Source organism: Acartia tonsa, chromosome 7 (assembly GCF_053477335.1).
Source record: "Acartia tonsa isolate MP-2025a chromosome 7, ASM5347733v1, whole genome shotgun sequence".
Lineage (NCBI taxonomy): Eukaryota > Metazoa > Arthropoda > Copepoda > Calanoida > Acartiidae > Acartia > Acartia tonsa.
Window position 1 is genome coordinate 43,630,122 of NC_137266.1, and position 288,358 is coordinate 43,918,479.

Consider the following 288,358-nt stretch of genomic DNA (forward strand, 5'->3'; position numbering starts at 1 on the left):
GCGACAAAGTAATCAATATCATATAATCTGTACATCGATTTTTGGAAAGTATTTTTTATTGACCAAATTTTTTCCTGTTTAGGACGATTCTCAGAACCATGTTATAAGCATATCAATTCTATATTAGTTTATTTTAATTTTACTACAGTTTTTTTTCTACTTTTTCTCTACTTTTTCTCTCTCTTAAATTTGGGCATAGCCTCTCTTGTTTAGATACTAAGAAAGGGGGCAATATTACGACAAATAGGAATTTGGCAAAGAATGCTAGAAATTTTACTTTGTTTAGTACAAAATTTTCAAGGATTAAGGTATTTACAATTTAGTTTTTTAATCTACAAAGATACTCTATAAATCAAAAAGAAGTTCGACCGTACGTCTGTTTGTCCGGCCGACTAGGAAAAATTTAACCGCCGCTAAACCTTACCTTTTAAACTGTGAACTTTTGAACGTTCCATGAGTTAAACCACCATAAATTCTTTTTATCACAATTGGGGCTACATTGATTTAACGCCCATGGACCCATCCCAGAAAATCCCTGCTATTTCCAGAGTTTTGTTTGATATCACATCCGCTATGTTTTTTTATTATCCCTTTAATTTATTTGCTACTAGCGGAAACTCCCCTATAGGTTTCTAGGAGGAATTTAAGGTTGGGGGGGAGGGACAACCCTCGATTATCTTCGATTCTATTTTACTTTTTTTTTTAAATATTTTTTTACGGGGAGGAGTAGTTTATTTTTTTCTAGCGGCGATTTCTTTTTTTGACAATGGACGATAAATTGATGTAAACCCAAATGATGATTAACAAAATTACTTCTTTGAAGATAAAGGCTATTGGTTGAAAAATTTAAACACCGGAAGCTGAGACCAACCACTTAAAATTTCTTAAAGGTACTATAATAATATACAGTCCAATATCCCCTCCCGCTCTGTTTTTTTTTGCAATTATAAAACGATTTTCAATATGTGGAAGCTATAGAACATCAAAATTTTTGACCCCTTTTTTCCTCATGGAGGGATGGTACAATGGACTGTAAATTACTTTGGTACACATACTATCTCAATTTTGTTTATCATCATTGAGGGATGTTTATCAATTTATCATCCATTGTCTTATCCCTTAAGATCCCTTTTTCATCCTAGGTGACGAAAGAATTAGTGAATATTCCGAAATTTTAGTATCTGGAATATTATACAGTCAGAATAAAGTGCACAGCCGATGACTAAACACAATTGATATTGAAATGAATAACAATTCAAATTTTAGGTTATATTCGGAAGGGGTAGCCTTGCAGGGCTTTGGGGACTATTTTTGTCCACCCGTCGAGGAAAGGCATAGGAAAAAAATCTCCCTCTCCACTTAAATTCATTTTTGTGTGGAGGGGGGGAGGGGGTCATTGCTCGATAGGAACTTTGAGTTAAAGTAACATTATATTTCTTCCCAGTAAAATTAGTAGGATATCCATGTAACTAAAATTATATCTCGAAGGATTAATAGTTATTTATCGCATCGTATTATAGACAGCTTTCCGTGGAGATGGGAACCAGTTTTGTTACCCCATGGGGTCGAAAATAACATATTCATAAAAATAAATATTATCTCTTTGCTTATATAATATTTTGCTTTATTGTACAAACGTTAATAGTTATTTCTCGCATCGTATTATAAACGGCTTTCCGCGGATATAGAAAGTACAAATATGAGATTAAAACTAGTTTTTTTAGCCCCGATGAGCCGGAGGCACCGGCTAAAAAACTGGTTTTAATCTCATATTTGTACATTTCTATATTCGTAGAAAGCTGGATATAATACGATGCTAGACATAGTTTTTTCGTATGGATGAGAACCGGTTCCTATCCACCGGATTCGAATGAATACGAGAAAATATTTTACGCATATTTTCTTTCTAAGCTTTTCATTTTTAGCTAGAAAATATCAGGACAGGTATAAACAGGAATATTAACGGATAAGACAATAGTCGATACGTTCCAAATTATAATTACCCCTTTGTAGATAAACTAGCGGCTTTGCCCCTAGCCTCTAGGGGCTTTGCCCCAAGAGGTTTAATCAAACCAATTTTTCGTATTTTAGATTTAAAAGAAAAATGAATAAAAAATATTTTTTTGGGGGGAAAATTTTTTTTTCTTTTTTTTGGGGGGGGTATTTTTCTTTTTTTTGGGGGGGGGGTTGGGGGTGTCCCACCCCCCAAGAAAATAGTTATAAACCTTTCCTGGACGTATGAGAAGCTACCCTGTAAAGGAGAACCCGATCAGTTCAGCGGTTAGCGAGATCCTTCGCTATAAACAGACAGACAAACAAACAGACATCGTTCTACTTTGTATTATAGATTGTTACTTCACCCTAGCCTCTAGGGGAGAGTGTAGACAGGCCGGAAAATTGCACACAACCAAGGGATCTAAAGGGATAAGACAATGGATGACAAATTGATGAACATCCCCAATGATTATACTCAATTTAATCCTATTTTTTCCAATTAGGGGTTAAAACGTTCGGACACTACTTTATAAACCAACCAATCAAAATTTAATAAAAGTCGTCAAAGCTGTCAAGCCAACGTATAAGAAAATTTATGGGGACCAGTGTAATAAATAGCCCAATGTCCTCTTTCTCCCTGCTAAAACCAGTCCAAGATATTATTATTCATAGAGCTTTCCTGCAAAGTACAAGCAATTCAGACCATAATTATTTGGGAACAAAAAGCTACTATTTCTAGTTTAGGATAGTTAATAAGATAGAAGTTTGAATAATGTTACTTTGTACAACCTACTGAATATTCACTATAATATAGTTCTATAATAATAAACAAAAAAAATACATTTTCTAAACCAACACTAATTACCTAAATCTTAAGAAACTTTTTCTATAGAACATTTTTTTAGGAAAAACTATTATGAAAAGAAAAAACTTGATCAATTGAATTATGATTTCATACTTTTATTAGAGTTAAATTTTTAGATTGATAGTTAATAGTATTTTAATTTTGAGAAATGGTTAAATTTTCTTTTAAAGTGTATCAGTGGTTTTTTTGGGTTATATATCCACCCTGCATAGCAAAAAAGTAGCTCTTTGGGGTAACACAATTAGAGGGGGGGGGGGCGGGGGGGTATTAGCCCTTTAAACCCTCACCTTGGACATTCTCGTCTATTCAGTGATTGTGGGAGGTAGGGGAACATTGGAGTGGATATTACACTGGTCCTATAATTTCATCAGACACAATCTCTTATTCGTTGGCTTATATGAAATCTTAATTTGATTGTAAAATCCTACAATATTCAAATTTTTCAACCAATGATTTTTTGTTTTTGTAGTTTTGTCTTACGTAACATCCATCGTCTCATCCTTTAAATTCAAAGGTCTATAGTGAAATATTCTACTAGCCACTTGACCAATAACACTCTCCTTTACATGGAAGCTTCTTACAAGTCCCGGGAAAGGTTCTATATCCTTTTAAGGGGAGGTTACCCGAGAAAAATATGACATCTCTATTTTTATCTCTTTATATTAGAAAGCTTTACATTTTATATCTTTTTTCTCTCTTTTTATTTCTTTTAATGAAAAGGTTTAATTCAAATAAAAACTTTTTATGATCTTTACTTCTTTGAAATTATCAGGGATCTTAAGGGATAAGACAATGGACGATAAATTGAACACAGTAATAGGGTCTGACTGATTATGACGTAACAAAAAAAAATTAGCCAATGAGAGGCCACTATAAATTTTACCATTGGTCAATAACGGCCTCTCATTGGCTAATTTTTTTTTGTTACGTCATAATCAGTCAGACACTATTACTGTGTAATGCTGTGAGTATTGGTGCAAAAAATATGACGTAACAAAAAAAATTAGCCAATGAGAGTCCACTATAAATTTTACCATTGGTCAATAATGGCCTCTCATTGGCTAATTTTTTTTGTTACGTCATATTTTTTGCATCAATACTCACAGCATCTTACTGTGTTCGATAAATTAATATATACCTCCACTGATGATAAGCAAAATTATCCCCTTTTTAGATTAAAGTTATTGGTTGGAAAGTTCGGTCACCAACCAATGAAAATTTAATTAAAGTACCCAAAGTATTTGCATTACCGAATATAATATAACGTAGATAAAAAAGACTTTGGGTACCAGTATAATTTGCAGTCCAATGTCCCCTCCATCCCTAAAATTATACTTCTTTAATGGCTGTATGGCCGTGCGTAATTCTAAGTAGCGAAGCTACTCCACAATTAGGTTATGTACGTCCATTTATCTGTCACAGTACATTTTGAAAAAAATTTAAACATACATTTCAAAAAGAAAAATATTTATTTGAATGATTTACTTACACACAACTACTTACTTGGGAACTAAGAACACCCCCTCCCCCCCCCCTCCCTTTGAATGTTTATTGCTTCAGGTCAGGTTAGGTGTAGCAATGCAGGGTTAGGTCACCGCTAATATAGGCCTCGCAGGGTTAGACCACCGCAAAGGTTAAGCTTAGGGAAAAAATTATTCCCCCCCCCCCCAAATTTTTTTTTTTTTAATTTCTTTCCAAGATACTGGTTAAGGTTACCAGTGCTCATCCGGCTACTTGTAAGCTATTATCCAATATCTGCTAAAATCAAAAATGAACTAAATTGAAAAACCTCAATGATCTGAGCTGTTATAGAGATATTAAAGATGCACAAAAAATGCATCAAAAATTGAATTCAAAAGGTTTCCGATTTCGAAACAAATTTCTCAAGACCTAATTGACCCTAGCCTACAAACAAGAATGACAAAAATTATAAGGAGCAAACTTTGTAATGATGAAAAACGAAAACATTGGTCAGGGGAATATTCACAAGAAATTCCAGCCAGTTTCCAGTTTTACGGACAGACGAACATTAAACTTTGCGCTCAATATTTTTGGGAATCTTCACGAAAAAATCGCATCTATCTTTAATTTCAGCTGTTAAAATCCTCCCAAAACAAATTCAACTCACGGTTATATTAATGTTTAGAATAGCTATGCTATTTAAGAAAAAAAATTGAAAAGGGTTAAGAAAATCCCCGCAATCCCCCCCCCCCCTAAAAAACCTGGCGGGTGGGCGGGAAACAAGTGTTTAAGCCCACTAATAATTTAGGATTACTCACGGACAGTCACATAAACTCTGGATTATTATTTAACTAAATTTTTATGAAAACAAGGATGACAACATCCACAATAGCGAAGCTCTGAAACGATAGAACAAACGAACATTATTACTTATAGAGTGTTAGAACTGAATAATCAGAATATTGTATAAAAATCGAAACAAAATTGTAAGTAAATTTGTTAAAAAATTGCTTAAATACAGGATGTTTAAGGACATACTTACATTTTTAGACCCGCATATATGGCTCAGTGGTTTAACGTCCGCCTATCTGTTGGGGAGGTGTCGGGTTCGAGTCCCCAGACCGCATCAATACTAAAAGATGTAAAATTAGTACCTACCCAGCGAAACTTTAAGAAAAAAAGGTAGCATGCTACCTTTTTCGATATCTATAAGAGTAGCATTTTGGAGAACTTTTGTGAGCTCGTATGATGGTAGCTAGTTAGTATTTGCGAGCTCCTACACTAGTAGCTTAATACCTCATAATTTATTAGCTTTTCTGCTAACATTGGCGATCTCGTAATTACTAGCTAAAGAAAAAACGCGATGTCGCTTAAATGTAGCATTTTATATAGTTAACAAACATTTACAAACAAACACACAATCAACCCATGATCAAAATTGATATGAGAGAAATATAGTTTATAATTTTGCCACTAGGGACTCAAATAATTTGTGAAGATTGTTTTAATTCATCTGTTTTCCAACTGAAAACAATAAAAAATGGTAAGGCATAACATTTTATAGTGATGATAGTCTCTGGTAAAAAAATTATTTTTAAAAAGGCTTTCTTTTTTTAAAATCACAACAAATATATAAAATTATCTTAGTGATTGTTAAATTTAGCCAATCCCTACAAGATCTTTACACTACAAAGTAAAAATTAACTTGTATAACATGTAAAGACTTTTAAATGGGTGATGAAGGAAAGACAAATTTGGTATACTCTCTCTCTCTCTGTATATCTCTCTTTCCCTCTCTCTATCTCTTACCCCCATCTCTCTCTCCCCCTCTCTCTATCTCTTACCACCTTTTCACTCTTCCCCTCTCTATATCTCTAATCCCCTCTCTATATCTCTCTTTTCTCCCTCTCTATATCTCTCTACCCCTCTCTATATCTCTCTTCCCCTCCCTCTCTATATCTCTCTTCCCCTCCCTCTCTATATCTCTCTCACTTTGCCCCACTTCCTACTAAAATTGGCCTAATTGCCCCTACCCCTCCCTATATGTACTTTGATTCGAGCATGTAAGAGTTGGTATAAGAAATGTTTCGAGTCGCCGTCGAGATCTCCTTTGACGCATTTTTAATTTGTGCTACTATTGTGTGACTTCGCTTCATACTCTGCTACGATATCGATGGCGACCTCGCATGCTACCTTTTGCTTGAAAGGACGATTTTCCAACGTTATTCGCCAAAAAATTAGGTGTTAATTCATGGCGAATGGAATTCGAGGTAGCATAGGACTCGGTACATATATTGCACGAGCTCGTAGGCGACTCTACGGAGAAATGTCTTGCTGGGTACTGCTGCTCTTTCAGGCGTTAGAGATTGGAGTAAGAGTAGGGGGGAAGCCTTAGCCCTAAATCAGGTATGCATGGGTGGTCCTTGGCATGGTGCACTAATGATCGAAAAACGCTGTAAGGTCATAGGTTGATTGAAAAGTCCTTGTGGACTAGCATTGTGTAGTAGCTCACTAGTGTATTAGTGGCGTTTGTTAGTTCAACGACTAGGAGTCATGTTAGATCCTAGGTTGCATTGAAAAGTCCTTAGGATTTGATGTGGCTTCGGTCATTGCTGATACAGCGTCATGTTCATGCTTTGGTTGCATTAATTGTCGCAATAACACCGTGACCAAAAAATCACGGAACCTTAACTCTCCACCCTTAAGTTTGACGTGTAAATTACCCACAGGTTCTAATTAAAGTGTCAAGGAAACTGTTGGGAAGGATGCAACTCGAATCCGCGTCATACCAAAGACGTTAATAATGGTACCTACCTGCATTGTTCGGCACAGGACATAAAAAATGCAGAGTAGGGGGAATGCCTTGGCCCCAAACAGGCGCAACTCATTACCATGCACATTTAGGATCTCCAGACAAAGATCATGCAATCAAAGGGTTGGTTGTCTGTAATGTACTGTACTACGGGTATGAGGTGAAGGACCAAGAGTCTGGCCTTGAGTTGACAAGTTGACTGTTCAGTCCAGGTGCAACTCACCCACACGACATTAACATTAACATACATTTTTAGGACTTGATTATAGAGATGCTTAGCTTATTACATTGTACTTTGTTGTCCAAGGAATCTGTATTCCAAAAATCAGAACAATTGGATAATTTTATCATAAAAAATATTTTTGTTAAAAAAGTTGAAAATCAACATGTTTAGAATAACTAACTCTTTCTCTGATAATGTTAAAAAGTAAGGAAGGAGGGGACATTGGACTGTAAATTAAATTGTTACCCAAAGTTTATAAGCACGTTCTATCATTCGTTGCCTTAGATGTTGGTTAATCTTATTAAATCCTGGTTGATTGGTTCAAATCAGCTGTCCAAACATTTCGATGAATAATTTAAAATTTGATTAAAGATTATTTGTGATGAACATCAATTTATCGGCCATTGTCTTATCTCTTAAGACCCCTGATTAAAAAAGACAATATTATTCTTTATGTTTAGGTATATCTCTGTTAGTTAGGGTTAAGGTGTGTATTAATTTTGAGGGGGTATAAATGGGGCGGAGAATTAAAAAAGGATATTTCGGAATACTAAAATTTTTCAGTGAGAATGGGGTTACATCCATTTTCCACCCCCACCCCTTCCTACAATAAAATATTTATAAAAAAAAATTTTACACACAGAAAAATTTGAAGGTAGGGTATGTCCTATTTTTTATTTATAAAATTGTTATATCGACAAATCCCTGGAGATTCTATAATATTTTTAACAAAAACAATTTTTGCATTAAGTAGCACAGCAACGGCAACTCGTCAATACTTCTTTTATAATTTTCGACTAATTTTCGAGCAAATGGTGCTGTTTTTGAAATTTAATTAAATAATCACATACATTCCCTTTTTGGGAGTGATTGTCGTACCCTTACCCCCCTCAAAATAGCCCAAAACCTGCCTTGTGCTTTACTAAAAATATGTCCTGCTGTTGAAAGATTCCCGTATATTTACACTCAGCTACTATAATGTAAGGTTTTTTTCAGGCAGTTGACCGCGGATACGAAGATGTAGGAACAATAAGTCTTTATTCAAACAATTTCTACAAAATATTATTGATTCTAGTTTAAAAGAAAAAGTAAGAATATATATTTTTTATGGAGGGGTGGTCGATTTTCCCAACAAATAGTAATAAAACCTTTCCAGGACCTACGCAAAGAGACATTGTAAAGGATAACCATATCGGTTCAGCGGTTAGCGAGATCTTTCGGTGCAACAGAAATGCAGACTCAAAAACGTACCTCATGTTTCGTTTATATAAGGATTTAAACAGCATTTTAATTAAAGTAATACTGATAAGTTAAACGTTTTATCAACATTATAATTGCGCTATTAATGAAAAAATATTAGTATGTTTTCATACGGGACGTTTTGCTATGATTCGTATATGTTATTTTGTAGGACATATCTTTTTACCTCTCCATTGCGCTCTGTCACCCTTTCTTTCTCTCTCTCTCTCTCTCTCTCTCTCTCTCTCACTGATTATTTCTACCTCTGTCAAACTCTTTCCTTTTCCTCCTCTCTCTCTATCTCACGCTGCCAGAAAGAGGATGGGAGAGGGGGGAGTATTACACCGTGCAGAGTCGTTATCTCTCTCCCTTTCCCTTTTCTATCTCTTTCTCTGTCCCCTTCCCCCCACATCTTGACTTGTAGAGCTTACTCTTAGTTTTATATGAGATTCGATTGCCATGGGAGCGATTATGTGCGATTTTTGAATTTTTAACGTGATTTTTACATAAAATAAAGTGATTTTTCAAATATAATACATCTAAAATAGTGAAATAATTAATATTTGTTAATAATAAATGAAAATAACTAAAGAAAATTGAATTTATCAAGTGAATAATAAGATTTTTTAAAAAGTGAAATCTTACGTTTTAAAAATAATCTTGAAGTTACAAGAAGTTTAAATAAAGATTTTGTGATTTTTTTGTGTGAATGTTACTTATAAAAGGTAAATTTTAAGATTTAAAATCGAAGCTTTTCTACAATTATAAAAAGGCCGAATGTCCTTACGTAGGTCCGTTTGCAATGAATTTTAGCAATGTTAGAGCAGTTCTATTGATTTCAAACCTTGCATGAAGATTCCTGGGATGATAAGGCATAATATCTTAAGCGAAGAAATTCTATAATCATTGCCAGAAAGTTCGCGTGTCTATCTAATTTAAACAATGTTAAATCATCGTATCAAAATGATTTTTGTAGATAGGGATTTCTAGGTCGATTAGTCATGTTGCTACAAGCCCGGTTCGCCATGCAATTTTTCAAATTATAAAATATCAAGATTTTATGTTTTAATTAAAATATTTTGAACAATAAAAATACAAATTACTTAAATTCTTAGATAATTAACGTTATTCAATTTTCTTAAATATAATAACCAGGGTTATTAAATTATATGACAATGGACGATAAATTGAAATGCATCCCTAATAATTAAAATGTTTGAATACTGCTATTTTGGACCAACTGTTAAATTTATGTACATTCTCAATGATTATAAACAAAATCAACCCTTCGTAGTTTACAGTTAGTGATTGAAACGTTTGGACACTTAACTTAAAAAACCTACAAATTAAGATTCAATAAAAATATCCCAAGTTTTTAGGGTAACGAATAAGATAATATGGTTCTAAAAACTAAGTTTAATTTACAGTCCAATGTCCCCTCCCTCCCATGAAAAATAACTTTAAAAATGAAAACATGAGTTTTCTATTCAAATTTTCTAAACCACTTGTTATAAGCCAAGAGTATTTTTGTAAAACGACCAGAAATTTATTTTCAAAATCAGCCAAAACTATAGAGACTTACTTGGCTGTTTTAGTCCAATTTTCATGGTATTTACGTCGATATTGTGCCTAAGCTTACTATATTTATAACGCAATTTTAAAAATGATATACAATGTTCTTACATAAATTTATTAACATCCAAGTTTATAGATATAATGATATTCCCTAAAATAGCCTAAAACCATCGAAGAGCCAAGGACGGGAGGCCCTTATCTATACAGCCGTTTTAGGGATATGAAGTATCATACAGGCACTCAAACATCTACTTCAATACAAATAACTAGAGGTTACGCCCTAGCCTCTAGGGGATCTGCATTCAAAGAGGCAGGGAAGGGATAGAAAAATAGCTTAAAACCACCCAATACTTAAATCTGAAAAAAGTATGGCCTAAAACCATCAAAGGAGCAAAGTGAAAAATACCTTAGAAAGAGAACTGAATCAGTTTAGTAGTTATATTAAGATATTAAGCTTCAGACAAAAAAAAACCTTAGTACTTTTTAAATTTTACTAGTGGCTTCGCCCCCTAGAAGCCTCTAGGGACACAATTTGGAGGGGGAAAAGTCGAACCCCTCCCCATATTTCAATTTGAGTTTTAAAAGAAAAAGTTAATTTTTTTTGGGAGGGTGGAGAGACCCTACCCCAAAATATTGAAAATTTTTCCCATGACCTATAAGAAGCTTCACCCTAAAGGAGGACCACATTGGTTCAGCGGCTACAGAGATCCTTCACTACAGACAAAAAATAATTTCTTCTTTATTTACCTAACTACTTTGTATTATAGATAGGATTAATAAAATATTTTGTTATTTTGTGAAAACTTCCCTATCCTATTGAAACCAACCCCCTTATCCATATTTTAAACCCCCTCCCCCACCCCTTTTTAATGTTATTTTTTAAAAATTGACCATTTCTATCCAGGGACGTAGGGATAGGGCACTATATGATAAATAAATCTCACCCCTTATTCTTGTTCGTTAGATTCTGTTATTGGTATATGAAAAATGATATAGAAATAAAGTATTGTAGATTTATTTTATCGCCATTTTCCCCTACCTCCCTGATTTTTTTCTATCCTTAACCATTTTATTGTTTTTGCCCCCCCCCCCTCCCCTTACACCCCTAAAATCTTTAAAAAACCACCCCTACAGTTAGTAAATCTGATGTCTTATCATTTCCGCGAATATGACATACTTGCAAAATGGTTTACATAAGTGCAAGAAAATGTATGTAAAAATTTGAACGTTGGATTTTCAAATGTAGGGAAGGAAAATTTGGTTGCTCTATTTATGATTTTTGTAATTTTGACACTGCACTGTGATAAAGTGAAAATAAAGTTTTAGTTCTTAAATTTTAAAAACTTATTTTTACCTAGTTTAAATTAACTTAAGTAAAATATTTAAAAGTTAACATATAATATATATTGACTAGGTATACTCATTAATTTTTTTTTGTATTTATTTTAAAGATGTTTTTAAACCTGGCTTCAAAACTCGTTTTTATACTTATACGTTTTATATTTGTTAAAAGACTCAATTCCTCTTTTAAAAATAACAGGAGGTCTTTATTTTGTGTTTATGTAGCTTAAAATTTCGCTAACCGCTGGGTTTTTATGGTTTTTCTTTACGGCGAAGCTTCTCATAGGTCTTGGGAAGGTTTATAACTATTTTTAGGGTGGAAATTCCCCCCCCCCCCTCTTCTGTAAAAAACATTGGATAATTTTAATGATATGAGTGAATTAAATGAAAAAAAAAAACATCCCGCTCTGCAGTAATAACGTCTATTTTAAATATTTTAGTAAATTGATAATTTTGCGTAAGTGGTGAAACATCCATGTTAAACAAAACTGAACCTGTCTTTTTTAAATAAGTGTTCATATAAACTGAAATATATACGGATTTGTCAATTATAGCTAATTCTACCTTAGCCTTTAAAGCCCATGTACGTAAAATCTAAATACAAAAAGAAGAAATGAAATAAGACTATTTTTTTTTAATTAGTAAGCTATTTTATATAATTAAAGTTAGGGAGGGGGGGGGGGACTTCTTCCAAATTTACTTAACCTCTGTTGAAGGGGTATTTACCCCCCTCAAATTTTTTAACGACTCTTTTTAAACAACTCAAAATTTGAAAAAATACATAAGATTACCCACAACAGTCCTTTGAAACCCCTAATTTTATCCCCATCAAAATAAAAAGCTTAGACGACCCTGGAAGCTTTCATGAAGTACATCTCTTACCTTCCAAACATTAATTGCAACAGGAGAAAAGATTATTTCAACATTTATTGTCCTATTCCCAAATCATTGATTATGAACCGGACCAGACAACAGTCCCCTTTAATTGATCTCCTTGCTAATATTCTTATGATCTGTAATGTGGCAACGTTCAAACTCTACCCCTCCCCCTCCAATAGTTAGCCTGACAAAGTGACCACCTGACAAACGATATGCAACTAAAGTGTACCTAGCAAATTTATAATATTTAGACCTGTTAATTTTATTAATAACTTGCGATTACGCCCCCTAGCGTCTAGGGGCTTTTTATTCGAAGGTTTAGAGATCGATTGAAAAATAGCTTAAAACTATAAATAAATTAGCCTAAAACCATCTTTAGACCTATGTCTGTATATATATCTCACTAGCCACTAAACCGATTGAGTTCTCCATTTTTGGGAATTTTCAAATAGGTTCCTGGATTGATTAGGATATTTTATTTCTAAATTAAAGTCTCATTTTTTTTTTGTTAGAGCGCCTCTAGATGCTAGGGGCGAAGCTGCTAGCATGCTAAATAGAATTAGCAAATGAATTTTAAACTTCTTTTTAAAGGCTATTTTTATTGTTTATTGGGTATTGTATTCATTTGATTTGGGATTTAAAATGTTTCCTTGATATTGATAATACAAAATCGCCAAAAAAAAGCTTTAAACCAGGAAATTATGTTCATAGTTAGCGCTGCAATAACAAGCTTATAAATTTTGATGCAAAAAGTATATTGAAGTATTATACAGAGGAATTTTCACAAGAAAAAATCAGGGTTAGACAAACAAACGGACGTACTGACCGACCGTAGTGCCAAACCAACCTATAGAGAAGCTGAGCAATGTTTTTTTTTGTATTTTGCAATTTATAAACACTCGTAAATATTTGTTATTTGTTTCTGATACAGAAATTCATTGACAGAGGCCAATAAAAATCATAATCTAATAAATACAAAATTCTGCCATTGATACCTGGCTTTTAAATATGTAACGGTATGGTTTGGTGGTATATTTATTTAAACGCTAGTGCCCTTTTCTTCCCTGAAGAAAGTTCCTCGAACTGATAATAGAGAAAATACCCCCCTCCCCACCCGGCCCCCCTGATAATTTAAAAAAAAACTTTACACATGTATTTCTAGTCCCTAAGGGAAACTCTGGGGAAGGAAGGGACATTGGACTGTAAATATTCTTGGTACCCAAAGTTTCATAATGATACTTCTTATTCAGGGGCTTAATACTTTGGGTACTTTTAGCATGGCTAGCAATGTCCAAGCTTTTTAGCCATTTTTAATTTACAATGATTTATTTCCTTTTGTCCTATCCCTTAAGACTTTCACAATAGCTTTTGATAGCTTATTATAGGTTAGGTTAGGTAAATGTAAATGTTAATGCCCCGCAGGGTTAGAGCCCCCCCGCTGGGGCTAGGAATGGGCTACTGTGAAAATATGACAACCTCATTTTCTTCCATGATCCAAACATTTTAATTGTGGTCCATTTTCTTTTTAAGGGAAACTGCTGAAAATTGAATACAATTAAATTTTATTGTTTGATAAAGCTATTTACACTTCCTCATAGCTATTTTATTCATCAGCGAATAATAAATAAATTTCAAATTGTTTTATTTTTTGATTTCAATCTTTATAGCTATAAGAATAACTTTTTTATTAGCATAGCTACAATATAGGTTTTAGAGGCTAGAGGCAGCGCCTTTCCTGAATATTTTCTAGCAAGCACATACCTAACCCGATCCTTTATTTTTCTCTGTGCCCTAACTAGGGTTGACAATCCTTATCCGAATCCGGGATCCGGAATCCGCCCAATTTTTGGTCAATTTTTGAATCCGAATCCGGAATCCTTTTTAATAGTGGATTCGGATTCTTAATTGGTAGGCTAAAATTAGCGTCTTAAGTTTTGTCTTTTAACTGCCGCTTTTTGAAGGCAAAGATTATCATTACATATAAAATCTTTTAAAATCTGGTTCGATTATCGAAAGTGAATTATAGAGAACACCAAGAACATTAATTTTTAGGACATATGTAGCACTTAATTTAAATTAAAAAAAAAAAATCCTTTTGAAATATTGCTAGGTAGAATCCGGAATCCGCCAAAAATAAGAATCCGGAATCCGCGGAAATCCGCCATTTTTTTGACGGATTCTTGTAAGAATCCGAATCCGGTCCAAAAATTTGACGAATTGCCATCCCTAGCCCTAACCCTGCGGGGCTTCCCTGTACCCAATATAACCTAAACTATCTCAATGTAAAAAATAAAATGAAAAACTAGTACCTTATTTTCAATTTATTTCAAATTAATGTGGATGAGGGGCTTTGTGCTAGACTAGGTGCTTTGAGGGAAATTTTAAAATCATTTCAAAAGCTTTTAGGTCCTAATCAATAACCTATTATTGAATGTAAGTAGAAAGTAACTTCACTGTGCTAAAAGAATGGATATAAGATATACGTGGATATATTACCTAACAGGGGAAAATTTTTCGTCAATATTTTTTCTAATCTTAACCTCATTTAATGGTCATTTCATTAAGTAGGAGGGGAGGGGATGGATAGGGAGTATTGTTTTTTCTGCCAGCTGCGAGTATTACTTTTATCTAAGTGCATGAAAATCTGGTGCAACATCCAAGTAATAATATATCGATTGTTAAAATATTTTTTTTATTTGTTCAATTCAATTCTTATTTTCATTTTCACGCGTGGCTATTGTCAATAAAGTGCTTTTATAATGACGTTCGATTTTTTAGTAGCGCAGCTACCATATAACTGGCACTGGTCAATCCATACGTACGTCCTTTAACTCCACTTACTGAACTCTGGATCAATTTTTATTAGTAGTGAAGCTACTGTTTAATTCAAAATGCTTGTTTTTTATGCCTGTCAGTCTAAAGTTGTATAACGACGTTATTCGTTGGCTTAAAAACTTTTCATTGTTGGAACACCGAACTTGTGATGTCCAAACTTTTTGGTCAGTAATTTATTATTTTGTTTGATTAAAAATTATTCATATATATTTTTTGCAGGTATGTTCTCAATTGAATATTTGGAATTGAATGTCCTTGTAAGAAATGCCAGACAAAGGTTGTGCAATCAAAGTCTCAGTAAGCGGCTTATGATATGTCTACTGTAGAATATTCTTTTCTTATGGCTATCATAACTTATTACAAGGCTATTCTATATTATTCTATGTCATATGGCTATTCTAAATTATTCAATGACACAAGGCTATTCTAAATTATTCTATGTCATATGTCTATTCTAATTTTCTATGTTGTATGGCTATTCTAAATTATTCTATGTTATATGGCTATTCTAAATTATTCTATGTTATATGACTATTATAAATTATTCTATGTTATATGGCCATTGGCTATTCTAAATTATTCTATGTTATATGTCTATTCTAAATTATTCTATGTCACATGGCTATTCAAAATTTATCTATCAAATATGTCTATTCTAAATTATTCTATGTCATGTGGCTATTCTAAATTATTCTATATCATATGGCTATTAAATTATTCTATGTCATATGGTTTTTCTAAATTATTCTATGTAATATTAGCTATTCTAAATTATTCTATGTGAGTCATATGGCTATTCTAAATGATTCTATGTCACATGGCTATTGTTTTTCCAATTATTTCTCTTAAGTAGGAAGTATAGTATAGTATTGAAATTTCATAGAAAAACATGAATAAAATATGTTTCATCATTCTCGCAAATTTTCATTTAATATTTGTTGAAAAAGGAAAAATAGAAAGTTTGTTTCATAGTGAGAGTTTCATTAACATTTTTATTATCAATGGAACTGAAATGTATTTCAATTTATCGTCATTTATTGTCATACACCTGTTTAGCAATAATAAGCAGTTTTGATGATTTGATAATTAAGATTGCGGAAATGTTGGCGCACCTAGGAATGAAATTATAGACTTGAGCCAATAGACCATGTAAGAATTCATAGGGATTGGTCAATTGAAGAAAAAATAAACTTCCTTTAATTTCTACGAATAAAAATGACTTTTTTATAATGTTTTTATTATGGTATCTAAAGGGATAAGACAATGGACGATAAAATGATGTTTACATCCAATTATGATAAACAAAATGTCAAATTATTGGGGAAAAGTTTGATCACTGATATTTTGTACCATCCAATCAATATTAAACAGATAGACAGTCACTGAATGAAGGAGTTTAAAAAACTGTAGTTACCAACTGAATTTAAAGTCCAATGTCCACTCCCTTCCTGGATTTTACAATATTATATGCTAAACCATGCACCCTCTTTATCCCTTTCACTACATGACCAATACACACCCATAATTATTTGTTATTTTGAGACAATTTTTTTTATTTAAAAAAATGTCTTGCTTGTGTGTCCATTTGTCTATTAAGATCTCGAAAACGACTGAACATAAGGTCTACAATATGTATTGGTCTATTGGTCATGTTTTAGTCTATTTTCTTCATGATAGTATGTCCCATTTACTCATCCTAACCCTAATATTGGATATGACAGATTAATCATAGAAATAGATTAGAGTAGCTGCACTATTTAAAATGCCCGACACCTTTCAAATTTATTTTTGAAGTACATTTGTTTAATGTCCTCAATTGGTCATTTTTCTAAGGAAACACAGTACGCTATTGTTTTATTTCTTAAAGAGAAATTTTGATAGGGGATCTTAAGGGATATACCATTGGACGATAAATTAATGTGCATTCCCAATATGTGCTATTTCTTCCCCTACATACATATGATATTCCAGTATGATATCGAAACCGATTAATATCTGCTGGAATAGAACTGGTTCTCAGCCATACTTTAAAGGGGGGGAGCGAAAGTGACACTTTTTGAAACCAAAACTAAAAGTCAACAAAGGAACTCAACTAAAAAAAGAGTTACAGGTCTGAGATTTTGCATGGCAGTTGCTTTATAGGGGTAAAATATGGAACTGTGAAGAAACGGCGGCGCAACCGCCGAAAACCGCCGTTTCCCGCCGAAATTTTTTTTGCCTTTTCACGGCGGTTTTCGGCGGTTGCGACGCCGTTTCTTCACAGTTCCATATTGTACTCTATAAAGCAACTGCCATGCAAAATGTCAGACCTGTAACTCTTTTTTTTAGTTGAGTTCCTTTGACTTTTAGTTTTGGTTTCAAAAAGTGTCACTTTCGCCCCCCCCCCCTTACTACAAGTTTGTTGGCCCGTCAGCTTTCGGCCCCTAAGAGCTAACAAAACTTGTTAGCCCCGAAACTTTTGCTTAACTCTCATTAATAAAAAATTATTTACTCTTAATTCTTTTGCTTATTGGATATTTGGGAGTATGTAAAATGCGCATATTAAAATTTGCGGTAAAGATTGTACACCGCTGTTTCATGCTAATTCTAAAATATCCGCAAAAAATCAATTAATTTTTGCATCTCAACTTAACCACCCATCCCTCTACACCTCACCCCCCCCCCCTCAACCCATCACATCTTTAAAGTTGCAATTTTGGGGGAAGGGGTTACAAAATTTGTAAAAAAATTTTTAGCACAGCTACTCTATAACTGTTAAATGTCTAACCGATAGTTAATGGAGTAAATTGATTACTAACTTTCTTGTATAATGACTGATTTAAAAGAAGGTTCTATTTAATGAAAATTATATATTCTTTTATTTATAAGGAATTTTCTTCAAAACACTTTCCCGTATGGCTTCGAAACCGATTAATATCCGGTGGATTAGAACCGGTTCTCAGCCATACCGAAAAATTAGTATAGCATCTATTATATCCAGTTTCCTCTAATGTGAAATATAAAAATGTACAAAAATGTAAAATCTGTTTATAACATAATGCGATAATAGTTATTTCTTGCATCGTATTATAAACGGCTTTCCGCGGATATAGAAAGCTGGATATAATACGATGCTAGACATAGTTTTTTCGTATGGATGAGAACCGGTTCCTATCCACTGGATTCGAATAAATACGAGAAAAAACTTTACCAGTCTTTATTAAACAAAATTGTTGTAAGGGTGTCTTTCTTTTAAATGAGTCCTTAAATTGCTCTGTTTTACTGCTATCCAATATATTTAATGGCACCACCTATACAAAATGCAATTTTTTAACACTGGCATGATATATTATACTCTAGGTGGAAATAATTTCTGGGTTTTAAGCATATTTAAAATTATAATACCCTTCAAAAAGGTGCCTCTATGTGCTAGCTAAAAAGCTCTGTTTGGTGAATTTTAGCATAATAGGAAAGGCTTCAATAGGTTAATATTTTCTACATATATTGCAGTCTACTCTTCTTTTTCTGTTTTAATTTTTTCATATTTTAGTTGCGATTCCTATGTACAAAGTTATCATTGTTTTGCCACCTAAGATAACAAATAACACAAAAGTCACAATATATTGATTCTTTGGAATATTTACTATTTTCAAATTCTCTTGGACTACCTAATAAAAAGGCAAAATTAATGCTGTTTAAAAATATTTAAAATTATATAAAAACACTATTTTGTAATAGCTAGCTTCCTAAAGATATTATTTTTTGCCATTGTGCTATCATTTCCGTATAGTAGGTACTCTACAGTGTAAAATGAAACAAGAGCAAATTATCAAAATGAACAAAATGAAACAAAGAGAAAGAGGTAGTTAGTACTGTTGTAAAAATTCGCAGTTTTGGTGATTTGATAATGTAATACTTTAAGCGGAAGTGATACCACATTTTGTTTTGATAAGGTGCAAAGCTTGTCAATAATTTGCAGGGAGGGAGGGGACATTGGACTGTAAATGGCACTAGTACCCAAAGTTTTATATTTGCATTGTCATATTTGTCAGAAGTTGAACTTTGGGCACTATTTTAATTTTGATTGGTTGGTTCCCAACTATCTATTTTGTGTCCCAACTTTTCATTTACTGAAGGGGTATTTTTGTGTATCATCATTGGGGCTCTATATTAATTTATCACCAATTGTTTTATCCCTTAGGATCCATGTAACTATGGCAAGTTAATTTCATCTTTTAATTCTTACGTAATAATTTAAATTTTAAGTATAACAAGGAAAATTATATCCATAAATAATACAGCAAAGACAAGCCAAAACATTTTATATATTCTTTTTTTTTATTGTTTACAAAACACTAGAATTGACATATTCCTATAGCTTTATAGGTATTAATTTATTTTAAACCATCTAGGTATGTTCTTTAATTATTAAATTTTGATAAAAATCAAGAATCATTGACTGGTTTGAACCTTCAATTTGTCTTATCCCTTAGATTCCCTGATTATACTGGTCTCACTAAGTTCATTCGTTGGCTTTGATTATTTTTATTAAATATTGATTGGTTGATCCAAACTAGTAGTGTCCAAATTTTTCAACCAACAATTTTGATATACACGAGATTTTAATCCCTGGATATTTTGTCAACTGACAACATCAGCCCAGGAATCCTAAGGGTTTATTTTGTTTATCATAATTTGGGATGTACATTAAACTTTTCACATCCATTGTCTTATCCCTTAAGATCCCTGGATATTTTGTCAACTGACAACAGCAGCCCAGGAATCCTAAGGGTTTATTTTGTTTATCATCATTTGTGATGTACATTAAAATATCGTCTATTGTCTTATCCCTTAAGATCCCTGCATATTTTGTTAACTGACAACAGCAGCCCAGGAATCCTAAGGGTTTATTTTGTTTATCATAATTTGTGATGTACATTAAAATATCGTCCATTGTCTTATCCCTTAAGATCCCTGCTTATTTTGTCAACTGACAACAGCAGCCCAGGAATCCCAAGGGTTTATTTTGTTTATTATCATTTGTGATGTACATTGAAATATAGTCCATTGCCTTAAGATCCCTAGATATTTTGTCAACTGACAACAACAGCCTAGCAGTCCTAGAGAGTTCTCTGCTAATTAAATTTCAGTTCATTAATTAGTTGTTGTAATAGAGGTAGCATAGAAGTATCTTAAGATCTCCGAAACAGTTGTTATTTTTTACTGAATTTATTGTTTTTTTTTTATCTCGTCTATTCTCTCATTCGTTGTCTCTAAAACATAGGGTATTTTTAATTTTGATTGGTTGGTTGAAAATGGCATTGTCTACCATTAACTTTTTCTAAAAGGTAATTTTGTTTACCATCATTGGGGATTTATAATATGATTATTTTAGTATTTTTAACTCTAATATTAAGCCAGAGTAGTGACAGAGAAAAAATAGAAAACTAACCTAGAATACAGGGATTAGTTAATGGGAGATTAATTACATTTTCCAATAATTCTTTGCTTTAAAACCTTAAATCGTACAAACTAGATTAACTGACTCTGTTTATGTGTACTGTAATATATCTAAAACAGCGTTGAATCAGTCTTTAGGATATCTTGGTATAGGTTTAGGGCAGGTTTGTTGCCATTTTGCGGGCTGGGTAGCAAACTTCCATGGAAACATCCCCCTAGGATAAAATTCACCCTGGGACCAAAATTTAAATGTGGGGATATTTGCCCTCATCTTCTTTTTTTGGTGTGGATATTAATTTATCTTCAATTGCTCTCTCCCTGCCTCCCCGAGAAAACCCCAGTTGTAAATTTAATTTGTATCTTTCTTAGTCATGTTTAGAGAAAGCACATAAACAAGAACAAAAACAATAATTCTAGCGGCGTTGTCTAAATTGTTAAGATGTTTTTGTCATTTTCAGTGATTTATGTACAATAATTAATAACGGGATAAGACAATGGACGATAAATTGATGTACATTCTTAAACTAAGTTCTGTAGATAAAACAATTGGTTGAAAAGTTGAGAAACAGAAATTTTGAACTTACCAATTAATATTTTACAAAAGTATCCAAAGTTTTTAAGCTAAAGAATGAACGAGCATGTTAATAAAACTTTGGGTACCAGAATAATATACAGTCAAAGTTCTCTCCATTTATGACTTTTTCAATCTACAATGTCAAAACTTATGTATACAACTGTTATTAAAAGTAATCAAAGAGTTGCTTAAAACTATTTATTTAATAAAATAACAAAAATAACAATGTCCATAAGTAGCAAAGCCCAAAAAAATAATGATTTATAGTTAAGCAAAAAAACAGCAATCTTAAATAGCAGTTGAGAAAAAATAACATTTACCCCGTATCGTTACAGACAGAGGGACAGACATAGTGAATTAAAATGTAGCTTCGCTACTTAACAGGTTCACAGTAAGAAATTGAGAAATGCAATCTCACACAAACTTAGAGATGTGCATGCACTTCCGTATACAATCACATCCCCAGTATAGAGCCCTGTAGTACTCCATACTTAGTATTCACTTCCGGACATGTATCATATTATTACAGCATCAGAACAGAGCCTTGTGGTACTCCATGCTCTTGCGCAAAAATGTCAAATCCTCATAGTGCTTCATAATCGCATAAAAGTTACAATAGCAAAAAAATGAAGAGGAATAATGTTATTTTATTAGCCTAAAACAAAAAGGAAGGGACAGATTGTGCTGTTGAAATAATATGAGAGAGAGGTTACATTGGGCTGTTGATTTATTAAGTTGAGTGTTCAAACGTTTCAACCACTAATTTTAATCAACAAAAGGGGTAATTTTCTGTTTCATCATGTGGGATGTACAACAATTTATCGGCCATTGTCTTATCCCTTTAGATCCCTGGGTTCTAATGATTTAATATTATGATACGCGGAATTGTATTGCCTACCACAAATATTTTGGGAAAAAAACACATTTCGCAGAAGACGAAAAGTTTATAAGTTATTGAACTCTTTTTTTAGCAATGTTATTGAGTACTTTTGTGTGTATGTATGTATTTTGGTTTTTCATGCATTTTTTTATTAAAATGGATACTAACTTGCGGCATCGCCCCTAGTGGTACATGAGGTAGAGGAGGGAGTCTAATTTCCTTTCATTTTTAGTTATAAAAAGAAAATATTTATAAAGCTTCACAGTAAAGGAGAACCATATCGGTTCAGCGGTTAGCGAGATCCTTTGCTAAACGAACAGACACACAGACAGACATCTAGTTACTTATATGTAAGGATTATTAACAAAATCTATGAGTCATTTATTTTTGTTGAATTGATTATCTAATAATTTATTAACTTGGTGCTATGTAAACAAGAATGACAACATTCATAAACTCAAAGACAAATATATATATTACCCATGAATAAGATTTATTAAGTTTTTTTTCATATCCTTTAAATAAAGTAGTAAGGTTTTTGGTCTGTCAGTTAAGATCTCACTAACCACTGAACCGATTAGGATATCCATATTAGTGTAGCTTCGCATAGTTACTGGGATGGTTTTATACTATTTTTCTGACCCTACCTCCCCTGTTTGATTATAGACTATTAGATATTAGGGGCGCAACCGCTAGAGATATGAAGTTTAGATCGATATTAGCACATCTTATTTGAAGGATAAACTGACGAACTTAAATTCATGTAGAAAAATTTCGATGAAAAAAAACCGGAATTTTTTTCCATTTTCAATAATATACCTAGACACTTGTTTAGAAATTTAAATTCAAATTTTCTCTTTTATGAAAACTAAAAAAATAATATTAATTAATACTAAATGATAAAATTTGAGTCTATACCTAATGTTTAATTATGTAATAAATTTTTTATCTATATTTAAATACTCCAAAACTCGTTTTTGTACTTTTGACGTCATACAGCCGCTGAAAGATTGTTAAAGAAACTTATATTTTCTTTAATGATAATTTATGTCAATACCTGCTTAAAATGGTCTTAAGTGTTTTTTTTTTCATGAAATAGTTGTTAGATTCTGCAATACATATGGGCATAATATAAGAATAGAAAATAAGTAATAGTTATAAACCTTACTTGAACCTTTAGGAAGCTTCACTGTAAAGGAGAACAATATCGTTTCAGCGGTCAGTAAGATCTTAAGCTACAGACAGATAGAAAGACATCCTGTTACTTTTGAATAATAATAACTTTTTGAATAATACTAATAACTTTAATTTTATTTCAGGTTTGTAAAACAAAACTAAAGTATTTCACAAAATAATCAACTTTAAAATCATTGATTAAAATCGCCAGAAACAGTGAGAAAAAAATCGCCCAAAAATCAGTGACAAAAAACATCCAAAAAACAAAGTGAATTAAACCTATAAACAACAAGGAACAATATAGATAAAGCAAGGGTGGCCGGGACAAAAAGGTGTTTAAATGCAGAATACAGTAATATTCAGTGATAGTTGACAATTACTGGACGGCGGAGGCGGCGATAAGATGGATTTAAAACGGCGGCTGGGGTTCGGGGCCGGAGCCAACCAGAACTATGAACTCATTCGGTCAACCCAAAGCCTTGTGGACAGGTAATTATTTTCCAGTATGACCTCGAAACCGATTAATATATCCGCTGGATTAGAACCGGTTCTCACCATACTGAAAAATCATATATAACATCGTATTAAAGACAATTTTCCACGATTATTAAGATAAAAATCATAATAGGTATTAATACCAGTTTTGTTAGACCCAAGTTGTTAACAACTATATGTAATATTTTAAGTTTTACTATCCGCAGAAAGTTGTCTATAATACGATGCGATGAATAACCATTTTTCTTGCGGGTAGTAAAACCGGTTATTACCGAAAGATAAATTTAGCAGGGATCTTAAGGGATAAGACAATAGACTATACTTTGATGTATATTATTATTCCCAATGATGATAAATAAAATTACCCCTGTAAATCCTAACTATTGTTTGCAAGGTGGTACACTACTAGTTTGGAACCAACCAATCCTAATCCAATGTAAGATACTTCAGCTGCGCTAGTATGGTATCAAAGATTTCGTTCTTGTTCTATAGCAATAAAACTTTCATCTCTTGAGCATAGTATAGCAAACATCAAAGTTGAATTCTTAAACAGAGAAGACGCGATAGAATCATAGAATCTACTAAATAAACCATAAAAAATCTTCATTTTAAGAAAAGAAAGGTACATAATTTGCAATTTAATTAAAGGTTTTAATATAGTAGATTATACCATAGAATCTTGGGATATATTCAGTAAATGTTATATTGAAATAGTTTAAAGTCTTTAAAGCATATAATAGCACCTTTACTGTTAGCATTATTTGTGTGTTTAAGGAGTGGGGCGGGCGTACTTATACACGACCAACTAATATTCATTAAAATTACCCAAATATATAAAACTTTGGGTACCAGTGTAACATACAGTCCCATGTCTCCTCCCTCCCTGGTTGAGTTAGAGAGAGAGAGATGTATAACAAGTTTAATTTGGTCGGTTTCAAGTTTAAGCTACATGGTCAGTTGTTTATACAATATTACAAAAATTATTTACAGTGTTATACTTTACTGCTGTTTTTATATTAACAAATTCATAATTTCTTTTTCAATTTGATTTTTAATTTTAATTTTCAATTAGTCACTATGTAGTAACATTTCATTGAAATGTTTCTGTTTAAAGAGCAGGTTCGCCGCTGTTTTTGTTGACCTTTTTTGCAGGAACTCTTTTAGTAATGCACATGTTCTCTAAAAGCAATGGTGTGCATCCACTTTCGCATAGTTTATCATTACTGCATAGTGTTTCCTCTTTACAGGGATCTAAAGGGATAAGACAATGGCCGGTAATTGATGTACATCCACAACGTTATTACACAAAATTACTCCTTCTCTAGATTGGTGGTTGAAACATTTGAACACTCAACTTAATAAGCCAACCAATCAAAATCCATTTAAAGTCTCCAAAGTAGTTAAGCCAACGAATAAGAAAACGATATTATAGAACTTTGGGGACTAGTGTATTAAACAGCCCATTGTCCCCTCTCTCTTTGTTCATTTTCGCAAAAAGACATAATCTATAATACAAGGTAGAACGATGTCTGTCTGTCTGTCTGTTTGTTTGTCTGTCTGTTTGTCTGTTTGTTTGTAGCGAAGGATCTCGCTTACCGCTGAACCGATCGGGTTCTCCTTAACAGGGTAGCTTCTCATAAGTCCCGGGAAGGTTTATAACTATTTTGGGAGAGGGTACCACCACCCTATCAGGAGAAATCGCCCCTAGAAAAAAATTACCCCTCCCGAAAAAGAGACTCCAACGAAACATAAACCAATTATTTCTGTAATTAGATATTTTAAATAAAAAAAAACATTCAAAGTGCCACTAGAGGCCTCTAGGGGCGTAGCCGCTAGTATTAAAAAAAATAATAGCGTTCTCTGGTGATATTGAAGCGAAGGGGCACTTTTTAGTTTTTACTGTTGTAATAATGTGTGGTTCTTGTGATTCGATTATTTGATACATGTGGGTATGTGATCGCACATCAAAAGCATTGCATTGCACCAATAATAGACGTTCACCATTAGACATCTATATTTTTGCAAGAAAGAAGATAATTTTTCAATGACCTGAATTATGAATTATTGTTTCATTATAAGAACTCAAAATTTTATAAGACGATCGCTCATTCGTTGGCCCAAAAAATTTATGGACTTTCATTAGAACTAGATTAAAGAGGGTTATACAAACCTTCATTGCCTAAACTTTTTATTAATAATTTTAATATAGAAAATAGAAGGGTCAATTTTGTTTGTCGTAATTTATCGTGGACTGTCATATCCCTTTAGATGTGATTATTACTCATAGACATAATTGTTCTTTTAAGATTGTTGATCTATAATAATATATCTATTGTATGTATAGCTTACAGTATAAATGTCAGGGCTCTCAATTTCAAGGGCAAGTATTAATCAATCAATCAATCAAATTATCCAGTGGACGCCTTATTCAGGACTATTTGTCTCTTTGGTGGCTGTATTTTTTCTTGAGTTTAAACATGACTTGGATATCAAGTTAAGTATCTAGATCTTTTTTAAACTGAAAAACATCTTTTAAAATTAGGAAGTGGGGAGGAGGGATGCCCCCACCCGCTTGATATTGGAATTGGAAGGTCTTCCTTCCCCTTCTTTTCACCTCCTCAAGGTTTAACCCCCTGCCCCCCCCCCCTGGGAAAGCCCTGCGAACGTCACTAGTATGAATTCTATTTTGCACATCAGAACCGCATATTATTACAACAGCATAAATTTTCCTTTATTTTTGTTATTTTAAAGTTAGTATGTTTTTCAACCTATTTTTAAAAAAATTACACTATTCTAAGACATGAAGATATATTTCGATTTTAGCAATCATTTTCAATTCATTTTGTCTAAAAAAATATAGGTATGAGACATTAGATAACAGCAAATATGATCAAAGATATTAAACATACATTTATATAGAACAATGTCACAAATTATTTTGAATCTTAGGTTTCATCATAAAATACAGATGACAACTGAAAAAGTTTGAAAAAAAAAGATTAAAACATTAGTTGCCTTAATCACAAAACACATTATGTCATTTGTTTGCTAAAATTTTCGCAAGTTAAGGTATATTTATGATTGATCTTTACAAAGTTACAAAATCCAAACTTTTTTTGTTGTAAAACCTTAGGTATTTTATTTGTGACTTTAGCTTGTGAAGTGATAAAATATGTTATGGGCTATATGACCCGTTTTGCTTCTATGATAGGCAAATTTAGGGTCACATTTTGTACAGTAATTTATCTTGTATATATGGGGTTTCATCGAGTTATACAAATATTGTACTTTGATAAAATACTTTTAATCATTTTAACACCAAATATTGAGCAGTTAGAAGCAGTATTTTAGATATGTTACCCTTGTACTTTTAAACTTTCGTACGAACTTGATTAGAGTATAACAATAGAGTGGGGAGTGGTTAAATAACTGTATGACCCCACCCTGTGGACCCTGTACCGACTTTCAATTAGTCTTCGAATGTCAGCCAATAGCGTTGGGAATATTAACACAGCCAAATCGCTACAAAAGAGCAGAAAGCAATTTGCTAGCAGACTAAAAATGTCTTAACAATAGTCTGTGTTATACATCTATCTTTATAGATTTATTCATTCTTGGACTATTGGGCGTCTGTCGCCGGTTGCTTTATGGTTCTGCTTTGTCTTGCTCCTTTTAAAATAAAACAAGATTATATTTGTCCAAAGAAGACCAATTAAAATTATGAATATTGTCATTGATCATAAGGGATAGGACAATTGATTTACATCCACAATAATGATAAACAAAACTAACCCTTCTTAAATTAAACTATCTGTTTAAAAGCAAACATATGAGAGAAATGTCCCCCCCCCCCCACTTAAAATTGTGGGCTAGGCTTTCCCTTTATTTTTATCGCCGGTCACAGCTGCAGTAGGATCTGTTTTTAACATCTTTTGTTATGATACGGTTTGGGCTGACAGTCGCTGGTATAGTTAATAAGTTATAGAGATGCTACGCATATTAATAAAAAAAGGTTACGGTGCAGTCAAAGAAATTTGAATATTATTCACATAACTTAGGCTGTCCATCTATCAATTTATATTTATATCTATCTATTAATTTATATTTACATCTATCTATCCATTCATATCTCCATCTATCTATCCATCCATGTGTCCATTTATCTATCCACATGCCCTTTTATCTATTCGTTTATCTATCTATCCATCCATTTATCTATCCATCAATATTTATCTATTTATCTTCCATCCATATATTTATTTATCTATTCATCTCTATGTTCATCTATTTATCCATGTGTCCATCTATATCTATGTGTATTTCTCAATTTGACTATTTATCTATCCATCCATATGTCCATCTATCCACAATTCATATTTCCATCTATCCCTCCATCCATATGTTCATCTATCTATCCATTCATGAGTCCCATCTATCTATCCATTCATAAGTCCCATCTATTTATCCATCCTTATGTCCATCTATCTGTCCATCCATATGTTCGTCGATCTATCCATCCATATGTCTATCTATCTATCCATCCATATGTTCATCGATCTACCCATCCATATGTCCATCTATCTATCCATTAATGTTCATCTATCTATCCATTCATATGTCCCATCTATTTATCCATCCATATGTCCATCTATCTATCGATCCATATTTCCATCTATCTATCCATCCATATGTCCATCCATCTATCCATTCATATGTCCCATCTATTTATCCATCCATATGTCCATCTATCTCTCCATCCATATGTTCATCGATCTATCCATCCATATGTCCATCTATCTATCCATCCATATGTTCATTTATCTATCCATTCATATGTCCCATCTATTTATCTATCCATTTGTCCATCTATCTATTAGTTCATATTTCCATCTATCTCTCCATTCATATGTCCCATCTATTTATCCATCCATATGTCTATCTATCTATCCATCCATATGTCCATCTATCTGTATGTTGATCTATCTATTCATACATATTTCCATCTATCTATCAATCCATATGTCCATCTATCTATTCATTTATAATGCCTTAATGTATCATAAAAATGCTTTACATGGACTAAATCTAATTTTAGAATAGTCTTTTTTTAAAGATTCTTTAAAACGGCAGTTAAATGCCCTTTTTATATTAAAAATCTATTCTTGACGATTGTACATATATGTTAGTCCGTTTTATAGCAAATTAAGGACCTAAAAAGGCTTAATTGTAAAGAAGATCCATATTGGTTCAGTGGTTTGCAGATCCTTTGCAACAGAAGGAAAGACATAAATACATACCTACTATTAATATGAGGGAAACATGATTTTTAACCCCCAACAAGTTATATAGCCTTTGGGTTTAAGTAAAACAAGGATAACAACATTTGTAGTATGTATAGCTCCCAATTAATACACACCGATTATGATTCAATAGATTGTTTTGAATCTTAAGAAAATAAGCTTTTACGAGTAAAAAAAAGGAATGTTTTGTTATTATGTTTCCCAAAATTTTATTTGAAATCTATATTTTTAACATCCTTTATAATCTAATTTTAGTGTTTGAGGGTCATATTATAGAGTTTATTATAAGCATCTGAGGATTGTACATAAAACAATTTGTTAGCAAAATAAACTTCATTTACTAAGTATATTTGCGATTACTTTTATTTAATGAAATCTTCCAATTTTTAACATGTACAAAACGGCCTGCTTAATTGCTTCAAGATCCATGTCAGATCTATATAGGAAATAAATGTCTATAAACGAGCTCAAGTTTTCCAAGGAATATATGAATAAAACTCATAGTGCTCCAATAATCCATAATAAACTCTCATTGCCCAGAACGATAAGACCCATTATTTTACTTTATTAAAAATAAATTCATTTTTTTCATTTCATGTTGCTATTTACCTTATATTGATGTATTTAATTTCTAATCATAAAAAAGAAAATTTAAATTTATAATAAGATAAATTTAAGAAAACTATGTTTTAAAAGAATTCGATTGTGGCGACATTTTGTGTGTTCAAATATTAAACTAAAATTGTAATCATCATCATTAACCCTTTGGTGATGGTAATGTAAAGAAAAAAATATAATTTAAAAAAATCTTTAAAAATCATTTAAATTATTAAATATTTACTTTCTTTTAGATAGTAATGCCGGGTGGGGAAAATAGATTTATTGAGAAATAGATATGCATATAGAAAACTATCCAATAGGGAGATAATTATATCGAGCCAACTCTAGTATTTAAATAATAGGCAATTTAATATAGGTATGCTCTTTCAAATAGAAGAATGGGCGACTATCTAAGTTTTATCAAAAGTAGCTACGCTATTAAAAGATATGCATATGCTTGCTTTAAAAACAAATATATCTTAAGGCAATGTGGTCATACTCTAATTTTGTTAGGGCTACAAATATATACACTGCAAGGAAATATTTTTATTTCTTAAACATTATTACAGTCTTTCTATCTGTCATTTAATATCTTGTAAATGCCCTGAACCAACTATGTATTTGCTTTTTAGGGAAGTTCATTAATGTCTTGGTTATTTCCATTTGTTGGGTGGGTGTCTAAACCTTCCTTCAAGGAAAATATTGATGTAATAAAAGTTGAAACACCAAAATATTTGTTTTTAGAGTGTATATAATTAATAGACCTAAATATGTTTTGCCCTAATAAATAAATTATACATGGTTTTAGGGGTAGATGTTTTACCAACAGCTGAAATTTTTTTTTTTTTTATAGAATTTTTATATTGTAAAAGATCTTTTTCTTTAAAGAAGCTAGATGTATGTTTGTATTTAATTTATGTCTCCAGTAAGATCTTGCAAACGGCAGGACTTATCATGACATAGTATCTCATGATAAACAAAATTACCCCTTTGTAGAAAAAAGTTGGTTGAAAAATTTGGGCACCGCTAGTTTCAACCAAAAGATTTTAATCCGCCGAATAAGAGATTGTGTTTACAAAACTAGTATAATTTCAAGTTTATTGTTACTCCCTCCCACTTTTTTGAGGAAGAAAGTGTTGTAGATTAATTTAATTTTTCCATCCCTCCCTAAATGTTAGGTTAGGAAGCGAGGAGAGGGGGTCTCAGTGGTTCCACAAACCGAAATAAGGGATGTTGCCATCGCCTGGGTAAATGATGGATTCCGTCAGATTGAGATTTGGTTAATCTAATTAAAACCACTTTAATCGGTTTTTAGGCCGAATCCATCTGTCTGAGTTCTATCCTAATTTTTATGGATGATTGTAGCATTAAAACATCCATGTTTTTTGCCATTTGAAAGTATTCAATATATGTTTTACAAATATATCTACTCTGAAATTAGGGCATATACGTTTGCCTGTCCATGTGTTCGTACGTACGTACGCCTGTTCCTAAATATGCCCGCCTGTCCCTATGTACGTCATATTTAAGTAACAGTATTTTAGGATTTTTTCCATTATGGCTTCGAAACCGATTAATATCCGCTGCCTTTTAGGCAATTAATACCAGTTGTCTATAATACAATGCAATAAATAGCTATTAATTCTTTCTTATTGTAATATTTAAGTTATTTTCACAAATGCAAAACCTAAGTTTTTAATAAGAAATAAGGTTTTCAATTTAAACTTGAAATTTGAAAATGGATAATTTTCTAATCCTACTACTAATTTTTAACTATTGGAGGGAAGAAATAAGTGAAGAATAATTTTAATGTAATTTTTGATAAAAACATGTATGCCATGATTAGGTCTGGAAAATTCAGGTTCTAGAGAAGATGTTAAAATTAGAATGTGTGAATCAGGGCCTAGGGCCTTTTAAACATGTCTATGCAATGCAACAAATATATATCTACTTTTTGTTTGTCACATATGATCTTAAAAACGGCTCATTAATGTTTTTAATCTTGTATATGTAAATTCTACACGCGCTATCCCATTCGTTGGCTTAATAACTTTATAACCTTTTCTATGTCCAAGGATAATTATGTTTAAAGAGTGTGCATCAATTTAACGTCCATTGTCTTATCCCCATCCCTTTTTAACATATCATAAAAAAGTGGCCACAGCTAACATAATATCGACATAACGATATTTGTATAAAAGTGGATATAGAATATAGCTGACATTTTATCCACATAACAATATTTGGATAAATGTGGTTATAGAATATACGTGGATATTATAACAGGGAAAAAAATTATCTTTAATTTAGGTTGCTAATATAGATATGATTTATTGGTTGGTTCGTACAACCATTAGAATGGGTAGGGATGGGGCAAACATTTGCAATATTGTGAAAACGTCGTTTGAATCGGGCACCCCAAAGGCCTTAGACCTGTTCTTTTAAATCTCTTTCTTAACGGGATACAATATTCACTTTTTTCTGCTTTTTAAATATTATCATATTATCAAAACAATTTGTTTATACATTTTAAGTATCATCTTCGTGCCAGGATGGGTTTATGCTATTTATTTTTAAATGCAAGTCCTGACTCCTTGATGATAGGGGCACTGTCGCTAGTTGGAAAATAAGAAAACCTACCATCGCTAAATTAGTTTTAGAAACAACCAAATTAGCCTTAAACCTGCCAAAGACCTATACCTGACCTTCTTAAAAATAGTTTTTTTAAATAGCCGGTTGCGAGATCTTAATGGATATCCATTTACTACTTTTTTTGTAGCCCACCCAATTCTTTTGAAGAACTTAGTTGCTAGCCATAAAAAATGAAATAAAATAACCGTTTGGTTGGTTTAATCTGATTACTCGAAATTTAAATTCTTTAAATATCTAAAAAGTGTTCATGAAAAAAAGTAAAAATCGCCATTTTTATATGGTTTAGGCCAAATCTTAGGGCGCGACGTAACTTTTTTATCAATAGGCTGAAACCAGCCATGTACCTATTAATAATTAAATTCTTAATAATTTAGGACCGATCAGTAGCACAATATATTAGCCTAACACTTAAATATTTACATGATTTTAAAGTTTCTCTTTACAAGATAGCTTAAAACCTGCCCAAATAGCGTTTGTAGCTTCTCTAGAAATGTTAGCATTTTTGTGTGGGCACCAATTCTATATTTACATATGTATGTTGGTCTGAATTGTTATGACTTTATATCCTTATATAGACTTACATATGGACAGTTTAACTTCAATTTTAAGTGGTCAAAAATAGTTGAATTTTTGGTGGTATATTCCCCCAAACTGACGGCCATATACACCAACCACCCATCCTACCAAGTTAAAAACTTGTTTGAAGACCCATAACCCTGCGGGACTTTCAAATGCTTGCCTTATCTAACCTAACAAAAAATTTGAAGTGGTCAAAAGAAGTTGAACTTCTGGTGGTACACTCCCCCAAAACCAATGGTTATAAAAACCCCACCCTTCCCCTCAGGTTTAAAAAAAACTGGTAGCTATAACCCTGCGGGGCTTTTAAACCATTACCTAACCTAGCGCAACGTAAAATAAGCATGAACTCTGGAGGTTTTCCAACGAAAACGTTTGATTCAATTTCGGATTAAGTGTAACTTACTTACTGTTTTAAATAAAGATTTAAAGTACTTGTAATATGCTTTTTAGTTGTGAAGCTACTCTAAAATTCAAAACGTTCGTTTGTACGTTATAAATATTTTGTATGAATCTCAATTTACTGAAAAGCTTACGAACAGTTTTTTTTTGTGAATATTTCACTGATGTAAGAGAATCTACTCTATAACTATTCTCAATTTAAATGCTATTAGGATTAGTTAAATTTCTATAGGGATTGGAAAATTTATATAAAATATTCTCTACTGTTAATTTTGTACGCCAGGCCTCTTTAAGTCTTCATACAACGCTATATAAGCAGTTCTAATATATGTAATATGTAATTATCGTTTATTAACCTATCTCTTCTATAATTACACAAAAATCTAATGTTACTTAAACTAATTATAAATTAATTTTCTATTTTTATAAGATTACATAATAATCTACTTTGAATGAAGAATATTTTTTTTGATAAATAGTTTGAAATCCATTAAGATATGATAATTCATTTGCAAAGCGTTACTACTATAGAACTAAGGTATGTCCGTTTGTCTGTCTGTAAGAAAATTAACTATATTTTTTTGTTTATAGGTGCATTTTAAAAGAATTATAAAAAACCATGAACAGTATAGGACTTATTTGGAAACTAAAATTGGAAAACAGTAAAAGTGTCTGACTATGACGTCAGAAAAAATTAACTATTAACCAATAAGAAGCCAGTATTCACTGTGGTAAAATATATAGCGGCCTCTCATTGGTTAATTGTTAATTTTTTCTGACGTCATAGTCAGACACTTTTACTGTTTTCCTAAAATTGAGTAGTATCAAAATTGTGTTCGCTTTTTTTTGCTGCTCTTCCTATGGTCATAATTGTCCTTTTATAAGAATACCTAACCTTTGTTTTTTGTAAACGATGAATGCTAATATGATAGTTTATAAATTTCAACTGATATGTTTTACCAAAAGGGGTAGTTTCACGAAATGCATTTTAACTTAATTTAGTGAACCGCATATTTTTTACTAGTCAATGGGTTAAACTATATTTATATGGCATATATTTGAAAGAATTTCAATTTTCTACTACATAGTTTTGAAAATATCAAGACTTGAAAATCGTCTTTTTGTGATATATGCAATTTAAAAAGATGATTTTCAAGACTTGATATTTTAAAAACTACGTGGTAGAAAATTGAAATTCTTTCAAATATATGCCATGTAAATATAGTTTAACCAATTAACCAGGAAAAAATATCCGGTTCACTAAATTAAGTTCTAATGCCTTTCGTGAAACTACCCCTTTCTTATTTATTTAAAAATCTCAAAGTTTTGAATGTACAAGCGGCAACATTGCAGCAGTGGTTACTAAACTTAACCTTACCCTTGAAAGTTAAACCAGGAATTCGCATATAGGCAAATGGAATTTTTTGAATTAAAAAAAAAACCTTGGATACTTTTATTAAATCTTTGTTAATTCTTATAAACTTTTCTACTAATGATTTTAATCTACAAAGAGGGCCATTTTGTTTATCGTAATTGGGGGTATGAATCAATTTATCATACATTATCTTATCCCTTAATATCCCTGGCGGATATGTATTAATTTGAGCTCTCTGCATGTTGTCAGTTCAAAGCTTCTCATTGGTTGTAACTTTAAAACAGCAAAAACTTAAGAATAGCCAGAATAAAAATGAGACTTTTTATTTGAGAATTTTAATGAAAAAAGTAACCCCTCCACCCAACTATATCTTAAAAACTTGTGCGGGGAGGCTTATATACCTCCACAACCACCCATTTACAACAAAATAAGACTATAACCTGCCCATGTAAAGCTTCTCGAAAATACAAATCTTAATCTGATTAGTGATAAGCAAGATCTTAAAGGACAAACTTGAAAAACTTAATAATGTATTTGCCATATTTGTTGCTTTATATTACACTACATACTAATTATAGTGATAATTATTGTTGAAATGAGAAAACGTTCCACTGTAATCCTCTCTTAATAGAATTCAAACTTGACTTCGAATTCCAACATATTAAACTACCTATCTTTCTATCTATATAGCTGTCTATCTATCAATCTATCTAGTTTGATGTCACTCTCTTTCAAACCTTCTAGTTAGCTGGCTTTATATATTTTTCTATCGATATAGCTACCACTATCTATCTTTCTCTCTAACAAGCTGAATTGAATATCCATCTATCAATCTGTCTATGCATCTATTTAGTTAACTGTCTATATCTTTCTAGCTAGCTGTTCCTATCTTATCTACATAGCTATCTATCTTTCTATCTAGCTGGCAGTCTCTATCTAGATATCTGACTGTCTATATATCAATCTATCTAGTTAGCTGTTTCTATCAATATCTTTCTATTTTTCCAGCCAGCTAAATGACTATCTACATTGATATATATCAATTGATATGTAATTTATCTGTCTAAACGTTTTCGCAATTTATTTATCTTTCTTCCCTCTCTTTATAATATATCTATTTAATTCGATATTAACTTTTTCTCTAATGCCATCTATCTATCTTTCATTTCTAATTCTAAATTCAAAGGATTTCATTTTTGTATAATTTAAAATTGAATTACTCATGTAAAACTTTGGGTGTGAGTTCACATCAGCACATTATAACATCATCTGCATAGTGATTCATATTTGCAACAAGACACAAATGCAAACATATTAGGCAAATTGTGCTATACTGACTATTGTGAAACAATCAGGGTTCGGAAGCCGCGCCTCAGCCGCGCCTAAGCCTCAGTTTTAAACCTGCTTGTGAGCAGAAAAAGAAATTTTTGAAAGAAGGATTGTCTACTAAAGAGACAGTTTTATACATCCAGCTAAATTTTATAGTGAAAAAATGACGATTTCACTGAGGCTTACACGCGGCTTACGCGCGGCTTCAAATCCCTGGAAACAATCATCTTTGCTTCATAGATTTATTTAGAAATATACTTCTGCAGGAGGGGGGGGGGGGGATGGGACATCAGGCTGATTATTACACTAGTCCCCAAAGTCTTATGATAACGTTTTCTTATTCGTTGGCTGTACATTTACAACCTTGGAGACTTTTATTGAATTTTGATTTGTTGGTTTATTAAGTGTCAAAACGTTTCTACCACTAATTGTAATCAACAAAAGGGGGAATTTTGTGTATCATCATTGAAGATATACATCAATTTATCGGCCATTGTCTTACACCTTTAGATCCTGCTCTCCAGTCTCTTGTAGAAGTAAATCGAGTAAAATTAGCTTGGTTGTTTTAGACAGCTTTCAATGATAGGAAAGCAATTGATAAGGGGCACTTTGTGCTGTTGTAATAATATGCGATTCTGATTATATGTGGGAGTGAATGTATATCATAGGAAGGTATATAAAGGGATAAGACAATGACCAATAAATTGATGTACATCCTCAATGATGATGCACAAAATTACCCCTTCTGTAGATAACAATCAGTGATCCAGTTTGGAACGTTTGGACATTTAACTTAATAAAATAACCAATCAAAATTTAGCCAACGAAAAAGAAAACGTTGTTGTAAGACTAAGACTTTGGGGACTATTGAAATAAAAAGCCCAATGTCCCCTCCTTCACCGACCACAGGGCACAGGATAGACGTGCGGAAGGGAACGCATACCAGAAATTTTAACTGAATAATTCTACACAAAAATTGGAATAATTTTTTTTCTCGTGTTCATTCGAATCCGGTGGATAGGAACCGGTTCTCATCCATACGAAAAAACTATGTCTAGCTTCGTATTATATCCAGTTTTCTACGAAAATAGAAATGTACAATCTAAAGATTAAAACCAGTTTTTTAGCCCGTTTTATCTCGGGGCTAAAAAAACTAGTTTTAATCTTATAATTGTACATTCTATATCCGCGGAAAGCCGTTTATAATACGATGAAAGAAATAACTATTATTTCCCCTAAAAAATATACGGTATGAAATTTAAAAGTTAACAAAATATTATTATATCTTTATTAGGTACTAGTTGATTCACCCCTAGCCTCTATGGGAAGTTAGGGGATGTCAGGAAATGTCCGAGATCTTAAGCATGACACTTTTTACTTTATAGTTTAGGATTAATCATACAAATTTAAACTCTTACTTTTTTTCTTTGTTCCACAGATTTATTCAAAGTGAAAATAGTTAAGTATCTTTAATCTTTTTATACTTACAGTATAATTTTTATTCCAGTATTAAAATTCAGGGAGTAAGGGAGGGGACAATGGGCAATTAATTCAATATAAGAGTTATCAAAGAAAGGGCATGAAATCCAGTTTAATCCAATAAATTTGTAGGAAATTATTAAGGGATTGTTAATTGAATAATAGATTTCCATAGCGTCATGCAGTAAAGTGAAATCACAACTTGTTTGATGAAATATATTGAGGTTTTTTGGTGTGATTTTTATATTAAAAGATTATTGGACCCGGCCAGCTGCTAGCAAGAATATTACTGCCCCTTTTTATTCTGTTTATTTCCCTTGCCCCTTGCCCCCACCTCCCTCTCCCCGTCTGCTACATTCCAAACTAACACAACGAGTGTTTATTTCCCTTCCCCCACTTTTCTTATCCCTTCTCCCCGTCTGCAATATTCAAAACATACATAACGAGTAGCGGCATTCTATGCGCAAGTCCCCAAACTCAGTCAGAAACTGCTAAATTCTTGCACATTCCCTTTAAGCCAGTCCCCAAAGTCTGAGACTCCTAAAAATTGAATATTCGATCCATTGTCCCCTCCCTTACTCCCTGATTAAAATTGGTTCCAATCCATAATAGAATATCATGTATCATGAAGATCATATTAAGAAAACGTGTGGCTACGCTCCTAACATAAATGATACTTAATGAGAGGGGGGGGGGGGTCGGAGTCGGACAACTTCCCCCACCTTAATTTTTAAATATGGGAGATATTTTTTCTTTAATATTTCACTAAAGAGAGAAAGCTTAAATTTCTTTTTAATTTTTAAATAGACTCGCCCTGTAAATGACCTATTTGTATCTTTCTTGAAATGAGTGCACTTGAAGTCATTTGCAAAGCTAATTACTGATTCAGACAGACAGACAAACAAACTACTTTCTTATTACAAAAATAAAGATTTTCCAAAGTAAAGCTTTTATAAAATTATTTAATTTTTCAGGTTGAATTTGAACAGCGAAGAAATCAGTATTCAGCCCGTTCATCCGAGTATTATGGGGCAGGTATGTCTGTCTATCTATATACAGTGTGTTTTTTTTATAAGAACTTTTTTGAAAGCAATTTTACCCCACTTATAGTTATCAGAATTTAATGATTGATGGCTTATTTTCTTCGTTTTTTAAGGCAATTAATAGAACAACAAAAAATATGTCAGTTTTTATTTAAAAAGTACAGTAAAATCTAAATTTCAAAACTCAGGTGTCAACATATAAAAATGGTTTTAGCGCATTTTTCTTAAGAAAATGGATTTTCTGTAGTCGACTTTGGGGGGCCAGTACTCCCTCCCTGGTTGAGATATGACCTTTAAACAACTTTGATATGTTCTAGTACATGTCCCTAATAGTATCTGTATACATTTTTAGCTCTATATCTCAACTTTGAAGTGTTTAGCAGCCATTCTTGCAAAAAGTTGATTATTTGAGCATAAGAAAAATGCGCTAAAACCATGTTTAGATGTTGACACCTAAGTTTTGAATTTTAGATTTTACTGTACTTTTTAGATAAAAACTGAAATATTTTTTGTTGTTGTTCTATTTGCCTTAAAAAACGAAGAAAATAAGCCATTGATCATTAAATTCTGATAACTATAAGTGGGGTAAAATTGCTTTCAAAAAAGTTCTCATAAAAAAATACACTGTATTTATGTATATATATCTCTATCTATTTACATATTTGTTTAATCTATTTATTTATCTGTTAATTTATCTATCTTTCTATTTTGTATGTATGTATATATTTTTTCTGATTTTTTTTTCATCTATAGGTATAAAATGTACATAGGCCTTTCTATTAAATAACCTATCTATCTATTGCTATTATAAAAAAAGAAACATTATTTGTCTTAGCAATTAAAGTAAAAAACCAAGGTTTCTAAATCGGAAATAGTCAATAAAAGTACACTTTTCTTTGGATTTGTTTGTATGTGTTGGCTTTGGTACCTAGCGAAGCAATTCTATAACTAGGTAATTTCTGTCCGTCCGGCAGTTTAATACTAAAAAAAGGGCATCGTTTCTAATCCATAAAAACTAGAAAAAAATCATACAATCATTTTTTTAATACATAAGAAAAATGCTATTTGGTTAATTTTGTTGCTTTATTAATAAAAAAATTGCCACTCTTCTTAGTTTTAATTACTTTAAATGGTGAAATTTTATGGCAGAAATGTAGCCCAAAACCATCAAGGGACTGATGTGAAGCTTTCCTCAAATAGATATCTCAGTAATCGGCTCAGTAATTATCGAAATATTAAGCGACAGACAAAAAAAACTTACTACTTTATATAATAGGATATGTCATTTAATTAAAATGAATTCCAAAGTTTTTGGTGTGAAAAAGATTTCTTCACGTTGTTGGCCTTGCACGTCGTTTCCGAGGGTCATGGGAATTGGCAGGTTTTGGTTCATTTATCACAACAATGTCACAGTGCTTTATTAGTCTTAATTTCATTAATGTTGTTCTGTTATTACTGATTTTATGTAGCTACAGAAATCATTCAATGTAAAAGGCTTCATTTAAACTAAAGCAAATTAAAATTATTAGCAATTGCTAGTAAATCTATAGATGAAAGTCATGTAGTTTTTGTGATAATGTAAGTCTAAGCAATAAAAGTTAAGGCTATCTTTTAAATACATACCCCCCTACCAAATATGTATAACTATCTACCATATAGGCATGCTTTTTAAAACTAGCTTAATATAACTTTACAAATAATTTCCTTAAATACTATTTTTATCAAAGTAGCTGTATTAAATGTTTAAAATTTTTTGTTAGTATACTCTGAGAAATATTTTACTGAAAAGGGTTAATTCAAACATAATTTTAACTCTAAAAGCAAATGGAATAGAATAAAAATATGTAAAATACAAAACTCATAAATTATGATGTCTCATATTTTCTCTATTTTTACTGTATTACAGTTTAATTTTATCAGAATTTGAACAATGTCATTTTCTGTCTCTTGGTAAGTTTTTTTTTCTATATTGTCTAGGTAACTTTTATTATATGTACGAGTTTACATATTAGACTTTAGATTTCTAGAGCATGGCTTCAAATCTGATTAATATCCGCTGAATTGGAACCAGTTCTTAAGAATACTGAAAACTCATGTATCGTATCGTTTTAAAAGACAATTTTCCAATAATAATTAAATAATTACCAATTTTGATGGCTTTTGGCATTTTTTTTATTTTTCTATCCGCGAAAAGCTTTCTCGTATACGGTGCGATAAATAACTATTTCTTTATATTAGTTTGATTACATATATATAATATTATTCCAATATCCCACAGTAATGAAACAATCAGACCACATTATTGGTTAGAAACACTATTTAGTACAAAAGGGCAGTTTTTTATTGTAAATTTCAAAGTCAGCAATTCTTTTGAAGCTATTATAATCCCTTTAAAAATAATGCCATACACTACAATTGACCAATGATAAGCCAATACACAGACTAAATTACTAATGGCAGGCCAGTATACATTTTTAATTGTCCAATGGTAGGCCAGTATGACATCATTTTTTATAGGCACTACAAACAGCTTTGTTTATTTCCAAATTCTTCTCTGCTAAGAAATATATTATAAGATGGATTATTATGTCTGATTGACCATCTAGGGTAATAAATCTATTAAATTATTACTCTTTGAATAACTCAATTGTTTATTCATAAGAACTTCCGTATTTCAAATTTCAAAAATAGAGTTTTTAATAGAGGATTAATTCTCTGCCAATATTTTATTGTCCCTTTCTATAGAGTAGTTTTTTTTCTATTCAGGTTAGCCATTGCAGAATTTGTATATTTATCCTAAACCTGGGATCGTTAAGTCGGCATGCAATATTTAAATAGGTTTCAAAAGTGGTTATAGCTGACATACCATCGACATTAAAAAATGTTGACTGATATTCACGTCGAAATTATGACGAGAAATAAGTTTAGTATGACAATATTCTAATAAAAACTCTTTCATTATTTAGTTAGAGGTCAGAAAAATATCCTTAAACCACTCAAAGGCATTTATAAAGCTTTAAGTACAACAAATTTGGACCAGTATTTACTACTTTATACTATAGTATATAACAATATTCTAATAATGATATTTTAACTGCTTATTTTCTTAGCCACTAGCCTCTAAGAGAGGGCGGAGGAGGTCAGATAAAGAGCCTAAAACCACCCCAAGACATTTATAAAAGTTCAAACTTAAACACTTCATGATAATATATCAAAGGATATATTATCATGTTAAACAATAACAGTTCTAAAGTTTTTTAAACCATTCTAACTTTTGAATTAGTCATTTATTGTAAAAGTCTAATGCTATTTGAAATTGTTTAAAACATCATGTTTTCAAATAATTTTTCATTTTTGGTTACAAATTACCAATTTTCAAGGTTTCTATTTTTTTTGCTAAAATATATATTTTTAGGATTATTTGTAAAGAAAACTAAAATAAAGGATTAAGATTTTTATATAAAACCAAGTAATAGTTATTAATCCCAGTGTATAATAAAGAGTTTTCCGCAAAAAGTTAAATAAAAAGTTATAAGATTTAATCAAGTCTTTTTGGCCCCAATAAACCGAAGGATTTGAAGCCATACTTAAAAAATATCATATTTTAACTTTCATTACATTTGGTTCTTTTTGATTTTTTGGGCATGCTTAAATAATTTTTCTTTTTATATATCCCTTATTTATTTTTATATATATATTATGCTTTTATAGAAACTAGGGGTGAAGCCAATTATTTCCTTGGAGGGAGTGAACAATGGATATATAATTACTTGGATGTAACGCCAGATTTTCATATTCTCTAATAAAGTGAAATATGTAGCTGGATAAAATAACCATCCCTTTCCTTTCTACTGGATGAATGAACTGCCCCAAAAAGTTCCATGTTATCAACCTAAATTGACGACAATTTCCCCCCCTGCTATAATATATACATATATTCTATATCCTTTGGGAGGACAATGTTAGATAGAGCAATTTACAACCCTTTTCACCAGCTATCAAATTTAGAAATTCCTGCGTAGGACTTAAGTAGAAATGTTTATTTATCGTCTCCTGTCCTATCCCTCTAAATCCCTGTATATTTCGCAACAAATTTGCTATGGAAGCAACTTTTTTCTTCGTAGGCAAAAAAATAAAAGGAAGTTTATGCTCATTTAGAGGCCTTACTTGGGGTGTCTTAACTACCGCTAAAATTGGTAAATTTTCAAATTGTTACAACATCACAAACTGTTAATGACTTATCCTTAACATTAAACCAGAAAGAGAGGGGACAATGGGCTGTTTCAATAATAACGTTTTCTTTTTTGTTGGCTTAACAACTTTGTGGACTTTAGTGATCAAATGTTTCAACCAATTATTTTACGCTACATAAGAGGTTATTTTGTGTATCATCATGGGAATGTATATCAATTTATCGGCCATTGTATTATCTCTTCCGATTTCTGACATTAAACACTATTTTTTTTTATTAATTTGTCTTTTTGCGAATATGAATCACTTTTCTGATATTACGCGGCTGTAATGGCACTCTTACACTTACTCAAGTAAGATGTTGGATGATGACCTCCGAATTAGTTGCCGAATGTGTACGCAGTTTCCTGAGTGTTTCCTCATCCTAGCTCAATATTTACTACTAGCTAAAAAAGCTTCAAACTTTAAAAAAAATATCAAAATTTGAAAAATTCAAATTTATAATGTATAAATCGTTTATACATTCAAATTTAGATTTTTTGAGGGAAGTTTGAAGATTTTTAGCTAGTAGTAAATATTGAGCTAGGATGAGGAAACACTCAGGAAACTGCGTACACATTCGGCAACTAATTCGGAGGTCATCTGTTGGATATTTGAGATGGTTTTGCATTCAAACCAAATTTTTATACTGAATTAAATTATCTCTTATTATTAAAAACAGATTTTTAGAAAATAAAATGTTACCAATTTTCGCCACACAACACACTCAGACAGCTAATTACTTCGTAAAAAGATTTTTTTGCTATTTTTTGGTAACAAATTATTGTTTAATGGTAATAATACCAAAATTATGGGGACGTCTTTGCAATATGAGACATGCAATTGTAGATTAAAGTTCTTACATATTAGCCAATTTTAAAGATATTATTTTTTGATGATTGGAGCCCGCTCAAGGGATAAGACAATAATGAATTAATGTACATCCCACATGAAGATAATCAAAATAACCCCTTCTTTAGATTATAATTATTGGTTGAAAAGTTTTGACACTTCTAGTTTGAACCATCCAATCAAGATGATATAAGTGACCAAAAGTTTAACCACAAAACATGTGTATTACAATGTCTGTGAACAGACAGACGGACATGCATCAAGAAAAGTCTATTTACCTCCAACTTTTCTTTTAGTTAAATAACAGTTCAGAGTAGGTATTGTACATGTATATTGTGAAAAATTACAATACTGGATTTGGATGGTGATAAGTTAGGGGCAAATTACGGAAAGAATATGCGTTAATTCGTAAGAAAATAGCTTAAAACCACTATAGGAAGATTCTCTGAAAGGCATAACCATTTTGTCCAGAAGCTTTGTTATGTTTCAACCAGACGGACAGACAAACACCATTTACTATGGAAAAAAGACAATTGCAAAACTCAAAAATCCTTGCTAAATATTTTTTATCCGCGAAAAAACATTTTTTAGCGTGATACACATCCCTTCTTGGTGTTGCTAAAAAACTGCATATAAAATCATTTTGGGTTAGCAATATTATTTACATTACTAAGTTTAAGATTCTGAAGGTTATTTGCCCGATAAACAGCCTGAAACCTGACCATAAACAAGAACAGACACACTAAACACATTGATTCGTTAAAAAATTAAGCTTCTTTATTATATAGAATAAATAAAGGTACTAAGAAAGAGAGGGAATGTCTGATTGAGCCAATAGGAGAATCGCATCGGAATTTACATTGGATCTCATTGGTTGAAATTATGTACACATTTTCCTACGAAGGCATGTTTTTTTTCATTTCATACATACATAAAAGTCAGCTGTTAACAGTATATTTTCTAAGTAGAAAGCTTTGCGGAATCAGAATTAATTGCCCAAAAATTTCGTTTACAATTTGAAAGCTTGAAACAAAGTTGGATTCTTAAAAAAAAAGTTAGGCTGGCAACTCGCTGGTGAGGCAAAATTATTTTTGTGAAAAATCCTCCAAAATCGAATAAAAAATTTTACAAAAATGAAATAAAATCTTAAGAGGGTTATTAACATATGATTTTGTTTAATTTTTGTAGATTTTTAATGTGCTTTTGGATGATTTTTCACAAAAATAATTTTGCCTCACTATCGAATAGCGAGTCTATCATTTTTTAAGAATCCACATCAGCTTGAGTCGAAAGTAAACAATACTTTTGTCTGCTAGGAATGTTCTCTCTTAGATTTGACGAAAAAAGGGTTCAGAATATTCTTCTACTCTTCTATTTCTATTATAGAATACTATGTATTTCTTAAGTCAATGCTATTGTATTTGTAAAATTTTGAAATTTTGTACTGACGCCGCCATTATCAAGGATGGTGTGCGATCATTTTCGAACATTTATTAACTACAAAAAACATGTCTGTTTTATTTTCGCTAAATGGTACAATAGCAAATGAATTAAAGGATATGTTTCATGGTGTCCTATTAAATAAAGTAGTTAAGTTTTGTTTGTCTGTAGCTTATTATAGCAATAACTTCTGGATAGATTTTAGTAATTTTCACATAGGTCTTGTGATGGTTTTGGGCTATTTCATTTTTTAGTTACAACTCTTGATATGGTTTTAGGCTATTCTTCTGTTTCAATCCTTCCCCTTCAAATATAGAGCCGTAGATGTTCGGGGCGCAGCCACTGGTGACTGAAATCTTGTGCTGTAGTAATAAATTGCGTGATATATTTTACGGCTGTGAGGGCACACCATGAAGGATATGTCATTTTATCTGTGACAGAGCTACACTTCATAGTCTTTAGTTTACAACAGAAATATAAAGGGATAAGACAATAGCCGATAAATTGATGTACATCCCCAATGATGATACACATTATTAGTATCGTAAAATTAGTGGCTGAAACGTAAGAAAACTTAACTTAATAAACCAACCAATCAAAATACACTAAAGCCCCCAAAGTTGTCAAGCCAACGAATAAAAGCGTTATCATAAAACTTTGGGTACTAGTGCAATAAACATACCAATGTCTCCTTCCTCCATAGTCTTTAGTAAACAAGCATCACAACATTCATAACAGCAAAGATATACAAAATAGAAAATCAAAAATTGGGTAACCGCTTCAGAGAACATAGTTTCTAGAATTATGGTGGTTTTAAGCTATTTTCTAGAGGGGTGGAAAAACCCCCACCCACTAAAAAAAGCAAAATATCCCCCTCCCACCCAAAAATAAATAAACTTACTATGTTTTAATATTTGTCGGAAATCTAAGATAGCTAATTATTTTCTAGGTAACACTTATTAGCTACCTATCTTTTGATCTATATGGCTAATAGTTTATTTCCTAATAAAGTAACTATTTTTTAATCTATGTCGAAAATCCATGATAAAAAATTATGTTCTAGGTAACACTTTCAAGCTACCTCCCATCTTATCTATATATCTATTAGTCTATGTACCTAATGAAGTAACTATACATATTATTCTGTGTCGGAAATGGTAGATAACAAATTATGTCCTAGGTAACACTTTCTTGCCACCAAAGGTTATTTGAATTGCTCAAACTCTTTTTGTCTGTCTTCTATTTCCTTTCCTTCCATGGAGCAAAGCTTCTCTGTATTTACTGTTATATCTTCTACTAGTGGCTACGCCCCTAGAGGCCTCAAGGAGCACTTGAGGGGATGAAGGGTCGACCCTAAACTTTTTATGTTAGTTTCAGAAAAAAAAGGTTTTTTGATGGGGGGGGGGGGAGGGGAAGGGTTATTTTTCAATAGATATTTTCTCTTCTAAGAATGGAGATACCTTCCCCCTAAATAGTTATTTAACTCCCTTGGGCCTTTAAGAAGCTTCACTTTTAAGGAGAACCATAGTCCAGCGGTTAGCAAGATCTTAAGCTACAGACACACAAACTGACAATGTTTTCCAATCATAACCTGTATCACATCTTACTGGTTACTTTTTGGGGCTGTTGAAGCTGCGCTACTTATACCCAAATTAATCCTTGTTTAATTTATTTCTCACATAGGCAAAAATATTTTGATTTATTGAAAACGGAACTTAAGGTTAACTAAATTATCATATGTATCAAAACTAATTGAGTACTTTAGTTTTGAGTAGTGGCTTCTTCCGTAGCCTCTAGACGCTTAGCATAAAATAGGTGGTGGGAGGTAAACCCCCCTTCTGTTCATTTGTTTTAAAAAAACTTATCTTGCGAGGGGTGGGGGGGATTGTTTATTGTAGGGATTGGGTGAACCCAACCAGACTTAAAAAGAAAACTTTGCAGTTTAAAGGATGTAAATACTGTAAAACATATAAGGACAGACGGATGACGGTACAACCTACTTATAGATTGGCTGCGCTGCTAACTTGTTTTTTTTCAGTCTATACAAGCTAGGTTTAATATAATAACCAACTACTTAACATAACTCTTTCAGGCCTCACACCGTTAGAATTTTTATTATATGCTAGGTACTTTTTTACTTATTTTGTTCAAGGGCTCTTTTTAAAGGTATAGTCCGAAGCTTAAAGATTTTAATATCTATTCTTTATTTATCTATCTAGGTTCCTATCTACTATCTATATGTCAATCTATCTATCTATCCTTATATCTATCTATCTATCTATCTATCTATCTATCTATCTATCTATCTATCTATCTATCTATCTATCTATCTATCTATCTATCTATCTATTTATCCCCTGTATTATGGGCCATAAAGTAATTACAGATAGCACAATGGCACACCAAGTTTTTTTCTTCACAATTTGAGGTGTCCAAACATTGTCTCTAAATCATACTGTATCTGTTTCTTTATATTATTACTAGCGGCTACGCCCCTAGAAGCCTCTAGAGGCACTTAAGGCAGGAAGGGGGAAAGTCAACCTTATCCCACTTGAAATTTGAATTTCCAAAAAGTAAAAAAAATATTTTTTTGGGGAGGGGATGAAGATGGGGTCATTAATAACAAAGACTTGCTTTACATCATTAATTTTGAATTATTTTCTAAGGAGATACGGAAAGTGTCATTTGTGACGTCATAAAAATAAGTCTTAATTCGTCTTCTTTTAAGGGTTTCCTTTCCTACTTCTCCCCTCATCCTTCCTTTTTAATATTTTTATGACGTCACACATGATTCCTTACGTATCTCCTTTAATGATCTTCTCAAATAAATAAATTTCAAATAAATTTTGCTACATAGCATGAACGTATTTCACAATTAAAATGCTACTCTTGAATCACGTAATAATAACTGATGTCTTATGCCTAACAAAGCTACTCAATGATTCTTATTAGTGTTGTTCGTTATTTAGAGAGAGAGTTGATTTTGGACTGTAGATTATATTGGTACTGAAAGTTTTGTTAAAAAGATCTCTCATTTGTAAGCTCAAAACCATTTGGTATTGTCTAAATTTTCCATACTTCTAATTGGTTGGTTCAAATTTTTTAACCAATTAGTTTAATATACAGATTGGTGAACATTAATTTATCGTCCATTGTCTTATCCATCAAGATCACTGATTGCTATGTAATTGAAACTTTTCACAGTGCCTATAAAGGATATCGTCATACTGGTCTACCATTGGTCAATTAAAATGTATACTGGCCTACCATTAGTAATTTAGTCTTTGTGTCGGCCTATCATTGGTCATTTGTATTGTATGACGTCATTTTTTATAGGCACTATAAAGAGCTTTGTAATTTTGTTTTATGCCCTATTTGAATACTCATGGATTGTGTCATCCTTGTTTCTAATATGTCATTGTTATAACATATTCTCTTCATTTTTTTTGTAAAATCTCCTTTGTACTGTTCGAATTTTTGCGGGGTTTCTTTGGCAAATTTTGAATTTGGGTGTGTTTTATGGCCCTTGCAATGTGTTTAATAATAAGTAGGTTTGTCTTTTTTTTAAAAGCGAAGCTTTTCTATGCCTAACAGTTTTATCAGTATTCTTAAACCTTTTTCTTAACATTATATAACATAATTTTTTCAAACTTTCGTCAGTAGTATAACTCTGAAACCATTTCAAGGCTTAAATTTAAAAATTAAATAGCCTAAAACCATCCTAGGTCTTCTGTAAAGCTTCGCTAAAAAGGAGAACTCCATTAGTTCAGTAGTTATCGAACTTATAAGCTTCAGATAAAAAAACCTTTACTTTATATGATAGGATAGGATAAAAGTATATAGTAGCTACACCAAAATTATGGTAATTCAAAATAGCATTTGAAATAAGTTGATTCAATAAATTATGAATCAAATTGGTGTAATATACAGAGCAGTGTTCAAATATTGCTGCAAATAATTTTTTTAAAAATAAAGGCGATTCTTTTTAGATTTTCAGTGCTATTCCTGCCTAAACTGTGGACATAGCTGATATAATAACGACACATTTTTGACAGGGATTTCTTAAGAGAACAGATTTAATTAACAAATTAGCTTAAAACAACACCAAACAAAGCTTCCTTTGATATGCAGACTAAATGGGATTAGTGGTTTTGAGATCTTACAAAACAAACACAAACATTCAAACACAAAGTATTTTTTAATTTTTTTTTTGATAACCAAATATGATAATTGGTGTGCTTTTACTTCTGCATATATAAAACTTTTGCTATTGTTTCTTTTTGCGATATTATAATGAAGTACCACAGGGCTCTGTTCTAGGGGTATTATAATATGCGAAAGCGAATGCACACCGTTATTACAATAATAAAATACAAAACGCCCAAATCCTAAATTGAACTATTTGGGATTGTCTTAATCATATTAACTGCAATCACATTAATATAAATAGATACAAGAAATGGATGTAGAAATACGTGGATATTAAGTCAGAGGAATTTAGGGTTGCTAATACTTTCCTTAGATATTAGTCAATATATTTCTCCATGTTCTGCAGCGGAGGGGGTAAAACAATAAAGTGGGAAGGAGGTTATCATTATTTTAGCCAGCTAGGAGAAATATTTCATTATGGTATGCGAGAATCTCTCACAATCTATAATACAAAGTAGAATAATGTCTGTCCGTCCGTCCGTCTGTCTGTCTGTCTGTCTGTCTGTCCGTCTGTCTGTCCGTCCCTTAAGATCTCGGTAACCACTGAACCAATTGGATGCTACTCTTTAGGGAATATACCTACTGGTCCTGAGGTGGTTTTAGGCTATTTTCTTGGGTGTTGGGACACCCCCACCCCCCCCCCCAAAAAAAAAACAAAAAAACCCACCCATTTTTTTTTGCTGAAGATTTCCTTGGACCTTTTACGAATTTCGCCAAAAAAAATTTTTTGATCACCTCTTGGGTAAAAGCCCCTAGAGGCTAGGGGCGAAGCTGCTAGTATCCACATATTCTATATCTAATATATTTCAATAGAGTTATACACTCCAGGGATCTTAAGGGATAAGACAATGGACTAAAATTTGATGTATATCCCCAATAATGATTATAAATTATTATTGGAAAAGTTTAAATACTGCAAGTTAAAATCAACCAATAATATTTTTTGCCAAAGTAACCAAAGTTTTTAAGCCAACGAATGAGAGAACGTGTTCTATCTTTAGTTAATAATATACAGTTAACATACTTTTTTAAACGTTTTTTCATTTTCTTTGAATTCTTGATTTTAAAAATCATATGATTTCTTACATAATGTAAGAAACATTATAATGTATATTTATGCAAAATTAAACAAGAACGAAAATAATCATATCAATAGAGCTCTAAATTTGCAGGCAAGGAGGGGACATTCAACTGTAAGTTTAAGAAGTTTTCAAGCCACGTTTTCTAATTCGTTAGCTCATGAACTTTGGGTAAATTTATTGACATTTATTTAGTTGGTTCTAAACCAATAATGTTAATATACAGTAGAGGAAATTATGTTTATTATCACTGGGTATATCCATTTATCGCCCATTATCTTATCTCTAAAGATACCTGCTGAATAGGAAATGTGTTTTTGATTTTTTAGTGACGGACTTCGGATGTACAGACATATGTACCTAAAGAGTAGCTGCGCTTTTAAAATTAATGTGCAGTTTCGTTCTTATTTAAATTAGCCTAATGTTTTTAAAAATTCATCTTACTTACATACATCATGCTCACAGTTGCAAATGACGTACGGATACGCGTATAATGCAGAAAAACCTTCGCTTCTTATAATAGGACAGTACTTAATAACGGCAAAAACAGAAGCCATATAAAGAATTGAAATTAGACCATATCAGTTGAATATATTATTAATTATCCTTTTCAGGATAGCTCCTCTATAACTCAGTTTTTCAGCCCTATATTGTTGAAAAAGCGGGATTTTAAAGGATAAGACAATGGACAATAAATAGATATATTTCCTCAATGATGTTATACAAAATTTCCCAATAATTATTTATTTCAATAAAAAAAAAGTTTTTGTTCCATCTAATAAGATTATAAAAACCTTGGGTACAAGTGTAATTTACAGTCCTAGGTCTCCCCCCCCCCCCTCCCTGTTATAAGCAGTCTAATGGGTTATGTATCGACAATATGGCTTTAAATAAAAGTGGACATGACTGAGAAAACAGTAAAAGTGTCTGACTATGACGTCAGAAAAAATTAACAACTAACCAATGAGAGGCCGCTATATATTTTACCATTGTGAATACTGGCTTCTCATTGGTTAATTGTAAATTTTTTCTGACGTCATAGTCAGACACTTTTACGGTGGCCCATGACTGATATATTATCAACACAACATTATAATGATATTTGACTAAATGGATGTATTATTACTAGAATCTTACACCAGATTTTCATGTTCTCTAATACAATGAAACTTGCAGCAGGCTAATAATACTATACCCTCCATTTACCCTCGTTTACCCTATCCCCTCGCCTCCTACTGGATGAACGAACTGACCAATAAGTAAGCAAGCTAAATTGGCGAAATCTTTACCCTGTCACACAGGGTGTCGGAGCCGTATAATTTTGATGCGGCTCCGGCTCCGCGGAACCGTATTTGGAAATACGGCTCCGGCTCCTACCTTAAAATTAATATATCAATTTTTTTTCATTATTGAATTTGATAAAATAAAATAAATAATATAAAATATTTTGCTTTTATTTGATTAAAGCTATATAAAAGTAGAAGGATGTGTGTCTATTTGTTAAGTAACAATAGTTTTTCAGTTTATTATATGGAAATAGACCGTTGCCAAATTATAATATTACTTTAAAAAATCATTTTTAGCTAGTCCGGAGCCGGAGCCGTTTTTAACAAAAGTACGGCTCCGGATCCGGCTCCGGCTCCACCAAAAATGTTGCTGCTCCCAGCTCCGGCTCCGGAACACTGCTGTCACAATATCCTTGTATATGCTTATGATATCCATTTTTGACTATAACCAAACGATAATCAACAAAACTGTTATTGTTATTCTTGTTATTGCTGCGCTACTCAAGAACAAACTCGTTTTTGTTTATTCCTCCCTATAATTTGAATATTACATAACTTTCTTTTGGCTAAAATTATTTCAAAAATATTTACAAAATTTTATTTTTGCTTTTCAAGATCAATGGAACTGTCAATCTTAATTTTAAAATATCAAATTTTTTTTTCCTTTTAAAAAAATTGCCGATGTTTTTCTTTAAAAATCATAAGACTGTACATAAATATAATGCAATCTTATAAACGTTAACCCTCCAAAACGTGGTTTTATAACATTCGGTGAGTTCTAACCGTGCGGGGCCTTATCATTGCGTTGTTTTCATAACCCTAATTTAACTTAAACTTAAAATACAAACATTCTAAATCTTATAAGATTGTTTTTGGTCTACTTTTAACTGCTAGTGACAAATGTCTGAGAGAAGCTTTGCTCTTAAAAATCAATTCTTTTATAGTTATTTCTCGCATCGTATTATAAACGGCTTTCCGCGGATATGGAAAGTACAATTATTAGATTAAAACTAGTTTTTTTAGCCCCGAGGTGCCGAAGGCACCGGCTAAAAAAACTGGTTTTAATCTTTGATTGTACATTTCTATATTCGTAGAAAGCTGGATATAATTCGGTGCTAGACATAGTTTTTTCGTATGGATGTGAACCGGTTCCTATCCACCGGATTCGAATGAATACGAGAAAAAGAAATCTAAAAAATAAAAAGTAGATTTAAAGTTATACAAATGTTTCTTTTTGGATCTATATAAAAAGACTGAATTAATTAAAGGCATGCTGATTTCTTGTGATAGCAAAAATGCTCTATAATTAGCTTTTTTACTTATTTTATGTTATATGAAAATGTTTTTGATTTCTTTTAATAAAAGTAACAGGATGTTTTTTGTTTGTCCGTTAAGATCTTACAACCCACTGAACTGATTGAGTTCTTTAATTTTGGGAAGCTACACATAGGCCCTAATTTTTTTAAAAAAATCTTTTTATTGCTACCTTTATCTTATAAACGCTAGGGGCGCAGCTACTTTTTAAAGATACAATATATTTGTTTATTAAGATCTGGAAAACGGTTTGTTTTAGTTTATATAATAGCTTCAACTTTGGATATGATTAATCCTTGTTATATTGATTAAATCAAATAAAATCTATAATAGTTATTTCTCGCATCGTATTATAAACGGCTTTCCGCGGATATAGAATGTACAATTATAAGATTAAAACTAGTTTTTTTAGCCCCGAGGTGTCGGAGGCACCGGCTAAAAAACTGGTTTTAATCTTATGATTGTACATTTTTATATTCGTAGAAAACTGGATATAATACGATGCTAGACATAGTTTTTTCGTATGGCACTTAAGGTTGGAGGGAAAAACGTTTACCCCTGCCATCATTTTCAATTGGAGTTTTTAAAAAAGTTGAATAGAAAATATTTGTGAAGGGGGTAATTTTTTATTGGAAAGGTGGAGATGCCCTCCCCAAAATAGATAAAAACCATCCCCTGTAAAATAGAACTATATAATTTCATAGGTCAGCAAGATCCTTTGCTACAGACAAAAAAAAGCATACAAACAGACACACACAGACACAGATCCTGTTACTTTTAAGCTGTTATTAATACTTTGTAGCATCGAATGAACACTGTTTTGGATTTAAAGTTTCTTGTCCAGATATATTTAGACATGGGATGATATTTTTGCTTTGCAAATATTATTTCAGGGATAGAGGGTTATTGTACATAACTTTCACAGGAATTGGTATGCCAAGTTTTAAATCAGTAGGACGATTTCAATATGCAAGAAAAGACATTTTTGGGGGATTTAAAGTTTCTTGTCCAGATAGATTTAGACATGGGATGATATTTTTGCTTTGAAAATATTATTTCAGGGATAGAGGGTTATTGTACCTAACTGTTACAGGAATCGTTATGCCAAGTTTTAAATCAGTGCAGTGGGACGATTCTAATATGCAAGAAAAGACACTTTTTGGATTTGAAGTTTCTTGTCCAGATATAATTATACATGGGATGATATTTTTGCTTTGCAAATATTATTTCAGGGATAAAGGGTTATTGTACCTTACTGTTACAGGAATTGTTATGCCAAGTTTTAAATCAGTGGGACAATTCCAATGTGCTAGAATTAAGTAAGAGAGTCATCTGTGAAGGATCGACCGACCCTAATTATAAAAAAAACCCACTTTTTTTTATGTTTTTCATGGTAATATCCACTGGTGCCTGCAAATATTCATGCATTCATAGATAGTCAAATATGACGCATACCAGATCATACCATTCATACCTTTTCTCAAGGATCTTAAGGGATAAGACAATGGATGCTATTTTGATGATGATAAACAAAATTAAACCTATTGCAGATTTAAATTATTTGTTAATGCGTTTTGATATTTCCAGTGTTTAGGCCAACGAATAAGATCGATAACTTAATCCGTTAAATATTTATTGAAATCTTGAAGCTATAGACAAAATAATCTTACAATAGGATTACGGAATAGTATCGCAGAAAAACAAAACATTTTGTCTTAATAAAGATAGTGTTTGACTGGCCGTTCAAAAAAAAAGAAATTCCTTAGTTTGAAGAACTCTCTCTTTTTCTTTCCAAAGTAGCTGTTATTTGGAAAAAAGGAAGAAAATAACTTTTTAATGACCTATTTTCATTATATTTAACAGTACATGATTTTTCAAAATAAAACAATACGCCAATGAAAGACTGAGAAAAAAAGCTATAAGGAATTAATAATAATGAAAATGAAAGGGTGTTTCTGTAAAAACACAAAAAAAATTCATTACTTTCTAAAACATAAATAGTCAAAATTTGGTTCATTTTCGCTGGATTAAAACCGGTTTTGAGCCCTAACGGAAAAATAAACATTTAACTTATTATAAACAATTGCTAACTAAAAAAGAAAATTAAAAATTAAAGGATAAATACCTATTATGTTGACTCGGGCCTTTTCCCCTTTAAAGCCAACAAAACACAAATAAAGATTTATTTTCAAACTTAATAAGATTATGTACACAAAAACTATTTAATTTATGAAGTCTCGTTTTTTTCTTATTTGTACGAAGACAATCGAAAGTAATTGTGAGTTTTTTTCTATGTGTGTGTTTGTGTGTGTGTGTGTATGAGACAAATGATTGGAAAATTTCTCAAGTTTTTCATAGAAAAAAAGTCTTAACTGTGACCGTTTCTGGTTGTTCCTCAAAAACTGCAAAAAATAATTATATTTAGAAATGTAGTTGTGTTAAGGGATCTAAAGGGATAAGACAATGGCAATAGATGTACATCTTCAATGATGATAAACAAAATTACCCCTTCTGTAGATTAAAATTAGTAGTTATAACGTTTAGACATTGGACTTGATGAACCAACCAATCAAAATTCACTAAAGTCTTCAAATAAGAAAACGTTATCACAAAACTTTGGTGACTAGTATAATAAACATCCCATTGTCCCTCCTCTCTCTCTCTCTCTCTCTCTCTCTCTCTCTCAAACTCGGATTTGTCTTAATAAAAAACCGTTACAAAGTTTTTACCTACTTCATAATTTTGCTGTTTTGCGTTAAAACCTGCGTTTTCACGGATTTGTGATCAGATAAATTATCCTTTCACTTTCTATAAGATGTCAAATTATAGAAAAATTATTGTCTTTACAATAAATGTATAAGCTTAGATGCATAATACAGCCTAAGTTGTGGAGACCCTTTCTGTTCTTGTGTAGGGTTTTTGCATTACATTTCCGAAACTATTAGCTGATTTCTAAGACCCATTACAAAATTGGGACAGGGTCTCCACCCTTTTGGCAGAGTTACATAAAGCTAATGTCCCCTCTATTGTTTTACTTAAATTTTAATTGCACAGCTACTCTATCATTTAATTTCTCCAATTTGTCCATCTGTTGAACCGTCTGTAAAACCATGGAAAAAAAGATTATCTATAATACAAAGTAGAACGATGTCTGTCTGTTTGTCTGTCTGTCTCTTTGTTTGTCTGTCTGTCTGTTTGTTTGTAGCGAAGGATATCGCTAACCGCTGAACCGATCGGGTTCTCCTTTACAGGGTAGCTTCTCATAGGTCCCGGGAAGGTATATAACTATTTTCTTGGGGCTGGGACACCCCCAACCCCCTTAAAAAATGAAAAATACCCCCCCCAAAAAAAAAAAATTTTCTTTCTAAAACTAAAATTAAAATAGTGGGGTGGACTACCCCCCCCAAAATCCCCCCCCAAAGAAAATTTTTTTTTACATTCTTATTTAAATCTAAAATACGAAAATTTGGTTTTATCAAACCTCTTGGGCCCAAGCCCCTAGAGGCTAGGGGCGATTCCGCTAGTATTATATAAAGAAGTAAAATTTTATTGTCTTAGGAATTATATAGGACCAATACCTAGCTTCCTAGAAAGCCTAGACATGAAAGCCCAGTAATTTTTTAAGTCTTATAATTATATTTATAAACTAGCGGCTACGCCCCTAGAGGCCTCTATGGGCACTTGAGGAGGGGGGAGTCGAATTTGATAACCCAATTTCTTATTTTAGATTTTAAAAAAAGTTAAAAAAATATTTTGAGGGTAAAAGTTTTTTTTTTTTTTTTTTTGGGGGGGGGGTTGCCCCCCACCCATCATTTTTAATTTTAGTTCAAAAAATTATTTTTTTTTTTTGGGGGGGGGGGTATTTTCATTTCTAGGGGGGTTGGGGGTGTTATAGACCTTCCCGGGACCTATGAAAAGCTACCCTGTTAAGGAGAACCCGTTCGGTTCAGCGGTTAGCGAGATCCTTCGGTACAGACACACAGATACACAAACAGACAAACATCCTGTTACTTTAGTATAAGGATAAACTGACTAATACAAGGATTAAATTACCATGACAGAAAGAGTAAAACAAACTGACGGACAACCTGTTTCATTTTGAATGATCTCTGGTAATGAGAATCTTTAAATAATAAATTTCAAACACCTATCTTTAAAATCATATTTCCAACACACTCACAGTCTGTTAACGGACATACTTACACTAGGTATTGGACGGGTATACATACATTTAATATTATTGAGTTTCTTTGCTAATAATTCTAAATTATATTGAGAGGAAAGGGACCTCTTATGATGAGATTTTTGTTCTGTCGGATTTCCAATGAAAAATATATGATGGGTATTCACCTCCGCAATATTAGCATATTCGCAGTGTGTTTCATAATCGCAAAAAGAAACAATAGCAAACATTTTATGTTTAGAGAGAAGCAAATGGCAATTGCCAGAAAAAGATTTGTAATTTATGCTGGTGCTCATAGTTTCTCTAATTCGTTGGCTTAAAAACCAAATACTTTTATTGAATCTTTTAAATTAATGATGTTAACCTACAGACAGGCTAGTTTTGTTTATCATCATTGGGGATGAACTTTTCTTTTTCAATTGTCTTATTCTTTTACAGTTTAGGTTTGCGTTTCTTAAGATTTTATGATGTGATACTCAGCGTAATTGATCGTACAATGGGTTTATATTATTGCATGAGGCTTCTAAATTTTGGGTGTCCAAACATTTCGCTAAAAATGGATAAAAACCTGCTAAATGTTCATTTCAAAGGGTGAATTGATCATTTCAGTTGTTTATTAGATCTTACTGGATACATATATACAACCTATGACTTTATTATAAAGGATAAATTAAGAATACTTGTTCTTTAAAATTCTCTTTTCAAGTTGTTAGCTTAATTGTATGGAAACTTATTCATGATTATCTGATATTTAATATTATGATTAATACGTAGGTGTGTTTTCATTTCCACACACATTTTTCACATTATCAAATCGTCAGAAACTCTATTATTAAAACAGCACAAATCAGCTTTCTTTCTTTTTTTCAATATCATCAACAAAAACTAAGGGATCTAAAGGGACAAGGCAATGGCCAATAAATTTATGTACATCCCCAATGATAAAACACAAATTTACCACTTCTGTAGGTTAAATGTAGTGGTTCAAACGATTTGACACCCACTTAATGAACAAAACTAACCAAATTTTTAAAAAAGTTTTCAAAGTTGTTAAGCTAACGAATAAGAAACGTTATAAAACTTTGGGGACTAGTGTAATAAACAGCCAATGTCACTTCCCTACATTATAAACACTGCCTTTTTTTTATATGCTACTATCAGCTGCATCCCTAGCATCTATAGGCTTTCTAGTCAAAGTAGTAGGGAAAAGCCAGAAAGATAGCCTAAAACCATCCCCAAGCTTAAACATAAAAATCAACTAGCCTAAAAACATCTTAGGATCTATATGAGGCTTCCCTATTAAGGAGTTATTGAATTAGGATTGTAAAATATGAAAAATTGTGCGCAAATGTAAAATTTTGCGGAATTTGAAGCACACTAATGACGACTTGCTAACCTTACCTAAGAAATATACATCATACATGTACATTTCATGTAACCAGGGATTTTAAAGGATAAGGCAATTAACGCATTTGTTGACATAGATACTTGGGTACTTGTATTAAATTTAATTGGGTGGTTCAAATTATCAGTACATAAACGTATGAACCAATAATTTTAATCTGAGCTGGATCTTTAAATCATTTCAATGGTGCGCCAAATCGAGGTGAGCCAACTTTCCACCAATGAGAGCACAGCAATTTACGAATGTCACTCTGTGATTGGCTGAAATTCGGCGCACCATTGAAATGCGGAATTGAAATGCGGAATACTCATGCAAAGTTTGAAAGAGAGAGGACGATTCTAAGTGGCAAGAATTTTATTTTGAGCTATCCTTTACGGATGGACATACCCTAAATATATAAAAGCTTCACATTTAAAACACCTTGATTATATTTTCAGCATTTTTTCCTTGGTAAAATCAGAAAAACCACATGAAAAATTGGATTTTAATGATTAAAACCACAATTAGGAAAAATAATTTAGTTTTTTTGATGGATTTATAAAAGTGTGTTTTAAAAACTAATTAAATATAACACATTAAACTATCTATCTATCTACATATACAAGTTTTCTATTATTATTTATTTACTGATTTATCCATCATCTAATCTATTTGTCTATCTGTTTCCACCTTTCTATCCATCTATCATTCATTCTTTCTATCTATCTATGTATCTATCTATCCATCCATCTATCTATTTATCTATCTATATATACTATAATCAATCAATCTATCTATCCAATTAATTGTTTATTCATATATCCATCCATCTATCTATTTATCTATCCATCTATCTATTTAATTATCCATCTATCTATTTTTCTTTACATTTATCTATCCATCCATCATTCTATCCATCTAATATCTGTCTATCCATCTATTTATCTAATTATCCATCTATCTATCTATTTATCTAATATAAATTTTTATTTCAGGATAACTGGTTCAGTATAACATACACAAGTTCCAACACAACAAGATATTTTTCCTGCCAAAACGCCAGAGAAAGAAACGAATGGATAGCTAGTCTAAGGAACTTTTTATTGTCATTGTTATGATTCGAACCAACCGTTTGTTTTGGGTATCGTAAGTACATTTTCAAAATTAATTTGGTTGAAAATTTGGAGAGAAAAGAATTGTAGTAGTTTCATAATCCTTATACTAAAGTAACAGGATGTCTGTGTGTGTGTCTGTGTGTCTGTACCGAAGGATCTCACTAACCGCTGAACCGATCGGGTTCTCCTTAACAGGGTAGCTTCTCATAAGTCCCGGGAAGGTTTATAACTATTTTGGGGGAGGGTACCACCACCCTCCCAAGAGAAATGACAAAAAATCGAAATTTTTTAAGATTTAGGGGAGACTTCAACGTCAAATAAGGTGGTATCGTACATAAAAAATTAACTTTAACAAACAAAAACATTTAAAGTGCCACTAGAAGCCTCTAGGGGCGTAGCCGCTAGTTGTTAATATTTTAAAACACGATTAAGAATTTAAGATTCTTTTGAAGCTTTACAAAGTTTCTAAAAAAGTCAGCCGTGTGACGTCTTCAAAATGAGGGGATTCTCCATCTCTTTGTAGGGGTTTTCTTTCCCACTTTTCCTCTCATAACTTTTTTTATGACGTCACATGGCTGATTTTTTGAGACACTTTGTAAAACTTCAATATTTTGTATTCAAAAACTTCAAAATACCAACAGTTTACTTCAGAATCATGTATATGTTAATAAGAGGCTAGGGGCGAAGCCTTTAGTGTTCTACATAGTATAAAATTACACTTGTTAGAGTAACATTGAAGTTTTACTATGCATATTTGCAATTTTCATTGAAGAAAGGCATAGTTATTTCTTTGAATAAGTTTTAATCAAACCAATGCTGATAATTTGAGGTTTAAAGTAGCATTTTTATCTTGAAATAGCCTAAAACCTACCCTGATCTATCTAATGAGATCCAAATAAAGATCTTGACATATACAGCTTTTCTGCGGATATTAAAATTTAAGATTATACGATTTAAACCAGTTGTATTAGCCCCCCGAAACTGTTATTTATTTTATGATTTTTATTTTTATATTCGTGGAAAATTGTTTATTATACGATACTATAAATAATTTTTCAGTATGGATGAGAATTGGTTTGAAAGCCATATTGGAAATTTTTTTTAGCATATTTACTACATTTTTAAACCCTGTATATGCAAAAATTTCATGCATTATTATGTAAAATTTTTAGGGATTGAGGTATTATTCGAACATGGAAATTAACCCCAACCCCCTTTAAAATTATGTCCTTATAGGCTTGGGGGGGAAATATATTGTAGGTCAAATTAACATTCAGTTGCCCTTTCCCTCCCTGATAAACCTGTATGTATTTTTAACGACAGAAACTTAATATTTTCAATGAAATTCATTATCATATAGTTTTCACTTTTGTATTATATGACATACAAACGTAAGGTTTTAAATTAATAGATTGTTAGATTTGGTAAAAACTTAGATGGATAAACAAAAATAGCTCTTCACAAGACATATGAGAAGCTACATTGTAAAGGGGAACCATATCGGTTCAGCTATTAACAAGATCATTCGGTACATACAGACAGACAAACATTCTGTAACTTTAAATAAATTTGTTTAGAGCACATAACTGTGTATATTATTCATAGAGAGGGGGGACAATGGTTTGTTTATTACACTATTCACCAAAGTTTTATAATGTTTTCTTAATAGTTGGACTAACATCTTTGGTTACTTCAGAGAATTTTGATAGGTTGTTTCATTCAGTTTAGTGTTCAGACGTTACAACCACTTATTTTAATTATTAGAAGGGGTAATTATGTGTATCATCGTTGGAGATGTACATAAATTTATGGTCCAATGTCATATCTCTTTAGATCCTTGATATTATTTGAGCTATGATAACAAGGAAATAAAACTCGCGCATGCAAACTCAAGAATTATAAAAATAGATTCAGGGACGATAGGGAATTATTATTACAAGATTTTTTATCTAGAAAATCATCAACTTCAACTAATACTTTGTTTATTAATGAATTTTAAAAAGATATTTAAATATATTTTATATTAGTACCTAAATTGATTCAGCTATCCAAAAAAAGTGTCATATTTTGGGATTTATTGACATTACCTGCCAACAATTATCTAGAATTCCAATTAATTATCCCTCCCTGAAACCACAGGGATTTAAGGGTGGTGGTACCCTCCCCCAAAAATAGTCATGAACCTTCTTAGGCCCCTTTTTGAAGCTTCACTGTAAAGGAGAACCATATAGGTTGGTCGGTTAGCGACACACATCCTGTTACTTTATTTTAAGAATTTTGGGGGGAAGATTTATTTTCGGATCCCTGAATCTGTGTGGTTAAAGACAAGATAAAAGATAGTTGTTGAAAAGGTCACATGTAATAATCCCCTTGTGCAGTTCAGTATATTTCTTTCATGGCGTTTCTTCACTTGCGCAACTTATATCAAAAAAATAGCGGATACGCCCCTAGAGGCCTCTAGGGGCACTTGAAGAGAGAGTCGAATTTGATAACCTAATTTCTTATTTTAGATTTTTTTGGGGTTATGTCCCACCTCCCCAAAAAATAGTTATAAACCTTCCCGGGACCTATGGGAAGCTATCCTTTTAAGGAGAACCCGATCGGTTCAGCGGTTAGCGAGATCCTTCGGTACAAACAAACACACAGACACACAAACATCCTGTTACTTTAATATAAGGATTGCGGTTTTTTTTTCTCTAGAATTTTAGTTTATTGATACAGCACAAATTGTCTTTCTTCACTATGCTTCGCTTTCATTATTAAACCAGGGATTTAAAGGGATATGACAATGGGCGATAAATTGATAGACCTCCCCAATGTTGATATACAAAATAACCCCTTCTTTAGATTACAATTAGTACTTGAAACAATTGGACACTCAACTTTGTGAACCAACCAATCAAAATTCAATGAAAGTCTCCAAAGTTGTTAATCCAACGAAGATGAAAATGTTTATTTAAGCTTTGGGGACTAGCTTAATATTTTATATGACTAATATTTACTTTGCTGATCTTTTTCATACATTGCTTCTTTACTTTCGAACAAATCATCATTGTTAACTTAATGAATGACACTTTCGTGTTTTAATTATCCACGCCGACACAAGTCATTCCGTTATTTGCTGTTTAGCTGTTTTTTTACGCTTCCCTTTTTTTGTGGGAACACCGAAGTAATTCATTCAATTCCTATTTGTATTCAGTTTGAGGGATTGAATAAAAAGTATGCTAGCTAGCGTATCCTTAACATTTAATATTTAATAATCAGGGATCTAAAGTGATAAGACAATGGCTGTTAAATTGATGTACATCTCCAATGACGATACACAAAATCAACACTTATGTAGATTAAAATTAGTGATTGAACTGTTTGAACACAATACTTAATGACCCAACCAATCAAAATTCACTAAAGTCCCTAAAGTTGTTAGGCCAACGAATATTAAAACATTATCATTAAACTTTGAGGACTAGTGTAAATAACAGCCCATTGTCCCCTTTCTCCTTGATGTTAGCGTATTCTTAACATTTAATATTTAATAATACCTATAGCTTCGCCCCTAGTTTCTAGGGGATATGCCCTCACCACTTGAAAGAAATATTAGTTGACTAACTTGCCTACAAATAGCTGAAAACCTGCCCAGAACCATAACTACGATATTCAGGTTAATAAAGTCTTGCTATTTTAGTCGATAGGCACTATTAATTATCAAGAATTTGTTGTCTGAAATAGTTGTATTTTAAAAAGCCAATAGTCTTAGGTATAATGTTATAAAAAAAAATTATTAAAATTGTAGAATTTTAAATTTTACTAGTTCCAAAAGTGTCCAAATTTCATAAGTACTCTTATTAATCATCCATTGTCTTATTCCTTATTATCTCAGAGAGGATATAAATATGTCGCCTAAAACGTCGTGATAGGAAAAGCAGCAAAGAAATTCTCGCAAAATATGAACCATCAAATTATCCTATTGTACTTCTAAACGGGTGTTCAACCACTTGCGCATATGTGATACTATAATCTAAAAGACACAATGATAACCCCTAGGAGGTTTGTGTCGCTTCAGGTTCTAAACCTGTCACCGCACTTTGAAACATAAGTCTTATAATAGCGGTGTAAAGCGTTAATTAGCCCGATAGACAACCAATCCTTTGACTGGAATTCCTAACTGTGCATGGTAATGAGTTTCGCCTGTTTATGGGTCAAGGCATTCCCCCTACTCTTACTCTTTATGTCACGTGCCTGACATATCAGCAGTAGTCACCATATTTAACGTCCTTAGTATGACTCGAACCCGACAGCAAGCCGACACGTTACCAATTACGCTAATGCAATAGACACTATATAATGTACTACAGAGAGGTGTTCAATAATTAGATTAGAGTAAAGCAAAGGGGAAGAGGCATAATGTGCTGTTATAATAATATGCAGTTCTACTGATTTGATAATGTGACACCCGTACGAAAGTGAAGGCATCTCCTATCCAAAACGTCCTATTATCATAAAGCACGACAATATCAAAGTAGAGATCAATATTCTCATTGGAGACAGAGATCTCAAGGGATAAGACATTGGATTATAAATTAATTTGGCTTTACAATAATGAAATTACACCTTTGTTTATTAAAATTATTGGTTGAAAAGTTTTGAAATATTCTTTAAAATAGAGACCTTAATCGGTCCAGTGCAGTGGTTAGTGATTTTTGTAACAAACAAATAACCTTACTACTTTGTATTCCTTTCCCCCCCCTGAAATCTTACCTTTATAAAATGTCCTAATGAAGTATTTTTTGAAATATGTAGATTATATGTCAATTAAGATCTCGTTAACCACTATGCCGATTAAGTTCTCCTTTTAAGGTAAGCTTCTTAAAGGTTCTGAGTAGGTATTTGTCTATTTTAGGGGGATGAATACCTGTACCCTTTCTAAAAAACATTCCAAAATAATAAGTATTCCCAAAAGTGCCTATACACTTAAAATCTTATCTAGGAATGGGGGATTGCTTTGATATAAACAATAGCAAAAGATTAACTATCTTCTATTGATCTAACCTTGTTTTTAAAAAAATAAATGATCTCTTTTCGTTGAAAACATAAATATCGTGTATGCCTCGCTTTTCATGGTGTTCATTCACATACGCTAAAAAAATTGTTTTTTTTTACTAATCAGAACTACAAAAGTCATTATGCTTCAACTATATGAATACATCTTTATATTTTTACTGTATTGCACTTAACTATTCTATTTTCATCCAAGATATTGTAAGCTTGTTGTGGCTGCGCTACTTATGAACATAATTGTCCTATTTTGTGCACCAAATTGCAAATTTATTCGCTACTTTTTTGGCGAAAATTAATGTAAAACAATGCGAAAATGATGGACCAACCTCTTCATACCATTTTCTTCAAGGACAAAAATATCACATATTGGCACAATATAAATTGACGGATGTTCATTTGGAGTATCCAACCTTTTTTTGCACTGATTAGCTTGAGCAAATTTTTTTTTTATCCTTCAATATCTTCATAACCTCTAAACCAGGTTAACAAATTATCTTCTTGAGTAATCTTCTTTCAGGTCATAAGATGGGTTTAGGCTATTTTTGTGCCCTCTTCCTTTTCTATTGTCAAAAGAATGTCGAGAAAAAAAAATTTAATAGTTATTTTAAATATATAAGTGACTTGTTATCGGCAGGCTGATTTACATGTCAACATTTTGCCCAAGAATTTACACTAAAAACTTAAATCTACCATTTAACAATGTACTCAAAATTTAGTGCATAGTCTTATGATGATAAAAAAAAACGGTATAAAAGAAGCAACACCTATTTAATGGGCGTGGATTGGGCGATATAGTTATGACAGGGGGGTGGGGAGTGAGTCACCCTTCCCCACACGTACTCAATTCAAAATAGTTAATGACAAGAGTAGTTACAGAGTAAGAAGGAACATACAAAGAGCACTACAAAAAATTTAGTTTTAAGACATTGGACGATAATTTGCTTTTTATCCCAAAATAATTATAAACATCACAAGAAGTACCCTAAGTCTTTACCTAGGCCACCAAATGAGGGATCGTGTGTCTAAACTTCAGGGACCAGTATTATTTACAGTTCAGTAACCCTTTCCTATTTAAGATTTTAAGACATTTTTATCCCCCCCCCCCCCCCCTAGAGACAACAAAACATAAATCAAACCATTTTTTTACGTTTCTGTGGGCTATTTCTTCAAAATATATTAAAACTTCTCTTTCTTTTTCTTCGTTGATTAGATACGGTTTGATTTCGTTAAACAAATGGCATACTAAATATTTTTAGGCACCCTAAAAAATATCTGGTAGTAGTTATTAAGTCTATAGATCCAAAATAGGAAGGATATATTAAACTCAATAGGTATATTTGGATGTTTTCATAATAACGCTAATTTTATTCATAGCAAGATGGATTTGCAATAATGTTTACCAAAGAACATTTCTTCCCTTTTTGCTTTTTCTTAGCTAACTTCTGAACCGATTGAGATTTTTTTTAGAAGTGCTTAAAGAGGTTTAAATTTATTTTTTCCTACTAAAAGATTTTGAATTGAAAGTATACTTTGTAGAAACACTAATAGATTTGCGCTCATTAATAATGAAACAGAAAAAAAATTGCTCTGAATTTGAAAGGAATTTCAAAGGTATAATTAGCATTATTGCTCCCTTTAAATCATTTCAGCTTTAAATATTTGTTTTGCTTTTATAATTAACGTTACCTTTTAATGTTTTTTTTCTAAATCCTAAAATAGATAGCTTAGATTTTTTTTAAAGTCTCAAATTGCTTCATAATTGGAAGGACTTTAAAATCCTCAACTCCTATTAAGCCAAGGCAATCTCCTTAACCCAATATTGCTGATCAATATGACTTTAAAATTTACAAAAAAAATAAGCAAAATGTGTGCCCTATAAGCAATTTTTGCTTGTTTAAAATCATATGAGCACAACAAAACTTTATGAAATAGACTCTTCTCTTTTAGTGTAAATCAACATAAAAATAATTTTTGAACCCGGCCCATAGTTTGTTTGTTACAGTTAGAACACCTTAGGTTTCTTTTGTGATTCATATCTTTCATACAAATTACTTTCCTGTGAACTCACAAATTTTTTTTTGATTTAGCTAATTTTAGTAGCGCAGTTTTGCAAGGATGCCATTTAAAATAGAAGACTTCCTATTGTAAAATCGTTTGTGAGATCTTATTTTACAAAAACTCACAGATTAAGTAATTAAACATTTAAAGTTTGGTGTATTAATGTCTTTAAAGATTATTTAGTTGGCTAGACGGTTCTAACTGAATAATCAGAAATCATAATTATGAGTCAACGGCAGGGTTTAAGCTATTTTTTGCTTATTTGAATGAACAAATTTTAGGCAATTCTTCATAGAAATTGTATTTATTTCTCAACAATCCAAAAACCTATAAAATTAGGAGATAATTATCATGAAATACAGAAATTTTATAAAGCGGAAAACAGTAATTGTGTAGGTATCATTAGAGATAGAGGTCTGAATCTGACATATGATTATTTCATAACATTGACGGCCAGAATGATTTTTTCCTCCTAATATCTTTTTTTCTACTGTTTTTTTTTGTTCTCATGTCAATGGAAATTCATAATATCTATTTTTATTTTCCATTATAATTATCCCAATCCCTGCCATGTATCCCCTCACTCAAAAATCTTGAAAACTCATTCGCAAAATTTTGTTGATATCACATTGCAAAAGTGTTCCCCAAAAGTTGCGGATTTTTTTATTAAAAGAAATGGCGATTTTTGGTCTGTTTTTGTATGTTATTGACTTTGCTTTAATTGAAGTTCATTCAAGTCATATATCTTGAAAGGAAGAGAGGGCTTACCTTATCCCACAAAATAGCCAAAACTTGTCTATTATGTAACATTGAAAGAACACTCTTTGTGCTTTATTTTATTTGCAAATACCAATCAAATCTAAACTGTAAACCCCGGCATTTTCAACCAAAAAACTTTGTGTTTGTGTATGTTCGTCAGCGACAAACGGACAGTCAGTTCATCGAAGTAAGTTACGGAGAATAACTGTTGCTTTCTTGTTTATTGGTTGATTTAAAGAAAAAGATATTATTTATTTTGTATATTTACTGATTTTTGACAATTCTTGCAAAAATCTAATTTCAAGTGATGTAATAGTCAAAATGGATAGATATTAAATAGATAAACATATAGGTATTAGTTAGATAAATAGATGGATAGATGGATAGATAGATAGATAGATGCATATATTTTTATGACATATTAAGGCATTGCAATTTTAATTTTGCAATACTTTTAATCTCCTCTTACAGAATATAGATGTGTAATGTGTATTTCTACATTCCAACCAATTTTTTTCTAACTTAAAGTAACAATACAAAGTAGAACGATGTGTTCGTCCGTCCGACTGTCTGTCTGTGTGACATTCCGTCCGTCAATCCATCCGTCTTTCTTAAGCTTAAAATCTCGGTAACCGCTGAACCGATTGGAAAATTGTTACTGACTGGTCCTGTAGTGGTTTAAACAATTTTCTTTCGGGATAGACTTCCCCTTCCCTTTAATTAGTAAAGTATCGATTTTTAGTTTTAGGAAAGCTTAGTATTGGTCCTTGGAAGGTTTTAGGCTATTTTTCATACTCCACTCTATTTGAAGTTTTCCTAACATAAATAACTAAACTGTTTTTTTAGTTAGAAACATTTTCACGGAAAAAACGGACTTTTTATATTAGGATACTAATAAAATCGAACTTTTTTATATTTTGATTTTATGACAATATCAGCCAATTCTTACTGTTTTGATTGCTAACTATGAAGATGGGTTGAATGCAAAAGCAAACGGTATCAAAAAACTCAATTGTAATAAAAGGAGGGTAGATTGGATTTTAAAATACTTTTTTTTTTCATTCTTTACATCATTTAATCCTTACTTCTAATTGCTTCGCTTAAAAAAATTTTTTTTGAGGATGTACTGCTCTTCCTGAAAAGTAGCATTTAACCTTCCTAGGGCGTTTTAAAATCTCTTAAGTATTACGGCTCCTCCTCTAGCAAAACTAGTCTAAAGCCAATCCAAGACTAAAACTTTTTAAAAAATTGCCTAAAAGCAAACGAAGAACTCAATCGGTTCAGTGGTTAACAAGATCTTAACGGAGAAACTAATAAACTTCACATAGAAGGATAAGCAACATTTAAAAATGTGCAACCATCCTTTTATGAATATAGCGATGATGCGTTGATGAAAGACAATTCATTTTAAATCAACAGAATTTGTTAGAGGGCTTAAAAGCCTTTTTTTGTTGTAGAGTATTAGCTCTGCAGGGCTACAAAAGCATAACCTAACCTAATAAACATGTTAATAAAACTATTATAATAGTAGAAGTTTGAAAGAATAAGATTTAAGTAATTTTTAAAGTAATATATTTTTCTTCAAAAAATAGAGTTACAAAAATTCACCCCACTCCCCCCCCACCCCGTAATTCTTATATTTAGCGTAGGCAGCTTTAAAGGAGGGAGGGAGAGGACAATAGTGCCTAATCAACATCCCTTTCTTCCCTTGATGATTATAAACTAAAATTTAGAATTCAGTATACTGTGAAAGGTTAATTTATTGTCCATTGTCCTATCACTCTATTTCTGGTTATTTTTATATACATAACGAGCAAATACAAAGTATTTACTGCAGGGATCTTAAGGGATAAGACAATGGAATAAAATTGATACACATTCCCCCAAAATACACCTCCTGTAGATTAGAATTATTGGTGAAATAGTTTGGAAACTAAAATTCTGGACCCAATCAATCATAATTTAAAAGTACCCAAAGTTTTGAGCTAACAAATAAGACAACTTTGGGTACCAGTTTGATTTACTGTTCAATGTCAGGGAGTAAGGGAGGGGACAATGGGCAATTAATTCAATATAAGAGTTATCAAAGAAAGGGCATGAAATCCAGTTTAATCCAATAAATTTGTAGGAAATTATAAAGGGATTGTTAATTGAATAATAGATTTCCATAGCGTCATGTAAAGTGAAATCACAACTTGTTTTTGATGAAATATATTGAGGTTTTATGGTGTGATTTTTTATATTACAAGATAATTGGACCCGGCCAGCTGCTAGCAAGAATATGACTGCCCAATTTATTCTGTTTATTTCCCTTGCCCCTTGCCCCCACCTCCCTTCTCCCCATCTGCTACAATCCAAACTAACACAACGAGTAGTTATTTCCCTTGTCCCCACTTCCCTTATCCCTTCTCCCCGTCTGCAATATTCAAAACATACACAACGAGTAGCGGCATTTCATGCGCAAGTTCCCAAACTCAGTCAGAAACTGCTAAATTCTTGCACATTCCCTTTAAGCCAGTACCCAAAGTCTGAGACTCCTAAAAATTGAATATTCGATCCATTGTCCCCTCCTTTACTCCCTGGTTCAATGTCCCCTCCCTCTCTGCCTCTTTGACATAGACGTGTGTATGTCTTTTGTGTTCAATGTTCATACACGCTTGCAGTAGGGAGGTTCAACAAATGTTCTTCCTCTTTAAACAAAAATCTTAGGTCTTAAAGTTTTTTTTTTTTTTTTGGGGGGGGGGGGGTTGTTAATGGTTTATAAAATTTTATAATTTCGCTCTTTTATTTGCTGTATTAAAACTTTGGGTACATTATATAAAACCTTATTGGTAGGCTAAACGTAGTACTGTTCAACCGTATAAACAAATTTTAAACTGCAGAAAGGAGAATTTTGTTCATTATAATTTGGGATGTACATAAATTTTTCGTTCTCTCTGATTATTAAATTAGGCATATTAGAATTATCCTATAGATTTAAAACCGTTCACGGGGATTCCTTTAACAATTGTGCTAAATCCAGACAGCGTAGCAACTCTATAATGTGAATTACTAATTTTATATGCAAATTATCTGTTAGCTTTCATGGAAAATGTCATCCTTGTTGTTAATTTTAAGTGAGATATTATATTGTCAACTGCCTAACTGATACGTGTTGAAAAAATGGTTAAAAATAATTGATTAGTATAGAAATATCAAATTGGGGTTTCATAAACGGGGTTGCCGTGCTATAAATATAAATATAGATCCATTATGTCTGTCCTGTTTTACCAGGGATGTAGAGGACATTGGACTATTATGGTACCCAATCCTGCTAACTAAAACTTTGGGAACTTATATTATAGTGTATTGGTTAGTTTAAATTAGTATTTTTTTACATGGCAAATCCTTTCAAATTTGGAATCCCTGTTTTTGGGAGGGGTATTCAGCCAATGATCGATAACAGGCCCATTCAATCATTTCGCTTTTTATACCAAAAAAAGGCACTTTTTATATATACAATACACTGTGGGGCAAATGACAAAAAATATAACTAAGGTATTTACAGTTCTATTAAAGTGTTTTTTTTAGTTGAGAAACTCATTTTATCAACTATTTAGAAACGTTTCCCCCTTTTTGAAAATTGATGAAATAAAATAATTCAATTTTCAGCATTATTTAGATTTAGATCAAAAGGGACAAAAAAGGACTATAAATTTATGTAAATCCTCATTGATTGAAAAGAAAGTTACTCCTTCGAAAGATAAACATTATTGGTTAAAACGTTAGGACACTAAACTTTATAATAAAAATCCCCAAAGTTTTAAAGTCAAAAAATAAGAAACGTGATAACAATAAAATTTGGGTACTAGTATAATTAACAGTCCAATGTCCCAGCCCTCACTGACTTTTAGTTGGGTTTTTGCCCCATTGTGCATTATATGTGATATGTGTTTTGTTTAATAAAACAATCATGTCAACAATGGATTTATTATTACTTGGATATTACACCAGATTATCATGTACTCTAATAAAGTGAAACTTGTATCTGGCTTAGATAACGATATCTCCCTTTACACCCATACCCTCCCCTTCTACTAGATGAAAAAAATGAACAATGAATGAATTTCTTTCTAGTAATTGACACCAATTTCCCTTGTCATAATATCCACATATATTTTATATCCATTATGTCAACATATTAATTGTTGAGCTCAATAAGGACATACAGACCTTGAAACTTAATTATAGAGTTGCTAAGCTTATTAAATTGTCCTCAAAACAAAGTATAAAGAAAATTTGAATTTTTTGGCAGCTAATATCAACAAATCACTGAATATGACTTATTTATTATATTTCCAATTTTAACTTTGCGTTTAATATTGTGCCTAATTTCAGTATTTCAATCGGTAAAATAGCAGATAATTATGTAAAAGTTGTTATCAAAATAGTTTAAAGACAAATTATATTATACCTCATTGTTACAAGAATCGTCCTACAAGGTTTTAAATCTGTAGGACAGTTCTTATTTAATACTTATATTTGCAGGAACTTTTGTTTAATGAAAACTTCCAATTTTTAACATTTACAAAACAGCCTGCTTTATTGCATCAAGATCCATGACAAATCTATATAGGAAATAAATGTCTATATATGAGCTCAAGTTTTCCAAAGGATTAATGTTTAAAACTCATAGTGCTCCAATAATCCGTAATAAACTCTCATTGACCAGAACGACAAGACCTATTATTTTACTGTATGAAGAATAAATCCATTTTTTTATTTCATGTTGCTATTTAAATTATATTGAAGTATTACATTTCTATCCATAAAACAGAAAATTTAAATTTATAATATAGTAAATAAAAGAAAACTTAGTTTTAAAATAATTTGATACTAGCGATACATGAGTAATGTGGTCAGATATTGAACTAAAATTTAACAGTTAACTAAACATTTTAAACCTTTCAGGACAATAATTTGAAATAAAAATATTAAGATCCTAAAAAAATTTAAAGAAAGAAATCATCAGGGAGAAGATAATGGAAGAATAGGGTCAATAGTCAGAATTCAGACAACTAAAAGAAAGTAAATAAAACATTGAATAAACCTAGCCAATAGCGAGATAATTAATAATTATATCGAGCCCAACTCTAGTATGCAACATATTCTGTTTAATACATTGATTATGTACTGTACATTTATTATTCTAAAAGAAACCATTTGAAATTTACAGTTACAAAACCATCAATTCAAGTCACAAATCAAAAAATGAAACTGATCACTTTTGAGTTTTGGCTGATGATATGAAAGTCTTTTTTTCTCCAAGTCAATTTGAGGTCAATATGATGAATTTAAATCACTTTGAAGTGGTGATTGGGGACCGTTTTTTCTCTGTTATTGATTTGTTGCTTTTTCAAAATAGACATTTTATAGAAAAAAAAGTTGCTTGGACCCTAGCATCTAGGGTATATGAATTCAAACGAGGAGTGAGCAAAAAATTGCTTAAAACCATCCCAAGACTTAAATTTAGTTGTATTATTACCTAAAACCAAACAGAAATCTATATGTAGATTCCCTTACATTGAGGAACCCAATCGGTTTAGTGGTTAGCGAGATCTTAACGGACAAACAAACAAAAACCATTATTACTTAGTATAGTGCTTTAAAAAGCAAAAAATTTAGATTTCAAACATACTTTAAAATGTTGCCCAAGAAATCCGTGGGGCTTACCTATCTCAACTTAACCTAACCCATACAAATGGTGCATTCCCGTATGGGTGTAATTCTACACATGTTCACCCATTTAAATAAAAAGGAAAAAACAAGGGGGGGAAATGGGTGCAATTATTTCACAATCCGCCACCACCAAAAATCAAGGTTGGTTGGTTGGCATAAGAAAAATTTGCATGTAAATCATCATTGCACCTTTCCGATATGAAGCAATATTCGCAAACAAAATTGCAAGGACACGTGACAAATATTCGCAAACATAAATTGCAAGGACACGTGACAAATATTCGCAAACATAAATTGCAAGGACACGTGACAAATATTCGCAAACATAAATTGCAAGGACACGTGACAAATATTCGCAAACAAAATTGCAAGGACACGTGACAAATATTCGCAAACAAAATTGCAAGGACACGTGACAAATATTCGCAAACAAAATTGCAAGGACACGTGACAAATATTCGCAAACAAAATTGCAAGGACACGTGACAAATATTCGCAAACAAAATTGCAAGGACACGTGACAAATATTCGCAAACAAAATTGCAAGGACACGTGACAAATATTAAGCAATCCGAGGGCAATTTTGTCCACTAGTAGTGCAGCAATAACAAGCTAACAAATATCTAGGGTAGTTGCTGATTAGTTGGTTTAATCTAGCAGTGTCTAAACTTTACAACCATTAATTTTAATTTACAAAAGGTGGAAATTTAGTTTCTGATCATATGTAATCTAATTCAATATATCTGTAATGGTCTTACGCATTAAGATCCCAAAAAATTGGGTCAAACTATCAGTATCAAACTTTTCTACCAATAATTGTTCTCATAAACTTTGTTGATAATCAATTTATTGGCCATTGTCTTATCCCTTAAGATCTCTTAATCTAACTTACTAACAAAATTTTAATGAATTAAAATCTCGAAATTTATACAATATACATATTCGTGTACAGTTTGCGTAATAATCCTGGCTTAAAAGCGTCATTAGCGTAAATGATTTTAAGGGAAGCAAATCACGATTTGTGAATAAAGTATTACGATGTCTTTCTATGCATGTATGTGTGTGTGTAGTCATACAAGATTTCTTATATAGGGAGGGAGGGGGACATTGGGCTGTTTATAACACTAGTCCCCAAAGTTATATGATAACCTTTTCTTACTCGTTGGGTTTTTTTTATTTAATTTTGATTGGTTGGTTCATAAAGTTGAGTGTCCAAACGTTTTAACAACTGATTGTAATCTACAGAAGGGGTAATTTTGTGTAACTTTAGTGGGGTTGTACATCTATTTATCAGCTATTGTCTTATCCCTTTAGAACCATTTATAAAATGACTGTCTTTTTAAAGGAAGCTTTATATTGGCAATTGAAGGTATTTTTTTCTACAGACGTTGAGGGGGGGGTGGAAGAAACACCACTCTAAATGAATGTCCTTGAAACTAATAATTCTCAAAAGGGGACATGTATGATATAAAACAATTTCAACAGATTTTTTTTATTAGTAATGTTTTTTTTCTTCCATTAAGATTTTAGTAATTATTAAACCTTACGATTTTTACTTTTTAATGAAGCTTAACATTGGTCCCAGAAAGTTTTTAGGGCATTGTATTTTCATATTCAAGGCTTGTAAGGTTTTTAGACTATTTTTCAGCCCACTTCCTCCAAATTTCATGAGTATTTAGGGATAGGATTAAAGTAAAAGTTGAGGGGGGGGGGGGGATGTATATTGTGTTGTAATAAACTTTTTTTAGAAACACTTTTTTTTTAAGAGTCAATGTCTCCTTTTGTTTGTGTTTTTTTGTGCTCCATATTAAATGTAATGAAAATGAGTTATGTTACCGCAGGCGATATTCAGATAAAACAGCAAAAAAAATATTGTTTTAATAGCCAAATAGACATTTTACCCCAATTAACAAGCTACCAAAGGTAATATTTCTCCGTAAGACGTTTCGGAGAGGGGGATATTTATCATACATTGTTCTATCACTGTTAAATTGGCTTAAAAATACTTTTAAAATACTTATGAACAATTGATTTTGACGGAAATGTTTGAACACCCTCTCAGGCAATTGTAAAAAACGTTCTATCAAAAAAGTAGATTTTCAATTATCCGTTGCAAGTAGTTAAGCTACTTCATAAAGCTAATGAAATTTTGAATTGTAGACTTGCAGTGCTTATAGCATTGTATCTAATTGTTTAGATAAGGAATTTCTATGTAAAATATAAGTCGATAGAACTTTTCTACAATATAAATTAGACAAGGATATAAAGGGATAAGACAATGGCCGATAAATTGATGTACATCCCCAATGATGATAAACAAAATTACCACTTCTGTAGGTTAGACTTAGTTGTTGAAACGTTTGAACACTCAACTAAATGAATCAACCAATCAAAATTCATTAAAGTCCCCAAAGTTGTTAAGCCAACGAACAAAGAAACGTTATCATAAAAGTTTGGGGACTAGTGTAATAAACAGCCCGTTGTCCCCTTTTTCTCTGATTACACACATATGTACACACACGTTGCTATTAGATTATTTTAAAACTAGCAACTACGTGTAAACACCTAATTGTAAAAGATATTTAATGGGTTTTTACAAATGATTGTAACTTTTTATTCAACATGAGATTTTTAGGGGGATATAGGAAATAGCTGAATTTTTATTAAGATTTTAAATTAGATAATTAACGTAAGTAGTTGGTTATCTCAATGCTAATTTATATCTCTTAGACGGCTAGCCCTATCAAAACTAAAACTTACATTGTTTCTTTTTGGTTGAAATTTTATATATTGCATAAAAGTGTTCATTGATGACATATTATATATCGACATGACATGGCTACATTCTAATAATAGCACAAAAGTTTTATACGAAGATTTAGGGGACATACATTGTTCTACTTTATATCATAGAACATGCTTTCTCATATGTTGGATAAAAAAAAACTCGTATTAAACCTTGATTGGTTGGAAAAAACTAACATTTTTATCATAATATGGGGTGTTAATAAATTTATCACCCATTGTCTTATCCCCTAAGATCACTGAAAAAATGGTATACGCAATTGTAAGCAATAAACTTGTAGACGATTTTGTTAGGTTGTGCAGTAACTTCCGCATATGTATCAAGTCACTAGAACCGCATATTGTTACATCAGCATAAATATTAGAGTAGAAAAATAGAAAGGGAAAGGGTTAAATAACTTTACATCCCCCTCCCCTTCCCGACTTTCAATTGGGTCTTCAAATATCAGCCACTAGAGTTGTATATATTAACACAGCGTCAGCCAAGTCACTACAAATGAGCAGAAAGCAATTTGCTAGCAGACGAACAAGGTCCCCAACAGGGGGATCCAGATATTTGTCTGGTTATGCATCTAAATTTATAGATTTATTGCTTAAATTACTATATCCCCCCTGTTTATTTTCTATTTTAAAATATGGGATTATTATAGTATCAAATACGGTGATGATCGCACACCCCTTGTAAGTAATAAACCTAAATAATTTTCAATTGTTCTGTTCCTTATAACATTTAGGTTACAACAGCCGCGGCTGTGGCGTTGGTTAATAAAAATTTGGTGTACCCACGTTTCAACATGATTTTTTTAAAATAGCGAAGCTGTTCTATGATTATGGTTAGTTTGTACGTCTGTTTTATTATCAAAACGTTACAGTAGGTTATGGTTATAATGACTGAATCATTCCTTTTTTTTACAAAGTGCATCACACACACACCTCTTTACAGACCAGTACACACCACACACACTCTAATATTTACAGTGGCCGTTTCATTAGTAATCTAAAATCATATTTACAGAATTTGTAATAAGATTATCTATAGTAATTTGTATAAGAAGCTTTCTGTTAAAGCAAAAAATCATCATTTAAGCAATGTAGCAAACAACTAATTTTGTTGTAAAGTTGAAAAGACCAAAATTTTTATTGCTACATTTTGATGAACTGAAAAAGAGGATAAACATTTATTGTGTTTTTTTATGGCTCTTTTAATTGAATTTTGGGAACTTTTATCCTTGGGTTACACAAATTATAAATTTTAGAATTAAGTTATTTAACGATTATTTCTAATATTATTTATTGATTTATTTATAATACCTGTTAAAAATTTAAAAAAAATATACTGTTTATTTATATATACTTGCGAATGCGCCCCTAGCATCTTAATTCGAAGGACAGGGAAAGCAGAAAATAGCCTAAAACCATTCCCATGTAAAGCTTCCAAAAAGAGAACTCAAATGATATATTAGTTAATAAAAGAACCTTTTTACTATTTTTTACAATAAGATAATTATCCATTTATTTCTCTAATATTGTAGATATTTTTTTCTTTGAAAACGTCTCAGTAAAAATCATATTAAATTGATTTAATGGTACATCAATACTTTTTAAAAGTTTGACTTTTTAGACATTTTTATAAAGTATTATTTAATTTTAGCAAAAATCATCGGAAAATTTGATACTTATAAGGTTTTAATATATTTGGATTTTTTTTTATTCTATCTTTTACTCGATCCATTTAAAGTCCCCTTTAAAATACTTTTTTACTGTATTATACATTAAGCTACTATTTGTTTATTTATAAGACTACTTATGTCTACCCTTAATAAATATTTTTATTAATCTAGAGAATAAAGATCGTGGGTTACGCCTTTTAGTCTAAGAATAAGATCCCGCTAAGATGCTTAGTGGTAGGTAGGGGAATATACATCACAATTTACTGTTTTATACATTATTATACTTTGCCAGTAGCAATTGGGGGAAGGAGGGTTTTAAAGTAGTCTAAAACCACTCAAACGGTTCAGAGGTAAAACCTTACTAATTTATATGGGATTATACTATGGGGGTATAGCCTTTTATGAGATCTTATTACACCACATACAAAAATACTTCCAGCTACGTTAGAATATTTTCCCACTGGCTTAAAACCGGTCCTAAAACACACAAATTTAAAAATAATAATTTTTCTACCAAACTTGTATAGAAAAAAATTTAATTGTAATCAAATTTTCAAATGTGGGAGTCCTAAACTAATTTTAATAGTAATAAAAAGGATGACAGCATCCATGACAGTTAAGCTCAAAATATCCAAAGGTCAGACAAACGAATATACTTAAAAACAGAAAATTTAATAAGAACCTACTTACATTTAAAGAATTTATTATAGAGATGCTTTATTGTTCCCAATCGTCCTTGGAATCAGTATTACAAAAATTCAGTTAAATAAATGGATAATTATATCACATAAAAAGTTATGATTATGAAGTTGTTTTGATTTGTACCATACTTTTACATGATTTATGTCAAGTTTAAAATTGAGAGACAATTCTAATTGCATAAATTAAATGCAATCTTTTACGGTGGGACATACAGACCGACCCTTAATAATGAAAAAACTTGCTTAGAAAAGCCACTCTTTATCATTTAAAAGTTTGATTGATATATATATAGACGTACGGAAGATATTGTTGGAATTATATATAGAGTAACTACGCTCTAAAAATTGATTTCGTAGGACGTAATTATTAGGCAAGAAATAAAAGAAATTAGGTAGTAATAGTAGAGTAATTACCATTAGAGTAGTCATAATTTGATTATCTAACATTTGAAGAAGAAAAAAAAACATTTTAAATATGTTCAAAGGCTTCTCTATTATATCGAAGACAAACCATCAAACTTTATTATTAAGTACAAGGTATGACGTACGGACAGACCTTAATTATAGAGTAGCTGCGCTACATGCATAAACAAAAATGAAAATTACACAACATAATATTAGAATTCAATCTGTCTTTCTAATTTCTTCCTACGACACACACACACACACACACAACCTGATTTGATAATTATTTTTTTGCACATTTTTGCAAAACAGCTAAAATTTAAGATAGTTTAGCCAAAAAAGATTATTAGAATATAATATAAGACTTCTAAGTAGATGTTAGAGGCTATACTGTAGGGATACTGTTGAGTATAGACTAAAGTGTGTTACTTTTTTATATGTTTCATCAATATTTGGCCACAACTCAGTCAAAAATGCTTACAAAATAGACCTTTTTCGACCTAAGATGCTCAAATACTTCCTTTACAAGCCCCATCAATCAGTTTTGAGATATCTCCATATTTCAAAGAAAATTTACAAAAAAGGCAAATTTGGGTGTTACTTTTTTATATGCTCAGATACCATAAAATCAATAAAAAAATACTTATTTTTACTTTTCTCTCATTTTTAAAGTTTGATTCTGTTAAAGTAAATATTCTTGAAGGGATTTATGCATTGATTTTACAGAAACCTAATATTTGGTGAAAATGAATGATCTTCAAAATATTTTTTTTTTTGGAAAATAAGAAATTCAACCCCCATTGCCCTAGAGGACAGCTGTTGACCTCTAGTGTTCATGGTTTTGTCAAGTACATGTTAAAGAAAAAATTTAGCCAAAAAAGTACATAAAAAAGTATTTTAATGTGTTAGAAAATTAAATTGTTTTACTTCAAATTTGGGGATGCTGACCTTAAAGATGCTCTTACTGGTGGTGATGGTGACCCGGAAGGCATTGAAGTACATGAGCATTATGGCAACACAACTATTGATCTATGTTCTGATTTTTAAATTTCTAGCAGCCTCCAATGAAAAAATATAACAAGAACTTTTCAAAATCACAGTATTTACCTTATGAATTTTAGAATAAAAAAATCATTTAGGGATTTCTCTTGATTGGAGGCTGCTAGGAATATAAAAATCAAAACATAGATCAATAGTTGTGTTGCCATAATGCTCATGTACTTCAATGCCTTCCTGGTCACCATCACCACCAGTAAGAGCATCTTTAAGGTCAGAATCCCAAAATTTGAAGTTAAACAATTTAATTTTCTAACACATTAAAATACTTTTTTATGTACTTTTTTGGCTAAATTTTTTCTTTAACATGTATTTGACAAAACCATGAACACTAGAGGTCAACAGCTGTCCTCTAGGGCGATGGAGGATAAATTTCTTATTTTCCAAAAAGAATACTTTTGGATACAATTTATTTCCACCCAATATTATGTTTCTGTATAAATCAATGCATAAATCCCTTCAAGAATATTTACTTTAACAGAAGCAAACTTTAAAAATGAGAGAAAAGTATAAATAAGTATTTTTTTATTGATTTTATGGTATTTGAGCATATAAAAAAGTAACACCCAAATTTGCCTTTTTTGTCAATTTTCATTGAAATATGGAGATATCTCAAAACTGAATGATGGGGCTTGTAAAGGACCTATTTGAGTACTTTATGTCGAAAAAGCTATGTTTTGTAAGCATTTTTGACTGAGTTGTGGCAAAATAATGATGAAACATATAAAAAAGTAACACACTTTATATAGATACTGTAGAATCTAGACTGTATTGGTACCATAGAATCTAGAAAGTAAAGATATTGTAGAATCTAGACTGTGTAGATACACTGTCGAGTATGGACTGCTTAGACACTGAGAGTCTAGACTGCTTAGACACTGAGAGTCTAGACTGCTTAGACACTGAGAGTCTAGACTGCTTAGACACTGAGAGTCTAGACATACATATACTGTAGAAGACTGCTAAGACACTATAGAGTCTAGAAAGTAAAGATACTGTAGAATGTAGACTGTATAGATACTGTAGAGTCTAGACCTTGTAGATACTTAAAAATCAAGACTTTGTAGATTACATACACTATAGAGTCTAGAAAGTAAAGATCAGGGTTTGGATCCGGATCCGGATCCGCAAGGATCCGCATATTTTTGAGTCCAAGGATCCGGATCCGCAAAAAAATGCGGATCCGGATCCTTGGACTCAAAAAAATGCGGAAAAAATGGAAAAATCTACCTAAATTTATATAAATCTCAGACATTCTCTTGATGAGAGCCAATCTTTAAGGTTTAGGTTCAGACTTGAAAATTAAAAGTATTTTTGACTTCGAATTAAAGAAAAAATTTTTTTGAAAAATTTGGTGATTTTATTTTTATTGTAAAGGATCCGGAACCGGATCCGGTAGGATCCGGATCCGCACTGACCAAATTTTGAGGATCCGGATCCGCATACAATCAATGCGGATCCGAAACCCTGGTAAAGATACAGCAGAATCTAGACATATAGATACCTGTAGTTTCTAGTCGGTTTAAAATATTTTGTACAATGTTGCCATTGTGCAAAATTATCTGTATTGTTTGAACGTTTTTGGTTTTTATTTGCTAATTATTTTTTTGCAGGCAAATTTAATATCATATGTTTGCAATTTGTAATTTGCCACTAATCGACACAAAAACAAGGACAATTATACCCATATACTAGGTGGTATGACTATTTTTTATGTGAAAAGATAATATTTTAACTCGTTCCTTCCCTCCTTAGCCTTAGCCCAAAATAATTCAAGATCTGACCTAAAAACTATAACCTATTCAGACCAGCAATTTCCGAGATATTTAGCTTTAGACATTAAAAACCTTACTACTTTATATTATAGGAATAGTTGCTTCGCCCCTAGCCTCTAGGAGGGTGCGGAAGAGGTAAAAAAATTAGCCATTCCAAGAGACTTGTAAAGTTTTCCTAAAAAGTTTAACTTTTGCGGTCTACCAATTTTCGAGATCTTAAGGTTCAGACAAGAAAAGACCTTACTACTTTACATTATAGGATAGTTATAGAAAACATGCGCTAATATGTTATTATTAAATAAATGAAATTATTATGTTATTAAGGAAGCTTTTTAGACCGCCTTAAAAACCTATGAATTTTGTGGGTGTACATTCACTTTCGCACTTGTATCACATTGTTAAATCATATATTACTTAAAACTAAGAAGCTAACCATCGCTTCCATATTTGAAACAAGAAAAATTGATGAAAAAGTATTGTTTTTGCCATGCATAAAATCTGATCTATCGAATATAATTAGAGATGTTTCTTTAATAAATAAATTGAGTAAACTAGTAGAGTCAACAAAAACAGCTTTTCCTAGAGATTGTGTGTTTAGCATGAAGAGAGCAAAGCAACTTTTGATTCCAATTGGAACAGTTTTTTTAAAGAACAAATCTGTATTTTCTCTCCATTTTAAACTAATTCATAGAAATAAAAACTCATGTGAGCTACCTGCACTAAAAACTAGAGTGAGTGATAAGTTATATATTCCAGACAAAGAAATGCTTTCTATGTCGTTAAAAAAAATATTTAGCATGCCAATTATTTTATATTATAAAAATTTTATCCTTGAACAAATGAACAGAACATTAAATAGTAAAAATAAACTATATAAATTTAAATTAACTGATTCAAATTTATGTTCAAAATGTAATATAATAAGTTCAACAGAACATGCCCTCTATTTCTGTGTGTTTCCTACCTATTTTATACATAAACTTGCATTATTTCTAGATTATGTTCTAAATGATAGTAAGCCAGAATTCATCTTTTTAAAAGAAAACTTTTACTTATACAATATGTTTTATGAAGGCTTTTCAAACGATTTCTATCTACAATTATCCCATTTAATTTTAGTTGCAAAAGATAGATCTTTAAAAATAAGCATAGAGGACGATTTCATTAAGTGGGATGACAACAATTTCTATGCACACTCTATTCTTTTATCTCAATTTACTTGTAAACTCCTTCATAATGCTGGCTTGAATAACAATATAATATATGATTTTATTAATTTCATATCAAACTAAGCCTAACATACACATTGTTTCTTTTATTCGTTCTATGTGGATCGATTTATGTCTTAATTTTATCTTTTTATTATTATTATGTTTTAACTATGTTTGTATATTATTTCGTATTGGAATAAATATTTAAATGTTAATGTTAAATACAAACTGCAAATTGTTAAAACAGCACAAAACTATCTTCTCTCATTTTCTTTACTGTCATTAATCGCTCCCTAATACCAAGATGACATTGGGCAGTTTATTACACTAGTCCCCAAAGATTTATTATAACCTTTTTTTATTCGTTAACTTTACAACTTTGTGGACTTTTATTGAATTTTGATTAGTTGGATTAAAGATAAATGTCCCAACGTTTCAATCACCAATTGTAATCTACATAAAGGGTAATTTTGTGTTTCATCATTGGGGATGTACATCAATTTATCGGCCATTAACTTATCACTTTAGATCCCTGCATAATAGTTTTTTATTTGCGATTGTGAAACACTGCGGTTGTGATAATCTGCGTATTTGATCGCACACTTAATCTTGTATGGAAGTATTTTTGATAGATGCCTATTTAAACAAATTATAGTTGTTCTCTATAAATAACAAGGATGACAACATCCACTTAAAAGCTTAATAAATCAGAAAAAACAAGCTATCTTATTCGTTGGCTAAAAAACTTTTAGTAATTTAATTTTGATTGGTTAATTAAAAACTAGTAGTTTTCAAACTTTTCAACAAATAATTTTAATGTACATAAGGGGCAATTTTGTTTATTATCATTGGGGATGTAAATGAATTTATCATTCATAATCTTATCCCTCAAAATCCCTGCTTTTATATTTAAAAAGTGGAAAAACATTTAGATTAAAAATAAAGAATTAAAGCATATAAATAATATGAATGATATAATAATGGCTAAAAATTAGAGATTTTATCTGCCAATTTTTTTTATTAAGTCTCAGATACTGATAGATATGGTTTAGATATTATTATTATAAAAACCTTCATTCTAGCTTAACTATTTCGTTGTTTTATTGTAATATTAATAACTTAAGGTTTTCTCCGACTGTTCGCCATATAATACTTTACTATTCTTTAAAAAAATATTTTGGGTTTCTCTATGCTGCTCTACTTGTAGGACAACTTTTTTTGCCTCATGTTAGAGTGTAAAAAAAGGCAAAGGAGTAGTTTCACGAAATGCATTTGAACTTAATTTAGTGAACCGCATATTTTTTCCTAGTTAATGGGTTAAACTACATTTATATCGCATATATTTTAAATAAATTCAATTTTCTACCACGTAGTTTTTAAAATATCAAGACTTGAAAATTGTCTTTTTGTGAACTATGCAATTTAAAAAGACAATTTTCAAGTCTTGATATTTTAAAAACTACGTGGTAGAAAATTGAAATTCTTTCAAATATATGCCATATAAATGTAGTTTAACCATTTAACCAGGATAAAATATGCGGTTCACTAAATTAAGTTCAAATGCATTTCGTGAAACTACCCCTTTTTAAAATTTTGTATTTTCATTAAGATTATTTACTTCAAGTATAATGGAATATCCAAATCCTGTGAAACTATTTTTATCACCAAAGTACCCATCCCTGCACCCTTGTTTAAAATCTCCCATAAATCCGCTATTTTTGAGGTGGCAAATTGGCCTAAAATTGAATAGTCTATTGCCTTACAGGCATGTTAAAAACGGGGTTGCCGAATTTTGATAATTTTAGATAAAAATTATCTTTCTTTGCAATAAAAATAGTGGAAAATGACATACAAATATTAATTATATAAGTTAGAATCTTTTTTCTAAAATAATAAATAAAAATTAAAATATTTGTCAAAAAAATGGCAACCTTGTTTTTGTGTATTATTAGATTTTGATGTTTTCAGACAGTTTTAGGCAAAAATTGTCTATGAGATTTACTAGCGTGTGTTCAGACCAGGATTTTTAGGGCATTCATTGATTATTCCATAGTCGATATGGTTCAATTTAAGCAAAATAATAATGTTAATTTATTTAACACTAACGGCTACGCCCCCAGCATCTAGGTGCTTTGTATTCGAGGGGCTAGAAAAATAGCTTGAAACCATCCTAAGACTAAAAGAATAGCCTAAAATTATCAAAGAACCTTTGTGAAGCTTACTAAAATAGAGAATCCAATTGGTTCAGTACTTATTGAGATCTTAAGCTTTAGACAAAAAACCTTACTCCTTCATATGTTAGGGACGGGTAGATATCAATGCTATTTAAAATCTTATCTTTTTCTTGTATTTGTCGCTTTTGTGTGTTTGATTAAATGATAAACACATACAAACATAAAACTTTTAAATGAGTAGATTCTCTATTTTATAAAATGTAAATCAACATTTTCTTTTTTAATCAATTAATTCTTAAAAGTTTTATGATTTTTAAGGCTCGTTGGTCAGTTAGAAAAAAGGCATTTTTTGAAAATTAATTTTTAATTTTGTTGACCCCCCAACCGTTGGTTGGCTTTTTAACCTGCCAATAAGATACGTGTTAGACTTAGGAGTATTGTCCTGACTTGAGATATCATTGGTTTCTGTCGATGAAAGGTTCAATTACTGTCATAAGACTGATATTTATGTCGACATTTTGGCTAGCAAACAGTATAACTACTAGAAACTTGTATCCACTTTAAATAACTATAATAATAAGTAATTTTATAAAGATATACTAGTGGCTCCGCCTATTGTCTTTCTGGGAAGGGGTAAGAGATAGGGTAAGGTACATTCCCAATGCAATGTTAGGAAAAAGTAGATAACAATTATAAGTGGAAAGGTTTGACACTTCTAGATTTAACCATCCAATCAAGATTTAATAAAACTACCCAAAATTTTTTAGCCAACTAATGAGAGACAGGGTTAAAACTTTGGGTACCACTATGATTTATTCTAAGGGCTAATTATGTAAGCGCCTCAAAATATCCTTAAACCTGCCCAAGATTATAACTATGCTTCCATAGTAGACCAATATATCCCCTTTTTTACGAGATCTTAATGTACACTCTTACCCACACACACAAACACATCCAGTTGCTAAATTCTCATAAGATAAGACAATTATAGAAAATAAAAACCTTACTATAATAATTTAAGATAATTATTAGTATTTGGGCATAAATGTCCGTCCATAAATTATGATAACTGTAGAATAACAAGGATAACAACTTCCATTAAAGCAAAGCTCAATTATATAGATTTATGCATAAAGTCACTTAGCTAAAACATATCGAAAATGGACGTACTGACATTCTAAAATAATGCACAGGGATATCAGTTGAAGATGTACAGACAGACGGTCGGACAAACCGTAAATGAAGAAAAGCTGCGATTTTAAAAATTACTTAGTTGTCGCTCTTTAACAATTTAGGTTTTATGTTTAGTCAAAATTGCAAAAAAAATTACGAAAGAAGTAGCTGAATGTATGTACATATGTTTGTCTATTAAGATCGTATTATTGACTCGAATGATCATTGTTATCAGTTCAGGTTTTAGGCTATAAACTAGAAAACTGCAATTGAGTTGCTAAATATATTATTTTCTGTTACATTATCTAAACGTTGAAATAACAATTTTGGTTTTGCGATAACTGCGCTAAAGAATATGTCGTTAAAAGATGTGCATTTAATACTGCATATTTTTTATGACCAGAAAAGCATATTTATACAACAGCACAAAATGCTGGTAGAAAGAAAGGGGGCATTTGACCAAGTATGATATACGTATCCAAAGTTCTATAAACCTTATCTTTCCTTCTTCGACTTGAAAACTTTGGGTACTTTTATTAAAACCTCATTGGTTGGTGTAAACTGTCAGTGTGTTAACTTTTCCACCAATAATTAGGATGTATATAAAGAACATGTTAAGAACGCTCTAATTCTTTTAGCTGGTATGAGAATATTTGCGAAATTATATTCACACCAATTATAAACCAGCATAATAGTTTTAGGGTTAAACTTATAGGCATCAAAGAGAAAGGGGACAATGGGCTGTTTATTACACTAGTCCCCAAAGTTCCATAATAACTTTTTCTTATTGGCTTAAAAACTTTGGGGACTTTTAATGAGCATTGATTGGTTGCTTTATTAAGTGCCCAAACGTTTCAATTACTAATCTACAGAATGGGTAATTTTGTGAAACATTATTAGGTATGTGCATCAATTTATCTGCTATTGTATTATCCCTTTAGATACCTGTATAGGCATGATATTTATATGTACACGCACAGAAGTAAGAAAAATGTAAATTAATAATGGCAACGTAACTTCAAACAGACATAACCTAGTTATAGGGAAGCTACGCTATTAAAAAGATTGATTCTTGTTTTTGAAAGACGTAAAAGTAATTTTAATGTAATAAAATGAATGCATTAAAAAGGCTGACTTTAAAAGTTTTAGAACATGTTTTTTTTTAAAGCGAAGCTTTTCTATAATTATGGTCGGTCCGTCCGTACGTCCGTCCGTCCGAGATAGATAGCTTTTATTCGTTAATTTAGGCATGTTATAATTGTCCTATCGATTTCAAACTTTGCATGCTGGTTCCTGTAGTAGTTGGGTACGATTTAGAAAGCGTAGCAACTCTATAATCATTACCAGAATGTCCGTACGTCCAATTTAAACATGTCGATTTTTCTACTTTTTTAACAACAAATATTTATGTGATCTAATTATCGGATTTATCTGATTTATGGTGTATTGATTCCTGGGACAACAAAGAACAATATTATAGGCGAAGCAACTCTATAACCAAGTCCTAAAAATGTAAGTATATCCATAAACATTATCCTGTATCAAGCAGTTTTTCAACAAATATACTTACAATTTTGCTTCGACCCTTATACTTTTATGTTCTGATTATTCAATTCAGATATTATACAAGTGGTAATGTCCGTTTGTCCTACCGTTTCGGTGCTTCGCTTTTATGGATGTTGTCATCCTTGTTTAATATAAATTACGCCGTATTTAAACAGTTTTTACCATGGGATAAGACAATATATGATCAAGGGGGGGGGGAAGTTTTGACACATTTGCGTAAACAGTGAGTATAGGCTTTATCTTTGGACTGAGAGGATAGGTTATTAGGGATAAAATCATTCTTATATGTGAATTTCCCCCAGATTTAAGATTTTTTGGATAGGCCTCCAGGTTCCGGAGCTCCAGGCCTCCAGGTCCTCTCTGTACAGGTAAAAATGAAAAAAAAAAATTTTTTGAAGAGATAGAAGTCAACTTTTGAAACAAAATATGCATTTTTTTCTTCAAATATGTGAATAACATTCAAAAATATGCATATTTTGTTTCATAGGTTGACTTCTAACTCTTTAAAAAAAAATTTATTTTTTTAATTTTTACCTGTACAGAGAGGACCTGGAGGCCTGGAGCTCCGGAACCTGGAGGCCTATCCAAAAAATCTTAAAACTTGGGAAAATTCATCATATAAGAATGATTTTATCCCCAATAAACTATCCTCTCAGTCCAAAGATAAAGCCTATACTCACTGTTTACGCAAATGTTTCAAAACTCCCACCCCCCCTTGATGTACAACTCTAATTAAAATATCAAAATTACCCCTTCTATTGATATGAAATATCAAAAGTATAGAATATCAAAAATAATTGATCCTTAGAGAGAAAAATTAGATTTATATAAGATATTATAAGCGAATGTAATACCATATTTTGTTTCTTATTAAGTTATGAAATGCTGATTTTTTGGTTATGTAATACATATGTACTATTTGATATTTTGGGAGATAATATACCTAAAATTTAAGCTGAAATTGGAATTCTAAAGGGAAAAGACAATGAACAATAACTAATTATAAAAAAAGTATTACCCATTCTGTAGGTTTATATTGGTTAAAGGTTTAGAACCGACTAATTAAAATTAAATAAATGAACCCAAAGTTTTGAGGAAATGATGTTATAAAACTTTGGGTACCAATGTAATTTACGGTCCAATGTTTCTCCTCCTTTTAAAACATTTGAATGTAATCGTTCTTGCTTTAAAAATATTACAAGTAGATTTAATCCTTTTTAAGTGTCTGTATTAAACTTATTTTCAAAGGATTTTAAATAACATATGTTGCGCTTAAAAAGCAATATTTTTTGTTGTAACTTTTTATTTCAAGAAAAGCTTCTTATTGTTCGGGGCATGTTTTAGGCTTGTAAGGTTTAGACTATTCAACCCTTATAAGCATGGAGGAAGGGAACATTGTATTATAAATCATGGACATTCTCACTCGTCGGCTATTAATTTATTATCAAATCTTGATTGGTTGATCTAAGCTTTTAATATTATAATAAATAATATTCTGATTATGTTTTGTTCGAGCCACACTCCCTCTTCAAAAGCCTTAGACTTGATTCAATTTAAAAGTAGAATTATTTACGCTTTTTATCATTTGAATAAACATAGTAGATTAAGATTATGGCATTTCCTATCTATCTATTCATTGGGGATCTTAAGGGATAAGACAATGGACGATATATTGGTGTACATTCCCAATGATGATAAACAAAACTACCACTATTATTGGTTGCAAAGTTTGGAAACTGCTTTATAGTTTGAACCAACCAATCAATAAGGGAATATAATTATGAAACTTTGGGTACCAGTATAATTTACAGTCTAATGTCTCATCCCACCCCGTTTTTATCAGAATCCTTACCTAACTGTTAAATACATGTTTTTTTTGATAATATCTGAAAATCTTTCCTTTTTTTTACTTTCTTCATCTGATTAATTAAAATCAAGTTTAGAACGTGTCAATTAATTTTTTTCAACAAAAAATATGAATATTTTTAGATAAATACATGATGTACATAATAACAAGGATGACAACATCCATAAAAGCGAAGCTCTGAAACGATATGACAGACGAACATTAACTTTTTTTGAGTGTCAGAACTGAATATACAAAATATGAAAATAAAGGTTTGACAAAATTATACGTATATTTGTTGAAAAAACTTCTTAAATACAGAATTCTGTTTAAGGGCATACTGACATTTTTAATGCTTGATTGTAGAGATGCTTTGCTCATAATATTATACCTTATTGTAATAGGAATCAGTAATCAAAAAATCAGATCGAAAGGATGATTTTATCACATAAAAAATTGTTATTAAAAAAGTAAAAAAATCAACATGTTTAAAATGGACGTACGGACATTCTGGTAACGATTGTAGAGTTGCTACGCTTTCTAAGTCGTACCTAACTACTACAGGAATCACCATGCAAAGTTTGAAATCGATAGGACAATTTTAACATGCCTAAATTAACGAATAAAAGCTAACTATCTCGGACGGACGGACGTACGGACGGACCGACCCTAATTATAGAAAAGCTTCGCTTTTAAAGAGGACAATAAATTATAATCCTAAGCGCCGAATGGTAGAATGAGTCCATTTTAGTAAAAGACTCATTCAAAGACCATTATCCATTCACTTTCGGTGTAGGTATTAGGATAAGAATTTAAATTTTCTAGTTATTTAGTTTGTCTCATTTTCAATGATGCCTAAAACATCTGCGGTCCGATTCTTAAAATTAAAAATATAATAAGTAGCGTAGCATTGGCAATATGTTAATGAACAGTAATTTATAATACAGTATAATTAGAGAAAAATCTTTAAATTGGGAAACATGAAGAGTACCTAAAAGGAGAACCTTAACGGTTCAGCGGTTATTAAGATCCTTCGCTACAAACACACACATCCTGTTACTTTCTGCATATTTGTTTGTGTGTTTTTTGCTCTTTAATATAGGTTGACTAATATACCTACGGAATACGGATATACCATAATTTTATAGTAGCTGTTCTACTAATGTACGATTTCATTCGTTTAAATTGTGTTAAGATTTTTAAGATTCGGCCTCTGGACTTGCTTGTTAGAAATAAGTCAAAAGATAAGTTTCTAGGTCCTACAAATTATCAATAAAAGATTTACCATTTTTTAAAAAGATTTTAAAATGTACCCATTTGTTTAGTTGAATGATATTAGGGCGATGATTGTCTTCTATTAACATGTCTTCCTGTTTAAAAAATCTTACAGAAAATCTACAATTTTTGCTTCTTTGTGGAGCCACTTTTTTTTATGAAAAAGCTAACTGTCCATAAATATATATACATATATGGTGTGTATTCCTTTCCGCAAATATAGCACATTATCAAATCCATCAGAACCGCATATTATTACAAAACACCCTTCCGTTTATGCTATATTGTCATGATTAAACAGTAAAAACTCCCTCTATAACATTTACTATTTTGTCATTTTTCGCGAATATGAAACACTATGCGATTGTGAAGACACACTGCACTGCATATGTAAATGGGTCACTAAATTTCAGGGATCTTAAGGGATACGACAATGGAGAAATATTTTATTGGTAAAAAAAAGTTTAATCATTGCTATTTTGTATCACCCAATCAAGATTTAATTAAAAGCCCAAGTAATTTAAGTCAACGAATATAAGACTATACAATATTGAGGGTACATGTATGGTTTTAGACTATTTTTCTGTAGATCCTAGGGGCGCACCCCCTTGTATCTTATGTATTATAAAAACAGACAGACATTGTACAAGATAGATATGATATAAGATATTAATCAAAATAATTGGGATTCTTATGCAGATATGTGAAAGAAAAAATGTAATGATTAAATTCTTAGATAATAAAAGAATTATGAATATATAACCATTCCGATTAATAAAGAACAAAAAATATGCAAATTTTGTTTCATGTGTTTTTAGCAAAATCCAGCCGTCAAATAAATAAGGAAAATTTGGATTTAAAAGTATATAAGGGATAGGAAAACAGACGGTAAATTAATGCACTGTACTTCCCCAATGATGATCAAACAAAATTACCCATTATTGATGTTAAATTATTAATTGAAAAGTTTGGATATTGCTAGTTTGATTTTTTAAAAGTAACCAACTTTTTTAAGACAACGAATGAAAAATAGTGTTTATAAAAATTAATGTCCAATATTCCCTCCCTCCCCGTTTATAAGGAAAATGACTATTGCAAAGGTTAATTATAGAGTAGCCAGACTCAATGATTAAACAAACGAAATGTTTAATGAAATATGATCTCTTTTACTGTTACAGATGTTTTACATACATACAGTAAAATTGTCAATTTTTGTAACAATAGTTTTATTTTTGAATTAATGGATTTATTATAACATGTACTCTAATAAAGTGGAACTTGCAACTGGCTAAAATAACCATTCTTTCATCCCCTCTTCTCCAATTAGATGAACGGAGTGACCAATAAGTGATGCCCATGTTAGCAACCTAAATTGACGACAATTACTCCCTTGTCATAATATCAACGTATATTCTATATCCATTTCTTATTTTCATACATATAAATAATTTGCCTTTTTTTTGCCAAACTTAAAGCATTTTTATTTATTAAGTTCTATTAAGTTTGAATAGAGAAATCTTTATGAAAGTAATGAAGGACTTAATTAAAAGGTAGACAAATTATGGAACGAACAGACGGACTGAAGAACATACCCTAACTCTAGAGAAGCTGTGCTAAAACAGCCGACCGTGAAAATAGATTGACCTTACAAGAAATTTGACTCTGCCGCAATTTTATTTTGGGTGTGCCTTCGCCTCCGCACATGTTTCACATTAGAAAATCAGCACAAATGCATTTTATTACAATTTCACAAACTGTTTCATCTCTTTGCTTCACACTTACTATTAAACACCTTCTTTTTTTTGCTAGTGTGTCTTTATGCAATAAATTTATAAATATAGATGTATAACTAGAAAACTACCTGGATTCCCCTTTTTATGACCTTTTTCGTCTGCTAGCAAATTTCTCTCTGCTCTTTGGATGCGACTTGGCTTTGTTAATATTCCCGACGCTATTGGTTGATTTTCAAAAAAAAGGTCCTCGGGTCTGGGACATACAGTTATTTAACCCCTTACCCCTCTATTGTTTTACTCTAATCTTTATGCGAATATGAAATATTAGGATCATGTGATAAATTGCGGAAGTGAATGGGCAACTTTTTATTTGCACTCTGCTAATCAGGATGTGCCAATAATTCTGCAAAAATTTTGCCATAACTCAAAAGTGCAAAAATAGCCTGGGAGGGAGGGGACAATGGACTGTAAATTATACAAGTACCCATAATTCAATAATAGTACTCAAATTCGTTGTCTTCATATCTTTGGGTACTTTAATTAAATTTTGATTGGTTGACAAAAATCAATATTTTACTGTTTTACTTGTTACTGTTCTTTTCCTATTTTTGCTGCGCTATTTACTGCAATATTATTCCAGTTTTGTTTTAATTTTGCTGTTTTGATTTAAATACTGCTAATCAGCACTGTAGTAACTTTATATCTTTATAATAGAGATAAAATTAGAGTGGTCATCCTCTTTTTAATTATCTAATAGACGGTTGAAATTAGAATTTAAAAAAAACTTAATTATCAAAGAAATTTTGGGTGGTTAATTTGCGAATTTTTTGCAATAAAAAGGTTTTTTAATGCACAATTAATTAGAAAAAAATCCACCTGAGCTTAAAATAAAGAAATATACCTATTTTTGTTATTTGTTAGTTAAATCTAAATTGCCTTAGGTATATTTTTAGGAATATGTAGAAAAAAATATGTACAAAATTTTAAATTCAATAATGAATATGAAAAATACAATGACAATAATTTGTGTGCAAACAACAGGAAAACGTTAACCCCAGTCGAGGACAGACGCCGTACAGACAACAGTCTCAAAATTTGGGTCTACGAGGTAACATTTTTATTGTTTTGGGTAGAGGGAATTATGGGGGATTGTTTTATACGTATTGTACACGTTTTAACCTATAAAATAGTCGGATTGTTAATGTTCCTAAACTGTTTTACAATTGGTCCAATTAAGGAATTGGCCATCTAGGCTTCCTATATTTATTATTTTTTATTCTTGGTGAATGCAAGGTCGTCTAAGTCTTTTTTTGAGGGGGATAAAATGAGGGATTTAAAAGTTTGATGGGGAGTGAACGAACACCCTTTTTCCAACATCCTTGGACGTAAGAAAAAGTATTACTATGAATTACACTAACTTATTTGGACAGAAGGACGTACAGACATACATACCTTAGAGATATAGCAGCTACGATCCTAAAAATAATATTTTATTTTTAGGTTAAAGGATTGTTGGATAAGAAAAAGTATAATTGTGAATTACACTAACTTATGCGGACAGAATGACGTACAGACATATATTCCCTAGTTATAAAATAGCTACGCTACTAAAAATAATACTGTATTCTAGGTTAAAGGATTGTCTGATAAGAAAAAGTATTACTGTGAACTTCATCTGGACGACAAGATTTACGCAAGGAAAGAAAATTATATTCTAACAAATGCAATGGATATAGAATATACGTGGATATTATGACAGAAGAAATATTGTAGGTAATTTAGGTTGCTAACACGGAAATCATAAATTGGTCAGTTTCTTAATGCAGTGGAAGGGATGGGTAAAAGAAGATCATTATTTTAGCCAGCTTAAAGTTTCACTTTTAAGAGTAAATGATAATCTGGTGTAAGATCCGAGTAGTAATTAATCCTTCATTATTCTAACCCTTTAATAATTATTTCGTTCCTATATTAGGCGGATTTGCCACTTTTTGAAACCAAAACTAAAAGTCAACAAAGGAACTCAACTAAAAAAAGAGTTACAGGTCTGAGATTTTGCATGACAGTTGCTTTATAGGGGTACAATATGGAACTGTGAAGAAACGGCGGCGCAACCGCCGAAAACCGCCGTTTCCCGCCGAATTTTTTTTTGCAATTTCTCGGCGGTTTTCGGCGGTTGCGCCGCCGTTTCTTCACTGTTCCATATTGTAACCCTACAAAGCAACTGCCATGCAAAATCTCAGACCTGTAACTCTTTTTTTAGTTGAGTTCCTTTGACTTATAGTTTTGGTTTCAAAAAGTGGCACATCCGCCTCTCCCCTTATTTCGTTCCTATATTAGGCTATTAGCTGATATACATACAATAGTTATCAGTATATAAGAACACTTAATTTAAGGGCAAATCATTATGTACTATTTTAAAAATTCAAACGTTGCACAAAATAAACTTTCACTGCTGCTATGTCAGAATTGTGTTATTAAGAGTACTAGAATTGGCAGGAACGAACAAGATAAAAGATACTTTTTGTATAACGGCTTGACCGTTTGAGGGATCATAATAGACACACAGTCATACATCCTGCTATTATAATAATTTTCTTTCGGGACCGCAGGACAAGTAGTAAAAAGATGCAGGGCATGTGCTTCTGGGGAGAGTACTTCCATTTTCAACAATTACCAAAGGTTAGTTAGAATATAATACACCCATCTATATATCTATCTGATGTCATGTCTATATATGTATCCCCTCTCTTCTATCTATTTTTCAACCTATCTTATGATTTGTTAAGTTTTAGGTGGATAATTTCCATTTTTACATTTACTAAAGGTTGGTTATAATATACATTAAGAGATATAAGTTTTCCGGAATTGTAATGTAGGGAGTAGATTTGAAATCTGCATCAAATTTTTTAATGATTTTTTATAAAATTCGTTTTTTGTATAATTCTTTATCTAAAAGCGGAAATACAAATTAAGTTAATTAATTTTGGCATCCGTGATTGGTGGATTTAAAAAATCTGCGCTCTGATTGGATGTCGTACATCATTCAACCAATTAGAGCGCAGGTAGTTTAAAATCCACCTATCCTATTGGTCAAAATTAATTAACTTAAAATGTATTTCCGCTTTTAGATAAAGAATTTTACAAAAAACGAATTTTATAAAAAAAATCCTTAAAATTTGATGCAGATTTCAAATCTACTCCCTACATTAAAATTCCGGAAAACTTATATCTCTTAATATACATCCATATAGTTGTACTATCTATCTATATATTTAACTTTTCTATATAATTATATACCTTTTAATCAAACTATATATTTATCTATCTAAAAAATCCGTTATTTATTTTTAATAGCTGCCTAGTAAATTGTCTTTTCCATGTTTACTGTTTTGCGTTATTTCAAATTACAAAGTAGCTTCGCTTCTAAAAACAAAGCCATAAAACCTATGAAAAAATGATAATAAAGTATGTCTTGTACAGTTGGGGAAATGAATAGATTACTGTTTACTTATGATTGTTGTTTAATATCCAGGGATATAAAGGAATAAGACAATTAAAGATAAATTTATCTAAATCCCCGATGATGATAAACATTACATTACATGTATTAAATTATTGTTAGAAAAGTCAAAATACTACTAGCTTACATTCTTATCAAAATTCAATAAAAGTACCCAAAGTTTAAAGCCAACTAATAATATGGCGTCTTATAAAACTTTGGGTGTTATTTACAGCTTAATATCTAATAAGTTATCAAAAAGATAAAGGTAGTTTAGCCTCTTTAGTTTATAGTTTTCAATTCAAATTGCTTACTGTAAAATGAGACCTTTCTTAATGATGTTTTTGGGGGTTTGAGGTCCTTTCTATTATGAATGCCCTATGGTTCTCACTAATGAACTTTCAAAATAACGCGACGTTTTTTAGAAGTGATACAAAATTTTAAATAAATCTCCGGGAGTGAGGAAATCTTGGATAAAATTGGTACCCAAAGTTTTATAACCACGGTTCTTTATTCGTTGGCTTACAAACTTTATTTAAGATTATTAAATTGAAAATAAATAAAAAAAATCAGAAATGTTCAAACTTTTTAAACAATAATGTAAATCTGCAGAAGAGGTAATTTTTTTATCCTGAATTTATTGTCCATTTGCTTATCACTTAAGATCCCTTAAACCAGACAGACCTGAGGTGAATTCTTAAAAAACTTTTGCCTTTCTAAAATCAGTGTGGCAAACTAAAAATTTAGAGGGGATAATATTGCCTCACTAAAATTTTAGTGGGGCAAACTGATTTTAGTGGGGCAAATTTTTTTATTAAGAATTTACCTCTGCAGACAAGAAAAAAAGAACTTCAAACTATAATACAGTATAAATAACCCATTTGAAAGTTTTATTGCCAATGCGCAATAGTCTTTGTAAACAAGAATATTATGTATAAAGAATTATATTTTGTGACACAATGACGATGCGCTACAGCAAAAAAATGCAACTTTTTGGAGCCCTCCTCCTTTCGCCTTAAACTGAATAAACAGTTAAATAAGCAATCAATGATATGTGTAGCTTGTACATATGTATTAAGAGTTATAAGTTTTCCGGAATTTTAATGTAGGGAGTAGATTTGAAATCTGCATCAAATTTTAAGGATTTTTTATAAAATTCGTTTTTTGTAAAATTCTTTATCTAAAAGCGAAAATACATTTTAAGTTAATTAATTTTGACCAATAGGATAGGTGGATTTTAAACTACCTGCGCTCTAATTGGTTGAATGATGTACGACATCCAATCAGAGCGCAGATTTTTTAAATTCACCAATCACAGATGCCAAAATTAATTAACTTAATTTGTATTTCCGCTTTTAGATAAAGAATTATACAAAAAACGAATTTTATAAAAAATCCTTAAAATTTGATGCAGATTTCAAATCTACTCCCTACATTACAATTCCGGAAAACTTATATCTCTTAATATGTATAGTAGTGGGGGAAAAATCATAACCCAAAAGCTAGAACAGATATTTTTAACATTTTATGTAGTTTTCAATCGAGGATTTTTGCACAATGGTTCAAGAAAAAAAACAATAGTATCTGTAAGGCATGTCTAAAATTAACTAAAAACTTTCTTGTATTGATTATAGAGTTGCCACGCTACTTTGGTTATACCAAACTTTTACAAGGTTTAAAATCTACAAGTATAAAAGCTTCGCTATTAAAAATCCATGATATAAATTTTCCAAATTATTCTTTTTGTAAAAAGGTTAAGTCATATATGTAGAATGTATCTTATTATTGGTAGATATGCTTTTGTCTGATTACAATCTATATTTAAAATATATGTGCCATTATTTTAGTGGCGCAGCTACTCTATAATATGGAATGTACGTCTATTATGTACTTTCCTCTAGAAGGAGGGGAGGTGACATTGATCTTTAATTAATGATGGTTCCAAGAGTTTTAAAGCACGTTCTATTAGTCGTTGGCTTTAAAACTATGGGGAATTGTATTTGTGCTTGGTTTTAAAAATCTACAGAAGAAGTAATTTTCTAATTGGGGTTTATACCATTTCATCGCAATTGTCTTATCCCTTAAGACCCTAAATTACCTCAATGAGAATGACCTACAGATACACCTTATTGTAGAAAATCATAAGAGCCCAAATGAATAATAAAGATAGGTCAAAAAATGATTAAAGATCAATAAAAAAAAATAATAAATATTGGGGTTTCTGCCAAAAATATTTTTAAAAAAAACTTTGTTTTGTTAATAAAACCATTTTATTTGGATAGCAGAAAACTATATTTAGGTGTTTTCTTTTCTTACTCTTGGTTCTAGTTTTTACATATAGGATTTTGATTTTGAATGATAAAATATGGGTCTTCCACCTCCTTACAATAGTGAGCAACAGTGATGTAAAGTGATTGGGCAATGAACTAAAAAAGTGTACTTCCCCAAACTATTGGACGATAGTTTGTACAACCCAAAATTAAGCAAGCGAATAAAGAATCAAATTTATAAAGCTTTGGTTACCAGTTTAATTTATAGTCTAATATCCCCTCCCTGCCCGGTCAACCCATAAAACAGAATGCTATTTAATATATTAGGTTAGTTATTTTTTGGCTATTTGCATATATTTATACACAATGTATAAACACTAATAGAACATACCTAGCCAAGAAAGTTACCGTAATATTATTTTTCATAAATTAAAAACGTTCCAATTCTATTTTTTTTCCAGAATATCACCTTTAAACATTCAAACGATCTGATTGCAGTAAAAATCTTAGCAGTGAAGCTAATATATAATTTACATGTCTGTCCGTCCGCCAGTACGTCTGTAACGCTATGGGGAAATTGAGCTTTTCTCGACTTCTATTAAAGATACACAGTTGAAAATTTTTGGTGAAGATTCCCTGTACGAATGAGCTGAGCATACAGTATATAATTTGTTTTCATCGGTCTTGATTTTTAAAGACGTAATTGTTATTTTTTCATTATTTTGTATGATTTCGATTTAAAGCGTATAAAATCAGAGAGAGAGGGCACAATGAGCTGTTATTACACAAGTCCCCTATGTTTTATATTAAAGTTTTCTTATTCGTTGACTAAACAACTTTGAGGACTTTTATTGAATTTTAAATGGTTGTTTCCTTAGGATGAGTGTACAAACGTTTTAACCACTATTTTATAGGTCAATGGCTTATCCCTTTAGATCCCTGGATTTAAAGCGTAATAAATAATGAATATTTACCCTAGAATCTTAAAATTTTCTTTTATTCCTTTTATTTTATATTAATTAGTCGAGATCCTTTTATATTCTCGCCACTAAAAAGATTTTTAAGTAACAAAAGCCTTTTGTTTTAATATTTATTTTATACAAATTTAAATTTAATTTAATTGTAAAAAGCGAAGCTTTTCTATATTTAGAGTCGGTTTGTCCTTGTCATTAACGTATAGCTCTAATTGTGTTTACGGAATAGGGATTCTTGATTGGGTAATGAGGTTATTGTTAGTGATTACACTGTTAAAGGCGTATACCTTATGTAATTACGTTTAAAATTTATAATCGAAATTTATTTAAATTATACCTACCATCTGTGGATAACAATTATTGGTTGAAAAGTTTGGACACTGATAGTTTTTTTTACTGATTAATAATACAAATGTACCCAAAGTTTTACATTATTGTTCTTGTTAAATCAACAATACTTTTTGAAAAACCAAAATTGATCCAAAATCTTTATATCTGACACAAAAGCAACTTTTTGACCCCTTTTGTATATCATTCACCGCATAAAGCGACTTTGAATGGGCGTAAACACAAAACAACTAAAAAATACTCATAGCATATTAGAAAAATTTTAAAAAAAGGTACATGACAAGGGATTCATCTATAGTATGGGGAATACCCCCTCAAAGATTAAATTAGAGAGGGGACATTAGACTGTGAATTTTACTCTTACCTAAAGTTTTAAAACTCATTCTTATTTGTTGTATAAACAAACCTTCCGTGTCCAAACTTTTCCATCAATGATTTTATTCTACAGCAGAAATTATTTTCGTTCATTGTCTTATAACTTGAGATCCCTGAAATTATCTAGGTCTAGCTGTTTACGAAATCTTCCACAGCACACGTTTAGCTACTTTTATTATTTATTAGCTTTGTTTCATGAACACAAACAATAAACCTTTCAATTTGATTTTCGTGTCTTTTATTTTAAACCAAACAAACAAATACAAAAAAAGACAAAAACTCTCCGAAAATTTGATAATTTCGGAACTCCCAAAATCACAAAAAAGCATAAAGTTTAATGAAATCGTAGTTTCAGTATTAAAAGCCTAAAATTTATCTGTATTTTATATATTTTTGATATCTTTAAAAATGGCTTAAAGTCTTTATTCATTGATATATTTGAATAGTAATAAAATCATGATTTAATCTATTAATCTTTTATTGTACAAAAAAAGCAATACACAGCAACAGCAACAACAACAAAAACATTTCAAGCATGGTCCTGTTTTTTTATGCAGGGTTCAAAACGCTTTTTGATACAGGGCCTTTTGCATTGCAGGGCCAATAAATGAGGAGTTCCTAACTGACATGGATATATTATCAAAATAATAATATTTTAATGCAGGGAGGGAGGGGACATTGGGCTGTTTATTACACTAGTCCCTAAAGTCTTATAATAACGTTTTCTTATTCGTTGTCTCAAAAACCTTTTGAATTTAGATTGGTTGGTTTATTAAATTGAGTTTCCAAACGTTTCAAGTACTAACTGTAATCTACACAAGGGTTAATTTTAGGTATCACCATTGGGGATGTACATCAATTTATCGATCATTGTCTTATCCCTTTAGATCTCTGATTTTAATGACATTATGACTACATTGTTATGTTGACATAATAAAAAAAACATAATTTTTGACATGTCAATCCTTTCAGGAGGGTTATCCTACCCTTGCCATGTCTATAGAATACATTTTGATTTGTTTTTATTGCTGTACTACTTATAAACATAATTATCCTTGGTTATATAATAATAATCGCAATTATTTAATAGCATTTGACAAGACATATTAAACACTTTATACGTCCTATTTAATAATAGAACATATGACAAAGTATTTTATGACATAATTGAAGCTTAAAAAGCTATTAAAGTTTTAATTTTGTTAACTAACGGCTGCATCATTAGCATCTTGGAGAGGTAAGGTAGTAGAATAGTCTAAAACCACACCGAGAATATTAGAGAACTCAATCGGTTCTGTGGCTAGCAAGATCTTAATGAACAAACAAATACTTTATATATTAGGATGGATTCAAAAAATATTGAGATTAGAAACGGCACGCCAATACATGAACTATTAAGTAGCGGCGCTACTAAAATTGTAAATAAACCTATTCCTTTGAAAAAGCAATAACGTTATGAAACAATTAAAATTTATAATTTTATGGCCATTATGAGGCTTTTTTGGGGGTGGAGGGTGTGTTATCCCTTCCACATATTACCCTATCAGCATAGTGTTTCATAATCGCAAAACAACACAATAACATGTAGATAAAGACAGGGATAAAACAGCGGATAAAAAATTTATTTACATTCCCGGATATAATAAACATTATTAACCCTTCTGTAGATTAATAATGTTGGTTGAAAAGTTTGGAACCAATCTCAGGTATCCAAACTTTTTAATCCAACTATTCATGTTATGCGGTTATTTATAAACTTTGGGTACCACTATAATTTACAGTCCATTGTCCCCTTGCCCCCTGTGATTGCTGTTGTAATCATTTGCGGTTCTGCTAATGTCATAAATGTGCGGAAGGGAAAGCACACCGCAAGTTTAGTCCCCAAGATTATTAAATTATTTCGCAATGTAACCGTTGTGATTAAAAACGTGTCCTGACTTGGCAAAAATTATTATTTCTTAATACTCAGGGAGGGAGGGGATATTAGAGTTGAAATTAAACCTTAGCTGGATCTTTAAATCATTTTAGTGGTGAGCCAGATCGGGGTGAGCCAACTTTCCACCAATGAGAGCACAGCATTTTATGAAATGCCGCGCTGTGATTGGCGGAAATTCGGCGCACCCCGATCTGGCTCACCACTAAAATGATTTAAAGATCCAGCTCTGGTACCCAAAGTTTTGTAATCATATTATCTTATTTGTTGTTTATAGGCAAAAAGTATTGAAACCTTTCAAACAATTGTTTTTGTTTATCATCATTTGAAATATACATCAATTTATCGTATAACAAAACATTCCCATATAAACAACCCCTTAAATAGTGGATGTAAATATTCATTCCCATATAAACAACCCCTTAAATAGTGGATGTAAATATTCATTTATTTCCCTGGTATATCATTTATATCCCTGGTATCTCATTTATATCCCTGGTATCTCATTTATATCCCTGGTATGATTTTAGAAGATTTTTAATTTTTTTTGGAAGATTTTATAATTTTTATTAATTACTAAAAGAAAGAAAAATTATACTAGGGAAATAAATAAAATTTAAAAACCAAAATTAAACCACATTTTACTAGCATAAAAATGAGTTTTTGTTTAAATGAGAATGATATTCCTGTCCAGTTTTTTGTTTAGGAATGAATATTTCTTACCCTCGTGAATAAATGATGACCTATCGGTCCATCATTTATTCCCTCGGGTAAGAAATATTCATTCCTAGACAAAAAACTGGACAGGAATACCCCATTTATTTCCCTGGTATCTCATTTATATCCCTGGTATGATTTTAGAAGATTTTAAATTTTTTTGGAAGATTTTAGAATTTTTATTAATTACTAAAAGAAAGAAAAATTATACCAGGGAAATAAATGAAATTTAAAAACCAAAATTAAACCACATTTTACTAGCATAAAAATGAGTTTTTGTTTAAATGAGAATGATATTCCTGTCCAGTTTTTTGTTTAGGAATGAATATTTCTTACCCTCGTGAATAAATGATGACCTATCGGTCCATCATTTATTCCCTCGGGAAAGAAATATTCATTCCTAAACAAAAACTGGACAGGAATACCCCATTCAATATATTTTTTTGTTTATCCCATCAAATAATAGTTTCATTCTTGTTATGTAAGTAAATCAAAATGTAACATGTGTAGAGGTATCTTAATTTTTACAAGACTCATTTCATTCTTAATAGATTTATTATCCTAGATGGTTAATCAGTCATAATCCGTCCAACTTAAAAAGAAATTTCTAGCAGGCGATTTTTTGGATCTACTGCAGTTCAGGGTAAAATATTGCTGGTAACGAATGCTTCCTGTTTCCTGGCAATATTGGAAGCTTCCTGGATCTAGCATAACAAGAAATAATTCTGGAGCTACCAATGTTTAACTTTTCTGGTTGCTGGCAATTTATGCTTATTCCTGGCCACTGGCATGTTTGAAATATTCCTGTTAAAAAGCAATATTTCCCTTTTATTACACTTACCCCACAATTAAGGTTGGCTTTTTTGGCATGTTTGTCTAATGTGGTGGGGGGTGGGAGGGTAGTGGTGTTTCTCGGTACTAATTGGGGGAGTTAGGATAAGGTATAAATTTTGCTCTGTTCTACAACAATTCATAGTAAATTTAAAACCTTAAACTGATCAAATGTAAATAATGAATTAGAGAGAGGGGGGGGGGGGGGGGTGAGACAAGACAAATATGATAAATATTTCGTATTTCTGATTTTTATCTACAGTTAATAATACAACGTTTACGTAGGCGTAAAAAGTAACAATATAAAAGTAGTCAGGAAAAACTTTAAGGGTAATAGGTCCTGGGAAGGTTTTTAACTATTTTAGTTTGATTTGGAAGTCTAAAAAGGGGATGGAATAGAATTATTTGAAATAAAAATCTCCCGCCATAATCTAATTACCTTCATGGTTTCACTCAAATCAATATCTACCATAAGAGTAAAGCTTTTCTTATCATGGTCTGTATGTCAGTTACACTACTAGAATTGTTGGTGTTATTCTCTTAAAATTTTTTTTTTCAATTTTGAAATATTGGTCCCCCCCCCCCCCCCTAACTAAACCATCAAACCTGGCCGCGGCACTTTTTTATAATTAGGTTATTTTAGGTTACAGGGGCTAGTATTAAGTTTTGCATTCTATAGGCGTTCAAATTGTTAAAATTTTTACTTTTTGATTTCAGAGCCTCACTTAGAAAAAATTAATTTATTAATTAATATGATTAAAATTACGAATGTTTCTCCCCTCCCCCCTTTTTAATATATTATAAAAATAAATAGGACCGCCCAAATTTTGGCGCGAAAGTGGATATTAAGATAGAAACAGTTAAATTTAAAGGTAAAGATCCCACTCTCTTAAATCCTTACCCCACCTCTATTAGGAATGCACATCGATTACTGTCCCTTATTAATTGTTGCTGTTTACCCCTTAAGAAATTGTGAAAAAGGGTATGGGGTAAAAACTCCTGTAAGCCAGTAATCTTCTGTCATTGCTGGTAACTTGGAAAATTTGCAGATTGCAAGAAGTATTACTTATTGAAAACTTTGCTACTTATGTGTAAATATCATTTGCTAAACAAGAAATTTTGCTAAAATGTAAGAACGTAATTCAAAATTAGGAAAAATCCTAAGTAAATAAAGGACAGAAATTCCAAAATTTTTACTATTTTGTAAACATTGAAGCTGCAGATTGGATTTGGAGGGTGTAGGGGGATGTAGATTACCCCCAAAACACCCCCATCCCAATGATTTTATTTGAAGAAACCTTTAACACATTTCCAAGTTTTTCTAAACACAAACATATTATGCTTTAAAAGGATTAAAATCTTGGAATACCTGTCTCTGTTTGAAATGTAAACAAGGGATTAAAATAAAGTCACACACCGTTGAAATTTTCAAATACAAAGTCAACATAAAAAATCTATTTGTTAAGTAGCTAAGTAAATAGTATAACTATCTATCTATCTTCATGGAAATTTCTGTCTATCTATTTGAATATATGAAATCTTTCTTTCTATCTACATATATATTTTAAATCAAAATATCCATCTAATAAACAATCAATCTATCAACCTTTTGATAACAATCTAACTTTACCTATCTATCTATATGTCTGTCTGTCTGTCTTTCTCTCCCTCTCTTACTCGCTTATTCATTATCTTTCTACCTAACAAACTATCTATCTTTTTATATATCTACCTATCTACCTACCTATAATAATATATGTCTAGTTATCTTTGTATTATTGTAATTTCGTCTTTTTTTTTATATTATCTATCTATCTATCTACTAGTAATCTATCTATCTATCTATTCTAGGTTGAGAAGATCACCATCCTGATCTACAAGGACAAGGGTCGTGTGAGGCGGCAGCGCAAACCTGTGGGCCGTATCAAGATCTCCGTGTCCAGCGTACTATCAAGGAGGGAGGTGGAGAAATGGTATCCCGTGGAGAAAGCCTCCAGGTAATCTATTTTTAGGACCAGCGGCTACGCCCCCTAAAGGCCTCTAGGGGCACTTGAGAGAAGGGGTAAGTCATCCCCATTATATTTAATTTTTTAAAATAAAAATGAAAATGTTTTTTTGGGGAAGGGTATTTTTCATAGGGGCGATTTCTCTTGGTAGGGTGGAGTTACCCTGCCCTATTATAGTTTTTTTTAAAAATTAAATTTATCGATCTTTTCATTTATTCTATCTATACTATCTATGCATTTTTTATTTATCTATTCATCTAGATATATCCATCCATATATCTAACCAATTGTTTATCTATTTAGACGAGAATCGCCAAGCATACGGCTCAAATGTCAATACCAATCGATGGACATCCTACCCGTACGGGAGTATGAAGATTTGTTAAAGTTCACCATGGACGAATACAGGAATAGATGCACATACAAATTCTAAGAGGGAGAGAAAATTGGAGTATATGTATTTTCGTGTACCCAATTTTTATAAACATGTTCCTTTATTCGTTGTATTAAAAAACTTTGGGTGCTTTTTATTAAATCCTGATTGGTTGGTTCAAACTAGCAGTAGCCAAACATTCCAACCAATAATTCATATCTATAGAAAATGGTCATTTTGTTAATCATTATTGGGGATGAGCATCAAATTATCTTCCATTGACTAATCCGTTCAGATTCTATTTATCACATTTGAAGAGTGTTTCATATTAATAAAAGAACATAATAGCAAATAGTTTATTTTTGGTGTTTTTGTATGAACATTGATTATTGACAACAGACCCCTGGTTCGCATGCTCGAGTCCCACATTTCTGTAAAAGTCAAGGAGGAGTTTGCCCTCGCACTAATGAACATTTTTAAAATCCAGGTAAAATTTTGTTGTTGTTTGTTTTAAGATTAGCCATCTCCTTAATTAACTATGGTCTGTCCTTACGTCAGTCAGTCCGAGAATTCTCAACAAATTGACTATATAAATCTTGTTTTCTATCGGATTCTATACATTTTAAACATAAATTCTTTAAACTGTAAAGATATGTCGTATATAATGTTTTATTTACAATAACTATTAGCATGTTTTTAAAAGCGAAGCTTTTCTATAATTAGGGTCGGTCCGTCCGTACGTCCGTAACGGATAGCTTTTTTCGTTAATTTAGGCATGTTAGAATTGTCCTATCGATTTCAAATTTTGCATGGTGATTCCTTTAATAGTTAGGTACGATTTAGAAAGCAACTCTATAATCATCACCAAAATGTCCGTACGTCCATTTTAAACATGTTGATTTTTTTACTTTTTTTAACAACAAATTTTTATGTGATCTAATCATCCGATTGATCTGATTTTTGGTATATTGATTCGTGGGACAACAAAGTATAATGTAATAAGCGAAGCAACTCTACAATCAATTCCTAAAAATGTAAGTATGTCCATAAACATTATCCTGAATCAAGCAGTTTTTCAACAAATTTACTTACAATTTTGCTTTGACTCTTATACATATATATTATGATTATTCAGTTCTGACACTATACAAGTGTAAATGTCCGTTTGTCCTACCGTTTCAGTGCTTCGCTTTTATGGATGTTGTCATCCTTGTTTGTATATGCTTTTGATGGGGGTTGTAAGTTAAAGGTAAAAAACTATTTTCTCTAAAATATTTTTATCATAATGTAGGTTGCGTGATTATAATCATAATGATAATATTTTTTTATGGTTAGAGGTTTCGTGATTAAATTACATTAAAATATAACTCAATTCGGATGTAATAAGTAATACTATTTGTAGTTACTTTACAGGCTTTATACGGCCAAACGTGATTATGAAAGATTAGGTATCTGAGAGTCTCTTGTCCCCTTACCTGCTTAATGTTACCAAAACGATATATCGTCCATCGTATATTTGACTTGAAATATTTTATTTTTAGGATGTTGCTGAAGACATACTTGCCGACATAGTTGTGCATGAGATCTCTAACAATGACAATGAAACACTCACCTTCAGGCAAAATATTGGACCTTTCAGGTTTGGTGGGGGGAAAATACTTACTACTTAGGGAAAATCTTACTACTAAAAGTAAAAAAGTTCGTGTGTGGGGGGTATATTCATTTTTTGTTCACTTCTCGTAAACTAACACTGTTATGATATCTATAGATTTATGATATAAAGTAGTAAGGTTTTTTGTCGAAAGCTTATGAACTTGGAAATTGCTGGTCTGAATGGGTTGTATTTTTCAGGAAATCTTTTTAAATGTCTTGGGGTGGTTTTAGGCTATTTTTCTTATCTTCCCTACCCTCCCATAGAGGCTAGGGGCGAACCTATATAAAAAAATAACAGTAAAAAACGTAGTTTTGTACTTAATAGGAGCCTAATTAAAGATCCTTATATGTTAGAGAACAATTGAACAACTAATAATCACTTCAGAAAATCTTTTAATTACCCCACTAATTTAACCAGGGAGGGAGGGGACAATGGAATTTAAATTTTATTAGTCCCCAATGTTTAATAAACACGTCTTTTTATTTGCTGATTTATAAACTTTGGAAAATATTAAACTTTTCAAACAATAATCTAAAACAGTGTAATTTTGCTTATCATCAATTGGATCTACTGCAGTTCACGGTAAAATATTGCTAATAACGAATATTGCCAAAAATCTATGAATTTTAAAGGCTGCTAGCTGACAAACGGCTGAACATACAGATCATACCCGCACACCATTTAATATCTAGTACTGTTAACTCGACACAATTGCAAAAATAAAGTGTACATTCAATTCCGAATCATATTATCAAAACTTCAGAACCAAGAACAGAGCCTTGAGGTACTCCATTAAATTATATATATTTACTTACGCACTTGTATCATATTATCAAACAGCACAAACTCTCCCATTGTCTTATCCCCTTTAATTATTTGCTATTGTGTCTTCATGCGAAAATGCAACCAGGGAGGGAGGGGACCTTGGGTTGTTTATAACGTTTTCTTATTTGTTGGCATAACAACCGTGGTTTGAGTATCCAAACGTTTCAACCACTAATTGTAATCTACAGAAGGAGTATTTTTTTGTAGCATTATTGGGGATGTACATCAATTTAACGGCCATTGTTTATCCCTATAGTTCCTTATATAGCAGTTATGATATAAAGCGTAAGTGATAGAACATCTAAAAAAAAATTTGAATTATCGTATCAATTTTTAATGTATTTGTGTGAGGAGTGTTTTTTCAATAACACTTAAAAATCCGCCAATACAACAGACAAAAATCTAAATAATCATACATGGCAATTTATATTTTAATTTCTGAACTTTTATAATAATATAAACAATAATCAATAATGATGTATGTCTGTCTGCCCAGATCTCGCTAACCGCCGGAAAAAATGGGTTTTGTTTTTTCAGAGAATGTTCTTTCCTTTCATAAAAGGTTTTTTTTATATTTTTTCAGATGGAAGGAGATTACATAACGTAGTAAAAGATGAACATACTTAATATCGCATTTCTAGAGTAGCTGCGTTGCAAAGTAACATATTTTAAGAAACAACTTACTTTGGAGTATCGATTGCTATTTTTTTTATTTTAGTTGTTCGCAACTAAAACTTGACATGGCATATTTTGACGTTTGATTAATCTGAGAGCTATTGTCACAAACAAGGATTATTACGTCCAAACACGTAAAAATTTAAAATTAAAAAAACCTATGATAGCGAAACACTATACAATAAGACATCCTTATAATAAAGTAACAGGATCTGTGTCTGTATGTACCGAAGGATCTCATTACCTCTGTACCATTATGGTTCTTCCTTACAGGGTCGCTCCTCATAGGTGCTGGGAAAAACTTGGATACTGGAGGATACCACTATTCTCCAAAGAAAAATCGCCCCAAAAAATTAATTATGCTGCTAGGCGGCGCCAGTGTCATAGTTCTTTTCAATAAGAAATACACATATTTAGTGAATATTTATCGTTCTACTACTATTTTTAAGCCTTCAAACACACAACTTTACGGATTCTACTAGAAACCTACCCCTCTCTTATATCTCAAGTTTAAATATGTGGTGTAAAATTGCCTGAAATATAGAATACTTAATTCAAGGCAAAGACAAACGCACTGGACTTGAGGAATAGCTTCGCTACACCAAAAAAATGACTGTCAGCATTTTATTAAATTCAATGTGTACATGATTTTTTTTCTAGAGACATATTTACTGCAATTCAATTCGATTTTTATCGGTAATTATTTGTAGATAATAGATATGGACAGAATTTTATTAAATTGTAGTAGATGGGGGACTTGGGAGGTCAAGAAAATAGCACAAAACAAACCCCAAATCCAAGTTTAAAGCTTCCCTGAATAGTACAACCAACTGTGATAGCGTTTTTTTGATATTTTTTTAGACAAAAATTCTTCCACCAATCAATTAACATACTTGTCCTTGTTTTTTTTATTATTTTATACTTTTATCGAAAAATAAAATAGCCTTAAACCTTCTCTAAATCTAAGCGATGATTTACTCAAAAGGAAAACTCAATTGGTTCAGTAGTTATTGAGATCTTAAGCTTCAAACAAAAAACTACTACTTTATTGAACAAGGTTATAAGCCTTAATATCTAATTGGGAGGGTTGTATAGGGGCTCCACTATAGGCTTAGTGGGATAATGCACTGTTTACAGCTTACATACCTAAACATAAAATTATCGAATGCATTATTTTTAAAATCCTCAAAAACAAAATTTAAACCTTCAATTTTCTCAGTTTTTTTAAGTGTAAAATAAAAAGAATTTATAAAAATAAAAATATTATTTTGTATAAAATGCACTTTGCTTATTGTAGCTGTGCTACTAAAGTAATTTTCTATGTTTAACTCTTTTAAAACAAAAACAAAGCATTTAATTAATTTTGCCAGACAAATATATTTGAGTTGTGAGGGATGGATGAAAAACAGGAACCGGCAGCTGCGCATGAGCCGCAGATAAATCATTGTTTTATATTTAAAGAAAGGTGATAACACCCAGAAGAAGCGTAACACAAACAACATTATTGGTCATGAAAAGGACATGAAGAAAAAGAATGAGAGACATAGTTATAAAGAGAAGATCACTAAACCTTTGTATATTCATATGAGTGTGTCTTTTAAATCATGAACGATAAACTAACATACCAAGTAAATTATACATTAGTTCCTCATAATTCATTGATATAGTGAAATTTTAAAAATTTGTACTTCAAATTTCAGCTATCTATCCTAATATAGAGTAGCTATATATCAGCTATCTAGATGTCTAAATCTTTACAAAAATATAAAAGTCCGTTCAAACATTAGAATCTTTTTAGCACCGAAAAGTGTTCAAACTTGCGGCAAATGCGCGGCTAATGAGTTATTGGGTTATTGGCGGTTGTCGAGCCTTGGCTGAAAGGGAGTGATGAAAATTAAATAGCTAGTGAATTAAAATAGGCGCGCCTTGTCAAACCCAAAGCTTTTCTACGATTAGGGTCTGTCCGTCAGTATATCATTACAGTTAAGAATGGCTTAATTTGATTGCTGATGAATCAAAGCTTTTTTCTATATACAAAGAGATTCCGTATAAAGTGACAATGGGCTGTTTATTACACTAGTCCCAAAAGTTTTATGATAATGTTTTCTTATTCGTTGGCTTAACAACTTTTGTTTTTGATTCAGTTGAGCGTTCAAGCATTTCAACCACTAATTTTAATCTACAGAATCGGTAATTTTGTGTAGCATCATTGGGGATGTAATTTATCGGCCATTGACTTATCCCTTTGGATACCTGGGTTAAACTTCATTATTTGATGACTATTAAAAAGTATTAATGGCTGAGCTTCGTTCCTTTGGATGTAGAAATCCTTGTTGTAATACATTTATCATGATAATGAGTTCTCCATTACAGTGATAGGACAATAGACAATAAATCAATCTTATCCCCAATGCTTTATATGAGAGGTTGTGTCTTTGGTAGCTGGTAAATTTGGGGAGAGAGAGAAAGAATATTTGGTCTGTAAGAAATAAAAAAATACTTTACATAAATATAGTGGTTTTATTTATCTTTGATTGTATTTCTGAAACTTTCGGTGTCCAAACTTTTCCTCCAATAATTTTGATCTAGATTAATTTATCTTCCATAGTCCTTTCCCCTACCCTGCTGTAACTCTTTTTGTGTCTATTACTTAACAATCACACCCCGCCTACGATACAAAAAAATATACGGTGATACATGCATAAAAGATAAATATTTGTCTCTATTTATATCACAGTAATGAAACCTACAGCTTTGTACGCCTGTAAAACTTTTGTGTCGTTATTATATCAACATAAGACTGTAATTACTAGTATAACGTTATTTGTCGCTAATAGGTCAGTCATGGCCACTTTAATTACGCTCTATATAAAGTCGACACTTCCAATGTCATCAGTAAAAATCTGGTAGAGACTGTAAATTATATAGGTACCCAAAGTTTTATAAACACGCTTTCTCATTCGTTGGATTAAAACTTGAGGAATTCCATAAAATATTGTTGTACAATATCTGTGACTATTCTACCAATAATTTTAATCTACAAAAGAGTTAATTATGTTTATAGTAAATAGGGGTGTACAATGTCTTATTCCTTAATATGTCAAGTCGATAAAATGTCATTCATGACCATCTAAAACATATGGGTCTTAACTTAATATAACCCTGAAAAGTTTAGTTGAAAACTGAAGCCGTTATTATCCAACAGACAAGTATTATGTACAAGGTTGAAAGGTGGTGCGTTATCATTTCCGCAAAATTTATCTTATTCGCCTTAACACACAATAGCAAGCAAATTAGAAAGGTCATTAAATTAAATGGTGAGAGAAATGGATTTTGATTGTTTGATTAGCCATAGTTTCTTAGGGTTTGGGCCTAAGTAGTCATGGAGTAGGCTGAGACACTTTTGTTTAGCCACAAGGGCTATCAAGCTCCACGTTCAAGCACATTATGATGTGACCCGCTGTCTCATGAGAGCTACTCATTATTACCTCATCCTCGCCGAGTATGGCAGGTGTCCCAAATTAAATCACCGTAATGAATGACGCTCTCCGCAGAGGAGCTTGGGATAAGGGTAGTACGGAAATGGATTTATTATTACTTGGATGTTACACCAGATTTTCATGTTCTCTAATAAAGTAAAACTTGCAGCGTGCTGAAATAACGATATTCAATATCCACCTCATACCCTCCCCTACTACTGGATGAACGAACTGACCAATAAATGAATTTCATGTAAGCATTCTAAATTGACAATTATTTCCTAGTTATAATATCCATGTATATTCTATATGCTAGTGATTTAATAATGTCATACTTTGGAGGAATTGATAGCTTATCATGAAAGGTATTATATGCAAATAAATATTAAATTTCAGGCCATTTTCAAAGATTTAAAAAAAAGTGTAACAGCTAGTTTTCTGTCTGTGGTACACTGTTCCAATTGTCTAAGAGAATATAGCTTAACTTCAAATTACTTGAACACTTTTAAAAACAGTGTAAATCAAAAGAAAAGTAGCCTAAAAACAACCAGATACTTAAACTTAAATATTAAATAGCTAAAATTTATGTAAGGCTTCCTTTAAATGTAGAACACAATCGGCTCAGAGACCGAGATCCTAATGGAGAAACAAAAAAAGACAACAACTTGATATAAGGATATATTTTTAAGGAAGACTTACCTACCTAACGACGACTTCAATTTCCCTCTCCCTCAAAGCTAAATGAATTAAAACCTGCCCTTAACAAACACAAAACTTCTCTGATAATTATGGCCGTTTACAAGATCTTACTTTACATAAATACAGACAAACAAAAATCGTATTACTTTATAATATACTAGCGGATTCGCCCCTAGCCTCTAGGGGCTTTGCCCCAAGAGGTGATCAAAAAAAAATTGAGGTGAAATTCGTAAAAGGACCAAGGAAATCTCTTACAAAAAAAATGAAAAAAAAGGCCAAGGAAATCTTCTGCAATAAAAAAAATGAGGGGGGGGATTTTTTTTGTTTTTTTTTTGGGGGGGGGTGTCCCACCCCCCAAGAAAATAGCCTAAAACCACCACAGGACCAGTATGTATATACCCTGAAGAGTAGAATCCGATCGGTTCAGTGGTTACCGAGATCTTAAGGGACAGACGGACGGACGGACAGACACCAAGCTACTTTGTATTATAGATGAGAGTTGCTCTATTAAAAGACACTTTTAAAATTGCAAGTCCTTTTTTGCAATAATCTTATTTTTGCAACCTCACTATTGCAAAACAAATTCCTAGCCAACAATGGTTTAATTTTATTTTCATAATAAAAATGCCACTCAATAAGTCTTTGGTAGTTTGAAATACCTCTAAACTTTTACTATCTTTTATAATTGTGTGTATGTCCGTCTGTCTTTTTGTCTTTCTATACAGTTTATCTCTACATACAATAGTCATAAATACCTATTCATACGCTTACAGCAGAGGTACTTCATAATTAAACTTTTAAGAAAAATGTTCTTTTTGTCAACATGAGACTGGCTATATGTCGATGTTATATCAGTTAGGACCACTTTTTATTAGAGACAAACAATCGACATATCGATGTTTATTTACTGAATTTACCATAAGATTTCCTGTGGGTTACTCTTAGACATCCCCAATAATGATAAACAAAATTACCCCTCTTTTAGATTATGAATATTAGTTGTAAAGTTTAAGTATGAACCAACCTATCATGATACAATAAAGTTATCTAAACTTTTAAGCCTAATGGTGTTTATAAAACTTTGGGTACCACAATAATTTACATTGCAATGTCTTCTCCCTGCCCCTTGCTAAAAATAAAGAAATTATTCCTCCGGGGCGCTAACTAACTGTTTCTCTGCATAATTGATGTTTATGAATCAGTGTTTCTTCAATGGCGCAAAAAATATGATATTTCTTGTCTATTGGTTGATTTAAACAAAAATTCAGAGATTGATATATTTTTAAAATGTTTTGGGGATGTGGTAATTTTTTTATAGAGGCGATTTGACGCTAACCTTCTTATTACTTGGGATAATCTTAATTGTTAAAGAGAGCCAAATCGGTCCAGGGGTTAGCGTTCTTTCGGTACAAATAGACATACAGACATCCTTTTAATGTGGATTGTGCCATTTTGTAAAAGAAAACACGATGCATTAATTTGATAATATGCGGTAATGAGGTCACACCTTGGTTTGAATGAGTTAGATAGTAACTGTTTTCATCTAAAATTAACCTATTTATATGCAAATTGTTAAATAATGAGGCCTTAAAGGGACCCTCTATACTATAATCTTAAATAATTCCATTACGTAAAGCCCAATCGGTATATCGGTTACCGAGATCTTGGGCTTCAGGCCGACAGACGGACAGACAGACAGCATTCTACTTTAAAGTTGTTAAATTATCTCTACATATTTTTTTAGATCTCAATGGACATACACTCATTCGCATAGTCATATGCAGAATATCAATGCGTCCATATTTAACCCTTAACGGTCGGGGGGGGGGGGGGCGTTGAACGCCCCCCCATCCGGTTTTTTCTATCTCATTTTCTGTGTGTGAAAGATAAAGAGCCCAAACTGCTTGACTTTTGAAGTATGGGTATGACACATAACTGAGAGTTTGAATTTTTTGAATATCTCCATCCTGGCGGGCACAGGATGCCAGCAAACCTGGCAGGGTCATCCAGGTAAAGAGCAAAAATATTGTTTTGACTAAAACAAAGCATTTTATCATACCAAAATACTAAAAAATCCTCTAGTAGTACATCCTTATATGAAATACAGGTGTTCAAGTCACTTTCAGGTTCCAGGTATGATCCTGCATGTCCTGATCCTCCAGGTCTCCAGAAATCTTTAAAAGGCTCCTGTGGCCGCAATTTTTGACTTAGAGACTTCAAATTTTAAACTTAAGCTTTTCTTACATGTCTACAGAACGTATTAAAATTTCATGAAGATCCGCCGCCGTTTTCCCAACGACCGCCGACTGCGGCGGCTGGCAGCTGCCAAGTACAGCTGCGGCCGCTGAAATTTATATTTTGATATTTCTAATGTAAAATTTACATAAAAATAAACATTTTCTGGGAAAAAATTTTTCTTCTAGCTTCAAAAATAAGAAAATTACAGCCGTTTGAAATTTTTAAATAAAAAAAGACCTAAAAACAAAGGTTGTTAAATAAAAGGGCGAAGGAAGCGAAAATTGACTTAGACTTATCAAACAGGGGACTTGCACAAAAAAAAATTAGCCCTCTAGCTCTAATAGGAACTGAGATAATTAGGGGGGGCGTTGAACGCCCCCCCCCCCCCGACCGATTAAGGTGCGGCAAGGGGCCCGACTGTAAAGGGTTAACATTCTTTAGCTTTGCTTATAAGGATGTTTGTAAAACAAAAATAAAAAAATGAATACCGTCCCTTGAGTCATAACATTTTTAGGTAACTGTAAAGTTTTTATTTTTACTTTACAAGCGGACTGTTATAGTTTCAATAAAGATAATATATAATTAGCCATTCATTAAGACCTAATTAGCAGTTTTTTTTATTTACTTTTGCAAGCTATTAACGATATTAATTTTATGAGTTTTAATCTCTATTGAAAATTACGTTATATTCTAAATAGATTTCTTTTTCTACCATGCGCTGCCTTGCGCATTAAAAATAATTTCAAATTGGCAATGGCCGTGCAATTGAAGGGTTAGTTGTCCGATTAATTTTACTTATCATAAAAAGCTTGGTGTTTGATAAACAGACACTCAAAATGGTTGGGTGTCTGTCTAGTGTTAGTTTTTCTAATAAGTATATCATTACAAATATAAAATTGCAAATGGGGATTTTTTCAAATATCGCATAAGCATAAAATAAAGTTATGAGGGATTAAATAAATATACAATACTCATTTTAGGCTATGATGAGTTTTGTAAAATAAGGGCTAGAAGAACCCCACAGGGGCTATAACAATTGTTTACTCTAAGGGAGGGCGGGGGGGGGGGGGGGTGTGTACGGTGGTACAAGTTAGGTATATGAGTTAAAGCACCTATAAAACTAACCTATCAATGAAAAGTCTAATATTAACCAACGCCTACAGGGGTAACTCTATCGCCACGAAGGCTATGGAGGCCTACATTAAGATGGTGGGGGAGAAGTATTTGGAGGGCACCCTCGCCCCCACCCTTCATGACATACTGGCCAGTAATTCTGATTTAGAGGTTGATCCTATAAAGGTTAGTGTTTTGTTATGAAGTATGAAGAGTTATGTAACTATTTCGTATATTTATCCATCTATCGATCTCTTTTATTATCTAACAATTAATCTACCAGTCAAATTATCTATTAATTTATATAATAAACAATCTTTTAATCTACATATCTGTATATAACCTACAAACAATGAATCAATCTATTAACATATTATTATATCTATCAATTCATATTTATCAATATGTACCAATGAATCAATCTACAGGTTGGCAACCCCGAAGTGCTGCACGCCCACCGTCAAGATTTAAGGCACAAGGTTTTTATTATTAATATATTTATTCTACAGGTTGGCAACCCCGAAGTGCTGCACGCCCACCGTCAAGATCTGAGGCACAACGTTGCCATATTAATATATTTATTTTACAGGTTGGTAACCCTGAGATGCTACACGTCCACCGTCAAGATCTGAGGCACAACGTTGCCATATTAATATATTTATTCTACAGGTTGGCAACCCCGAAGTGCTGCACGCCCACCGTCTAGATCTAAGGCTTAGGGTTACTATTATTAATATATTTATTCTACAGGTTTGCAAGCCTGAAGTTCTGCACGCCCACCATCAAGATCTGGGGAACTAGTTTGCCATATTGATATATTTATTCTGCAGGTTGGGAACCCCGAAGTCCTGTACGCCTACCGTCATTATAAGAGGATCAAGGTTGCCGTTAATTATTAATATATTTATTTTACAGGTTGGTATCCTTAAGATGCTACACGTCCACCGTCAAGATCTGCGCAACACAGTTTCCATTATTAATATATTTATTCTACAGGTTGGAAACCCCGAAGTGCTTCACGCCCACCGTCAAGATCTGGGGAACTAGTTTGCCATATTAATATATTTATTCTGCAGGTTTGGAACCCCGAAGTCCTGCACGCCCACCGTCATTATAAGAGGATCAAGGTTGCCATTATTAATATATTTATTTTACAGGTTGGTAACCCTGAGATGCTACACGCCCACCGTCAAGATCTAAGGCTTAGGGTTGCCATTATTAATATATTTATTCTACAGGTTGGTAACCCCGAAGTGCTGCACGCCCACCGTCAAGATCTGAGGAACAAGGTCGCCATTGTGTGGAAGCGCATAGCCAACTCTCACTCCATTTTCCCTGTTCCTCTGCAGAGATGCTTTCATAAGATCAGACAATATTTGGAACAGGTAGTAAAGATTTGCTTGCAGCATAATTGGAGCTAAACACTAGAGGGGGAAGGGGTTAAATGTCTTCTTTCCGAGGACCCTGTGCCGTCTTTCTATTGGGTCTTTTTAAAACGGACAATAATATCTATAAATAGCGAAGCAATAACAAGCTTACATATTTTGTTAATTTGAAAGAAAGTAAGTCTGTATAATTGTCTATATATCAGCTTCGTTTTTAAGGATATTATCATCCTTGTTAATGCTATTTCACATAAAAAAAAAGTTTATTTTGAAATTAAAGTAAAAGATAGGAGCCGGGCATAAGCTATATGTAACTCGTCCCACGGGGTAGAGACCCTGTTTCTATTTTTTATTGGTTCTATAATGAGCTAAGAGCGTCGGAAATATAAACACAACCTTTAAGTTCCATACAAGATTTGCTAGCAGACGAAAAGGGTCTCTACCACTTGGGCCAGGTAGTTGTCTGGAATATACATCTATACATTTATTATTTAGAATATTTTTACATATGGTTTTTATTTCAGTTGGGGAAATCAGAGATGGCGATCAAACTTATTTCTTCCTGTCTTTTCCTAAGGTAAGTTTCAGGGATCTTAAGGGATAAGACAATGGATGATGAATTAATGTATACTCCCAATTTTGATAAACAAAATTAACCCTTATGTAGATTAGAATTATTGATGGAAAAGCTGGGACAAAGAAAGTTCTTTTTCCAACCAATCAATAAAAAATACTCAAAGGTTGGTTCAAACATGTCAACCAATAATTTAATCTAAAGAAGGGTTATTTTGTTTAACATCATTTGGGAATGTACATCAATTTATCGCCCCTTGTCTTATCCGTTAAGTTCCCTGTTATCTGCATATTGAATAGATCTGATAAGTATATTTATGTAAAAGTAGGGAATATTGATACTTTTTCTAAATATCAAATTTTGAATAGGATTTAAGGGCGCCCAAGCTTTTTATTTTGAGGGGGTAAAATGAGGAGTTTAAAATACCTGTCAACCTCCCCACCCCCTCCCTCCCCCTCCCCTTTGGACATCTATGACTTGATTAATTTTCAGGGATCTAAAGGGATAAGACAATGATCGATAAATGGATGTACATCTCTAATGATGCTACACAAATTACATCTCCTGTAGATTAATTAAAATAAGTGGTTGATACGTTTGAACAGTCAACTTTATAAATCTGAATTAACTAAAGTCCACAAAGTTGTTAAGCCAACAAATAAGAAAACGTTGTTATAGGGCTTTGGAAACTTGTGTAATAAACATCCCATTGTTTCATATGAAGCTTTGAACTTTAATATGAAAAAAAAATAAAAAGACTAGGTACCCAAAAAAATTGGAAATTAGTTTAAAGATTATTTGATTTTTGTGTACATTTAAGTTTTATACTGCAAACATTACATAATAAAAATGTTTAAATATCTGTATATGAATCGAACAACTAGCTGCAATAGTGACGTCTTTGTTTATAAACATTTCTTTAAACATGTTTACATTAAAAAACATGCAAGTAGCAAAGTCTATAATTAACATTGTCTGTCTGTCAGTCCGTCCGTAACGCTATGGGAGAAATGTGAATTTCTCAGCTGTTCTTTAAGATAGACAGCTGAAAGTTTTGGAGAAGATTAACTGTACCAATGAGAATCCATTCTATAATTTACATGGTCCTTCGGTCTGTCTGTCATTCTCCAAAAGCCTATATAAATATTTCTGAGAAAAGGTTTTGGGCTATTTTTCTATATATTAAATTATAATATTTTTTTTGAGAGAAATGTTACATATTTCGACACATTTTAATTGTCAAATAAATCTTGTCTTTTTGTAAATATTTGATGAAAAAATCATTTACGATTTTTTCAGGGATCCTAAGGGATAGGACAATGGTCGATGTATTTATGTACCTCCAATTTTAAATAACATAATTACCCCTAATGTAGATTTAAGTTATTTATGGAAAACTTAAAACACTACAACTTTGTACACGCTAATCATAAAGCAACCATATTTTTAAACCAACGACAACAAACGTCTCAAAAACTTCCAATGTCCCCTTCCTCCCTGCACCTTTTAATATACAAAAAAAAACTGTGTTAGTATAAAAATACATGTATAATATAAACATTATATACAGATGACATTTTTAAAAACAGGAGATTTTATGGTGCTTTTCCACAAAATGTCTGTCGGGCACTGAAAACCCCCACTCTGTTTCTAAAATAAATTGAAAATGAGGGGGTGATTTTTTCTGTCCCTAGCCCTTGCGGAGGGCTCTAACCCTGCTGGGCCCATACCTGCGGTTACCTAACCCTGCGGGGCTATCCTGTAAAACCTAATTTTACTTGACATAAGGTTAAAAAACAAACGAATGAAACCATCCCCTCATATTTTAATTTAATTAAGGTGAAGGGGGGGAGGGTTATTTGAGCTCAAAAAGTTACTTTTAGGAATAACGCCGATTTTAATCCTAGAGAAACAATGATGGCAACTGCCATAAAAGCGCGGATCAACAATTTAGATAGTCGGACAAACGAACATTAATAAATAAAGAGAGACAACGCAACAAAAAAATCTTTGTAAACATGTCGTAAAATTGCCAATAGGATAATAACATTAAATCAAGGGATAAAATCAACATTTCCCTTGAATTTCCATTAAAGGGCTGTTACTTTTTCTAAATTGTTATTTAATGTTTTTATCGAAAGAGCGATTTTAACATTAATTTTTTTTCGTTTTATTCATAGGGAAATTGTATAGTAAAAATTTTGTAATGAAGAAAAAAATATAATTTTATGATACAAAAGTTTTTATTACATTTGTAAAAACTGGAAATTAATATTTGCTTACATAGCTATTTCTTAATAATTTAATTTTTATATTTTTTTTTATATAATACATAGAGAAACTTGTTTTCAAAAAACTTTTAATTATTTCTTTAAAAACATACTAATGGCTGCTCCCCAATATTGATGCGAAGGGGTAGAATAAAATAGCCTAAAACCACCCCTTGACCTATGTGAAAAGGCGAACTCAATTGGTTCAGTGGTTAGTAAGATTTTTAGCGTAAAAACAAAATAACCTTACTGCTTAATATAATAGGATAAAATTTTAGTAAAATATAGGATTACATGATCTACATATATCTTATTCTAGATATATATATATATATATTTTTATTATCTGTCTAGATAACTAATATCTACCTATCTATCTAGGTATCTTTGTCCTGCTATCCTGGGACCCAACCTATTCAACATAACAGACGAGTACCCGGGGGAAAGGGCTAACAGAAACCTAACCCTGATAGCCAAAACCCTGCAGACCCTCGCCAATTTTGCCAGGTATAACCAAATTGGTAGGCTAAAATTAGCGTCTTGAGTTTTTTCTTTCAACTCAGCCTTTTTGAAGGCAAAGATTATCATCATTATATATAATATCTTTTAAAATTTGGTTCGATTCTCGGGAGTGAATTATAGAGAACACCAAGAACATTAATTTTTAGGACATATGTAGCACTTAAAATTTTAATTTAAAAAAAAGCCTTTAAAAATATTGCTAGAATCCGCCAAAAATAAGAATCCGGAATCCGCGGGAATCCGTCTTTTTTTTGGACGGATTCTTGTAAGAATTCGAATCCGGTCCAAAAATTTGACGGATTGTCATCCCTAGAAAATACAAAGATGATTGTGTTTAAAAGTGGAGACAATTTTTGGCAGATTTTTCCAAACAATTAACGATAATAGACTACTAATATTTTTTAATTTAAACTCAGTCTTTTATATTTGAAATTGTTAATTCTGCTAAAATGACAGATGCTTGACACAATAGTATAAGATACGGAAACTATTTTAATGCACAGTTAGGACTTCCATACAAAGGTCATAGAGACACATTCATTAAAAAAAATATCAAGTAAAATGAATTTAATCTATGTGTGTTAAATAATGGCTGGAATTGAAGACACACCTATATCATTTAGATATGAGGGTAAGGAAAACAGTATGGAGTTTATGAATGGATTCCTGGACGATGAGGCAGCAAATATGCGTCAGTTTCTCAACCTTATCTCCTCCCCACCCCCGGATGACTGGATACATGGACTTAACACTGGCTCGGAAAAGGTAGACTTCAATATATTTTTAATAGGAAAGCTACTCTATATTTTTAAAAGCGAAGCTTTTCTATAATTAGGGTCGGTCCGTCCGTCCGAGATAGATAGCTTTTATTCGTTAATTTAGGCATGTTAGAATTGTCCTAGCGATTTCAAACTTTGCATAATGATTCCTGTAGTAGTTGGGTACAATTAAGAAAGCGTAGCAACTCTATAATCGTTACCAGAATGTCCGTACGTTGATTTTTCTACTTTTTAACAACTAATTTTTTGTGATCGATTTATCCGTTTGATCTGATTTTTGGTATATTGATTTCTGGGACAACAAAGAACAATTGTAGAAGCGAAGCAACTCTATAATCAAGCCCTAAAAATGTAAGTATGTCCATAAACATGATCCTGTATCAGGCAGTTTTTCAACAAATTTACTTACAATTTTGCTCCGACTCTTTCGATACTTTTATATTCTGATTATTCAGTTCAGACACTATACAAGTGTTCATGTCCGTTTGTCCTACCGTTTCAGTGCTTCGCTTTTATGGATGTTGTCATCCTTGTTCTGTCTGTACTTTTATCTGTAATGTCTTGTATTCGGTACTCTTTTTTCCTCCCTTCCCTTTTCTCTTAATGTACTGAAGGAAAAATTTAACTCAACCATTTTCGCCCCCATCTCCTAGCAAATCTACTCTCTATTTATGACTGTCTGTCTGACCTTCTGTTTGTAAAGTTAAGTATTCTATTCTCTCTTTCAGAAAAACAGTTTATCATTTAACTATACCCCCCCCCCCCTCTCTCTTAATGTATTAAACTATGGAATTTCCCATTCTCCCTCCCCTCTAGCGAAGCTACTAAATAAGTGATTATGGCTGTCTGTCCTTCGGTCTGAAAACAATCTTTGTTTTAGCTTTGTAGACTGTGGCATTAGCTTAGTGGTAAAAATAATAATTAATTTGTAGGCTGAGCTGGGCAAGAACCTGTCCCATCTGCACACCATCCTGGTGGAGAATATTTGTAAGATTCCTGCCCCCAACAACATAGCACAACAACAACAACATCACAACAACCTGCAACATCAGTTGTCAACAGCCAATACCGTTGACTTAGACAGGCTCAAGGTAATTTTTAACAAATCTATCTATCTATCATCCATCTATCTATCTGTCCTATCTATCTATCTACCCATCTATATTTTTCTATCTTTTTATCTATCTAATTACCTGCCTATATAATTGTCTATATTTCGATCTAATTATCTATACCTCTATCTATCTATCTATCTAACTAACTAACTATCTATCTATATTTAGAGTATACTAAATAGTATAAACAGTAGCCTGCACCGACCGACCACAGTTACCCTGGATAATATAGCAGAACCGACCCCTGTCAAGATTAAGCGGATGTCGGTAGAAGAAAAATCAACTAGTCCTACTATTAGGTAAATTCTTAATTTATTTTCATAGGTATCTAGATATATATTTGATATCCTCTAAAATTTGCAGTCAAAACAATGTGATATCAAACTAGATATCCTGCCTCCCTTTTCATTTCTAATACATAGATATCTAGATATCCATTTGATATCCTCAATTTCTAGTCAAAACAATGTAATTTTAAACTGGATACTTTTGACGTTAGGCCTCCCCTTTTATTTTAAATGCATAGATATCTAGATATCCACTTGATATCCTCTATTATTTTTAGTCAAAACAATGTGATATCAAATTGGATGTCCTGGATATCTTCTACCTATCTCTTTATTAATTTTCATTCCATAGATATCTAGATATCCATTTGATATCCTCTAAAATATGCACTCAAAACAATGTGATATGAAACTAGATATATTGTACGATAGGCCTTCCTTTTCATTTTTAATAATTAGATATCTAGATATCCACTTAATATCCTCCATCTATAGTAAAAAAAATGTGATATCAAACTGGCCGTCATGGACGCTGGGCCTCCCTTTTCATTTTAAATGCATAGATATCTAGATATCCACTTGATATCCTCTATTATATGTAGTCAAAACAATGTGATATCAAACTGGATGTCCTGGATATCTTCTACCTATTTCTTTATTTATTTTCATTCCATAGATATCTAGATATCCATTTGATATCCTCTAAAATATGCACTCAAAACAATGTGATATAAAACTAGATATCTTGTACGATAGGCCTTCCTTTTCATTTTTAATGATTAGATATCTAGATATCCACTTGATATCCTCCATCTGTAGTCAAAAAAATGTGATATCAAACTGGCCGTCATGGTCGCTGGGCCTCCGTTTTCATTTTTAATAATTAGATATCTAGATATCCATTTGATATCCTCTATTATTTTTAGTCAAAACAATGTGATATCAAACTGGATGTCCTGGACGCTGGGCCGTGGTGAGAAGAAAACCAAAGTTTCAGAACCAATTCCACAGCATAAACTAAACAGGTAACGGTGAAATAATGGCGGTTTTTTTGGCGGTTGCATCGTTTTTTTTCAAAATTTTCTTGTTTTAAGCATGAATTATCCCTAATCCCATATTATTAATGTTTTTCGGGATAGAACAATTGACGTTTATTTAGTACATGATCCTCTCTTCCTCTATTAGGAATGTTTAAAGTTGTGCTTTTAAATATTAGGGAATTAAAGGGCTGAAGATAAAAAAAATTGCCACAGTCCTCTCCCTCCCTATTTCTAACCTTTCACGACCTATATGTTTTTAATTTTCTCATAGCTGCGCAATTTGTATACTTTCTTATACTTGTTTTTTTTTAACATAAATATAAAAATATAACCAGCTAAGGATTACAACATCCATAGATGAACAAAAATAGATATTCGTTTAAAAAATTGAATTTTTACAAGAAATTTGAGACATCTAGGTATCTGTAATAGCAGCTGAGATGAAGATTTTGATTTGTTACACAAAAATCAGACATCTATCTTTAGTAGCTATCAAGAAATTAACATTTTCCAATAAATATAATCTATATTTAGATGCCTATTAGTTTCAGGAATATTAATCAGTCGTCTATCTTGAATAGGAGCAAAGAAAATTAAGTATTCTACATACTACAGACAAACTGACGGTCATTTTGCATTACAGAATATCCTTACTTTTAAAAATAAATTACATAATCAATGACGACTCAAACAGAAACAGAAACATAAACATTGAACGCCTTGGGGAAATTGGGAAATATAAAATCAACAATATTTAGAAAACAAAATCTTAAGTTTTTATGTGATTTAAAGAAAAAAAAATAGTTATTTATCGTCTCATATTATAGACAGCTTTCGGCGGATACTAAAATTCATGGAAACGCCTGTTATTTTTCAGTAATCTGTTCTAATCCAGCGGATATTAATTGCTTTCGGAGCCGCATTAGAAAAAGTATTTTATAATAAGTCAACTCTGAATATATGCTCATTGTGGATATTGATTTTTTCCCTTGATAACGATTATAGCATGTTATTGAAAAATATAATATCTATTTTTACGTAAATTTTTGATTATTCATATCAATATGAGATTAATTATTTTTTTTGTTCGCTTATTTAGAATCAACAGTATATTTATTATTTAAGTTTTGATTTTATTTCCCTATTCTAACGGAAGGACATGTGGACAGAAGGAAATTATAGCATAGTCCCACAAATATAAAAGCAGACCTGTTAGGCATGTGATCCTAAATGTTAAATGCATTTATAAAGTCAAACTTACATAAAACAAGTATGTAAACATCCATAAAAGAAAAGCTTTTAATATTAAAGAGATACGTTATTACCTAATTGTCCAAGGATTTACCATTACAAAATAAATACAATCAAGGCGAAAATATTTGTACATACTGAACTGACAGATTCGTAAGGTTTACCCTCTAAATTATTCATAATTGTACCAGGAATCATCGAGCTAGGGTTCAAAATGATAGGAATATTATAACATAGCTTAATTAACAATAAAACCTAACAGTGCCAACTTATGGACAAATCCTGATTCTTGAAAAGCTTTGCTTGTTAAAAGCGGCCTCTTTTAAAGGCACTTTAGAAAGGAAAGTGAGCATGAAAGAGTGTTTTGTAATATTTTACCAGAAGTTCAACAAAAATAAACATTGAAATACATCCAATCAGTTCCTTCTAAAAGATTTTAGAAAACACAATAAAAACAAGTTTTTTTAAGCTCAGAAGATTGGGTTTTCTTGAGCTTAATGGACGTATCTTACTTTGATTTTGTATTATTAACACCTAAAATGTCGAATTAAACATCCTCTTTTTTTAACAGACAACCAATTATTTCATTGAATGAACTGTCTCAAGATTTCAGGCACCTGACATAGAAGTTGTTAAATTTCTCACTCACTATCTATCTATTATAGGAGTGGACTTATGAAGACGACATTCTACACTCCTGATGTGACGGAGTCTAGCTCCTCAAGCGCCTCGCTGACTCCCTCACCAAAATATGCTGTTAACCCGTCACCATGGTCTCATTCACAGGTTGGTGTCAATCTATCTATCTATCAATCTCTCCATATTGCTTCCTATCCATATATTTTCTTTATTTACTTATGTATTTTAACATTTATTTATCCATCTATTTTTAAGTTTATCTATCCATCTCTTTAAACTCTGTTTTCCAGTCTATTAGTATTCATCCTTTCATGGAACTACTCATACAATTATCAATTTATTTGTCCATCCATCTATCTATTGAACTCCTTAATTATCCATTCATTCACCAATAGATCCATTATTATCTTTTTTAGACTGTAAATATCCGTAAGAACATGCGCAGTGTGAGCAGTATCAGCATCATTGATGACTCAGACTCAGAGTCCAGTTCTGCCAGCAGTCAGTACAGGGTGGATTCTGGTGGTCACCCTGCACTACATTATACTACTCTACCAAGATCCAAGTAAGTAATAATACAATAGGAATACTAAGTACTGCTAGTAGTCAGTACAGGGTGGATTCTTGTGGTCATCTTGCACAACACTATACTACTCTACCAAGATCCAAGTAAGTAATAATACCATAGAATACTAAGTACTGCTAGTAGTCAGTACATGGTGAACTCTGGTGGTCATCCTGCACTACACTATACTACTCCACCAAGATCCAAGTAAGTAATAATACCATAGGATACTAAGTACTGCTAGTAGTCAGTACAGGGTGGATTCTGGTGGTCATCCTGCACTACACTATACTACTCCACCAAGATCCAAGTAAGTAATAATACCAAAGGATACTAAGTACTGCCAGTAGTCAGTACAGGGTTGAATCTGGTGGTCATCCTGCACTACACTATACTACTCTACCAAGATCCAAGTAAGTAATAATACCTAGGAATACAAAGTACTGCCAGTAGTCAGTACAGGGTTGATTCTGGTGGTCATACTGCACTACACTATACTACTCTTCCAAGATCCAAGTAAGTAATAATACCTAGGAATACAAAGTACTGTCAGTAGTCAGTACAGGGTTGATTCTGGTGGTCATCCTGCACTACACTATACTACTCTACCAAGATCCAAGTAAGTTAAGTAATAGTACCTAAGAATACTAAGTTCTGTAAATGAAAGGCCAGGTAGATTTTTTTATTTCAATTTAAAAAAGTAGTGATTAAAACTAATTTTATATCTATTCAGGGTGGATACACGAACCCTTGCAGATTATGAAAGAGAGATACATGGACTCAGGTCTGCTATGGAAACTTTACAGGTAAATATTGAATTTTTTTCTCTCTAATTATTCAATTATGAACGTTTTTTCTGCAACATTGATAAAGATACAAAGATATTAATGAGAAAAAAACTCTTTCTGGATAGTTTTAAATTGCATGATGAAAAAATGACTTTCATTGTTAAAATTTTAAGGTTAAGCTGTCTGACGCAGAAAGAAAGCTGCAAGAGCAGCAGGCTAACGGCTCCACGTCTGCCAGCAGCGACAGAAGCAGCTCGTCAACGTCTAGCGGCACAGCTGGCAGCCATGAGCCACATGATCGCGGCGATTCGCCGCAAGACCGCTCTTCAAGGTAAAAACACCCCTTTTTTTTCCTGGGAAGGAGGACACACTATGCTGTAAAATACACTGGTACCCATAGTTTAATTAGGTTGTTATAGTATTCATAGACTCAAAAACTTTGGGAACTCTTATTGAAATTTGATTGTTTGGTTCCAAACTAGTGCTGTCCGAACATTTAAACCGAGAATTTTAATCTACAAAAAAGGGTAATCTTATCTTATAGTCATTTACTGTCGTTCGTCGTATCCCTTGAAATCTCTGAATATTTTTATAGATTTTACCTGAAAGTTTGTATATGAAATTGAATTTAATTTCTTTTATTCTAGCACATTGACCGGTGGCGGTGAAGACAGGCGAAGAAGCGCGGGCAGTGCCAATGACCGGCGGAGCAGTGCGGGAAGTACTAATGACCGGCGGAGTAGTGCGGGTAGTGGTGGTCAACAGACGGTCATCTCCATCTCCGGTCACAACAAAGTCGACTACAGCCAATACAATAGGTAAACAAACTTTTAAGTCAATTAAGCCTTTGATCGTGCAACGTTTGTCTAGTTGTTCTAACCTGAGGTGGATTCTTTAAAAAAAATTGTTTTCGTGAAAAATCCACCAAAATCGCATTAAAAATCTACAAAAATTAATCAAAATTATAGAAGGGTTGTGAACATAAGATTATATTTAATTTTTGTAGATTTTTTTATGTGATTTACACGAAAACAATTTTGCCCCACTTAGCGATTAGTGGGGCAAATTTTTTAAAGAATCCACCTCAGTACTACATTCAAAAACATTGTACAACTGTTTTGCCAAAACATTCCACTTTATCTTTGAGTAGCAGCTGCATCCCCTAACATCTAGGGTATCTTTATTCGAAAGCGAAGGAGAGGGCAGAATAATAGCCTCAACCCATCCCAAGACCTAAATCTAGAAAACAAAATATCCTAAAACCCCCCAAAGGTTTTTATGAGGCTTCGTTTAAATCAAGAACTTATACAGTTCAAGAGTTCTCGAAATCTAAAGTTACGGGCATAAAACCTTACTACTGTATATAATAGGACATAAATTCTATAATCTACCTGACATAGCTGCAGTAGGAACCATTTTCAACTATCTATTTATGAATTAAGGGATGAGGAATTGAAGGATGGTGGCCATCTCCGCCGCCTAGTGAAGGACGAAGAGCACCTGCGCAGAGAGCATGACCTCATCAACAACATGGAGGACAAGGAACTAATGATCCTGCTCCAGCAGCGCAAGATTGCCGCGCTAGATGAGGCCAACACAAGGTGGGTTAATGTCTTCTTTGGTATGGATGTTTTTGGCGCGCTCTTTTGGAATATTGAGATTTTAAGTATTATCTTATTTGGCTGAATAATTTATTTGATTTTTGTCCATACAAAAGTGCATTAATAATAAATAGACTTTGATTTAGTAATAAGAATTTTAAACAAGTATTTGATTCTGTAAACATATGTAATAAATCCTATGACTTATAAAAGAATATAAAGGAAATAGTTACAGCTTCTGCAATATTTTGTAAAGTTGTGAGTAAAATCCAGTCAAATGCGCTTGTTAGGTCAAACAGTTCTTAAATAAGCATTTAATTATTCTATGTGTTTAAGAACAGTTAGAGTTAATAATCGCACATGACTTGAAGCTTGCTCACAATTTTCCGCAATATTGCAGAAGCTACTATTAACTTTTTAAATAAATTGATTAATTAAATTACTTTTATTTTGTTCTAGGTTGGTAACTGAATTGAACAAGATTGGTGAAAAGACTGGATATAAATTCAACAACAAAAAGGTAAAAAATTATTTTATAACATTAGTTTTTATGTTTTTACAATAACATACCTCCTTTTTACCATCTTATTTTTATTTTAAAAAAAAACTGGTTTCTAGCCCTTGAGGAAGCTTTAGCCCTGCGGGGCCCTTTTCTATTAGCTATTGCCCTTTGGCTCCTATTACTCAACCAAAAATTAGCATCAAAAATAAACTTTTATTAATACATTTTGATGTTTTCTGATGTTAAACAGTAGATTTATTTAATTCTCTAATAAACATTTTTTTAAACCAAATTTTTTTTCAGAAAATGTATGAACACGAGACCCCGAAGACTGTGGATGAACTTTTGGACTCTTTCAATGATACACCAGTGTAAAAATCACGTTTAAAAAAACTCTTTTTTTCACACATGTAAAAAAAATCACCAAACCTCTAAATTTTAAAATCCGCGAAATTTTTGTGATTAATAAAATGAAGACAAAATGTGACTAAACACTTAGATTTTTACAGTGACTGTAGCTTGAATCACTTATCTCTGGTATGCCCATATACAACATAGGTCAACCTATCTTATAGACAGGTATACCTAACATGTATGTGATTCCACTTAAACACAACAATGACCAGTTTTTTTTATGACTAATTGTAATATTGAGATTTTAATAACCTTTTTCATTGATAAGAAATTGGGATAAAAAGTTAGCGATTTTTATCGTTTTGATTAGTGTGAAATTAGGCTATAAAATAGTTTTTAAATAGGGGAAAAGTTTCAACACACAAACGTATTAGAAACAAATAAAATCCTTGATAAACTATCTCTGCTTCTTTTGAACATGACTTGATTTTAGTTTAGATTTTCCTCCATAGAGGGTGCTTTAAGTTGTAAGCCTATAATTATTGAATAATTGGCTTTAAAATAAAAATCGCCTTGATTGCAATTTTATTAAAAACTACCACCAAAAGTATTGATTACTTAACTAAATTAACGTTTTTGTACAAATCTATATAAGTTGAAAAAAGTGCTACATTTACAATTCTTCCTTTGACATTTAAGGAATTTGTCAGTTTTCTAAAGTAGAAATTAGCCCACTTCGCAAAACAAACTGTTTAAATATCCATATATTTATAGGTTTTATCATTGAAAATAGATGAATTATAAAACAAAAATAGCTTGTCTTTTAGCCAAACTTGGAAATAAAACCTGATTATTAATTTATTTAATTATTAAATCATTTGTATTATAAATTGTAATTATTTTCTACCATAGCTATATTTTTATTAGAAGATGGTACAAAATCATATTTAATAGTATTAATGTGATGTTTTTTTTTGCATAATATTAATTATAAATAGAAATTGTTAATTATTTGAATTATGTTATTGTACTTTCTGGAAGTTTCAGTAGACATTTCACGTTTCTCTGGAATTAGAGTTTGAAAAATATGAATTTTTTTATCCTGGATTTTATAGGCGGGGGGGAGGGAAGGGACATTGGACTGTAAATTATACTTGATCCTAAAGTTATACAAACACGTTTTCTTATCTGTAGGCTCAAAAACTTCATCAAACCTTGATTGAAACCCAGGTTTTTCATAGTTTTCAAGCTCATTTCCCAGTGAGGTGTGATTTTGCCAAAGAAAAGGGAAGTACAATAAGATAATTGAATAGCTTTGTTATTATTTGAGTTAGCTTTATAAACATATCATAGTCTAATCATAATATTTTATAATAAAGTATATGATCATAAATATTTTTTATTTATCCGTGTCAGTGTGTCTGTACGTTCAGTCAGTCTATATATAATACTAAGGAATGATTATCACTTTCTCAACCACTTATAAAGATAGACTTTATGGAAAACTGGCCATGGCGGCTTTGCCCCCTCCCAACAAAATAGCTTGAATCCACCGCAGGACCAGTATCTATAAATTCTCTGAAGAGTAGGTTCCATTCGGTTCAGCAGTTACCGGGATATCCCGCGCGGGATCATAAGTTTCAGAAAGACATAGATCTACTTAGCAATATAGATGAACTAAACACTTTTCTTTCTTTGGCATCTCTTTGGTACTTTTCATTAACCCTTACAGATCGGGGGGGGGGGGTCATATTGACCCCTCCCCCCTCTAGTTTTTTCAATGTCATTTTTTTTGTAGGTAAGATAGAGAGTTGTGTCTTCATGACTAAGTTTAGTAATTATACGTCGGCAAGAGTTGATCTTATAAGGATATCTGGTCTGTGTCGGTCGTGGCTTCCGGTCAAAGTCGGTTAGGTGGCACCAAATTTTAAAAAAAATTCTAAATAAATCTTTATTTCTACATTGTCTTTTGTGTATAAGGTAATGTATTATGAGAAAATCAAGCAACCTCTCCCTTCGCGCATGCGCACATTGGTACATCACAGCTGCACAGAAATCTCATGGAACAAGGCTACTCTGTGGTTTGAAATATCCATCCGTCTATCTGTTTGTATGGAACGGAATGGGGAAAATGTAAATTTCTCAGCTATTATTCAAGGTAGACAGCTGAAATTATTGGTGAAAATTCCCATGCAGTATGTAATTTATATTTGGTCTATTGGTCAATAGTATTGCTACAAGTACACATATTTATAAAAAAAATGTTTCGTGATTTTCTAATTTCTATGTTTTTTCAGGACATTGAACATCTGCTCTATAACTGACTGTGTTTTTTTAATTACAAAAAAACACTGACAATATTCAATTGTATAAATATTACACTTTTATATTTATTTATTAATTTTGACAATTTTTAAAAATTCTGAATAAATAATTAAATAAAATATTTGAAGGTAGCTTCTTGAGTTCTTTGTGTCTTGTTTTAGTCCTTAACCCTAGAATAAAACAATATTTTCTAAATTATTGTTACATAAGTAATAATTTCATATCCACCTGTATTAAATTAAATAAGATCATTCACAAGGGAAAACATCACATTGCCTCCACACCACCACCCCCCCCCCCCCCCCACCACTCTTGGGTTCACACTCACTCGCCCAATCTGCAAAGTAATGTCATGCTGCTTTTCATCAAGCCCAAATTTAATGGCTGCAATAATTTACCTGGGTTTTAACCAGTTTATGGAAAACATGTTCAATCTTTCATTTCATGAACCCTGAAATTATGAAATTTTATATATATTATCATTATTCAAATTTTCATATTAGCTTGGTAGTGCAGCTATGCTTAATATTACTCAAACTTTAGAAAATTTATATACTTCTTTGTTTATTGTAGAATCATGTGATTTAATCTGGCATACTTTGACACATGGAAATTGACTGGTTTTGATACATCAGTTGCATAAACTTAAATATTAAATGTTTTATTAAAAGCACACGACACAATAACCCAGACTGGTACAAAAATATAAATGGTTTACCTAGGGATAGAAGGTAGCATGCCCCAATGCCCATAAAAGTTGTTGGTTCTTTTATATTCATGTACCTTAAATATTTTAATGTTATCCATTAAGCAATTCTAAATGTAATGTAAATCAGGCTTGTCAAATTATTTAAGATTTTGATAGGAGAGGGTATCTTAATTTTTAGGTTACCAAATGCAATTGAGAATGTTGAAAAATTTAGTGCTTTTTAAAAAGTATCAGGATGTCTGTTTGTCTATAGCTTAAGAAATCTCTAAATCCTTGTACGATTTGCTTCTCCGTTAAAGTGAACCTTGTTAGATGCCAAGGGAGGTTTATAACTTCTTTGAAGAGGGTTTCTTCACCCTCACAAAAGTGGAAGGTCGACTTACCCTCCCCCTCTTCCTCAAGTGACCTTAGAGGCCTCTACTAGTTACAAGATAATGTTGAAAAGCTATTGATCCCTCTCATTCCAAGACTACTTTATCAAACTAACACCTTAGTACAGACTTTAAGATACAGGAGCATTTAAAAGAGAAGAGAAATTTATTTATGCACTGCTTGAAATAATTGTCATGTTCATATAAATACTCACCAAGAAATGGCGCCAACTGCAGCAGGGATGATAGCCTGATATCTAGTTGCCGAAAGTGTACGCAGTTTCCTGAGTGTTTCCTCATCCTAGCTCAATATTTACTACTAGCTACAAATCTTCAAACTTCCCTTAAAAAAAATCAAAATTTGAATGTGTAAACGATTTATACAATATACATTATAAATTTGAATTTTTTAAATTTTGATTTTTTTTTTTTGAAGTTTGAAGCTTTTTTAGCTAGTAGTAAATATTGAGCTAGGATGAGGAAACACTCAGGAAACTGCGTACACTTTCGGCAACTAGATATCAGGCTATCGCAGGGATACCAAGTACAAACAGGTAGGAAATTTTCAACAGACGTTTGCGTCTTTTCTCAATATCAGCGGTGTCATTTATACTAAAATATTATAAGATTTTTTTACAGTGCACATAGGGGCAACAAGGGGCATCAATTCACCACCCCCAAATCAAGTTTTAAACATTCTATGAGTATTATCATACCCAATGTACATCAGATTTCAAAGGAATCGTAAAAATACGCTTTTCAAGTAAGCATTCTAATGCAGGGAAGTCAAGAAATGCAAAAATTTTCTTACAGAAAAAGGCATACTTTTTGTGTTTCACCAACAATTTTAAAAGTATTATAAAATCTCTTAGAATTAACGTAATTAGACAAAATAACTTTTGATGAGTCATGCATTACATATATTTTGACAGTATAAAAGAAAAAAACACAAATTGAAGAAATTAGTCCTAAATAATTCTAGTTGAAGTCAAGATTTTAGTTTATTTTTGTTTGTTTTAAAATCAACATTTAAGTAGACAGTATCAGGAAACATGTTTTCACTGGTTGCCACCGACTAAAAAAACGATATTTGATTGCGCAAAGACATATTATAATCGCCTGTACTGGTTTCATTTACCCCCCCGCGCCCCCGTAGGGGTTTTTAGCCCGTTTTCTAAAGGTGGGTGCAAGAAAAGATTGTAAGAAAAAGCTTTTAAATGCGCTTTTAAAGTCAAATGTAAGATGTAATACATATAAATAAAAGACGCAAAAACATAGTTATGAGAAATATTTATTTGATCAGACTTTGAATATAAGTTGATAATGAATATTTTCAAGTTCTATTGACTAAATGATGGGGAGGGGAGGGAAGGGGGGGGGGTGCTAAACCTAAATCTAAACCTTTTTATGTTTGATGTTTTAATGTAACTAAATAAGCGTTTCTATGGATTATTACAAATATCAGGGATCTAAAGGGAGAAGACAAAGGTCAATAAATTGATGTACATCCCCAATGATAATACACAAAATTACCCCTTGTGTAGATCAAAGTTAGTAGTTAAAATGTTTGAACACACAACTGTAAAACTTTGGGGACTAGTGTTATAAACAGCCCAATGTCCCCTCCCTCACTGCGGAAAGGTAAAGCTAACATTCAAATAACGTAGTGTTCTTATAATCATTTTAAATATGAATTAACAAGTAGTCTATCTGTCTGTCTATTGGTAATGCTTTGTTTTTAAGTTTTGTAGTTACATGGTCTTCATGTTTAGCGTCTTCAGTGTTATTTAGAAAGGGAGGGGACATTACACTAGTCCCCAAACTTCAAAGTTTTATAATAACGTTTTTGTATTCGTTGGCATAACAACTTTAGGAAATTTGATTTATTTTTTATTGGTTGGTTCATTAAGATGAGTATCAAAACTTTTCAACCACTAATTGTCATCTACAGACAATCAATTTTGTAAAATAATTTATTATTTAATGTATCTATATTGGGGATGTACAAGTACATACATTAATCAGTTATTGTTTTGTTCCTTAGATCCCTGGGTGTTTATAATACAAAGTAGCTTGATGTATGTTTGTCTGTCCGTCCGTACCAATAGATCTCGGTAACCACAAAACCGATTAGATTCTACTCTTCATGGAATATATCTACTGGTCCTTTATAACAAGCTGATTTTTTACTTTTATGACAACAAATAATGGTTTTGAATGTTAAAAATATCCTATTCATCTGATTTACTGAATACTCAGTACTTATTCTTAGTACATTAAGGTATAGTGTTATAAGCGAAGCATCTCTATAATCAAGCCCCAAAAACGTCAGTATTTCCTTAAACAGTAACATATATTTAATCAGTTTTAATTACAATCTTTTATAGACATGCATTAATATTCAGTTCTTACACTTCACAAGTGTTAATGTTCGTTTGTCCTTCCATTTCAGAGATTCGCTTCTATGGATGTTGTCATCCTTGTTTAATTACCTCTTGGAGCAAAGCCCATAGATGCTAGGGGCGAAGCCGCTAGTATACATATAAACAGTAAACAAGAATCATAATATCATTATAAATATAGATATTAGCTAATAAAAATCTATGTCAATAATGCCCACATTTATAATGGATTTATCATTAAGTGAAACTTGTAGCTTGTTAAAATAAGAATCCCCATCCACCCCCTTTACACCATCCTCTCCCCTTTTACTGAAATGAATTCTATGACCCCAAATTTGACACTTTGAACACTTTGATGGATAGTTAGATGGATAGGTAGATGAATAGATATATCGATAGATAGATGGATGAGTAAATGGATAGACAGATGGATAGATAGATGGATAGACAGATGGATAGATAGATGGATAGATAGATGGATAGATAGATGGATGGATAGATGGATAGTTGATGGATAGATAGATAAATAGTTGATGGATAGATAGATGGATAGACAGATGGATAGATAGATGGATAGATAGATGGATAGATAGATGGATGGATAGATGGATAGTTGATGGATAGATAGATAAATAGTTGATGGATAGATAGATGGATCGATAGATGGATAGATAGATAGATAGACAGATAGATGGATAGATAGATGGATAGATAAATGGATAGATAGATGGATAGATAGATGGATCGATAGATGGATAGATAGATAGATAGACAGATGGATAGATAGATAGATAGACAGATGGATAGATAGATGGATAGATATATGGATGGATAGATGGATAGTTGATGGATAGATAGATAAATAGTTGATGGATAGATAGATGGATCGATAGATGGATAGATAGATAGATGGATAGATAGATGGATAGATAGATGGATAGATAAATGGATAGATAGATGGATAGATAGATGGATAGATAGATGGATAGACAGATGGATATATAGATGGATAGATAGATGGATAGATAGATGGATGAGTAAATGGATAGACAGATGGATAGATAGATGGATAGACAGATGGATATATAGATGGATAGATAGATGGATAGATAGATGGATGGATAGATGGATAGTTGATGGATAGATAGATAAATAGTTGATGGATAGATAGATGGATCGATAGATGGATCGATAGATGGATCGATAGATGGATAGATAGATAGATAGACAGATGGATAGACAGATGGATAGAAAGATGGATAGATAGATAGATGGATAGATAGATGGATAGATAGATGGATAGATAAATGGATAGATAGATGATGAGTAAATAGATAGACAGATGGATAGATAGATGGATAGACAGATGGATAGATAGATGGATAGATAGATGGATAGATAGATGGATAGATAGATGGATGGATAGATGGATAGTTGATGGATAGATAGATAAATAGTTGATGGATAGATAGATGGATCGATAGATGGATAGATAGATAGATAGACAGATGGATAGAAAGATGGATAGATAGAAGGATAGATAGATGGATGGATAGATGGATAGATAGATGGATAGATAGATGGATAGACAGATGGATAGATAGATGGATATATAGATGGATAGATAGATGGATAGATAGATGGATAGATAGATGAATAGATAGACGGATGGACAGAGAGATTAATAGATAGATGGATAGGGTAAAGGGGGGCTATTTTCGTGGGGTGTTATTCCGGTAATTTTCTATCTACCTTCATTAAATGACCTTTATCTCCATGTTCCTTTCAAATGACAGAAAAAAACATAAAAGCAAATTTGTTCGTTGTTAAGTTGCCTACAAAAAAGTATAAAATGAAAATTTTGTGGGATGAATTTTAAGGGTACTAAATAATTAAATCCCCTTTTTGGTTGATTTGCCCCAATGTGCAGTGATAGGCATTCCTGCTTGCATGGATAACAAAAAACTACCAAATAGGGCAACCAATAAACTGAATCTTGCCTATATATGGACAATTTGCAAGTCTTTAGCTGCAGCCAATGACATAATTCTTTGGATTGCTACTGCTTAGCCTACTTGAACAAAAAAGTTAAATTTGAACATAAATAAAATCCCTCAGCCAATCCGTCTATGAAATTTCTTACTTTGGAAATGGAATATCTGGTACAGGTAGTCCCAAAAACTCACAGAGTGGTTCCCAACCTTCTTTCACTTCCCATACCAAAAGATTTTCTGCTGGAATAACAGATTTTACCTAGAATATTAATCTTTCATTACATCCCAGACTCAAACAGAAATTGATTAATTTCTGTTGAAAATTTTCTAGTAAGAAGGCCTCTCTATAAAAAATGGTCTTTGTGTTTCTTTTAATAGATGGATATTTGAAAATTTATTGTTTATCAATTTAGTTACCTCTTCAACATGCTGATTAAAGAATTCAACTGCCTCTTTCTCTCCCTTCCCTACAGTAGAGAACATCCCCAAACCTGTTGTACTATTCTTTGGAGGGGTATCTGACATTTGACTAAAAAAAAACAGATTAAAACGTAACAGTTGCATCATTTATTATCTAAAGTAATTAAAGTTCCTTTTTTTCAACACATTAATATAACTAAAAAAGAACTCTACTCTATCTATCCGTTAAAGATGATCTTTCTATCAAACTGTTTATGTATCTTACCCAACAAGTTGAACAATTGAGTATTTGCCTAAAAACCTCATAAACCAACTACAAGGCCAGCTAGATACTGTTCCATGAGCTCTGAAATAAATAGGTATTTGTACAGTAAGATCTCAAACAGCTTGTTTAATTAGCCTACAATTCTATTGGTAGCTTGGTTATGGCAATGAGTCTTAAGCACAAGAAAGATTGGGTATAGTCCTTTCCATGACATCGCTCCATATGGAGCGATGATTTTAATTGATCGCCTCTTATGACAAGGGGCGATGTATTGGCTCCTTGAAAGGAGCGATTTAATAGCCCCATATAACAAGAGGCGATGTTATGACTCCTTGAAAGGAGCGATTTAATAGCCCCTTGCCCTAAGAGGCGATTAAATGATCCTTTATCGCTCCTTTATCGCCCCTTCTAAAGAGGAGATGATATGTCCTCTTATCCCAAGGGGCTATTTAATTAAATATCGCCTCTTCATGGCCCCTTCACTATTATATATATCTTAGTCCCTTGATGGCCCCTACATCGCTCCTACATCGCTCCTCCATCGCTCCTTCTCCAAATTTATATTAGATTGTACTTTGATGGCCCCTACATTGCCCCTCCATCGCTTCTACATCGCCCCTTCATCGCTCCTTCTTCAAATTTATATTACATTGTACTTTGATGGCCCCTACATCGCCCCTCCATCGCTCCTACATCGCCCCTCCATCGCTCCTACATCGCCCCTTCATCGCTCCTTCTTCAAATTTATATTACATTGTACTGTGATGGCCCCTACATCGCTCCTACATCGCTCCTTCATCGCTCCTACATCGCCCCTTCATCGCTCCTTCTCCAAATTTATATTACATTGCAACTTGATGGCCCCTACATCGCTGCTACATCGCTCCTACATCGCCCCTCCATCGCTCCTTCATCGCTCCTTCATCGCTCCTTCTCCAAATTTATATTAAATTGTACTGTGATGGCCCCTACATCGCTCCTACATCGCTCCTTCATCGCTCCTACATCGCCCCTTCATCGCTCCTTCTCCAAATTTATATTACATTGCAACTTGATGGCCCCTACATCGCTCCTCCATCGCTCCTTCATCGCTCCTACATCGCCCCTTCATCGCTACTTCTCCAAATTTATATTACATTGCAACTTGATGGCCCCTACATCGCTCCTCCATCGCCCCTTAATAGCCCCTTACCTTAATTTATATAACAAAGCTCCTATATGGCCTCTCTATCGCCCCTTAATAGCCACTTACCTTAATTTATATAACATAGCCCCTACATAGCCTCTCAATCGCCCCTTAATAGCCCCTTACCTTAATTTATATAACATAGCCCTACATAGCCTCTCCATCGCCCCTTAATAGCCCCTTACCTTAATTTATATAGCATAGCCCCTACATAGCCTCTCCATCGCCCCTTAATAGCCCCTTACCCTAATCTATATAACATAGCCCCTACATAGCCCCTTCATCGCTCCTTCTCCAAATTTATATTACATTGTACTTTGATGGCCCCTACATCGCCCCTACATCGCTCCTCCATCGCTCCTTCATCGCTCCTACATCGCCCCTTAATAGCCCCTTACCTAAATTTATATAACAAAGCTCCTATATAGCCTCTCCATCGCCCCTTAATAGCCCCTTACCTTAATTTATATAACATAGCCCCTACATAGCCTCTCAATCGCCCCTTAATAGCCCCTTACCTTAATTTATATAACATAGCCCTACATAGCCTCTCCATCGCCCCTTAATAGCCCCTTACCTTAATTTATATAGCATAGCCCCTACATAGCCTCTCCATCGCCCCTTAATAGCCCCTTACCCTAATCTATATAACATAGCCCCTACATAGCCTCTCCATCGCCCCTTAATAGCCCCTTACCTAAATTTATATAACAAAGCTCCTATATAGCCTCTCCATCGCCCCTTAATAGCCCCTTACCTTAATTTATATAACATAGCCCCTACATAGCCTCTCAATCGCCCCTTAATAGCCCCTTACCTTAATTTATATAACATAGCCCTACATAGCCTCTCCATCGCCCCTTAATAGCCCCTTACCTTAATTTATATAGCATAGCCCCTACATAGCCTCTCCATCGCCCCTTAATAGCCCCTTACCCTAATCTATATAACATAGCCCCTACATAGCCCCTTCATCGCTCCTTCTCCAAATTTATATTACATTGTACTTTGATGGCCCCTACATCGCCCCTACATCGCTCCTCCATCGCTCCTTCATCGCTCCTACATCGCCCCTTAATAGCCCCTTACCTAAATTTATATAAAAAAGCCCCTACATAGCCTCTCCATCGCCCCTTAATAGCTCCTTACCTTAATTTATATAACATAGCCCCTACATAGCCTCTCCATCGCCCCTTAATAGCCCCTTACCCTAATCTATATAACATAGCCCCTACATAGCCTCTCCATCGCCCCTTAATAGCCCCTTACCTTAATTTATATAGCATAGCCCCTACATAGCCTCTCCATCGCCCCTTAATAGCCCCTTACCCTAATCTATATAACATAGCCCCTACATAGCCTCTCCATCGCCCCTTAATAGCCCCTTACCTAAATTTATATAACAAAGCTCCTATATAGCCTCTCCATCGCCCCTTAATAGCCCCTTACCTTAATTTATATAACATAGCCCCTACATAGCCTCTCAATCGCCCCTTAATAGCCCCTTACCTTAATTTATATAACATAGCCCTACATAGCCTCTCCATCGCCCCTTAATAGCCCCTTACCTTAATTTATATAGCATAGCCCCTACATAGCCTCTCCATCGCCCCTTAATAGCCCCTTACCCTAATCTATATAACATAGCCCCTACATAGCCTCTCCATCGCCCCTTAATAGCCCCTTACCTAAATTTATATAACAAAGCTCCTATATAGCCTCTCCATCGCCCCTTAATAGCCCCTTACCTTAATTTATATAACATAGCCCCTACATAGCCTCTCCATCGCCCCTTAATAGCCCCTTACCTTAATTTATATAGCATAGCCCCTACATAGCCTCTCCATCGCCCCTTAATAGCCCCTTACCTTAATTTATATAGCATAGCCCCTACATAGCCTCTCCATCGCCCCTTAATAGCCCCTTACCTAAATTTATATAACAAAGCTCCTATATAGCCTCTCCATCGCCCCTTAATAGCCCCTTACCTTAATTTATATAACATAGCCCCTACATAGCCTCTCAATCGCCCCTTAATAGCCCCTTACCTTAATTTATATAACATAGCCCTACATAGCCTCTCCATCGCCCCTTAATAGCCCCTTACCTTAATTTATATAGCATAGCCCCTACATAGCCTCTCCATCGCCCCTTAATAGCCCCTTACCCTAATCTATATAACATAGCCCCTACATAGCCCCTTCATCGCTCCTTCTCCAAATTTATATTACATTGTACTTTGATGGCCCCTACATCGCCCCTACATCGCTCCTCCATCGCTCCTTCATCACTCCTACATCGCCCCTTAATAGCCCCTTACCTTAATTTATATAAAAAAGCCCCTACATAGCCTCTCCATCGCCCCTTAATAGCTCCTTACCTTAATTTATATAACATAGCCCCTACATAGCCTCTCCATCGCCCCTTAATAGCCCCTTACCTTAATTTATATAACAAAGCCCCTACATAGCCTCTCCATCGCCCCTTAATAGCCCCTTACCTTAATTTATATAGCATAGCCCCTACATAGCCTCTCCATCGCCCCTTAATAGCCCCTTACCCTAATCTATATAACATAGCCCCTACATAGCCTCTCCATCGCCCCTTAATAGCCCCTTACCTAAATTTATATAACAAAGCTCCTATATAGCCTCTCCATCGCCCCTTAATAGCCCCTTACCTTAATTTATATAACATAGCCCCTACATAGCCTCTCAATCGCCCCTTAATAGCCCCTTACCTTAATTTATATAACATAGCCCTACATAGCCTCTCCATCGCCCCTTAATAGCCCCTTACCTTAATTTATATAGCATAGCCCCTACATAGCCTCTCCATCGCCCCTTAATAGCCCCTTACCCTAATCTATATAACATAGCCCCTACATAGCCTCTCCATCGCCCCTTAATAGCCCCTTACCTAAATTTATATAACAAAGCTCCTATATAGCCTCTCCATCGCCCCTTAATAGCCCCTTACCTTAATTTATATAACATAGCCCCTACATAGCCTCTCAATCGCCCCTTAATAGCCCCTTACCTTAATTTATATAACATAGCCCTACATAGCCTCTCCATCGCCCCTTAATAGCCCCTTACCTTAATTTATATAGCATAGCCCCTACATAGCCTCTCCATCGCCCCTTAATAGCCCCTTACCCTAATCTATATAACATAGCCCCTACATAGCCCCTTCATCGCTCCTTCTCCAAATTTATATTACATTGTACTTTGATGGCCCCTACATCGCCCCTACATCGCTCCTCCATCGCTCCTACATCGCTCCTACATCGCCCCTTAATAGCCCCTTACCTAAATTTATATAACAAAGCTCCTATATAGCCTCTCCATCGCCCCTTAATAGCCCCTTACCTTAATTTATATAACATAGCCCCTACATAGCCTCTCAATCGCCCCTTAATAGCCCCTTACCTTAATTTATATAACATAGCCCTACATAGCCTCTCCATCGCCCCTTAATAGCCCCTTACCCTAATCTATATAACATAGCCCCTACATAGCCTCTCCATCGCCCCTTAATAGCCCCTTACCTAAATTTATATAACAAAGCTCCTATATAGCCTCTCCATCGCCCCTTAATAGCCCCTTACCTTAATTTATATAACATAGCCCCTACATAGCCTCTCAATCGCCCCTTAATAGCCCCTTACCTTAATTTATATAACATAGCCCTACATAGCCTCTCCATCGCCCCTTAATAGCCCCTTACCTTAATTTATATAGCATAGCCCCTACATAGCCTCTCCATCGCCCCTTAATAGCCCCTTACCTTAATTTATATAGCATAGCCCCTACATAGCCTCTCCATCGCCCCTTAATAGCCCCTTACCCTAATTTATATAACATAGCCCCTACATAGCCTCTCCATCGCCCCTTAATAGCCCCTTACCTAAATTTATATAACAAAGCTCCTATATAGCCTCTCCATCGCCCCTTAATAGCCCCTTACCTTAATTTATATAACATAGCCCCTACATAGCCTCTCAATCGCCCCTTAATAGCCCCTTACCTTAATTTATATAACATAGCCCTACATAGCCTCTCCATCGCCCCTTAATAGCCCCTTACCTTAATTTATATAACATAGCCCTACATAGCCTCTCCATCGCCCCTTAATAGCCCCTTACCTTAATTTATATAGCATAGCCCCTACATAGCCTCTCCATCGCCCCTTAATAGCCTCTTACCTTAATTTATATAATCCTTACCTTAATATATATAACATAGCCCCTACATAGCCTCTCCATCGTCCCTAAATAGCCCCTTACCCTAATTTATATAACATAGCCCCTACATAGCCTCTCCATCGCCCCTTAATAGCCTCTTACCTTAATTTATATAACATAGGCCCTACAAAGCATCTCCATCGCCCCTTACCTTAATTATATAACATAGCCCCTACATAGCCTCTCCATCGCCCCTTAATAGCCTCTGACCTTAATTTATATAACATAGCCCCTTCATAGCCTCTTCATCGCCCCTCACCTTAATTTATATAACATAGGCCCTTTATGGCTCCTGTACAGCCTCTGTAATTGTATTGCCCCTTCATTATAGAAGGTAGGGCATTAAGGTAAGGAAGGAATGTGACCCTCTACAGTTTTAAATTTAAGTTTTAAAAGGATGACAAGGATGACAACATTTATAAAAGCAAAGCTCTGAAACGGTAGAAAAAAGTTTAATGAACATTAATAATGTAGAATGTCAGAACTGAATAGTCAGAACATAAATTTAAAATTCGAAACAAAATTGTAAGTAAATTTATTGAGAAATTGCTTACATGCAGGAAAATGCTTAAGGACGTACTCACATTTTTTGGACTTGTTTATAGATATGATTCGCTTATAACATTCTATTTTGTTGTCCTAGGAATCAGTATCCCAGAAATCAGATTAATCGGATAATTTTGATACATAAAAATTTGTTGTAAGTTAATAATTAGTATGCTTAAAATGGACGTACGGATATTCTGATAATGATTATAGACTTTCTAAATCGTACCTTTCTACTACAGGAATCACATGCCTAAATTAACGAAAATAGCTAACCGTTACGGACGTACGGACTGATCCTTAATATAGAAAAGCTTTGCTTTTAAAAAGTTAAAAAGATTTTTTGAGGGGATGGGGTAATATTTTTCTTGGGGTGAATTTTCTGGGAGGGTGGAGATACCCTCCCTCGAAATAATTATAAACCCTCTATGAACTTAAAAGAAGCCTCACTGTAAAGGAGAACCATATAGGTTCAGCGGTTAGCTTTTCTACAGACAAAAAAAGATTACTACTTTATATAATAGGTTATGAAAAAGGAAAAAAAAGCAAGATAACAAGGATAACAACATTCACAAAAGCAAAGCTCTAAAATCAGGAGGTCAAACATAAATTTTGTTAAAATTAGCGTAAATCTATAATACAAAGTAGAATGATGTCTGTCCATCCGTCTGTCTGTCTGTTTGTCCGTCTGTCTGTCAGTCCCTTAAGATCTCGGTAACCACTGAACCGATTATATTCTACTATTCAGGGATTATACCTACTGGTCCTGTGGTGGTTTTAGGCTATTTTCTTGGGGGGTGGGATACCCCCAACCCCCCCAAAAACAAAAAAATCCCCCCCCATTTTTTTTTTGCTGAAGATTTTCTTGGTCCTATTACGAATTTCGCCAAAAAAATTTTTTATCACCTCTTGGGGTAAAGCCCCTAGAGGCTAGGGGCGAATCTGCTAGTATAGAATATAGTAAAAGGGCATAATTTTATTTTTAGTATTTGATTATAATACTAAACCTTGTTGTCCTAAGAAACATTACTCCAAAACCCAGATGAATGGGACAATGATATTATACAAAAAAAATGGACGTACATACTTTCTAGTAATGAATATAGTATTGTACCCAACTGTTATAGAAATCATTCTGCAAAGTTTGAAATCGATAGGATATTTATAACATGTCTAAATTAAAGAAAATGTCGTCTAACCGTTTGGACGTACGGACAAACCAATCCTTACTATAGAAAAGTTTCGCATTTAAAAAGAAAAATTATAATGAAAATATAATGAATTAATAAAATAAATATAAATAATATAATAACATAATGAAATAAAGAAAAAAAAATAAACTAAGAGAATGAAATTTTTTAGTTAAATAGAATATTGAATAAGGATCATATAATGGACAAACAGACAAAGTAAGTTATAGAGCAGACTTTAAGAGAATATGCTATTACTCAAAGATTATCACGAAACCTAAGTCTTTTGAAGCATAATTGAGAGACAGACAAAATAATTTATAGACTGGATATACATATGTCATGGGAATATTCACTAAAAATCTCAACAGTCTATCTTTAACAATAGCAGAGAAAACCACATGCTTAACTTAATGAGAAGAGCAATGACGAAAGGACTAACCCTAATTGTTTCTCTTTTAACAAAAAAAGTATTTTTTTTGGTCTGAAGCTTAAAAATTTCATAAACTGACTAAATTCTCCATTTAAGGGAAGCTTCACATAGGTCATGGGATGGTTTTTTGCTATTTCATTTTCAGATTTAAGCCCCTAATTGGTTTAGGCTATTTTTCTGCCTCCTTACATTAAAAAGAGCGCAGCTGCAAGTGAATAAGAAAAGAGAAATATAAAAGAAGAATACATATTATCCTATTATATAAAGTAGTAAAACATAAACAAACGTTGGAGTGGACAAACCTAGGAATGGGACAATCGTCGGAGTGGACATTGCTTATGTAAAACGCAGGAGTGTCTTTAATTTTATTTATAAGATAAAAATCTTTCAAAACAAAAAAAAAATCTTGAATATCTTTTCTCACAGACTGAAATTTTAAAATCAGTCTGACAGTTTTCCAAAGTAGGTAAGTTCTATCGAAAGGCAAAGGTTTGAAACAGATAGAACATTTCATTAAACTAAAACATATTTTTTTCTCACATTGTTTACAACTGTCAAATATGTTTTTTATATGCCTAACCCCTGCAGGGGGCTTATTTGTATATTTATATCTTAACCTAACCTAACCTGTGTAGAAATAACTAAACAAATGTTGTTGAAACCTAATTTTTAAGATATTATAGACACTTCTGCGTTTTACTTATATAATGTCCACTCCGACATTTGTCCGAAATATCCTGCGTTTGTCCACGTTAGTAAGGCTTTCTGTTCTGAAACTTAAGATCTCAATAACTACTAAACAGATTGCGCTTTCTATTTCAGGTAAGCTTAATATTTGTCTTGTAATGGCTTTAGGCTATTTTATTTTAAGTCGAGGGATGGTTTTAGGCTATTCTATTTTAAGTCCTGGGAAGGTTTTAGGCTTTTATTCATTCCCCTTTGAATACAGAGCCAATAGATGCTGGGGGCGTAGCCGCTAGTCGATATACAAAGTTTTTTTTTGTCTGTAGCAAAGGATCTCGTTTGCTCCTAAACCGATATGATGTATGTCTGTCTGTCTATATCGTAGGATCTTGCTAACCGCTGAGTCCTGAGATGATTTTAAGATAGTTTATTTTTTTTCCTTATAATAAAATAACAGGATATTTGTCCATAAAAAGCGAAGCAATATCTTAATTTTTGTTGTTGGAACTGTTATTCAGTTGATTATACCGAGGATCTAAAGGAATAAGACAATGGCCGATAAATTTTTATCCTTCCCTAATAACGATACACAAAATTGCAACACTACAACCAAAATATGACAAAAGTCCCCAAAGTTTTGAGCCAACGAATAAGAAAACTTCATTATAAAACTTTGGAGACTATTGTAAAAATTGCCTAATGTTTCCTTTCTCCCTGAGATTATACAGACTATCCTTAAACTAATATTTACATTAAAGTAACAGGATGTTTATCAGTATCAACTGAACCGATATGCTTCTCCTTTACATTGAAGCTTATTTTACTCGCAGGAAAAGTTTTCATTTTGGGGAGGGGACCAACACTTTCAGCCCCCGGAAGGTATCACTTCCCTTAAATTCTTAACCTTCCCCCTCCCCCCCCCCCTCTCCACCACATCTATTCATTAAAGTACTCCTAGGGTCATCTATGGGATTAGCCGTTAGTGACTTAAAAATAATTCAAGTGCAATGATATATTTACCAAATTAATACGATAATTTTGTATACATTTTTTATGAAAAAAAATTATTTTGCCAAAGGCAGCCAAAAAATAAGCAGCAAATATTTCAAAAATGCTCTGATAATCAGAGATCTACAGGGATAAGACGAGTGTCGATAAAATGATATATATACATATATACAGTGTGTTTTTTTATGAGAACTTTTTTGAAAGCAATTTTACCTTACTTATAGTTATCAGAATTTAATGATTAATGGCTTATTCTCTTCTTTTTTTATAACCTTTAATAGAAAAGCAAAAAATATTTCAGTTTTTATTCAAAAAGTACAGTAAATTAAAAAATTTAAATCTTAGGTGTCAACATCTAAAAATGGTTTTAGTGCATTTTTCTTATAATCTACCTTTGCAAGAATGGCTGCAAAACGCTTCAAAGTTGAGATATAGAGCTAAAAATTTATATAGATACTATTTGTGACATGTACTAGAACATTTTGAAATTTGAAGGCCATATCTCAACCAGGGAGGGAATACTGGCCCCCCAATGTACTCCCTCCATTCTTGGAAAGGGTAGAAGATTTGAGCATTAGAAAAATGCGCTAAAACCATTTCTCGTATTCATTTGAATCCGGTGGATAGGAACCGGTTCTCATCCATACGAAAAAACTATGTCTAGCATCGTATTATATCCAGCTTTCTACGAATATAGATATGTACAATCATAAGATTAAACCCAGTTTTTTTAGCCGGTGCCTTCGGCACCTCGGGGCTAAAAAAACTAGTTTTAATCTCATAATTGTACTTTCTATATCCGCGGAAAGCCGTTTATAATACGATGCAAGAAATAACTATTTTAGATGTTGACACCCATGTTTTGAAATTTTGAATTTACTGTACTTTTTAAATAAAAACTGAAATATTTTTTTGCTTTTCTGTTAATGGTTATAAAAAACGAAGAGAATAAGCCATTAAATTCTGATAACTATAAGTAGGGTAAAATTGCTTTCAAAAATGTTCTCATAAAAAAAACACTTTATATATATGTATGTTTATATATTAATTATTCCCATTGATGATTCACAAAATTACCCCTTCTTTAGTTTAGAATTAGTGGTTGAAACATTTAGACACTCAACTTAATGAACTAAACAATCACTAAACAATAAAAAGTCCCCAAGGTTGTTAATCTAACGAATAAGAAAACGGTATTATAAAACTTTGGAGACTAGACAGCACTCTTGGATAAGCCAACTTATAACACTTTGGGAACTATCCCAATCCTCCCTGGCGAAATGACAATGAGATTTTTTGGTAAATTTGTGGCAAACTTTATTCTTAATAAATTAGCACTTGCCAAAATTATACTGGAGAGATATTTCATTGAAGAATAAATCTTTTTTTTTGCCCAAACTTTTCGTCAGCCAATAATAACAGATAAGTTAAACATTGTAAAAATAATATAGTAACTTAACTCGAGTTGTCGAGAAATTAGGTCCTGAGATGGTTTTAGGCCTGGAAAGGTTTATAACAATTTTATCTGTATTTCTTAAAATAAATTAACAGAATCTTTGTCTGTATGTATGAATGTCTGTCTGTACCGAAGGATCTTGCTAACCGCTGAACCAATATGGTTCTCCTTTACAGTGAAGATTCCTATAGGTCCTGAGATCGTTCTCCTTAATAGGGTAGCTTCTCATAGGTCCTGGGGAGGTTAATAACTATTTTATTTTAATCCTTATAATAAAGTAACAGGATCTTTGTCTGTATGTATGTCTGTCTGTACCTTGCTAACCACTAAACCGACATGGTTCTCCTTTACAGTGAAGCTTCCTATGGGTAATGAGATGGCTTTAGGCCATTTTATTTTTAATCCTTATAAAAAGTAACAGGATCATTGTCTGTATGTATCAAAGAAGATCGCTAACTGCAGAACCGATATGGTTCTCCTTTATAGGGTAGCTTCCAATAGATCCTGGGAAGGTGTATAACTGTTTTGAAGGAGGATATAAATGGCTATTAAGGGGCGATGGAGAGGCTATATAGAGGCTATGTTATATAAATTAAGGTAAGGGGCTTTTAAGTGGCGATGGAGGGCTATTAAGGGGCGATGGAGAGGCTATGTTATATAAATTAAGGTGAGGAGCTATTAAGGGGCGATGGAGAGGCTATGTAGCGGCTATGTTATATAAATTGGCTATTAAGGGGCGATGGAGAGGCTATATAGGGGCTATTTTATATAAATTAAGGTAAAGGACTATTAAGGGGCGATGGAGAGGCTATATAGGGGCTATGCTATATAAATTAAGGTAAGGGGCTATTAAGGGGCTATGTTATATAAATTCGGGTAAGGGGCTATTAAGGGGCGATGGGGAGGCTATGTAGGAGCTATGTTATATAATTAAGGTAAGGGGATATTAAGGGGCGATGGAGAGGCTATGTAGGGGCTATGTTACATAATTAAGGTAAGAGGCTATTATGGGGCGATGGAGAGGCTATGTAGGAGCTTTGTTATATAGATTAAGGTAAGGGGCTATTAAGGGGCGATGGAGAGGCTTTGTAGGGGCTATGTTATATAGATTAGGGTAAGGGGCTATTAAGGGGCGATGGAGAGGCTATGTAGGGGCTATGCTATATAAATTAAGGTAAGGGGCTATTAAGGGGCGATGGAGAGGCTATGTAGGGCTATGTTATATAAATTAAGGTAAGGGGCTATTAAGGGGCGATTGAGAGGCTATGTAGGGGCTATGTTATATAAATTAAGGTAAGGGGCTATTAAGGGGCGATGGAGAGGCTATATAGGGGCTTTGTTATATAAATTTAGGTAAGGGGCTATTAAGGGGCGATGGAGAGGCTATGTAGGGGCTATGTTATATAGATTAGGGTAAGGGGCTATTAAGGGGCGATGGAGAGGCTATGTAGGGGCTATGCTATATAAATTAAGGTAAGGGGCTATTAAGGGGCGATGGAGAGGCTATGTAGGGCTATGTTATATAAATTAAGGTAAGGGGCTATTAAGGGGCGATTGAGAGGCTATGTAGGGGCTATGTTATATAAATTAAGGTAAGGGGCTATTAAGGGGCGATGGAGAGGCTATATAGGAGCTTTGTTATATAAATTTAGGTAAGGGGCTATTAAGGGGCGATGTAGGAGCGATGAAGGAGCGATGGAGGAGCGATGTAGGGGCGATGTAGGGGCCATCAAAGTACAATGTAATATAAATTTGGAGAAGGAGCGATGAAGGGGCTATGTAGGGGCTATGTTATATAGATTAGGGTAAGGGGCTATTAAGGGGCGATGGAGAGGCTATGTAGGGGCTATGCTATATAAATTAAGGTAAGGGGCTATTAAGGGGCGATGGAGAGGCTATGTAGGGCTATGTTATATAAATTAAGGTAAGGGGCTATTAAGGGGCGATTGAGAGGCTATGTAGGGGCTATGTTATATAAATTAAGGTAAGGGGCTATTAAGGGGCGATGGAGAGGCTATATAGGAGCTTTGTTATATAAATTTAGGTAAGGGGCTATTAAGGGGCGATGGAGAGGCTATGTAGGGGCTATGTTATATAGATTAGGGTAAGGGGCTATTAAGGGGCGATGGAGAGGCTATGTAGGGGCTATGCTATATAAATTAAGGTAAGGGGCTATTAAGGGGCGATGGAGAGGCTATGTAGGGCTATGTTATATAAATTAAGGTAAGGGGCTATTAAGGGGCGATTGAGAGGCTATGTAGGGGCTATGTTATATAAATTAAGGTAAGGGGCTATTAAGGGGCGATGGAGAGGCTATATAGGAGCTTTGTTATATAAATTTAGGTAAGGGGCTATTAAGGGGCGATGGAGAGGCTATGTAGGGGCTATGTTATATAGATTAGGGTAAGGGGCTATTAAGGGGCGATGGAGAGGCTATGTAGGGGCTATGCTATATAAATTAAGGTAAGGGGCTATTAAGGGGCGATGGAGAGGCTATGTAGGGCTATGTTATATAAATTAAGGTAAGGGGCTATTAAGGGGCGATTGAGAGGCTATGTAGGGGCTATGTTATATAAATTAAGGTAAGGGGCTATTAAGGGGCGATGGAGAGGCTATATAGGAGCTTTGTTATATAAATTTAGGTAAGGGGCTATTAAGGGGCGATGTAGGAGCGATGAAGGAGCGATGGAGGAGCGATGTAGGGGCGATGTAGGGGCCATCAAAGTACAATGTAATATAAATTTGGAGAAGGAGCGATGAAGGGGCTATGTAGGGGCTATGTTATATAGATTAGGGTAAGGGGCTATTAAGGGGCGATGGAGAGGCTATGTAGGGGCTATGCTATATAAATTAAGGTAAGGGGCTATTAAGGGGCGATGGAGAGGCTATGTAGGGCTATGTTATATAAATTAAGGTAAGGGGCTATTAAGGGGCGATTGAGAGGCTATATAGGAGCTTTGTTATATAAATTTAGGTAAGGGGCTATTAAGGGGCGATGGAGAGGCTATGTAGGGGCTATGTTATATAGATTAGGGTAAGGGGCTATTAAGGGGCGATGGAGAGGCTATGTAGGGGCTATGCTATATAAATTAAGGTAAGGGGCTATTAAGGGGCGATGGAGAGGCTATGTAGGGGCTATGCTATATAAATTAAGGTAAGGGGCTATTAAGGGGCGATGGAGAGGCTATGTAGGGCTATGTTATATAAATTAAGGTAAGGGGCTATTAAGGGGCGATTGAGAGGCTATGTAGGGGCTATGTTATATAAATTAAGGTAAGGGGCTATTAAGGGGCGATGGAGAGGCTATATAGGAGCTTTGTTATATAAATTTAGGTAAGGGGCTATTAAGGGGCGATGGAGAGGCTATGTAGGGGCTATGTTATATAGATTAGGGTAAGGGGCTATTAAGGGGCGATGGAGAGGCTATGTAGGGGCTATGCTATATAAATTAAGGTAAGGGGCTATTAAGGGGCGATGGAGAGGCTATGTAGGGGCTTTGTTATATAAATTAAGGTAAGGGGCTATTAAGGGGCGATGGAGAGGCTATGTAGGGGCTATGTTATATAAATTAAGGTAAGGAGCTATTAAGGGGCGATGGAGAGGCTATGTAGGGGCTTTTTTATATAAATTAAGGTAAGGGGCTATTAAGGGGCGATGTAGGAGCGATGAAGGAGCGATGGAGGAGCGATGTAGGGGCGATGTAGGGGCCATCAAAGTACAATGTAATATAAATTTGGAGAAGGAGCGATGAAGGGGCTATGTTATATAGATTAGGGTAAGGGGCTATTAAGGGGCGATGGAGAGGCTATGTAGGGGCTATGCTATATAAATTAAGGTAAGGGGCTATTAAGGGGCGATGGAGAGGCTATGTAGGGCTATGTTATATAAATTAAGGTAAGGGGCTATTAAGGGGCGATTGAGAGGCTATGTAGGGGCTATGTTATATAAATTAAGGTAAGGGGCTATTAAGGGGCGATGGAGAGGCTATATAGGAGCTTTGTTATATAAATTTAGGTAAGGGGCTATTAAGGGGCGATGTAGGAGCGATGAAGGAGCGATGGAGGAGCGATGTAGGGGCGATGTAGGGGCCATCAAAGTACAATGTAATATAAATTTGGAGAAGGAGCGATGAAGGGGCGATGTAGGAGCGATGAAGGAGCGATGAAGGAGCGATGTAGGGGCCATCACAGTACAATTTAATATAAATTTGGAGAAGGAGCGATGTAGGAGCGATGGAGGGGCGATGTAGGGGCCATCAAAGTACAATGTAATATAAATTTGGAGATGGAGCAATGAAGGAGCGATGGAGGGGCGATGTAGGAGCGATGGAGGGGCGATGTAGGGGCCATCAAAGTACAATGTAATATAAATTTGGAGAAGGAGCGATGAAGGGGCGATGTAGGAGCGATGAAGGAGCGATGTAGGAGCGATGTAGGGGCCATCACAGTACAATTTAATATAAATTTGGAGAAGGAGCGATGAAGGAGCGATGGAGGAGCGATGGAGGGGCGTTGTAGGAGCGATGAAGGAGCGATGTAGGAGCGATGTAGGGGCCATCACAGTACAATTTAATATAAATTTGGAGAAGGAGCGATGAAGGAGCGATGTAGGAGCGATGAAGGGGCGATGTAGGAGCGATGTAGGGGCCATCAAAGTACAATGTAATATAAATTTGGAGAAGGGGCGATGGAGGAGCGATGTAGGGGCCATCAAGTGGGATGTTATATAAATTAAGGTAAGGGACTACGGAGGGGCGATGGAGAGGCTATGAAGAAGCCATCATGGGGCTATAGTATAGCCTCTTATCATAAGAGGCGATATTAACGCCCCTTCAAAGGAGCTATTAAGAGGCCATGAAGGAGCTATAGCATAGCCTCTTATCATAAGGGGCGATATGAACGCTCCTTAAAAGGGGCTTTCACATCGCTCCATATGATAAGAGGCTATGCTATAGCTCCTTGAAGGAGCTATAGAAAATCATCGCCCCATATGGAGCGATGTCATGGAAAGGACTATACCCGAAAGATTAAATCACTTTCACCATTTAAAAAAATCAAATGTAGAGTAGTAGTACTCATGAAATTGAACCACTAGTTTATGAGTTATTCATATTCAAAGTTTTAGCCTTTGGTTGCTGCAACCACCAGCTAGCAACATACATACTGACATAATCTAGTTATATAGTAGCTTTGTTACTTTGAAAAGATATCAATGCTTACTTTCTGATTGAGTTATTTACACTATGATACCATTTCTTGGGGTCTCGGACATTTAGAATAACCTGCAGAAAATGTATTGTACATGTAAGATATCATAAATTGCTTAACATAAAATTCAAAAGTGGTAGTATGAAATGATTTTAGTTCTAATTACCGGGTTTTTAAAAAAAAACTTATTTATTTTTTTCACAATATGAAAACAAACCCTTCAATGTTTGAACTTTAAATCTAATAATCTCACCTTAGCATTTGGATAAGCTTTATAAATTTCCTTGTAGAAGAAAGAAATAGGGTAATCCAACCCACCTCTGTATTCAGCCAAGATTGTGTGCCAATCATCATCACTTAGATAAAAAATAATTAAGTTGAATTGAGATATTATAAATTTTTGTTGAAGATATGTATACAAGGTAGATTTATTCAAAAGTGTAGCATTAAATATAACCAAACCTTAAACTGAAACATATTCATATCTAGGGGTCCAAACTCAGCAAAAATAGAATTTTGCTATAGTTAAAATATTACCCCTTTTTTGTACTGTGTGTTTACATTTTTTATTTGTGCATTTATGCCCCAAAATTTAATGTTTTGTCATTCATGATTGATCCCCAAAATTAGTAATAGTTATTACTTGCATCGTATTATAAACGGCTTTCCGCGGATATAGAATGTACAATTATGAGATTAAAACTAGTTTTTTTAGCCCCGAGGTGAAGAAGTCACCGGCTAAAAAAACTAGTTTTAATCTTATGATTGTACATTTCTATATTCGTAGAAAGCTGGATATAATACGATGCTAGACATAGTTTTTTTTGGTATGGATGAGAACCGGTTCCTATCCACCGGATTCGAATGAATACGAGAATAGTTATTTCTCGTATCGTATTATAAACGGCTTTCCGCGGATATAGAATGTACAATTATGAGATTAAAACTAGTTTTTTTTAGCCCCGAGGTGCCGGAGGCACCGGCTAAAAAAACTGGTTTTAATCTTATGATTGTACATTTTTATATTCGTAGAAAGCTGGATATATGCTAGACATAGTTTTTTCGTATGGATGAGAACCGGTTCCTATCCACCGGATTCGAATGAATACGAGAAAATCTGTTAAATTTTTCACAAACACTTTAAACAAAGGAGTCCCTGAGATTTAAGATCTGTAAAATATTACATATTTGATCTAATGTTACATACCTAGATCCTTGACTGTTTAGTTCGACTGGCATAGAATTAGTTAGTAATAGTTTACCATCTTCATAGTTTATTGATGAACAAAATAAATCTTTAAAGGCTCTTTTTACCTACCTTGCATTTCCAGCTAATGCTTTTCTCCATAGGGGATGATGATCTTGTCTTTCATATGCTACGGTGTTCATGTGGTAGATATCACCCTTCAGCAAAATTGTCAGAGCCTCCCTAGAAAAAAATAACGTTCTTTTTTACATTGATTTAATAGTACTATTGATATGCAAAGTTAATTATTTAAATCTATAATACAAAGTAGCTTGATGTCTGTCTGTCTGTCCGTCCGTCTGAAGCTTAAGATCTCGGTAACCACTGAACCGATCGGATTCTACTTTTCAGGGAATATACCTACTGGTCCTGTGGTGGTTTTAGGCTATTTTCTTGTGGGGTGGGACACCCCCAACCCCCCAAAAAACCAAAAATTTCCCCCTCATTTAAAAAAAAAAAATTTTTTTGCAGGACATTTCCTTGGTCCTTTTTTTTGCTGAAGATTTCCCTGGTCCTTTTACGAATTTTGCCTTAATTTTTTTATCAATTCTTGGGGCAAAGCCCCTAGAGGCTAGGGGCGAAGCCGCTAGTGTTACAAAATTTAATAAATATATGATCAGCATATACATTATGGAAATTATTAAATCAATGGCTGGAAGTTAAATATTTGTTCTATCATTAGCTTAATCGTAAACTACCCATCTATTAGCTAAATATCAAATTATTTAGATATACTACTCGATTTCATTATTTATAGTTCGACTTTGTTATTATTCTTGATTATTCCCTCAACTGATCGAATTTTATACCGCATTTCTATCCTCGAATTTTCTTAAATCAAACAAATCTATTATTTTTATTGTCTGTATATCTGATTGATTTCCTTGAGTATTAATGTATGTATGTTATTACCTTGTAGACGTTGTACCAGTCCTTGGGAGACCAGCTCCAAGAACTACAAACCCTTTTTCCTCCATTAAAATGATCTGCAAGCAATGAATCAAGGATAAGACTATCCAAACGCAGCGTAGCTCATGTTCATCGGATAGGCAATCTGAAGGATGGACTAATTATCAGAGAGGCTTCTTTGTATCCAAAATATTAAACAAATGGATAGAGGATATACGTGAATTGATTCACAGAGGAAAATTTGTTGCCAATCTAGCTTATATTTATAAGTAGTTCGTTCATCCAGTAGGAGGATAGAGTACATGAAAATCTGGTGCAACATTCAAGTATTAATATATCGATTTTCACTGATGTGCTCACTTGAAGTTTAGAAATTAACTAAACAAAATTTTTGAGAAATAAATCTAGTTTTATCAGGGAGGGAAAGGAAAATGGTGGTTAATCCAATCCTCACCATTTTCTTCCCTCCCAAATATTTACCAGGTACTGCAGGCTTGTTTTAAATTTATGTGTTTGTCGGAGATTATTATTGTCGCAATCATCCTATCCTTGTACCCTTGAGTTGCATATTAGTTTATAAATGGATATAAGATATACGTGGATATATTGACAGGAGAAAATTTGTCGTCAATTCAGGTTGCTAATATGGACCGCATTTATTGACCAGTTCGGTCTTCCAGTAGGAAGGAAGGGGATGGGAATAGGGGATATCGTTTTTTAGCTAGCTGCAGGCATCACTTGATCATTGTAAATGAAAATGGTGAAAATTGGTGCAACATCCAATTAATAATATATTGATTACTTCAAAAATATCCTAATATGAACACAAGGACAAAATCACTCATATAATCAACAACGTCTATTTGAGCAAAGCTCATGAATTCAGACGGACAGGTTAACATTGGCATTCTTGACTGCAATTATAATGTAAAAAGTTTGACGTCAAAAAAACAAGTCTATTAGCCTAAATTTTCGACCAAAACAATGGACATATCATTACGTGGATCTTACACCAGATTTTTATGTTCTGCAATAAAGTGAAACTTGCAGCGGGCTAAATATCCCCTCCCCTCCTACTGGATGAACGAATTGGCCAACAAACGGTTTCCATGTTAGCAAGCTAAAATGACGACAACTTGTACCCTGTAATAATATCCACGTATATTCTACATCCATTACAAAATCTATACTTTACCCCTCTCCTGTACAAGCTTTACGTACACAATGACCCTAATTGTGTAAAAGTAAAAGATTCGCTTTCCTATACACTACTGATCACAAATAAACAAACAAAATCATGATTATAAACAAGGATGACAAAAGTAGTTAAGTAGCAAAAATAAAAAATTATGGACTGACATCCGGAAAAAAATGAACTGATGAGCAGTGTCATAAAAATATACATTAACTTCAATAAAACAAATCACGAAACCTTAAATGTTTTTGAATGGTCTTATAAAGCATTACTTTAATACATACGGGATGACATAGAAAGAGACCGTTTTCGCCCACTAAGACATTTTTGGGGGTTTACACAGACAAAGTGAATTATGGAGTAGTTTCGCTACTTCATAAAACTAACACATCAACTTATATAAAAGTAACAGGATTCCTGTGTGTCTATATGTTTGTACCGAAGGATCTCGTTAATCGTTGAACCGAAATGATTTTTCTTTACAATGTAGCTTCTCATAGGTCCTTGGATGGTTTATGACTATTTTGGGAGAGAGTACCTTCACTGTCCCAAGAAAATTCCCCCCTATATAAAATGCCACCATCTATAATACAAAGTAGAACAATGTCTGTCCGTCTGTCTGTCCGTCTGAAGCTTAAGATCTCGGTAACCGCTGAACCGAATGTGCTCTACTCTTCAGGGAATATACCTACTGGTCCTGTGGTGGTTTTAGGCTATTTTCTTGGGGGATGGGACACCCCCAACCCCCCCAAAAAACAAAAAAAAATCCCCCCCATTTTTTTTTATTGCAGAAGATTTCCTTGGTCCTTTTACGAATTTCACCTTAATTTTTTTTATCACCTCTTGGGGCAAAGCCCCTATAGGCTAGGGGCGAAGCCGCTAGTCCTATTATATAAAGTAGTAAGCTTTTTTGTCTGTAGCGAAGGATCTGGCTAACCGCTGAACCGATCGGGTTCTCCAAAACAGGGTAGCTTCTCATAGGTCCCAGGAAAGTTTATAACTATTTTGGGGGAGGGTACCACCACCATCCGAAGAGGAATCGCCCCTACAAAAAAATTTACCCCCCCCAAAATTTTTTTTTTATAGTCTAAAAAATAAGTCTTGGGATTTAACCCTCCTTAAGTGCCCCTAAAGGCCTCTATTTGCATAGCCGCTAGTTTTAAAAATAAAGTTATTGAAACAAAATAGAAAGCGCCCCTTTTAAAAACATTGACATTGCAACTTCCAGGGTTTATATCGACTTTTTGGCTTTAACAAAAAGTGGTCATTGTTTACATATTGTCGTCATTGTTTTGATGCCATCTGACTTTATTGAGGAGTGATTTTTTTTATAGATGTTGTCATCCTTATTTTATCAATGTTTATAGAAGTAAAAAAATGACAAACATTTAGAGTTATAGAGTAGCTTTTTAATAGTTATTTCTCGTATCGTATTATAAACGGCTTTCCGCGGATATAGAATGTACAATTATAAGATTAAAACTAGTTTTAATCTTGTGATTGTACATTTCTATATTCGTAGAAAACTGGATATAATACGATGCTAGACATAGTTTTTTCGTATGGATGAGAACCGGTTCCTATCCACCGGATTCGAATGAATACGAGAAAATATAATTACTGGATTATATGAATTTATTAATAAGTATAAAAATTCAGTTAAAGAATAATATTTAAAAATTATACAATTAGTTTATGATAAATTTTCTTTCTCTTGTCTTGGGATGCATCTAATACCATATTGGCCATAAATCTCCAAAACACCTATAAAAAATAATGTATAATGCGATTAATTAATATGACTTTCCCATGTCCTTTACAAAGAAGCAGAAGTAACGGTTGTAGTTTAAATGGTAGGTCCGGCTCTCAGGCATATCTCAAATTTGGCGAACTTAAAACTTTGCAACGCCTTAAATTAATTTTTTCTATTTAGAATATTTACATTCCATATTAAAATGCACTAAAAATTATTAAAATATTTAATTTTGTACAGCAAAAACGTTAATTTGATTTTTAAAATTAGCGATGGTATCGGAGACAACTTCCCAGGAAACTAAATAAAATTCGTGTTACACCTCTGATGACTTTAGAGTTTAAGTTTTTAGTAGCGAATTTACTCTATGTTTAACCTTAAACGGTCGGTACCCTTCCGGACGGATGGACAGACGGACGAACGGGCAGTCGGACGGACGGACAGACGGACGGACGGACGCACAGACAGACAGACGGACGGACAGACGGACGGACGGACAGACAGACAGACGGACGGGCAGACAGACGGACATTTCGAATTATAGAGTAGACGGACAGAGGGACGGAAGGACAGACGGACAGAAAGACAGACGGACAGACGGACGGGCAGACAGACAGACGGACATTTCGAATTATAGAGTAGACGGACAGAGGGACGGAAGGACAGACAGAAGGACGGACAGACGGACGGACAGGCGGACGGACAGACGGACGGACAAGCGGACGGAGAGACGGACGGAAAGACGGACGGAAGAACAGACGGACGGACAGGTGGGCGGACAGACGGGCGGACAGACGGGCGGACAGACGGGCGGACAGACGGGCGGAGAGACAGATGGACAGACGGACAGATAGACGGACGGACAGACGAACAGACGATCAGACGGACAGACGGACGGACAGACGGACAAACAGACGGACGGGCAGACGGACGGACGGACGGACATTTCGAATTATAGAGTAGCTTCGCTACTAAAAACCAGAAGGGGGAGGTGGCATTTAAGTCTCTCCCCCCCCCTTCCCCCAAATGTTAAGGGGTTATTGAATTATTTTATGAAATAGGGATATGGTTTCATCAAATAAATTTATTAATGATAATAAAACAAGGATGACAACATCCATAAGTAGCGAAGCACAAAAAAATCGTAGAGGGGAATGTGTACAAGTAGATTTAAGGTGTATTTTTAAAATGAAGAATAGATTTTTCGGAGAAAATAAACACGAAACCTTGTTTTATTTTGTACATTGACGCCATAAAAGATGCTCATAACATTGGGAAAAATTATTTTGATTCTGATATTCAAAAAAAAGTTTGAAAATTGGACACCAAAGAAATGGGGAAACATATAAAACATATAAAAATAGCCAAAAACCTGCTAAAAGGCAGTCTTACTGCTATGTTTGTTTTCTTAAAACGACAGAATATTTAATTTTGATATCTAGAACTGAAAAAGTTTTGAAAATCGGACAATAAACACCAAAGATATGGAGAAAATGTGAAAAATATAAAAATAGCCTAAAACCTACAAAAAGGCAGTCGGACCGTCATGGTTGTTATCTTTAATTGACGGGAAATTTAATTTTGATATCTGTAAATGAAAAAATTTTGAAAATCGGACCATAAACACCAAAGATATGGAGAAAAAATAGAAAAATTTAAAAATAGCCTAAAACCTGCTAAAAAGGAGTCCGACTGGCATCCATGTTTTATACTTGATTATACTCCATATTAAAAAGATTGTTGACAAGAAATTTCATCCTTCTATCTTAAACAGGAGCCGAGAAAATCGTTTCCCCTATTCTTTCTCAGATAGACGGACAGACATTTCAAATTATAGAGTAGCTTCGCTACTTACTAATTAGGGGGGCAGCAGTTCTGACACTTTTGCGTAAACAGGGAGCATAGGCTTTATCTTAGGAGTGAAACCTTGTTTTATTTTGTACATTGACGCCATAAAAGATGCTCATAACATTGGGAAAAATTATTTTGATTCTGATATTCAAAAAAAAGTTTGAAAATTGGACACCAAAGAAATGGGGAAACATATAAAACATATAAAAATAGCCAAAAACCTGCTAAAAGGCAGTCTTACTGCTATGTTTGTTTTCTTAAAACGACAGAATATTTAATTTTGATATCTAGAACTGAAAAAGTTTTGAAAATCGGACAATAAACACCAAAGATATGGAGAAAATGTGAAAAATATAAAAATAGCCTAAAACCTACAAAAAGGCAGTCGGATCGTCATGGTTGTTATCTTTAATTGACGGGAAATTTAATTTTGATATCTGTAAATGAAAAAATTTTGAAAATCGGACCATAAACACCAAAGATATGGAGAAAAAATAGAAAAATTTAAAAATAGCCTAAAACCTGCTAAAAAGGAGTCCGACTGGCATCCATGTTTTATACTTGATTATACTCCATATTAAAAAGATTGTTGACAAGAAATTTCATCCTTCTATCTTAAACAGGAGCCGAGAAAATCGTTTCCCCTATTCTTTCTCAGATAGACGGACAGACATTTCAAATTATAGAGTAGCTTCGCTACTTACTAATTAGGGGGGCAGCAGTTCTGACACTTTTGCGTAAACAGGGAGCATAGGCTTTATCTTAGGAGTGAGAGGATGGGTTATTAAAAAAAAAAGTTTAGTTTTGGGGTGTATTTTCCTTATATTTAAATTTTTTGATAGGTCTCCAGGTTCAGGTGCTGCAGGCTGGAAGGTCACTTCTGGACAGGTGTAAATGAAAAAAAAAATTGTTTGAAGAGTTAGAGATCAACTTATTAAACCAAATATTCATCTTTTGGGATTTTATGAGCATATATGAAGAAAAAATAAAAAAAACAGCCTCCAGGTTCAGGTCCTGCAGGCCTCCAGGTGAATTCTGGACAGGTAAAAACTAAAAAATTTTAATTTTGAAGTTAGAACAAAACTCATTAAACAATAGTTGCTACTTTATGGATGGTATGAACTAATTTGATGAAAAATTTGAAATCAGGCTCCAGGTTCAGGTAGTGCAGGCCTCCAGGTAAATTCTGGACAGGTAAAAACTGAAAAATTTGAGTTTTAAAGTTAGAGCATAAGTTTTTTAACAAAAGTTGCTACTTTATGGATAGTATTAACTCATGTGAAGAAAAATTTGAAATCGGGCTTCAGGTTCAGGTACTGCAGGCCTCCAGGTGGATCCTGGACAGGTAAAAACTTAAAATTTTTACTTTTGAAGTTAGAACAAAACAAACTTAACAAAAGTTGCTACTTTATGGACAGTATTTACTTGTTTTTACTTTTAAAGTTAGAGCATAACTTCTTAAACAAAAGTTACTTTATGGATAATAGGTATTAACTCATTTGAAGAAAAATTTGAAATCAATTACAAATTTTTCTTTAAATTATTTAATACTATACATAAAGTAGTAACTTTTGTTAAATAAGTTTTGTTTAAACTTCAAAAGTAAAATTTTTCAGTTTTTACCTGTCCAGAATTCACATGGAGGCCCGCAAGAACCTGGAGCCCGATTTAAAATTCTTCTTCTAATGAGTTAATAATATCCATAAAGTAGCAACTTTTGTTAAATAAGTTATGCTCTAACTTCAAAAGTAAAATTTTTCAGTTTTTACCTGTCCAGAATTCACATGGAGGCCTGCAGTACCTGAACCTGATCTTACTAAACGCCGTTATGCTGTCATGCAAAAATTGATTCAATCTGAGAAATTTGAAAAAGTTTGGCATTTAGATGGCAAAATTGTCAAATTTATTACTAAAAAGAGTGAGAAAGTATTTAAAGTAAAAATGTTTGAAATCACACCCAATCAAATAATTGAGAAATATTGTTAAGAGATAAACATTATTATTCTATTATATGTAATACTTTGATTAAGTTTTATCCTCTTACATTATATTTTACAATATTTTAATTATAGAGTAGCTTCGCAACTAAAAATTGCTTCATCTATAATACAAAGTAGAACGATGTCTGTCCGTCTGTCTGTCCGTCTGTCCGTCTGTCCGTCTGAAGCTTAAGATCTCGGTAACCACTGAACCGATTGGATTCTACTCTTCAGGGTATATACCTATCGGTCCTGTGGTGGTTTTAAGCTATTTTCTTGGGGGGTGGGACACCCCCAACCCCCCCAAAAATGAAAATTTACCCCCCCAAAAAAATACTCCTGGTGCTGCTGGTGCAGCTGGTGCAGCTGCTGGAGCTGGTGCAGCTGGTGCTGCTGGTGCTGGTGCAGAAAATTATTTTTTTTCTTGGGGCAAAGCCCCTAGAGGCTAGGGGCGAAGCCGCTAGTGTAAATATAATTTTATACCCTTGTTAGTGATCTTTGTTTATATGTTAAATTACACCCAATTTCCATATCTTTCATTCATTAAAAACTTCTCCCTATTTTCCCCTTACAGCCCCAACTTCCTTTCTTCATTATACCTTTTATGTATATGTCTCACACTATATTTATGTAATGATTTTCGATAGGGTGGGCAGTATCTGTCAGATTTTAAATAATATTGAATATGATTTCTTATCTAGATATAAAGATTCTACATTAAATGGTAATAATTATGAAAATCCGTATTATGAAATTGATTTATCATGTGCATATTTTAATAACAAACAATTTATTGAAAAATGTAAACAATTTAAAACATTAAAATTTCTCTCTTGGAACATACAAAGTCTCAATAGTAAATTTATTCAGCTTAAAGAATATATAGATTATTTAAAAGAAAATAAAGTCATAATAGATGTAATATCATTGCAAGAAGTCTGGACTATCTATGACCAAGATATTTTTAAAATAGATGATTATATCTTTATCTATAAGTGTAGAAAGAATAAAGGGGGCGGCGGGATAGCCTATTATATTCATAAAAATCTAAAATTCAAAATATTGAATGAATTGTCAACATTTGAAGAAGGTTTATTTGAGTCACTCACAATTCAACTTGAATATAACAGAGAGAAATTTGTTGTAAGTAATGTCTACCAGCCTAATACTACTAAAATTGGATTTACAGAATCTCAACAAATGGATTTTTTTATTGATAATTTTTCTAACCTACAAAGTAAATTAATGTCTTTTAAATGTGCCTCTTACATTTTCACAGATTCTAATTTTGATATTCTAAAATACTATTGTCATGAAAAAACAAATGATTTTCTTGAAAATTGCATTGCAAATGGTTTTTTATCTTTGATAACAAAACCAACAAGAATTTCTAGAACAACAGCAACATGTATTGACCAAATTTTTACTAACGCAAAAGATAATAGTTTTCATTCAGGAATTTTATTAAATGATATATCTGATCATTTTCCAATTTTCACAATAACACCTTATTCATATAAAGCAAGTAAAGAATCTTTTATTTTTACAAGAAATATTAATGAAGAAAAAATTACTGAGTTTATCAATCTATTAAGAAATGTTAATTGGGAAAATGTAACTAACAGTATGGAACCCCAACATTGCTTTAATAAATTTTATGAGCTTTTTAATGAATTTTATGAACTTTCTTTTCCTTTACAAAAGATAAGAATTAATAAGAACATACATAAAATTGAAAAATTTATGACTGATGGTTTAATGAGATGTAGAGATAAAAAATTTGAATTGTCAACGTTAAGTATTAATGAACCAACTGCTGAAAATATTAGGATATATAATAGATATAGAAATGTCTATAATCGTGCAATAAAAACAGCTAAAAAATTGTATTATTGTAATGAGCTAAAAAAATGTAAATCTGACTTGAGGAAAACTTGGGATATTATTAGAGATGCAATCCGAAAAACAAAAGATAAAGCAACATGTATCAATGAATTGAAGTTTAATGATTCTATATATTTGGATAATGCAGAAATTTCTGAGAAATTGAATGAACACTTCACTTCTGTAGCAAGCAAGATATCATCTAAAATAAATCCTTCTAACATTGATCCGTGTAGCTATATACCTAATTATAATTCCAGTTTTAAAATGCATACAATAAACCCAAATATAGTTATAAATATTGTTAAAAAAATGGGAAATAAACAAAGTATGGACATTTTTGGCCTGTTAAATTCTTTTTTAAAGAAAATAATTTCTGTTATTGCTCTTCCTCTCTCTCATGTCTTTAACCAAACTATTTTAACTGGAAAAATACCTTCTGAATTAAAAATCGCAAAAGTTATACCTATTTTTAAGTTAAAAGGGAATAATTCTAATGAAAAAGCTGATCCATCAAACTATAGGCCAATAAGTTTATTAGCTATTTTCTCAAAAGTTTTAGAAAAAGTCATTTATCAACAACTTTCTTGTTATTTGTTTAGTAATAATATCATTTTTGAACATCAGTATGGATTTCAATTAAAAAAGTCTACAATACACCCTGTAGTACACCTCTAAAATTACATAGCCAAAGCAAAAAACGATAATAAAACTGTAATTGGAGTCTTCTGTGATCTTGCAAAATGTTTTGAAACAATTCCACACCATATTTTAATTAAAAAGTTGTCAAAAATTGGCATTAATGGCATTGAACTTGAATGGTTTAAAAATTATTTAAGTAATAGACAGCAATTTGTACATGTAAACAACACTGACTCAACAAAGCTGAAAATAGATAGAGGCGTCCCACAGGGCTCTATTTTAGGACCAATTCTATTTTTAATCTACATAAATGATCTTAAAAACTGTACTGATTTATTTACCCTATTATTTGCTGATGACAGTAATTTTTTAATTTCTGGTAAAAACTTTACAGAGATAAAACTGAAATTAAACAATGAACTTAAAAAGATATCTGATTGGTTTAGGAGTAATCAAATGAGCTTAAATCCTGATAAAACTAAAATTATGATATTTAATAAAAACGAAAATACTATTGATTGGAATGCTCTTAATATTAAGCTAAACTTTAACAATGAAAATGAGTTTGATCCTGAGAAAATAAAAATCTTAAATTATGTCAATTCAAGTAGCAATATTCCTGCAATTAAATTCCTAGGTGTATTTATAGATCCTTCTTTAAATTTTAAATATCATGTAGAACATTTACGTAAAAAAATTTCTAGTTCCTTATTTCTTATAAATAGAGCTAAACATATACTGAATTTAGATAGCAAAAAAATGCTTTTTCATTCCCTTATAAATAGTCATTTACTTTACTGTTTACCTGCCTGGAGTTGTGGTCTTAAATCTACTATGGAACCATTAATTAAATTGCAAAAAAAGGCAATAAGAATTGTTTTTAGTAAGAAACACATCTCACACACAATGCCTTTATTTAAAAAAATGAATGTCCTTCCTTTACATGAATCAGCTAATTATTTGAAATTATTATTTATGTATGATTTTATAAACAGTAAGCTACCAAGTTCCTTTCAAGGTACATGGCTTCGCCGTAACCAATTACATACCAGAAATCTTAGAAACTCAAATATGTTTGATGTTAAAAAGCCGAAGTTTAAATCTATTGAAAGATTTCCTAAGTATCATTTTCAAGAATTATGGAATAACCATTGTAATAATGATTTATTAACCCACAATCAACCAAGAAAAAAATTTATTAAAAATCTAAAAGAATCTTTGTTATCAAGCTTAATTCTAGTGTGTAACAACCCATTATGTCAAGAATGTAGATAAATTTATATTTCTTTTCAATATTGTTTGAAATCTGATAAATTAATCAAAATTTATTTGTTTAAAATTTTTTAAATTTCTATTATTGCAATAATGGTGTGAGACTTGTATGCCCTAATCAATCCTTCCTATTATCATTCTTTCCTCTCCAATATGATTTCATTTATTGCTTATTATCTTTTTTTGTCTTATTTATATGGCCTGTATGAAAACAATGTGTGAATACACATTACTGCATACTCCTATTTTTTAGGAAACTGCCATTTGGGAAGAAAATATTTTTATAAATTAACCATATCAATATAATTTTTCTGTATATATAAATGTATATAATATTCATTTAATTCATTTATTATTGTAGTTTTTTTTTCTATGTATGTACACCCAAGAATAATAAATCTAATCTAATCTAATCTAACCTAGAGCCCGATTTCAAATTTATCTTCAAATTGGTTAATACCATCCATAAAGTAGCAAATTTTGTTAAATAAGTTATGCTCTAACTTCAAAAGTAAAAATTTTTAGTTTTTAACCTGTCCAGGATCCAGCTGGAGGCCTGCAGTACCTGAACCTGGAGCCCGATTTCAAATTTATCTTCAAATTGGTTAATCCTTATACTAAAGTAACAGGGTGTTTGTCTGTTTGTCTGTACCTAAGGATCTCACTAACCACTGAACTGATCGGGTTCTTCTTAAAAGGGTATATTCTCATAGGTCCCGGGAAGGTTTTTAACTATTTTGGGGGAGGGTACCACCACCCTCCCAAGAGAAATCACAAAAAATCGAAATTTTTTTTACGTTTCTTAATTTTAGAAAGAGAGTTAAACGCAAATATAAATGTCAAAAGCAACATAGACATATTTTAAATATAAAAAAAACATTTAAAGTGCCATTAGAGGCCTCTAGGGGCGTAGCCGCTAGTACTATCCATAAAGTAGCAACTTTTGTTAAATAAGTTATTCTCTAACTTTAAAACTGAAAATTTTTTGTTTTACCTGTCCAGGATCCACCTGGAGGCCTGCAGTACCTAAACCTGGAGCCAGATTTCAAACAAATTTTTTTTTCATTTATACCTGTCCAGAAGTGACCTTCCAGCCTGCAGCACCTGAACCTGGAGACCTATCAAAAAAATAGATATAAGGAAAATACACCCCAAAACTAAACTTTTTTTATTGAATAATCTATCCTCTCACTCCAAAGACAAAGCCTATGCTCCCTGTTTACGCAAAAGTGTCAGAACTGCTGCCCCCCTTAACAAAATTCACCTAGAATTGCCCTCTGGCACATATCTTATAACATAACTCCTCATTTTAACAACAACCAAACATGGAAGCCAACATCCATATAAGCAAAGCTCTTAAATGGTAGGACAAACGAACATTAACACTTGTAGAGTGTCAGAACTTAATAAGCAGAATTTTAAACATAAGTCAATATAAAGTTGTTACACTTTCTAAATTGTACCTAATTTTTATAGGAATCAACATGTAAAGTTTGAAATTGATAGGACAATTCTAACCTGTTTAAATTAACCGGAATAGCTAACTGTCCCAGAATAAAATAAACTCACATACAGACGGACAGACCATAATTATAGAAAAGCATTGCTTTTAAAAAAACTAATATGTATTTACTCACTGACAGTAAAAAACTGATTCGTTTTCCAATATTTTTTACAAAAGCAGAAAAAAAGTTACAATGACAAGCTGACAGACATCTAAATTATAGATAAAATTCGCCAACAATTTCAAGATCCATATTTCAACTCCATTTATCCATGCAAACATAATTTACATTGATGCGAATACATTCAAACACATGCGACGCATGTGAATTAATTGATACTTTATCTAAAGTCGCTTGTAATAAAAGATTTAAATATATCTATGTATATAAAATACATTAATATACAGATTTTTATTTTTGTTTAAATTTTAATTATTGGTGGTGTTTAAACCACTTTTTTGAACAACGCCCCCATAAAACGTTTCCATGTATAAATTGAAGAAAAGTACATTAAGCTATTAAGTACATCGATAAAGTATTTTTTTTCTTCATAGTATTTAAATTAATTTTTGAAACAAACTTAGAAAAAAAGCCTTTGAGATTTTAATAATCATTAATTAATTCTTTAAAAAAAAAATTAATTTAAATATCTGAAAATTTGCCGTTAGTTCTTAGTTGGTATAAAACAAAATAATTTAGAGTAGCGGGGCTACTCTATTACTATTAATATTACAGAAATTTTGCATGAGAATTAAAGTAAATATCATAAGATTAGCACCAGTTTTGTTAGCTCAGGCATTCAGAACCTTGTTTTTACTAATTATCCACGGAAAGATGTCTATAATACGATGTGGTAAATTACTCAACAAAATTTATTTAGGATCTACAATTTTGATATACAAGATACAAAATATATTTGTTTTATTTAATGAAAAAAAATATATTTCTTTTATTTCATGAAAAAAATATTTTCTACTTTTCATCCCTTTTGTCCTTGTTAACACAGTATAAACTTTGTACAGCAGAGAAAGAGTGGGCAATGACAATAGTCCCCAAAGTTATTAGGTTGAGTGTTCACACTTTTCAACCACAAATTTTAATCTACAGAAGGGGTTATTCTAAGTATCATCATAGGGCCGGGGATGTATATTAATTTATCGGCCATTGTAGTATCCCTTTAGATCCACTACTGTGTACCCCTTCTAATATAATTTGCTTTGCTATAATTTGTGTATTGATGAAACAATATGCTGATGTGATAATATGCGGAAATGACCGCACACCGTTTAATTGGTACTTTCCCCCCCCCCCCCCCAACTTACTTGTTTCAATACGCCTCCCACAGCACAAAACTGTATAAAAAGTCGTCAGAAATTAAGAACTAAAAATCATGAGATAATTGATCATGCAGGTAATGCGTGGACCTACCAGATTCCCCACAACCGAAGTAACATATTCAACGCTAATAGTTGTGAGATACGTTGTTTGAACCTAGACTCGAACACAAATCCCCTCCCAAATTAGATTAGATAGATTATACTTTAACATTGATACATAAGATCAAAGGCAATTTGATATTTTAAAACAGACGTACAGACAAACTAGATTTGTTTATAGAGAGGTTACGCCCAGGGATCTAAAAGGATAAGACAATGGCTAATTAATAGGTGTACATTAGGGCGGGTTCATATCGGAATTAAACAAAGAGGGGATGTGCAACAGATAAAACTAACTTAAATAAAATTTCTGACTGAAAAAGAATTTTAAAAATTGATATTTAGAATGCGACCACTTAAAAATGTATTTTTTAGTAAAAAAATATGCAAAGACGATATTCAAGTCCTTTCCACTCATTATCTCAGTTGCTATTAGTGCTAGAGGGCTAAATATTTTTGTTAATTTCCCCAGTTTAATAATAAATTTCTGACTGTAAGTCAGTTAAAGTCATATTTCGCTTCCTTACCATTTATTTACCAACCTTTTAACGAACAGACATACAATTGTAGAGCTATGGTTTCATGGTTTCATGGCTATGGTTTCATGGGCTCCCAGGAAAGGCCTTAAGTAGTAGAATCAGGAACTTTTGTCCGTTTCAAAATATCCCGTTCCTAGCCTTAGAAATGACTAAAAAAAACACCATTTTTTAAGGTTTATTGAGAATTATCCAATTTGTAGAGGAAGATAAAGATTTTTTGAAACGGTCAAAAGTTCCTGATTCTACTACTCAATTCCTTTCCTGGGAGCACCACGAAGCAATAGTTCTGATTCAATAAATTTTCGACACCCATTTACAAATAGCTATACAATTGAATGCCTGGTCGTCAGCGGTTTTAAGACTTAGGATAAATTTTAAATCATCCAGAGGTGTATTATACTCATAAAAATCATTTGCAGATCCCCGCTTTGGTCTCAGAGAAAAAATGTCCAAAATCTACCCACCCTAGTATACATCCCCAATGAATATACACAAAATTACCCCTTCTGCCGATTAAGACTCTTGGTTGAGACGTTTGAACACTCAACTTAATGAATCAACCAATCAAAACTCACTAAAGTTCCCAACGTTGTTAAGCCAACGAATAATAAAACGTTTTCATAAAACATTTTTATACAACGTTGGGGACTAGTGTAATAAACAGCCCACTTTTCCAACTACCTCCCTTCATTTTTCAAAGACCTCTTTCGTCTGCTTCTAATTTTTTTTCTGCTACTTGGCTGTGTAATATAAGTGATACCATTGATTGATTTTCAATGACCCAATAGAAAGGTTGCACAAGACGGTTGCGATGGAGAGATACAGTTATTAAACCCTTTCTCCCTCTAATGCTTTATAAGAGTTACACCACTGAAAACAAGTACCTCAACATCCATGTGTAGGGAAAGCAAACTTCTATCCTCTTCAAAGGACTTGAGCCGCTTGTTCCCGCAATTTTCTGGCACCGGGCCACACCCGTTGTGGTGGAATATTTTTATATTCTCCTGCACCAAGAAAATAAACAAAATTATTGAAAATAAGGAAAACAACTTCTTTAAGAAAAAATCTATGGAAAGTGTTATTATCGCATCGTATTATAGACAGCTTTCAGTAGATATTAAAATTTAAAGATTAAAGCCAGTTTTGTTTGCTCCTAGTGGTCAAACAAAACTAAACTGACATTATTTTCAATATCTTTATTTAAGTATTCATGAGAAATTGTCTGTAACACGGTGCAATATATAGATTATCAGTATGAAAAACAACCGTTTCTAATCAACCGGTAATTAATCGGTTACTGCTAAAACAAGTATTTGAATTATATAAGAGCAATTAAATAGATGGACAGACGGAAAAAGCCTAAGAGAAAATGCTTTATTGTCATAGAAATCTCCATATCAGCCAAAAATCTTCACTTGCATCTGCGAGAAATACCAAACACCTATCATATGGTTTGTTGACCAAAGAGAATTACAGACAAATTGAGTTGTTTATTGGCTAGCGGAAAAATCAGTCTAATATTTTGTTTTAAATTCATTAGTTTATTTTCTTTTCCTTTTTATCACAGTAATGGAAATCCTTAAAATCTTTCTCGTGCTTCTCTGTAAAATACTGAAACAGAAAAAAAATATAAAATCTCCCGTGAACCTGGTGTGAAAAGGCCCCTAGAGGTTATAGGCAAAGCCTCTGTCTATTAAATAACATAATGAAATACAAGCGTAAAACACTTTTTATCTATCAATCAATCTATCTCTCTATCTGTCTGTCTGTCTGTCATTTTGTCTGTATGTCTGTCTGTCTGACTGTCTGTATGTCTGTCTGTATGTCTATCTGTCTGTCTGTCTGTTTGTCTGTCTGTCTGTCTGTCTGTCTGTCTATCTATCTATCTATCTATCTATCTATCTATCTATCTATCTAACTTTTTGTATATCTGTCTTTCTGTCTATCTGTCTGTCTGTCTGTCTGTCTGTCTGTCTGTCTATCTGTCTGTCTGTCTGTCTGTCTGTATGTCTGTCTGTCTGTCTGTCTGTCTGTCTGTCTGTCTGTCTGTCTGTCTATCTATCTATCTATCTATCTATCTATCTATCTATCTATCTATCTATCTATCTATCTATCTATCTATCTATCTATCTATATATCTATCTATCTATCTATCTATCTATCTATCTATCTATCTATCTATCTATCTATCTATCTATCTATCTATCTATCTATCTACCTGTAGGGAAACTTGTGTGTTATACTGACAAGGAAGGATATCAAATAATTCTGGATGTTCAAAATTGATGCATGTGAAAAAATCTTGTTCGGCTAGGTTCAAAGGAATGTGGTACCTTTAGAAGAAGAAAAATATGCTTTATCTATTCTAATACAGCGCAGCAATAACAAAATTACATTTAAGATCAAATATTGACAGTAGTAAAAAAATGTAAATGTTATTTGTCATATGATAGGATGTGAATTTGTTTGTGATATTTACTTATTATTTCATAATTTTCTAATATAAATGTAACAGTAACTCTGTCTGTCTTTACCCAAGGATCTTGCTAACCGCTGAACCGATATGGTTCTCCTTTACAATGTAGCTTCTCATAGGTCCTGAGTAGGTTTATAACTATTTTAGGGGGTTGTACCCACCCCAAAACATTTTTTTTGAGAGGTGTTTTTAAACTAAAATAAAAATTGGGGGGATCGAATTCAACCCTCCACCACATCAAGTGCCCCTATAGTCCTCTAGAAGCTACATAGGCTAGTATCAGGGAAAAGGGAATGTGATTCTGACAAACAATTCTAATTGAAAATTTTCCCACAACCTCCTTCCATTTTTCTTCCCCCTTCTTACCCACTTCCCTTTTAGTTATCCCAAAAACAAGTTTTACTCCAACAAAATATTTAATTTTCGGCAATTTCATATGGAATTAATTGGCTGAATAGCAGCCCCTGGCTGGTATATTCCATTATAGGATGTAGGACAACAGACATATACAAAAGTAGCTGCGCTACTAAAAAAGTTTAATACCTTAGCAGAACATTATAAGCATTTTCTGTGTTGAGATAATCGTTGTAAATATTATTTTGTCTCATCTTGTCAAAATTGTATATGACAACTCCAGTGTTTAGGCCCTAAAACAATTATTTAATTAAAAGAAGAAAGTAAACATTTATTTTTCAGGGAAAAAAGGGACATTGGGCTGTTTTTATACACCAGTCCCCAAAGTTTTATAATAACGGTTGCTTATTCGTTTGCTTAACAACTTTGGGGACTTTATTTCAATTTTGATTGGTTGGTTCGTTAAGTTGAGTTTCCAAACGTTTCAATAGCTAATTACAATCTACAGAAGGGATAATCTTGTTTATCATCATTACATTGTACATCAGTTTATCGGCCATTATCTTATTCCTTTAGATCCCTATATATATTTGTAGGAAAAAAAGAAATGTTTTTTTAGATGCGCGGCATCTCTGTAAGCATTCGCTTCCTTTACTGACACTCTATGACCGGACAACAAATATTGACGAACGGACAGACTGACAGATGAACTGACATACCGACAAACAAACAGACAGACCGACAGACGGACAAACTGACGGCTGCCTGTTGCTGAAGGAAATTTAAAACATTACCTGAAATTTGCCAGGTTTACCCAAGGGACCTTCGTAATCATCCCCATATAATCCCTGTCATATTTATTGTTCATACTATCAATATCAAGTAATCAGAAGTTTGTCTGTTTGTCTTGTACATCAATTCTGGCTGCTTGATTGTATAATTTTTGTCTAAAAGTTTCTAAAAAGTAACTGTTAACCAAAATAACAATTGATATGGAAATTTTCGCCAATTTAAAATGCTAATTTGTAACATAATTATTGGTCAGTTCGTTCATCCAGTAGAAGAGGAGTGGTTGGGGTAATGGGGGTGGATTGGGGTTTTCATTATAATAGCCAGATGGGAGTATTAATTTATCAGAGTAAATGAAAATCTGGTGCAATAATATATCGATTTTTATAATAATTTTATGACATATTTTCGATTAGATTATGACAAAATCACAATTGTGTTATGTGGTACGTAAAAATTAGATATTTTAGCCAGGCCATGTACACTTACATATATAAATGCCATGAAGTTTTAAAAAACATTATCTCACGATAAACATATCATTTTTTATTTGATACTAGTTGTTTCCTAGTCCTATGGGAGGGCGAATGAAAAAGCCATCCAAAGAAATTTGTAACCGTTTTTAAGATCTTTAGCTTCATGCAATAAAAACCTTACTACTTAATATTGTAGAATAATGTCAGCTCTGAAGTTTAATGGTCTTTAGTATGAACATTCCATGATGTAATTATGATAATGGGGTGCTAGATCGAGTCCCATTGACATTAAAACTTCCCCCTTGTCTGTCCGGTTTCTTTCTGCCCATAATTCTAGAAAAAAAGATAATAATGATCATAAGTAGGGCAGTAATAAAAAGATTAAAACAATTGGTACTTTCACTCATATTGTCAATCTAGCACTGAAACCCACCCCTCCCTTCAATTTGGAATAAGTTAAAAATAAGGGGGGGGGGTCTCCTTTGCCTAACCCCTGCCGGCTCACAAACTTATAAACTTATCTAACCTGACTTTAACTCATATAAAAAGGAAAGCTTTTTAAAAATTATTTAAAATAAGAAGATTTCTGTGCTTGAAAAGGAACTTTAAGGGAAATTGCCAGATGTGTTACTTAAAAACCTACCTTCAATATTGGAGGCAAATTCTAAATCGGATGCATCGATAAAGAGTAAATGTTTCAGCTTTGTAAATGCCAGGTGGTAGAGGGGAGCGATGTAGTAGAAATTGGCACGATATTTATCCTAAAATAATATGATAGTTATTATATAAGAAGCATTCTAATAACAAGATTAAATAGGATTCTAAAAGTAATGGATACCCCTCGCCCAACAATTATGAGCAACAAATAGTGCCTGATAAAAAATGTCGTCATAAAATACAAATGACCAATGATAGGCCAGGATATATTTTACCATTAGTTAATATAAAGGTATAATGGCCTACTTTGCTTCTTCCCTAATTACCCTAAAGGAAATCATCGCTTATGTTTATCAAATATATTTATGGGAATGTTTGGACAATGTAACTTTGAACAACCCAATCAGAATTCAATATTACTCCCTACAAAACAATGCAATGATTAAAAAAACTTTGGAAAGGAAAATCATTTTCGATTCAATGGTCTTAACCCCAATTTCTTTTCTTTTACCAATAAATCTTTAAGAATTCTAATGGCAATAGAATTATAGAAAGCGTTCTTAGACCATCAAATTAGACCTTAAAGAAGTTACGCCACTAAAAAACATGGCGAACTTACATTAATTTTAAAAGTAGACTGTAGTGTCTAACTGTATTATTGCATATATATAAAAACTTAGACATACAGACCAAAATTTTGAATCTTTAGAGTAGCTACCATAGACGTCCAAGCTTTTTTTTTTTGGGGGGGGGGGGGGTAAAATGGCGCGCGAAGCGCGCTGCAATTTTTTTTTACCCCCCCTAAAATTTTTACCCCGGGGGTAAAATTTGCTTTTAAATTTTATTAAATATTTAGTATTAAAAATGCGCGCGAAGTGCGCAAATTTTTTTTTTCTAAGAGATTTTTTATTTTGGGGGGGGGAGGTATTTACCCCCCCCCCCAAACAATTTTGTGCCGTAGGCACCCCCAAATTCTTGGAGTCTATGGTAGCTACGCTACTAAAAAAGTTGTTTTGTTATTGTAATAGTTTGTAAGTAAAAAAATACAGAAATATGGACGTACGGTCAGATGTAAACTTTAGAGCAGCTACGCTTCTTTAAAAGTATATAAAAAACTTACACTGGCTTTTAAAGCAGAGTTAATATTATTTTTCATGTCTGACACAAAAGTTGGATGTTTAGTAGATATTTCATCACAATCCACTGAAAAAAAAAACAATGGTGATTTCCCTCAAAGTTCTTATGGAGCACTGATCCCCCCTTATCAAAAATTATAGTTAGGATTGGGGATGGTCTCTGGTGACCGAACCCTAACGCGAACCCTGACCTAGAAAAAGGGTGAAAAACTGGTACTTTAAGGGAAACCTTAAAAATTTTACAGAAAGTATAAAGAAATTTTCTATAAAAATGTAATTTTTTTTATCAGAAAAGATAATAATTGGTAACCTTTTTACTTAAAGCAGATATTGTCTATAAATTAAAAGCTATTTTTCTAAACTAATGTCAAGCAAATAATGTTTCAGAAGCAGTCAAAAATAAATTTTGTGTTTTGCAGAAGGAAAAACGTACGTACATATACTATAATTAGTTATTTAGTAGCTGCTTTACTAAATAGTTTACCTAAAGATATCTTTATGGATGGGAGCGAGTTAACTTTTCTAAAACGAAAACCTCGTTCCTAAAATATATTTATGTAATAATAAAATTGAATATATAAAAGCTTTCTACAGTAGTTAAGCTGTCTATCTATATATCTTGTTTTATTTCTAAATATCTTGCAACATATTCATCTACTTATATATCTTTCTAAACAATTATCTATCTATAAGGCACCCAAAACTAGAAAAGACAGCTAGCATGAAACAAACCGGATCAATTGTATTTAGATATTTAAATATGTATTCCTGTCCGACTATCCGTCTATCTATCCACCTGTAAAGCACCCAACGTCAGCCTCTTGTCGAGATAGCTAGCCAGAAAAATACATAATACATCTAACTATCCAGCTATCTATCTACTATCTATCTATCTACCTGTCATGCACCCTGTGTAAGCCATTTGCTCAGATAGTTAGCCAGAAAAAAAACCTCATCTAACCACCTAAGTACATAATACATCTAACTATCCAGCTATCTATCTACTATCTATCTATCTACCTGTCATGCACCCTGTGTAAGCCATTTGCCCACATAGCTAGCCAGAAAAAAACCCTCGTCTAACCAGCCAAGTACATAATACATCCAACTATCCAGCTATCCATCTACTATCTTTCTATCCACCTGTAAAGCACCCAACGTCAGCCTTTTGCCGAGATAGCTAGCCAGGAAGAAACCTGTCCATTTGCTGCTTTCTTTGTTTGTCACTAAAAATCGATAGATAGATATTAAAGTAATATATAAATTTATTAGATAGATAATGATGTCTTTAATTGATATTATAGTTATAGTTATACAGTCTGATCTAAGAACTATTTTGTGTCTTAGACAACCAATAAGGTATATCGAGAAATACACAAAATATTTTAAAGATTGCACTTAAAGTTCCTGTAGATTACTGATAAGTAAACTAATAAAAGAGTGAGGGAGGGGCTGGTAGTTTTTTCTTATGCCTAACCTTAATGGAGGGCCCCAAACATGCAGGCGTTGTCTATACCTGCGCTAACCTAACCCAGTGAAGGCTAAGCTACCCAATTTTAGAGCTTCGCTTTAAGGATGTTGCCATCTATGTTAAAAAGAGAATTGATATGTCCATTTCATTTGGTGTGTTTATTGGTTTTGTTTGACCAAACATACTAACTTGTAGAGTATATTCACTACTAATAGTTACCTATTATTAAATGAATTGGGGAAGGGCCAGCTCTATCAAACATTGTGTTTAGAGTGTTTATTGTTCTTTTGGCAAAGGACTGTCTAAAAAAATACATAAAGTGCGTCTCAATGTCTGTCTGTTAATCCGTATATCTATATGTATTTCTATATAATGACTGTTATTTTAAATTAAGTATATTTTTCTGTCTTTTTTTGTATGTCTATCTGTGAGTATTTGTCAGGGGGGGTTGATACATCTCCGTAAATGTCAACCCACCTACATTAACGCGCGAAGTGAGCTTATTTTTTATTCTCACACACCCCTTAAATATAAGAGGTGTTAGAATTTTTTCATTTAAAGCCCACTATACTGTTTTAGGGGGCTGTAGGGGGTTGGACAACGAGGAGGGGAGGGATAAACCCTCCTTCTGTACAATCAGGGATAAGACAATGGCCGATAAATTGATTTAATGTACATCCCTAATCATGATACACAAATTACCCCTTCTATAGATTAAGATTGGTAGTGAAACAATTGAACACTTAACTTAATGAACTAACCAATCAGAAGTCCCCAAAGTTTTTAGGACAACGAATAGGAAAACATTGTTTAAAAACTTTGGGGACTAGTGTAATAAACAGCCCATATTCCCCTCTCTCTCTACTTACAACAAAATGTACAAAAAAAAACTTACTTAATATCTCTGACATTAAATGAAGGATTGAGGTTAATTATAACCATCCCAAGATTTATACCATCTTTAGAACTTGTCACCTCATGGCTTGATATTAATTCACCCCTAAAAATATACATGTATACTATATAGTAGAGTGGGTCGATTTTCGATATTTCTTATTTTGTATATGGTGCATACACTTACAGTTTAAACATAGTATAAGAAACTCTTCCTGAATTCGTACTGAAGGGTAGAATAATAACCAAACATTTGTTTAAAAATTTTAGATCCTAGCCAAAGAAATACTTAAATTTCATTAGATTCAGAAACTGTTGGTTTTTATACTTATTTAAATTTAATTTTTTGGGGGGTTTCGTATGTTTAAACAGTACACAGGTGTTTGTACCATATTCTGACTCCAAAATCGACCCATCTTAATACATAGATTAGTTAAATATCAGAAAGATCATATGAATTGAATATTAAACCTACTCCAATACAAAAAAATATTCATAGATGCAAAAATATATGAAAAATAAATAAAAGATAGATAGAACTAGAGTTGGGTCAGATATCTGGCTGATTTCTATTCATTTTGCCGGATATCAAACATTAGCAAGATATCCGCCGGATACCGGATATCCGGAATTAGTAATCAGCCGGATATCCGGTATCCGGCCAAAAAAAGTATCAAGCCCAACCCTAGATAGAACAACATATATTTAATTATAAATATATTGACTGACAGGTATTCAGAAAAATAGACCAACAGACATACAAACAAAATTCAAACACAGAGACAGAAACATATTAAGATGGATACACAGACAAGCAGATATATTGGAAAGATAGATAGACATATAAAAATACTGACAGATAAAAAGAAAAAATATTTGTTTAAAGATAAAAATGATCCTACTTACAATTTTGTGTAATCTACTGTAAAACAAGGATGACAACATCCATAAAAGCGAAGCTCCTAAACTTTAAAACAGACAAACATTAATTCTCGTAGGACATACCTACATTTTTAGGACTTGATTTTAGAGATGCTTCGCTTATAACATTGTACCTTGTTGTAATAGGAATCAGTACTCCAAAAATCAGATCAATCGGATTATATATCACATAAACATTTGTTATTAAAAAAGTGAAAAAATCAACATGTTGAAAATGGACGTACGAACATTCTAGTAACGTTTATAGAGTTTCTACGCTTTCTAAATTGTACCTAACTACTACAAGGATCACCATGCAAAATTTAAAATCGATAGGACAATTCTAACGTGCCTAAATTAACAAAAAAGCTATAAGTCACGGACGGACGGACGTACGGACCGACCCTAATTATAGAAAAGCTTCGCTTTTAAAAAATAAAAGAATATACCTTATTAATTTATTAAAAATTGGCACATAATTGTCTTGTAATTCTTCCCTTATATGAAGCGCCTCCTTTTTGTCATTCTAAAAATTAAAAAAAATTATTGTTTATAGCTATTCTACAAGTGTTGCCTATTCTCATTTCTCAAAAAAATTGAGAATGAGAAATCGGTCAGTTTTCTTTAAAGTGCCTAGTCAAGCAAGAACCTCCCCCCCACCCCATAAAATTTTTAAATAGATTTAAAATGAAGGTTGGGACAGAGAATGTTTGTATATTGTATATAGATACATTTTTGTAATTGAAGAAAATAAACAAGTTTTTATCAAAAATATTAAAACACCAACCTTAATATAAGAATCTTCAGAAATCTTATTGTCAAGAAATTCACCCTCTACCAATTTGGTGTTGGAAGAATAAACATATAAATATGAAACATTGTATATTATTAGCAGCGGGACTAGTATACTGACAAGATCATTGCGCTTTAGCCGTTTCATATCATCTGAAATTTATCAAAGAAAATTCTAAGAAAGGGGGTTACTTTTTCGTGGATTTTCTGTAAAGTTTTGTGTAGCGGTTTAGTCAAATGTGCTTATTAAGTCAAACTGTTTTTAATTTTTACAAATTCACATATACATATTTTGTCATAATTAAGAACAGTTTGACTTAATACGTGGATTTGACTAAAGGGTTACGTACAACTTTACAGAAAATACCGAAGAAAAAGGACCACCTTTATATAAAATATGTAGAATTATTCAGATACATAATAGTTATTTCTCGCATCGTATTATAAACGGCTTTCCGCGGATATAGAATGTACAATTATGAGATTAAAACTAGTTTTTTTATCCCCGAGGTGCCGAAGGCACCTGCTAAAAAACTGGTTTTAATCTTATGATTGTACATTTTTATATTCGTAGAAAGCTGGATATAATACGATGCTAGACATAGTTTTTTCGTATGGATGAGAACCGGTTCCTATCCACCGGATTCGAATGAATACGAGAAAAGATATTTAACAACTGGAATAGAAGTTTGGAAACGGTCATAACACATGAAGATTAAATAAATACCATTTCATTTCGATTGTTAGATTATAGTTATTATCTAAACTTATATATAGGGTTATATGTCTTAAGCTGAAGAATATTACTTGTCTATATGGGCTTTACTTTTCAGGGAACCATTACAGATGGTTTTAAGGTTTTTAAAGCTGGTGGTAAGCTAATTTCTCGACCTCTCCCGACCTAAATAGTGGTCCCCTAGAAACTAAAGACGACTCATATTTACAGATTAGAGTACGGAAGGGGGTGTAGGGGATATCATCCCTCCCCTTCTTATAATTGAAACTCTAAAGGCCTTCCTTACACCTTTTTCACCCCGTCAAAAAAAAAAACCTCTGGAAAAACTATGTAAACGCCGCGGGTAGCAATAATCAAAATGTTTCCAATGATATAATGGTCATACTTAAAGGTCAAAACGTTAGGCTTCAAATCTTTATAGAAAGACTATGAGAAACAAAGCCTTATAGAACACGCTTTATTTTAGTAATTATGCTGTAAACAGACCTATTGCGGCAATCAGAAATCTTAAGGGATAATACAATGGAGGATTAATTAATGTATATCCAATTATTAATTGATCCTTCTGTAGAATAAAATACTAGGTTGAAAAGTTTAAACATTGCAAGTTGGAAACAACAAAGTAACATTTAATGAAAGTACCCAAAGTTTTTGAGCCATAACTTTTGGGTACTGATATAATTTACAGTCCCGGCAGCAACAGACTCTAAGCAGCTAAATTACTGAAATAAAACAGGGCAGAATATTCATGAATTCAAGAAAATAATTGCATTGTACATATTTATAGGTATTTAAATCTAATATATTTTATCTATTTCACGGTGTTTCTTAATTCAATTAAGACATTTTAATATGCCACCAAAAAAAGACCATATGTGCGTTAAACGTAAGAGGACAAAGTGTCTCAAAAATCAGACATGTGACGTCATTTTTATGACGTCTCATGGCTGATTTTTTAAAAACTTTGCCCAGTTACCAATTTAACTATAATTCAAAGATTTTGATTGTGACTTTCATGGATTTTTAAATTTAAAATTGTTGAATGTATTTTCAATCCAACCTTATAAAGCAAATTTCTCTTTTTTTAACATAAAGTTATTTAATTTAATTATAGTGGCGTGCACTGGGATTTGCCATGATTTAATACAAATTCATTTTACAGTATTAATGACTAAAATCATGTTATTACTTTAGCAAATTATCATTTTCAAATTTTATGCCCACTTAGATAAGATATTTAAATTTTTGTAGTAAATAATTTGTTTCTTATACATTATACTTTTGCATCTATGGTCTTTTTTATCAGTGTCACATAAAAATGTTTTGATTGAATTCAGGAACAGTGTAATTAATCTATTTTGAGGTATGATAGTATTACTATTTAAATTACCTAAAGAAAAGCTTTTTATAGTGCCTATAAAAATAAATTATACAAGCCTACCATCGGTCATTTAGTTTATGTATTGGCCTACCATTGGTCATTTAGTCTGTGTATTGGTTTTTTTTATAGGCACTATAAAGAGCTTCACCAAAAGACTAAAAATAACAGTTTTCATTACTATTATACATTTTTTTACTAAATTGACTAGTAATGAATTAGTAAATCTCTTAGAGGAATAGGACAATGGGCGATAAATTAATTTTCATGTGTAATCTAACTATTGAGGTGTAGATCAATTTATCTGCCATTTCCTATCCCGCCTTGAGAATGGTAATATGAGGAAGTGTAGAATTTTTAACTTTCATTATCAATTTTTACTTTAAAAAGGTCGTTAATCAGTTCTTAGTTCTCAGAAATGTTTTTAAAAGTATGGTGATGATTTTTAATGAAAATCTATGTAAGGAATGTTAAATTTTAAGTTAAAAAAAAAACAATAATAAATGTTTCATATGTACATGTAATGATATTTTTTAATATACTTTAGAAGTTTATATACATAAAACAATTCCTTAAAACGTTTCAATTTTCAGAATTAAGTTTTTACTTCATATTTTTTATTTGTAAATATTTTCTTAAAATATTTACAAGTTTATTTTTGCTTACAAAATCTAAGAACAATTGGATACAGCTAATTTGCCAGTATCTGGTTAAGCAGGTTTATGCTAATGCTGTACTAGATTTAATGCTTTCCAGCAAAGTGCCTAGAGAGAAGAGAAACCCCAACTTATTTCTAAAATAAATTTTAAAAAAGGGTAGTGGTAATTTTTTTCCTATGAACTAAATTCATCTGAGGTGGATTCTTAAAAAAATTTTGCCTCACTAATCGCTTAGTGGGGCAAAATTGTTTTCGTGAAAAATCCACCAAAATCACATTAAAAATCTACAAAAATTAAACAAAATCAAAGAAGAGTTATTACCATAAGATTTTATTAATCTTTGTAGATTATTTATGTGATTTTAGAGGATTTTTCACGAAAACAATTTGGCACACTAAGCGATTAGTGGGGCAAAATTTTTTTAAAGAATCCACCTCTGAATAAAAATCAACAGATTTAAAATATGTGGGGGGGGGGGGGGGAGTTCAGTGCTCATCTAGGAACTTTGATGGAAACCACATGTGATTTAAACTGAGTTTATAAGTATAAAAATATATTCATTTTTTAAGCTATAATGCAGAATCTTTATCTAGCTTCTCTTATCACAGTAATAATACTTTTCGCTTTAGAGGGTCAAATGATATTCTACAGTAATTATTACTATAAATACTTAATGTCTTTTTAATTTGTTTGAAGTAAAATATCCAAAGAATTGGTTCATATACATGTTGAACTATTAAAGGAGTAGAGGGAGAAAAAACCCTCAAAAATCAGACACGTGACGTCATAAAAATGAGGGATTATCCATCTTTTTTTCTTTCCATTTTCTTTCCCACTTCTTCTCTCATCTCCCTCATTTTTATGACGTCACGTGTCTGATTTTTGAGTGAATTTCTCACCGTTCTTAAAGGAAGCTACGTATATGTCATTAAAATGCTAATTTTTGATTGGCAGAAATATTTAGAACAACTTTTTTCAGGTGAAATATCTTTTCTTTGTCTAATTTGATGAAATTCAACCCATTGAGCTTTCTTGTCCCTTCTTGAACCTGAGAAATAGAGATAAATCATGTCTAAATCAACCATTAGGAGAATACTATAGGTACATTCAAGACATCTCATTGGTTGAAACATTTTACAGATGTTGGTACGTATGGGCATAATTTCTTCATTTCGTTCGCTTTTAAGTCAGCTATAAAATGTCAAATATATCTTTTTTGGGGTAAATTAATTCGACTAAAAATTAATTAGTTAGCTATGAATAGTTGAATTTCTTAAAATAATTTTAGCTTTCTAAAAATCATATCTTCTTAAAAATCCATTGCAAATAATGTCGCCGTATCTTGTATATAACAAAAAGTAAACAAAAGATACAACAAAAGATTTTTGTCTGCTAAAAGTCCCTTTTTATGTTTGACGAAAAATGGGCCGGTCAGATGGACCATCTAGATATATTATGTCTATTACCTGAGATGATTCATCTGGATTGCGTCCTGGTAGACCAGGTTTTTCAGGAACTCATCCTCATCCCCGTTCATATAAGCCCAGTGACTCCACATGGCCTGGAAGGAGAATAGTTATTTATCACAGCGTATTAGAAACAACCTTCTGCTGGTAAACAATGTACAATTAAACCAGTTATTTTAGCCCCGAGATGCCGAAGGCACGGTTTAGAAAACTGACTTTAATCTTATGATTGAACATTTTTATATTTGTAGAAAACTAGATATAATACGATGCTATACATAATTTTTAAGTATGACTGAGAACCGGTTCTAATCCACTGGATATTAATCGGTTTCGAAGCGATACTGGATAATATGTTCAATAAAATTTTGGGATATGCAAACATCAAATTTTGATCAGGAATTGCATGACCAAGGAGGGATAATCCTTGAAAATCAGAACCAATCGATCCAGTAGTTTGCGAGATCTTCAGCTTCATCCTTTTTTACTTTCCCCCCTAAAGGCTTCTAGGGATACTTTGAAAAAGGGTGTGGTAAGGGGAGGTTAAAGTTACCCCTCTACTTTTAATGTATTATTAAAATGAAAAGATTTTTTATGTGAGTATTTTTTACAGCTGCAATTTATCTAGGGAGGGTGGATGAAGGTCCACTCCCCTCAAATAGTTATAAACTCTCTGTGGACCTATGAAAAGCTACACTGTAAAGGAGAACAATATCGGTTTCGCAGTTAGCGGCTACAGACATACATTTAGATTAATTCTAAAGAGGCTGTCTTGGTCGTAAAAATTCCAAAACTTTTCCATAATTTACCTCAATGTCCATATGTAAGAACTGTGACTTGTTTCTGATGTCGTATGTCTTCCACGAGGGGTCTGGGGTATTTCCACACTGGGCCGGGGTGGGACCACATCCATTCAAATGGAAAATCTGAAAGAAAAAAGCATAAAAATTTAGGACATTGGAAAAACATGCATTACAATTTTAGACTTTGTAAATATAAATTATACTTATATAATTATAAGTTAAAGTTACATTGTCCGAAGCTACTTTGTCCAAGATCCTCCAAAACACCCCCTGTAAATATAAGTTATCCCACACACCCCCTGTAAATATAAGTTATCACCTTCCCCCCTCCCCCAGACATACATGTCTGTCAATCTGTGTGTACCGAAGGATCTTGCTAAAAGCGCTGCACCGATATGGTTCTCTTTGGCAATATAGATTCTCATATGTCTGAGAAGGTTTTTAACTATTTTGAAAAGGAGATCTCCATAGGGGCGTAGCCGCAAATGAAATATATCGAGAACTAACTTTGTTTGTGTTGTGCCCTCTTAGCTTAAATTCTGATCTTGATGCTATCGTCTTAAAACTTTTTCTAGTAAGTGATCAAATCAAATAGCCCCACTTTTTTGGAGGGATTTTGAATAATCTCCTGCCTCAGGCAGTCTTTTTACTTTTTCTACATTTATGTTCCATTCGCAGAATCTATTTCACAAAATCTGTATTCAGTCATGTACATCCCTCACTGACTAACTACCAGACTTCCTGAATGCCTGACTCAAACAGACTTTACCTTGACTTTATCTTTAGGAACACAATCATGATATTGATGGAATACTTCTTCATATGGCGGTCTGTTATACTGAAAATTAGAAAAAATACAAGTTATTTAATTGAAAATTAAACTTATCCTATTCTATATATTTTTGGCACCTTTTCTATAATTCAGTTTGTCTGTCCGTCAGTCAGTGTATTTAGCATGTCTGTAAGATAGGTGAGAGGAAAAGATAGTAAAGCACAGTGCTTGTGTTTACATAATTGGGTGTGTGTTCATTTCTGAACATTAATACACATTTGGGAGAGAATACATTGAGACTGTAGTTATGGGACAAAGTGACTCAAAAATCAGCCAAATGATGTCATAAAAATGAAAGAGATGTAAGGAGAAGTGGAAAAGAAAACCCCTAAAAAAGAAATGGATAATTCCTCATTTTTATGACGTCACATGGCTGATTTTGAGTCACTTTGTCCCAATACAGACTGTAAATTACACTGGTGTCTAGTACCTAAAGTTTGATTAACACGTTATCTTATTCATTGGCTTAAAAACTTTAGTGACTTTTAATAAATTTTTATTGGTCGGTTCCAAACTTCTACCAAATGTCCAAACTTTTAAACCAATAATTGTAGTCTACGGAAGGGGTATTTTGTTTATCATCATACCTGGATAGAGACCTGCCTGTTGAATTCACAAGGCAAAATATGGAATATTTCTGGATGGATGAATCCCAGGTTAGTAAAGAAATCCTGCTCTGCTAAACTTACTTCATATTTAAACCTAGATAAAATACTAAATGATTTAAAACTTTAAAAAACAAGGATGCCAACATTCAGAAAAGTTCAGCTTTAATTTTTATATAAATGTATTGAGGTCAAACAACGAATATTAAACAAGAATCTATAATAGCGAAGCTCTCAAATCAGGACAAACCAACATCAACACTTGTAGAGTGTTAGAACTTAATAGGCAGGAAAAAGTTTGTAAAGAGCTAAACTTACTTAAACCTAGTTAATTACCATTCAAATGGATGAGACAGCGTAAAGTGGCACCAAAAAAATGACTTCATACGATAAAATAATCAATAAGAGGCCAGTATAAATTTTACCATTGCATTGGTCAATTGCAGTGTATACTGGCCTCGCATTAGTCATCTTTTTTGTATGACGTCATTTTTTTGGTGCCACTTTACGCTGTTTCCAAATGGATTGGTTGCTTGAAAATTATACAAAAAGCTGTAGATTTATTAAAGGCTAGATTACAAAAAAACTAAATAAGGCAAAAGCTTGTCGGGCACGGATTATCCCCCCCCCTCCACTTCTTATTTTGAAATAAAATTCAAAATAAACAGGGGGAAGTAATTCATTTGTTTGTTTATTACTTTAAGTCAGGTTAGGCTATATTGTGTACTAGGTAGCATTGGCACCGTAGGCATAAACCATGCAGGGGTTAGGAATAGAAATATATTATACCCCCTTATTTTCAATTCTCAAGAAATAAGGGGGGGGGGGGGTACGGTGCTTAATAGGTCATTTGTAGTGTAAATACCAGTGTAAATATTATATATTGAACTTACATTTTGATAACCTCATTTACTTTTTCTCTAGTGAGGTAGCTGTTATATAACTCACTCTCTCTCATTCTGTCAAACCTATACAATACTACTCCAGTGTTGAATCCCTAAAAAACCATATAATAATTAACAAACAAACAATAGTAAAAATAAACAATAAAATCTAATTCAGTAATAGTTAGGAAATGTTTTACAGAAGGAAATAAAAATATTCTTTGTTATTTGTTTTACTTTCCGAATAGGGTTGCAAGATGCAAGATAGAAAGACATCTAGGTACCTGAAATCTGCCTGGCTGTCCAAACTTGCTGTCTGGATTATCCTTGAGGTAGCCAGATAGAAACATAAAGTAGTGGGGTGTCAGATCGAGTCCCATCGACATCAGGGCTGTTGAGTTATCCAGTGCTTCATATTGGTCCCAGAGTTCTTAATTAATTATATGTACATGAAATGTAAGGTTGCTGACAACTAATACTATACAGGGAGGGAGGGGAAATTGGACTGTTTATTACACCTCTTCTTTTTTTCTTATTAGTTGAGTTTTTTCCATTGATTTTTTGATTGGTTGGCTCATTTACTTGAGTGTCTTAACGTTCCAACCACCAATTGTAACCTACAGAAGAGGTACATCATGAGTATCATCATTGGGGATGTACATCAATATATTGGTCATTGTCTTATCCCTACATATCCACGAATACTATACCTAGTATAACAGTAAACTCTAGATCAGTTCCATCAATAAACTACTATATCTTCAACATCCACAGTAAACTCTAGATCAGTTCCATCAATAACCTACTATATCTTTAACATCCACAGAAAACGCTAGATCAGTTCCATGAATAAACTACTATATCTTCATCGTCCACAGTAAACTCTAGATCAGTTCCATCAATAACCTACTATACCTTTAACATCCACAGAAAACGCTAGATCAGTTCCATGAATAAACTACTATATCTTCATCGTCCACAGTAAACTCTAGGTCAGTTCCATCAATAAACTACTATACCTTTAACATCAACAGTAAACTCAAGATCGGTTCCATCAATAAACACAGCTTTGTCCAGAGATGTGAAAGCTTTGTGATAATTTGGAGCTATGAAGTAGAACTTGGATCTGTACTTGTCCTAAAATTAATATTTAACGTTAAAACGTTTAGGTCCAGTAAATGATTATGCCAAAAAAATCAATGTTTTGTTTGAACAATTATTATGTAAAATAATAGCATTTTTTCTACAGCAATTGCCGTTTCAATTTTAGCCTTTATTTTATAATTTGTTTGCTGTTAAGAATCATACCTCCAGCTGCTAGTTTTAGAATGCTGTTGCGGCATGTTAGAAAATAACTGCAGCCAACGGACTCAATCTTTTTCTATATAAAATGATACTCACATCGCTTTTAGTTTTCATTTGATTATCCATCATTCCCTGAGCAAAGCCAGGGTTAAGGTCGATCATGTAGTCTGAATCAACTGAAACATAAGAAGTTGTTATCAACCAATCTATACCTTATACTAATTTGTTTATTAATCCATGTTTCGTTACATAGATATATCTATCATTTTTGGAAAAACCATGATTAAAACTAACTGTACTAAAGTTCAATAGTGTAATTATTTATGTTTGTACTTCCAGAATAGATTTACCTCATCTGCAAAAAGGACATACTGACATTTGAAACTATTGAGTAGCGTCCCCCTTATTTTTTAATTCTGCAATTAGGAGGGGGTAGTTTTTCGTTTTTTTGTTTATTACTTTAGGTCAGGTTAGATTAGGTTAAAGGTAGGCCCAGCAAAGGTTATGCAAAGCTTGATACAGAATAATGTTTATGGACATACTTACATTTTTAGGACTTAATTATAGAATTGCTTTGCTTGTAATAATGTACTTGGTTGTCCCAGGCATCAGTATACAAAAAATCAGATCAATCGGATAATTAGATCATATAAAAATTTGTTATTAAAAAAGTAAAAAAAATCAACATGTTTAAAATTGACGTACGGACATTTTGGTAATGGTTATAGAGTTGCTACGTACCTAACTACTGCAGGAATCACCATGCAAAGTCTGAAATCGATAGGACAATTCTAACACCCCTAAATTAACGAAAAAAGCTATCCGTTACGGATGGACGGACGTACGGACGGACCAACCCTAATTATAGAAAAGCTTCGCTTTTAAAAAGAACCACACGCATCTTTTCTTTTGATTTAAATCAAAATAAGATAGGGTGGGGTTTCATTGTTCACAAGGCAATTTTTGGAAAAGGACCTAAAATATTTACCTAGACTAAAATAAACAGGAGGAATACTTTGGTGTCGTCTCCATTTATAATCTCGAGTCTAAAAATAGAGAAAAAATTGTGATTAATTTAAACTTTTTTTCTATTCGGTCTCTTTTTCTCTCATTTTGTACCTTTCATTTTTTCCTTTTATCTATACATCTATGTTTTCTATCTATGTATACATATATATATCAAACTATCTATCTAACAATGTGAAAATATCATTTAAATTTTTGCTTAGTGTTTATCTATCTATTTATTTGTCCCCATGTATCTCTTTCAACAGTCTAATATCTATTAAAACGACCGACAACGCTCTAGAGGCCTTTAAAAGAAAAAGTACAGCTGTATTTAAGGGAATAATTATTTTCTAGGGTCAATTTCTCTGGGGAGGAAGGTGGTATCCTCCCCTAAACCTTCCTAGAACCTATGAAAAGCTACATTGTAAAGGAGAACCATATCGGTTCAGCGGTTATCGAGATCCTCCGGTACAAACAGACAATTTTTGTTACTTTTATTTTAAGAATATCAACTTTTTTGTTGTATCAATCTCTCTATCTTTCAACTTACCAAAATAATGTCCATCGCTAAGCGTTTGGTAATAATTGTTCCAACTAATCTCCCAGCAAAAGAAGCACTTTCTTGATTTGTAACTAAAAGTATGAACAGTTATTTATCGCATCGTTTCATAGACAGTTTTCCGCGGACAGTAAGCTTTAAAATTACAAGTTTTATTTTAGCTTTGTTAGCCCCGACAATATTTTTATGATTTACCGAATACTAATCTGTTTTGAGAAGAAAATTATTTCGTTGATTTTTTCAAAGCCACAAAACAAAGAATTAAGTAATTTCCCAGAAGCGTTGGAAAGTGTCATGTGTAACGTCATAAAACTACGTCTAAATACATCTCTTTTTGGGGGGTTTCCCACTTCTCCTCTCATTCCACCTTTTATACATATTTGTATGACGTCACACATGACGCTTTCCAGCGTTTCAATATCACAAACACAAAATAATAATAGCTAACCAAAAAAACATTTTAAAATTCCACCCAAAAACAGCAAGTAAACTTGCGATACATTAAAACATTCAGTTAATGAGAGAAGCTAAGCTATGCAATGCATGTTCTAAAATATAAATATTACCTATAATGAAATGAATGGGGGTGGTACCCGCTCTTTCCATAATCAAATTCAGTGTTCTAAGAGTCTTGAAAGCAAATCCATACCTAATTTTTAAAAAATGGAATAAAAAATTTTGTCGGGGAGGGAGGGGATATTTATCAAACCAGCCTCCAAAATTTTATAATGACTTTATTCTTAACAACTTTGGGGACTTTTATTGAATTTTGATTGGTTAGTTGAGTGTCTAAACTTTTAAATGACAAATTATGATCTACAGAAGGAGTAATTTTGTGTATTTTTATTGAGGGTGTCCATCAATTTATCAGCCATTGTAATAAACCTTTAGGTGCTTGAAATTTTGCAGTGAAAAGCTGCTTTATGTTTAGATTTGTCCATCTTTGATGGCGATCTTTCTTGGGAGGGGTGGGATGACGAAATAGTTATAGACTTTCTTGTAAACTTTAGAAAGATTTGCTTTTAAGGAGGTCCAAATCAGCTCAGCGGCCAGCAAGATTTTAAGGTACAGACAAATATTTACTGTGATTTTATATATCTAGAAACTCAGTTTTCGAAGAGCTCCTCATAAAAAAGCCTAAAACCTTAAAACAAAGACTTAAATCTAAAAATTTATAGCCAAAAACCATCCTGGGAGTTATGTGAAGCTCCCATAGAATGGAGAACTCAATCGGTTCTTTAATTATTTAAATCGAAAGCTACAGACAAAAAACTTTGTTATATGATAGGATAGGGATGTCAAATAAATATCAAAATAAAATCTATCAAATACAAAAAAATCAATATTTTGAAATTATAGAGGAATTAAGTTGTTGTTTAAACTTGTTTTTATACTACTTATAGACTCATGAATGGTGTATATGATAAATTGTCCTACATATTTAAAACAATGAAACAAACCAATTCATAACAAGAAGGTCAAATGGGTCTTTTTGTTCCTCAAATTTTGGTTCAAATTTCTGTTCTTCACCGATATGTATGATAATTAATCCAAGATTTATTGCATCTAAAAAAATAAAATTGGCAACCTGCATCGAGAATTTGAAAAATATCCAATATCCATATATTTGTCTGTCTATCTATCTAGGTATCCTATATTCTCTTCAGCAATTTATTATCCATATTTTTATCTATTCATTCATCAATCTATCCACCAATCTATTAATCTGTTAATTAATTTATCTCTCAATCTATCAATCAATCCATCAATCAATCCATCAATCAATCCAACAATCCATCAATTAATCCAACAATCAATCCATCAATCAATCCATCAATCAATCCATTAATCAATCCATCAATCAATCCATCAATCAATCCATCAATCAATCCATCAATCAATCCATCAATCAATCTATCAATCTATAAATCAATCCATCAATCAATCCATCAATCAATCCATCAATCAATCCATCAATCTATCCATCAATCTATCCATCAATCTATCCATCAATCTATTCATTTTTCATCCATTATTCTATGCATCAATCTATCTATCAATCTTTCCTAAGGCTAAATCTATCCATTAATCTATCTATTTATCATTCTACACATTATTGTATTTGTATCCATCAATCTATCATATAATTTATCTATCCATCAATTTATTAATAAATCTATCCATATACCTAGAAATAGCGTATTTTTCGCCACGACTTGTATCGATGGAGTCTCATCGATACAAATCATGGTGTCCAATAAAAATAATTACGTCATACAATACAAATTACCAATGTTAGGCCAGTATACATTGTAATTGACCAATAGTAAATTGTATACTGGCCCATCGTTGGTCATTTTTATTGTATGACGCCATTCTTTATTAAACAATATATGCTGCTTCATCTACCAATTGATTCATCCACAACTCTATCCATAAATCTATCCGTTAATTTCACTAATTTTAATTATCTATTGTTTTTATGTATCAAACTATCGTCTCTCTATCCATTTATTTTATCTTTTTTTCTATCTATCATTATATCTATCAAACCATAAATATCTTTCTATCTTTACCTGGTACAGGGGTAACTACTTCCGAAGGTGGGACTAAAACACCCCTAAAAAAAATAGAAATTAACATTTAGATATAATTTATATAAGTATATATACATATTTTAGTTTTAGATGGCAACAACGTTATAGTATTCAATCCTTATAATAAAGTAACAGGATGTGTGTCTGTTTGATTGTACCGAAGGATCTCGCTAACCGCTAAACCGATCGGGTTCTCCTTAACAGAGTAGCTTCTCATAGGTCCCGGGAAGGTATATAATTTTTTTGGGAGGGTACCACCACCCTCCCAAGAGAAATCACAATTTTTTTTATGTATAGAGACTCCTACGCAACATAGCTAGGTATTGTATTATTAATTTTGTTTTGAATAAAGTGCCATTAAAGGCTTCTAGGGGCGTAGCCGCTAGTAACAAATAAATTAAAACCAGTTCCTTTTATAAAAAATATAAAAAATAATATTAATTATTATCATAAGCAGCTACGCCCCTAGAGGCCTCATATGGCACTTGAGGGGAGGGGGAAGTCGACCCACACCACTTTCAAAATTCTAATTTTTAACAAAGGGTAAGTTGGGTCTTTTTTTCTAAGGGCGATTCCTTTTAAAAGTTTGTTGTATACTCTCCAAAACAGTTATTTATGAGACCTATGAGAAGCTACACTGTAAAGATGAACTTTATCGGTTCAGTGGTTAGCGAGATCATTTGGTACACACACCTAGACAAACAGACACAGATCCTGTTACTTTAAATAAGGATAACACTACATATGATTTTTAACCGAAGCTAAATACATTATAGAACACGCATCGCGTGTTTGAAAAAAACTTACTTTATTAAATTTTCCAGTCTGGGAGTGTAGGTGATATTCTTTTCTTTTTCTAATTGTTCTGTGTGGTCTCGCATTTTCTTGTTTATTACTCGTACAGCTTCGTTAAACTCTCTAAAAAAAGTTTTATTAAATAATTATTTTCCCTCATCCACACACAACCCCCACCCCCATAATTAATCGTGGAATATAGCCTAAAACCTGCACCGAACAATTACAAAAATAGATCAATTCAGCTGGTTGCAAAATTTAATTGGACATAAAGATACACAAAAAAACAGACAAAGCCAAAAATTGTGAAAAATAAAAGAAAAAGTGTATGAATTGAATTTAAAAAGTAAAAGAAAATTACGAAACCTCCTAAAAATAAGGTTTACATAGACGGTCAAAGCAATAATTAAACAAGAAAGACATAAATATATGACTTTACAAGTTTACAGCCAGCTGTGACTTTGAGTGGTTTGGATGGTTGTGGCTGTATTCGACTACGGTTAGGAAAAGTCAGTGGCATAACACACACGGTTTTATTATTCATAACATTTAATAAATAAAAATTTTGAATCTTTACAGGGACGTCCCCCTTGCTTTATTTTCAGGGGAGTTAAATTAGGGGTTTCCAAGGTTTTAGTAAACACCCGTTTACCCCCAACCATGGACGTCTGAAACTTTATAATTACTTTGAAAATAATTCGAAAATAATTACAGTAGTTATAAAGCACCTCCGCTGAACATCAAAGAAAAACTTACTTTCTCTCTACGTGTTCTTCTGCAGCTAGCGGCTGTACAAATCTTGTAAATGGTTTCTGAAACAGTTATAAAGTAGAATTTAATTTAGCAAGGCCATGTAGGTTTGAACAAGCGAAATAACAAAAGCAAGGATGATTACGTCAAGTAGTACCGTCTTTGCTGTGATAAGCTAAACATAAGTACATTCATTGAGACGAGATAGAAAAGGATAAAAAGAGGAATACAGAAAGAAAGAAACAAGTATGACAACATCCATAAGTAGCGAAGCACAAAAATCATAGATTTTGAAAAGCAGCTGGGAAAATCACATTTCCCGAATGGTGTTACTATCTAACTAACTGACTGACAGATGGACGGACATACAACGTTGATTATGGAGTAGCGTCGCTACTAAAAAGTAAAATGTTGTTTTGAGGAGAATGGGTAATGGTATTCTCTTTTAGAGGCGGTCTGAGGGAGGTGGAGATACTCTCCCCCAAATTAGTTATAATCCTTCAAACCTTATAAACCTTCAAGAAGCTTCACTGTAAAGGAGAACCATATCGGTGTAGTGGTTAGCGAAATCAACTATGGATACAAAATACTGTGGAAAATGTGACTTATCCCGCAAACACTGGTAATATGGCACAGCTGCCAAATAAAAAGATAACCCCTATAAACTCCCTTCCCTCCCTTCCTATTATGAAATGAACTGACCAATAGATGAGGAACATCGCAGCAACCTAAATTGACGACAAAATTTCCCCGGTTGTAATATTCACATATTCTTTATCTATTAGACATAGAGAAACACACAGATATACAGGCAGACATCCTGTTACTTTTATATGAAGATAATTCATACCTTTGGTTTCTTATCATGAATGTATTTAAATGATTTCTGAATTTTCTTGTGTACATCTTGTACTAAATTTTGTGACGCAGGCACCTACAAATAAATAGTATGAAGTTCTTGAAACAACTAATGGTGCCTAATAAAATTACGTCATACAATACAAATGACCAATGATAAGCCAGTAGACATTTTAACATTGGTTAGTTGAAATATATACTGGCATATCATTGGTCATTTGTATGTATGACGCCATTTTTTATTAGGTACTGTAAGCTGCTACAAATCAGAATCTTTTTCAACAAAACCAAAAATTCTTTTTTTACTTTATTTTTAGGTGGACTGGAATTAGGCAAGATTAGGTTAGGTTGAAATGGGTACTGAATAGCTCTTTAAGGTTAGAATACCGAAGGTTTAGGTCCCAAAGGGTCACCGCAGGGTGTAAATATAGGGAAAAAACTACCTCCCTTATTTCAATTTATTTAATAAAATATGAAATAGGGGGGGGGGGAGCATTCATTGCTCGACAGGGACTTTTAGGGAAATCCCCAGCAAATCATCTCTAAAGTTTACCTGTGTGTGTATGAATATAAGCATGGTAAAACAACAAAGCAGAAAAAGTGTTCTATTAAAAAATAGAACATACTTCTTTTTTCGAAAAAACATTTTGTCTGAAATTTGTTATTATCAAAATTATTTAACTCATGACTTTTGAATGTATTTTTGATTATACATATTTTTGATTTAAAAATAGTAATGACATAACAAGAAGAATATGTATTTTAAAAAATATTAGTACAATAACGAAGACTTATTATTATGTTTTTTGGTGAAAAAATTTCTTCAAAAATAAAGTAATATTTAAATGGGAGTGGGGACAAAACACCTAATTTAAAAATACCTAATTCAAAAATGCCTAATTTTATACCAAAAATCAGATCAATTGGATAATTAAATCTTATAAAACTTTGTTGTTAAAAAAGTAACAAAATCAACATGCTTAAAATGGACGTTCGGAAATTCTGGTAATGATTATAGAGTTGCTACACTTTCTAAATCGTACCTAACTTCTACAGGAATCATCATGCAAAGTTTGAAATCAATAGGACAATTCTAACATGCCTAAATTAAAAAAAAATCTTTCTATTTCGGACGGACGTACGGACGGACCGAACCTAATTATAGAAAAGCTTTGCTTTAAAAAAAAATTTTATGATTACTTTGTGGCACATCATGTGAGAAATAAATTAATTAGTAAAATCAAAGGTTGAAGGACAAAGAAAATGAATTTTAATTTTTATTGGTTTCTTCCCTAAGCTAAGTAGCCGTAGCGTCGCTTTCTTGGGGGGTGATAGTTGACCATCCCCCATTTTAGTTCTAGTTTTATAAAGAAAGATTGAAGAAATATAACAAAAACGGGGGGAGGGGGGGATTTTTTCAAAGTGCAATTTCTCCTTGGAAGGTGTTGGTAACCTCCCCAAAAGCGTTATAAACCTTCCCATGACCTAAGGGAAGCTTAATTGCTTCATTGTAAAGATGAACCATATTGCTTCATCGACTAGCGAGATCCTTCAGCAAGAACAATCAGCCAATTGGATTAATGTTATCAAAATTTTACGTATTTTAGTGAAAAAATAGATATTTTAGAATTAGGCATTGTTAAATTAAGCGTTTAGATAGTTTAGAATTAGGTCTTTTTAAATTAGGCGTTTTTAAAATTAGACATTTTTAAAATTAGGTATTTTTAGTTAGGCATTTTTAGTTAGGCGTTTTTAAATTAGGCATTTATGAAATAGGCATTTATAAATTAGGTGTTTTTAACGTAGGTGTTTTTAACATTAGGTATTTTTAAACTTAGGTGTTTTTAGTTAGGCATTTTTAGTTAGGTATTTTTAAATTAGGTGTTTTGTCCCCACTCCTTTAAATGTGCTTTTGTTTTTATTTAGATAAACAATTAGACTTTCATTACAGTGAATTGGAACTACAAAGACTGATTGACTCCAGGGATCTAAAGGGATAAGACAATAGACGAAAATTTATGTGCATCCCCAATAATAATACACAAAGCTATTCTTAAGATTACAATTATTGGTTGAAATGTTTCTATACTCAACTTAATGAGCCACCAATCAAAATTCAATAAACGTCTCAAAAGTTTTTGATTCAACGAATAGGAAAAACTTTATTTTAACACTTTGAGGATTAGTATAATAAACAGCACAATGTCCCCTCTTTTTATGGATTGACACACCATAACATACTCTAGTTATAGAGTAGCTGCTCTACCAAAAAAGTGTATAAGCTAACATTATCACAGTGCTCTTGCGTGGTCTTCCATTTTCATTTCACTCATCAGGTAGCCAGAAAACCTGAATAAATAAAATTATTAATTCTTATAGCTTTATTATTTTCAGGAAAGTTTAAAAGCTCAAACTATAATCTATAGATTTGGGTTGAATTCCTCCTTCACGCTCTATGAGCCTCCACTCTAGGGGCAAATTTTCAAATCCCCGCCCCCCCCCCCTTATTTCAAAATAAATTGTCAATAAAAGCCCGGGTAATTTTGTTTCTTTATGACTATTGACAAAACCGAACCTTACAAAACTAATAAAAAAAATCCATAAAATGCCCCTCTCCCCTAGCCTTATTTTAATTTTATTTCAAAAAGGCTTTTTAGGCGATTTCTGTCCGCTTCAGGTAAAAAAATTATAGTATCCACTAAAAGAAACAATATGGTTCCACGAAAATTCTCCATAAAGTGAAATTTGACTTTATTACTAATATCTTGTCTTTTACTTTTAGTTACCTTAGTCTAAGTTTTGTATAATCTTAAGTACTTACATCTGGATTAACATGATACCAATGAACTTTGTTCTTATTACTGTATCTTTCAGGCTAAAATAATATCAAATTAATTAATCAATCTATCAATATACTAATCAATCAATCAATAAATCAATCTATAAATCAATATACCAATCAATGCATCTCTTAATCAACAAATATACTTATCAATCGATCTATTAATCAATCAATCAATCAATATACCAATCAACCTTATTACTGTATATTTCAGGCTAAAAAATATATTATCATAATTTATTATATCAATCATCTATCAAAATCAACCATTCTATAATAAATTATTTCTATCAATTTAGCTATCAATCTTAAAATATCTTAAAATTTAATAATTTATCCATTAATCTTTAAATCCACCAAATTATTTAATCAATCACTCTATTAACCAATCACCTAATCTATTATTCAATCATTCACTTTATTAATCAATCAATCTATTAATCGTCCTATCAATCAATCAGTTAATCTTTATATCTATTGACCTATACAGCATGACCCTCGAAAAAGTATTTTTAAGCATCTGCAGCCCATATTTCTCAATGAATTATCAAAAAATGTATATGTCCTTGTTCTCTGTAGATTTCCACATAAGTAGATATAAAAATATTTTTTTTACATCAATTAACAGCTGAGATTTTTAGAGCCAAAGTTTTGAAAAAGTGGCTGAGGAAAAAGTAACTTTTCAAGAAAAATGTTTTTTTTAAGTGAAATGATGTGTTTTCCTCATAATTTCAATACTTTTTATAAAACTTATATAAAGATGTTTCCAAGAAATTTATTTCATGCTGAAAGCACTTTTTTCACTTGCTCTAAAAGGCATTTTTAGATTAGTGTAAATTGCAAAAACACCCTTACAGAAAGAAATCCTATAAAAATTAGTAGCAAATTGAAAGTTTACATAAACAGAAATCAAACACTTTTTATTTTATGAAAATAAGTTAAAAAACCAAAAAGTTACAGCTACAAACTTTTATTAAACATTTAACAATTTAAATGATTTTTATGTGTGTTTAAGTAATTTGTAAGAGTGGGCGGGAATTTAAGCACTAATCTTTCCGGTCGTAAGCATTAATTGGGGAGGGGTTTATTTAAGGTCATATAAGAGGAGATATTATAAGATTTGAGGGTAAATGGTTATGAGAAAAATGCATTTGATGAAATTTTGAAAAGTAATTTTCTATATGTAAAACTAACCTTTTTTAATGCAATAAAAAATGTATCAATTGTAAACTTGCTCTTCTTTCTTATTTGTTTTTTAACTGGTTGATAAAAAGTAATATACTAATAAAAAACTAAGAAATATTTAGCAATATCCAGTTTCTCAAGCACTTTTTCCAAACTTTGGCTTTAAAAATCTCGGCTGTTAATTGATGTGAAAAAAATATTTTGATATCCTTTGATGTAGAAAATTATAGAGAACAAGTACATATGAAACTTTTAATATTTTATTGAGAAATATAGGCTGCAGATGCTTAAAAATACTTTTTCGAGGGTCATGCTGTATATCAATGACTTAATCAATCAATCTAGTTATCAACCAATCAATCAATAATAAAACTTACCTCTCCTAGGCACAAAGACAAAGTAGGGCCACAGCCGTTGATGTGGAAAATTTTGATTTTGTCCCAAGAATCACAATCATGGTATTGAGGAAAAACTGACTTCAAATCATCATACATGTACTGAAGTAAGATAAATAAAAGGTTACTTTTTTAATAAACTCAGCTTAGGTATCAGCTTTGTTGTTGGATCAGACTTTACAGTGCCATATAAAAAGCTGTAAAGATATGGCAAAAACCTATTATTTTACAGGATGAATGCCAAGACGGAAAAACTGATATGACTACTAGTTTATAGAGAAACTTCGCTGCTAAAAACAAAACAGAACCTGTATTGACATTTGCGCATTGAACTGACATGGCAATATTTTGATTAATTTTGGATAATCAAAATCAATGTTTGTGAACAGGTCTTGTTCTGCTAGTGATACTTTGTACATGTACCTAAAATTATAATTATATAAAGTCAAAAATATTTTTTGGCGGTTTATCTCAAAGTTTCTATTTGAGCACAGAAAACCACCCATTCTCATTTTAAAAAAAGAAATTGAAAATAAAAGTTGAAAAGGTCTTCAATGTTTGTGTTTTAGGTTAGGTTAAATCATACAGGGTAACACCCTCAGTGTTAAGGAATCCCCATCCGAGGTTACGGCCCCCCGCAAGGGTTATGCATAAAGCAAAACATATATTTTATTTCAATTAATTAAAGAAAAGGGAGGGGGGATTGTCTGTCCTTTGTATTTAAAATATTTGTATATTTTATCTATATGTTTATCTGTTTATTGATTACACCAACTACATATACCTATATTTATTAGCTATCTATTTATCTTTGCTTACTTGTCAAAAAGATACTGAACTCCCTCTGGTGTAAGATATTTAGCATAAATATCACTCTTTCTCATTCTATCTAATCTGTATAAAACCACTCCAGTATTCAAACCCTGAAAACAAGGACAATCATATTAATAGGTAACACAGCACTGAAACACAGCTAACTGTGTTTTTTTTTTATGCAGCCGTCTAGCATTATTCAGTATGTCTGTCTTTTGTTTATCCTAAAGTAAATTACGATAAAAACCACCAACAATAGTTCATACTTTAACGGTAAAGGTAAAAAATCATGCAAACTGTACCATTGTATAACTTAGGACTATTAATACAACCTATTTTTAGCAAACCCCTTACTAAATTTTCTATCTTATATGCTCATAGCGACCACAGAACCCCCCCCCCCTTTCTTTATAAATACATTGAAAATAAGAGGGGGATTCTTATGCCTAACCTTAATATCAATTTATCTAACCTAACCTAACCTAACTTATGGTAAAATGAAGGCACTCATGATTAACAATGGTATGAATAATAATTCTACCTGGAATCTGCCTGGCTGTCCCAGTTCTGTATCAGGATGCATTTTCCTAGACAAATAAGAATGAATAAGTCAACAGTGAAGTAAATCCTTATAATAAAGTAACATGATGAGTGTATGTTTGTCTGTCTGTCTATTTGTGTGTTTGTCTGTTTGTTTGTAAGGCCCTACACAGTGTAGCTTCTCATAGGGAAGGTTTATAGCTATTTTGGAGGATGGTACACAACCACCCTCCCCAGAGAAATCGTCAAAAGTAGCCGCTAGTCTTTTCATAAAATGCGTTTAGTAAAGTAAATTGGATAAATACAATATCATAATTGGTTCAAAATTAAAATTCATAATTACGTCAACTATCAAAACAAAATGTATCAGGACAAACAAAAACGTTAAGAACAAGTTTAATATAGTAAATCAAAAAGTTTGGCTTTTGAAGTAAAATCGGTGAATACAACCATTTTAAGAAAAAATATATCAATATACATTACTGTGCCTTTCAAGTTAAATTTATATGTTATTTAACTTTTTTGTTTTGTTTTTGAAGTGTTCACAAATAACGTAATCAATAGCTACGCTCCTTTAAATTAATTCTTACTTGTATTTTTTCAGCTGTCCCAGGTAGTGGGGTGCTAGATCGTGTCCCATAGACATAATTGCTTCTTTATCCTTATCCAATTCATCAAATTGATCATACAGCTCTGAAAGTTAATTTATTTGAAGATTAGAGTAAAAAAAGAGGGGGAGAGGTTAAATAACTGCATGTCCCACCCCCATGACCCTGTACCGACCTTTAATTGGGTCCTTGAAAATCAACTAATAGCGTCGGAATATTAACACAGCCAAGTCGCTACAAAAAAGCAGAAAACAACTTGCTAGCAGACGAAAAATGTCCCCAACAGGGAGACAGGAGACAGGTGTCTGGTTATGCATCTATATCTATAGATTTATTATTCGAAGAAAGGCAATGGGAAAGGATGGTAAAATCCTCGAGGAAACCCCCTACTCCCATAAAAAAATTATATGATAATCTGCCATCAAAATGTTTTTAAAAATACATTAAATAAAAATTAAGATATTTGATTGATGGTATTGTCATTAAATCTCTAATTTGCCAACTTAATACCTGATAAGTCCACCATAAATTCTAAGTCTTTGCAGTCCAAAAATATTATCTAAAATATGAAAATTATTGATTTAAATAGCTCAATTTGTTTTTTCAAAATCATATTTTTATATACATATGTATGTATAATGTATATAGACTTGAAATTTAGCATTTATCTGAAATGATTATAAAATGTAAAAAAAGGCCAAAGCATTCCCTAAAATGTCACCCTATGTATAAAACTGTGTTTATCAAGCCGTTTCAGGGATTTTGAATAATTATTTACCTTGTCCAGATTTTTGAAGGCAAGATGATACAGCGGGGCAACGTAGAACAGACGGGCGTTGTAAACATTGGGCTAAAATTTTTTCAAAATTAGTCAAAAGCTTTACTGAAAAATTCTATATACGATTTATCTAAAATTTGTCGATAAACAATGCATTTATAGTCATTTTCCATGACTTTATTTCGCGGTAGGACGGTTGGTCGGACTTACGGACATAGTTTCTTTTTTTTCTGAAAATATAAATACATAAAAATATATTTTTTTTCAATAGAAGTGTTACCTTATCTTTTTTAGGATTTTCAATATAACTATAGATAGCCTAAAATAAAAAAATCATGTTATATCGTTAGTAGCAAAGCTACTCTATAAATCAATTAGTCTGCATGTCCGTCAGTCAGTCCGTTACGCTATTGGTAAATGGTGATTTTCTGAACCGCTATAAAAGATAGACGGCTGTTTTTTTTGTGAATATTTCCTATACCAATGAACATCCAGTATGAAATTTACATTTTTTTAAATACCATCTTTCTTATATTGTAAAAAAATAAAAATTTATAGGGAAGATACGCAGCTAAATATAAATGTATAATACCTCAACAAAATCTGGTTTGATATGCAGGATTTCTTCTGAATCAACTAAAAATACACGTGTTGCATATTATGAAAAAAAGACAGTAAACTTTTATAAAGTAAAACCGGAGGTTCCTATGACAAACACAACATTGCAAAACAAGTCTATTTTTATTTTAATGTTCGTGGAAAATTATCTGTAATACGATGCCATACATGATTTTTCATTATAGCTGCAAACCTATTCTAATGGGTTTATAAGCCATACTGTAATTAATATTTACCTAAACTAAATCTAAGAGGTGGCAACGCTTTGGATCTTCTCCATAGAAAATATCTTTCCTGAAAAAATAAATTTTTATAGAAAATTATGAGTTCTCTAACAAAAAATACCTAAACGATTTCTTAAATAAAAAGAACAGTCATCCTTATTAAAAAAGTAACATGATGTATGTCTGTCTATCTAAGATCTCGCTAACTGCTGCACTGATATGGTTCTACCTTACAATGAAGCTTCTTTTAAGTCAAGGGAAGGTTTATAACTATTTTGAAGAAGGGTACCTCAAACCTTCCAAGAGAAATCACCCTTGAAAAAATCTCCCCCCTTAAATTATAAAAAACTAAAATTGAATGTAATGGGACGATTCCCCCCCCTCCCCCATTCCTCTTTAATGCACCTAGAGGCCTCTTGGGGGGGGGGTGGGTGGGTGGGGGAGGGGGTGCGAATACGCAAGTATTTAAAAAATAAAGAATAATAATATGATCTTAGAAGATTATTTTACCTGGATGACGTCAGTGGTCAATCTTTTGCTGACAATACTGGCGAGAATCTGACCAGCCCAGCTACCACTTGCACGGTCAGTTACTAGATAGATAGATAGATAGATATATAGATAGATGGATAAATAGATAGATAGATAGATAGATAGAAAGATAGATAGATAGAAAGATAGATATATAGATATAAATATTTACCTATAACAAAGTGTATTGGTCTTGAGCCCACTTGTCTAAGCATCATGCTTATTGTATAAATTGTTTTTGTCACAAATTGAGCTCTAGACAGAAAATGAAGATGAATTAAAAGTTTATTCAATTTTATTATTTTGAACTTATCGCAGTTCTACATATATTATAAATATTGATCGCATTGTACTCTAGACAGCTTTCTGCAGATATAAAAATGATAAAAAATATTGTCAGCCCCGAGGGTAATAATTTTATGATTTTTATTGTAATATTGATGGAAAATTGTCCTTAATACGATATTATACATTTTTCAGTATGGCTTTGTACCGGTTATAATCCAGCGGTTTCGAAGCCATACTTGAAAATTTATTCTTTTTCAATTTATTTTTCAATTGTAAATTTCTTTCAATTAGATTTTACAATACTTTACTATTATTTAGCAGTTAAAGATATGTTTTTGAATATTAATTCTATGCTAATTAAGAATAGTATTAATCTTGTATTTAAGGCTCTAGGATAATTTTAAAAATAAAAACTTACTTCCAATCAGGTAGTGTTGATCCTAAAAGAAGAAAAGATAAAAATAATTATATTTTTAAGTATTCCTCAATAATGTTAAAATAATCTATTATAAAATATACTTTTTTTAACTATTTAAATTTTAGGGGGTTATTTTTAGTTAATTATTTTTTTTGGGTGGCAGGTGGTAACTTTTTGCTAGGGGTAATTTCTCTTCGGAGGATGAAGGAACCCTCCTCAAAAATAGTTATAAACCTTCCCAGGACCTATGAGAAGCTAGCCTGTAAAGAAAAACCATAACGGTTTAGCGGTTATCGAGATTCTTCGGCAAAGACAAACAGACAGATAGATAAACAGATATCCTGTTACTTTATTATAAGAATTTGGTAATGATACCTGTATTATTAAGATTAACCATTACATATCCAATATTCATTTCTTCCATAGAGGGATTGGCAGATTTTCTTTGTGTCACAGCCCCAGAGGGTAAAATTTGACCACTAAAACAGAGGGAGGTGACATTGGACTGCTTATTACACTAGTCCCCAAATAACGTTTTCTTATTCGTTGGCCTAACATCCTAATAAATTTTGATTGGTTGGTTTATTTAGTTGAGTGTCCAAACGTTTTATCCACAAATTGTAATTTATAGAAGGGGTAATTTTGTGTATCATCATTTGGGATGTACATTAATTTTTCGGCCATTGTCTTATCCTTTAAATCCATGGGTAAAAATTGTTTAATTCAAGAATGTCAACATCTAGAAGTTGCGGTTGACTCACGACTGCCGAGCTCTGATTGCTGAGTTTCTAAGGTAATGAATTAACAAAAAAACATCACAGAAAAAAGTAGCATTAAAGATTAACCTAAGAACCGCGTAAACTTTATAGTTTATGCCTATTCATCAGCGGAATCTTTACAAAAAAATCAGCTATCTATCTTTAACAGCAGATTAAAAAAACATTTTTCCTTTATGACCCTACTAGCGGCTTCGCCCCTAGCCTCTAGGGGCTTTGCCCCAAGAGGTGATAAAAAAAATTAAGGCGAAATTCGTTAAAGGACCAAGGAAATCTTCTACAAAACATAAAGGACCAAGGAAATCTTCTAAAAAACATAAAGGACCCAGGAAATCTTCTAAAAAACATAAAGGACCAAGGAAATCTTCTAAAAAAAATAAAGGACCAAGGAAATCTTCTAAAAAACATAAAGGACCAAGGAAATCTTCTAAAAAACATAAAGGACCAAGGAAATCTTCAGCAAAAAAAAAATTTAAAAAATGGGGTTTTTTGTTTTTTTTTGTTTTTTGGGGGGTTGGGGGTGTCCCACCCCCCAAGAAAATAGCTTAAAACCACCACAGGACCAATAGGTATATACCCTGAAGAGTAGAATCCGATCGGTTCAGTGGTTATCGAGATCTTAAGGGACAGACAGACATCGTTCTACTTTGTATTATAGATAATGATTGAGGGGCAAATTAAGATATGGAGTAAATGTTCATTAGTTATCAAAATCCATCTCTAACAGCCAATTAAATCACAATAGCGGTTGCTACAAAACAAGGATGACAACATCCATAAAAGTTAAGCTCTGAAACGGTATGACAGACGAACATTAACTCTTGTGAAAATTCAGGACTGAATATACAAAATATAAATACATATGTTTTGACAAAATTATACGTAAATTTGTTGCGAAACTTCTTAAATACAGAATTCTGTTTAAGGACATACTGACATTTTAGGACTAGATTATAGAGATGCTTCGCTTATAATATTGTACCTTATTGTAAAAGGAATCAGTACTCCAAAAATCAGATCAATCGGATGATTATATCCCATAAAAATTGTTGTTAAAAAATTTAAAAAATCAACATGTTTAAAATGGAAGTACGGACATTTTAGTAATGATTATAGAGTTGCTACGCTTTCTAAATTGTACCTAACTACTACAGTAATCATCTTGCAAAGTTTGAAATCGATAGCACAATTCTAACATGCCTAAATTAACGAAAAATACTATCTGTTACGGACGTACGGACGAACCGACCCCAATTATAGAAAAGCTTCGCTTTTAAAAATGCTCGAAAAGCACTTTACGGGAAACCACCAAAAATTTGTATTCATTTACTATTACCTCATTAAGTTTTGTAGATTGTCAATATATCCTGTTGGATGGAATTGTACCTAAAATTAAAAGCAAAAAATTTGAAACAGTCAGAGAGGGAGGGGACATTGGGCTGTTTATTACACTAGTCCCCAAAATTTTTATAATATCGTTTCTTTTCGTCTAGGAATGTCCAAACGTTTCACCCATGAATTGTAATCTACAGTAGGGGTAATTTGGTTTATCATTAATGTGAATGTACATCAAAATATCGGCCATTGTCTAATCCCTTTAGATCCCTGAGGAAAAGTACTTAAATAACATAATGAATAATATCCCTAATAATCAAGGACTCTAAGAAAACTGAAATCCATGGCATTGCATTGGCTTAAATTGTATCCTAAAGATATAACAAATTTTTATGCACAATAAAACTTTCAGTTTTTGTTGTTGTAGTGACGCAATGAAGTACAGATCCTAATCATGGAAAAGCTTAGCTTAAAAAAGTACTTACGATAGAAAAAATTTTCTGTTGTACATTTTGTATAAGATTCCTATTCAACGACGGTCTGTCAATCACATATAGCGCCGTTGTGAAAATAACGGCAACGGCAAAACATTCTCGCAGATACCGTTTCAACCGTCGCTGCAGCACTTTAGAGTTCATTTTATCGCCGTTTTTAGTTGGCTACATCTGAAAGAAAAAGCATTTGTGAAATTGTGTCCATGATAAATGTATAAGTATAGATGTATAACCCAGACAACTACCTGGCCAAAGTGGTTGGGACCTTTTTCTTTTGCTAGCAAATTGCTTTCTGCTATTTTGTAGCGACTAGGTTGTAATTATATTTCCGACGCTATCGGCTGATATTGAAAGACCAAATTGAAAGTCAACATCGGGTCACCACCCCGTGGGTAGAGATACATATAGTTCGTGTCCCCTCTATTCTTTATTGTTGTAAAATGAAAGAAAATTCTTATTTTACTTTCAAATCTTTATCTATTTTGTTCTAATGTTTGTGTTTTATATTTTTTGTGCATGTCCCCTGTTTGATAAAGAATATCCGACTATAGGTCAGTCATATTTTGCTTTCTTCACCCGCTTACTCAATAACATTTATTTATAGGTCCTTTTTTCCCTTAAAAAATCTTAAACTTCTGTTAAACAAAAATTTAAGAAAATGTTCACTTTTATGTAAATTTTATATTAGAAATCTCAAAACATAAATTTCGGGGTTGATAAAAAATGCTATTTATAAATTACTATATTGTGAAAATTAGTTTGTTAACGGTAGCTGGTTTCAATTGATTACTATTAAAAGGACTCTCCACAGAAAAAACAACTTTGGATTTTTGAAAATCTAACCTGAAACTATTATTCTCTGTTCAATTTTAGGCATTTTTTGTTTTTGTGGCATCGCGATCGAAGCCCTTTGAAAATTTTGTCCGCCGCCTATTTGTACTACCGCTATAACAATATATTCTACACTTTACCTCCACTCAATATATGTTCGCCGCTAAAGAACATTTTCTCCATTCCAGAGATTTAACTCGCCGTCCCTATTCATTCTCATACGCAATATTCTCTCCCCTCATTACAATTCATGCTACAAATGAAAAAATAAGACAATGAGCTTGGAGAAGTAGAGAAAAGGTCTAGAACCTGTAAGAAGCTTCACTGCAAAGGGTAACCATATTGGTTCAGTTATTAGTAAGATACTTTATTACACATTGCACAGACAAACAACCTGCTACTTTTATATAAGGATAGAAGTTTACAATGCTATTAAATCTACTCATCATATCAAGGATGACAACATCCATAAAAGTGAAGATCGAAAAGCAAAAGGATGGAAGGTCAAAAGAGCAATAACACTTGTAGAGTGTTAGAACTTGAACAGCAGGACATTGATTTCTAAGTCTAAACACAATTGTACATAAATTTGATGCAAAACTGCGTAAATTTAGGAAACAGTAGGGACATTCTTTCATTTATAGGATTTGATTATAGAGACACCTCGCTTATATTACTGTGCCTTGTTGTCATTATTCCAAAAACCAGATGAATAGGATAATCATACTATATAAAAAAATGTCAAAATGTTAAAAAATCAGCAGATTTTAAATGGACGTACAGACTTTCTGGTAATGATTATCGAGTTTCTCTGCTTTCTAAATGATACCCAACTGTTAGAGGAATCACCAGGCAAAATCGATAGGACTATTTTAACATGTCTTTTTTAATAATTAAATAATATCCAACAATGATTAAACTTGTAAACAATACTAATATTTTTGTAGAAATAAATTGAAGAGTTTGAACAGGGATCTAATGGGATAAGATAATGGACGAAAAATGTATTACATCCCTAATGATATTAAGATAAGATAAGATAAGATTTATTTTCCTCAAAGGTACAACATATTTTATTAGATATATATCATACATTATGTTACTATGCTTTGATCTGTTTGATTCTTCTTGTTTGTTTGATGCAGGTTTGGTAATATAATAATATACATAATAACTATTATTAAGTACCTAGCATGGAATTGGCCGAACTTCGTCTCCACCTAGTTACCAGGCCAGTTCGAATAATATGAAGATAACATTTTACAGAAAAAATTCCATGCAACATTGTACCAGATAGTTAGCATAACCCTTTAAGGGTTGTGGAGCCACTGGTGTAAATAAGATTAAAAATTAAATAAGATTATTCCTTCCAAAGATTAATTGTTGGTTGAAAAATTTCTCAGTCCCGTTTTCAATGACAATAAAACAACAAGGATGACAACATCCATAAAAGCGAAGCTCTGAAACGGTAGGACAAACGAACATTAACACTTGTAGAGTGCCATAACTGAATAATCAGAATATAAATGTATAAAATTATAAACAAAATTTAAACAAATTTGTTGAAAAACTACGCTAATACAGGATAACATACATTTTTAGGAATTGAGTATAGAGATGCTTTGCTTATAACAATGTACTTTGTTGTCCAAGGAATCAGTATTCCAAAAATTAGATCAATCGAATGATTCTATCATATAATAACTTGTTGTTAAAAAAGTTAAAATTCAACTTGTTTAAAATGGACGTACGGACAATCTAACGAATATAGAGTTGCTACGTAACTATATACTACTAACTATCGTACCTAACTACTACAGGATTCATCATGCAAATCGATAGGACAATTCTAACATGCCAGACGGACGGACGGACCGACACTAATTATAGAAAAGCTTCGCTTAAAAAAAACATAGTTGGCTAATAGTCATAAAATAAACAGTTTTTCGCTACTGTTAGACGCAACCATCTTTATTATACAAAAATAGTTATTTACCGCGTCGTATTATAGACAGCTTTCCGTGGATATTAAACAATACGGGTATTATTTTTATGATATTAATTTGATATTCGTGGAAAATTGTCTGTAATACTTACATTTTTAGGACTTAAGTATAGAGATGCTTTGTTGTCCTAGAAATCAGTATTCGATAAATCAGATCAATCGAATGATTTTATCATATAAAAACTTGTTGTTAAAAAATGTATATCAACATGTTTAAAATCAGGGATCGGAAGCCTCACGTAAGCAGCGTGTAAGCCTCAGTGAAATCGTGATTTTATCACTATAAAATTCAGCTGGATGTATAAAACGGCTCTTTAGCAGACAATCCTTCTTTCTTAATTTTTTTTTTTCTGCTCACAAGCAGGTTTAAAACTGAGGCTTATGCGCGGCTTACGTGAGGCTTCCGATCCCTGTTTAAAATGGACGTACGGACTTTCTGGTAATGATAGAGTTGTTACGCTTTCTAAATTGTACCTAACTACTACAGGAATCACCATGCAGAGTTTGAAATTGATAGGACAACTAACATGCCTAAGTTAACGAAAAGAGCTAACCGTTATGGACTGACGGACGGACTTACTGACGGACTGACTGACCCTAATTATAGAATGGCTAATATTATTAAATATATTATTAGATTATTTCCAGACTTGTTGGCTAATACAAAATTTGTAAAAAGGGGAAGGGGGATTAATGCAACCATCTCGTAATCAATGTGTAAATTGCACTTAGAATTGAAATTTTGATCTGAAAATTTGCATGAGTAATCCTTTGTAGGTCTATTTTTCCTAAATTGAACAAAAAGTTGAAAAAGTAATGGCTAATGGCTGGCAGCTGGCAGCTCAGCCTTTTAGCTGTTTTTTTTCTTATTTTCAGGATAAATTTATCATTAATTATGTAAGAATCAACTAGGGTAGCGTGGGGTTATTCTGGTCAATTTTTTATTTCTACCCAAAAAAACATACTTCCAAAAAACTTTTTATTTTGATCGCTAATGAATGATATGGCAATGATGATGATGCCTGTCTTGGTTCCATTAAGATCTCGCAACTAGAATTTGGTTAAAAATCAGTCTAAAGAAGATCCTTTTTTTCATCCAAACTTTTTTTTTTAAATCATACTTTTTATCATATTATTATGTTTTTTTAAGCTTTATTCATAAATTAGAGGTAATTTCTGATTCGCAGGTATTGGAATTTTTTGACAAAAGTGATTTTTTTCCCTAAAATCTTTAATTTTAAAAATCCTGCCAGTTTTTGTAGCAGTTCTCAATACATTTTTTCTTGTCTCAAATTGGCTAGGATTGACCTACAAGGGTGGTTAAGGTGTCTGAAGATGCAGAATTATTGCCTGACAATAAACTCGAAATGATATGGGGTCTCTAATATTACAACACATTTTATGCAACAGGAATTTTAAAAAATACAAAATCTTGAAGATGTATTTTAAATATTTATGATAGAACCAATATCTTGTACAGTTTTTGTTAGGGCATGCAAAGAGCTTTCTATAGACACCTGAAACACCCCTAGATGATTTGACATAAAAAGGGAATGATCTGTGTGTTTGTGGCTCAGCCACATGTATTACCACTTTTTTGTAGCTCATCCACAGGCGGTTCAGCGGATGTACGGCTGGCGGCGTTCCAACCGGCCCTTTGACTGAATGTACAAGATCTTAAGTCATATCGCAGCGATACACTATTATTTTGATAGTGTGAATGGGGCGCTTGCCCATGGGTTTGAATGTGGGAAATGCTCTCTCATGAGTACTGCTTAAAAATAGAATTTAAATAAAATACCCATAAGTATTCTCAACATCAGTGTCAGTACAGAATGCTTTTCCTTTTACTCCCACAATTATAATACAAATTTATTGAATCTGTGGCGATTCATAAATACCCAAGCATGGTATTACAGTGCTTTAACCTAAGAGTAAAGGTTGGTTTTTGCTGTTAAATCAATATAAGATAAGTATAGTAAAGTATAAAAAGGAAAGAAAACAGTTTAATTAAGTTAATTGTATTTACATATAGATCAGTCAGATATTAATGTTACATAATACTTATAGTAAGTGTAAGTAGTGTAGGATGAGAAGTGCCTAAGTCCAAGTCATGATTGTGCATATAGTTAGGCATCTAACATAAGTCATATGCACAATACATGCCAAGTACAAAGGAACCTAAATTCAAACTAAACAATGCATGCTAAATAAACTAAGCCATTTACCTTCTTAAGCCAGGAGAGAAGAGGGAGAACCAGTTGGTTTGCGAGTTAAATGATAACTGAGTTTTAAAGTGTTTGCAAGCTATAAAGAAAACTAAATACTTGGATTTAGAGTGTTGTCTGTCTCTAGACTGTGTTTGTAAGTTAGCGTGAGCGTAAAATTGTTCATGATACTTTGGATAAGAAAGTTATCTGAGAAAAAGGCTTAGGTATGGCTTATATACAGAAATAGTTAAATAGATAATTAACAATAGGTATATGGTTGGATATAAACATACAACATTGATAAATTACAATAGGTGTGCCTACATGGTCCATATATATGTGTATATTGATAAGAAACAGGCCAAATAGTGCATAAAGGTTGCCTAATTCTGAGCTGTGATAGCTATGACTTTCGCCTTGAAAGTCAGAGGGCAAGCTCTGCTCCAATTAAAGGAAGTGTGTCTGTCAAGGTCAGCGTGTTTATCAAATTATTCATATACATAATTATGACTTACTTAATTTAATTGGGAGGGAAGCTTTTCTTTAAAAGTAGCGTTTACATGTTCAATTTATTTGAAACTTAGATGCGGCATCTACAATTTACCATGAATTAAACCAAGTTGTTACTTTTCTAAATTTTTGTTCAATTTAGGGAAAATAGACCTACCAAGGATTACTCATGCAAAATTTCAGATCAAAATTCGAATTCTAAGTGCAATTTACTCATTGATTACGAAGTTGTTGCATTAACCCCCTCCCCTTTATGCTTCGTTTTGTTATTTGTGAAACCGCAGAAATTACTTTAATACTGGAATAGCTATTCATTGACAGCTTTCCGTGGATTTAAATGAAAAATTATAAGATAAATACTAGATTTGCTAGCCCCGTGGAAAATTATCTGGAATATGATGCTATACATGATTGGATGAGAACCTAATCTTATCCTTCTGATATTAATCGGTGTCGAAGCCATACTGGAAAAATATTTATTTTATAACCCTAGTAAGAGGAATCATTATATGTCTGTTTCTCTGTACTGTCTTGCTAACCGCTGAACTTATATGGTTCTCTTTTACAGTGTAGCTTCCCATAAGTCCCATATAGAAAAAAATACTCCCTCCTCCCCCTTAAATTTCCTTAAAATTACAATAAGATGTTAAAGGCTGATATATTATCGGCATGCATTTTTCCATGATATTAGAGAATTCCTTCAAATACTTTGATTAAGGAATCACAAGGGATAAGACAATGAACGATAAAAAATATAAATATTAAAATAATCAACAAACAAAGAATAAGCTACCTCCATCCCAGCATTCTCAAATTGAATCAAAATATTGGGGTGTGGTAGGGTTTCAGTACTCAGTACTCAACTTTCTTGGATTCTATGATTCTGTTTTACTTTAATTTAGTATTTTAAATTTTTAGCAGTAATAAGAAAATGGACAATAAATTTCCTAATTATGACAAAAGAAATAAATCAAAATTATTGATCAATTGGACTTTGATAACGAGAGAGGGGACATTGGGTTGTCTATTACACTAATACCCAAAGTTTGATAACGTTTTCTTATTTGTTAGCAGAACAACTTTAGACTTTGAGAAATTTAATTAAATTTTGAAAGGATAGTTCATTAAGTATACCTAGTGTCCATCAACCACTAACTGTAATCTACAAACGGGTAATTTTGTGTAGAATCAAATGGATGAACATAAATTTATCGGCTATTATCTTACCTATCCCTTTAGATCCCTGGTAGTTAGTAACTTCAATAAAGAAATGAAATTTATATTGTAACAAATAAAAATGGAACTTTTTATATAATTCAGGGATAAGATAATGAACGTTTACATCCACAATGATGATAATTAAAATTACCCCTAATGTGGATCAATATTATTGGTTGAATTTGAACCAATCAAAATTCAATAACCCAAAGTTTTCAAGATTACCAATTGTGATATACAACTGTAAAGACTAATAATGTCTCCTCACTCCCTGGGTATAATTTTAATTTACAGTTCAATGTTATCTCCTCCCTGGGTATAGAAGAGTTGTCTACAGGGATAGCACAATTGACGAAAAATGTTTACATGGGATAGATAAGAAATGCAGAGAGAGATGGGACAATGGGCTGTTTATTTCACTATCCCCAGCAATGTTTTCTTATTCGTTGGATTAATTACTTTTGGGACTTCAATGAATTTTGATTGGTTGATTCCTTAAGTTGAGTGTTTGATTATTTCAACCACTATTTTTGATCTACAGAAATGGTAATTTTGATTTTCCACTTTTTTGCAACAATTTTTATATTATATAATCATCCTATTTATCTGGTTTTTTTTTACATCATCTAAAATTTCTATAATATTTTCAGGGAGTTGTATTGCCACATTATCTTATTAATTGGCCCAAAACTTTACCTGAAATTTGATTGGTTGGTTTCATACCAAAAACAGATGGGGTAATTTAGTATCTAGCAACTGTAATACCCTAAGTTTTACAAACACTATTTTTCAAAAACTAAAAAATCATGATTGGTTGGTATAAACTACCACTTAGTTTTTCATGCACTGATGATCTAAATCTATAGATGGAATAATTTTGTTTCTAACCATGGGGATAATTTTGTCTCTAACCATGGGGGATAATCAATTTAATCTCCATTGTCAAATCCCTGTATATTTTCTATCTTACAGGTCTGCAAATACCTGGTGCCCCCCTCCCCTTCCCTCCCACCTATTACATTCCTGCCTTCCCTTTCCTATGTCAACCTGTATCTTTACTCCAAAAAAACTACACACACACAACGAGAATTTGTTGGTGTGCGCCATGGACCGCTAAAAAACAAAACCGCGTTTCCGCGGACACCGCGGATATATTAACCACGTCATATACAGACCATACACAATCTAAGGTTTATAAATTTTGCCTCCACTCTACTCATGCTTCCTAACTGCTGGACAATATTGCCGCCACTTTTTTGTGTTCGCCTCCGCCCAATAAAATCGCAGTTGCCGCATTCATCGCCCTTCTCTGCCACTACTCCGCTATACAATGCTATACACCGCTATACACAAAATCCCCCAGCCTCCACTTAATTTCTGAACAAGGGAGAGGGGAGCATGTATTGAACCGCGACATACAGCAATGAATAGCGGAGTAGCGGCGGAGAAGGGCGATGAATGCGGCAACATAGAAGCTAAAAATCACTAAAGCAGCATAAATTGAATGGCGGGAGGATTCACTTAAGGGCGGTCAAAATTTTCAAAGGGCTTCGATCGCGATGCCACAAAAACAAAAAATGCCTAAAATTAAACAGAGAATAATAATTTCAGGTTAGATTTTCAAAAATCCAAAGTTTATTTTTCTGTGGAGAGTCCTTTTAATGGATATTAAGATATATAAGTTGGAAAGAATTTTAATGTTAGGGGGAGATTTAAAATCTGCATCAAATTTTAAGGATTTTTTTTATAACATTTGTTGTTTTATATAATTCTTTATATGAAAGCGAAAATACAATTTAAGTTAATTAATTTTGACCAATAGGAGAGGTGGATTGGAAACTATCTGCGCTCTAATTGGTTGACTGATGAACGACACTTAAGCTTCTCCAATCAGAGCGCAGATAGTTTTAAATCCACCAATCACAGATGTCAAAATCAATTAACTTAAACTGTATTTCCGCTTTTAGATAAAGAATTATACAAAAAATGAATTGTATAAAAAATCATTAAAATTTGATGCAGATTTCAAATATCTTTCTAACATTAAAATTCCTTCCAACTTATATATCCTAATGGATATGCATAAACGTGGATATTGTGACAGGGGGAAAATTGTCGTCAATTTATGTTACTAACTTAAAACTCGTTAATTGATCGGTTCGTTCATCCAGTGTGTGGGGGAAATGGGGTAGAAGATGTTATTTTTAATTTTGCCAGCTGCGTGCTTCACTTTTTTAACATGAACATAAACATCTGGTGTAAGATCCAAATAATAATATATCCATTTTACTATTTTCACCAAAATAAGCAAAGTAAATAGGAAAGTATGATTTGCAAGTCTGTCATTAAATAGGTTTTATGCTATTTTTTAGAGTAGGAAAACTTTTTAAAAAGTTTTAACTCGTTCATATTTTTATACCAAATGTAATTCTTATGCAAAAACTTTTAAGGTATATCAACAGCTTTAATGGATGATGTCATCCTTGTTCTCCTTTTTCAAGTTTACCAAATTTGCCTGCGTAAAGTAGCCTATAAGCTTCATAACTGGGGCATGTTAGTTTTTTATATCATCGAATTATAGACAACTTTCTGCGGATATTCAAATGAAAAATCATAAAAAGATCTAAATATGAAAAAGTTGCCGTGGTCAACTCTACCTCCATCCCCCCAAGGGCCCTTGGGGGGAGGGGGGGGGGGCGGAGCCACTAGTTATCTATAAAATAACAGTCATCAGCATGCTAGGTCTTGAAAACTCTATTATAGCAATTGATTTATACAGATGATCGTGTACTCTAATACAGTGAAAATTGTAGCTGGCTAAAATAATGATACCCTGCGTCCACCCTCTTTACCCCATCCCCTCCCCTCCATCTGTATGAACAAACTAACCAATAAATGATGTGCAATTTAGCAACCAAAATTGATTGACGCCAATTTTCCCCATGTCAGAATATCCATGTACTTGTACATTTTATCTATAATACAAAGTAGAACGATGTCTGTCTGTCTGTCTATTTGTCTGTCTGTTTGTTTGTAGCGAAGGATCTCGCTAACCGCTAAACCGATCAGGTTCTCCTTTACAGGGTAGCTTCTCATAGGTCCCGGGAAGGGTATTAACTATTTTCTGGGGGGGGGGGGACACCCCCAACCCCCCTAAAAAATGAAAAATACCCCCCCACAAACTTTTTTTTTTAACTAAAATTAAAATAGTTTAGTCGACTACTTCCTCCCCCCCCAAAAAAAAATTCCCCCCCCAAATTTTTTTAAATTTTTTTTAAAAAAAATCTAAAATACGAAAAATTGGTTTGATTAAACCTCTCAGGCTAGGGGCGAAGTAGCTAGTATCCAATATTATATCAAGAGTTAGCAAAATGTGTGGAAATTTTAACTTTTTTCATTCGACATAAAATGCTTGAACAAATGACTTGCTTTTTTTCTTACAGTTAGGCGGATAAAGAAATCTTTAAAGAAATTACTGAGTAACCATTTCAAAACTCTAAAACTACACTAGTACACAAAGTTTTATAACTATTTTAGCTCTAAAATTTTTGAATATTTTTACGATTCATAGTGTTAAAATATTTATAAAATCAACAATTATGAACCCGGTATTAGTGTCTTAGAAATTATCTTAGTGACGTAACTAAAAACGAGGGATTAGAGGGGAGGTGGGAAAGGTAACCCCTAAAAAAGAGATGGATAATAGAGGTGATTGATAATTGATAATTGATAAAGAAAATGTAGGAAATAATTTATACTCTCTGTACTTTCTACCATAGATTAATTAATTTGTATTTTCTAGACAAGGATGACAACATCCATAAAAACGAAGCACAAAAATCAGAAGGTAGAACAAACGCACAATAGCTAGAGTGTCAGAACTTAATAAGCAGAATATTAATTTTGAAGTCTAAATGAAATTGCACATAAATTTGTTGCAAAATTGCGTAAATATAGCATACAGTAAAAGGACATACTTCCGTGCAAAATTTGAAATCAATGGTATAATTCTAATATGTCTAATAAATGTTGTCAAAAGGTTGAAAAAAGTCCGCATATTTGATTAAATTTTTCTTAAAATCCGCATATTATGTTGATATAAACTATAATATATTATCACTAGCAGTAACATCACTAGAAGCTCTTAGGGTGGTAAGGGGGAAAGTTCATTCTTCCAATTTTCAATTTAGGTTTTAAAACAAAGAAGTAAAATTGCGGAGATGGTACTTTTTTTCTAGGTGTTATTTTTTTTGGAGAGTGGAGAGCCCTCTTCCTAAATAGTTATAAACTTTTCTATACCTATAATAAGCTTCACTGTAAAGAAGAACCCTTTAGGTTCAGCGGTTAACAAGATCCGTTGCTACAGTCAAAAAAAGCTTAGCTTACTAATTTATATAATAGGATATAATAAAGTAACAGGATGTCTGTTTGTCTGTCTCTTTGTTTGTTTGTTTGTCTTTTTCTTTTAAAATCTAGAAAAATAAATTGGTTTATTAAATTGGACTCTCTCCTCCTCAAGTGCCCCAAGAGGCCTCTAAGGCGTAGCCGCTAGTAATAGGATACAGTAACAAAATGCTAATCCTTATATCAAAGTAAAAGAATGTTTGTGTGTGTGTGTCTATTTATATGGAAGGATCTTCCTAACTAATATGCTTCTCCTTTGCAGGGACATAGGTCATAGGTCATGGGAAGGTTTTTAACTATTTTAGGATAGGGTACCTGCACCCTCACGCGCTTAGAAAAAAAACCCACCAACATTTTTTAAATTTTTTTCTTTTAAAACTAAATTGTCCTTTTAAGTATATCTGTCAGACAGACAGACAATAAATATATGGAGCAGATCTGTATAAATATAAGGTATCTTGACTAAAACTTACAGCTGGCTATCTAAAAAAGCAGTCGTGAAAATAACATTTCTCCAACAATAAGGTTTTTTAAGCATGACCGACAGTCAGACAGACAAAATAATGTATAGAGTAGATGCAGGGGGGGGGGGAAGGGGTCATTACTTGAGGGCACCCTCAAATTTTGGAAGTCGTTAAGTAGATGCACATATATCTTGGGTATAGTCCCTTTCATGACAATGCCTCTTAAGGGACGTTTCTTGGTATTTTCACAGTAGATTTTATCCTATTTCTAGCCACTGCGGGGGGGGGGCTCTATCCATGCGGGGCCATTTTCCTAACCCTGCAGGGCAATCACCTAACCTAACCTAAAATAATCCATCAAAAGCTACTGTAAAAAAAAATACATTAAAACACCTCTTAAAAGACCTTTTCACTTAAAATTTCAGTTGTCTTTCTTCAATAGCAGCCAAAAAACACACAAAGCATGTTTTAAATGGACGTACTGACTTTCTGTTAACAATGATAGAGTTGCTTTCTAAATTATACCTAACTGTCATAGGAATCATCATGAAGAGTTTGAAATTGATAGGATAATTCCAACATGTCTTGTTTAATAATCTAAAATCAATTAATAATTTTATCTAATTTCAATTTCAATTTATCTATGAAATAAATGTAAAGCTGTACAGGTTAAGGCTACTATCTGACTCAATACATTTCTTTTTCTCCTCTTTTTAGCAACCGAATGAAAGTAATTCTTTTCAATTCCAGATAATTATAAGAATTGGTAACATTTGCTTAGATATTTATTTTATAAAAACATAGCAAAAAAAATAATAACCGTATTATAATACAGGTATTAAATATTTATATACAAACAATAAAATTGAATATGAATAAAAATTAAGGATAGATCAATCAAATAATAATTATGTACAGTGTCAAAGGACTAAACAATCTTGTGAGAGGTAATATAACTTATGCATTTTAAAAAGATATTTGTTAAATAGACTGATTATTTAAAGACATATTTGTTAAATATGTTGCTCTACTGGATATCATTACCCTTGTTAGAATGTACCATTCATAAAGAAGGTTATTTTTTAATGGCAAAACTGTTTAAGCTAGCTTTTTTAACAATTACGTTCAAATTCCGTTAAATTTATTGATATAAATAATCTAATAATTGATTGTTTTGTTTTTATTCATAATTGTCTTTTTTATATATACATTATTATGCTTAATTAAAAATTTCTGATAAACATCTCATTATATTTAAAGAAAAATTAGCTGTCTCTAAATTTAATATAGAAATAAAATTATTATGGAAAATCAATTGAACAGGTATAAGTTATAAAATACAGACGAATTTATAGATGTAATCTTGAAAAGATAGCTTTAATTTAAAATGATAAATATGCGTTATTTTTACCAAAAACTAGACAAAACCCTTTTTTGTTGTTGTTGATAGCAATATCTTATTTCTTTACTCTCGTTTATATATAGTTTTAACCTAATATCTTTTGATTTAATTGTTATTGGTTTGAAATTTTGACTAAAAAGCTGGCTTAAAAAATAGCTCATATGTGATAAAATATATAGCATTTTGCGCTAACTTATGAGGTGTTTATACAATAAGTATAATTATAAAAGCAAATATTTGAAAATTATTTAAAATCATTCAATGTTTAATGTAAGATTAAGCCAATTATTAATCACGAAATTACATATAGGTTTTTTATTATTTTGCTAAATAATCTATAAAATATTTACACATTGTAAGTCAACTCTTGAGTTATGTAAGAAGTACAATATCAGCTGATAGATCTTATTTCAATTTTGAAAGATAATTTTATAAAAAAAAATAAAAAAAAGTTGATTTTGTTTTTTAAAAGTGAGCAAAAATAATGTAGAATTTTTAGAAATATTTTTAATATTTTTTAAAAGCACAAAAAATCTTGATTTCAGGCCTATATTAACAATTCTTAAAAATCCTAGTAGTATCGACACATCCTATTTTTTTGACGTCACTAAGATAATTTCTAAGACACTAATACCGGGTTCAACAATTATCTAAATTATTTAACCTAATACAAAAGTTTTTTGTCTGAAGCCTAAGATTTAAAAAAAAATTGCTGAACTAGTTGAATTCTTTAATTTAGGGTAGCTTCACATAGGTCTCGGCGTGGTTTTAGGCTACTTTCTTAGCAACCCCCTAACACTTCGAAAAAAGAACCGCTAAATGCTTAAGAAGGAAGAAATATTTTCAACCTAATAGATATTTTGGAAGGGTTTATTTTCGTTTAAGGAAAAATAATGATATTTGCTTTAAGTACTATGTCTGTCTGTCCGTCTGTCTGTCGAGCTCATTTTTTTCTCTTGTTCTCTATCGCTCAATGTTTGTACTTATATTTGGAATTAATGCAAAAACCTATAATACAATAGGACATTATACAAGTTTTTGCTTTCTGTGAAATGAGATACGATTTCGTAAACGGCTGTTTTACAATTATCTGAGAAAGAGTACATGTAACTCTCTTGAAAATTTTGAAATAATTTCAAAACCTATTTGGTCCACGGGACCAACAAAATAGGAATTAATCTCACTAATTTTCTTGTTACTATCCTCGGTTTCCGCTGTCTATAATACGTTACGGTTAGTAACTATTCCTTTCTGCAATTATAAGTTTTCACTATTTTCCAAACTATTATAGTTGCAACTATTCCATAACGAGGGTTTTTACGTTCGCATGTTTGACCAGTCTTCGTCATTATACAATTTAGCCATTTTTTTTTTTAGGTGCAAATTACTTTTTTTTCAAAGCATTTTCTTTTTTAATTATTTTATTTTCATAGCTAAGAATGTAACTTTACAAAGTGTCTCAAAATAAGCCATGTTACGTCATAAGAATGAGCGAGATGAGAGGAGAAGTGGAAAAGAAAACCCATAAAAAAAGAGATGGTTATTCCCACATTTTTATGACGTCACATAGCTGATTTTTGAGAAACTTTGTAAAGTTACCTAAGGAATATATTTGTTCACTTCCATATTCACTAAAACAATGATTTTTTTTGGTAGCATGATATTTTTTCTCACTTTTTTGTAACAATTAAATTCACCTAATTTTAACTTGATTGTACTTTAAGTCCTTACAACACTGATTAGTAGATAGTAAGTCACAGTGACTTGCTTAAATACTTTTTATTCAATTTATAACTTTAATCATTAACTAAATTTTAAATTTAGTTTAAAATAGGTAAACTTTTTAACAGATTTTTACATGATAACAGTAAATACTTTAAATCATACTTGAAGCAATGAATTTCAAAATGTAAGTGTCGAATAAATTGAACCAAATCAACAAAAGAAATAGTCCCCAAGTCAATTTTTGACACTAGCATAGCAGAATACTATCAGGCTAAATCAGATATAAATCCTAATGTCATAATAATATGAAAATGCTTGTGCGGAACGGCTAGAAAAAAATTTCTCTTAGTACACTCTTGGAGTAAAATCATCATATCATTTGGTGTTCCTCAAAAACAGTGGAAAAACAACTACAGCAAAAAAAGGATGATTAAGTAGCGCAGTAATACTAAGATATCTTTATTTTTTTTTGGAAAAGAGCATAATTAACCGCTGTAATAAAAAGCAAACTACGGATTATAAAAAGAACTTGTATAGTTGCGTACTCAGGTTTTTTCTTGGGATTTATGAAGGTTTATGATGCAGAAAAGGGGGAAAGAAGGCTTACAAAAATTCAGTTTTACAGTGGTGTTGACCCTCCCCTCTTTCGCCCCCTCCCATGCTTATATAGTCTCCAATATGAATTAAAACTAAACCAACTAAGCTAATATTGCTTGATTCCCCCCAGTCTACAAGAGACAAATAAATTGAAAATGATTGCTAAAGTCTAAATATATCTAAAAATAGGTTGAAAATATTCTAACTTTAAAATATGATTTAAATCTATTGGTACAATTTAATCAACATAAGGTAAAAAGGACAATAAAACATAATACAGTATTAATTTATTATTTTTCTTTAGCAATTGTTTTTGAAATAGATTTTTCTTCTCCTTTATTCGTAGTATTTTGCTAAATCGTATGAATCATATGTGTACGTTTATCCTTACGTGCGTGTGTGTGTGTGCGTGCGTGTCCATTAGGATACAGGTATATCCCTAGCGTGACAATAGTCCTTAAAACCATAATGTAACAGTATCATATGTACCACATAGAACCTTATATTGTGCTGTAATACTAATAATTAAGTGACCCTAGAAATAGCGCGAATATTTCCTTGTGATCGTATGGTTTTTATGCTTAGTCATTGCTTGTTTGGACGGGAATATTACACCTAAACAAAAACTATTTTTTTTTCTGCAAATCAATGCTCATTTCTTTTTTATAAATGAATATGCATTTAATTGTCCGCTTTTCTAACTTATTAAATTACTAGCGGCTACGCCCCTAGAAGCCTCTAGGGGCACTGGTAGGAGCGTGAAAAGTCGACCTCATCCCATTTTCAATTTGAGTTTCAAAAGATTTTTAAAATATTTTTTTGGGGGGAGGGGGGTGAAAACACCCTCCCCAAAAATAGTTTAAAACCTTCCCAGGACCTATAAGAAGCTTCACTGTAAAGGAGAACAATTTCGGTTCAGCGGTTAGCGAGATCCTTCGGGACAGACAAAAAACGCTTACTACTTTATATAATAGGATAAATGTCTGAGAAATAATTCCGTATTGTACATTATCCTAGGAATCACCATTCCAAAATTGGATGAATAGGATAGATATATCATACAAAAAAATATTGTCAAAAATTGTTAAAAATTAGCAAGTTTTTAAAGGAAATATAAAATCTTTTGTAACGATTACGATTATAGAGTTGCAACTCCCTCTAAATCGTTCTTGATTGTTACAGGAATAATCTTCCACAGTATGAAATCGTCAGGATAATTCTAACATGCCAAAAATATGATAATACCCTAATTATAGTATATCCTTCTTCTAAAATTATCTTTTAAATTTGTTAAAAATTTGTTAAACTCTGTACAAATATTGACCATTGTTAGTGTAGCAAAGCTACTCTATAATTTTAAAAATACGACAATACTATCCAATTTATAATTTACTTGGTCCGTCAGTCTATCGGCAATGCTTTGACGGACATTTGATTTATATTTGAGAAAGTTTATCTAATAGATTTTTGTTCTAGATGGGTAGCGAATTTTTTCGGATAAGATTTTCCAGATATGCATATACTTTTCAACTGACTTGGTCTGTTGCCAGTCTGACTGTAATGCTCTAAAGTCAGTCAAATTAAAGTAAAAAAAAATTTTCCAATTGATTTTTAAGATTTTTTTTTTGGGGGGGGGGGGATTTTTCTGACTAATGATTGTCTACATAAATTGTCCTATCGATTTCAAACTTTGCATGGTGATTCCTGTAGTAGTTAGATACGATTTAGAAAGCGCAGCAACTCTATAATCATTACCAGAATGTCCGTACGTCCATTTTAAACACGTTGATATTTTACTTTTTTAACAACAATTTTTTATGTGATCTAATTATCCGATCAAAATATTTTTGGTATACTGATTCCTGGGACAACAAAGAACAATATCATATGCAAAGCAACTCCTATAATCAAGTCCTAAAAATGTATTTATATTCTGATTATCCAGTTCTGACACTATACAAGTGTTAATGACCGTTTGTCCTACCGTTTCAGAGCTTCGCTTTTATGGATGTTGTCATCCTTGTTAACACTAACATTTGGTTAGAATATAAAGATTCTCTTTAAAAGGATGACAACATCCTTAGGTAGCGGAGCAGAAAAATTATAACTGGAAAAACGGACAAAGTGTCAATAATTATACGGCTGAGAGTGGATTAGAGGAATCCTTTCGTTTATGATGATTATTATATTGAGGGGTGGTGCGCTCTAAGTGGCGCTATGCTGCGCGTACTTTTTACGTGCGCAAAAAGCATCGTTTTCTTGCGCGTGACGTGCTTGACCATTGTCTGACTGACCAACTCATAGGATATCAGAACTCGGCCACGAGAGACTCGTTATGGCGGGTTTTCTGCCATAAACATTGACAGTATAAGAACACTATTTACAAGGCTAAAATCATGTTGTGATATTGTACATTATTTATCCTTAGGGCTTTACATATACGCTACTAATCACAAGTGTGTAAGGCTGGTTCATTTGGAGTAAAACTAAAACTAAAAAGAAAATTTATTGTTATATTTTTAAATTCTAAGTAATATTTTTAAATTCCACCTCTTTTTTACATTTTAATATATTTTGGCAGCTACAGTATTTAATAACTATCTATTCTATTTTAGAATTTAAAAAAACCTTTTAATTTATGTCATTTTTAGGTAAGGTGAATTTTTACTTTGTATTTACTAAAGTCCCGAAAGTATATGCTTAAATACATCCAGAAATTTATTATTTGTTTTGAAATATTGAACCTACCTAATGGCGAATTGACTTAAGGCATATACGGACGAACGAGAATTGGATTTTAAATTGGTCAATGGGGGAAAGGTGGAGTAAAAAGGGTAGGCATTCAAGGAAGGACTGTAATCTCAATTTTTTTTTCTCCCTAAAAAATTATCAAACGAATTAAAAGTTATTAACAGATTTTGAGCCTAAGAAAACTATTTGAAATAAAACTTTTTTTTCATTAAGGTTGAGAACTGGTTCAGAATTTTTTGACGAATATTCAAATAGAAATCATGATATTACTACCAGTTTTGTTAGACCCAAAGGGCCAAAGTAATATACGCGGAAAGCTGTCTGAAATATGATACTATAAATAATTGTAATAGGCCTACAACTAAAGCTAATTTGATGACAAATTCAGCAAAATATCGTTCACTGGTGAAATTAACACTTTTGTCCCAATAAATTGTGCACATGGAATGGCCGATAAATTGATCCAAGTGATGATACACAAAATAACATCTTCTGTAGAATAAATGTAGTTGTTGAAACGTTTGAACACTCAACTTTAAAAACCAACCTATCAAAAAATTCAGTAACAGTCCTCAAAGTTATTCAGCCAACAAATAAGAAAACTTACTTTAACATTTTGCTGACTTGTGTTATAAACAGTCCGTTGTCCTCTCTCTTTCTCTGCATATGATTTGGTTTCCTTAAAAGGTGAGTTTCTCTAAATAAAATTAAAAAGTGTACTATCCTTTTAAAATGGACAAATGGTAAAAACTTTTTAGGGGTTGTAAATTTTTGTGAAGATGATATATGGGGGTGTAAAATGAGAGAGAGAGAGATAAGGAGAGAGAGAGTGAGAGAAAGAGAGAGAGAGAGAGAGAGAGAGAGAGAGAGAGAGAGAGAGAGAGAGAGAGAGAGAGAGAGAGAGAGAGAGAGAGAGAGAGAGAGAGATAGAGAGAGAGAGAGAGAGAGAGTAGAAGAAAGAAAGAGTAGTAAAGAGAGAAAAAAAGGGGGAAGGAAAACATTTGTTCCTTCCCCTTTGACATGAAAAAGGGAAGGGAAAGTAATGGTTTACCTGCCCTGTAAAAACAAAACTTTCGCCTTTGTCTACTTTCACTTGTGTTCTGCTTTTTAATTTTCAAATTTTTGCCAATTTTAACCAAAAATTATAAAAAATATTTATTTATTTGAAAACATCCCTTTTTATTTTACCTCTTTTCCCAAGTTATCTATCTATCAATACTCTATAGCTAATTTTATGTCTACTATGGCTATCTATCTATTTTATTGACCATTTTGCTGTAAGTAGGTAGGGTTATAGGCATTTAGTGTTGATAAATAACAGCTAAAATTTATACTGCAATAACTAGCCAATGGCTATTTAATAGTTTTATTTTTATTTGTGGCTCATGGATTCTGTATAAATAAAGTATGACCCTTAATTATTTGATTTCAGTTTTTTATAATTGTATAAATAAGTAACTCAGGGCTTATAAACGTTATCCTATGATACGAAATAGTACTATTTTTCTGTCTAAAGCTAAATATCTCGGAAATTGTTTGTTTGATTAGTTTTTACTGTACATCTCCGGGAACTTTTGAATATAACTTGGGATAGTTTTAGGCTATTTTCCTTACCTCTCCCACTCTATCCTAGAGGATAGGGGCATACCCGCTAGTATAAGTATAAGAATTATAGAAATGTTGAGTAAAAACTATAAAGTATTTAGAAAAAAATTCTTGACTACACTAACTTTGCTACTAAAGAATTAATTGACTTCAATCCAAAAGCACAATAAAATAGCTAGTACTTTGAATATTTTTTTAGGTTAGGTTACTTAGAGAAGATCCTAGAGGGTTAATGGCCTGCAAGAGCCATAACAGAAGAATAGATTTAGTAGATTTTTTCCTCTACTTTTTCTAATACAGTTATTTTTCTTTGCTTTTTTTATTATTTGTAATATTGAATAAACGTTCGGTAGTAAGTAGAAGGGGGATGAAATAAGGAATGTTAAAATTGTTGTGTGTCTATTTGGGAAGGGGGGTTCAGAGTCAGCACTATACTGACCACTTAACAGAATATCAGAACTTACTAACTACAATTTCTGTCCTTAAAATACAGGAATATCGGGAAAAGTATAATGAATAAAATAGCCAAGATTACAAGTAAATATCTAAAGTATTTTAAGAAATCATTCAATAGTTTAAGTAAGGAATATATGATTATTTATAAGTATAATTTGTATAGAAACCAACCTAAACCATTTTCAATTTTCTCTGGGGATTCTTGGGAGGGGACCTATGAGACGCTACATTGTGAAGGAGAATCATATCGGTTTAGTAGTTAGAGCGATCCTACAGTACACACAGTTAGACACTTACGTCACCCCTACACAGACTCACACACATCCTGTTACTTTTATATAATAATTTAGACTTTTGTTCGGCTTGGGGCAAAACACTACTATTGTAAATGATTATCTAAGGAAAAAAACTTTATTAAGAATACACATATTACCAATTATATAACCATGCTAATGTATGCCCCCCTAGCATTTAGGGGATCTGTATTTCAAGATTGAAAAATAAACTAGCTTTAAAATAAACTAAAACCATCCCAACCTTTTGAATCTTTAAAACATAGCCTAAAACCTCTCTAAGACCTATGTGAAGCTTCTCTAAATTGGAAAACTCATTCGGTCATTGTCATCATAATTCTAGGAATAAATTTATAGTATAGATGTATAAACAGATTACTAAATGATTTCCGATGGCAAAGACCTAAAGCTCAGCAGACGAGAATAATTTCATTAAACTTTGCTTTCTAAATTCAGCTGTTTAATGCTTTCTTCTGCTTTTTGAAAATTAAAGAGACAATTTTTGTGAAAAATTGTCATTTCTGTCTAAATTTATGTGAAGTATTTAAAACTGCCATTATCAATTTCTCAGAACTATAAAATTATATTAATAATCATCTTTTCCGATTTACACTACTGAATTGTTCAACCTAGTTATTTGTGATTAACAAGACATTTTTATTAATGATGTGAATACTTTCTTGCAAATCATAATTATCAAGTTTTTAGTGACATCTAGCGACAAATATAGAACTAATATATTGCAGATGTTCCCAAATTTATTTTTTGCCTGAATTTACGTTGTTTTCAATTATTTTTCCATAAAGGGTTGAACTCTCCCTGAAGTGGTGGCAAATTAACTATGTCCTTATTTTAGGTAATTGGGTTATAGTCAGTTTTATGAGATCAATGAATAATTTTCAAAATAGTTTTCAACAAATGAACAGTAATTAGACAATGCAAAACAAATTTAACTAGGAAAAAATGCAGAAATCATAACAGATCATACATAGACGTCCAAGTAAAGGGGTAAAGGGGTGTTCACCCCTTAAGACTTTGAAATCTCTTATTTTACACCCCACAAGTTTTTTTAAAAATACATTAGATTACCCCCTTGAACATATGGAACCCCTCATTCAAAGTAAAAAGCTTGGGTGCCCTTGAGTTCACATTAGTTTACAATTTGCTTTATGTTTTTTTGCCGGCATCCGGTAGTATTTACATTTTTGAAAGATTCAGCTGACACCGAAGACCCAACCCACAGACAGTACAAGGCCCTTGGATAAGGAAAGGGGTTACACAGCTATTTATCGCTCTATATATATTACTTTAATATTCTAGGCTCAAAACAAAAAAAAACCTTTAGTACATTATATTACAGTATAACTTATTCCTACCTCCCTGAGATATCCAAGTATAAGAAGTAGATAGGGTATAAGGACAACACATACAACTGACCATACAACTTATCCTTACATCCCTGAGATATCCAAGTACAAGAAGTAGATAGGGTTTAAGGACAACACATAAAACTGACCATTTGACAGGATATCAGAACTAAGTAACAACACTACCTAGCTATCCTTAAACTTTAAAGGGAAGTAATAATCAAGGATGGTAACAGTTATTTAGTGCGTCGTTTTATCTTTCCGCGGATATTAAAAAAATAATAAGATTTAAACCAGTTTTGAAAGCCCCGAGGTCCGATGGCTCGGGCTGACAAAAATGTTATAAACCTTCTGAATTTTATTTTGATATTCCTGGAATTTTATTTTAAAACGATGCTATACATGATTATTCAGATGTCAGGGAACTGGTTCTAATCCAGCGGATAATTATAAATTTCAAAGCCATACTGAAAAATTAATTATTGTTGTTCTTCCAAAATTTTTATCGTCCAAAATTTCGCAATTGTTAACTTAATTTAAATTTGGATCTAGATGCATTTAATTAGTAATTTTCAGAACAATTAGTTTCTTTAGACATAGCGGTTTCGCCCCTAGAGGCCTCTAGTGACTTTTGAGAAGGGGAGAGTTGAATCCCAAAACCCATTTTTTTAAATATTAGGCTACAAATTTTGTTGAGGTTTTTTTTTGTAGGGGCGATTTCTCTTTGGAGGGTGGTGGTGACCTCCCCAAAATAGTTATAAACCTTTCCGGGACCTAAGCTAACCTGTTAAGAATACAAACATACAGACAGACATACATCGTTCTACTTTGTATTATAGATTGAATTGAATTTGTAATTATGGGATTGGGTGGATGAAAAAAATCCTTAAAACATAATATTGATTGTTCAGCGAAATATTTGTTCTCTTTAAGTTTTATTTTCAATAACAGGGATCTAAAGGGATAGGCCAATGGCTGATAAATTGATGTACATCCCAAATAATGCTACACTAAATTATTCACTCTATAGATTACGATTAATGGTTGAAACGTTTGGACACTAACTTAATAAACCCACCAATAAGAATTTAATAAACGTCCCCAAAGTTGCTGAGCTAACAATAAGAAAACAATATTATAAAACTTAGGAGACCAGCGTAATAAACAACCCAATGTACCTTATTTATAGAGTAGTTTCGCTACAAAAAAGTATGTAGTTTGTTTGTGAGAGCATGAACAGGGATCTAAAGGGATATGACAATGTTCGAAAAAATTATGTACATTACTAATGTAGATTTACAAACTTACCCCTTCTGTATATTAAAATTAGTGGTTTAAACGTTTTAACACTCAACTAAATGAATCCACCAACCAAAATTTAACAAAAGTCTCAAATTTTTTGAAGCCAACGAATATGATCACGCTATTAACAAACTTTGGGGGCCAGCATAATAAACAGTCCAATGTACCTTCCCTCCCTGATTTATAAAGTAGTTTCGCTACTTAAAAAAGTATGTAGTTTGTTTGTGAGAGTATGAGAGCTATAAATTATAGTCTCTTTTGACCCAAAATAATGTCAGGGCAAAAGTGAAATGTAATCTTAGTCTAAAAAACTATAGTTATAACTAGCGGTTTCGCCCCTAGCATCTAGGGGCTAAAAGTGTTAGGAAAGGAAAGAAAAATAGCATAAACCATACTAAGACTGAAATCTAAAAAATATTCAAAAACTATCCTGGGATCTTTGTAAAGCTTCCCTTAAATGGAGACCTTAAACTGTTCAGTAGTCCACGATTATTAAAATCATAATATCAAAACCAGTTTTGTTAGCCGGATCTTTATCCCCACGAGGGTAAAAAGCTGTTTCTAATCCTATAATTTTTCATTTTCATATCCGCGGAAAACTGTCTATAATACGATGCGATATATACCTATTCCAACCTCCCTACAAATAATTGAATGGATCCGAAAGAAAAGAGAAAATAAATTAAATTAAGCTGAACTAAGCTCAGCTACTTACCAGGACAAATTTACAAGGATAGGTCAATGGCTATAATATTCGGGGATATATTACCATTAGAAAATTTGTCGTTAAATTAAGTTTCTAACATGAAATTCATTTATTGGTCAGTTTGTTATCCAGTAAAAGGGTAGGGGATGGGGTAAATAAGAGTTGGAGGGAAGATATCATTATTTTAGCCAGCTGCGAGTTAGAGTTCATGAAAATCTGGTGCAACATCCAAGTAATACTATATCGACTGATAGGTCAGTGGAAGTTAAATTTACTTTCTTGATGAAACCTAAAAATAAACAAGGATAGAACACGGTAGGTAAAAATCAAACGTTTCCTCACGTTTTTTGCTTGCAATTATGATAATGATAATAATGGTTTCGTGATTTATTTTGTATTTTTATTGACAGTTTTAATCTAATTCTATTATATTTTCTTAATTTTACTAACTTTTGGTTTGAAAAAATATAATAGTTTACTGTTTTTTTTATCCAAACTAATGTTGACTGCCCGACTTAAGATACAAATGTTCTTGTTTATTGGAAATACAAATAAAAATGGATGTTTGATTATTATCATTAATAATCGATATAATATTTATTACCTGGATTTTGCACCAGATTTAAATGTACTCTAATAAAGTAATACTCACAGCCTTCTGAAATAACGATACCTTCTATCTATCCAACCCCTTTAACCTCCCCTCCTAATGAACTAACTCACCAAGAAATGAGGTCCAGTTTAGCAACCTAAATTGAAGACAAATTTAACCCTGTCAATATATCCATTTCATTAATAGAATCGTACTCAGTTATCTATACGGTATCACAAATGGACAAACAAATCACAATTATAGAAAAGTTTTCCTAAAAATCTTTTTATTCACAGAAATCTAAAACTTTCAAGCTAACAAATAAAGTAGTGCTCTTGCAAACCACCCAAAAATAACAAAGTAAGAAAAAGATTGATTTAAAGGATATCTAAGAAGCTTCTCTGAAAAGCCTAAACAACACTTTTAGCCATATTATAGATCTGTTTTTCCTCTATCTGGCTAGCAATGGATATAGAACACGTGGATATTGTGAGAGATTCTTGCATACCCTGATAAATGTTTCTCCCAGCTGGCTAATATAACGATACCCCCCATCCCTCCCTCTGATGACCTTCCGCCATTCCATCCCCTGACCATGGAGAAACGTATTGATCATATCTGAGCACAAAGCAACCTTGATTTTTCTGACACAATATCCACGTTTTCTATATCCATTTGGCTAACAATATTTTGCCGTAAAACATGGACGCCAGCAAGTAAACCTGGAGGGTAAGGATAACTGGGTGTCATAATGCAGGGATCTAAAGGGATAAGACAATGGCCGATAAAATTTATGTATGTACATCCCCAATTATGATGCACAAAATTACCCCTTCTGTAGATCAAAATCGGTGGCTAAAACGTTTGAGCACTGAACGAACCAACCATAATTCAATAAGGTCCCCAAAGTCGTTAAGCAAACAAATAAGAATTTTTTTTATTAAACTTTGGGGACTTGTTTAAGAATCATCCCAATGACCCCTCCCTCCCTGGTGATAATGGCCGTTTCAGCAGGCACCCATGGGTGTTTACAATGCACCCACTCCCACCAACAAGGACAGTTATTCCAAAACATATAACATCACTCGAAGAAGCTTATAGAGCCTATAATTAATGACGTCATTCATTACAAATGATTAATGGTAGGCCAGTATACATTTTACCATTGGTCTATTGCAATATATACTGGCCTCTCATTAGTTATTTGTATTGTATGACGTCATTCTTTTTATAGGCCTTATAAGATGCGTCACATAACTCGGTAGAAATTTAAAATAACAAGGATGACAACATCCATAAAAGCGAAGCACTGAAACGGTAGAACTAACGGACATTAACACTTGTATAGTGTCTGAACTGAATAATCAGAATATAAAAGTATCGAAAGAGTCGAAGCAAAATTGTAAGTAAATTTGTTCAAAAACTGCTTGATACAGGATAAAGTTTCTGGACATACTTACATTTTTAGGACTTGATTATAGAGTTGCTTTGCTTATACTATTGTTCTTTGTTGTTCCATGAATCAATATACAAAAAATCAGATCAAACGGATAACTAGATCACATAAAAATTTGTTGTTAAAAAAGTAGAAAAAATAACATGTTTAAAATGGACGTACGGACATTCTGGTAATAATTATAGAGTTGCTACGCTTTCTAAATCGTACCTAACTACTACAGGAATCATCATGCAAAATTTGAAATCGATAGGACAATTCTAACCTGCCTCAATTAACGAATAAAAGCTATCTATCTCGGACGGACGTACGGACGGACGGACGTACGGACGGACGGACCGACCCTAATTATAGAAAAGCTTCGCTTTTAAAAATACATCAATTTAATGTTGGTTGATAGGAATAAGATTTGTTTTAGAAAAAATTATCGCCTTGAAGATAAAGGTTCAAAACCTTGCAAATATAAAGAAAATCAACAAATTATGTTTTGAAAGCTTAAAAACTTGTCTGTTCTTTTTTCTAAATATTTTTATCATTGTCCATTCCATGCCCGTCCTACACCAGAGAGTGCAAGGGTGTGAATACGAATTTATAAAATCAACAAAATATTCAAAATTAAGGAGGAAGGGAATTTAGGCTGTTCTTTTCCCTAGCCCCCAAAGTTTTATAATAACGTTTTCATATTGGGGACTTTTATTGAATTTTGATTGGTTGGTTCATTAAGTTGAGTGTCCAAACGTTTCAACCACTAATTGTATCAATTTATTGGCCATTGTCTTATTCCTTTAGATCCCTGTAAAGAAGTATTTCTAAGTCAAATTGATATATTATATTACCTGGCTTTGTGTTATCATGCATATGTTCTAAATGCAGAAAAAATCAAAGTACATACATATAAATGCATTGAAGAGTATCTTCGCTACTCCAATAGCGCCTCTGTTTTGACGGGACACCGTGAGATATGGCTCCGACCAAACGTTTGTTCCTCTCGGAGAACAATAGAAAAAAAAGAGGTTACGTAGTATCTACTGGGAGGGGGTATGGGCATTGGAAAAGGGAAGGAAGGTTCATTATGTGTAATGCAATAATAGACGTTCGTGAATAATAGTCAAATGAATTGTAAACTGTAAATTAGCTAAAAATAAAACTGAAAGCCTTAGGACTTAAAAATAAAATAGATTTATAAGTATATCAAATATAATCTTAATGGATAAGATTTTTGGATGATTAATTTAATCCACAATAATGAAAGCAAAAGTACCCCTTATGTAGATAAAAAAAATATTGATGAAAAGGTTTTGAGTTTTGACACCGTTAGTCTGTACCAACCCATCACGACTTAATAAATATACACATGATAGTATTTACATAATCAAATGAGGGAACGTGTGTAATGTTTATAAAGTTTTGAACCAGACAATGAAATTGACAGCTCAATTTCCACTCTTATATTCCTAACTCGTGAACCTGTTGAAAAAAGTTTTTACATGGTTTCTTCAAAAAGCCAACTGATACGCTCTTAGCTTCTAAGTTTTCTACAGAAGGGGGTCATCAACAATCCATTTAAAATTGAAATTTGGGAGGCCTGTCTTCCCCTTCTTAAACTCCTAAAGATTTCACCCACCCCACCAGGATATCACGTTGGAAGCATGCATTGTTTGATTTCTAAGTTAATTTAAAACTATAGTAGCTATTTTGTAATAAATATTTTTTTGAAAAAACACCGCAAAAGAGGGCGGTGGTATAAAACAAAAATAAAGGATGGGAAAGAGAAAAAGTAGTCCCACAAAAAAATTATAAGAAAGAAATAGCTTAACACCTTAACCAATAGCTAAACATATTCAAAGGTTTAATTTTAATGAATCAGATGTTTTACAGACAACCATCCCTTTGTTTGCTTAACATTTCTTTAGAAGACCTAACAAAAATGTATGTTTTAAGTATGTTTATTGCTTTTAGACCCAAGGCAGTTCACCAAAATATTTTTAAAAAAGTTTGGAACAAGACTCGAACCTATAACCTTAGCAAAACTAACATATGCATTTGTACTATAATCTAAAGTAGCTTATTGAATTATTTTTTTGCAATTTTGCAAAACAGATTTTTGGTTGTTTTTCCTTCGCACCGGGGAGAAAATTTTCCAAAGTTCTAACTAGTCGTAGTATAGCGTACCTATCACTAACAACTTATAAGAAAACATAACAAAGTGCTTATTGAAAAAAAGTGTTTTAAAGTTTTTAAAAACAGTAAACTACTTTGAACATATAAGGTAAATTTTAATTCTATTTTTTTAAAGTCAGTTACTTAAATAGGTAGACAAAAAGTAGAACAGAACAGACAAATATTTTGGTTTTGCAAATTATTCCAGACTTTTTTTTTACTTGAAACTAATCTTATTAACTTTACTCTATGTATTGTTCATGGTTATAACGTAATTATTAGACTAGCGTTATAAGAAATATGTAAGTTCTCTATAAATAAAAATATTCGTATAAAGGCAACTCAGACAGAAAATAGGTGATAATTTAAAATATCCATAGTTTTTTTTTATGCAAAATTCTGAATTTAGAATCTGGTAAATGATTAGGAAAAATAGGGTTTAGTATGATTATAATTGCTATTGTCTTCTCCCTCCCGGCCTTGCTAGCCCCCCGAATTGCAGATATGTTTCTTAGAATTTATGAAACTTTTTAAAATTTCATAATTGATTTTTTCTCGTAAATATACATGACTTATCAAATACTACTGGCATCTCGTGGATTGTCCAAACTTAATACATAAGAGTCCTTCCGTTTGTGTTGTCTTAAGACAAACTAAAACACCCATGTACTTTTCTATAAGTATTTTTGCATGTATTTAAAACAAGGATGACAACATCAATAAGCTGGAAAGCTAATACAAATGAAATAAAAACTATGAAATTATTTAGCCAACATCTTACACCCCCCTCCCCCGACATTTAAAACAAATTGAATAAAAGTTGAGGGGGTAGTTTTTTATTTGTGTATTTATTACTATTGGTCAGGTTAGGTTAGGTTATATTGGGCACTTGGTAGTCCCGCAGAGTCGTCTATCTTCAATAGCAGCCGAGTAAATCGTTTACGCATTACGTTTTTTTTTTGTAAGACAGACATACGGAAATAAAGATGGAAATTCAAAATAATAGAGAAGCTTCGCGAAACAAAAAATTCTACTTTTCAGTGTAATTTTTGAAAATTGCTCTAATATAATATTCCGTAAATGGGCAATGAATTACCCACAATGGCTTTCTACAAACTTATTCATTTTTGTAATAAAAAATATTCTTATATTAAAGTAACAGGATGTTTTTCTGTCTCTCTAACCGCAAAAAAAACCTATATGGTACCTTTATAGGGTAGCTTCTCATAGGTCCTGTCTGTTTTTATAATAGGGTTGGGTCGGATATCTGGCAAATTACATTAGAAATCAGCAGGATATCCGGTATCCGGATAGTTTCTATATCCGGCCGGATATTGAAAATGGCTTGATATCCGGCCCAACCTTAGTTTATAACTGTTTTGGGGGAGTGTACCACCACCCTCCCAAGAGAAATCACAGAAACATATTTTTCTTTCATAACTTTTTAACTATTTAGCAACCTTTGATTTGAAGTTCTATTTTTGTTAGAATTTAAGCAACAAATATGATAAGTAAAAGCGAAGCTTTTAAAAACTGTATTTAAGCAGTTAAAAATTACTTACAATTTTATTTGGACTTATATTTTCATATTCTGATTTTATGGATGCTTTTATCCTTGTTTTTCATAAGTTTTACTAAAAATTAAAAAAATACGATGTTTTACCTTATATAAACAAACATTCAACTAATATAAATTTCATTTTACAAATTACAGAGTTTTAGAAAATGTAATTAACTTAATAAAGGACAGTAGAAATCCTTTTGATTCTTATTTGACATGGGGGGATAAACAATTTTAATTATGAAAACGCAGTATTTTATTTTAATTAACGCATAAAATAGTGAACGTCCGTCCGTCCGTCTGTCTTAATCTGGGTATGCTAGTATCTATTTTACTGAAAGCACTTTAGCACTCTATAATCATTACAAGAAAGTATGTACTTCCATTCTAAAATATTGTTTCCGAAGCTATTTACCAAAATTTTTATACATGAAAACTTATTGATTTAATTTTTGAAACTAGTGATTGCTAGGACAATTAGACTGCTATAAGTGAAGTAAATATTACTATAAGACGAGATTGTCCTTGTTAAAAAACGAAGCTTTTCTATAATTAGGGTCGGTCCGTCCGTCCGAGATAGTTAGCATTTGTTCGTTAAATTAGGCATGTTAGAATTGTCCTATCGATTTCAAACTTTACATGGTGATTCCTGTAGTAGTTAGGTGCGATTTAGAAAGCGTAGCAACTCTATAATTATCACCAAAATGTCCGTACGTCCATTTTAAACATGTTGATTTTTTTACTTTTTTAACAACAAATTTTTATGTGATCTAATCATCCGATTGATCTGATTTTTGGTATATTGATTCCTGGGACAACAAAGTATAATGTAATAAGCGAAGCAACTCTATAATCAAGTCCTAGAAATGTAAGTATGTCCATAAACATTATCCTGAATCAAGCAGTTTTTCAACACATTTTACTTACAATTTTGCTTTGACTCTTATACATTTATATTATGATTATTCAGTTCTGACACTATATAAGTGTTAATGTCCGTTTGTCCTACTGTTTAAGTGCTTCGCTTTTATGGATGTTGTCATCCTTGTTAAATTACTAGTGAAGTAAATATCACTAGTGTACGTGATTGTCCTTGTTATACATGCATATTATAATACTTGTGTAAAGTTTCAACCATAATGCAAAGTTTAATAACATTGATGCCAGGAACCGTAATTTAACAAAATAATTCCATTTTAACAAGGATGACAACATCCATAAAAACGAAGCACTGAAACGGTAGGAAGACTTGTATAGTGCAGAACTGAATAATCAGTTTGTTGAAAAACTGCTTGATACAGTATGATGTTTATGGACATACTTACAGTTTTAGGACTTGATCATAGAGTTGCTTCGCTTATAATATTGTACTCTGTTGTTCCAGGAAACAATATACAAAAAATCAGATTAATCACATAAAAATTTGTTATTAAAAAGTAGAAAAATCAACATGTTTAAAATGGACGTACGGACATTCTTGTAATGCTTATAAAGTTGCTACGCTTTCTAAATCGTACCTAACTACTACAGGAATCACCATGCAAAGTTTGTAATCGATAGGACAATTCTAATATGCCTAAATAAACAAAAAAGCTATCCGTCTCGGACGGACGGACCGACCCTAATTATAAAATTTTAAATTCGTTGAAAATTTGGATATTTTTGTGGCGTAATATGGCGTAAAAATAAAGGGTAGTGGGTAAGAAGGATGGGGGGGGGGGAAGAAGAATGTGGTTTGCGAATTTTTTTTCACTTAGAATTGTTTGTAAGAATCCTGGGCCCTTGTCCCTGTATCGACGCAGTAAACTGTTTTATTTTTCCTTTATTGTCCTTGGCCAACTTATGATAATATCCAATTGATTTATACAAATAGATTCGTAGCAAAAACATTTTTTTTTAGTTTTGGCTAAATTGTTTAAATATAAACTCGAACCCCTTTTTTTTGTAGGAGGTTTATTTATTTGTGTGTCTCACCCCCTAAGTAACCCAGCTAAAATCTATGGTGTGACCAATAGGTTTACTTCCTGAAAGCTTAATGGGTCCAGTGGTTACCTAGATTTCATACATACAGTCGAAGACACATCGCTTTTCTTTGCATTGAAGACAACAGCAGCTCTTCTATTATTTTAATCCCGAAATGAATAAAATCTACCGAAAGCGGAATTCTTATTCTAGTATTCCCTATAATAGTTATAAACTTTCCCAGGACCTATGAGAAGCTACATTGTAAAGAAGAACCATAAGTCTAGCACACACAGACTGAAAAATTAACACACAGACATCATGTTCCTTTTATATAAGGATTGTTTGGTTTTTTTTCTTCACAATTTCAATTATTACAACAGCTTAACTCAATGAAAGATTTGTCAAAAATCATAATAATTGTTTTTTTTCTTTAAAAGATATTTCCCTTTTAAGTAAAAGTTTTTTCCTCAATCTGTTTTATGAATATCAAGGGACTAGAAAGTTTTTCTTGCTAATTACCAATGCATTTAAAATATATTCAAGTAGGGCTTATCATCAGGGATATAAGGGGATAAGACAATGGCCTATACATTGATGTGCAACCCCAATGATGACACACAAAATTACCCCTTATGTAGAATATAATTTATGGTTGAAACGTTTAAACACTTAACTTTATGAATCAACCAAAATTCACTTAAGTCCCCAAAGTTGTTAAGCCAAAGAATAAGAAAACGTTATTATTAAACGTTGGGTACAAGTGTACTAGGCAGTCCATTGTCCCCTCCCTCTCTCTAGTTTATCAGTCCTATAGAGCCTCCCTCCTAGTATTATGCACTCACTTTTTAAAAGCGAGGCCAAACTATAATTAACCTTTTCTGTCTATCTATCTGTCCGCCAGTCTATCGATCCGGAGAAATATGATATTTCTCGGATGTTATTAAAGATAGAGAGCTAGAATTTTTGGGAAGATTCCATGCCTCATCAAGAATATGTTTTGTTTTGTTTGTTGTGCTTCAAAATCATAAATCATACGCAATTTTGTTACTTTTAAATTAAGCTTATGCTTATTAAGTTCTGACACACTAAAATTATTAATATTTCTACCTTATGATTTTAAAGCTTCGCTCATATGGATGTCATTCTGGTTTTAAAAAAAAAATAACGTAATTTTTATCATCGTATGCTCTCTCTCTCTCTATCTATCTTTTTTTCTCTATTATACCATAGAACATCTTTCTTCTCTTATTACTCACTTTGACTGTTTGTAAATCCATTACTTTTTGTGCAGTGATATTTTTGTATGTTGTCATCCTTGTTATTATGCATTTGTTATTACAGTGTAAATTATAAAGTTTGACTCATAGATGTAGGGTGGAAATATGAATCACTCTTTTACAGTTAGGTAAACAGGCAATCCTTATATAAAAATAACAGGATGCCTTGTAAGTCTGTCCAAAAGAATTTCGCTAACCGCTAAACAGTGTAGCTTCTCAAAGGTCACCCTCCCGTAAGAAATCGCGCTTAGAAAAAGTGTTTTTCTCTAATCCTTTAAAGCCTACGGCTAGACTCATTTTGTTCAACATATAAAAATTTTCATACAAATATATTACTCATACTTTTAAATTGTTAATTTAATATTTAAGCCTAGTTAACAAAAGACACAGGTAGACCTCTGGAAATTTTAGGTTGACCTAAAAAAGCTTTAGGTTGACCGATTTTATAAAGGCATTTGTTAGTTGTACTTGTTTAGTTTGACCTACAGAATAAATCAGTCAACCTCTAAAACTTGTTTGTGAACTGGGCATTAACCTTATTAATTATTTACATAATTAAAATTGTGTTAGCGATTTACAAGTTGTTTGTGTATTAGATTTAGATTGAAACATATCAGATCCTGTTCTGAATAGGTCAATGGAAAAATCTTTTCTTAATTATATACTTTTAGTAGCTGATAAATGTTTGAGGACATTTTAAATAAAAGTAACAGAATGTATCTCTGTCTGTCTGTAGGCACCGAAGATCTCGCAAACTTCTGAACTGATATAATTATCCTTTACATTGAAGCTTCTCATAGGTCCTAGGAAGGTTTATAACTATTTTGGGGGATGGCACCTTACCAAGAGAAAACGTTTCTTGATAAATGACCTTCCCTCCCTAAATAATTAACTTTTTCTTTTTAAACTAATATTGAAAAGTGCCTTCTATCCCTATTAAATTATAAAACTTACAGAAAAGCTTTACTCTATAAAAAAAAATGCACTAAAAACCTAAATAGTTACTAACCCATCACTTTGGAATATTTTTTTTTGTGGAAAAAAAGTTTTTGTAAACCTACTTTTTATATAATCAAGATTAAAGCCGAGTCAATGATAACTATTCTGTAAAACAAAATTCTGTTTAAGGACATACTTACATTTTTATGACTTTATTATAGAGATGATTCGCTTTTAAAATAGTACCTTGTTGTAATAGAAATAATCATTTAAAAATCAAATGAATAAGATAATTATATCTTACAAATATTTCTTGCTAAATTAGTATGTTCGAAATAGATGTACAGACTTTCTGGTAACGATTATAGAGTAGATACGCTTCCTCAGTTATACCTTATTGTTTTATGAATCATAATGTTTACATTAGCGAAAAAAAGTTAACATTTCGGACGGGCAAACGTACGGAAGACCCTAATTATAGAAAAGCTTTGCTTTTAATAAACTGTTAAAAAAGAATCAAATGTTAGGAACATAATCTAAATTTTGTTTATACTTACGACAGGCCCCTGTATTCGAAGTGGCATGTAAAACTTAGAATAGCATAAAACCATCCCAAGACCTAAATCTTAAAATGAAATAGCCAAATACCATCCCAGCACCTATGTAAAGCTTCTTTAAGAACATTTTAAACTTAAAAAATGGCTTCGAAACCAATTAATATCCGGTGGATAAGAACCGGTTCTCGGCCATACTGAAACATCATGTATAGCATCGTATTACAGACAATTTTCAACGAATATTAAAATAAAATCATTAAATTAAAAACCAGTTTTGTTAAAGCTCGGGCTTTATATTTTTAAAATTTATTATTTTTATATCCGTGGAAAGCATTCTGTAATACGATGCGATAGATAAGTATTGTAATTCTCCTTACCTGTTCCTAGATTAAAGAAAGTACACTAACAAACAATTCTTTGAAAACCAACACGGTTGACAACAAATAATTTTTTCCCTTAGAAAATACAAATTTAAAAAAATATTTGAATTATTTATCTTATTAAAACAAACAATTTCTGGTTATAATTTCAATTTGTGTGTGTTTGGGGGGGGGGGGGCAACCCCCACCAATATTCAATATGAGTTTTAACAAGGAGTGAAATTTTTTTTGTAGGGCTGATTAATCGATTCAGCGGTTAGCGTGTTTTTTTTGGTAAAAAAGATACACACACAGACGAATAGACTAACAGACATCCTATTACTTTTATTTAAGAGTTAATTTTTACGAAAAACTTGATATCAAAGTTGATATCCACACTTGGACGGACAAAATAACAGGATGTATGTCTGTCTATAGCAAAGGATACCGCTCAACCTATATGGCCTCATTTACAGTAAAGCTTCCTATTGGTCCATTTATTGCTAAACTATTATTAATATTTTCTTTCAACTATTTTGGGGGGAATATACCTCCACACTTCGAAGACAAATCTCCCCTGTTTGAAAAAATATCGGAAAAGCCGTTAGTCATTGCAAAAAAATTTTATGAAAAGAAGTGAATCAATCTAAACTAAATATATTGCTATGAAAACATAAAAGAAAGAAAAGAAGCATCTATTTAATTACCTGTGTTGACAACCCTTGCTTGGCAGGAAAGCTTCTGCAAAGTCATGAGAACTTTTAATGGGTGTCCACACAGTTTAGCATTATTATTAATCAATAAAGTAAACAAATATTGTAGTAATAATCTAGTATTCTTATATTAAAGTAACAGGATGTCTTTATGTGTGTCAATATAGAAGGATCTCGTTTACCGCTGAACCGATATGGCTTTAAAGTGTAGCTTCTAATAGGTCCTTGGAAGAATAAAAATATTTTTTGGGAGGGTACCACCATTCTCCAAAGTGAAATCGCAACCAAGAAAAAAGTTATCCTCCACTAAAACGTCTATACTTTATTTTCATAACAAGCAGCTACGCCCCTAGAGGCCTCTAGGGGCACTTGAGGAGGGGGAGTTGAATCCCAAACCTATCTTTTTAATTTAGACTTTTTTAAAGTAAAAAAGAAATTGGGGCTGGGGGCGCCCCCCCCCCCTCAACCCCATTTTTGATTTTAGCTTTTCAAAACATTTAGTTAATTTTTTTTTTGGTGGGGGGTAATTTTTTCTATGGGCGATTTCTCTTGGGAGGGTGGTGGTACCCTTCGCCCAAAATAGTTATTAACCTTCCCGGGACCTACCGATGAGAAGCTACCCTGTAAAGGAGAACCCGATCGGTTCAGCAGTTAGCGAGATCCTTCGGTACAAACAAACAGCACACAGACACAGACAAACATCCTTTACTATATTATAAGGATATGTCTAAAGATACAGAATTCTTTTTGTTTTATTAAATGAAAACTTTACTCTACCGTGCAAGGCATAAAGAATATTATTTTTATACTTTATTTACTTTTTACAAATGGCGTAAAAAAATAAATTAACACCTTATTTAAAGCTAAATATACTAACGCACACATATAAATAACAAGGATGACAACATCCATAACAGCGAAGCTCTGAAATCCGAAGGAAGGATAAACTAACAATAACTCTTGTAGAGTGTCAGAACTTAATAAGTAGAAAATTAATCTGTAAGTCTAATCAGAACTGTACATACATTTGTTGCAAAATTATTTGATTATAGAGATGCCTCGCTTATTTTTTTTGTTGTCTTATGAATCAGAAATACAAAAATCGGATTATTATATAATTATTTTTTTTAAAGTAAAAAATCAGCATGATTCAAATGAACGTATTGACTGTATGGGAGCAATTATAGATGTGAGCTATACAAAGCGTTGCTAATTGATATAGTAATCAACATGCAAAGTTTAAAATCGAAAAGACATGACTAAATAGAGAAAAGCCTCGCTTAAAAAAAACCCCGCATATTCTATGCTAACAGTGTATTGTAATCACCTCGATATTTGTATTTCAATTTTGACTCTTAGTTATTTATTATTAGTAAAGTATGCTCTTTCTAATATTCAAACTACCTATTAAAAAAACCAAATTAATGAATAATCAAATGCTCTGATAAAGTCACGCTGTTAAAAACTGTTCATTAGTTTTTTTTACAACTTTTGAGTTGTAATTAAATTTTTTTTTGAGAGGGCATTCCACCCTCCATGATATAATATTAAAGTGATTAATGCACAGTGGTTAATTTCTATAAAAACGTTATCTAATTGCATTCAAGTGATTTGTTTAGACTTAAACATAAGAATATTCATTGTAAAGGAAAACAATATCGGTTCAGCGGTTTGCGAGATCCATCGCTACAGACAAAAAAATCTTAGTACTTTATAAAATAGGATTTTATGTGTTGTTGCGTTATTTATGGATAAAGTCATTCTGGTTTTCTCAAATGTCAATGCTATTTAGCTCACGAAAATTTGATCAATGGCAAAGTTTGACAACGAATACAGATATCACTTTTGTCCATAAGTAACGCAGCAACAATAATCTGACATAATGGATTTTTGATAACTTGGATCTTACACCAGAATATCATGTAATCTAATAAAGATAAACTTGCAACTGGCTAAATTATCGATACCCTCCCTCCACCCACTTTACCCCTCCTACTGAATGAACGAATTGACCAATAAATGACAGAGAAAATAGCAACCTAAATTGACGACAATTCTTCCCCTGCCATGATATCCACGTATATTCTACATCCATTTCTGACATTTTCTAAGATAAAACAGTAAATATAAATCAAACCTGCGGCTCTAGCGTAACAGGTGCACTTATGCTAGTAGGTTATTGTTTAGAATCTTGGCCCAAACCACATTTTAACTTAAGTCGTTAAAAGTTTTACATACTGCTCATATGTCAGATGCGTGACATTAATAATCAGAGTAGAGGGAATGCCTTGGCTCCCAGAAACTGACTGTAGGGTATAGAGTCAATTTTGTTTTAAAAACTTCGAGGTATTTTTCAACGATTTAGAACATACAGGCTCCGCTTTTATACTAGAGGTGAGGAACGAAAAAATGCTTTACTTGGTATTATTAAAGTTATACAAACTTTTAAAGTATTTTAGAATCTTATTTGTTACAATATCACAAACGATTGTATCTGCAATTACAAGTAAATATGCAATAACAAGATGACAAAATTTTTAATGAAAAAAATGCTATAAGTGTTAATTGTATTATAGACCGCTTTCCGCGGATATTAAAATGAGAAAATAAAGATTAAAGCCAGTTTTGTAAGCCACGAGGGGCCGAAGGTATTAATTTTATGACTATTCATTTTATTTTTTGAAAAAAATTGTCTGTAATACGATTTTTCAGTATAGATGAGAACCTATTTAATCCAGCAGTTATCAATCGGTTTGGAAGCTATACTATGAAATATAAATCTGACGACAAACAAGAAAGTTTATGTCATTGTTATAAAACATACTTTTACTAAGTAAAAAAATACGATCATGATAAATAGTTAAAGTAGCTGTACTAAAAAACAGTGAGAAATCTTTAAACCTGTTTTTCCTACTAAAACTAATTAATTTGTGTAAATTAAATTGTTCAGTGAGAAACTCAACTTACTCCCACTCCCAAACACACACACACTTTTTTTTTTTTTTGGGGGGGGGGGGTGGTGGGTCCTAAAAATCCCTGTTTTGAGGAAGGGGAGGAGGTACACCCCTCCTCCCTTATAATCTCAAAAGCAAAGTTGCTCAATATTAAAACTCAGGAAGATTGAAATTTAAAAAAATATAAATATTATTATGCTTCTTATTAATTAGATTAGGTAAGGTTAAGGAGTAAGCTATAAAAATTGGAAAGAATTTTAATGAATATAATAGATTTGAAATCTGCATAAAATTTAAAGTAATTTTTATAAAATTCGTTTTTTATATAATTCATTATCTATAAGCGCAAATACAAATTAGGTTAAATAATTTTGACATCTGTGATTGGTGGATTGAAAACTATCTGCGCCCTGATTGGAGAAGCTTAAGTAACGTACATCATTCAACCAATTAGAGCGCACGTAGTTTCAAATCCACCTATCCTATTAGTCAAAATTTATTAACTTAAATTGGATTTGCGCTTTTAAATAATGAATTATATAAAAAACGAATTTTATAAAAAATCCTTAAATTTTTATGCAGATTTCAAATCTATTATATTCATTAAAATTCTTTCCAATTTTTATAGCTTATTAAGGAGGTACTAGAAACAAGTTTTTAAAGAATTTGTTTTAATTTCTTAAACCTTTTAAAAAAATATTCAGTCATTCAGAAGAACAAACCGAAAAGAATGCTTATAGAGAGGTAAGGCAACTAAAACATGATTGCACTTATTTTTATCACATCCAAGCCACCCAATTTTATTTCTCTTTTCCTGTAAAACGCTTATTAGGATTGTATAAAGATTAGGAAAAACAAAGAAAAATATTACAATTAGTAGCCGTTGATTGTGCCTCCATCTTAAGGAAACTTTACATATGTCACAGAATGGCTTTAGACAATTTTTTTTAGATTTAAGGTCATGATGATTTAGGGGTATTTTTTCTGTCCCCTTTAAAGATATAGTACCTAGATGCTCGGGGAGTTGCACAAGTATCATACAAATCAGCTACTAAATTTAAATAGCAGTAAGCTGCTTGTCTAAACAGCTGTTAAATTAAGCTATCCGCCTAATATAAAAAGGGCTCACCAGCCCCGCATCAGCTTCGACGTAAGCCTCAAATTAAAACCCGTTTGGGAGCTTTGAAAGAAATTAAAAGAGGAATTGCCATGTTTGGGTCATGTTTAGATCTCCTGCTAATGTTTAAAATTGTAAAGGTTTTTTTCTCTGGGGCCTACACGCGGCTGACTCCGAGTCTTAAAATAAATGTTAATTTGTAATTGCTGCGCAACGTTCCTTTTTTTAAAAGAATTTTCATCCATGTTTTTTTCCTAGATAAAAGTAATAAAATTTTATGTTTGCCATTAAAACTAAATAGAATTAATGATGACAAGTTGCAACGGGTGGTAGTGTTCCGTTGGTTGGTTGCACCTTGTGGTCCGTTAGTTGGTCTGTATTGACTTCTTGTATATTTCTTTTCTTTTTCTTACTAATCCATGCATAAGCCAAAAGGCATGTCAAAAAATGTCCTGTCGAGTTAAAACTTTACATGACAATGCCTGAAACAGTTAGGTAAAATTTATTTGCCATAATAAAAACTTAGGACTTACAGGAGATTTTTCACATAATTAAAGAGTCTTGGTTTTAGAGGAGGTGCTAAAGTTTTACCCTCGTGTTAATACTTTTAAAGGGATTGGAGCAATTTTTCTACTCCATCCCCCCCCCCCCAAAAAAAAATAAAGAACTTAATTAAAATATTTTTTTTTCAGGTAACTAGAGTGAGGTGATTATGAGCAAGTCCGCGGCTTCAAATGTTCTCCTAGTTAAGGTAATATTATATAGTAGCTATGCTCCTTTGCAAATATTCAAATGTTCTCCTAGTTAAGGTAAAGTTATATATTAGCTATGCTCCTTTGCAAATATTCAAATGTTCTCCTAGTTAAGGTAATATTATATATTAGCTATGCTCCTTTGCAAATATTCAAATGTTCTCCTAGTTAAGGTAAAGTTATATATTAGCTATGCTCCTTTGCAAATATTCAAATGTTCTCCTAGTTAAGGTAAAGATATATATTAGCTATGCTCCTTTGCAAATATTCAAATGTTCTCCTAGTTAAGGTAAAATTATATATTAGCTATGCTCCTTTGCAAATATTCAAATGTTCTCCTAGTTAAGGTAAAGTTATATATTAGCTATGCTCCTTTGCAAATATTCAAATGTTCTCCTAGTTAAGGTAAAGTTATATATTAGCTATGCTCCTTTGCAAATATTCAAATGTTCTCCTAGTTAAGGTAAAGTAATATATTAGCTATGCTCCTTTGCAAATATTCAAATGTTCTCCTAGTTAAGGTAAAGTAATATATTAGCTATGCTCCTTTGTAAATATTCAAATGTTCTCCTAGTTAAGGTAATATTATATATTAGCTATGCTCCTTTGCAAATATTCAAATGTTCTCCTAGTTAAGGTAAAGTTATATATTAGCTATGCTCCTTTGCAAATATTCAAATGTTCTCCTAGTTAAGGTAAAGTTATATATTAGCTATGCTCCTTTGCACATATTCAAATGTTCTCCTAGTTAAGGTAATATTATATATTAGCTATGCTCCTTTGCAAATATTCAAATGTTCTCCTAGTTAAGGTAATATTATATAGTAGCTATGCTCCTTTGCAAATATTCAAATGTTCTCCTAGTTAAGGTAAAACTATATATTAGCTATGCTCCTTTGCAAATATTCAAATGTTCTCCTAGTTAAGGTAAAATTATATATTAGCTATGCTCCTTTGCAAATATTCAAATGTTCTCCTAGTTAAGGTAATATTATATAGTAGCTATGCTCCTTTGCAAATATTCAAATGTTCTCCTAGTTAAGGTAAAGTTATATATTAGCTATGCTCCTTTGCAAATATTCAAATGTTCTCCTAGTTAAGGTAAAGATATATATTAGCTATGCTCCTTTGCAAATATTCAAATGTTCTCCTAGTTAAGGTAAAATTATATATTAGCTATGCTCCTTTGCAAATATTCAAATGTTCTCCTAGTTAAGGTAAAGTTATATATTAGCTATGCTCCTTTGCAAATATTCAAATGTTCTCCTAGTTAAGGTAAAGTTATATATTAGCTATGCTCCTTTGCAAATATTCAAATGTTCTCCTAGTTAAGGTAAAGTAATATATTAGCTATGCTCCTTTGCAAATATTCAAATGTTCTCCTAGTTAAGGTAAAGTAATATATTAGCTATGCTCCTTTGTAAATATTCAAATGTTCTCCTAGTTAAGGTAATATTATATATTAGCTATGCTCCTTTGCAAATATTCAAATGTTCTCCTAGTTAAGGTAAAGTTATATATTAGCTATGCTCCTTTGCAAATATTCAAATGTTCTCCTAGTTAAGGTAAAGTTATATATTAGCTATGCTCCTTTGCACATATTCAAATGTTCTCCTAGTTAAGGTAATATTATATATTAGCTATGCTCCTTTGCAAATATTCAAATGTTCTCCTAGTTAAGGTAATATTATATATTAGCAATGCTCCTTTGCAAATATTTTAATTTTCTCCTAGTTAAGGTAACATTATATATTAGCTATGCTCCTTTGCAAATATTCAAATGTTCTCCTAGTTAAGGTAATATTATCTATTAGCTATGCTCCTTTGCAAATATTTTAATTTTCTCCTAGTTAAGGTAATATTATATATTAGCTATGCTCCTTTGCAAATATTTAAATGTTCTCCTAGTTAAGGTAAAGTTATATATTAGCTATGCTCCTTTGCAAATATTTAAATGTTCTCCTAGTTAAGGTAAAATAATATATTAGCTATGCTCCTTTGCAAATATTCAAATGTTCTCCTAGTTAAGGTAAAGTTATATATTAGCTATGCTCCTTTGCAAATATTCAAATGTTCTCCTAGTTAAGGTAAAACTATATAGTAGCTATGCTCCTTTGCAAATATTCAAATGTTCTCCTAGTTAAGGTAAAACTATATAGTAGCTATGCTCCTTTGCAAATATTCAAATGTTCTCCTAGTTAAGGTAAAGTTATATATTAGCTATGCTCCTTTGCAAATATTCAAATGTTCTCCTAGTTAAGGTAATATTATATAGTAGCTATGCTCCTTTGCAAATATTCAAATGTTCTTATAGTTAAGGTGATATTATATATTAGCTATGCTCCTTTGCAAATATTCAAATGTTCTCCTAGTTAAGGTAAAGTCATATAATAGCTATGCTTTTTTGCAAATATTCAAATGTTCTCCTAGTTAAGGTAAAACTATATAGTACTATGCTCCTTTGCAAATATTCAAATGTTCTCCTAGTTAAGGTAATATTATATATTAGCTATGCTCCTTTGCAAATATTCAAATGTTCTCCTAGTTAAGGTAAAGTTATATATTAGCTATGCACCTTTGCAAATATTCAAATGTTCTCCTAGTTAAGGTAATATTATATATTAGCTATGCTCCTTTGCAAATAACGTCTCTACGTTTTAACGTTTATAAATAGACGTTGGGGGTAAAGGGGTGTGGTTCAATTATCACTGTCCCCACCTCAAGTGAACCTAAAGGCCTCCAGGGGCGTAGCCGATAGTATAATACACAATAATAAAACACAACCAACGTATGGATGTGCAAAAATCTACGATTAAAGCCTTGAATAGTAGCTTGAATTAAAAAAAAACACTTGATATACTGGCTTAATATTATTATGCAGTAAAATATAATATGACCTACAATTATCGGTGACGTCATAAGTTGGTTGCACCAAATTTATAAAACTTTATAAATGAAATTACAATATTAAATATTCAATGACTTTAATTAATTTATGAGTTTATTATTATTTAGCTGGCAGCTACGCCCCAAGGACAAATTGATTAAAGGAGGGATTTAAGATTTTTTAGTGGGGAGGTAATTCATTTCTAGGGGCAATTACTCTTGGGAGGTTACAATTTGTCTTCCCTCCTGTCAGTCAGTCCGTAATGGTATAAGGGAAATGTGATTATTCTCAGCACCTATTAAAGATAGGCTTGATTTTTTTTGTGTAAAGAATCCTTTTACCAAAGAGCATCCAGTATGAAACTTGCCTGTAGGTCTGTCCGTCATTCTACAAATTAGAAAAATATCAGAAAATATTAAAATACATGAGAAATGTTTTGTTTTCTCCAAATAATCTTAAAATCTCCTTGTCCGCTATTTGTTGATGTTGTCATCCTTGTTTAATTTAGAAATCTGGGGAGAAAAGAGACCATGCAGCACTCACAGAAGCTTTTGAGGTAAACTATCTATCTATCTATCTATTTTATCTATCTATTTATCTATCTATCTATCTATCTATCTATCTATCTATCTATCTATCTATCTATCTATCTATCTATCTATCTATCTATCTATCTATCTATCTATCTATCTATCTATCTATCTATCTATCTATCTATCTATCTATCTATCTATCTATCTATCTATCTATCTATCTATCTATCTATCTATCTATCTATCTATCTATCTATCTATCTATCTATCTATCTATCTATCTATCTATCTATCTATCTATCTATCTATCTATCTATCTATCTATCTATCTATCTATCTATCTATCTATCTATCTATCTATCTATCTATCTATCTATCTATCTATCTATCTATCTATCTATCTATCTATCTATCTATCTATCTATCTATCTATCTATCTATCTATCTATCTATCTATCTATCTATCTATCTATCTATCTATCTATCTATCTATCTATCTATCTATCTATCTATCTATCTATCTATCTATCTATCTATCTATCTATCTATCTATCTATCTATCTATCTATCTATCTATCTATCTATCTATCTATCTATCTATCTATCTATCTATCTATCTATCTATCTATCTATCTATCTATCTATCTATCTATCTATCTATCTATCTATCTATCTATCTATCTATCTATACTAAATACTAAACAATATACTAAATTATTTTTCTAAAAGTGTTATTTTTATATTTCATGTTATTCGTTAATAAATCAAATATAAAGAAACTATAATTGTGTTAGGATTGCTTTTATTATTCATCCAATTATTTGATATTAAAAACCTTTTTTTACATAAATGACATAAAGTATAAAAATCAAGGGTGATAACATTCATGAAAGTTCAATGTATGTCTGTCGCAATACTGAATAATTATGGACATACTTAGATATATTATAGATATAGTCATCAATCCAGAAAAGTGCAGAAGGGGGGTCGGTACACCCCTATAAGGGTTAACTCCTTTTGATAATTAAAGATATCAAGTAAATAGGATATTTATGTTTTGCAAGATCGTTGGGCAAAAGTACTTTTATACGTGACAGTATTGATAGTAGTGTGCTGAATTATACTTAATTGTTAGAGAAATCTTCTTGTAAAGTTAAAAATAGAAAGATTATAAGAAAGATTACAAGATGCCAATCCGATAACTGCTTTTATACTGAAAGGTCCTTGATTGAGAAAAGCTTCGCTTTATATAATTAAAGACAATTATGTTTAATGTACTGCATCAATAACAAGCTTACAATAACATACAATAAACAGTAAATTGTAATACATTGTTAAGTTCAGGCATCTAAAGGGATAAGACAATGAACAATGAATAAATGTACAACCCCAATGACGATGTTTAAATTATCCCTTCTATCCAATCACAATTTGATGAAAGTACCCAAAATTTTTGAACCAACTAGTAAGATTTGGAGGTTATAAAACATTGGGTACCAGAATAATTGACAGACCAAAGTCACCTCCCTCCATAAAATACAAAATCACTAAATCCTTTAGATAATCATTCATGATATAAAAATCAAATAATTCCTTAACATACATAATGAATTCAATTCTAATAATATCTTCAAATTTATGACATAATAAGTGAATAGCATACTATATTTATTATACTTTAAACATACTTTTATTTTATATTTGATATCTATTTTTGAATACTAGAGTTGGCTCGATATAATTATCTCCCTATTGGCTAGTTTTCTATATGCATATCTATTTCTCAATAAATCTATTTTCCTCACCCGGCATTACTATCTAAAAGAAAGTAAATATTTAATAATTTAAATGATTTTTAAAAGATTTTTTTTAATTATATTTTTTTCTTTACATTACCATCACCAAAGGGTTAATGATGATGATTACAATTTTAGTTTAATATTTGAACACACAAAATGTCGCCACAATCGAATTCTTTTAAAACATAGTTTTCTTAAATTTATCATATTATAAATTTAAATTTTCTTTTTTATGATTAGAAATTAAATACATCAATATAAGGTAAATAGCAACATGAAATGAAAAAAATGAATTTATTTTTAATAACGTAAAATAATGGGTCTTATCGTTCTGGGCAATGAGAGTTTATTATGGATTATTGGAGCACTATGATTTTTAATCATATATTCCTTGGAAAACTTGAGCTCGTTTATAGACATTTATTTCCTATATAGATCTGACATGGATCTTGAAGCAATTAAGCAGGCCGTTTTGTACATGTTAAAAATTGGAAGATTTCATTAAATAAAAGTAATCATAAATATACTTAGTAAATAAGTAAATGTCAAATGGTTTTCAATTGATAGTGTTCACTTAAACCAGTTAAAAGATATTTAGTAGCGTAACTGCTTTAAAACTCATATATTAGAAAAACGCTGTATAGTCTTAATTTTTCGCGTTTAGGTACAACTAAAACAGATTCCAGGACAAACGCAGGAGTCACGAGTGACAAACGTCGGAATGATTAAATGCAGGAGTGTCTAAAATATTAAGTTAATTAAGTATTCCTATAAAGGTCAGGTTAGGTATATATATATATTAACTATAACTACAGGGTGTTTTTTTTTAATGAGTTAAAAGTATTGCTTAATTTAACCCACTTGCCATTGACAGAAATTAATAATCTATATCTTAATTTCTTCATTGATGTGGGACATTTTGTATGAGAAAAAAATATTAGCGATTTTCAACAAATTCTGCCTTAAAAACCGGTTTTTCTAAAGTACTATATTTGGAAGATTTTTGGATCATGACAAATTTTAAGAGTATGCAAAAATGCGTACATTTTTTAAAATCAAATTGCGCGGCTTGTGTTAATAGTAGAAAAATGTTACGCATATCGTTAGAATTGTCATAAACTCTAGTTTTTGGAAATATATGTAACACATACATGCTATTTGTAGTATAGAAGCTACATTGGAAAATGTGAGAAATGTTGAAAATTTTAAGTAAGTTGGAACATTTTACCACGTAGCTCCTAAACTATACGTAGCACAGGAATAATTCTTAAACACCTAAAAACTAGAGTTTATGACGATTCTAACGATATGCATAACATTTTTCTACTATTAACACAAGCCGCACAATTTGATTTTTAAAAATGTACGCATTTTTGCTTACTCTTAAAATTTGTCATGATCCAAAAATCTTCCAAATATAGGTACTTTAGAAAAACCGGTTTTTAAGGCAGAATTTGTTGAAAATCGCTAAATATTTTTTTCTCATACAAAATGTCCCACATCAATGAAGAAATTAAGATATAGATTATTAATTTCTGTCAATGGCAAGTGGGTTAAATTAAGCAATACTTTTAACTCATTAAAAAAAACACCCTGTATATAACTGTCCACTCCAACGTTTGACTACTCCGACGTCTGACACTCCTGCGTTTGTGCTAGGACCCCAAAACAAGGTGTTATTAATTCATTGTTTAATCTTTATCTTTCCTATCTTACTTCTTATGTAAAAGTAACACGATGTCTATGTGTGTGTTTGTTTTTGTCTCTCTGGAACAAAAGATTCTCGCAAACAGCTGAACCGATATGGTTCTCCTTTACAGTAAGCTTATCATATGCAGTTTAAACGTTTATACATATAAAAAAGTAATCCAATTAAGAAAAAACATCCCCTCCCCCAAGAAAAATAATAATTTTGGTACAAAATTGAAAAGGGGAAGGTCAACTTTCCTCTCCCATCCCAAATTGCCACTAAGGGCGCAGCCACTAGTTCAAAATAAATTAGCTATTTCAAAATTTTGTTGAAGTTTGGAAGAGAAAAATCTATCAATACAGTTTTATAACTTCGGCGTGATATGTATTTTTCTTAAAAATGAAACAGGGAAATGTTATCTGAAAATACATTTCAAACTCAAATATTCTTTAATTTTTTTCTCCCAATTTGTGATATATGACAGTGTTAGTATGTTTAAGATGTAGGGGGATGAACTGGTTGTAGATTAAGCTTTACATAGAGCTTATTAAAAGTGACGTCACAAAAGACCAATGATGGGCCAATAAACAGACTAAATTACCAATAGCAGGCCAGTATACATTCTAAATTGACCAATGTAAGGCCAGTATAACGTCATTTTTTATAGGCACCATAAAAAGCTTTGTTGTAGATTATTTTTTCATACACCTTTCTGAAATTAAGTCCCTCTATAAATAAGCAGGGAATTTTCTTATATGCATCTGAAAAGTCCATAAAACACAAAATGTATATTTTTTAATTTAATGAAAATCTTTTATTTCCTTTTTTTACATCTGTATTACAGCTTACTGTTCTGTATTATTAACTTGATGATGAAATTGATGGAGAAAAATTAAACTTTGACATTATTCAATTTTAAAACTACTTAAACAATTGAAATTTAAGCACCAACTTTATCTATTATATAAAATAGTTAGGTATTTTCTTTGAAGCCTAAGATCTAAATAGCTATTTAAACGATTGGGTTCTTTATTTTAGTAAAGCTTCACATACACCCTTTGATGGTTTAAGGCTATTCTATTTTAGACTTGAGTCTTAGAAGGGTTTCAAGCTATTTTACTAACCCCTCTCTACTACTTAATATAAAAAGCTCCTAGATTCTAGGGGCAAAGTAGTTAGTCTATAATGTCTGTCTATAATTCTACTCTTCAGGGAATATACCTACTGGTCCTGTGGTGGTTTTAGGCTATTTCTTGTGGGGTGGGACACCCCTAACCCCCCAAAAACAATAAATCCCCCCGGCATTTATAAAAAATTATTTTAAAATAGTGGTGGAGTGGGGGATCTCAAAGTAATAAAAGATGTAATTATACCTCTTGGGGCAAAGCCCCTTGAGGCTAGGGGCGAAGCCGCTAGTAAATTATATTTCAGTATGATTTCGAAATCGATTAATGTCCACTGGTTTAAAACTAGTTTTCAGCCATACTGAAAATCATCTACAGCATTGTATTATAGACAATTATCCGCGTATATGAAAATGAAAAATATTAATCAGATTAAAACCAGGTTTGTCATTCCTTCAAAATTTTCTCTCCTTTCTTCTAAACAAGAACTAAAATGAGTTGTGAACCCATTAACCCCTTCTCGGGTTGATTTCCTATAGGCTAAGACCGAAGCCAGTGGCACCCAACTACACATTAGTGAATTAAAATTGGACAGACTGATTTATGTTTTTAAAAGGTTATGAAATTTTCTTTAGTGGTCATAAATATAATTTGTGTCACATTTTGTGAAAGAATTATGCATTATTCTACATAAATTACACGAAAAACAAGGATGATAACATACATAAAAGCCAAGCTCTGAAACGGTAGGACAAACGAACATGAACACTTGTAGAGTTTCAGAACTTAATAGAAATTTCTAGGAATCATAGTTCCAAAAAACAAATGAATAGAATGAATATATAATACAAAACATGTTGTTACAACTTTAAAAATTTGCATGTTTTAAATGGGCGTACAGACTTTTTGGTAACGATTATAGAGTTGCTACGCTTTCTAAATCGTACCTAAACACTACAGTAATCACCATGCAAAGTTTAAAATCGATAGTATAATTCTTACTTTTCTTAATCAACGAAAAGAGCTAACCATTACGGACATACGGACCGACCCGAATCATAGAAAAGTTATTTCCTTTTAAAAAGTGGTATATTTGGTAAAACATGGAATATTACGTCCAACTTTGGTCGTTTAAGTTTCATAGCCACATTAGCTTATTCCTTTGCTCAAAAAGTTTGGGTACATTTTCAAAATTTTGATTGGTTGGTTCCAAACAATTCTTGTGTCTACACTTTTCAACCAATAATTTAAATCTACAGAAGGGATGCTTTTTTAATAGTCTTACATCAATTTGTCATTCCTTGTTTAAAACCTTTAAAATATCTGTAGGTACTAAAGACCAGCTAGGCTCGATAGTTTTTTTGCCAATACTATATGTTTAATACTAGCGGCTGCGCCTCAAGCATTTAGGGCTAGGTGGAGAAATAGCATAAAGCCATCCTAAGATACTTTAATATAAGAATGAAATAGCCTAAAACTACAATGGGTCCTTCTTAAAGTGGATCTTCCCAGAAATCCTTTCTATAGTTATCCAAATCTTAAGCTAAAGAGACAAAAATCCTTACTACTTTATATAATAGGACAGGACATATTCTCATGTAATAATTGAGATGGTATTATTGTTTTCTTAAACTCTAAAATGTTATATTAATTATTTATATGTTTACATAGCATTTACGCCTTATATATATAGAAGAAGTTTCATAATGTATTATTTTATATTCGTAGCATGTCTATAATTGTAAGCTTTCTAGTGGACTGACTCCATTTGATAAAAGCGAAGCTTTTATATAATTAGAGACTGTCCGGTGGTACATCTGTGCGTCCTTAATTTTGGCTCTTTTCCTTGATTTAGACATGTTAGAATAATCTTATCAATTTCAAACTTTGCACGATGATTCTTACATCAGGTACAATTTAGAAATCGTAGCTACTCTATAAAAAAACAAACATATAAATGCAGGAAAATCTTCGCTTTTAGAAATATGTGAAAAGGTTAAAAATGAAGATGGGTTTTAGGAATGGATTTATTATTACTTGTATCTTACACCAGATTATCATGTACTCTAATAAAGTGATATTTGTATCTGGATAAAATAACGATTCCCCCTTTCAACCCCTTTACCTCTCCTAATGGATGATCGTGATCATTAAATGATGTCCATATTAGCAAGCTACATTGACGACAATTTTCCCGTGTCATAATATCCTCTTATATTCAATATCCATTGTTAGAGGCTTGATTTTCTTCCCTTGTCATATCCTTAATACAAATACATGTTTGATGTATATTTAATGCTTTCATGTCATTTCTTCCTATCTTACCTTTCCAGAGATGGTTCCTAGAGGTATATAATATTCTTGTATAACAGTATAATATCTGTCTATGCCAGGGTGTAAGTGTGCTGTTATTCTACTAAGACATAATGACCTTGGAAACATATGCTCTTTGTTGTATTATTGTTAGAAAGGGTAGATATATCAAATGAGATAGGATATAGGAAAATGTAGAATTTAAAGACATACAAAAAAAACAGTGGAGCGACCAAAAACAATGAAAAAATCACACAGCTAGTTGAAACGCGCGACATATTAATCTATTCAATTTATGAGCACGTTGGCTTTACACTTTATACTCAGTCTAATTGAATCGGTTATTTAAGATCAATCATTCAATCGTTGCTTTGCCCCAATGTGTTTTTTACTCTTCATGCCTAGCCCCTGCAGAGGGCTCTAACTCTGACGGGCCTATACCTGTAGTGCCCTACCTCCGCCAGGCTTTATAATATTAAATATATACTTAACCAAAAGGTTAAAAAAATGATCAAATCAAAAGCTAATCCCCTTTTGCTCCAAAATTTAAAGTCGCATGGAAAGCTTTTTAATAAACCAAAATATGTAGCTGAACAAAGTGTCCCAAAAATCAGCTAAGTGACGTCATAAAAATGAGGGAGATGAGAGGAGAAGTAGGAAAGAAAACCCATATAAAAGAGATGGATATCCCTCATTTTAATGGCACCACAAGGCTAATTTTTTGAGACACTTCCGAAAAATCAGCCAAGTGACGTCATAAAAATGAGGGAGATGAGAGGAGAAGTAGGAAAGAAAACCCATATAAAAGAGATGGATATCCCTCATTTTAATGGCACCACAAGGCTAATTTTTTGAGACACTTCCAAAGTATAATTTATTACTTTTGATCCAATATGCCTATCTTTTATTCTATGATAAAAAGAACAGCTACAAATATATTATACACTCGGATTCAGGGTTTAGGATAGAGCACTATACTTTTGTCTGTCCTTGAACTTATTCGCCAGTCAAAATAGTTCATCATGTTTCTTAACAAATATAGTAAAATTTATAACCCTGTCAAACGTACAGACGGACGGGCCAACCTATAGAGCATCTTTGATACTCAGTACACAGTGTAAACACAAAAGTTTGAATTTTGTTTCTAGCATGGCTTCGAAACCGATAAATATCTGCTGGATTAGAACAAGTTCTTAGCCATACTGAAAAATCATGTTAAGCATCGTATTACAGACATTTATCTATGACTCTTTCAATAAAAATCATAAAATTAATACTAGTTTTGATAGCCTGGGACTTCGGCCCCTCGAAACTAACATAACTGGTTTGAATTTTTCATTTTGATATCCGTGGAAAGGTGTCTATAATACGATGCGATACATAGCTATTATTTTATTAGAATTAATTATGGGTTGTAAATCTTTTAAAGCTAAATTGTCCATCCCCTTCCTGAGACTAAATATTATAAGCAGGAAAAATATAAATTTAAATGAAACTTACAACAGATGTAACAAAACTGTCTAAGGTATTTTAGAGAGACATTTGAAATAAGATTTCAACAGGGCTTGGCAGCCGCACATTATCGACTAATTATTTTTCAGCTAAGCCATTTTTAGCTGAGTGCAGCTGATGTATCTAAAAATTCAGACAAATAGCAGTGGTTAAAAAAAAGCTTCGCGGATTTGCAGATGCTAATCCCTGATATCCAATATCAAGCCCAGAGAACTTTAGTCATAACTAAGGACGTTTAAAATGGCTCCTACTGCTAATATGTCTGGTGCGCAATATAAACAGTTAGAACAGGGGGACTGCCTTGGCCAGAAATTAATTACCACACACAGTCAGGACTTCCAGAGAAAGGCCATGTAAAAAAGGTTGTCTGAATGACGTTTTACCACATAACCATGTACACCATTAAGCAAGGATGATTAATTTAAGATGTACATTATTCCTAAGTACATGTCACCTTAAAGTGATATGGACATTAGTCCAGATATTAATGGATAGCCATATAAAAGGGTCAGCATTGATTTTTAGTAGTGAAGATAGTCTATAACTCTTATTTTTTGTACGTTTATCAGTTCCTCCATCAGGAAATTTTTTTTACATTTTTTAAGCCAAGAAAGCGATTTTTTTGTGAATATTTCTCATAGAAGTTAGCATTAGGCATAGTTTTCTTTAAAATATATTCTTTTATTCTTTCGAAAGTTGATTCAGAGTTTACCCCAACCTTATGCGTCATTGCCCTGACCTTTCATACAATCTTTTTTAAAAAGATTATATTTCTAAAAGAAAGATACCACCCTCCCATCATTTTGCTAGTTTGTTTTTATTCACTACTTTTGGATATATTCAACCTTGTTCCATCTATTTTGTTTTTGGTGACAATGTATAAATTAAATGTGGATATATTGAAAGGTTAAAATATGTCGTCATTTATGGTTGCTGATATGAACCTCATATATTGGCTCGTTCCCTACAGTAGGAAGGGAGGGGATGGCGTAAAGGGGAGGGGGTATCCCTGATCTAGCCAGCTGGGAATAACTTTATTAGAGTACATGAAAATCTAGTGCAATATCCAAGTAATTATATATCAATTCTGGGAACAATTAAATAAACATTAGATTATTACATCATTATCAATAGATTGAATACGCTGATTGATTTTTCTATCTTTATCTATCTATCTTTGAATACATATATATCATATATCCATCTATCTATCTATCTATCTATCTATCTATCAATCTATCTATCTATTTATCTATCTATCTATCTATCTATCTATCTATCTATCTATCTATCTATCTATCTATCTATCAATCTATCTATCTATCTATCTATCTATCTATCTATCTATCTATCTATCTATCTATCTATCTATCTATCTATCTATCTATCTATCTATCTATCTATCTATCTATCTATCTATCTATCTATCTATCTATCTATCTATCTATCTATCTATCTATCTATCTATCTATCTATCTATCTATCTATCTATCTATCTATCTATCTATCTATCTATCTATCTATCTATCTATCTATCTATCTATCTATCTATCTATCTATCTATCTATCTATCTATCTATCTATCTATCTATCTATCTATCTATCTATCTATCTATCTATCTATCTATCTATCTATCTATCTATCTATCTATCTATCTATCTATCTATCTATCTATCTATCTATCTATCTATCTATCTATCTATCTATCTATCTATCTATCTATCTATAGAAAGCAGATCTGAACCATGATGGAAGGTTGACAGTGGAAGAATACTGTGATATACTTAGAAATCATAATATCAAGTGAGTATATTTTAACCGGGGGGGGGGGGGTTGATTTATGATGATAGGACAATGGCGTTTAATTATTTTAGGCTTGTAGGAAGGCATAATAAATGGGGAAGGGAGGAGACAAATATACTTTTTCTTCAAGTACTTAGTGGTTAAATCATTAATTTTATTAGAACTACGTCTTTGAAGTGTGTTAATCTCCCTTTTAATACGCCCATTGGATTACTTTGGTTCTAAAGCTAGAACTTTCTGATAGTTAATGGTGAAGCTAATTTATAATTTGACTTTATGCTATAAGTTCTAGCATCGAAAATTACATAATTACGTTACAATAAATACAGACAGACAGACAATATATAAAAACAATTTTATTAAAGTTGTAAACTAAAAGTTTATGGAAAAGGGTTGACAACAATCATAAGTAGCAAATTTAGATTTTCATGCATAAAAGTATCATGATATTTATTTGTTTGTATGAGTATCGAAGAACAATGCAATATAGTTCTACTTTTAAAAAGGTCTAGAAATGTATTCAACTATTTTAGACACTCTACAAGAGTTATTGTTTCCTAGTCCTTACTTTTATTTTAGAACTTTGCTTTTCTGAGGTATCATCCTTGATTAATAACATTTTTTTGTATTAGAAAAAATACTTTTCTCATACTCTGTCTCAGTCTAAGTAGAACTTAGTAAATTAATTAGAAACATCTGGAAATTAGTTCTACAGGGTGTTCCATCCAGACCGTCAATATGTATTTTACTTTATTTTTTGGGGGGGGGGGGGGGTGTCGAGGTTGTAATTGTACAACCCCCTCTTCGTTGTGATCCAGCTTATACCAACAACGAAAAATTCGAGGAAAAAATAACAAAAAAAAGGCTAAGCTCTATTAAAAACAAAAAAAGCAGATTAAGATGGGACACCCTGTATTCATATATCTCTCACAGTATATATAGACAACATTTATACAGGATAAATTTATTTTTATCAAAGTACATGTTACAGTTTTAAGAAAAAAATTGCCTGTAAAAGAGTAAAAATATTGAGAGACACTGCGTTATTTTCTATAAGTTACTTCGCCCATAGCCCCTTGAAAAATAACATAGAACCATACTGAGCGATATATAAAGCGACCCTTAAAAGTACAACTAATTCAGACCAAAAGTTTCCGAGATTTTCAGCTTCAAACAAGATTAACCCTACTACTCTATGTTATAGGATTGCTTGGTTTTATTTGATGGCAATCTATATATTTTGTTAATAATTTAATGTAAAGACTTAGATAATAATAATACGAATTGACATAAAAATATTATTGTAACATTATTTTTACACTCTAATTTTTGTGAAACATGAAATACATATTTTCAAATGTTAATTTAAAAGGGACAGATGTTTTGCACTGTTTAAGGGCCAGTGAGGAGGAGATATTGGCACTCCTGGACATTGCGGACAAGGACCACGATGGGTAAGTTTTGCTGAAGCGCTGGAAAGTGTCATGTGTGACGTCATAAGAATACGGCTAAAAAGAAAGGATGTAAGAGGTGGGAAAGGAAACACCTAAAACATATTTTGTTGCATTTTATTATGACGTCACAGAAGACACTTTCCAGCGTTTCGTAAGTTTTGCTTTATAACGTATTAGCGGCTACGCCCCTAGAGGCATCTAGGGGTACGTAAAATGTTTTTATTCCAATCTTAGAAGTTAAGATCAGCTGTTTACTAAAAATATTCGCTGGGCAGCGCTTTTTTTTTTATTTCAGCAATTTCTTTTGGGAGGGTGGTGGTATCCTCCCTCCAAATAGCTATAAACCTTCCCAGGATCTATGAGAAGCTACTACACTGTAATGGAAAACCATATCGTTTAGCGTGATCCTTAGGTACACACAGACACCCGTTTACTTTATTATAAGGATGATCTTTAAGTTATTTTTTCCTTCTTTTTTTAGGGGAGGGGGGAGGGGTTAGTACATAATTTGTTAAAAAGTTATAGATCTTGTATTATGTTTAGCATGTACAAGTTAGCAAACTTATTATGTATCTTAACATCTAATGTCCAAGTAAAAACTATTTCTTTAGATAAATCTTTTAGTTATCCACTAAATAAAATTACAAAGATTTAAAAAGAAAACTGGAGTTACTTACAGACAGAATGAGAAAATGTATTTTTGTTTAATACATAAGTTATAATTTTAACTGAAGCTGTTAATTTATGAAAAAGAGGGGGGGGGGTTGATTTAGTTTTGAAAATATTTTTTTTTTGGACGATGGACAAAGGGGAATAGACATTTTTTCTTAGGGTCAATTATCTTAGAAGGATGATGGTATGCTTCCACAAAATAGTTATAAACCTTTCCTGGATCTATGATAAGTTTCACTGTAAAGAAAAACCATATCGGTCTTCTGTTGGCGAGATCCTTCGCTACACACAAAAAGACTGACTCCTATTAGTTTTAACGATTAATTTGGTATTTAAAGATTAACATTTTACTCATTTTAGCATTTAAAGTTTATTTTGATTAATTTTTTAAAGATTTTAATATACATGTAAAGTTTAAGAATAAAACCAATACTTTTTTTGCACGATATTTCATAAATATTTCATTTGAATAAAGTTCGATATACATAAGATTTCTAGAAGTTTAGTATTTCTATAAGTATTTTTTCCCTTGCGTTTTATGGGTCTTGTTCTTAGCTTTTTATAAAAATTAGGTATGTTTTGAAAAAGTATTAAAATTGTAAACGTAGAGATAATATTAAAGCAATTTTTATAAATATTTTTCAATTTATACCTAAAAAGCGGTTACGGCCTTAGAGGACACTTGAGGTTGGGGCGGGGAGAAACGACTCTCCCCGAAAATTTAAGTTTTAGTTTTAAAAAGCGATTTCTTTTCGGAGGGTGGTGGTATCCTTCTTATAAAAGTTACCTTTCCAGGACCAATGAGATGCTAAATTGTAAAGGAGAACCATATCGGTTCATCCTTTAGCGAGATTCTTCAGTGCAGATAGACACACAGAAAGACATAATGTTACTTTTATATCAGGATGTTTCCATTTTTTAACATATCCCATTTAATTTTTAAATTTTTTTTTAAAGATTCGCCATACATTACTAGAATAGACGCACAACAAAACATTGAATTATTATCTGACGAAATATATATTTCTTTCTAGTAACTTTCCAAATATCACTCTACGTCATAATAACATTGTCATAGACGTCATAGTTTCAAAGTTATCTAACAAATGTATTCTTTAATAGTTGTAAACGTTTTCAATGTAGTTTTTTTTAAAAGCGCTGTAATTTTTTTTTCTCTATAATTAGGTTCGTCCGTAACGAATAGCTTTTTTCGTTAATTTAGGTATGTTAGAATTGTCCTATTGATTTCAAACTTTGTATGGTGATTTCTGTAATAGTCAGGTACGATTTAGAAAGCGTAGCAACTCTATAATCATTACCAGAATGTCCTACGTCCATTTTAAACATGTTAATTTTTTACATTTTTTAACAACAAATTTTTATGTGATCTTATAATCCGATTGATCTGATTTTTGGTATTCTGATTCCTGGGACAACAAAGTACAATATTATAAGCGAAGCAACTCTATAATCAAGTCCTAAAAATGTAAGTATGTCCATAAACATTATTCTGTATCAAGCAGTTTTTCAACAACTGTACTTACAATTTTGCTTCGACTCTTATACATTTCTATTCTGATTAATCAGTTCTGACACTATACAAGTGTTAATGTCCGTTTGTCCTACCGTTTCAGTGCTTCGCTTTTATGGATGTTGTCATCCTTGTTTTATACTGAGTCATACTAGAGACTTTAATAATGACAAGCTTTTTCGTAGGTTTATAAACTTTGGGTACTTTTGTTAAATTCTGATTGGTTGGGTTAAACTAGCAGTGTACAGACTTTAACATATAAGTTTAAATGCATAAGGGGTCTTTAATGCATCTTCATTGGGGTTCAAATTTTCGTTTATATCATATCAGTGTCGTGCAGAGAGATTTGTCAAGAGGTGTGAAACCTTTAGGGGGGGGGGGGGTAAAAAAGGGGAGTCCGTCCATAGGCGTCCAAGGGGGGGGGGGGTAATGGGGCGATTACCCCCCCCCCCCCATTTAAAATTTACCCCTACCCTGGGGGTGCCGTAGGCACCCCCAACCATTTAGGAGGGGGTATTTACCCCGCCCAAACAATTTTGGGGGGGTAAATACCCCCCCCAAAATAGAAAATCTGTAACAAAAAAAATTTTTGCGCGCTTCGCGCGCATTTTTAATACTAAATTTTTGATAAAATTTAACTTACCCCCCCAAAAAATTTTAACCCGGGGTAAAATTTTGGGGGGGTAAACAAATTTTACCCCTGCCAACAGATTTCAGGGGGGGTAATTACCCCCCCCAAGCAAATTTTACCCCCCGGGGTAAAAATTTTGAGGGGGGTAAAAAAAATTTGCAGCGCGCTTCGCGCGCCATTTTACCCCCCCCAAAACCTAATTACCCCCCCCTGAAAAAAAATTTAACCCCCCCAAAATAAAAAGCTTGGACGCCCCTCAGTCCGTCCGTTCTTATTCCAAAATTAAGGGGGTGTTAACACCCCCCTACAACCCCCTTCTGCAGGGTTATGTATTCAATTGTAAAAGAAGTAGGATATTTTTTGAGCTGTCGTTTTACATTTTTCTAGTAAAAATGATAAAAATTATAAACGTTTATTGTAAAAGTATCATATGATTTTTACTTATTATTTATAGAAAAAATGCAATATTTTACCTAGTTTTGAGGATAATAAAATAGTATAATGTAACAGTAGATACTTGACATATGTTAATTAGCTACATTGCTGTCAAACTTTTGTAAAACTGGTATTAGGTACCCTATCTTTTTGCCTTATAACTACCGAACAAATCTGGTTTAGTTGAAATTTTCAGTGACGAAAGGATAAATAAGTTTATGTAAAATCTTCAATGATTATACACAAAAATATTTCGTCTTTTGATTGTAGTTATTTGTTGAAACGTTTGAACACTCATCTTACTGAACCAACCAATCAAAATTCAATTAGAGTCCTTAAAATTGTTGAGCCAACAAAAGTGTAATAAACAGCCCAATATATAGAGCTCCCTCTCTGAATGTGTGGTATTCGGCGACCCTGAGCCATGCTATGTGGCAACCCTGACCTTGGTTCGGAGGAGGGCCGAGGGCCCTCCCCCGAGTACCGGGGAAGGAGAACCGCGAAGAGCGACGAAATCTAACGGAGGATTGTGAGCTCAAGGGCTGAAACAGGCCTGCGGACTGGCTGAAACAGGCCAAATAATTGCAGACGGCTGAAAAAGGCCCATTACTTACTGTGAAAGATAGCGGGATTCGAACCCACGGCGCTGCAGGACGGGACATTCCCTGCCGCCAACTCCTGGATTCGGACCCACGGCGCTGCAGGACGGGACATTCCCTGCCGCAGACTGGCTGAAACAAGCAAAATAGCTGCGAGCTGTGAGCAAAAATACGAGTGTAGTGTACCAAGTAGAAGAAAAACTACGCTAACCCCAAGTATTCTGAGAGGCTACAGCGCAGCCACCCACTGAGAAAAGCAAATATTGTATCAGATTTTATGGATTTGCCTCCCTGGTGTGAAGGCTAAACAATAGATTTATGGGCAGGGATTGGTAAACAATTGCCGGGAATTTTGATAAGCCAAAAATAGAACCCAGGTGCGAGTTAACAATGCATTGTTAAAGACTTGGACCCCAACCCTGCAGCACGGCAAATACACCGCCCCCTACCCCAACAGAAGGGGAGGGTCCCCCCATAAATTGAAGTAAATACAATCTAAGGTGACATCTGATAAGCCAAGGATTAAGGGAGAAGCCCACCTACCTTATCACCCAGTCACTTGAAGCCCGCGGCACCCCCTCCCCATCTGGGGAAGGGCGTCCCTACCCCGTCCCCTCACGCGCTCCCCCTTCTCCTCGCACTCGGATAAGTCCGTCTACCGTGCAGAGACAGAGACCGGGAAAACGGAGCGCATTTCAAGGGTTGCGCAGAGAAGCTCGGAACGCAACGAAATCTGACGGACAAAGGAGATAACGCGGGCCAATGAGAGAGCAGAGTGAGGGATAGATGCGAGTTTCACCTGTGTGCGCGCTCTGACGGCGCATAGGCGCGTTGTGAGAGAAGGTATTTCACACACACACACACCCACGAAGGAGGGGAGCTACTCTATAGCATACTAAGGATACAATTTGAGAAATTGCAAAGCTCCTCCCCCTATCTACAGTGTGATAAGGAAAACCAAATCAGTTCCTGACAGCAGTTCAGACCCTCAACAACTCTCTAGACCTACCAGCCTACCCTAAAGCTGAGAAGCTAGTGAGAAAAAGTACCCTAGTGTATACCTATTATACATTTGTATTTCCAACTACCAACCAAGGATAAATGGTAGTGGTTGCTAGCATAGTGACCAAAAGTGTAAGCAGCCTATCGTTTTGGCCTAGACTTAGTGACCCGACGCTGAATCTTTGACCCTATGGAGCAACCACAAGCGCAGGGAGGCGACCAGCTTCAAGGATGGCTCCAGGACAATCCCCAGCCGGCTCCAGCCGAGTACCGCAAGCTGATGCTGAGTAACCTGCCGGAGTACCGAGGACCGCCCAAGCAGTCCTGGAACTCCCACATCCGGAGGCTGGAAATGTCATGGGCGGCTTACCGAGTGCCCCCCCATGACACGCTGAATCGCCGCAACGCCCTTTTACTATCCCTGGCGGGGCAGGCGGCGGAGATGGCCTCCCACCTGTTTGGGGAGGCAGGCCAAGCCTTGACCTACGACCAAGTCAAGGCCGAGTGTGAAATGTTGTTCCGGCCAGCCTATGAGTCCCAGACCCTGAAGCAAGCCTTCAGGGACTATAGGCAACACTCGACGGAGCCCATCCAGGCCTATATCTCCACCAAGTGCGCCCTGTACAGGGAGGCCTACAGCCATGAAGACCTGGAGTTGCTCATAGATGAGCTTAACCGTGGCATCCGCAACGCCAATGTGAAGCGTGTCATGATGGGACACGAGATCGCCTCGGTCCCCGAGTACACGAGGCGTGCCATGTTCACCGTGACCATGATCACCAAGCAGCTGAAGGAGGGTGTGTGTCTGGTGGATGCCACCGACGGGCTCATGGGATCGGCCAGCGTCCAGTTGCCCCAGTATGATGATTCGGAGCCAATGGAGATTGGCGCCCTGGCTCCGGGTCTCCACCAGATGGGGAAGGTCGCCCTAGACGAAGCCTCCAAGATCCCAGGCCGTTGCTACCGATGCCATGGGAAGGGCCACCGAGTCAGAGACTGTCCTACCCCCATGGAAGTCAGCCTAGAAGAGTGACGCACCCAACCCCGCCGTGACCGACCTGCCCGGTGTGACCGCTGCCACTTCACTGGTCATACGGCGGCCGAATGCCAGGCTGACTGGGACCAGGTGGCTGGGAGGAGACGTGTAGCCGGCAAGGGCGCTAACCCGGGCAAGCCCCGCTCCCAGGTAGCCAACATGGAAGGAAGTGCACCGCCGGCGGCCCTCCAGCAAGCTGCCGCCCCCACCGCTGTGGGCCACTCGGAAGGAATGCCGCAGTTTGGAACCATCCCAGCCAGGATCAACGTGCTGGGAGGAGCGGCTGAACCCAACCGGGTTGGCCTGGGACCGGAGTATGTGCAGCCAACCAACATCGCGGAGCCAGAAGTCCTGCAGCCGCTGACCTTCGGCCTCAACATGATGGTACCTGCCAGGCCGAGTCCCCCGAAGGAGGAGGTAACCCCTGTCACCCCCAGCGAGAGACGAGAGGCGCTACCCAGCGCCACATGGACGATGTACGGGGGGGCCCTCGCGGCCGCCGAGCGGGAGAGGCAAGAGGCGCTAGCCAGCGAGTCCGAGTCGATTGCCGTTGCCGCCACCTGGGAGGGACAAGAGGTGCTACCCTGCACCCCCAAGCTGATGTCTGGGGCGACAACCGTCGCCGCCACCTGTGGAGACCGAGGGGTGCTATCCAGCACCCCCACGCTGGTGTCTGGGGCGACAACCGTCGCCGCCACCGAGAGACCTGGACCCTGGAACGAGCCCGCAGCCATGGAGGAAGGGGTGACAACCGTCACCCCCAGTCAGCCCGAGCCCCCAGCCAGCAGGGAGAGTCCAGCTATCCCTCATCCTCAACTGTGTCCAGCTGTCCAACCCCCTCAACTGAGCCAGGATAAGTTAAAATTAACAAATACATTGTACCCAATATATTGTAACCCCCCAGCCTTGCCTGTGCCCCCCGCACCAGAGGCTGGGGAGATTGAGATTTGGGGGTATCAGGACTCGTCTGTGCCACATGCACCTGAGTTCCTAGGGCAAGGGAGGGATGTAATGCAGGGCGAGCCTGTGCCACACGCACTAGAGCCCCATGCCACTGGGCATGCCATGGACAAGGGAAGGGCCGCCTTGAGGCTAGGGGAGCCGACACCCGAACAGGCGCCGGTCGCCTGTCAGTCCGTCATTGGGGAGGGTATAGGGAAGCCCCGGGCGTCTAAGGATAACACTCAATGGAAATTTATATCTAGCCAGGAGCAGACAACCAGCCCTCCTTCCCAAGCAGCTGCTGCGGCCAGAGCCGAGAACCCCCAGAAGCGCGCCCGAGTATGGTGGCTGTCCGGCCAGTGTTCCCATTGGTGGATGGTCCCGTGGGGCCTATTGCTAGCAGCTGTGTGGCCCACGGCCAGCTATGTTCTAGTAGGGTGGGACTGTGCCAACCCCACCCATGTCACCACCTTCAACAAGGAGCAGATGTGTAACAAAGAGCTGCTACACCAGGAGGTGCCTCTAGGCCATGAGGTACACATCCTGCAGCAAGTCAAGATCCGGGAGACCACTGGGTATAGCTGTCAACTCACCGTGTCCCAGTGGACCTTCAGGTGTGGCGTCTGGGGCCACCTGAAGGTGACGTCGGTCCCCACCCTCATGTGGCCAACCAAGATTGACCCAGAGACTTGCCGGGACTTGGCCCGGAGCCGAGTCTACACCCTGCCCGGCAAGACCAAGCCATTGACGTTCCAGCTGAACCACCCCCTGTTCTTCACCCTTGATATGGTGGGGGCACTGGTAAACAGCCCCAAGGGGGTGGGTTGTGAAGGAGAGGACGTCCATTTTGAAGGCCAGCTGTACCGCAATGAGTTAGTGCTGCAGGAGCGACGGCTGCTGGTCAAGGAGGAGACCTACGTAGCCCCGCAGCGGCCGCGCCCCATGGTGGCCTGACACCCGCTGGCGCCGAGCTACGTGTCCAACAAAAGCCTGCCTCTACCTTCTACCCCACATTGGGGGCCCATCAACTCTAAAAGCACCACTAGGATTCCATTGAATTGTTAACCCCTGTAAATAATAGTCCCATAATGAGCGGGCCGAAGGCCTCAACCACTGTCGGAAGTCTGGTGACCCATCCTTCCGAGGGGAGAGTTGTGGTATTCGGCGACCCTGAGCCATGCTATGTGGCAACCCTGACCTTGGTTCGGAGGAGGGCCGAGGGCCCTCCCCCGAGTACCGGGGAAGGGGTCCACCTGACCCCTCCCCATGCTTTAAAATTAATGATAGATTTGACAGCTGCATTATGGCTAAGCTGCATTGTTTGGTTCCCCCACCCCTTCCAGGGATGGGGGATCATTATTGCCTATTTTGATTACTGGTTGTATAGTTATATTGATTCTGTTTTAGTATTATTTATTCCAATCTGTGTATTTATTATTTGTTGTATTATAAAGTAGTAACCTTTAGACCTTGAATAAAGTAACATCTGAATAGACTCTGTTTGTTATTTAGTGAAAGCTAGAGAAGCCCAGCTTCTCTATAATTATACGTGTCCACGTCTGTTCGCACTGCCGTAGTCATTTTGAACTTGGGTGTCTGCCACTTAACCGCGGCAGATACCACAAATGCTATGAAAATTCCTGGGACTTTTTGGTAACTGGGTTTATAACTTTTGAATATTAAGAAGAAGAAAGGGATGTAGATCAACAGTCATTGCTTTCACTCTCTGGGATTAATAAACATCATCCTACACCCTTGCTTGGTGTAAAGTAAAACAAGGATGACAATATTCATAAAAGCGAAGCTCTGAAAGGTTATGACAAACGAACAATAACACTTGTAGAGTGATATAAATAAAAAAAAGCAGAATATATTTTATATGTATACGTCTAAACAAAAGTGTAGGTAAATTTGTTCCATAGTTGCTTAAATCCAGGAAACTGTTTAAGAACATTCTTATAATTTTAGGACTTAGTTATAGAGATGCTTCCCTTATAACATTGTACTTTGGTATCCTAGAAATCAGTATTCCAAAAATCAATAATTATATAACATTATATATATAAAATGAGCATGTTTTAAAAGAACGTACGGACATTCTGGTAGCGATTAAATAATTGCTACGCTTTCTAAATCGTATCTTATTACTACAGGAATCACCATACCAAGTTTGAAATCGATCGGACAATTCTATCATATTTGAATTAACAATAAAAGCTCTTATTCTCGGTCGGAGGCCGTACGGACCGCTCTTTATTTTAGAAAAGCTACGCTTTTTAAAAATATGGCATCAGAGTTTATTTTTGTAAGAGCTGCATTTTTCATAGAATTGTGCATTAACAGACAAGGATACAGGGTGAGAGAAATGGAGGACAAATTAGTATTTTATACATTATTTCCATAAGACATATTTTAGCTTTTATTACACGTTAAATCGATTTCAAACTTTGCAGGCTGAGTCCTTTAACAGTTGAGTACGATTTAGTAAGCGTAGCAATTCGAAAATCCTTACCAGAAAGTCCGTACGACCATCAAAATATGCTGATTTTTTGGAGTAATGATACCTAAGACAGCAAGGTACCATATTAAAGGGAAAACATATCCATAATCAAGTAGTAATAATTTCAGTATGTCATTAATCAGTATCTTGTGTTTAATCATTCATCTCATTAATATACAATTTTGTTTAGACTTAGAATGAATATTCTGCTTATTAAGTTCTGACACTCTACAATTTTTTATTTTCGTTTGGTGTATTTTGCAAATAGGATTAGAATGAAGTAAAAGTTATAGATGACAAAGGAAATATACCAAAATACGTATTTCCCCAGTAATTTTTTTTCATGCATTTATCAACAGTTTGACTTTAAAATAACATTTGATACTATGACATTTAAAATTGGTTATAATATATGTGAATGTATTGACAAGGGAAATTTCGTCGTTATTTTAGATTGATACTTTAATTCTCATTTATTTGTCTGGAGATGAGGGTTGGGTAAAATCGGTGGCTTGGGGAATATCGTTAATTAAATAAGCCAGCTGGAAGGATCATTTTATTAGAGTTGGAGAAAATATGGTGCAACATCCAAGTAATTATATATCTATTCATTTACAAATGGATAGTGACTTTTATATTGATATTCAATTCAGTTATGTTGAACTAGAGATAAATTAAACCGCGTTAACTTATATCTTAAAACCATACACAATGTTACTAAATTTTGATTGTTTAGTTCGAATTAGAAGTGTCTAAACTTTTTTTATACAATGATTTTAATCTGCAGAAGAGCAATTTTCTTTTGAGGATTAAAATGATAACAATATATAAAATTTATTTTGATATTTAAAATTGAATCCACATTTCCAAAATCGATAGTTTATATAATCTAAATACCAGATAAGTTGAATGTTAACATGGATGACAACATCTATAAAAGCGAAGCTCTGAAACGGTAAGACAAACGAACATCAACACGTGTCAGAACTGAATAATCAGAATATAAATGTATAAAAATCGAAATAAATTGTGAGTGAATCTGTTGAAAAACTACAGGATATTGTTTAAGGACATTTTTAGGACTTAATTATAGAGATGCTTCGCTTATAATATTGTACTTTGTTGTCCCAGGAATCAGTATTCCAAAAATCATATCAATCGGATGATTTTATCATATAAAAAATGTTGTTAAAAAGTAAGAAATCATCATGTTTAAAATGGACGTACGGACGTTCTGGTAACGATTATAGAGTTGCTACGCTTTCAAAATCGTACCAAGCTACAACAGAAATCACCAGGCAAAGTTGGGAATCGATAGGACAATTAAAACCTGTTTAAATTAACGAAAAGGGCTAAATGTGACGTACGGACGGACGTATCGATCCTAATTATAGAAAAACTTCGCTTTTAAAAAATTATACTGTTGTGGATATTATAAAATATTTCTAACTGATTAACACTCGAGATGATAAAAAAATTTAAACTTTTTACTTTTACTCTTATTTGTAGAAAAGCTAAAGTATAATTCACTTTATAGTAGCAAAGCTACTCTATGAATCACTTTGTCTGTCCATCTATCAGTCACTCTGTAACGCTATAGGTAATTTGTGATTTTTACAGCAGCTATTCCATATAGACGACTTAATTTTTTGTGAAGATTTCCTTTACTACTGAGAATCCACTTTATAATTTACTATGTCCGTCGGTCTGTCAGAGAGGCTACAAAATACATATATTTAAAATCTAAAATACGCGAGAAAGGTTTCTTCATTTATTTTTCTAATATCTTTTAATTCTTGATTTTAATAAACACGGTTTTTATTTCCTTATATGTAACGCAATTTATGATTTTTAATGCTTCGCTACTTTTGAATGTTGTCATAATTTATTATCTTTTCCTTTATTTTCAGGTATATCACAAAGGAAGAATTTCTATACGGCCAAGCAAAAGAGGTATACTTTAAAAATCAACAATAATAAAAACGTTTATAATGTAAAGTTTCCTAAAATGTTTAGGAGGTTCGAACCATTTATAGAGAAGTAAAATTGTAATTTAAGATTATTAGTTGGTCTTTCCAAATTTCTTCAAATTATAGAAAAAATTATACTTTGGTTTGTCAAATTGTAAATGATTACATAAACGAATTTTTTAGTGCTATGTCTATGCGTTCGTTCATACACATGTCCGTATGTCACTCAGTTACAACACAATAACACTTCAACTTTTAATTGTTTTGTAAGTTTCTAGAATTTTTATTTGCTTTTTACCTTATTTATAAAATTTTATAAATTCTAATTGCTTTTTTTGGAAGCAATTATTAACGCGCATTTCGGACACAATTTTTATTGTTTGATTTGAGATTAGTAGAAAAAAATTTCTTAAGCAAACATTTAGGTACATATCGACAAGTTCGAACATTCGGGTATAGTCTCTTTTATGGCAACGCCCCTTAAGGGGCGATTCTTCATATTTTCACAGTAGCTTTTCACCTATTTCTAGCCCCTGCGGAGGGCTCTAACCCTGCGGGGCAATCAACTTACCCAATATAACCTAACCTAACCTAACCTAAAAGCCATTTTAAAAATACGACGAATCGCCCCTTTAGGGGCGTTGCCACGAAAGGGACTATTCCTGAGCATTCTGAGGATATAGAGTAGCTTTGCTCGAGCTCTTGAAATCTAAATTATGTTCGACAAGGAAAATAACAAACCCATTATCTTTTGAGTATATCTTACAATTTTGTCGTTTCTTCATTTTGAAAAATTAAAATTTTCGGTTAAGTTTACCCATCCCCCCCTAAGGAATTCTATACTCGGAAAGGTGTTGGAAAGGAATGCTTTATAAGATTTGGGGTTGATACTTTTTACCCTTTCTTAGGCGAGTAAGGGGATAAAGCCTTTTATGGATTGTTGTAATATTTTGGTGATTTTTGATAAACACTTGTAATATTATCCAATAATATTTTCTTTGTATTTTTTATATAAGGCAGGGACAAGCATTTAAAAAAATACACTTTCAAAGCAGGACAGAAAACAGATCTATAGTATACTTGTATATACCTCCACCCCTTTTCCAATGACCTTTTTCGTCTTCTTGCTAATTGTTTTCTGCTACTTGAATGAGTTAATATTCCCAACACTATTGGTTGAGTTCAAACACCCAATAGAGAGTCGAGAAGGTAATTGCTAGTGGGATAGGGTAATACAGTTACTTAACCCCTTCCCCCTCAAGTGTTTTACTCTAATAGACAGACAACGTTCGAAGCTTTAGTCCATGACACTTTAACGTCAGTCTTACAACCGAGGATAATCAAAGTTAACTATCCCATTGCTGTTAAAACAAAAGGGTATTAGATTAAATAACTCCAATCAAACAACCAACTCGTTAATTGCATGCCATTTGTCTAGAAGTCCCAACTAGATATAGTAATGAGTTCTGCCTACTTTGAGCAAAAAAATTCCCCTTCACTTTAGGAAACATTTTTTACTTCTATAGTTATGACGCGGTTTTGAACCGAGATTCGAACTAATCACCTCCTAGACGACGAGCGGATGCGTTTTGGTGTCAAGCTAACGTCACGGGTTATATCGCCATAGTTACTGGCCGTTTGTCGTTTAATTTTTTTTATACTTCGCTTTATCAGGAAGTACGACCATTGAACTGTAATTTATACCCAGTCTAAAGTTTATAAACTCGTTCTGCAATTCGTCTGATATTGTGTCCAAACTTTTTCACCAATTATTCTAATCTATTTAAGGGGTAATTTTGTTTATCATAATTAAACGGTTTATAAAATGATTTTTCAATCTTTTGTTCTTTAAGATCTTTTATTGATTTTGCCATCCTTATTTCAAGAATACATGTTCATGATCCCATATTTTTAATGTGTTTTGACGCAGTATTGTAAACATTGATAATTGTTCAGTAAATAATATTCAATATTTTCACAGTATCAAATATCTGTAACAAAAATATAGAAATAATTAATAAAAAAAATATTCTCTTTCGTGACAACGCCTCTTAAGGGGCGTTTCGTCGTATTTCCACGGTAGCTTTTGATATTTTTTTTAAAGGTTAGGTTATGTTAAGTTAGGTTAGAGCCCCCCTCAGGGGCTAGCAAAGCTAATATCAAATACAACGAAATGCCCCAAACTATACCCAAATTTACAATTAAGTAGTTAGATGTGTGCTTGTATGTCATTGACTATCTCCTTAACTATTAAGCAACATTTAATTATCTTTTATATTGTCTTTGAATGTTTTGTTTAGTTATTAAGGCCCAAAATTAAGGTATTGGCTTCTAAAAATGGCATTAAACCATCCTACAAATAGGCAATGAAATGTAAATATCTTAAAATTTTAGGATAGGAAGCATGACAAACAGGAAAAGGCCAACATTGCTTTTGATGTTATGGACAGGTATTATTAATCTATCTATGTATTTATATGTCTCAATTTGACCACATATCTATCTATTTATATAATATCCAACCAACTCCATAAGGAAGTATATTTTTCTATCTATCTAGCAAATAAATATGAATAGATGCATAATCCAGACAACTATCTGATCCTTTTTTTTTATCTGCTGGCAAACTGGGTTTTGCTCTTTTACATGGGCCCGACGGTTTTTATTTTTTCCGGATCTATCAACTGATTTGAAAGACCAAATAAAAAATCTGGTTATATATAGTTATATATAGCATATGCCGCCTCTATTCGTTTACTTAATATTAAACGATAAGTAGGGAATGCCTTGGGTTTCAAACAGTTTAGTTAAGAAACACTATTCAGAATTAGTGATTTTTCTACTCTTGTTTAAAAGAATTTCCAGCATGGCTTCGAAACCGAATAATATCTGGTGGATTAGAACTGGTTCTCAGCCATACCGAAAAATCATCTATAGCATCTTATGACAGACATTTTTCTACGAATATTGAAATGAAAAATCATAAATCAATTTAATTAATAACCGTTTGGTATGCACTGGGCTTTAACCCCTCAGTGTAATAAATACTTTTTTTCATTTTAATATCCGCGGAGAGCTGTCTATAATACAATGTAATGCATACTTTAGAAACAAGGATGGTTACATTACAAAGGCAGAGATGAGAGCGATGGTCAAGAAATTGACGGAAAAACAGGTATAATTCTTATTCACAAAGGTTGCTTTAACAACGATAATAACATCAATAAGAGCGAAGCTTCAATCATAGACGGTATGAAAATCGAATATAAACACTTCTACAGTTGGAAATCGATGAACCAATTCTAATATTTCTAAATAAACGATAAGAGCTAACCGTTACGTAATGACGGACGGGCGGACGGACAAACCCTAAGTATAGAAAGCTTATAAAAAGATGTTTTCAATATTGAACTATTTTAGTATTTGAAATCGACGAAGCCCAAAATACATAACTTTGGCACCACGTCGTCTTCCTGTGACGTCATAAAATGAGGGATAAGAGAGGAGAAGTGGAAAAGAAAATCCCTAAAAAAGAGATGGAGAATATGACGTCACAGGAAGACGACGTGGTGCAAAAGTTATGTATTATGGGCTTCGTCTTTGAAATCTCACCAAAAATAATTAAATACCAAATATAAATGAATTTATATTTTCATTCTAGATTGATTGTGTGTTTGCTAGGTAAGTTTTTTAAAAATATTTTTTAAAAAGTCAAAGCTCTTCTATATTTAGGATCGGTCCTTACGTCAGTCCGTAACGGTTAGCTTTTTTGTTTATATTATAATTGTCTTTTTGATTTCAAACTTTACATGATGATTCCTATAACAGTAAGGTACGATTGAGGAAGCGAAGCAACTGTATAAGCGTTACCAGAAAGTCCGTACGTTCATAAAAACATTATCTTTTTTGACAACACATTTTTGTATGTTATTTTAGAAATGATGTGAACGGTGACGGCAAGCTAAGCCGGGAAGAATTCACATCAATGATGTGCAAAAATGTGTAATTTTAAATTAATTCATTTTTTCATTAAATCATGTTTTTTTATTCTTAAATCAAAGACGATTATTCTTATAAAATAGCATAGAACAGGGTAAACAAAGATTTAAAATGTAAAAATTTTGATTTGATTATGTATAAATGTTTTTATTAGTTAAAGAAGGTGGTATAATGGCTTATTTCGACTCTAAAAAGTGGCCATTATTGACAAGACATTCTTTGTTTGTTTTTATTGGTCTCAACTAAAGTTTTATTCTTGGCTGTTCTCTTATTTTAGAATATTTGTCTTTGAACCTAAAAGATATCTTTAAATGATCAATTTGAATCATATGATAAAAAAATTACTGTAACCCTTTGATTCATAAACTGCAGACAAAATTACATTCTGATATCATTTACATTTAGTAATATAGTCTATATTAGCAATAGCGGCTACACATCTAGATGCCTCTAGGGGCACTTGAAGTTGGATGGGGTCGACCCTACACTTTCAATTTTAAGTTTAAAAAGAAAAAGTTTTTTTTTTGGAGGGGGGAGGGGCTATTACTCATTGGAGGGTGAATGTTTCCTCCCCTCCAAAATAGTTATAAATCTTTTCAGGGCCCATGAAAAGCTACACTTGTTTTATTTGGACTTATTTTCCTATCCATTAATTTTGTCTGTATTTAATGAAGAATATTATCAATTCGGAAATACGGTAGAATCGTTTCGGCCAAGGATCGATCCCGACAGTTAAGTCGTATTTAAGTCATCCTATTATATCCTAGCTGCTATAGGGCTTATCCGCTAGTCTCTTAAAAAGAACTTTTATATAACGGCCTTTACTAAACCATCATATCAATCCCTACGGCCAATGTCATGCACAGGGATTTGCCAGGGGGTGCGCGAAGCGTACACGAAAATTTGACAACCCCCTTTCGTTTTTACACCTCATTTGAACCAAGATCGATTGGGTGTTATTTTAGTAATCGCCCCACTAAATGTCTGCCCTCTACACAGTCTATATTTTCAAAAGTAAAAAAAGCTGCCTTTGACTAGTAAATTGGCGCGCGAAACGCGCAAAATTTTATTCAACCCCCTTCCCCCCTTATTTTTTTTGCCAGCGGGTTGGATACACTTTCTTCTGCAGGCCTCTGTTTTCGGTAAAACCACTGGTCGGCCCTTCGAACAAAACGGGTTTCTTTGTATTTCCGTGTTGATCCAAATATGTAAACATATTCTGACTCTAAATGTTTTTGATTGGAGCTTCTCATTGACTAATTGTAAGCCTAAGTCGCAAATCAAATCCTGATGTAGAATTTTTTTATTAATCTAAACTCAAATGGGGGAATAGTCCCTTTCGTAACATCGCCTCATAAGGGGCGATTCGTCGTATTTTTGAAATGGCTTTTTATAGGTTATTTTAGTTTAGGTTAGGTTATATTGAGGTAGGTGATTGCCCCACAGGGTTAGAGCCCCCCGCAGGGGCTAGAAAAAGGAGAAAAGCTACTGTGAAAAATACGAAGAATCGCCCCATATAAGGTGCGATGTTACGAAAGGGACTATACCCCTCAAATGGTTTAGTCATATATGTTTTATGAGTTTATGAGCTTATAACCCACCCTTAATTGGTTTTAAGGGTTGGTTTCTGGTGGTTTAGGTTTGAAAGGTGATCACATTTGTGGCATTGGCTATTCTCTATTTCATCTTATACTCATTTCATAATGTATCATCATTGTATTGATTTTTTATTTACAGCAAAGCTACTCAAAAGTTTACTTTTTCCACTTTTAATTTATCAATTTAAAAGAATTCAAATTGAAATTGAAAGCATAAGAGATTTTAGGCAATATTTTTTGTAAGGTATTTTTCTAATTTAACAAACTGCTGTTTTTTTTTACACGCAGTTATTCTACAAAAAAAAATAAGATATGAGATGTTATTAGTTTATTTTGATGTACAAAAAATAAGAACAGGAAAAAATATGTTAAAAAAGACTTTGCTACAGTACGGAGTTATGAAATTAAATATAACAGGGTATTTTTCAGTAACGAAGCTACTTTATGTTCACTTTGTGTGTTTGTCAGTCAGTTCGTCTTTATTTTCTCGGCTCCTATTGAAGATAGACAACTGAAATTTTCAGTTAAGATTCCTATGACATATGCGCACCGGGTTTATACATTGTTTTGTCCATCTGTCTCTCGGTCATGCTGCTTCAAAAGACAAAAACCTTATTTTAAAGGTTTGGTGATTTTTTTGAAATTTTGTATATTCTCACTCTTTTTTTTTACTTTGTTATGACATCCGATTAACAACTCTATAACTCACTTAGTCCGTTTGTACATTCCCTGATTATTTTGTGCTTCGTTTCTTATGGATGTTGTCATCCTTGTTCAAAATATGACCTAAAAATCAAGCTGTGTTTTTCAAAGACAATTTTTATTTTAAAAATAAATAAGTTAGCAAATAGCAGAGGTCTGAATTATTGAAAAGTAAGTTTAAAACCAAAAATCCCGTTCACCACAAACATTATAAAATCTAAATCTATTGAAATCGTGGAATGCTTTTAAATTGTATGTAAAAAACATCTTTAACGCTTCTCTTATTGTTTAACATTTTTGTTATTCATCTTTCCTATTCTAAAATTACTATATGGTTCTATAATTAGAATTTTAACCACACGGGATTCCGCCTATTTACTGCTTTAAGGACCGACTCCTTGCAGTAGCTTAACCGGTGGTTTCCCTCAAAGTGCCTAGTTAAGCACCAGATGTCTGTTACAAGATATTTTGAAATAAATTGAAAATAAGGGGGAAAGGGTAGTTTTTCATGTGTTAATGTTTTACCTAAAGCTAGGTTATATTGGGTATAGGGTAATCCCGCAGGGCTAGGTCTCTGCAGGAATGAAATCTACACGTTAAGGGCTTCTCGTAAGGGATTAGAAATATTCTAAATTTATTTAACAAAAAAATAATGGGTAAAGGGTTCTGTGCTTCGCTAGGCACTTCGAGGACAAGCACCAAACAATCTTTTGTCAAATGGGTGAAATCTCGTGCGGATGGAGAAAGACTAAACTACATAACTTTTGTGTCACTTTTGAGGAAGACGATTCCAGTGACGTCATATAAAGGGAAAAGAAAAAGGGAAGGGGTGAAGAAAATCTCTTCAAAAGAGAAAAGGGAATCGTCTTCCTCAAAAGTGACACAAAAGTTATGTAGTTTAGTCTTTCTCTGCGGATGTATTTCTATGTTTATGTATAAATGTATATATATTATTATTTTTGGTCCTTTTACTATATTTCTATGTTATCATTTACTGTATATTTAATATTTCATGTGATTTACTTAATATATTTACAGTAATATAATTGTCAAAAATATAACTTCTATTTGGAAGAATAATTATACAATTATTATTATTAACATACTAATAAAACTTTATGTCTCAATATATTTTTTCATTTACTGAAATTTTCTATCTATTGCTTATATTTTCGAGTTTTAGAATTTCAGACATTCAAATGGAGGTTATATTTTTATCGTTTTAACTATTCTTAAATCTTCTCCTTATAAATAAAAATCTTTCAAATCTTATATAAACATCTATTTCGTATAGAAGCGCAGCTACTGCATAACTTTGTTTTGTTTTTGTATGTACGTCCAAAATATAAAGGCATTCTATCTAAATTATCCAATTGGAAAACGGTAGAGAATCAACCCAGTCATATTATTGGATATAAAAAGTACAGATTTTGCTGAGAAAATGCGGTTATTTTTTCATTTCATTTTCATAATCAGTCGCATTCCTTACGATAAAGCTTCTCTTGGGTAAATTATATTAATAAAAAATTATTCGTTGTTTAATGTATTTTTAGGAAATACCTAGCTTTCAGAAATGATATTGTCGAAAAATTTCACCGCACGTATTTGTAGAAAGAATCTATAAAAAAAATGTGTTTATTGCTATGATTACCTTGTTAAGTTTGAAAGATTATGGGATCAGTTGGACCATCTATGTAGTTTTACCATATTCATTACTTTATGTTAGTAAATCATTAAAAATTCTTTTATTTTTGCAAATTTTAAACCTGAGAGGACGACCTTTAAAATAATATTTATCTTTTTACGTATCAAAGCTTATGCAGTAATTATAACAATATGAATTAGGCAGCCGGCTTCAAATCAGCTATTTTTTAGCAGTCGGCTGCTAAAAAACGAAATCTTAAAGTAATCTGTTTTTACGGTGTAGATTTTACATTAAGAATTCGTGTTTTTATAATGCAGCCAGCTTCCAGCCACTTGCTTCAAAAGAAGCCAAATTATTATGAATTCCAACAAAATTCTACTTTAAGAATTCAATAATGCAATTGTTTATGCATTTTAAGGTATTTATGAGAGACATTGTCTAAATTCCTTTTGCATTTTAAGTATTTGTGAGATTTATACAAGCTAAAAATCACCCAACTACTCCAATCTATAATACAAAGTAGAACGATGTCTGTCTGTTTGTCTGTTTGTTTGTCTGTCAGTTTGTCTGTCTGTTTGTTTGTAACAAGGATCTCGCTAACCGCTGAACGGATCGGGTTCTCCTTTACAGGGTAGCTTCTCATAGGTCCCGGGAAGGTTTATAACTATTTTCTTGGGGGTTGGGTCACCCCTAACCCCCCCCCCCCAAAAAAAATACCCCCCCAATTTTTTTTATATTTTCTTTAAAATCTAAAACACGAAAAGTTAGTTGAATCAAACCTCTTGGGGCAAAGCCCCTAGAGGCTAGGGGTGAAGACGCTAGTATAACATAACAAAGTCTGCATATCAGCTAAGATCTCTTAAACCGCTGCAAAAAAACTAATTATACAATTTTCAGGGAAACTTTGATTTAGTCCAGGGTAGTTTTTAGGCTATTTTTATATATTGCTAAATATACAAAATTTCAAGCTAAAAAATCACTCAACTACTCCAATATAATATAACAAAGTTAGAATGTCAGCTAAGATCTCTTAAACTCCGTCCTTATATTCGCTATCTTTAGGGGAAACATGATTTTCTCATATTAGTAGCTCAGCTACTCTATAATTACAAATATCCGTCTTTTAAAAAACTTTTATTAAATGTCTTCAATGCTTGTTTAGCCTTGCTTTTTCAATTGTTGCCATCCTTGTTTCTTCATTTCCGAAAAATGTTAATTTTAGTAGCGAAGCTAGTCTGTGATACCAATTGTCCGTCTGTCCGTATTTTCATATGCCCGTCAGCTACATTCAGGGGAAAACGTGATTTTCTGGGCCATTAGTTAAGATAGAGGCACAATTGTAAGAATACAGAAACATTTATTTTCAGCTAATTTCTTTTTCATTCGATTTAATAGGTCAATGATTGTTAGCATGATGATTTCTGTGATATTTAAGTACAATTTACAGAGCTTAGGAACTCTATAATTGTTAGAGAAAATAGGTTGACCTATAATTTGAAAAATATTAATTTTTTAAATTTAAATTAAGTTAAGGCATGTTAGAATTGTTATATCGATCTCAAACTTTAAATGATGATTCCTGTAACAGTTTATAACAGTTGAATAAAATTTGTTTTTATAGAGAAGCAACTCCATAATTGTTATCAGAAATTAAATGTTATTTCAGATGGATAGATAGATAGATATATTGTATATTGAATGTCATATATATTGATAGGTATATGATTAGCGCACCTCCCTGGCAAAACCCTGTTCACGCCACTGAATAATGAATTCTACAGAGAGAGAGGAGACAATGGGCTGTTTATTACACAAGTACCCAAAGTTTTATGATAAAGTTTTCTTATTTATTGGCTTCACAACTTTAAGGACTTTTGATAAATTTTGATTGGTTGGTTTATCAAATTAAGTGTAAGTAAGCCTAGAGTAACCCTTGCCAAGCGGGAGAAGGTTAGACTACTCTACCCTACCGTCACCCGCTTATAGGCACCCTTTCTCTACTTAAACGTACTTAGACTACTGTAACCCAGCCTAAAGACACTCTTACTTAAGCCAGGAAACCAATACCCAGGTTAGCTGGTACCCAGGTGGGCCAGGGTACCCCCAACATAGCCCTCTCGAAGCTAGAACCAAAGATATTTAACTTTTGTTATAACCATAAGTTATAAGTTATAACCAACCGTTGTATACTTATAAGCTTCCTTTACTACGCTAAGAGGGCTCTATCTACCCTCTAAAGAGCAGTTGACTAGCTTAGTAGACACTTTTGTGTTGTAATATTACACTAAAACCTCTACCATGGACTTTCGGAGAAAGACGCACATCATAGTTCCCCAAGAAAATACACTAGATTTCAAAATTGCACTTATAAATGTATAAAAACATTAAATACCAGGGATAAGGGATGGGAAACGTAGGAAAATATTATTTCAGGCCTATTTCAAGCCTAGGCCTATTTCTAGCCTAATAAACCAGTTTTGGGATAGCGCAGTGGTTCGTATAAAATGCTAATGAAAAAGCTGTGTGTGTGTGTGTAGATAAAGTATAGAATCAAATTCAGGTAGCTAGTTTAAAGTAAAAAACATAACTTTTTATAAACCTATATATTAATGGCTTTTGTTAAAATGAAGTTTTTTCTCTCCCAAAATTTTTTATCTTTTACTTTGGTAATTTGAACTGTCAGAAAGCTATCGTTGGGTTTCCCTCAGACAGATTTTAGTTTGTATTATTTGCATTTTTATTAATGAGTAAAAATTTTATTTGAAAATTTCATTGCTAATTAAAATTCAAAATAAATAAATAAATATGCACTTGGGTAACATTCTATCAAGTTCTTTGGATACTATACTGGATATAATGTAATGATATATCTGTACTGTGTTGTATTGTACAAAAATTATGGTGAAGGTGTTGTATCATTTCCGTACTAAACTTTTAAAATTCAAAATACAACATCTAATTTATAAACTACCAAATGAAAATTCGTACCTTCTTTCCAAAAAAATAATCCCGTTATTTTTGTTTTTTCTATGTGGCCCTTTTTTAATGTTTAACTCTAAGCAGATTTAATAATTAAACTAATGTGATCTAACACCATTTATATTTATTTTTTCGTAGCAGACGAAATCATTATTTTTTCTATAATTGTCTGCTTCTAAAATTTCCGCCATCTGTAATCACAGAACACTATTGGTTTAGAGCGGTAGCCAATATGAGCCGTCCGCCAGTAAGGTCATTAAATTAGGCAAATGGTAAAAGTTGCATGATCCCTTTCAAAACCAGGCCGAGACCTAATTTATGGCCAGGTTTCCTATCCCTTATCCCTGATTAAATACCAAATTGACAAAATCCATGTTTCTTCGATAACTAGCGAACGGATTGAGCTAGAATCGATGTTAAGGTGTCTAAATGACCGTCTCGACCCCAGTGACTCACACAAAAAATTTGGTGGACTTAGGACAATTTTTAGGGGGGTAGAACAAACGATGTTTGATTTTCTGATGCAAGTTTTGGCGATTTTTTTATCCATTTTTCTTTAAAAATCAGTTTTTCCTAGGAAAACTTTTTTGTTTCTTAACCGATTTTGGACTTCAAGGTGGCAAAATGTCCGTCTCAATGAGATACACGCGTGTACAAAATTTGGGGTCAATATTCTAACTCCTTCCCTGTCGGACCAAATGATGTTTGCTGAAAAAGATACGCCAAAACTTGTATCGATGGACTTACATCTTGTGATCCAGCCCCCTAAACGTTGAGCTATCAACCCCAAATTTTTTGTGTGAATTCTACGCACTGAGACGGTCATTTTTCCGTGTTTAAATCTTTTGTAGCTCTATCCTAGCCCAAATGAGAAAGAAAATTAGATTATTCAGTGTTGGATTTTCTGATGCAAGTTTTGGCGATTTTTTTATCAATTTTTCTTTAAAAATCAGTTTTTCCTAGGAAAAGTTTTTTGTTTCTCAACCGATTTTGGACTTCAAGGTGGCAAAATGTTCGTCTCGATGAGATACACACGTGTACAAAATTTGGGATCAAGATTATAACTCCTTCCCTGTCGGACTAAACGATGTTTGCTGAAAAAGATACGCCAAAACTTGTATCGATGGACTTACATCTTGTGGTCCAGCCCCCTAAACGTGGGCTATCAACCCCAAATTTTTTTGTGTGAATTCTACGCACTGAGACGGTCATTTTGCCGTGTTTAAATCTTTTGTAGCTCTATCCTAGCCCAAATGAGAAAGAAAATTAGATTTTTCAGCGGCACCCTTTAGGGTTCACGCCAAAACTTGTATCGATGGATAAATGACAAATTTTGCCTCACAGCCTCAACAAACTAAAACAAAATCAAAATTAATTTGCTTTGAAATTTAAATTTACTAGACCGTAAATATACTACGAAAGTACCTAATAGTAAACCATTAGGTACCCAAACAATAATACAGGGTAATTTAGTTATCTTTAAACGAAAAAATCAAAGATAAACTAAGTTAAAAACTACAACTTAAAAACTGCTGGAAAGAAAAAATGTTTCAAACTGGATATAATACGATGATAGACATAGTTTTTTCGTATGGATGAGAACCGGTTCCTGTCCACCCGATTCGAATGAATACGAGAAAATATCTTAATCATATCAATAAAGAATAATATTTATGTCATTCATTAAGAGCCTCCAAAGTTGTTAAGCCAACGAATACGAAAATGTTAATTTGAGATTTTGGGGACTACCTTAATAAACAACCCAATGTCCCCTCCCTCCCTGACTTGTTTTAAAGGTGGTTGACAGTAGACATAATATAAATGGAGAGAGGGGACAATGGGCTGTTTATTATACTAGTCCCCAAAGTTATATAATGATGTTTTCATATTCGTTGGCTCAACAACTTTGGGAACTACATTAAAGTTTTATTAGTTGGATCATTCATTTGAGTGTTTAAACGTTTCAACCACTAATTTTACGCTACAGAAGGGGTAATTTTGTGTAACGTCATCGGGAAATCAATTTATCTTTCATTGTACTATCCCTTTAGATCCCTGCATAATATATCTATGGTTACCAACACCCATCGTACAGACAACTTACCCTTTGATTGCATGACCTTTGTCTAAAGAGTTCTAACTGTGCAGGGTAATTAGTGGCGCCTATTTATGTTGCACACCTGACATAGAAGCAGTAGGATCCATTTTTAACGTCTTTAGTTTTAAAGTTATAATTTTTAGAAACATAACTTTATAAGAAATTCAACTATTTTCAGCTAACTTATAATATGTTTTGTCATAGGCTTCACTTTATACGAAACAATTCACCCAAGAAAAGCTTTATCCTAAGATATGCATTAATCTACACAGAGAGAGAGAGGGGACAATGGGCTGTTTATTACACTAGTTCCCAAAGTTTTATAATAACGTTTCCTTATTGGTTTGCTCAACAACTTTGTGGATTAAAGTGAATTTTGATTGGTTGGCTTATTAAGTTTTGTGTCCAAACGTTTAAACCACTAATTGTAATCTACAGAAGCTTATAACGTTATACTTTGTTGTCACAGATTATCACTTCCTTAGATAGATAGATAGACAAAAAGATGGATAGATAGATAGATAGAGATAGATAAAGAGACAGATAGATAAATAGATAGATAAAGGGTGAGCAAAAAAATGCGTACTTTTTTAAAATTAAAATTGCGCGGCTTGTGTTAATAGTAGAAAAATGTTATGAATATTGTTAGAACCGG

The 288,358-nt window shown here is 32.7% G+C and overlaps 6 protein-coding genes across 9 annotated transcripts; 2 read left to right on the forward strand and 4 right to left on the reverse strand.

Annotated features, from left to right (window-relative positions):
- Window positions 1-9,030: 9,030 nt before the first annotated feature.
- LOC145323816 (ras GTPase-activating protein raskol-like) lies at window positions 9,031-131,694 on the forward strand. Of its 2 annotated transcripts, none has more exons than XM_080166374.1 (27): window positions 9,031-9,320; window positions 23,438-23,783; window positions 38,477-38,537; window positions 59,518-59,613; window positions 93,660-93,728; window positions 94,251-94,316; window positions 95,228-95,299; window positions 105,419-105,564; window positions 105,877-105,982; window positions 106,347-106,433; window positions 107,488-107,564; window positions 116,680-116,815; window positions 117,868-118,014; window positions 118,539-118,591; window positions 121,240-121,365; window positions 122,004-122,145; window positions 123,092-123,250; window positions 123,443-123,573; window positions 124,488-124,586; window positions 126,518-126,638; window positions 126,908-127,056; window positions 127,790-127,862; window positions 128,018-128,175; window positions 128,492-128,662; window positions 129,287-129,445; window positions 129,905-129,965; window positions 130,251-131,694. In XM_080166374.1, exons 2-27 carry the CDS (start codon window positions 23,698-23,700, stop codon window positions 130,320-130,322), a joined length of 2,823 nt encoding a protein of 940 aa, XP_080022500.1. In that variant the 5' UTR covers window positions 9,031-9,320; window positions 23,438-23,697; the 3' UTR covers window positions 130,323-131,694. The 2 variants fall into 2 exon arrangements, with proteins under 2 accessions (XP_080022500.1, XP_080022498.1); XM_080166372.1 differs by having other exon boundaries at window positions 105,877-105,977; window positions 106,342-106,433.
- Window positions 131,695-132,664: 970 nt separating this feature from the next.
- Window positions 132,665-157,273, reverse strand: LOC145323817 (uncharacterized). 2 transcript variants are annotated; one of them, XM_080166375.1, is made up of 12 exons: window positions 156,902-157,273; window positions 156,062-156,172; window positions 154,997-155,099; window positions 154,756-154,817; window positions 138,788-138,868; window positions 138,520-138,631; window positions 138,252-138,361; window positions 134,238-134,318; window positions 133,922-133,942; window positions 133,345-133,409; window positions 133,025-133,077; window positions 132,665-132,796 (listed from the first exon to the last, which is right to left on the reverse strand). In XM_080166375.1, the coding sequence occupies exons 1-11, from the start codon at window positions 156,964-156,966 to the stop codon at window positions 133,064-133,066; spliced, it is 825 nt and encodes a 274-aa protein (XP_080022501.1). In that variant the 5' UTR covers window positions 156,967-157,273; the 3' UTR covers window positions 132,665-132,796; window positions 133,025-133,063. The 2 variants fall into 2 exon arrangements, with proteins under 2 accessions (XP_080022501.1, XP_080022502.1); XM_080166376.1 differs by having other exon boundaries at window positions 132,683-132,789.
- Window positions 157,274-159,714: 2,441 nt separating this feature from the next.
- On the reverse strand, window positions 159,715-181,098 carry LOC145324331 (uncharacterized). Its single transcript, XM_080166946.1, has 15 exons — window positions 180,916-181,098; window positions 180,578-180,654; window positions 179,209-179,313; window positions 178,533-178,615; window positions 177,986-178,068; window positions 177,327-177,384; window positions 176,827-176,909; window positions 175,693-175,810; window positions 175,290-175,382; window positions 174,579-174,631; window positions 173,974-174,077; window positions 173,173-173,287; window positions 172,507-172,565; window positions 171,839-171,956; window positions 159,715-159,857 (listed from the first exon to the last, which is right to left on the reverse strand). The coding sequence occupies exons 1-15, from the start codon at window positions 181,066-181,068 to the stop codon at window positions 159,774-159,776; spliced, it is 1,386 nt and encodes a 461-aa protein (XP_080023072.1). The 5' UTR covers window positions 181,069-181,098; the 3' UTR covers window positions 159,715-159,773.
- Window positions 181,099-184,572: 3,474 nt separating this feature from the next.
- Window positions 184,573-196,802, reverse strand: LOC145323818 (uncharacterized). Its single transcript, XM_080166377.1, has 18 exons — window positions 196,709-196,802; window positions 196,148-196,231; window positions 195,304-195,359; window positions 194,560-194,670; window positions 193,732-193,775; window positions 192,616-192,721; window positions 191,722-191,804; window positions 191,147-191,229; window positions 190,577-190,634; window positions 189,685-189,764; window positions 189,303-189,420; window positions 188,568-188,713; window positions 188,293-188,396; window positions 187,382-187,496; window positions 186,732-186,800; window positions 185,969-186,085; window positions 185,160-185,254; window positions 184,573-184,741 (listed from the first exon to the last, which is right to left on the reverse strand). The coding sequence occupies exons 1-18, from the start codon at window positions 196,799-196,801 to the stop codon at window positions 184,708-184,710; spliced, it is 1,596 nt and encodes a 531-aa protein (XP_080022503.1). The 5' UTR covers window position 196,802; the 3' UTR covers window positions 184,573-184,707.
- A 1,464-nt stretch (window positions 196,803-198,266) lies between these two features.
- LOC145324332 (uncharacterized) lies at window positions 198,267-208,167 on the reverse strand. Its single transcript, XM_080166948.1, has 18 exons — window positions 207,992-208,167; window positions 207,508-207,557; window positions 205,771-205,874; window positions 205,396-205,417; window positions 204,862-204,944; window positions 204,669-204,751; window positions 204,171-204,228; window positions 203,909-203,952; window positions 203,597-203,635; window positions 203,317-203,388; window positions 203,049-203,097; window positions 202,521-202,623; window positions 201,932-201,977; window positions 201,397-201,500; window positions 200,886-201,000; window positions 200,560-200,679; window positions 198,977-199,030; window positions 198,267-198,504 (listed from the first exon to the last, which is right to left on the reverse strand). The coding sequence occupies exons 1-18, from the start codon at window positions 208,142-208,144 to the stop codon at window positions 198,481-198,483; spliced, it is 1,323 nt and encodes a 440-aa protein (XP_080023074.1). The 5' UTR covers window positions 208,145-208,167; the 3' UTR covers window positions 198,267-198,480.
- A 27,878-nt stretch (window positions 208,168-236,045) lies between these two features.
- LOC145323819 (uncharacterized) lies at window positions 236,046-278,824 on the forward strand. 2 transcript variants are annotated; one of them, XM_080166379.1, is made up of 10 exons: window positions 236,046-236,163; window positions 248,189-248,247; window positions 251,644-251,691; window positions 261,837-261,910; window positions 263,314-263,364; window positions 274,623-274,665; window positions 277,077-277,132; window positions 277,791-277,857; window positions 278,344-278,363; window positions 278,619-278,824. In XM_080166379.1, exons 2-10 carry the CDS (start codon window positions 248,209-248,211, stop codon window positions 278,686-278,688), a joined length of 468 nt encoding a protein of 155 aa, XP_080022505.1. In that variant the 5' UTR covers window positions 236,046-236,163; window positions 248,189-248,208; the 3' UTR covers window positions 278,689-278,824. The 2 variants fall into 2 exon arrangements, with proteins under 2 accessions (XP_080022505.1, XP_080022504.1); XM_080166378.1 differs by having other exon boundaries at window positions 236,049-236,163; window positions 263,308-263,364.
- The last annotated feature ends 9,534 nt before the right edge of the window (window positions 278,825-288,358 follow it).

Excerpts from the sequence above, each read along its gene's own strand:
- LOC145323816 (XM_080166374.1), top strand. The coding sequence starts at position 23,698 with ATGGATTTAAAACGGCGGCTGGGGTTCGGGGCCGGAGCCAACCAGAAC. Across the intron at positions 95,300-105,418 it reads ATTTTCAACAATTACCAAAG|GTTGAGAAGATCACCATCCT; the intron begins GTTAGTTAGAAT and ends TATCTATTCTAG. Across the intron at positions 128,663-129,286 it reads GACTACAGCCAATACAATAG|GGATGAGGAATTGAAGGATG; the intron begins GTAAACAAACTT and ends TTATGAATTAAG.
- LOC145323817 (XM_080166375.1), bottom strand. The coding sequence starts at position 156,966 with ATGGAGGAAAAAGGGTTTGTAGTTCTTGGAGCTGGTCTCCCAAGGACT. Across the intron at positions 156,173-156,901 it reads ACTGGTACAACGTCTACAAG|GGAGGCTCTGACAATTTTGC; the intron begins GTAATAACATAC and ends ATTTTTTTCTAG. Across the intron at positions 154,818-154,996 it reads AAGCTTATCCAAATGCTAAG|GTTATTCTAAATGTCCGAGA; the intron begins GTGAGATTATTA and ends CATTTTCTGCAG.
- LOC145324331 (XM_080166946.1), bottom strand. The coding sequence starts at position 181,068 with ATGAAACGGCTAAAGCGCAATGATCTTGTCAGTATACTAGTCCCGCTG. Across the intron at positions 178,616-179,208 it reads TTTAATGTCAGAGATATTAA|ACAGTCCTTTGCCAAAAGAA; the intron begins GTAAGTTTTTTT and ends GTATTTTTTTAG. Across the intron at positions 174,078-174,578 it reads GTAAACCTGGCAAATTTCAG|GGCCTAAACACTGGAGTTGT; the intron begins GTAATGTTTTAA and ends TAATTGTTTTAG.
- LOC145323818 (XM_080166377.1), bottom strand. The coding sequence starts at position 196,801 with ATGTTTTTTCGAAAAAAGAAGTATGTTCTATTTTTTAATAGAACACTT. Across the intron at positions 195,360-196,147 it reads TTCATGATAAGAAACCAAAG|AAACCATTTACAAGATTTGT; the intron begins GTATGAATTATC and ends TAACTGTTTCAG. Across the intron at positions 191,230-191,721 it reads CCCCATTCATTTCATTATAG|TTACAAATCAAGAAAGTGCT; the intron begins GTAATATTTATA and ends TCATACTTTTAG.
- LOC145324332 (XM_080166948.1), bottom strand. The coding sequence starts at position 208,144 with ATGAACTCTAAAGTGCTGCAGCGACGGTTGAAACGGTATCTGCGAGAA. Across the intron at positions 204,945-205,395 it reads TCAACACTACCTGATTGGAA|AGCTCAATTTGTGACAAAAA; the intron begins GTAAGTTTTTAT and ends TTTTCTGTCTAG. Across the intron at positions 204,752-204,861 it reads ACCAATACACTTTGTTATAG|TAACTGACCGTGCAAGTGGT; the intron begins GTAAATATTTAT and ends CTATCTATCTAG.
- LOC145323819 (XM_080166378.1), top strand. The coding sequence starts at position 248,209 with ATGAGCAAGTCCGCGGCTTCAAATGTTCTCCTAGTTAAG. Across the intron at positions 263,365-274,622 it reads GCGGACAAGGACCACGATGG|GTATATCACAAAGGAAGAAT; the intron begins GTAAGTTTTGCT and ends CTTTATTTTCAG. Across the intron at positions 278,364-278,618 it reads ATTGATTGTGTGTTTGCTAG|AAATGATGTGAACGGTGACG; the intron begins GTAAGTTTTTTA and ends ATGTTATTTTAG.